General features: G+C 39.8%; 7 protein-coding genes and 2 pseudogenes across 18 annotated transcripts in view; 6 read left to right on the top strand and 3 right to left on the bottom strand.

The window, feature by feature from the left end:
- Positions 1-3,727, top strand: part of iqcc (IQ motif containing C) — a 10,227-nt gene extending 6,500 nt beyond the window's left edge. The window contains exons 3-5 of the mRNA XM_077236676.1: positions 2,364-2,652; positions 2,783-2,904; positions 2,983-3,727. Of these exons, the coding sequence (XP_077092791.1) occupies positions 2,364-2,652; positions 2,783-2,904; positions 2,983-3,021 (450 nt within the window). The 3' untranslated portion in view covers positions 3,022-3,727. The remainder of the gene's footprint in view (positions 1-2,363; positions 2,653-2,782; positions 2,905-2,982) is intronic.
- Positions 3,728-5,316: 1,589 nt separating this feature from the next.
- On the top strand, positions 5,317-13,830 carry dcdc2b (doublecortin domain containing 2B). 5 transcript variants are annotated; one of them, XM_077236626.1, is made up of 15 exons: positions 5,317-5,340; positions 5,683-5,793; positions 8,032-8,230; positions 9,490-9,547; positions 10,268-10,338; positions 10,455-10,586; positions 10,698-10,844; positions 11,465-11,504; positions 11,784-11,822; positions 11,999-12,176; positions 12,284-12,393; positions 12,462-12,533; positions 12,868-13,038; positions 13,211-13,300; positions 13,531-13,830. In XM_077236626.1, exons 2-15 carry the CDS (start codon positions 5,712-5,714, stop codon positions 13,639-13,641), a joined length of 1,500 nt encoding a protein of 499 aa, XP_077092741.1. In that variant the 5' UTR covers positions 5,317-5,340; positions 5,683-5,711; the 3' UTR covers positions 13,642-13,830. The 5 variants fall into 5 exon arrangements, with proteins under 5 accessions (XP_077092741.1, XP_077092739.1, XP_077092740.1 ...); XM_077236624.1 differs by having other exon boundaries at positions 11,763-11,822; XM_077236625.1 differs by having other exon boundaries at positions 5,317-5,473.
- On the bottom strand, positions 13,306-15,227 carry tmem234 (transmembrane protein 234). Its single transcript, XM_077236628.1, has 5 exons — positions 15,147-15,227; positions 14,728-14,879; positions 14,580-14,646; positions 14,362-14,454; positions 13,306-14,275 (listed from the first exon to the last, which is right to left on the bottom strand). The coding sequence occupies exons 1-5, from the start codon at positions 15,157-15,159 to the stop codon at positions 14,169-14,171; spliced, it is 432 nt and encodes a 143-aa protein (XP_077092743.1). The 5' UTR covers positions 15,160-15,227; the 3' UTR covers positions 13,306-14,168.
- A 13,555-nt stretch (positions 15,228-28,782) lies between these two features.
- On the top strand, positions 28,783-32,973 carry LOC143745370 (V-set domain-containing T-cell activation inhibitor 1-like; annotated as a pseudogene).
- A 322-nt stretch (positions 32,974-33,295) lies between these two features.
- Positions 33,296-39,356, bottom strand: LOC143744906 (V-set domain-containing T-cell activation inhibitor 1-like). 2 transcript variants are annotated; one of them, XM_077236621.1, is made up of 4 exons: positions 39,081-39,356; positions 36,940-37,287; positions 35,844-36,119; positions 33,296-34,621 (listed from the first exon to the last, which is right to left on the bottom strand). In XM_077236621.1, the coding sequence occupies exons 1-4, from the start codon at positions 39,121-39,123 to the stop codon at positions 34,485-34,487; spliced, it is 804 nt and encodes a 267-aa protein (XP_077092736.1). In that variant the 5' UTR covers positions 39,124-39,356; the 3' UTR covers positions 33,296-34,484. The 2 variants fall into 2 exon arrangements, with proteins under 2 accessions (XP_077092736.1, XP_077092737.1); XM_077236622.1 differs by having other exon boundaries at positions 35,844-36,065; positions 39,081-39,315.
- Positions 39,357-44,757: 5,401 nt separating this feature from the next.
- Positions 44,758-104,202, top strand: brf1a (BRF1 general transcription factor IIIB subunit a). Of its 2 annotated transcripts, none has more exons than XM_077236617.1 (19): positions 44,758-44,988; positions 46,058-46,275; positions 54,210-54,290; positions 56,860-57,033; positions 61,813-61,844; positions 62,883-62,955; positions 70,296-70,445; positions 72,980-73,073; positions 73,276-73,402; positions 73,514-73,553; positions 73,633-73,725; positions 75,080-75,340; positions 90,376-90,437; positions 90,655-90,736; positions 90,858-90,913; positions 91,001-91,266; positions 100,597-100,648; positions 101,744-101,903; positions 102,553-104,202. In XM_077236617.1, exons 2-19 carry the CDS (start codon positions 46,098-46,100, stop codon positions 102,588-102,590), a joined length of 2,019 nt encoding a protein of 672 aa, XP_077092732.1. In that variant the 5' UTR covers positions 44,758-44,988; positions 46,058-46,097; the 3' UTR covers positions 102,591-104,202. The 2 variants fall into 2 exon arrangements, with proteins under 2 accessions (XP_077092732.1, XP_077092733.1); XM_077236618.1 differs by having other exon boundaries at positions 44,763-45,028.
- Positions 63,549-67,998, bottom strand: btbd6a (BTB (POZ) domain containing 6a). Of its 2 annotated transcripts, XM_077236620.1 has the most exons (5): positions 67,775-67,998; positions 66,364-66,578; positions 65,945-66,035; positions 65,619-65,737; positions 63,549-64,945 (listed from the first exon to the last, which is right to left on the bottom strand). In XM_077236620.1, exons 2-5 carry the CDS (start codon positions 66,570-66,572, stop codon positions 63,913-63,915), a joined length of 1,452 nt encoding a protein of 483 aa, XP_077092735.1. In that variant the 5' UTR covers positions 66,573-66,578; positions 67,775-67,998; the 3' UTR covers positions 63,549-63,912. The 2 variants fall into 2 exon arrangements, with proteins under 2 accessions (XP_077092735.1, XP_077092734.1); XM_077236619.1 differs by lacking the exon at positions 67,775-67,998 and having other exon boundaries at positions 66,364-67,121.
- A 3,532-nt stretch (positions 104,203-107,734) lies between the features above and the next one.
- Positions 107,735-110,872, top strand: LOC143744902 (E3 ubiquitin/ISG15 ligase TRIM25-like; annotated as a pseudogene). The gene is made up of 7 exons (XR_013205930.1): positions 107,735-108,326; positions 108,434-108,591; positions 108,914-109,147; positions 109,240-109,396; positions 109,575-109,616; positions 109,706-109,747; positions 109,841-110,872. The product of XR_013205930.1 is annotated as an E3 ubiquitin/ISG15 ligase TRIM25-like (transcript).
- A 9,758-nt stretch (positions 110,873-120,630) lies between these two features.
- jag2a (jagged canonical Notch ligand 2a) lies at positions 120,631-169,533 on the top strand. Of its 4 annotated transcripts, none has more exons than XM_077236614.1 (26): positions 120,662-120,889; positions 121,429-121,749; positions 132,822-132,882; positions 146,612-146,863; positions 148,638-148,698; positions 149,892-150,022; positions 150,820-150,939; positions 151,084-151,197; positions 151,292-151,405; positions 153,298-153,411; positions 154,247-154,293; positions 154,702-154,875; positions 154,963-155,113; positions 155,316-155,480; positions 155,574-155,687; positions 158,204-158,317; positions 158,398-158,511; positions 158,593-158,709; positions 158,937-158,964; positions 159,244-159,329; positions 161,400-161,513; positions 162,283-162,398; positions 162,662-162,919; positions 163,046-163,177; positions 165,103-165,256; positions 165,610-169,533. In XM_077236614.1, exons 1-26 carry the CDS (start codon positions 120,827-120,829, stop codon positions 166,074-166,076), a joined length of 3,702 nt encoding a protein of 1,233 aa, XP_077092729.1. In that variant the 5' UTR covers positions 120,662-120,826; the 3' UTR covers positions 166,077-169,533. The 4 variants fall into 4 exon arrangements, with proteins under 4 accessions (XP_077092731.1, XP_077092729.1, XP_077092728.1 ...); XM_077236613.1 differs by having other exon boundaries at positions 120,676-120,889; positions 132,822-132,886; positions 146,613-146,863; XM_077236616.1 differs by lacking the exon at positions 153,298-153,411 and having other exon boundaries at positions 120,631-120,889.
- The last annotated feature ends 41,032 nt before the right edge of the window (positions 169,534-210,565 follow it).

Here is a 210,565-nt window from a genome sequence, read left to right as displayed (position 1 = left end):
GCATTCTTACAACACTCATAACACCATCGGCCGTGCCCGGAACACCAGAAGATACACTCTTTATTGGATTTATCTGGGTAGCCGTAAAAACGGCTTTTGTGTGCAGGCAAGCGGCAAATGAACCGGCTTGTTGACTGCTAAATACACTGGAACAGTCACATTGCATGGAACTGGACGAGCGAATCGTTTTGGTGAAAATCCGGCCGCAGCGGGATCTGAACACCGTCGCTTTCCTAGGATGGCTAGGAAGGCTTTGGGACCTCGGGCTTGATCTCAATCCTCGGCTGAGGGGGGGCGGCGTGCGGCAGAGCGAGAGCGCGGTCTTTGTTCTCGGGCCTGACGGCGCTGAGAAGCGGCGGCGGCGGGTGATGTAGGCTGCGGCTGGGAGCTCCGGGCAGCCGGCTGTTTCGAGCGACCTGCTGCGGAACTAGAGCGCTTCGGGAGGAAGTGCTTCATCGCCTGTGATGTCTTTTGAACCTCTTGGTATCTGTCCGCGAAATCTTTGACGGCAGATCCAAAGAGGCCCGCTGACGAAATGGGCGCGTCGACAAACACAGCGCGTTCTGAATCCGTCATCTCAGACAGCGTCAACCAAAGGTGTCTCTCAGCCACGGTGAGAGAGGCCATGTTCCGCCCCATCGCCTGTGCAGCAGATTTAGCAGCGCGTAGAGCCAGGTCCGTAGGGCTTCTTAAATCCGCGATGCTGATCGATTCCACGCCTTCCTCGTCCATTTTACGGAGAAGGTCGGCCTGGAAGATATGCAATATGGCCATTGTGTGCAGCGCTGTCACTGCTTGTCCGGCGGCGGTGTAAGCGCGACCGTGCATGGCTGACGTCACTCGGCAGGAGGGCGGGCAGAGATGTGATGCTACCGTTGCTTCCACTGGAGGAAGAGAAAGGTACCCTCTATCTTTCGCACCGTCCACAGTGGAGAATGCAGCAGAGACAGAGGTACTTATCCTGGCCGAGAAGGGGGCGTTCTAAGACCTCGCGACTTCTTCGTGAAGCTCAGGAAGAAAAGGCGTGGGTCTAGAGTGTGACGGCGCGTGGTCCTTTTTGAAGAAGCATCCGTCCAGACGGTTGCGCGCTTGCTGCACGGGCGCCTCCCAGTCGAGGCCGAGGTTATGGACGGCTTGAGAGAGCAGACGCATCAGCTCTGATTCAATGCCAGCCCGTTTTCCAGAAGGCTCGCAGGCAGCGGGGGGGGGGGGAGGTCCACGGAGCTCGCCCAATCCTCACTGTCTGATGCCAGGATAGAACAGGCCTCGACTGTTTCGTCGATCTCAATGGCGGAAGCGGCGGAGGACGGCGGCCGTTGTCCATCGGTGAGCGACTCGAGCGATGCCGGCGAAGCTGGTGGGCGAACCGGCGAGCTTTGGCGGGCAGGAGAAGGCTCGGGACCGCGCTGAGCACGGCGCTTTTTGTGGCGCTACACCGGGCTGAAGTGCAGGCTCTGAGAATGATGCCAGGCGAGTCCTCAGAGTCACCATAGGCAATAGCTCACAATGAGGGCATCCGCCGTAGACAAGAGCGAGAGCCGCATGATCCTCACCCAGGCAGGAAACGCAGATGACGTGAGGGTCCCCGTCGCTGAGTGTGGCTCGGCACGAGCCGCAGGATCTTTGCATCTTTAAAAAGACGCAGCTCTTTTAGGAGAGAGAGATAACAGTGAGAGTGTGAGTCGCAGCGGCGAACACACACTCTAGCAATAAAAGATATATACGCCGGAAAGCGTAGCATGTACGGCGGCTGAAGGCGGCGAGTTGAAGGCCAGCGGCTTTAGGCTCGAAGGCTCGTCCCGCAGAAGACTTTCTGTCAACGGCACGGCTTCTCACTCCCGATCCAGCGATGCAGTAGTGCTTCGCTGAAGAGATGAAAATCAGTTTGTATCAGCCTGTCGAGCCTATTTATAGGCCAAGGTCATGCCTATTCTGGCGGGACGTGACGAAATGGGCGCGAAGCGCCCCAAATTGGGTATCACGTCGCGCAGGGCCTCTCTCGACAGGCTGCTGCTGTTGCTGCAGGGCAGCCAATAGGCGCGCGAGCCGTCTTGCCTATGTCTGCACGCTGCTGCACAGCGTTTTACATTAATTCAAAATTAAGGATAATTTTTGGCTTCAATATCTCGTGGAAAAGAGGTTTTTCCACAAGCGTAAGATATTCCGCAGTATGAGAGATACTCTCGTAAGAGAACTACATATGTCACAGAAGCTGTGCTTTAAAGTTTCATTATCACTTTTATTTAAGATTTTCAGATAATGTTTCTCATTTGTTGATTAATTGATTGATTCACGTATGTCAGTTTGTATCAATATTCACTTTGCATAATAATAGATTTTAATGTGTATAATGTAATCTATAGAAAAGCCTATTGCTCCAGTATGAACGCTCCAGGTTTCAGTGCCATAACCGTCAGGATGCCTCTGAGAGGGAACAGATGATAAAAAATGAGGACAGTGAGAAAACTCTCTCACAGTCTGAAATCCAGGTACCAGAGAGAGACGAAGCTCCTGAAACAGCCAGCAGAGACACTTCCACACCTGTGGACGAGAGAGAAGAGAACGTGGTCGGACAAAACCTGGCGGATTATTCTACTACACTTTGCAGTGCTGTGAATTCAAATGTTTGCCACAGCAGCTTATTTCAGACAGGTGCTATGAAAAGAGACTTTGGCACAAAAAAAAAAGAATACAAAGATTATATATATATATATATATATATATATATATATATATATATATATAAACAAACAGCTGGACTTTATGTTTTTGTTTTTGGCAGGACCAAGTTTGCATTTGGTTTTGAAAGACACTGCACAAACTCCTGACTCTCTGAAGCAGCAGCGGAGCACTTTGGCCATGGAGCTGCTGTGGATCCAGCAAGCCATCAGTAGCAGAAAGAAAGTGAGAAAAGTTTATCTTTTTTAACATTAATTTTTAATATATATAGTCTGAAAATGTATCTGCTCTGCTCCTTTGCAGTATCTCTCCCTTAAAAAGAGAATGGATGTGTCACACTGATACTGGACCAGGTCTGAAGTGGACCAACATTTTGAGAGATGTTAATTTATTTGTAACATTTACAGAATGTTTAAGAATTGTTGTAAATGTTTATTTATAAGTTTGTTTTGTCCATAAATCTGTCTGTGTTAAGGAAGAGATTGTATTTTTGTATAAATTACATTTCAAAAATAAATATAACTTGCACATATATTGAGATGGGAGAGAGATTTTTTTTCCCTGTATCACAATTAAGCCATTAATGTTTAATTCTGAAAGGACCATTATCTCCATTATCCAAGTTTTTGGATAAAACTTCTTCAGGGTACTTACACCAGATGCCATATGGGTCACACAAGTTTGACCCATGCTTTTCTGCTTAAAGGTGAAGACCCAACTTTATGTATGTTTTGTAAAATTCCCTTATCTGTCATATTTTAACATATTTTATTAGATTGTCCTGGACTTGACACAAGCAGAATGCTCTTTTATGAAGTTACTTCATTGAAGGAGATATTTAATGAGATTATGCCTGAAAAGGTTTTGGATTTTTTATCATATGTTAATTTTTAAAAAAATATTGTATAATACGACTTGTTTATATTTGTTTTGTTTTTATTGTATTTATATGATGTTTGTATTTTTGTAATTTCATTTTTTCCATGAAATTAGCTTTGAATGCTGACATGGCATTGAATAAAATAATCTGAATCTTCAGGATACTAAACACGTACAATGTCATGTATTATATTTATATATGTATTGTAGTATTCATTTTAAACAGTTAAGCATCTTGCTTAGAAGTGGGCGTTGTGATAAAGAAATGTAACCCTGTAATTTATTTGCATCTATTGTAGCCTACAGATTCTTTATATAGTCTCAAAATATAACCAGTATTATAGCCCAGCGATAAATTTAAAGTTGGATATATATAGTGTGCTACATAAAGATTTAACCGCACTCATAGAAATTATACACACACACAATATTTAGCAAATCTCGCCTTGATTTTTTTTATATCGTTGCAAAATGTAAACTATATATATATTACAGATATAAAAAGTTTAATATATCTATCTTCATCCACGTATACACTCACGTAAAGCTGTATACATTAGCAGATCTCGTTCTGCTTGATCGTTTATAATGTAAACTATTTTATCGTCCATCTCTAATCTAAAACCTAATGGAGCGTATTATGTGCCATAGTTAAACAAACAAATACAGCATTTTACAAACAAACTCGATCTGCTTTGCAAAGGAAAAATCGACTCGTAAACAAACAGAAAGCAATGTTCAAGTAAATGCAAGAAAATGCAGTGGAGTAGCCTAACAAATATGTATTGTGTTTTACAAATATAAATAAACGAGCCTAGACAATATTTCACAAATAAATACAAACCATCCTACAAATTGCATGTAACCTTAAAACAAATACCAAATTTAGTGCATACAAATGCATATCTTTCTGATTTGATTGTGAGACACTTGGCTTTTTATGAGATCTCGCGGCTTGATTTTCTCACAAATGCGTCCAGGCAGATTTTCTCACAAATGCAGTTGAGCAACTTCCTCCTCTAAAACAGTAGATGGCACTAAGATAGGAGATTAATTTAGCGCTAGTCTCCCGGGAGAAGCACTGATTTGAAACACGTGCTTGCCTGTGCCTACAGCTGAAGTTTGTTTGCGAGTCGAGTTTTCCTTTGCAAAGCAGATCGAGTTTGTTTGCAAGTCGATTTTTCCTTTGCAAAGCAGATCGAGTTTGTTTGCAAAATGCTGTATTTGTTTGTTTAATTATGGCACATAATTCGCTCCATATATAATATATGAACATATCTATAAACGTTAACTTCATGATTTGACTTAACTTCAAATAACGGTCGCTGTTTTATATTTATTGGAAATGATAAACGAAAGGCAGTTTTTCTTCATTATCACTTCACATAGGTTATTTACGTCACTGTGTTTCAAGGTGTCTGCTCTCTGGGCTGTAGTGATGATAAGGGACATAATTCACCGAGGACACGAACAAACACTTCATACTTCTCGCACAACCCTCGATATAGCCGTTTTGGGGGGTACATTATATTTTTTTTTTTCTAAACTTGTTTATTAATTCAGGTAAGCGAGTCTTGGTGGTGTAATTAATAAATTGAATTCTCTCTCTCTCTCTCTCACACACACACACACACACACCCTCCCTCACCCTCTCCGTCTTATTGTTACCCTATGGTTGTTGTTACTGATTGTAAAGCCCCACAAAGGCCGCCGCCATAGTTAGTAATGCTGCCATGGCAACTAGGAAACACTGAATTCAGTCGAAAGGGAGGGAGTCTGGAGGTAAGGTGTTTGAGTCTCTCACACTCAGTGCTTTATTATTAGAAATAAACACTAAAAAAGGAGCACAACTGGAAGTAACAGACCAGATGATATTTCTCTCCAGTTGATCAACTGAATTATATAAGATTCCTTTGTAAGTATTTTTGTGAGTGTGTGTGGATATACACAAGGATGTAGCTGCTAAGTGCATATCTGATCTGTATTAAGTGAATCGATTTCTGTTCTTGTGTGTGAAAGGTCTGGATCTGTACTTTTACAGTTCTGTTCACATGGTTACATTTTGATGACATAAGTAAGATGTCCTATTTAGGGGGTTCATCTCTGTTTGTGTTTATTTTACAGGTGTGTGTTAATGTGGCTAGTTTAGGGTCATGGGATCCACTGGTGTCTCTAGTCACCTGCCTCCAGTCAAGAGTGTAAAGGTCTACAGAAATGGAGACCCATTCTTTTCAGGTTGGAAGAGGTTCTAAAACAGTTTTCGGTATAATTGCAGTACGTCACCATCAAAGCATATATTTACTGGGCCTAAAACTAAGCTTTTGCCACAACTCTCAATGGCTGGTGACTTTAGAAAATTTACCGGCCATAAATATTTTTCATATTTGTGACGTATTTCCAAATGAAATGGAATATTGAATAAAGGGCGGGGCTTTACTGTAGCTCACCTCCTCTCCATCCCTCGCTCAGATGGGGGGGGTTAAGGATATTCAACCCAAGGCATCAAATTGACGTCATCAGGGAAGGAACCAAATGTTCAGATTTTGCTTAAAGATTACCACGACAAACTAATTTTTTTCTGCGTTTTAACTTTTAACACATATTCATTGTTTACAACAAGACTAGTAATGTGCGCTAACAATGTTACATTGTACATTTTTATTTCATACGACTTTAAACTGATTTAGCAAAACAGCCATTTAGGACACCGTTTCTTGGTCCTGTTTTGTTTGATTGACATTAAAAATACACAAAGACAGCAGCAGAAATATTTTAGGATGTTGTCACTTTAACACCTGCATGGATCCAATATACTGATACTGTACACAATGTGTGATTGTAGTACACGTGCACTTTCTTTCTTGATTACCGATTGTGTTTACTAGGATATATAGGCTACTCACAGAGACGGACATTTTTTGACATATGTGTGAATATGTCCGTTCAAGTGCAAGAAGACATAAAACAGCTTATTTCAGTATTCGAGCAGTATTTGCATCTTCTTGTACTTGACTATTTAAATTGGCGATTTTGAATATTTAAATTGGAAAAGCTTAAACTTTCGTGACATTGGATTGTTAGAATTCATAAAAATGTTACGGGACAAATTGACACCGTTTCATATACTCACCAATGGCAAATTTTTACATGCATTTGGTGCTTGGCGTGTGAGTGTTAATTTTAGCCCCTGTGTATACAGTATTTCTGAAATTTCTGAAAAACTACATGTGTCATTTCATATGTGTCATATATTTTAGATATACAGGTCCTTCTCAAAAAATTAGCAAATTGTGATAAAGTTCATTATTTTCCATAATGTAATGATAAAAATTAAACTTTCATATATTTTAGATTCATTGCACACCAACTGAAATATTTCAGGTCTTTTATTGTTTTAATACTGATGATTTTGGCATACAGCTCATGAAAACCCAAAATTCCTGTCTCAAAAAATTAGCATATTTCATCCGACCAATAAAATAAGTGTTTTTAATACAAAAAAGGTCAACCTTCAAATAATTATGTTCAGTTATGCACTCAATACTTGGTCGGGAATCCTTTTGCAGAAATGACTGCTTCAATGCGGCGTGGCATGGAGGCAATCAGCCTGTGGCACTGCTGAGGTGTTATGGAGGCCCGGGATGCTTCGATAGCGGCCTTAAGCTCATCCAGAGTGTCGGCTCTTGCGTCTCTCAACTTTCTCTTCACAATATCCCACAGATTCTCTATGGGGTTCAGGTCAGGAGAGTTGGCAGGCCAATTGAGCACAGTAATACCATGGTCAGTAAACCATTTACCAGTGGTTTTGGCACTGTGAGCAGGTGCCAGGTCGTGCTGAAAATTGAAATCTTCATCTCCATAAAGCTTTTTAGCAGATGGAAGCATGAAGTGCTCCAAAATCTCCTGATAGCTAGCTGCATTGACCCTGCCCTTGATAAAACACAGTGGACCAACACCAGCAGCTGACATGGCACCCCAGACCATCACTGACTGTGGGTACTTGTCACTGGACTTCAGGCATTTTGGCATTTCCTTCTCCCCAGTCTTCCTCCAGACTCTGGCACCTTGATTTCCGAATGACATGCAAAATTTGCTTTCATCCGAAAAAAGTACTTTGGACCACTGAGCAACAGTCCAGGTCAGGCACTCCTGCCGCTGTTTCTGGTTCAAAAGTGGCTTGACTGGGGAATTCGGCACCTGTAGCCCATTTCCTGCACACGCCTGTGCACGGCCACCGTTCTGGATGTTTCTACTCCAGACTCAGTCCACTGCTTCTGCAGGTCCCCCAAGGTCTGGAATCGGTCTTTATCTATCACAACTATGCTAATTTTTTGAGAAGGACCTATATATATATACAGTATATGGACAGAATATTGAATTGAATATATATATATATAAATACTATATATATTTCTGAAATAAAATGACATGAGTCATTTCGTATATGTGTATGTTTATGTCTTTTTGGATCAGGAAGGAGATTTGTGGTCAACCATAGGCAAATCTCCAACATGGATGCATTTCTTAATGATATCACTCTCAGTATCGGAGCTCCATTGGCTGTTCGAACTCTCTATACGCCACTCTGTGGCCACCGGGTCACGGACCTCACTGACCTACAGCAAGGGGCACAGTATGTGGCCGCAGGGTTCGAGCGCTTTAAGAAACTGGAGTAAGTGTGAATTAATTTATAATGAGAATATTCTGAATTACACTGTTCTTTCCATCATGTGAACAATTTGATGTTGAGACTCAGTGGTTTCAGTGTTTGGACACCTCAGCCACATTTATCAATGTATTAATTTTATTACATAACATAACAAAACTTCAAAGTCAGAGTTGTTAACTAAATCTAAAATTAAAAATAATTTTCAGTAATTGAAACAAAGCTGAAAATTAGTATTAGATAAATAAAGTATTAGATGAAAAGCTTGAACTTAAAAAACCTAAACAAAAATTATAAATGTTGCAACTAACTGAAATAAATTTTAAATAAGTTGAAGTATTAAAATACAAAAAAATATATACAAATTAATAGCTACTTAACAAATGAATTAATAACACATAAAAAAACTATTAAAGTCCCCCTGTGGTGAAAATCAAGCTTTTAATGTTGTTTATATGTCTATGTGGTGTTTTTTATATGTGCTTTATATGGAAGCTTGTTTCCACCACAGAATAAAAAATAAAAAAGGTAATTGCGACTTTTTATCTCACAATTCTGACTTTTTTTCTCACAATTGCAAGTTTACATCTCACAATTCTGACTTTTTAACACGCAATTGCGACTTTATTTCACGCAATTCTGACTTAATATCTCACAATTCTGACTTAATATCTCACAATTCTGACTTAAAATCTCACAATTCTGACTTTATATCTCACAATTGCGACTTTTTTTCTCATAATTCTGACTTTTTTTCTCACAATTGCGAGATATGAAATCAGAATTGTGAGAAAAAAAAGTCAGAATTGTGAGATAAAAAGTCGCTATTATTATTTATTTATTTAGTGGCGGAAACAAGGTTTCATAGCTTTAAGACAAACCACGTGCAAATTCATAAGTAAACCAAAGACCGTCTCAAAATCGCGGTTTGAAATCGCTGGTATGAGTGTAAATATTCATTGAACCGCGTATACTAAATGAGGCAAGGGTGTAGTTACATTCAAGCTATTTTAACGCATGAAGGAAAAAACTTTTAAATTTGTCATTTTGGTGATCAAATATGAGTTTTAAGGGATACAATTATTGACTACAGGGTGACTTTAAAACCAAAATTAAGATGAAAATATCTTTAAAAACAATCAAAATATTCATAAATACTTTTGAGTTAGAGTAGGATCATGCATCAATAAACTAGATTCCAGGCTTGATATTATAGATGGCTAAAACCTGCATAGTATTTATTTGTCTTTTCTGTATGTGTTTAGTTATCTGAATACAGGACAAAAGAAGGGTCCAATGTTCAGAGCTGTGGAACCAACACAGGTATATCAATTGTGTACTTACGTATTACTGATTTGTTGCTTTTTAAATCTAATTTAGCTATAAATCAAAATTTTAACAATATTCTGAAGTTGATATATGCAATTATGCATCAAAAATGATACCTGTTTGTCTGTGTACTGGCGTGTTACTGTAGGTTGTGTTTGTGGGTTTTTTTGTTTTGTTGCTGTGGATGTTTAGCTGAAGTGTGTCATAAAGAGGAGGAGAGGGAGAAAGGGGTGTTATTGTCCTTTCCAACAATAGAAGGCCAGGGGAGACACCTGTTAGTGTTATCAGATCAGAAAGCGTGTTAGGACATGTTTTTAGAGCCTGACCCCTTAATGCTGAGCACAGAGCTGCTAAAACCACTGTTAATAATAGCCTTGAGAGCAAGGGACACTGACTCAGCATTAACATATATGATTTACTTTGGTGGAAAATCACTGAGTGCACATTATCCTGCTTATTAGACAGCTATGTACTTGGCAAATAAAGAAATAAACATGAAATATTGATTTGCAATTTTAGTATTTTGTGAGAATTAAGAGGATTCAACGTGATATGAGAGACATGATGAAAGACTGTGTGGGAAATTAGTTTCCTGAGAATTAGTTTACAGTTTAACGGTCACTATACAAATTTTTTTGTTTGTATAGTGTTCTTATTGTTATAGACAAAATAATACATATAATTGTCAATTAATAATAAGTACTCTTTTTACAGACTAAAGCACTTGTCAGGCCTAATGTGTCTGCAAAATGGAGGAAGGTCATCACTCTGCCTTGCATCATACAGTGAGAACTCAGACATTTAAATGCACAAACATAATGCTTTAACTCTGTTAAACCACTTTTTATCATGCTTTCAGAGAAATTCTAAACTTATTCTTCCTTCTCCCTTTCATATTTAGTGTATTTAGGAACGGGGACATCCTCAGTCCTGCCCTACGTCTGATCATTTCCAGACACATGCAGAAAAATCTAGAGCAGATCCTGAGCCTCATTTCGGAAAAAGCCATGCTTCGCACAGGAGCTGTGCGCAGGTGATACAAATATACATACTGTATGTGTTACGATGAGCGTATGAAGCAAGTCCTCATACATGGTGAGATTGTTTTGATTCCTGCAATCATTTCACTTTGTTGACCTCTCAGACTCTGTACTCTGGAGGGTTTCACAGTGACCTCCACAGAGGAGCTGGAGTCTGGGCAAAGCTATGTTGCTGTTGGAACAGAGAGGTTCAAGAAACTCCCATATGTGGAGATACTGCTAAACAAAGCAACAGGCTGCAGCGCGGACAGGTGATGAGGGTGGATAAATGAGATCAACAATACTCTCATTTTTTTGCACATACAACTACTGAATAATTTTATATATATATATATATATATATATATATATATATATATATATATATATATATAATATTATATTTTTGAAAGGAGGCACTCATGCTCACCAAGGTTGTATTTATTTGATCAAAAATTCAGTAAAAAAGTACTATTGTGATATATTATTACAATTTAAAATAACTATTTTCTATTTTAATATATTTTAAAGTGTAAGTTATTCCTGTGTTGGCAAAGCTGCCATTACTCCAGTCTTCAGTGTCACATGATCCTTCAGAAATCATTCTAATATTTTGTGCTCAGGAAACATTTCTTATTATCAGAAAACAGCTGTACTGCTCAACATTTTTTTAATTTATTTGAAATACAACATTCAAAAGAACAGTGTTTGAAATAGAAATACTTTGTAACATTATACTTGTCTTTACTTTCTATTTTGACCAATTAATGCATTCTTACTGATAAAAGTATTATTTCTTTATTATAAAAATGTTATTGATCCCATACATTTGACTTGTAGTGTGATTATAAATGAAATAATGTTAAATAGGATCTATCTGTCTTCACTCTAGACATTATGCAGGAGACAGAGGATTACAGAGAAGAATTAAGGTACCATTTACACTTAATAGTGAGTTAATATTCAGAGTTAAAATAAATATTTCCTAAATATTTTTTTGTTTTTATTTTTTTAAAAAATATTACAAATCATTACAAAATCATATAATAATTTATAATTATATTTTGAGGTTTAAGTTAGATTTGAACTTTTTAGTCTCAGATTATTTTTAGTGTCAGATTAATAGATTTTCATAAAACAAATTGTTCTATTGAAGTTCGTTAATGTTCTCTTATGACGATCCGACTCAGAGTAGAAAGATTTTTCCCCAGGACAGCCACAGTGACTCCACCCTCCTGAATTCACCTGAGGTAAAAACCAAATACTCTTTTTTTTCCCGTTTACACCGTAAACAATGCACTTTTTTTAAATCCACATTTCTTTATTGGTGCTTTAAACTAGAGCGTCATCGTTCAATCAAACCCAAAAAAGGCTTCATATCGTTGCTGTATTAAACATATCTTGTGTAAATGGTGTCTGCTCTCAGAGGGAAGGCAGGCGTGTGAAGTCCACAGGAGATGAGGTGGAGCGAGAGAGTTCCCCTCAGCTGGTTAAGAGGAGAGGAAGGAGAGGAGAAAGAGAGGAGAACTCTGTTTTCTACGCCAGACCTGTGAGAGTTCGCAGACACCCACACACACACAGACTCCCACCTAAAGCCACAACAGGTGAATGCTGAACAATTAAATAAAATATACTTACTAAATAAAATGTAACTTTTTTGTTTATTAACCTGTTGCAGTCTCTCTTGTGTGATATTGTGTAATTGTGTTAGATGAGCACAGTGTGTTTAAGGCCTCTGAGAACAGTATGAGAGAGGAGGTTCGAGGTGCTGAAGAGGTCGCAGAGGATGAAAACACAACTGTAGAGTTTCCCATTGACCAGGTACACTTCTCCCCTCTTTTGTCCCATCTCATCTCATCTAGTCTTTTCTAAAATTGTTATCATTTCAGAGAGAAGCAGATATTGTGGAGGATGAAGAGCCTCCTGAAAGAGATCTGTTTGACCCAGCCAGTTCAAATCATGTGAGTTTGTGAAATGCACATGATAGTACATTTAGTCATTTAGCAGACGCTTTTATCCAAAGCGACTTACATCTGAGGACTAAAGCAAGCATCGTGAAGAACGACGCAAGAAGTGCTCAAAATACAAAGTTCAGGCATTGCTCAGAGTAGCATAAGCCAGACAAGGGAAGATTTAAAAGGGAAGGAAAGATTTAAAAGAGAACTTTTATTTTTATTTTTTATGTTAAGTACTCACGGAAGAGATGAGTTTTCAGTTGTCTTTTGAATGCTGTCAGGGATTCTGCATAGTAATGACAACTCAAAACATGAAATAACACTATTTGTTCCAATTAAGATGCATTCTGGTGAAATACACAGTCCATCAGCTGATCTTTCCAGTGAAAACAGAGAGGGAGTAGTGTCCAAGAGGGAGGCATGGGATGACACGTCAACTTTGCGGAGAGAAAAACAGCAGGGATACACGTCCAGCAAAGAGTCTCAGCCTGATGCGAACAAACGTGACATTGTAAGACACTGCATTGAACATATTATATTTTAGAGTTTTTTGTAGCTTAATTGTGTTTTCATTTAGGCTTATATGGAACTAAATCATCTTAAGAGGGATTATTGTATAATCTCATAAAATGATGCAGATTTTCTTCAGGTCAGCACAATTCTTTCATTTTGTTCCGATTTAGGAGTCCGACACACAGCATTTCAGATCTTCATCATCATCACTCAGGGTCTCTGAACATTCCCCACGTAGTGAAGAAACACAGCAAGAACCAGTCAGTTTATGAGTTGTAAACAATATATTTAATGCATAATATTTCAATGAAAATTATGTAGTGTAGTGCCATCTCCAGTAAAGGCCAGGTATATAATTGCTTGTGGTAGCCAATAATACTCAATGCATCTTTTTATCGTCTAATATCGGATTATGCATTTAGAAATTCTTAGAATTATGTTTAAACAATCATTTAAATACCTTGTCTTGCTCTCATTGTGTATGTATCAGACTTTGGGTTCCCATGAGGAACAGACAGAAAGAGATGCGGAGCGCCCTCTCCAGGCTGAAGATGATGCGGGAAACAGAGACACAACTTCCCAATCCACACACATGCTCTGAACATGGATATCGCTATAAAATTGACATTATTTAGGTGAAAAATGGCATTTAAAATAACGTACCCTTCAAAGTAACAGTGACCTCAGCATGCAGAGATTCACTGAAAAATATGCTTTTTTATTTCTTATGTTTACCAAAATATGACCTCTGAAAATAAAAAAATATGTAAAATAAAGGTATTTAAACACTGGCCACTTTCACATTATTAGTACAAATCCATATACACTTCCGATGATAATACAATATGTACAAGTCTTTTGTATGTTCCACAATCCACATATGCTTAAAAGTGACTCTTCCCACAGTTGCAATTAAAGTGCAAAACATTTGGATTTCACCAACACAGTTCAAGTAAAGATTTTAAGTTATACATCGTTTTCTCCTGGTAAAGGTTCACGGTATATAAAGAAAAAGCAGCACAGATATTGTGTCAGTTTTCAATGAGGTGAATATGTTTGACAACATGGCTGGAGGCGATCACTGGTCCAAGCTATCTCCTCATTCAGCTTCCAGTTCAGTAGCATGTTTTAGTGGTCACTTGTGTTGCGGAGCCCTGTGCCGTCAGTCTCAGAGACAGAACTCAGGACGCACACAGTCACTCCAGACATGATGAGTAACATTCCCAGCAGAGCTCCTACATGAGCAGAGAGACAGAGAGTGAAAGACCTGTGTGGCAATAGAGAGTGAGTGATGTTATTAAAAGGTACTTTAATACCTTACCCTTTCCTCCAAACTCTTCTCCAAGCAATTTACCCATTAGTAATGTGAACAGAAATGTGAGGGAATTCACCATGGGCACGGCCAGAGATAGATCTACAAAACAAACAATTAACACTACAATAATATTCTCTCATCATGATTGAGAATCATATATACTGAAGAAATAGTAAGAGTATGCTATTCCTAACATAAGTTGTCAATACCTAGAAATTTCTCACCTGTAGAAGCGAGAGTGTAATAGAAAACTACTGATCCACTTTGGTTTAACAAGAATGGCACCAGATACTATAAAATAATAATATATTCAAATTATATAAAATATACAAAGCTTTTGGGACAGACTACATGCATAAAATAATTACACACCTTGAGATTAAGAAAAAGGAATTTGATCTCGGACAAAAACTGGAGGAGTTTGTTGTTCCTCTGAACTCCTTCAATGCCCTCTGAGCCTTTTTTCAGGAAGGGGTTTGTTCCTCCCCACAAGATCGCGACCAACAACAGACAAAGCACTTCACCTGGAGAGATATTTCATTTATGCGATATTTTTTAAATGGACAATTCAAAACATATGTGTTTTTTTTTTTTTAACAAGACGGAAAATAGTGACTCCATATAGATATGCAGACACACTTGTGGAAGAGAGATACTACTGCTGAATTCGGAACCGCATAACGTTACCGCCATTGAAAGAGATTGTAAACGTAGTACGAGTAGTGTAAGTTCATAGTATGCAGTTCCGAATTCAGCTCTAAACCTTTGTGAAGCATACACGACAGTCTCACCTGCTGACACCATTCTACTCTTCTCCAAATAACTCAAGTAGCCTTTTTCTTCTTCTTTTTCTTGTATGGTTTAATGGCGGTTGATAACTTCCAACTTTTGGTGTATTACCGCCACCAACTGGACTGGAGTGTGGAGCATCAACGGATGGAAAAACAAAACAATCATGAGGAAAGAATAAACAAAATAATTAAATTTGTGCCATTGATATGTCATTTAAATTCTACTTCCCAATTCTGTTATTTTGAGATAATTAAGTATTTTTCTCTGTATTTTTGACTGTCGAGTCAACTAAATAGATTTGATAGATCTTTCAATTTTTTAATCAACTCCTCTCTTTCCTTGGTAAATAGCCTACTGCACAATGTAGAAGTACATCCTTAATAGTTTCGTCTTTACTAAAGCAGTGGTTCTCAATTTTTTTGGCCATGGGACCCACATTTTCCCATGGTCATCAAGCCGCAACCTACAATTTTAGGCTAAATATACATACATTCACACAATTGTTTTAAAAAACGAATTCATTTCACAAAGTTTGTTGACACACACACAAGTACCGTCCCACTATTTAATGTGCACGTAAATGGTAAGAATATGACTAATATTGATGAATAAACGGTAAGCCTGGATAAGGCTGTTGAACAGCAGTCCCAAAATAGTTTTTGTTATAGCCTACAATTAAGTTGGTATGAGCCACCACAGTCTTTTATAAATATACAAAATTACAAAAAGTGAAAATGACATGGCATTTTGGGGTAATGGAAACAACAGTTATAATGGTGAATACACAATACTAACATGAACTGTTAATGAAACATGGAAACTGCTTCTGAATAGAATGAACATATCTGCATGCAAATCCTATCCAGCTAACAAACAACGTACCAGTTTTGTGTCACTTTAACATTGCGTCAGATTGACGCTGCGGGAACTCTTCCCCTTCTCCAAAATTCCTGAAACCTTATAGGATAACGCCAGTAGAACAACTGGCCAATTGTCGTGAAATATGCGAATCGCAAGCAAATACTCCTGAGCCTTCAGGCAGTATAAAATGTGGAGAAGCAACAATTGTGTCCGAATCTTTTTTCCTTCACGCTGTCAAAGACACTACAGAACAAACTTCTTCACTGTTTCCGATAGTTTCCTTCTGCCGACTTTGTGCAGGCCCGATCGACCCGCCAGGCCTACATGAGTACTGCATTGCCTGTCTGGGCCTGGCCCATGCTGAGGCTGTTTTCTCCCAATCTGACTTGGCACTGCGTTGACGTGCCAGCGCGCGTCCTGAGGACTCAGTGTCTGTTGGAAGCTAGTTATTTTAGATTATAATGTTTTAACTAGGGATATTTTTCTTACACGAACGCATCACTTCGCTTCAGAAGGCCTTTATTAACCCCCCGGAGCCGTATTGATTACTTTTATCTTGGATGGATGCACTTTTATGGACTTCAAAATGGCCATTCACTGCCTAAGCCTGGAAGAGCCAGGACATTTTTCAATATAACTCCGATTGAATTCGTCTGAAATAAGAATGTCATATACACCTAGGATGGCTTGAGGGTGAGTAAATCATGGGGTAAATTAAATTTTTGGGTAAACTATCCCTTTAAGGAGCTCGACCACGCATGGGGTGCTCCAGAAGAGCCCAACAGGAGTAAGCTCGGCCGCTGGTACTTCCAGTCGGTCCGCCACCAGGGTGCATCAAGGAGGAGGACCCCGTTCTTTCCTGATGTCGATGAGCACGTGGTGCAATCGTGGTCTGCACCCCAGTCGGCGCACGTCCAGACACTACACAGACCATTTTCTCCCACGTGGATGGGGTGGAAGCCCACGGTTACGTGCACATGCCCCCCGTTGAGAAGACCATCGCCGTGCATCTATGCCCTTCCTTGGCCACGATTGACGTGACAAGGCTTCTCCCTGACAAGGCTTACACCTTTGCTGGCGAAGCCGCATTAGCACTGAACGTTATGGCCGTGCTCCAGGTCTTTCAGTCTTTCAAGGAGCGGGATTCCTCCAGAGAGTAGGGGCTTCACCCCGGGTCAGTACGGATGATTTGGGACCACTTCGGGAGGGCAGAGGTGGATCTATTTGCGATGGGCGAGAACACACACTGCCCACTGTTCTTTTTGCTGTCTCACTCCCCGCTAGCAGGGAACGCTTTGACATCGCGTTGGCCGAGAGCCAGACTTTACGCATTACCTCCTGTGAAGATTTTGCCTCTGGTGTTATGCAAAATTAGGGAGTAGAGAGCATCGGTGATCCTCGTCGCCCTGAACTGGCCGAATCAGCCTTGGTGTCTGGACATGAGAGAGATGCTTGTAGCTCCCCCTTGGCGGGTTCCACTCAGGAGGGACCTGCTGTCCCAAGCAAGGACCCAAGCAAACGGCGTGATATGGCACTCCAGCCCGGAGTTGTGGAGCCTTCATGGATTGCTCGGCCAAATTCGTACCAGCTCTTTATGTGCTACGGTGGCTGTACTAAGGGACATGCAGTTTCTAAGCAGAGACTCTCTCACTGGATAGTGGATGCTATCACTTTGGCTTAATTGCAGGGGCGTCAGTTTGTGTTGAAAAGTGGTGGGGACAAAAGATCGGATAAAAAAAACATTAGGCCTACAGCAGCAAGGGAAAAATATTGAGTATTCGACGCATCAGAAATGGGCATAGCGTAGGCCAGTCAACAACACGAAAATACTCAGCATAAAACCCTCAACAATGTCGACTGCACATGTAACAGTCCCTGCAACACCAGCTCAACCGAACAGTGCCAAAGCACCATACAGGTCCTTCTAAAAAAATTAACATATTGTGATAAAGTTCATTATTTTCCATAATGTAATGATAAAAATTAAACTTTCATATATATTATATTCATTGCACACCAACTGAAATATTTCAGGTCTTTTATTGTTTTAATACTGATGATTTTGGCATTCAGCTCATGAAAACCCAAAATTCCTATCTCAAAAAATTAGCATATTTCATCCGACCAATAAAAGAAGTGTTTTTAATACAAAAAAGTCAACCTTCAAATAATTATGTTCAGTTATGCACTCAATACTTGGTCGGGAATCCTTTTGCAGAAATGACTGCTTCAATGCGGCGTGGCATGGAGGCAATCAGCCTGTGGCACTGCTGAGGTGTTATGGAGGCCCAGGATGCTTCGATAGCGGCCTTAAGCTCATCCAGAGTGTCGGCTCTTGCGTCTCTCAACTTTCTCTTCACAATATCCCACAGATTCTCTATGGGGTTCAGGTTAGGACAGTTGGCAGGCCAATTGACCACAGTAATACCATGGTCAGTAAACCATTTACCAGTGGTTTTGGCAGTGTGAGCAGGTGCCAGGTCGTGCTGAAAAATTGAAATCTTCATCTCCATAAAGCTTTTCAGCAGATGGAAGCATGAAGTGCTCCAAAATCTCCTGATAGCTAGCTGCATTGACCCTGCCCTTGATAAAACACAGTGGACCAACACCAGCAGCTGACATGGCACCCCAGACCATCACTGACTGTGGGTACTTGACACTGGACTTCAGGCATTTTGGCATTTCCTTCTCCCCAGTCTTCCTCCAGACTCTGGCACCTTGATTTCCGAATGACATGCAAAATTTGCTTTCATCCGAAAAAAGTACTTTGGACCACTGAGCAACAGTCCAGTGCTGCTTCTCTGTAGCCCAGGTCAGGCGCTTCTGCCGCTGTTTCTGGTTCAAAAGTGGCTTGACCTGGGGAATTCGGCACCTGTAGCCCATTTCATGCACACGCCTGTGCACGGTGGCTCTAGATGTTTCTACTCCAGACTCAGTCCACTGCTTCCGCAGGTCCCCCAAGGTCTGGAATCGGTCCTTCTCCACAATCTTCCTCAGGGTCCGGTCACCTCTTCTCGTTGTGCAGCGTTTTTTGCCACACCTTTTCCTTCCCAGAGACTTCCCACTGAGGTGCCCTGTTACAGCACTCTGGGAACAGCCTATTTGTTCAGAAATTTCTTTCTGTATCTTACCCTCTTGCTTGAGGGTGTCAATAATGGCCTTCTGGACAGCAGTCAGGTCGTCAGTCTTTCCCATGATTGCGGTTTTGAGTAATGAAACAGGTTGGGAGTTTTTAAACGACTCAGGAATCTTTTGCAGGTGTTTAGAGTTAATTAGTTGATTCAGATGATTAGGCTAATAGCTCGTTTAGAGACCCTTTTCATGATATGCAAATTTTTTGAGATAGGAATTTTGGGTTTTCATGAGCTGTATGCCAAAATCATCAGTATTAAAACAATAAAAGACCTGAAATATTTCAGTTGGTGTGCAATGAATATAAAATATATGAAAGTTTAATTTTTATCATTACATTATGGAAAATAATGAACTTTATCACAATATGCTAATTTTTTTAGAAGGACCTGTACTGGGCCCATTCAGGGCTCGACATTAACGCTTGTCCAGGACAAGTGGATTTTTTGAAGGGACAAGTGGATTTTTTGAAGGGAAAAGTAAAAGAGAATTTTACTTGCCCGACCGGACAAGTAGCCTGATTAGAATATCAAAAACAAAAATAAACAAATAACTAGGGAATCACTAATCCGAGATAATGATTCTGATTTTATTACATTTATTGTAAATTGCGATCGATTGTGGATAATGTATTACTGACGGTAAGGTTGTGTTGTTGACACTTGCGCAGCCTTTCGAGGAGAAATCTACACAAATGAGCGCAGCACAGCACACACACACTCAGTAACAACATAGGCTACTGCCTATAAAAAATCTAAATGTGGAGTTTATATATTTTTAACATAATAAGCAACCTCAATTATTTTTCCTGAATACCATCACGATTGAAAATGTGACACTGATTTCCTACAACAGTTCAATAAATAGTTAAAATTAAGTCATTACATTTTAGATGCAATATTGCCTGTTTTTGTTCTGTTTCAGCAGCGAAATAGTTCCAAACAAAAATCACAGCAGAACCACGGCGCATCTCACAGGAACACTCAACCTGTTTTCATTACTGAATGGTTCAGCATTTTGAACGAATCGGTTGAGTCAAAGATTCAATGACCCATTCATAAATATCTGTCTCATTCTTGAATGAAACAGCCGTTTGAATGAATCAATGACTCACTCATTAAGACTGTCGCCTGCCACCACCTACTGGCGGTTTAGTGTTATGTTTAAAAGTAGTATCATTCTTTCCAACGTTTCTTATTTGTATATTTAAATCAATTTCATAACATTATTTTATGCAATTGTAATTTTTCAGTGTAAATGATTTAATTTGATCAGCCCTACCTAGGGTAACAGCCCTATAGTGTTTTATTATTCTACATAATTGAATTTATAGATCAAATTAAGGAATTTAAAATGAAAGATGAACCATACATTTTATAAGATTGAGGGAGGAAATGACCTTTAAAGGTGCAGATATCACAATATGCTGAATTAAATATCAAAGCTGATTGAACACCGATGAGAATATTGCTTCAGAATAAATTAACACAAAAAAAATTATAATCGGACAAGCAACTTTTTTACTCGGACAAGTGAATGACAGATTTACTTGTCCGAAGGACAAGCACATGAAAAGGCTTAATGTCTAATGTAGAAAACAGCAGCGTGTTAAGTCAATGATTACAATGAAATACATTACATATGTAAAAGAAAACACACCATAAGCATAACAACGCAACATATCTGCATCAAATAACACCAGATAAAATTAAAACAATGTGGGATTTGCAAACCACATAGAATGCAGTGTATGTTTGTCATGAGAGAGAATGGATAATTTGGACAAGAAGAAATTGTGTCAAGAATTTGTTACTGATCGGCACAGAAGTTACTGATCGGCACATGCATGTTTTTGGGTCATTTTAGAATCAGTAATAGTTTATTTTGTTTAAGTTACTTTTTTTGGACAAAGTACATTGTTTCTTTCTGTATCTAAACTGCATTGCATGTTTTAATTTGTGCAAATAAATCTTTAACATTTCTTGGTTCGCTTGATTTTTCAGAACATTAATCAAATGCTTTCAAAAAGTGGTGGGGACAAAATCAGCCATTTCAAAAAGTGGTGGGGACATGTCCTCAGCGTCCCCAGTGTAAATGACACCTATGCTTAATTGTAAGAAAAGGGTATTTTCATGGCCACAAAAAATTAATCTTTCTTAATATGTACAGCGCTTAGAGCATGTAATAAGACCAAAAATCTTTAAATTTACTTTGCGGAGAGCAGAGAATCAAAACCAAATATGTTGTGCACAAGTTTTATTAACTAAATAACGAACACAACTAATCTAAACGCATACACATAATCACACATACATGGATAAAATAGTAAGTGACAGAATGAAACTGTAAACGGAAACAGGGAATGAAGCTATGGAAAAGATTCAAAATCTCTGTTTAGTCAGTTAATTGTACGATACTTGCATTGCCGTTGGAGTTAAAGCAGTTTCGTAAAGTTCCTGATTTGATGATTCCGTGAGTTGATGGCGTTGAAGTTGCAATCGATTTCTTCTGCACTGAATGAAGAAGATATGATGAACTTGCATGGTTAGTTCGACTCCGTCATGGTCGAGGAAGTTGCACATGGCTTGATGTGTTGGGTCTGCTGGCCCGTGACCGCGTGGTAGGACCAGGTTTCTCGTCTCACACACGCAGAGTAACCAGCAGAAGCAAGAAGAGAGGGAGGAACTTGTTTGGATGCTCTATAAAGCCTGGGATAAGTCTAGTAGGGAGGTTAAGCCCAAAAAATAGGCCTTTTGACTTCAAGTCATGATGCAAAGGTCTCCTTTGGTATGGAAGTACCTTAGGGTCATACAAATCAATTTATCCTAAGACACAAGTGAGATCACACTTTGTATCAGAAATAAACATGTTTTTTTCAAAAATGGCCGCCAATGCGCCGAAAATACTCTAGAGCCCATATCTTTGCTTCTGTTATCGCTATAATGACAAATTTGGTGTCAAAGTGTACATTTCTGGGGTCAAGGAATCCAATAAAATTTGTTTCAAGTTTAAAAAAATAATAATTTTCCCCATACCATGAGAATTGGGGGTAAATATGCACATTTCAAATAAAAATTGTCATCAGAGTGACTTTACTTATCTTTTCATTCAAAAACTTTAATTTTGTACTTAAGCAGTGCAGCTACTTCTGTACATTTCATTTGACCTAAGTAGCATGAGATTTCGACCAGTCAGGAGTAGCCTATAGCATATCAGTTCCTGCAACAACACATCCCATCTGCACCAGGAGCTGTGACAGCTGTTGAAGGTCAGAGGTGACTAGCTCTGAATGAGATCGAGCTAGAATCAGCCAATCGTCCAAATAGTTCAAAGCTTGTATGCCCTGAAGTTTCAGGGGCGCGAGAGCAGAGTCCATGCACATCATAATATACAGGATGCCAGGGATAGGCCGAACGGTAGGACTGTGTATTGATATGCCTGGCCCTCGAAGGAGAATCTCAAAAATCGCCTGTGACGAGAGAATGTCAGACTCGCTGTCAGATCCACAGAGACTTGTGCTCTCAAAGAAGTGGCAAGTACTTTGGGGACATAATCATGTCTTGGTTTGAGGATGACCTTGGAGTCATTAGGCCCAAACTCAAGGCATGACTCTCTAACAGAAAGTGCGTGTAAGTCACCCACCAGCTTGACTGAGGCGATAGCCACCAGAAAGGCTGTTTTCAATGAGAGATACTTAAGGTCCACAGACTGTAGAGGTTCGAAAGGGGCACCCTTCATGGCCTCCAGGACCAAGGAAAGGTCCGAGGGGGGGCGAGGAGGGTTCATCCTTCTAGCTCCCCTGAGGAAGCGGTCTACAAGGTCGTTCCTACCCAGTGACTGGCCATGCGAATGTTTGACAAACGCAGCAATAGCCGCCACATATACCTTGAGCATGGATGGGGATCCGATCTACCCTTATCCAAGAGCTCCTGTAGGAAGGAAAGAACCTCCGACACCCCACAATCTTCTGGATCCAGGTTGCGAGCTGAGCACCAACCTGAGAAGACTGACCACTTGGAAGCACAAAGCCGTCTAGTAGAGGGCGCTCTAGCTTGCGTAATAGTGTTTACACTCCGTCGGGGAGACTGACGGGTACCCGTTGATGGCCCACACATGCAGAGCCCAAATCTTGGGTCATGGGTGCCAAATTGTACCCCCGGCCTATGAGAGGAGATCTCTCCTCAACGGGACAGGCCATGGAGGCAAGCTCTGAATCTGCACCAGCTCCGGAAAACAAACTTGGTTCGGCCAGAACGGAGCTACTAGAATACACAGGAACCGTTCTCCCTTATACGCTTGATTACCTGTGGTAACAGCATGATCGGAGGGAAAGCATAGAGAGGGCGGCTGGGCCAGTGATGGGCCAGCGTGTCCTTGTTCTTTGTGAAGCATATTGGACACTGAGTGTTGTCTTGAGACGCTAAGAGGTCGACTTCTGCTGTGCCAAAGGTGTCCCACAACAGCTGAACTGTCTGAGGGTGGAGGGACCATTCCCCTGGGGGAACGTTGTCCCTGGACAGCCTGTCTGGACGCACATTAAGATGGCCTGGCACATGCGCCGCTCTCAGCGAGAGTAGGTTGCGCTGAACCCATACAAGGATGCGTTCTGCCAGTGCATGAAGGTTCCGTGATCTCAGACTGCCCTGGCGATTTATGTAGGAAACCACCGACATGTTGTCCGTGCGGACAAGGACATGGTGGCCCTTTAGAAGGGGAAGGAAGAACCGCAAGGCGTTCTCGACCGCCTTCATCTCTAGACAGTTTATGTGCAAGCTCTTTTCTTGGCTTGACCACAGGCCAAAAGTCGGTCTGCCCTCATAGAGGGCGCCCCAGCCCACGAATTGGAGGCGTCTGTCGAAACCACTATCAGTTTAGAGATTACTCCCAGGTTTACACCTGTCTGATGCCAGTCGACCGCCTTCCAGGGCTCCAGAGCTGTGACACAGTTCTGAGTTACCTAGAGACGTAAACGACCGGATGCCCATACTCGACGCAGGACCCGCGTCTTCAGCCAGTGCTGTAAAGGGCGCATGCGAAGCAGACCTAAACGAAGAAATTATTAAGTTGTGAATGGACTGTGTGTTTGGCATGCGTTTTTTTATATAAAAATTGCATACTTCACCTCCAATTGTCATGTTAAGAACAACATTATAGTTTTTTAGTATTGGAACCTATTTTATTGGACTCCTTGACCACAAAAATGTACCCGTTGATACCAAATTTGTCATTGTAGCTATAACAGAAGCAAAGATATGGGCCTCTCAAGTATGGTCGTCGGCCATTTTTAAAAAATGTGCGTATACAGTGTATAAGATACAAAATGTGATCTCACTTGTGTCTTAGGATAAATTTATTTCTATGGCCCTAAGGTACTTCCATAGGGGACCTTTGCATCATGACTTAAAGTCAAAAGTCACTTAACCTCCGTACTAGTCACACCTTTCAGGATTGGCGTGACCAACGAGAAAGGTGAAAATCCTCTGTTGGGAGGTTTTATGAAGCATGGTTAGAACAGGTCTGACAGTTTGTGTCCATTTATACTCCAATTAATATAATAAGAGTAAGCCATGACAAGTGGATGACTTATGATGTTGGAGTATCGTAAGCTTAGATCCCTCTCGCAGTTTAAACAAATAGGGCTGTGCAACAAACTGTAGCTCCTCTTCTATTATATAGAAATCCTCCGACATTTAAAATTTTCTCCAGCCATTTACTACCATTATAAAGCTTGGAAGAGACAAGAAATGTTTTAATATAACTCCGATTGTATTTGTCTGAAAGTAGAATATCATATACACCTAGGATGGCTTTAGGGTGAGTAAATCATGGGCTAATTTAAATTTTTGGGTGAACTAATCCTTTTATTTAGAAGAGTCTGCTTGATGTGTCTTTCCTTTCTAGAGCAGGGCTCTGCATTCTTTCAGGTCATAAAACCATGGCAACCAGAGGCCTGGTTCTCTTACTTCGGGGGGTTGTTGTATACACTTTGGCATCTTGTTTTGTGGTTGGTAAGGGGTTTTAAAGATTATTTGTTAAATGTAACAAATGCTTTTGTCTGATTCGACTCAGTCATTACACTGGACTGCTTCTGGGCACAGTTTGTTACCGCTTTGGCGGTTGACACTGCACATGCCTATGAACATTCTTATATTTAGTGACTGTTGTCGTGTCTACCTTGTATTCTGTGCAGCCCGCCCCCTTGTGCTGATCTAATATGCTAATTTTGGTGTACTTGAGCTGGCAGGTCATTGGTCTAGATCCACCTATCAGCTGTGAGCACTCCTCACTGTGTCGTTATTGGCATAGACATAATAAATACATAGACGCCCTATTGGCCGCTTTGGAACGTTGCTGCGATACGTCAACGTGTCATTTTGCGGAGGGCAAGACTGCGCTGTAAACAAATGCAAGTAAACGGGTGAGCTGCGGTTTTCCTGGATAAAAACAATAATAACGATTACATTTATCAGCCGATTTCAGTGGTTTGTACGTGGTGTACGTTTCTATTACTAATTATATAATGACCAAATACAACCAAAAAAAATTTTCAGTCTTGTTTGTGAAAGGTAATTCCCCGAGACCTGTTTTCAATTGTGTGGCGACTTGTACAGCCCCATGCAGCGCACAAAAACAGGCATTTTTCTCAATTCCCATAATGAGAGGTATGGGAAAGTTTCCCTCCTTGATATGGCGGCACCATTGACGTACGCTCCAGCAGCCAATAGGGTGTCTATGTATTTATTATGTCTATGGTTATTGGTATGAATTGTGTGCTGTTCTACTCCATGATTGGTGGAAGCCCTGTTTCTTCAGGCTGATCTTCACCATTCTCACGGGGGAATTGTATATAGTTCCCACAGCATCAAGCTGATGCAATGTTGAAGTGACCGCTCTCGAAAGGGAACGTGTCCAGTTACTGTTGTAACCTCGGTTTCCTGAGAGGCGCGGAAACAAGACATTGCGTAAGCCGCTGTACGCTTGATCAGCTGAGCAAGCGTTCAGGCTCATCAGAAGCCCGCAGCCTTATCAGTATTTGCATGCGATTTGAATATTTCGCGACAATTGACCCTTCGCAGGGAGCTTGATTGACAGGTGATCTGACCATTCATACTTCGCCATCCGCCATTTTGTCCGACAAAGCAGTCGTTAGTAGTTAGTAGATTAACATGGGAGGATTTGAACTTGAAAAACTGAATATACTGACGCCTTTCCGCGGTTAAAACAACATTCCTTCTTATGTTCATTCATGTTTATTTGATGCTATAAATGAACTAGAAGGAAGAGATGATCGGTTCACAAGCAGCTTTAACTGAGGCTCTACAGCGATCTGTCACGACACATTAAAGATCGAGCCACAAAACGGTATTTATTGTTTAAATTTCTTTTTAAAAATGACCAAATTTGAAAGGTGAGACTTTGTTTAATATGTTTAATATCAATAGTAACCGAAAAATATCCTGGCCTGTCCTGTCTGTCAGCGTATTGTCAGTCTCCTCTCTGATCCGCGATGTATTTTTCACTGCGTGAGAACATGGTGTGTGCGGGAGAGCGGCGTAGCTTGTCGGACATAGCGACAGTAACTAAGGGGGGCGGGTCTTTGCGAAGGGTCAATAGGTTGTTTGCAGTCATGTGACTGTGTTGACGCGCGAAATTCAGATGGAGGGCAGGAAGTGAAGAACGCAATGGACGAGATGGAGGAAAGTCCGTACTGTACTACTTTAGGCGCTATTACAAGAGAAATATATAAACAAAAAATCTAAACATATGTTGGACGTGATCCTTACGTTATGAAGAGGACCGATTTTCAACTGAATTGAAAGATTTGCCTGCCATTGAGGCGGTAGATATCAGCAATTACCTCGTCTCACAGACATACTTTGACTTTACAAAGTTCAAATACTGGTACGTTGCACAAACAGACACATAAGCTGTATTAACTCAGCTTTGACGAAGTGATCACTGACACACACGGGCATTTTCCCATTCGGCTCCTCCCGACCGCAGACATAGGTTTGCAAGGCAATTTTTTCCGATGTTTTTATGTCAATTTCTTGTATTTTCCCCCCTTATGAACAACAAATTTTGGCACACGATAAAAACTCCTCGTGGTTTGATCGATTTGAGCCACCATAAACGACGCAAAACATTGGCATTTTGAGTTTGTTATAGTGATTCCTAAATATAGAAAATCACTTCCTGCCCTCCATCTGTATGTATCGCCATGGCAACGCAGTGACGTGACGTCATGTGAAAACAAGCTATTGGCCAGTTGTTTTTGTTGCATTATCCTATAAGGTTTCAGAAATTTTGGAGAAGGGGAAGAGTTCCCGCAGCGTCAAGCTGACGCAATGTCTCGTTCCCGCCTCTCAGTCCCATTAAACTGTTGCTCTCTGTCTCATCCTGACAGACATCCTGCCACCATAAACTCGCCTGTCAATCATATTGTCACAGTTAAAACCCTCCACATTTCACTTAAAGTCCCTGTAAAGTCAAAATGAAGTATGTGTTCTGAGTTTGTCATATCACAGAAAAATGTGTTATTAGACACCCAGCCATATTTGAATAATAAAAAAAGCCGGCAAGTACATAAAATAAGCTATCAAAATCTTGAAAAAATTAGCAGTAGTCTCTGCTTTCAAACGCTGGGGGTGTGTCCGCTGGCTGCGCTGAAACCACGCCTACCCGTGGTAAAGCTGCCGTTGCCACACTCAACTGTCACCCGCTACACCCGGAATGGATGCTCCTAAGAGCTTATTAGGTTAATTATAACATAAGCGCACAAGGCAACTTAGGCCCCGTCCACACTACTGCGTTTTCGTTTAAAAACGGAGACCTTTTGCTACGTTTGCACCTCCCGTCCACACTAAAACGGGAAAAACGAAGACCCAAAACGGAGAAGTTTAGAAACGCTGCAGCTCCGTTTTTCGTTTTGAATCTCCGGAGGGCGTTTTAGTGTAGACGGGACAAAACGGAGGAGTTTAGAAACGATGACGTAGAAGGTCACGCTCGGCTCTATGATTGGGTGTCATCACCCATGACGTATCCTTCCCTGATTCGTCAGCCACCCATCACATGTCCCGTCACCGGAAGAAAACAAACAAAAACATCCTGGACTACGTAGCTGATGTTAGTGAGTGCAACATGGATAACGAATTACAAGCGTTACTGACTTTGATGTCTTTGTTAGCAGCTGTTGTGCAAGCAAATTCTGCATTTTACAATGCTATAACTGCCTACATGCGCCGGAGGCAAACTATTATTCGAGCGATCTATGACAATTCCCGTGTGCAGCGGCGGTCCATGAAAAGAAATCTCTGGTCTTCGACATTTTCTAATCTTTGCAGAGGTAGCTAACGTTACTTGCTTCCTCATCAAATCTGAGGAATAGTCCATCCGTTTCCTGTTTACACCGGCACGCGCATGCACAGTGTTGGAGAATGGTCACGTGATCCGAGTTTTCAGTCGTTTTAATGTGGACGGAGATCAATTCTAATACGCAGCTAAAACGCTGGTGTGGACGGAGATCGTTTTCGTTTTAATTCTCCGTTTTTAAACGAAAACGCAGTAGTGTGGACGGGGCCTTACACTCATTGGTGGGCACGCACTGCCGATGATGTCACCAGTTGTCGGCGCGACGGGAGGATGAAGGCCGAGGTGGGAGATAGTCGTTCGGCCCCATTCACCAGTAACAGCGGATTATCAATGAATCCCAGTTGTCTCCGACGAAAGTTTATAAAACTATCCCATGTAAAATGATCACTACAGAGGCGGATTTTGGTGGTGATCCTCAGCTCTCCATCAAGGTGGCTTTTCACAAAATGAATCCACCTCTTCTTGATGTGATCGTATTTAGTAAATTTAAATAAGGACACCGATCTGTTTTGTACGTGATCGCATCCAGGTAGTAGGCTACGCTTTTCCGTGACGAAGACATAGCTAACTAGCAAACTGTAAGCTGTAGTAACAAATAATACTGACAGTAACTCGCGATTGAGCGGCAAACTGATGCGATGTTGCTCTATTTATATTGTTAGGGGAGCGGCCAGCCTCAGTGGCTCTAGTGCGTCATCAGGTAGGGGTGGGGCCAGGAGCTCAGGCACTCCAGTGCAACATCGAGTACCCTTTTAGCCCCAACCAAAAAATCCGTAAAATATCAATGGTGAAAAACTGTTTAACGGTCTAACTCCACAATCCAGTACTTCACAGTTCACAGTCTTTGTAATGTGTTTTAGCAATACACTTCTAACATTTATAATGTGTTTAGATTTTTTTTTTAATTGCCTTTACAGGGACTTTAATTTAATTTCCTACCGTACCTGATCTTCACCACTCTCACGGCAGGATTGTATACAGTTCCCGCAGCATCAAGCTGACGCAATGTTGAAGTGGCCACTCTCGAAAGGGAACGTCTCCGGTTACTGTTGTAAGTTAACCTTTTTTCCCTGTGATGGATCAATGTTATTTTACTCCACCAGTTTTTTTTTTGTTATAATTTGTTATTTGTTTTAAATCAGGTACATATAAGTTATTTTGAGTATGTATCTTTGATACATTTCAGGGTTTTGTTCTACAATATCCTGCCTTGTCAAACTTTAAATAAAACTAAACTAAACTAAAAATAATAAAAACAAGCTAATCAATATGTCTTCAGGATTACTAATGGTGCTGTGTTACTAATAATTCACCTACTTATATTATGCCCTAAAAGTAGCCTAAAAACCCTAAAAGTCTTTTTGTGAAGAAAAAGTACATACTTTTTAGTGTGTAGCAAAGAGTATAGCTAATATTAGTGATTTGCATATTTAGTCAATGCTGTAGGCAACTTGGTTTATTGTGCTAGGAAAATAACATAAAAGGGAAGTTTGATGTGTTATTGCGTTAATAAATTACCATGGTTGGTTTCCATCACATTGCAGTTTGAAGTTGCAGTTTGATTAGACTACACTTAACTGGAATTGTTTAACCAGAACACACAAACAGTTATGTTGTTAATGTCCTAAATATGCACATATTTACAGTCATAACGTACGAGAGTCATTTTACCATTAGTTTTCAAGCAGTTGCATCTGGTAGCATAGAAATTAGAATAAATCTTGGATTAATTATTTTTCGTTATAGGCTATGCCTACCAATATTTATTAAACAGTGTTCATTATGTTTGTTTTTAAATGTGGTATTTGTATTAGGGAATATGTTTATACGGCCGTATTAAGCCGTATGCTACTCGGCACTCTTAAGTATATAGATAAAATTTTTGTCATCTGATTATTGATGTCGAGATATTAAAAGTTTTGTGTTTATTTATTAACTAGGCTACTGTGTTAAACTGAATCCCTTGAGTGAGATCCCATTAAGTGGCATGTTGTTGTTGGTGTTTTTATCATTTAATGTAGGCTACTGGTGGTCATGATAGTGATTCAACCCTGAATACAAGCTACAAAATTTGTATTTTTTGTAAATGAGAACAGATCTTACATTGAACTTAAAGTCAGACCACATTTTTTAAGCCTCTTTTAGGGTGAATGTTCCTGACAGGTTTTTGGTGGCAATCCGGGGTCGTCCAGCTGTACTATAGGCTGTGAGTTCACACCAGATCCTGACCTGTCCAGCCTGGTGCTTACCTGGCAACGGAACTCACATGTTGTCCACAGCTTCTATTATCAACAGGACCAACTGGACCGCCAGAGTCCAGAATACCATAATCGGACATCATTGTTTATTTCAGAGCTTGGTAAAGGAAATGCCACCCTAAGAATAAATTCAGTTGGACCTAAGGATGTGGGTCAGTACCTGTGCCTAGTGAGCAATGGGGGAAAGGGAAGGGAAGGGAAAAGTCCAGATAGAGCTGGACTACGGGGGTATGCTGTACTTACAATAAAAAGACATTATTTTTTATGCCTTGTCATTATTAAAGCTTGGAAAACAGAATAACATTTTGAACTTCTATGGTGACTTCAGTATGTTAACTGATACGCAGTATATCTTATATACAATTTTCTGTAGCCTATTTGAATGTGTAGATTTGTATATTCAAATGCCTGTAACAGTAATACATATAAGACAGCTTATTTAGTACAGAATTATGGAGAAAAGGACATTTATTAGGAGGTTTTTAAAATGACTAAAATTTACTGTTGGTGTATCTTTGCTTCCTGAGGATACTAAACTCCCTCTCTGTGTTTCTCAGCCCTTTACTCTGAACCTATTTTAACATCCATGTGAACTCCACAACTGTGACAGTGCAGTTTGAGACAGAGGGATTCCCCAAACCTGAGGTGATCTGGCTGGACGAACATGGCCAGAACCTCAACTATCACCTGGAGCTCCATGATGAGACAGAAGATGGGCTTTATTTAGTTAAGCTATGAGGCCCAGAAGCCGGCGGTTAATGTCACATTTACCATGATGAACCACCTCCTGAACCAGAACCTTCAGAGACCTGTGCTCCTCAGCTATGGTAAGGACCCTCTTTTACTCTGAACTAAGTGCATGTCAAAAGGTATTCACTGGGGTTAGTGAAGTTAAATTGTGATATTAAAATTCAGACCTTCACCATGAAAATAGAGGTATAGCCATGATTTATCCATAAAGAATGTAGGCTCTATATATTATGTTCACAGTCTGTGATGACATGTGAAAGGCTTTGTGAATTCATTCCAATTCTGCAGGCACATGTTCAGTGCGACTGAGGTCATGTTTATTTTAATAAGAATAATAGTCAATTGACTGTCAAGGGAGAAAAAAAAAACATCTCACATCACCTCATAATAAAAGAATGAAACAGTATATTTTTAAACCAGTTTTTCTAGGAACAGTTGACATCAGATAATAAACTTAGATCTATTGTCTTAATCACTCTTTCATAAAGACAACCACAAATGGAGGAAATTAACTCAATGTCTTTTCTTTTAACCAAGTTTTTCCTTTCAACCAAGACAAACAAGAAATGGAAACATTGATATGTCCACAGTGTTTTAACACAAGTTTTACTTGCTCAATCCATGTTTAACCATACTCAAAAAAGCGAACATGAGGAAGAACAGATGCTGGGTTGTTGTGATTTCTTCTAGAAAATAGTGTGGGAAAAAGCAGCAATCAGCTTCAGGTTACTCGCGATGATTGTTACACAGTCAACTAGTACAACTAGTTCGGTTTGAAAACCTAGTTTGAGCAGAAACTGTCGTTCAAGTTACTTTGTGTCACTGATTTTAAATGCAACTATCATGATCACATTTAATAAAAGAAACTCAACCAAAAACACAAGAAAACTTTTTCTGAGGCGACTAAATTTACTTTTTGGACTGAATAAACATTTATTAAATGTATCACATTATAAAAAAAAATTATTTGGATTTTTTCTTCAAGTAACTTGGCTACTTGTATTATCTGAAGGTTGATTTCAATTTGGTGCTAAATCCTCTGAGTCTAAACACTTTTTATAATAATTATGGTTTGAGGAATTGGTGCTTTATATCCAGTAATATTGTTGATTTGATTGCATTGACACTCGGATGCGAACTGAACTAGATGACATCACGTTTTTTTCTTTATAGCAGAATTTAACTAATTTCATAATGATTAACTTTGCAGTTATTGAACTGGATCAACACTGAACTGACTTCAGCTGAACAATGACACTGTTGTCTTTTTAGAGCTGCTTTACAGCAGAATTCTGTTTGCATCATTAATCGTCACATTCCTGTTTTTTTCCCTTCAGTTTCAAATGATGGTGGAGGTAGAAGCTGGAAGATGGCAGCAATAATTCCTCTGTCAAGAATAAGCTTCATTCTTTTTGCTGTTGTGACGCTTTTACGATTTAAAAAAAAACAATAAAACCCTACCTTTGAACCTCGTCAGCTTTCCGTAAATACATTGGTTTCCATTGAGTTGCCTGGAAAGAGATTTCCATCTGCTAAGCAACATTTAATGAGAATAAAATTACAGAAAAGCAATGTAGACTTGTGGGAATTTTAGCAATGTTATCATCCTCACAAACCCTTAAAACCACAAATACATTATTTATGGTCCATGATTATGCAGTCTACTTGCGTAAAACAGTTCAATTCATCAAGGCTATGCCAATGCTTTCATCATGGCAGTATCCTCCCTATTTTTTGTCATGTGGTTGAAGGAGAGAACCCAAACCCAGACGATATGCAGACACTCCAGGTTTATTACGGCACAAAACCCACGAGGGGGCAAAACAGGACTGGAGGAGACTAGATGATAAATTCTGACTTGACGATGACTAGACAGGAAACAAACCGCTACACAAACTCACAATTCTCATTAAACAGGATTCAGACGAAGTACTCACAGGACTGTCACAGAGATTAACACCCAATGATTGACAATGTACCGACACAGGACAGAAAACATGAGGGATTAAATAGGGAGAAAACTAATCAGGAACACAGGTGAAATCGATGACATAATTACAAGATGAGATAACAAGGGGGCGAGGTGGGGTGACAGGACAACGCAAGCACACAGCCCAAACAAGTGGCCATGTGCTTAGACATAAAAACAAGAGTCTGTCATGATCCTGCCTCGAGACAAGAGAAGATCTGGCACGCGAAGGCAGAATCATGACAATGTATTGCTAGTTGCACAGAAGTCTTTAGATTACAGAGAACTATCTAGTGCTGTGTCAACAATGACAACTGCAGAAAAAAATCACTTAAAAGGTGGACAGTTGATACAGTAAACACTAGGTTTCTAAAGGCGTAAGGACAGTGCAACGGTTAGATTGTGTGTAATGATGTTTGGCTTGGGTTTGTAATGAATGGATGGCATGAACATGACTGTCTGAGCTAGCTCTTGCATGTTACATAAAAGGTAAATGCTCCATATTTGCATTACTGCTCTAAGTATCCTGTACAAACTTCAAAATATGCATTATATAATATATATTACGTATGTCAAGGTAAGCCCAATATTAACTCAATTGCCTATTCATACCATGCAGAATCATGATTATTGCAGTAGTTAAAATATTTAATATTTATTGAAAATTCCCCGTTTGTTAAATTTTATATAACAGATTTAGCACAAAAACAAAATTACAACATAAAAATAAATAAGCAGTGAATACAAAGAAATTACTTTCGGCACACCCATAAACTCCCTCTTACTGTCTCTTTTTTGTTGGCATTGTGTAAATACATCTGCTCATTCAAGCATTCTTGCGTAAACTGACATTAACTGAAGAATTTGGTTGTATGTGCACTGAACAGACATTTGCTCTGCTTGTGTTACTCATGGCCAGTGATGTATGAGCAAAGCAATGCAACAAGTCGAAACATGCATGCAAAGCACTAGGCACGCAGCTTCAACAGGAATCATTAATTGACATGGTTCACAGCTAAAGGTTTCCGCTTGTTTCGTCTACGCACAAACCAAATTATAGCAATGACCAGAAAAAAGCAAACCGACGATAGGACAAGAGCGATGGTGCCTTGATTTGCAGTTGTGTCCTTATCTGAAACAGAAAAAGAAGCTTTGCTTAATGTGGTAAGTGCTTCAGAACGTGCCAAATGCACAGTTAAATCCAGATTGAGATGGATATTATACATTATATCTCACAATATAAAAAAAGCATTTAAGATGAATAATAAAAAGCCTTCAAAAAGCTTTCAAACCCTGAAATTCAATATATGCATATATTGGAGGTGTACAATCAGTCATTCAGATGACAAGACAACTAACCAAAACCATTTATGCTAGTATATTTGTGAATAAACTAAATAATGTTGTTCGTAGTCTGTAATCACAATGTGACACACTGAATAGCAGGTCTGAGCTTACAGTTGATTTTTTTGTTTAAAATGCCATCTACTGTGATCTGTCCACTAGTTACCCTTTAAAATTGTATGTCCGTTAAAGTAGAAATTCTCTGGAACTCCACTAATGGAAAATGTTTGTAACTAGGTTATAGAGGCTTCAGCACAAATATTTGACAAGGGAAAAAAACAGGCCACTCATGTATAAAGTTAGAGATTAGTCTTATGACAAAGGAAATTGAGGAATTGTTTCCCAATAAAATGCCCAAAAATGGCAAATGTCTTCCGTGATTTCATGTAAGACACAATGCTTCTGTTTATAGATTTTAATGATATTTTAGGGGAAAATCCCACTGTTATAATTAGTGTTTCCAAACCCTGTTCCTAAAGACCAACCAATGCTACATCAACATTAATGCAGATGCATTAATGCATTACCTTTTGGGTTATGAATAATGGGTGCAGCCAAAATGAATCATCTCAGTAAACAGCACTGCAGCTTATTTCAGCTTATTTACCAACACCCAAGCCTCTTAAATTACATAATACTTAGATAAATGTAGTTTGCTTTGGGTTTTTCTACATTAGGCAAAAGTGCGCAAATATGCGCAATCACCTCTATGACTCAAATAAACCGTTTTACACACCTTTCTCAAATATACATTTTTTATCGCCTATAGAAATTCCAATGGTCTTACATCAGTTTTATAACTGGAAAAGTCAAGTCTGTAGAATCAATTAAATCACTGTTCTATTATTTCCGTATTTATTTGTGGTGTGGAAATCCGACCTAATGTAGACAAAGAAGTTCTGTGTTGTTAAATAGCATTGAAATGATGCCAACAAATCACTTGAGACAAGTCAAACATTCCTCTAACCGACACCTCCTCACACACACACTTTGTACACAGAAAGTCATACCATAGCTGAGGAGCACAGGTCTCTGAAGGTTCTGGTTCAGGAGGTGGTTCTTCAGTGTAAATGTGACATTAACCGCCGGCTTCTGGGCCTCATAGCTGCTCTTAACTAAATAAAGCCCATCTTCTGTCTCGTCATGGAGCTCCAGGTGATAGCTGAGGTTCTGGCCATGTTCGTCCAGCCAGATCACCTCAGGTTCGGGGAATCCCTCCGTCTCAAACTGCACTGTCAATGCAGAGGAGTTTACATGGATGCTTAACTTGGGCTCAGAGTAAAGAGCTGAGAAAGAAACACATAATCAGCTGTGTTGTATTGAAATATTCTGAAGTAAAATGTAAAAAGAATATTGATTGTTTTAATCACTAACCATACTAGTAAATTCTAGTAAATAAAGTAATTTCTAGCTTATAAAATGTATTTTACAGCAAAGCATAATTAGGACACTGTTCACTGGAAATCACACTTTTTATATTTCAAGGCTTTTCATGACCATGGGAAAACTGAAACACGATACAGCAAAACACAGCAAAACCACTCCTGACATATTCTCAATTCTCAGGATACCTAATCCTCAAACAAAAATAAACTTAACGATAAAATGAAACAGGAAGATGAATAACTAATTTGTTTATGTTTACTCTGTATCAAATGAAAATGAACCAATTCATAAAAGCCGAGCTGTACGCTTTTGAAACACAAATGATTATTTTGTCAGTTGGACTACACTAGAATTGGAGGTCAGTAAATTCATTAAATACTTTAAATTCAGTAACAGCGTTAAAGAAAAGTACAGGAATCACTGAGCATTTTCGTACGGTGATCCGTCCACATAGATGGAAGAATGCATAAGCAGGAACAGGTAACGCAACGAAAGGTCATTCGGTTATATATACTGTATATATTTTGTTTTTTACAATGGAACTGATTCTGAATAGGAACCAGTTCTCAGTTTCAAAACTTAAATGAATCACTGGAATTACTTTTCCAAAACCATAAAAAAAAAAGATCAAATAAATATGATCAACAAAATTCAACAAAAGTTGGGAGATTCTGGAAACATTGTACAACACATTCACTCCAATACCCATCATACACATACCTCCATAGGTCACTTTCATCAAGGCTTTTCCTGTTCCCTTTGCATTGCTCACTATGCACAGGTACAGGCCTGCATCCTTCGGTCTAACTTCTGCAATTCTAAGAGAGGCGTTTCCTTTATGAAGCTCTGAAATAAAAAATGACGTCCGATTGTGGAATTCTGGACTCTGTCTGTCCAGTTGGTCCTGCTGATAATAGAAGCTGTGGACAACCTGTGAGTCCTCCGATCGTTGCCAGGTAACCACCAAGTTGGAGAGGTCAGGATCAGGTGTGAACTCACAGCCCAGTACAGCTGAACCACCCCGGATTGCCAGCAGATGCTTATCAGTGACAGTCACTTCAAATGAGGCTGAAAAGAGGCAGCGAGAAGAATTTAGAGTTGCATGAAGAAACACTGCTGGGTAATCCAAAGATTTAGTTTAAAGGGGTCATTTTCATGAGAAATCAAGTTTTCCTTCATATTTTGAAGGAATGTGCAGTCTTAAGCCATTCGCTAGCAACGATCTATAATATAATGAAATATTTAGTATTTAAATGTCACTAGGGAAAAAACTATTTAAGAATGATGCTTTATGCAGCCTTGAAATATCTTGGACTCAACTCTGTATAAGCATCAACCAATGGTATGAGTTTGGGGTGCTTTCTTGTTCATCTAATTTGAAATTCAAATTTTTATCTATTTAATGGGAGGAGCAAAAGTTATAAAGGCATTAAAAATGTAAATAAAGTTCAAGAGATCAAGTCTGTTTAGTAGAAGAAAGAAGAACCACTAAAGTATTTGAAGTATACTTCTGTCTAGAAGAAATTCAGTCTATCTTTATTTGGCATTTTAAATTCTATTGATGTGCAGTCTATAATTACACTGACTTAAGTAATAGCTTCTTTCTATTTAGGCTACCCTGTAATTTTCCAGGACAAGGACTGAAACATAGCATCACAAAACCAAAAAAGTTTTCTTCACTGGGAGTGTACATAGGAATTTACTTCAAATCTTTACTTAGTCTTTCCTCGCCAAAATCTCCGGATCAAAACACAGGTGAAGAAGCAAAAACAAGTGCTGGAAGATTGCTTACGCAAATGTAAAATAACGCTATCCTCACACGTCAAACAACGTTAATGAATGAAATGTCGACCCAGGAAAGGTTAATAACTGTGAAGCGTTGGGGTGTTGCTGGACTCGATCTACTCCATCTATGTTTTGATCATCGTTCTGAATCTGATCCGGAGGTAGTCTTTGACAAAAATAAGACTGTCTCAGCTTTTTGTTGAAAATGTTGCTTTTTTTATTTTTTATTAAACTTACCCACATTCAAGTGTCGATATAAAGGAACATGAAGCTAGAATAAAATGTTTTTAAAATGCAGTTAAAGTACAGTTAAAGATATATTTCATGAATAAAAAAAAAACTAAATAGAAACATAATAGTATACTTAAAGTGCAAAAATAATATATAAATACTAATTGTAAACTATAAGTATGATGTTATGTTCCCTTAAAGAAAACTTACAAGTATTTTTGCAGTATAAAACTACTAAACTACTGAGAGCAACTTCAAAGTGTACTTTTATAAACTAAAAAATGTGCTACAAGTATTTAACTATCAGTATACCTATAAGTTCACTTTTAGTATAGTTGCAGTACGAACAAAAAAATTAAGTTGTAAACTAGTTGTGTATTAAAAGTTTACTACTGTTACACTTAAAGTATACTTAAAAGTATACTTGTATTAAAAAAGTGGGCCAATTTAGTCCCAAGTAGTATTGAATTGAAAAAGTATACTTCTAGTACATTGATATTAGTATCCTAGATAAAGTATAATTAAAAATATACTTTTTTTAAAATTATAAATTATTACGTTTAAAACTATGAAAACAAAGAGTGGGAAAACACAATACATTTCGATATTCAAAGGGTAAAACTGATCACCTTTTTTTTAAATTATTATTATTAAAAATGGCCACACCGTTGTGTCGCTTTTCACCCACAAAGAAAGCACGAGTATCTAACAGTTTTTTTTCTAAACGTTATTGTACTTGATTTTAAATGTTATGCATACAAGTATGCTGTATGTGACAAGCATATCGCATCAGACGTCTTTATTATAACGCCCTGCGATTTCTATTTATTAAATGTAAGTCTTACCCACAACAAGAGCATCCGCGAACATCAAAAGGAACCAAAGCATCGTCGCAGGGAAATCAGGAACATTGTTTAAATAACGAGGCAGTTCAGTGTAGCGTTGATCACATGCAAGTCGGTTTAAGTGATATCTCAAGCCAAGTATATCATATCAAATTCCCTTTGCAGATATGCTTCCATTCCCCTGCAAGTTACAAAACTTCCTACTACACCTGGATGGGTCTGTCTGCGGACTGGAAAAGAGATACAGTCGGTTGGTCTGGGAACGCCCCCGGGAACGCCTCGTCACGTGATGTGAATTTAGCCCGTGGGGGAAAGATTGCCTTGGAGCTCGGTCATTGAACTACACGCGACAATCATGCCGAAGAGGTGCTGTGTCGTTTTCTGTACCGCCAATAAACAAACAAATTATGAATTGAAGTTCTACATCCTTCCTAATAAACACACAGAACCGGAGAGGACAAAATGGCTAACTTACAAGCAATAAACAGTAGTGTAATACTTCTGTGATGTTCTGTAATACCTCTAACGTTATAGTATGTCCCAAAATACTATAGTATTCCTATAGGATTACTATGATATTTTGTCCTAAAATACTACAAGATTCCTATAGTTGTTTTTCATTAGGATGTCTCATTCACATTAGAGTTATCATCTGAAGGCTCGCTTGATAGGCCAATCGCTACGGTCTACACTCAGAGTGCAGTGCGTGATCTGTGGATAACTGTCAGCACAGTCCCTCGGCAACCTCGTACTACTGATCACCGTTTTACAAAAGGATTAATAGTTTGGAGTGAAGCATACGTACAATTGGTTAGTGACAAGGTTTTATGGAGTTATAGTATGCAATATGATTGAGTTATACTATAGGCTATGTTACCGGTAGCTACCGGTAACATAGCCTATAGTAAGGTTAGGCCTATCTGATTCAACCACTCCTATGGCAAGCCGTTTTAACTTTTAATCATTTTAACCTACTAGTCTCTATTTTCATGCTACTAGTGCTTATTTTTTAGATACTAGTATCTATTCCATTAAGTACTACTTACCACTGTGCTAGGTACCCCAACGGAAGGGTACCCAAAAAGTGGTACGGTACGGTTCGGCTTTTTGGTACCATTCACAACTTTTGACAGTGGAAACGCAAATAATTGCGTACCGTACCGAACTGTACCGTACCGTACCGCACAGTGGAAACGAGCCATATATGATATCTATGGCGAAATCAACGTCCCGCCCTCACTCTCGCTGAATCAATCACAAGCACACGCCTCTGCTGCAGAACAACGCATGATGTCGGTGTGAAATAATTAATTATAGAAATTTAGATATTCAATTTAAATCTCCAATCTCCTCAGTCCTCCAAAGATCCCGAAAAAAAGTCCGTTGTTGCTTCAGACTACTTTGCTCAGAGAACCTGTCAATCACAGATGTCAATCATGTACGCCACAGCGCCGTTTTTATAGCATCAAATAACTAACTTAAAAGAAACTTATTTTAAAAACAAACACTTGAAATTACATCAGCGTGATAAAAACTACAGTAAATGACAGAAACTATCTTTGGAAAAATGATATGTGAAGTGTAATTTAATTGTTTAGTTGGTCTCACGTCGTCCCGTTGAATAACATGGGGAGGCGGGTTTTATGAGCTATACTAGGACCGGTCACCGGGGGGCGATCGATTGGCTACACTTTTCTGGTCTTGTGCGGCACGCTTGGTTTAATGTAAGATTTTTTTGGAAAATGCAGTTTTAAAATAAATTTAAAAAATCACTTTAACCACTAGATGGCTATACAGCTCCAATATAAGCTATTTGCTATTTGACCGAAATAGGCCTATATCTTTTCACAAGTTGGATTCATATCTAAATATTATAAAATCACAATTATAACAAAAACAAAAAAATACTTCATCTGTTTTTAATATAATTCTATAATTTCAATCAACATTTCAGTTACTAACTGTAACAGAACAAAAATCAACAGAAATTAAGAGTTATATTGTTGAGTAAAAATAGGCCTACATGACATGAACATAAAAATGCAATGAACTGAACAGCAATAACAAATGAGCAAATAAAGCAGTAAAAAAAATCAAATTTAGTTAGAAATTTGTGTGTGTGCATGTTAAATTGTTTTGTCTCATCCTTTCATCTCTCTCTCTCTCTCTCTCTCTCTCTCTCTCTCTCTCTCTCTCTCTCTCTCTCTCTCTCTCTCTCGCTCTCTCTCTCTCTCTCTCTCTCTCTCTCTCTCTCTCTGTGTGTGTGTGTGTAAGGGTCATCAGCTGGAGTGCCCTTAAAATTCACCAGAGGGCACTCCACATCAGACTATTGTCATTTCCTCACAGAGTACATCTCCCATAACTCACTGCCCAGACTCTTCATCCATTATCACATTTACCTGTGTCTCATTATCTTGTTTAGCTCACCCCATATAAGCCTGGTTTCCTCATTCACTCACTGCAAAGTTTTGTTTGTTGTTGCGCTGCATTTCTGAGCATTCTCCCTGGTTTCATTTTTCTTGTTTTTTTGCTTGTTTCTTGGATTCCCTTTATGCCGCTGACGTTTGTTTGTTTGTATTTTTGTTTGGACTGCCTTCCTGTGCTTGACCCTTTTCCTGTGTTTGACTATGATTCTGGATTACATTTGACTATGATTCTGGATTAATAAACTGCATTTTGATCCTCACCTTGTCTCGGAACACAGTGTGTCTGTATGTGCACATGTGTTAGTGTAACCAATTTATTTTGTGGTGGTTCTGCATTTTGGATGATTTTTGTTTGAAAATTATAAGAGAGCAGTTGTTTTATAACCTCACAAATGTATTCCTGTGTGTGTGTGAGTGCACATTGTCGATGTGTCAGTGTCACCAATTTATATTTGTGGTGGTTCTGCATTTTATTTGACAAATTAAGACTTTTTTATAAAATTACAAATGTTTTCCTGTGTGTGTGTGAGAGTGCACATTTTCAATGTGTCAGTGTCACCAATTTATTTTTGTAGTGGTTCTGCATTTCGTATGATTTTATTTTACAAATGATAAGAGAACCATTTTTATAGTCTCAAAAATGTATTCCTCTATGCGTGTGTGTGTGTGTGTGTGTGTGTGTGTGTGTGCGCGCGTGTGGCGAGCATGATAATTTTGCATTGTGGATGTTTTTTGCATTGTTGAAAGTGTGCCACTTTATTTCTGTGTTTTGCATTGTTTCTGATTTTGATGAAGAATTCTGTATATTTACTATGCGGGATCGCCAGGGACCCCGAAGACAACTAGTGTCACTATTTTTTTTTTCACGCTAACATAAAAACAGATATCATTAAATTTTTGTTGTAGATCTAGAAAGTGTTGAGAGCTGTAGAAAGTTTCATACCATTTGGACAAAGAGAATTTTTTTTTTATTTGAGCAAAGGTCAATTGCGGGTTAAAAAGACCCCGAAGATAACCAGCTTTTATCCAAAGCAAATTACAAATGATAAATACATCTATCTAAGCAATTTACCAAAACAGTTACTTCTGAATATCAGAAGTGATATAAGCCTAATACAAAGTTCCAAGATTGTCACTAGCTCAAAATGAAGAATGTAAAAGTGTGTGTAAATATATAGTGCCTTACGAAAGTCACATTTTGTTATGTTGCTGCCATGTCAAACTACTTTAAATTACCTTTTTTTCCACATCCATACATACACCATAATGACAAAGCAAAAAAAAAAAAAAAAAAAAAAAACAACAACAACAGATGTTACAACTTTGCAAATGTATTAAAAAGGAAAAACTGAAATAGTACATTGTAGAAGTATTCAAACCATTAACTCAGTATTTAGTTAAAGAGATAGTTCTGACAAAAATTTAAAAAAGAGTTTCTTTCTTCTGTTGAACACAAAATAAGATATTTTAAAGAATTTTGGTAACCAGACAGTTGACAGCACCCATGGACTAGTAAAAATACTATGGAAGGAAATGGGTGCCGTCAACTATCTGATTACCAACATTCTTTAAAATATCTTCTTTTGTGTTCAACAGAAGAAAGAAACTCATAGGTTTGGAACAACATAAGGGTGAGTAAATAATGACAGAATTTTCATTTTTGGGTGAACTAAGCACCTTTACAGCCTCAATCTTTTAGATGTAACTAGCTTTGCAAATATTTTTTGGGCGATTTTCTGCCATTCTTTTCCTCAGGTCCTCTCAAGCTCTTTCAGGTTGAATGGGGACCGTCGGTAGACAGACATTATCAGGTGTCTCTGGAGATGTTTGATTGGGTTCAAGCCCAGGCTCTGGGCCACTTAAAAACATTCAGAGTTGTCCATAAGCCACTCTTGCATTGTATTAGCTGTGTGCTTATAGGGTCGTTGTCCTGTTGGAAGGTGAACCTTCTGCCCAGTCTGAGGTTCTGAATGCTCTGGACTAGACTTTTATTAAGGTTAACTCTATTTGCTGCTGCATTGAGCTTTCCTTCCCTGATGAGTCCCTCAGTCCTTGCCGCTGAAAAACACCCCCACAGGATGATGCTGCTATCAACAGTTTACTGGGATGGTATTGTGCAGGTGATGAGCAGTGCCTAGTTTCCTCCATACATGATGCTTGGAACTAAAGTTCATCAGACCAGAGAATATTGTTTTCTCACAGTCTGAAAGAGTCCTTCAGGTGCTTTTGTGCAAGGAGAGGCTTGCACTCTGCATTAAGCCCAGATTAGAGTATTGCAGTGATATTTGTCCTTCGGTAAATTTCTCCTATATGATAAACCAGAGTGACCATCAGCTTCTTGGTCACCACTCTAACCAAGGCCCTTCTCCATCAATTGCTCAGTTTGGCCAGCTCCAAGAGTCCTGGTTGTTCTTCTTCCATTAAGGATTGTGGACACTACATGCTTTTGTGAATCTTTAATACAGAATGTTTTGTTTTTTGTAGTCTTCCCCAGATCTGTCTTGACACAATCCTGTCTCTGAGAGGCAGTTCCTTTGACCTCATGGCTTGGTTTTTGCTCTGATATACAATTTCAGCTGTTAGAACCTTTATGAGGTGTGTGTGCCTTTCCAAATCATACCCATTTGCAACTATGCCACAGGTTAACTCCACCTGAACTGTAGTAACATCAAGCGATGGTACTGAATGCTCCAGAGCTGAATTTCAAGTGTCCCAGAAAAGGGTATGAATACTTACGAATTATTTTTAAAAAAATATTACATATACATTTGCAAAGCTATCACAAATCTGTTGTTTGCTTTGTCATTATGGTGTTTGGTGTATGGAGTGTAGATTAATGTGAAAAAAAGTAATTTAAAGTAGTTTAAATAAGGCAGCAACTTAAAAGCAACCCACTGTATATTTATGGATTTGTAAATAGTTTATTCTATTTTATTCTATTAATTCGGCATCTTTACTATTATAGCCTACTCTGCACATGATGGGTATTTTTTGCTGAATTCTATTGAACACAACAAACTTGCACGCTACGTTTAAATGTTACGTCAGTTTAATAAGAGCGTTTCAGACAGGGAAAACCATTCATTAGTCACCAAGCTATTAAATCTTATAAATTGTATACTTTTTTGATCAACTTTTTTTTAATGAATAAATCATTAAAAAAAGAACAACACTGTTTTAATACGGCGCCGTTGTCTCTAACAGTATGTTATAACGGACGCGAGCAGTTATGACACCCCTCCGCGCTGCTCATATTGGTATGAGCCGGATCGCACGCTGCTTGCTGGAAACATGTGGCTTACTGTGTTTTTTGGGTAGTGGAGTCTCAATTTGCCGGTTTGTCATGTAGAGAAACACATCGCATCTTTTGGTCAATAACTCAGTGATACAGTATGTAAAACGACTGAAGACCAAGAACACACAGTTGTCACCCCGACAGACAGGAACTGAAGGGCCTTTAATGGTCTCTCTGGATCAGACAGGTGAGCCTGCGATTCGTTATCTATCTTCCAGCTGCTCGAGGTACGTCTTATTTTTCAATCTAAATAATTATTCAGCAGACATCTGCACAGATTGTAACGGTTATTCGGCAGGTTTTAGGGAAATACAGATTTGCTAGTAAAGTAAGCAGATTGCCACGTTGCAAAGGTACTGATTGAATAACTTTGATTAGAAGGGAGTCACTTCCCTTGACCCCTCAAGAATCGTATTCATTTAGGATCCGATCTGTCTGACATGGATTCTGGGCGTTTAAATCTGTACCGGGGAGGTCTGCTGCAACGTGGGCTTGTTGGAGGCGCAGTTCACTTGGCGCCCTCACAGCGGTGCTGCTGCGCCACTTTGAAAATGAGAATTCAGTATGTTTTTTGTAGACCAGTCAAACCAAAAGTGACATTGAATAATATATAACACAGGTGTTTTAAAACCAAGGACCCCTACATATTGTAATCACTTAAGTAGCGTAAAATATAATGGCTACTGTTTATTTTAAGATAAAAAAAATATTAAGTGTGATATTAGAGATGTTGTTTCCAAAATTAAGTAAATGGCTTTTATGATGTCACTTTACTGAGGCCAAGACAAATTATATATATATATATATATATATATATATATATATATATATATATATATATATATATAAAAATCTAATACTAAAATATCAATAATTATTAATGTGTATTATAAAACATATATTGGGAATATTTAATTTCTATGACATTGGCATTGTCTTTTATTCTACACACTATAAGTGGGGTGTTAAAAAACGGATTTTTATTTTTTTAAAGGCAGTCAATAGAATAAAATAATTGTTGTTAATCCATTAAATTCCATTTGGTCATTAGAAACTGTATTGCCATAATATCAAGCCCAATACTGAATGCAATAATTATTAGTTACTAGTCTTAGTGAATGGTCTTGAATGACCCACAGCTGTAGTCTTAGTTCAGACTGTCACTGCAACTGACAGCTATAAACTTTGCCATTCACCTCATATGTGGTTCTAAGATTTACTTATATCTTTTTAAAAAATTGTTTATATGTATTTAGAGATCATTCCTCATATTGTGTGTGCTGATTGGTCGTGACCATGAGGAGGTGTACGAATTGTGGAGGGACGGACATTGATGTGGACCAGGCACGGGGTGATGCCGTGTGTATGGGCTGCGGCTCCGTGCTGGAGGACAACATCATCGTTTCCGAGGTAACCTTCGTGGAGAACAGTGGAGGAGGATCGTCCGCCGTAGGGCAGTTTGTCGCTGGTGACTGTGAGTGATAGTTCATCTACACACCACAGACAATTTCTTACTGAAATTGTTTAATTTGTTAATGAGGGAAACATTTTTTTTTTGCTATTTGTTGTGTGTATCTCAGGGGATCCGAACGAAAAGCTATATGATATTGTCCTCTATCTCACCATCCATTAAATAGGATTGTTATGAACCTTGACTGGAAACAGGTCCAGTTCTCAAATGTCAGCCTGTGAAATCTTTTTTTTATATTATAATCTGCTTCCACAATTTATACTTTGGGTACTTTCTTAGAAATTTCTAGTCTTGCAGTTTTGAAAAATTTCACTTTTCTGAATTATTTAATTGTCCTGAAATCTTCCCACACGTTTGAAAAGTTTGTATATGGCAACTTTTTTTTATTTTTTAAATGACACATTATGATAAATCAAATGTGTGGTAAATGTTTTATAATCAAATTAATATCATGTTGAAACATACAGATAGTTCCTCTCCAAACTCATTTAAAGGTGCTGTAAGCATTTTCTGAGAAGTGCTTAAAGACAGAGCACCAAAACACACTAATAGCCAATCAGCAGTAGGGGGTTTCCACTTCTGAGGGGGGATGTGCATGTCTTGCATAGCATGTTTGTGAATTTGGGGGAGGAGCTATCAAGATAGGGGTGTGATCCTTTTGGGTAGGGGCGTGTTTGTTTTGGTGTTTTCAAATATCAACAGCGTTTCTCAGAAACTTACTGTATCTTTAAAGGCCATATTGCACCTTTTTTTTTTCAAAATTAGTACATAAACTTGTATGAAAATACCATATGAAAAATTAATGCATAATTTAAAATTGTTTTGTAAGACAGGGCACAAATTTAGTAGAAAACGTGACAGTGTCCTTGACCGGTGAAATTGTTTTTTTTAAACCGCATCATTTTACGTCACGAGAGGGAGTCGTTTTCTCAGTGCAGAGTAGGTTGGTATTCAGTAGGAGCGGTCGTTATTTCAGTGTGTTTTCGATTTATAATCGTCATGGTAAATTATTGTGTTTGTGGAGCTTGCACAAACTCCAGCCTGTCAAGCAAGAACCTAGACTTCCGACTTCCCACTTCCTACTCAGCTACTGTTCGGACGCTCTCGCTTACTGCTCCGCTTTTATATTTTTATATTTTATCTCCTTTTATCACCGAATTTTAACTTCAGCAAATCAGCACAGTGCTCAAACTCTTGGATTAATACAAAAAAAATACCGGGGAAGAGAAAACACAACTGCCATTAGGACATTCATAAGGATAAGAAAATGCCTCCTCTGGAATCTACTTGCTGCTCTAACTGCCACAGACTTTTACAAAAGATTGCAGTTCTTGAAACAAAGTTAATTGCGGGACCACCAAACCAGACGGAACACAGAACAGAGCTTCGTCATGGACGCCCTCAGCATACAGCCAGTGAGTCCCATGAATGTAGTGCTCCTCGACAGGCCATACTGAGTGTAGAGAAACAAGCCGATCGACTTACAAATCGATGGCACAAACAGGGAGCGAGACCCAAAGGCACTCAAGACATCAGATTGTCACAAGCATCACATAGTGCCGCAGTAGCATCCTCTACTCCAGATACGTCTCTGACAAGGATTGCAAACACTGGTCTCCTTCCACCGCCTATACATCTCGAGAACAGATTTGAAGTATTAATGAATGAGGAATCCCCAAATTTGAAGAACGAACACAGACTGAATCAGCCAGTAACTAACACTGATACTAAGGTCGGGCTCAAGGTCGAGCAGACAGCGGCACTCAGCTCAGAGCGCAGCCGAGCCCAGGACTCTGATAGTGGACGACTCCATAATCAAAAAACATTAGCAACAGGGAAACAACTACGTGCTGCCTTCCACAAGCAACAACTTCTGATGTAAACAGGGAACTTCAGAACATTCTGATGAAACATAAGACTGCAAATCGACTCATCTTTCATGTGGGGAAGAATGATATTCATAAAGAGCAGTCGGATCTCCTTCAGAAGGATTTCAATTAACTTTTTGAAACACTTATAAGACTGAAAGTTCAAACATTCATCAGTGGACCGCTCCCAGCAAGAGGAACAAACAGGTTTTCACGGTTGCTTGGGCTTAATACATGGCTGCAAAAAAACTGCAATATAAAAGAAGTGAACTTCATTGACAACTTCAATCTTTTCTGGAGTCAGAGGCAACTGCTTCAACAGGATGGGCACCACCCAAACAAACTTGGTTCAAGAGTGCTAAAGGACAATATCTACTTCTCCCTCCGTCATCCTTCTGCAGTGTATGCCAATCCACTCAACCTGAATGGCACACACACCTGGATACAGTATGAATGACCACAGGACTTCACTTCAGCACCTGAATGGACATGCGGTTGACACATCACACAAGGACAATGATAACCCCACTCAGCCACAACAACCTCTGTTCACGCCCACAATCTCAGCTGAGCTCTGCCCACAGAGCTCACCACAGAGAGACTGTGACATACTAGCACTGCTCCAAGATTCAGCACCCAATGATGACTTTCTGGAAAACAGCCAAGGAAACCAGGACAGCATATTACAGCCTCCAATAACACCAGAGCAACAGCCCCTCTCACCAGACACGTTATCCCTCTCTCCAGCATCTCCACTTCTTTGCTTCTCAGAGAAAATGGAACAACTGGTGTATGCTGGAACCAAACTATCCCACTCTTTTGCTGCAAGCCCCCTGATACCAACCAAAAAACGGCAGGCCCCACAACCACCAAAGCCTGCGGGCCCAGCTCGCCCTCCCACTCCCCCTATGAGAGCTCTTCGGCCTCTGCCACAGCGCCAGGGCCCACACACTCCAGCGGCTCGAGGTGAACCTAAAACAACTGATACCAGCTCTCAGTGATATGTGTCGGGTCCCCGCTATGATAACAATAACTTTCTCAAATGTCTACAGAACAAGTGGGAACCCAGTGGGCCTATATCTTTCTCTATTGCTGTTCGATTACATGATAGAAAGTCTAAGGCCTTTAAAAGCCGTACAGCAAACCCATCTAATCAGGTGCCTATTACACGCCAAACTAAGATTGCTGTGGGGACAAAAAGTAAGACTGTTAAGTTAGCCCTTTTAAACATCCGCTCACTTAAAAATAAATCACTTCTTGTCAACGACTTAATAACCACATACAACCTGGATTTTATGTTGCTAAATGAAACTTGGCTAGAAGACAGCTGCAGTGCAACAGTCCTCAATGAAACAGCCCCTCCTAACTTTACTTTTATGATTGTCTGCAGAGCTGTCAGAAGAGGCGGAGTTTTAGCTGCTCTTTATAAAGATGTCTATCAATGTAAGCAAATATCATTTGGGAATTACCCGTCTTTCGAATATCCGGGTATTGTGTTAAAAGGTGCTCCACGCATTTTACTTATCATTGTTTACAGGCCTCCAAAATACTCTCCAGCCTTTGCTGAATACTTTACAGAACTGTTATCAAAAATTTCCTCAGAGTTTGACTGTTTTGTCATTGCTGGAGATTTTAACATTCACATAGATAATGCAGAAACCAATATGGCAAAAGAAATCAAAACTGTTTTAAAAACCTTTGATCTGACTCAGCATGTACATGGACCCACAGATAATCGTGGACACACTCTAGATTTACTTTTCAGCAAGGGTCTAAACATTTCATCGATTGTTATTAAGGATGTAGCACTGTCTGATCATTTTGTATTTTCTTTGATATATTGATTTCTCCTGCCATTGAAGCTAGATCTGTGTCTGTCAAGAAGAGATGCTTAAATGAGAACACTAGTGTAGTATTTATGAAGGCTATATCTTTAACACCAAGCATATCTTCTGACTCTGTTGATTTTATCCTCTATTCTTTTAACTCAAAAGTTAAGAGTGTAATTGATGATATTGCTCCTGTGAAAGTCAGGAAGAAGAATGGCAGACAAAAAGCACCTTGGAGAAACTCAACAGCAGTGCAAAATATGAAAAGACAGTTCGGAAAAGCAGAGCGCATGTGGCGGAAGACAAAACTTGCCCATTATAACATATACAAAGACAGCATCCATGCTTTCAATTAGGAACTAGGCAAAGCTAGACAGACTTTCTTCTCGAATATTATAAACAGCAATATAAACAACACACGCACTCTTTTTGCTACTGTAGAGAGACTGACAAACCCCCCAAGCCAGATTCCCAGTGAAATGCTCTCAGACAGTGCAGTGAATTTGCTTCTTTCTTCTCTGAGAAAATCAATAATATCACAAAGGTGATCAGCTCATCCTTGAGTTGCACTGGGGTCAGACAGAACAGACAACAGCCTGAGAAAGTAGTCACTATATTTGATTTTGAAGAAATTGATGCCAAAATTTTGCAAGAAACCGTACAGCACCTTAAAGCATCAACCTGCGCCCTTGACGCACTTCCCACATCTTACTTCAAAAGTGTGTTTAACTGTTTAGAAGCAGATCTCCTAAAAGTGGTAAATGCCTCACTTCTCTCGGGGAGTTTTCCAAACCAAGCCCCTCCTGAAAAAGAGCAATCTGGATAAGACCATATTAAACGACTATAGACCGATCTCAAATCTTCCTTTCATAGGCAAGATCATTGAAAAAGTTGTCTTCAATCAGCTGAACAAATTCTTAAGCTCGAATGGATACTTTGACAATTTTCAATCTGGTTTCCGACCGCATCACAGCACAGAGACATAATAAAGATTATAAACGATATTCGCTTAAATACTGATACAAGCAAATTATCAGTGCTGGTACTACTCAACCTCAGTGCTGCATTTGACACTGTCGATCACAACATAATTCTCGACAGGCTGGAAAACTGGGTCGGACTTTCTGGAATAGTCCTAAAATGGTTCAGCTCATACTTGGTAGGGAGAGGTTATTATGTGAGTATTGGAGATCATAAGTCTGAATGGACACCCATGACATGCGGAGTCCCTCAAGGCTCCATTCTTGCGCCACTCCTATTCAACCTGTACATGCTCCCAATGAGCCAAATAATGAGAAAGAACCAAATCCCTTACCACAGCTATGCAGACGATACACAGCTCTACTTGGCCCTATCGCCTAACGATTACAGCCCCATTGTTCCAATGCATTGATGAAGTAAACAATTGGATGTGCCAAAACTTTCTTCAGTTAAACAAAAACAAAACTGAAGTCATTGTGTTTGGAAACAAAGATGAAGTTCTCAAGGTGAAGGTGAACGCATACCTTCAGTCTAGGGGTCAAACAACTAAAAATCAAGTCAGGAATCTGGGTGTGTCTCTAGAGTCAGACCTTAGTTTCAGTAGTCATGTCAAAGCAGTAACTAAATCAGCATACTATCACCTGAAAAATATTGCAAGGATTAATGCTTTGTTTCCAGTCAAGATTTAGAGAAACTTGTGCATGCTTTCATCACCAGCAGGGTGGATTATTGTAATGGACTCCCACTGGCATTCCCAAAAAGGCCATAAGACTGTTGCAGCTCATACAGAACGCTGTTGCTAGGATTCTGAGCAGAACCAGAAAATATGAACACATCACACCAGTCCTCAGGTCTTTACACTGGCTGCCAGTTACATATAGGATTGATTTTAAAGTATTATTACTGGTATATAAATCATTCAATGGCCTAGGTCATCAATACATTGCAGATATGCTCAGTGAATATAAACCCAACAGATCACTCAGATCATTAGGATCACATCAGCTAGAAATACCAAGGGTTCACTCTAAGCATGGTGAGACCGCGTTTAGCTACTATGCCAGCCGTAGCTGGAACCAGCTTCCAGAAGAGATCAGATGTGCTCCTACAGTAGTCACATTCAAATCCAGTCTCAAAACACATCTGTTTAGCTGTGCATTTACTGAATGAGCACTGTACCACTGTTCGTCCGACTTTTCGTACTGTATTTTATTTTATGTTTTAATTATTCTGATTTCTTTTGATAATTTCTGTATTTTATCTTTTATTCTAAACTGTTTTAATTATTCTGATTTCTTTTGATTATTTTAATTTCTTCTATGTAAAGCACTTTGAATTACCATTGTGTATGAAATGTGCTATATAAATAAACTTGTGCCTAGTGAAACTCCAGGCTGGCGCGGTTCCTTTGGGGCACACTGTCACAGCACCTTCATCAGGCCGCCCGGTCCATCGTCACATCAGCATGTGGTTCGGGCGGGAAATATAATGATCACGCATCCGTCAGAGATCACTTAGTGTACATTTGTTTTACAAAACGTGCCTTGTCTGAATTTAATTCATGAACATATCCTACATAAACTTTTAATGTAATGCTTTTATGTGTGTCTTATTAGTCTGCACCGAAACTTCTTATTATCATAAATAGTTCTATAATTTATTTTCAATCTGTACAAAACCACTTTAAGTTTTAATTTTTGTGTTGGCTGTTTCTACGAATAAAGTTTTTATACCGTAAGACATTTGTGATTGTGATGATTTTTTTTATTGATTGTTTCCAAAACGGGGTCATTCAAAGCCTTTATAAAGTCTCATAATGGTTGACAACACATGCAGGTAAGGGTCCAATACTAGCCTTGTTATTTCCTGATACATAATAATAATCTACAATATTGTGATCTGAGCATAGTGTTACATATCGTAAGCTAACGTGTTTATATCTATAAGCTAACGCTGGTGTCTCATCCAAGACACCTACCCTGTTCTCACACCGCAACTCAATTTGTCTCCTCTGACCGTTGTTTTGTCTAACCCTGGCCTGTCCCTGCTCTCTTGGCTGCATAGCCTCATAATTATATGGATGATAAATACGAGTGAACATTTACAATTTCCTATGCGTCCGAACTGTAATTTTGATCCATTGCTTTCCTATTGTTTAAATTGGCCACACTCCCTCCCGTTACGTCACTTCCGGTTTTTGGCGATTTTCAGATGCGGAAGTAAGGTTTTCTCACAAAAACGACCCCAGAAGCCTCAATAGCGTTTTATGAACCTAGTTCCTACTATTTTTCTATACATTGACTCACTGGGTACTCTAACCTGCAATATGCCCTTTAAATGGGATGTTTTTTTATTTTTTTTATTTTGAACTGCAGTACCGTCTTTGAACACCAGATGGCTGCCAAGTTCTTGTTTTTTTAACTAATGTTCTGCAATGGTGGTCATGTGCAACAAACTTCCATATTCTGTAAAACAGGTCACTTCGCTTCCGGTTCAGGTCTTTTGTATGTGCTTTGTTAAATATAGACCCGTTTTAATCAAGATACCTTCAAAGGAGCCAGCAAAGATGAAGAACACCATTGTCCATCTCATATGCAGATTGATATCTAGAAGATTAAATTTTTCTTCTCACTAACATTTGGATATTAAAATTAAATAAAACACTAACAATAAATAATAACAATAATAACTAGCCAGGTTAGCTGATTTCCTTAAAAGTGCTTAGATATCTCCATCAGGTCATACTGCTGTTAACACTTTCTCCAATAAGCGGTTGCATTGAGACATGTTTTCCTGTTTGTTCATGTGACATTCAACATAAAGCCTGTGAAAACATTTTATAGTGGAAGCTGACTTTCAACAGCTCATGTAGTTTAAACATGGCAAGTATTAATTTTGAATATAAGTGTTTTTTTTAACCTTTCCTCTAAGATAATTAATTATAAGTATTGGGTAAGATAATGTTTGTTTATTTTTTTTAGTTTATTTTTTATTATTAAAGTTTATTTGTATAGCACTCTATACACAATAGTAATACAAAGTGCTTCACAGAGACGCTATAAAAACAAGCTAAAATATTTTAAATCCTTTAAGAACATAAAAATATTAATGGGAAGAGATTGATTAAAACAAATAAGAACAAACCAAAAGTATTGATAAAAGAACTTATACTATAGTGCTTAGTTATGAAAAGTATTTTTTTTCTTTTCTCATAATATTAGTATTAGTATTAATATATTTTATTTTTGCTATGTTGTAGCATCTGGAAATGCTCCATCATTGGGAGGAAACTTCCACACTGGCGTTGGGAGGGAGTCCAGAGCTGCCACTCTACAGAATGGTGAGCGTTCATAATATACAGTATTTTCCATTCATGAATATTTCATATGTCCTTCATATAGTCTTCATTTACACTTCATGACAGTCAGAAAGCAGATGTAATGCATAGACACTACCATTCAAAAGTTTTGGGATCATTAAAAACTTTCTTATATACTTTTTGAAAGGTTCCTATGCCCACTAAAGCCACATTTATTTAATCAAATACAGTTATATTGTGAAATATAATTACAATTAAAAAATAACTGTTTTCCATGCTTTAAAATGCTATTTATTCATGTGCTGGCAAAGCTGAATTTTCAGCAACATTACTCCAGTCTTCAGTGTCACACGATCCTTCAGAAATCATTCTAATATGCTGAGTTGGTGATCAAGAAACATTTCTTACTATTATCAATGTTGAAAACAAACAGCTGTGCTGCTTATATATTATTTTTGTGGAAATCGTGATAATTTTTTCCCAGGATTCTTTGATTTAATAGAAAGTTCAAAAGAACAGCATCCGAACAGAACTCTTATATGACATTATAAATATCTTTAATGTCTCTTTTGGCCATTTTAATGTGTCCATGCATGCTGAATAAAAGTATCAATTTCTTTCAGAAAAAAAGTAGTAATGTAATTTCTCGTAGTGCGTTTTTAAAATATTCTAAATATTTTGAATCGCTTGCTTAATTCATTCATACAGAGCTATAGATGTTAATGTATTCCTTTATCTTAAAAATGTCATGTTTTTTGGCAATAGATGTCATTGTGACGTATATATTGTGCTTTTGTTTTTTTAATTTAAGGATTAAATTGTTTATATAGTTTTTAAGTGTGCCAAAGCATTTCATATGAATATGAGATGGTACTGTGTGTCACTCAAAAGTTACAATTTGTAAGATATTGTGTGTTACATATGTCCGTATGATATTCCGTTTCATCGAACTACATGATTGAGCAAGATAGTAGTTAAGTATATGTGTTCTGTGTTTATAAGAAAGGGGGATTCTTTGGAAGCTGTGGGCTTGTGTAATGTGGTTTTAAGTTAAGCGTGTGAAGTTTGTTTCAGCCAGATGGTAATGGTTGTTTTTGAAAGAGGCTTATTAAGCCTGAGAAGTCAGAAGGTGTGGTGGGTTTATGTGCTTTTGTGTAGTAACCGATGAATCAGTTTGGTCAGACAACCGTATGGTCTGTGTGTGTGCTGGGAGGGAAATGTGGAGGCCACTTTATGTGTGTGTGTGAGGGAATGTACACGTGTGATTAATTGCCTCATGTCTGGATCGAGATTTATACTATCTGTGTGTGGTGAGAGAACAAAAGTTACTCTGTGAGATCTTGAATCTGTATAAACAGACCTGCTTTCAGCTTAAAGATGCTCTCCTCCCATTCTGAAGGGCCGAACAGCCCGTCCACAGCAGGTTCTCATATATAATGTAACTAGACCCTTACTTTGTAGTAAAATTTCAATATGTATTTTGATTAAGGTTAAACTATCAGTTTTTGGTGTTAACTTTAAGAATAGTAGAGGTGCTGTATAAGCATTACTAGCCTAATAGTTGACTGCACATTAAACTAGGATAGGAAAATGTATTAAGAAAAACACACTTCCCTGTATTAAATGTATTAATCCCCCCTGTAAAAATAACCTTATCAAAATACAGATAGGAATAAAAGTTTGTAAGTCTGAAAATAGACAAAAATCTATGATTTAGCTCTTGTTATTGAATAAAAATCTATGATTTAGCTCTTGAAGTTGGCATGAAATTAAAATCTTATCGATTTTCTAAATGAGTGTTATACCCTAGATCTTATTGTGAATGAGCCATCCATGCATGTTTAATTTTTTACAATTTTCTGGTCAATTATCAGATTTTTCTTCAATATATCTTTTTTCAGACTTGCACCAAACTTTCCAGTTTTATTCCTATCTGTATTTTGATAAGGTTTTTTTACAGGGGGCTTTGTTCATATACCATTCGATTTATGCGTTATTTTATTGCTACAAACATGGTGAAAATTGATTTTATTTTTTTTCCTGGCTGTTGACAATATTTTCTGATTTATGGAGCGATTTAAAATAGATAACCAAAATCACATCTATTAAAAAAAACTTTTAATGTTAATATGCCAACAATAGAATCAAGAATTTTGCACCTGGCTTTATCCAATGTTTAGATTTCCATTCCAGAAATCAATATTTTTTCTTTTTTTGATAATCTGTTACATTCAAATGTACAGCGCAGCACGGGAAAAAAAGTTGCTACTCCTGTTTCGTCGCGATTTGGAAAAACCTGGAAACCAGGAATAATCTTTGAGGCAATGGTCTTCCTCTCTGCCTGGTATAAATGATTGAAAAGAAGTTAAAAAAAATGCAAAATATTTCAAATATTCTTTGTTTGTTTGATTTAAACGCAGCAGAGTTGGATTGGTAACCTAAAGTTTGTTGGTTCAACCCCAAGAAAGGGCAAACCAGGAGCTTTCACCATTTGTGTGTTAACTTTCCACTATTAATTGTCAAGGGACTAAACCTGCTGTAAATGTGCTTTGAATAAGTCACACTGTGGTGTTTTTTTTTTCTTTTTTAGCTAAGAGACAGATAAACCATCTTGGTCATCAGATACAAATGAATCAGCACTGTTTGGACACCGCCTTCAACTTTTACAAGATGGCACTCTGCAAGCATCTGACCAAAGGACGCAAATCATCCCATGTTATCGCCGCCTGCCTCTACCTTGTCTGTCGGACGGAGGGAACACCTCGTATCCTTTTGGCCATGAGGTGATGAAAGCACTTAGAGTGAAGTGTCTGTTATTCAGGGTTATACACCATGAATGGTGATGTAGATAAAATATTCATAATATGTGATGCATCCGTGTTTTTCAATTGGTTTTAGCTGTGGGTTAAGGCCTGTTCACACCAAGAACGATAACTATATTGATATCTATATTATTGTCCACACCAGCGGACAATGTCGTTCTGTTTATTCTAAGCGCGGGCTGCAGTTATGTCCTCTGCTGCTGTTTTAAGTGCTTGAGCAGGATGGATTCTGATTGGCTTTAACAATGTTTTTATCGTTCATCAGCTGGAAAAATTGTTCTGAACTTGTTTCCAAGGATATCGTTTCTCTGTGCCGTTATAGCTGTGCTGTGGAGTCTGCTATTCTTTTATATTTAGAACATTTTTTAAAACTATATCTTTATCGGTATAGTTATCATTCTTGGTGTGAATGGGCCTTTAGAGTATAAAATACCGTTCAATGATGGACAGGTGTTTGCAACAGTCAAGAGCTGCTCCCAATCCCACCGAAATGCAGATGTCACAGGTTACATAAACTCAACACTATTTTGACGTTTCCACAATCTTATTCTTTTGTCAGTCTGCCAATCATGAGACTTAAGATGGCACTCCTTCAATATTTTAATCATACATTTTTCTTGTAGTTTTTCAGAAATTATGACTATTTGCAATAATATACTTAAGGTGCAGTCACGTTTACCATTGCTTAGAGAATTTTCACAGGTGAAATCTAGTCATTTCAATAAGAATCCACGCAATCAGGAATGTTTTTCCCATGCAAATTTCACAATGGATTCAAGTTGGTCACATAAATTTGCTGCATTGACAAAAAGAAAGCTAACTAGTTTGAAAGTAACTTCAAACCGTTTGAGCTGGGCTTCATAAATCGCTACACTATTGCCAATAGACTGGACCTTTTTTGGCCGCAAAATTTCGCCAATGTGACTGCAACTTAAAGGTGCAATGGGTGATTCTCTTCAGAAACATTTTGTTATACTGATTGAAAGTCTCCTCATAGCCTGATAGCAATCACTACTATGTTAAACGGTGTAAATGTATTTTTATAAATGTATATCGTCTGTGGAAGGCGTAGGATCATAAAATGTAAATCCAATCATTATATTCGGTCCGAATTAAATAATACAATGTCCTACCTGCCTATGTTTTTTTATACTCGTGCACTCTGTTCGCTCAGACATAATACGTCATCAGTGCGTTTCATGCTGTGCAAAGTACAGACAGATGTCGGTCACGGAGCACCACAAAGAAACAGCAGCCATCTTTTAAAGTTCCTCCAAAACAACGAGCTTATGCTGAGTTCATGCCATAACTACCGTAATTAAGAGATGGCAACTCGTGACATTCTAACCGGAGCTGTTCACATCCTCAGACTCAAAATTATGTGTTTCCATGTCAACACCGCATGAATCTGTGGAAGTCAGGTACAAGGTCTCCAAGTTGTTTACGTTCATTATTATTGTAATGTTATGTCCTTTGAGACATGACATGAGGTAGTTTTATGCCGTCTCTTGTGACGCTTTGAGCAGCTTTGTGTGTTTTGGAGGAGGCGTCGCTTTGGACGGCGATTTGCAGGGATGGTGGGATCGTATGCTTTCAATGCTAGCAGGCTAATGTTAGCATTTTCTAGAACACCTACTGCACCTAATAATGTTTGTACTGTGCACTGTAAAATACCCAGATGACCTAGTAGTATATTTGTTAATTGCTTAGTTTACAACATAGCCCACTGCACAAAACACTGTATCCTACAATGCAGAGCTGATCTCCCATTTCCAGTGTGGTGAATGAATTGGGGGCGATTACAGCAGCTATCTCTATTTCAAGTTGCCTTTTTTTCTTCTTCCCCATGATGATAATTGTACGTTATGTACCTGACTTCATGAGGTCAAGTTATAATACTGTAGCATACTACTATTTGAAACGTTTGTAAGGGTATAATGATTAGTCTTTCACATCCCATTTCGGGTATTAGGCAATATACTGTGTAGTATTTAGTAAGTAGTTTGCTAGTAATGCCTTGGATATTTTTCACATTATAATCTTCATTAATTGTTTTTTTTTTCCAGTGGAGTATATAGCTCTTAATTTACATTAGTATGGATGCTAATTTGAGTATATATATTGTATAAACAGCATAAAAAAGAGAGATTGTGTTCCATGGAGAGAAGACGAAGCGGTAGGTACGGAAGAAGAGAGGTTGAGCACGAGAGACCCGCTGTGAGGGTAGATGGTTAAAGGTGTTAGTCAGTCGTCTTGATTTGGACTCCACACTTACATCTGTCTGCATTCCACAAGAAACACAAACACTCACAGCGTCTCATGCTTAGTCATATAGCCTTGGTTCTCCCGTGTGTGAACACTCATGATTATTTTTGTAATAATCATCCTACACTCACACTGACTCACTGAGTTTGAGTCTAACTCTGGTTGTTATCTTTAATTTGTATGTGTATAAAGCAATTAGTTTCCTGTTTAGCCTACGTTTCAGCAAAACCTCATCTAGTGTCCGAGATGGGATTTCCCTTATAAGCGAGTTGGCTTTTTCAGGGTGTTTATGTGTGTTCAAAGAGAAGCAGGAAATAAGGCAGGGTGTGTCTCTCAGGAGACTGCATTAGGCCTGTATAAAAATAAAAAAAGTTTTTTTTTAAGTAGATTGGAACACCCTGTTTTAGTTTTGTTATAGTTTGTGTTGTTTTCTGCCTAGCAGTTAGTGCAGCATTTTGGCTAATGCAGCGCAAGTTCAAATCTGGATAATGACAGTAGATTTCTCTTATGTCTCACTACCAATGATAAAAGCAGTGAATAAATCTAAATAAATGTTTTAAATACTGTATGGATTTGTTTTGCTTTTTAATTTAAGGTGGGTATTAATGTGTTGTCTTTCTAATGGTAATTGACAAAGTCCACCAGCATGAGGTGTATTGAATGATATTCACGGATGGATGCATGTTTAATTGGACCAGCTGTTATTTTCAGTTATATTATAACTGTTATAACTTTAATGCCCAATATGTGAAAACGCTTAAGTATTAGGTGATTTATTTTTCAGCTTTCTTCTGCTTTTAACCGTCTGAAAATGCCACCACATTATCACTCACATTTGTGTCTATTTGGATTTTCATGGGCAATGCTACTCGCTTTCACTTTTTTGTGCAATTAACAATTAAATGGAGGCAACAGAATCTTTCCGTCTCTCTGAGATTATGCAACATACGTGCTCAGTCAGACGTCTGTTTGGGTTATATAAGAACTCATGAGAGAGCTTTCACTTTCTGCCCAGGAGGAAAGTGTGTGTGTGTGTGTGTGTGTGTGTGTGTGTGTGTGTGTGTGTGTGTGTGTGAGAGAGAGACAGAGAGAGAGAGGCATTGTTGGTCTCAATCTCTACTGTACAGGGTAAATTTAGCCAAACATTATTTTTCAAACGTATGCCTGTGAAATGGCTTCTTTCTCTAAAGTTAGCTCTAATCTTGCTGAGTTTGTGGATTATGAAGTTGTGTTCCCATTTTATCATATTTTTATGTATTATTTATTATAATTATTATTATTATTGTTTTCTATGTTAACACTTAAAACCCTGTGATTTCCGTCAAGTAATTATGGAAAACATTAATGGCCTTAAGCTAATTTTGCAATATGTATGATTTCTCCCTGGAAAGGTCAAACCCTGATCCATCCTAAAATGATCATTCATTTAGCAGGGTCATCCATAATCCCACAATTTAGGATTATCTCACTGTTACCGTGGCAACTGAAAATCCCACAATGACTTTTTAATGGGATGTTTTAATACACTTTGTCTTGATTAGACAGGTGTGCTGGTCTCCATGGATACAGAGTACACGGTTGCCAGGAGACGGGGATTTCCATAGTTCAGGAGTTGGTGGTTCAGTGGAGCTTTACTCAAAGAGGGAAAATGTCAAGCAGAGACCAAATCTGAGCAATATCCCTCCCTGTTTCTTGTCAGTCTCTGTCTTCACCAAGTGTCCCTGTGTGTGTGTGTGTGTGTGTGTGTGTGTGTGTGTGTGTGTGTGTGTGTGTGTGTGTGTGTGTGTGTCTGTGTGTGTGGTTGTGTTTGTGTTTGAATGTGTGTGTGTGTGTGTGTGTGTGTGTGTGTATATATATATATATATATATATACAGTATACGTATATATATATATTTCACATTAAAGTTGGCATAAAATGGAAGTTGGTTCTAAAATGAGGAAAAAACATGCTGGGCTGGATTTTGTACATCGGGAAATGATTGGATCATTCATTGCTGGATTGTTGTCGTTTGTTAATTGCTGCGATCTCAGACAGGTGTCTGGAAGGGAATGATTATTTTGTCAGCCTCGCCCCAGTAAAAGTGTCAAAAGAAACGAGATGTAGATGCAGGAAGGAGAATATTTTGATAGAAGATTACAAGGGCTCATGAATTAAAAAAAACAATAATTGGCACGGATAAATAATTTATTATAACTGAAATATTCCATAAAAAATAAGAATTGTCGGTTTTAATTTAATTGTGACTTTAAATCATTATTGCATAAAATATTAGGTCCTTACAGACTAGTTAATTTGTAAATAATCCAGTTCCTGAAACTGCTAGAGGTCATGAGTTCGATGCCCAGAAAATGCATGCATTTAAAAAAATTTGAATGTGTTGTAAGTAGCTCTAGATAAAATTGTCAAATGCATATGTGTATGATTGTGTATGATTTCTTTAACGCACTTTCTCAGACATGCTGCTTGACTTGAGCGACATCCTGCAGGTAAATTACTAACATCTAAACATGTAAATGCAATCTATACATCGATATAGATTCAGCACTGTTTTTAGGTCAAATAGGCAAGTTTGTGACATTATTCCTTTGAAAGGGGGACAAAAAAGTACTAAAACATTCTGAGGTTCATGTACATTTTTCACTTACACCTTTTCACTACATATATTTCTTATGCTGATATAATTTTGAAAGAACAGTTTATTAAATTATGCAAATATCATATGCAGTTTCACTATCAATCCAAGACTTTTGAACCCAGTTATTTATAAATTGTGCATGTATTAGTTTATATAAGCCATTTTGTTCCAGCTGGTGTGGCCGTTTTATATTTTTACCCTCCCAGCTGTCCTATTAAACCCCCTCCCTGCCCCACACGCTAACACGCAGACCCTATCCACTGCGGTATTTGAGACATTAGGGGATTTTACCAGAGAAAGGACGCATAAATTCCTTTGCTCTCCCCCAGACAGAGGAGCTCTTTTGAGGCATAAGGCTGTTGCCGCCCCTTTCAGGTCAGGAGTGTGTGAGGGCCATCCTACTTTTCAGTGGTCGTGACCTCTGACATCAACCAAAAAAGATTCCTCTTTAATGCTCGGGGGCCCAGATGGAAGAAATAGGGTGTCTGTGTTTGTGCATGTGAATCATTCTTTATGGATATCTTTTTTTTTAAAATCATTATTAAGGTGGTCCAAGAAGATAAGTGTTGAGTTATATGATTTTTAAAAAGCTTGTTTTATGAAATATTGTGTTATTGTAGTTCATCCTCAAGTATAAGACACGGATATAAAGTTTGTGAGAAAGTGAAGACTCTGGTGATGCTGGTACGCATCCAAACCCGAGAGCTATGAACTATGCGACCTTCAGCATCTGTTAAAATACACAGCGTTATTACAGTTGTCTTGTCCCTTTATTTATCCTCCTCACTCTCTTATCTCTTTCTCTTATTCTCTGATATATATTCCAATTGTCTGTTTCTCTTTGTGCTCAACCACAAATTTGTGTCTCTTTCCTTCTTTCTTGCCCTAGGTGAACGTGTATGTTTTGGGAAAAACCTTCCTCGTTTTAGCCAGGGAGCTGTGCATCAACGCACCAGCTATTGGTAAGCATCAGATATCACAAACAAGTGATTATCCCCTTTCCCATGATGCTTTGCGGCTCACACAAATTAAACTGGTCCTGTACTGTGTGAGAATGTGAATGGGTCAGTGTAGTGCTGCTGTTAATACCCAGAGGGTGAAACTGCAAATGTATTAATTTGCTGTGAAACTGCAAATGTAAAACCTGAATTGAACACTGGATTGACTTGTGCAAGGTTTGGTTGTCAGTTGCTTTCAAGCTACTATACAAAGCAAACTTTTGTTGCCTTATGCCATTCCAAACCTGTATTTTTTTCTTTTGTCTCTGGAACTAAAAGGAAGATATTTGGAAATGTGTCTGATGTTTTCTATGGCCTAAATAATGTTGTTTTGGACCACATTGACTTTTCATTATATGGGCAAAAAAACCAGATTAAACATTCTTTAAAATATCATCCTTTGTGTTCTGCTGAAGGAAAGTATTAATCATACAGGTTTATAATGACATGAGGGTGAGTAAATAATTATTTGTGGGTGATCCTATTTTACCCAGATTTAAACAGTAAAGACAAGTATTATCATAACTCTACACTAGACCAAAGAAAATGAAAAACTGTTTGATGAATAGAAGCCAATATTTTATGATTTTTCAGGTCACTCAGCATCAAGCTGTCAACAAATAACAATTAAACAACAAGACAGAGGAAAAGCTGTCTAGTTTCAAGTGCAAACCCATTGTATATAGGCAGATTATGAATAATTAGAAAGAAAATAGGCTTAAATTAAAGTGTGTTTTTTAAAACAATATGTTTAAAGAAATAAATAAGAATGGGCAGCATTCCATTATTTGTGACACATAAAAAAATCAGATCAGTGGACATCGTTTCTCTTCTAGTAGTGTCTCGTAGCAAATGTGAATGAAGGCAATTATTTGAGAGGAAAAATCCCCCTGCGGTTCATTAATGGATCAGTCCGAGTACTCATGCATAAAATATCAGTTCCGGAATCTGTCCCCCCTGCACCCCTGTCCCATTAGTACTGTCAGAGGAACACTGAAACTGGAAGGTGACTTTCCCACACTGGACTTCTGTCATTCCTTCCTGTCCAAAATAACTTAGCTCAGTCCCATCAAGAACAACACTAACTGTGTAGAACGCATCCTGCTCCACCTGTACCGGGTGCTCGAACCACACAGGGAACGTTGAGCTAGAACCATCCGACACAAATTTGGTCAAGTTTTGTGCCAGAAGCACTCCCTGTCTCTTTAATTCAATTCGGACGCTATATTCCGCCTTCCCTCCGCTGGAGCCGTACAGACCAAGTCCGGCGATAAACACTCGCTTGTCCACGGCGAACTGGATGCTGTCACAGCGCCCGCGGTAGCGCCACTGGTTGCTTCGGTAGGCGGATGACTGGAACCGGTGACAGCGTTGCGCTGCCAGCCCCTTTCTGGATGCATCCGGGAATCCTAGCGACGGTTTCGTTGCAGCCGTGTACCAGAGAAAGATGCTGTGCGTTTCCTCAAGGGTTAAAATGTTCGACTGCGCGGCTCCGTCTGCAAATTCCTGCAGTGTCATGGAAGGCAGGCGCACAAGGTGCAACGCCTTTCCCAGCACGGAGCGCTGGTTCTGTGATGTGAGGCTCAAGCCTTGTCTCTGACACTCTGCATCGGCCCATCCCAGGACAGCCTGGAACACCACCGCCTCCTTCACGTTCAGCGTTTCCCTGTGTAAGATGCTTTCCAGTGTGGGCAGGTCAATTTCAGAGAAACCTTCGGAGCGCAGCGCAAGCTCTGCCTGGGCATCGATCACTTCCCAGCACCTCTGAGTGAGCTCTGGCTCTTCAAACAGCCGACTCTGAGATAGCAGAACGCACGCATTTCGTGCCTCCAGGCTCGTCTCGAGGAATCCCACACATGCGCGAGCCAGAGCAGACACCAGGTATTTTTTGGCAGCGTAGAGAGTAGCCAGAACGGTGTCGGGCGACAACTCTATCTCATCACTGTACATGTATCTGATAAAGAAGAGGAAGATAGAGAGGTTAGGGTAAACTTTAAAGTCCACATGAAACTGAAGTTGCGATCGTCTATTCTTCCCTATTATGACGTATATCCGAGTGAAATGGCTTCTCGAATGAGAAAAAAATTTAGGGTGGGACTTGATTTCGTTCATCGGGGAATTGATTGAATCGTTGAATCATTATCGTTTGCTATTGCTATGATCTCTTCTGAGTGACAGTTTGTTCAGCTCTCGTGTCGGTAAACAAGTCATCAGAGAAGAGATGTTGTTTTAAGGGGGAGGGGAAGTTATTTTGATTCATTAAAAAATATAAGAATGTGCACATATAAATCATTTTTAATAATCACTGCAATATTCCATAAAAAAATTGTTCATTTTGAGTGCAGAGATGTTCTTCCATATGAGGAGAATAAAACCAGCTAGTTCATAGTTCACCAAAACTGATCTGTTTAACATTGCTACTGCTTTAAATAGTGACTTCGAACTTTCCCAGGGATCATTCGCATTCACAATCCAATAAACAATCTTGAATAGCACTGAAATAAGAGGGCAACTCTTAAACCGAGACATCACTGTCGGGGCCTTGGTGAACCCATCTGTGCTGATTGGCATGAAAGCCGAGTTGCCCTGTTATTAATGCCCGGATGTGATTAGTGAGTGAGTCTTACTTGAGCAGGATGAGAAACGCAGCGGGTTCCACATCTGGAATATGGATATCAGAGTCCGCTTCCGCGAGATCCCCGTAAAACATGGCACAGAAAACAGAGCTTCCCACCGCCAGCACATACTGAGAAAGGGACGAGAGGCAATCCATCAGCGTTTTATCTCTTTTCCCAAGCGTTTACTGCATGTCTCCCTTATCTGACACCTATTTCAGGTCCACCGATAAGCTGTTGGGTTGAATCAGGGTTGTTCGATTTGGGAGACATCCAAAATAATGTTGTGGTTATTGTAGGGGACAGGATAGGGGAGAGGTGTGTATGTGTGGACTCACCTTGTGAGCCGGGACCCTTTCCGATTCGCCGGGGGGACCAACAATGAAATGAACATCTGCCATTTGTTCATTATTGAACATTAGTGCATTTCTGCATAAAGTAAAAAATAAATTTAGCCTTGGTGTTATTAATAAATAAAATTATATTTAAATATTTAATTTGAAAGAAAATAATGTAATGATATCTAAACATTAATTAAATTATATAAGTATATTTTAATGTTCTTTATTATTTGCTTTAATTATATTATCTTATACCAATCTAAATTAATATCTGAATATTTATCAAAATATTTGATCACTATATATTTATTTATATGTGTAACTTTAAAAAAAAAATTACTTTCCTTAAAACTATACAAATGTAATACATAATGTAATAAATGTTCAGACATGTATCACTTGATTTAATGTCTTGCCTCTCTCGTAACGTCGGATGCTCGGAGTGCCAGCTGGGAACCTCCACGTTGTTGTTGTTGATGTTTTGCTCTGTGGTCGGTGTGGTGGCGGTGCACGCGGTGGTCTGCTCGACCGGCTCTGCGCTCTTCTTCTCGGGCAGACTCAGCATCACGGTACCGTTCTTCTGCACCGTGGCGGGATCGTTCACGGGGTACAATTCCCCTGCCATCCTTTTCTTCAGAGAAAGAGATAATATGTTATAGCACACAGACAACCTGCCGGAGTGCTTGCTTGTCCGCTTCAACTTCTTTAACGTTTCGGGGAGCAAGAGTATAAAAGTCACGCATTTCATGATCCGGCCATGATGGGACAGCCTGCATTCCGGCGCAGTGGGCATCAGAACAAAAAAAAAACAAAAGTTTTTGTTTTGTATTTTAAAAAATGTATCAGCTACAACCGTGGTCCGTGGTATTCCTAAATAATATTGCGTATTGTCCTTGGAAACAAAAGCAGCTCCACTGCCCTTAAACGGTCACATAAATATTTGGGATTTTAAGGATTATTTCATAGATGCCATCCTCTTTTTCCCTAATCACATACTTCCATCCCACAGCGAAAATCCAATCCAAATCGGTTTAAAATCACTCAGGAATAACAAGAAATATACAAAAAATTGAGTCTGTAGTCTTAATTAACGGCCAAGCGGACCTTTCCACTGCTGTGTCCACACAGAATGATGAAGTTTGAGTTTATTTTGAGCTCTCTCTCTCTTTCGTCTGACGTCAGCAGTGGAGGGTTGTCTCCATCCCTCCTGTAAATTCTATGTTGCCATGTCCGGCTATTATAAGCAACTCTTGTCTGTGATTTTTACACATGCTTATTCATGATGTTTTGGGAATTATTCGCAATATGTATATGTGAATATATACACGTATATGTGAATTTTATTTTTCTTCTAAAAGGATTTAAATTTATTGAAACTATAGCCTACGTCCAAAACAGATCGCTTGCTTTTCTTGTGGGGTCTGGCAGCCCTGCGTAAATGCTCTCTGTGGACTGTGCAGTGATGTTGATTTTTAATTCTTCATATGTAACCTACATTATAACTTTACAATATTAATAATCTTATCGTCTCCTTTAATGATCCGATTCAAGAAAAATATATTTGTATTTTTCGCTTTAAATTCGAAGTTACTCAGTGCGTGTCGTTTATTTCGTTCGTCAATATCTTTGTCACTTACACTCACGATGCAACTTAGTTCTAACACTAAATTATACATATCCATTATTTATATGCAATGTATTTGTATTCAAATATCGAGCGATAAATTTAAACTCGCGCGCGGCAGTTTCTGCCAGATGCGTTCTGTAAATGTAACGTTTACGTCACACTTAACTGTTCTACTTGTGCAAACCAGTGAAAAATCTTACCTCAAATTCTGTATATTATGCGTTGGTTTGTTTTCATCATACAGCTGAGATAATACCCCCGACTCAAAGCGATGTCAAAAGTTTTACTGCTCCTGTCGTGATGGAGTCAGAAACCGGACGAGGGCTGGATTTGGGAACACGGATAGGAGTCTTGCGCACTACAGTATTTCTACAATAAAGTCCGCGCGCAGAATGAGGCTTCTCTCTCTCTCTCTCTCTCTCTCTCTCTCCCCCGGTCTCTTCTTTTCCCCTCACAGACAGCACAGACGGATCTAAGCGGCTTATGTGAACATATGTAGTGGGGATTAGATCAGAGTGTCCCAACCTTTTTTTGATTTATGTACCCCCACAGTCCCATCAGTAAGGCCAAGTACCTTTACTGAATATGTGTGTGTGTGTGTGTGTGTATATAAACTGTATACACACACACACACACACACACACACACACACACACACACACACACACACACACAACTGTGACATGTATGGTGTGAGAGAAATTCACTAAAATATAATGTCCACTGCAGTGGACAAAAGTCTATTTCTCCTGGGTCCCAGGAGGATATATATATACACACACATGTTTGTACACACACATTTTCAAAGTTAAGCAGTTAATATTATTGGTAAAAATAGACCCAAATACGTAGCGCCCCCTCAAACTAAAGCATTTTAAGAATTTTAAACCTGTTATTTAAAAACTGACATTGATTTCATTGACTGAAGTGTTTGATGGCTAGAAACTAGGAAAAACATTGTATTCTTATGTAGACGAGTGAGAGATCAGTAAAATCGTCCTCTTTCTGGAGTCTTATTACCATTAAAATCTGAGATTTATTTACTTAAAAAAACTTTACAGCCGTAATAATTGTAATGTCATTTCTGTTTTGTAGTTTTTAACAAATCAAAATCACCCCCAAGGAACCTGATTAAGTACCGCGTGCAGTACACATATCCTTGATTGGGAATCATTGGATTAAATTAAAGATGTGCTGATACTTTGTCAGAGCTAGAAGACTTTTGTGTTTTCCACACAGTGCCATCATCTTTTGAAAGTATTATTGGAAAACTGTCAGAATATTGGAAAAGTCCCTCAACCTGTCATGTTTCTCCCATTAAATCAATTTTGATGGTGTGAGAAACATCTTGTTGGCTAAAGCTTAATAATGAGGATTCTATGTATGAGTTTAATAGTATTTGATGTGAGTATAAATATGATGTTTGGTGTATTATTATAACTAGTGAAATTCAAGTTTATTGAAAGCCTTTGAACTGAACACTCATCAGTAGTTATGTAGTATTAACACTTTAAAGGTCCCATATTATGCAAAATTCACTTTTGCATGCTGTTTGGACATATATGTGTGTTGGCAGTGTGTGTACACAACCACCCAATAGTGATAAAAATCCACTCACTCCTTTTTTATTAATCCCCATAAATCGTCAGGAGTGACTCCCAACGACCTGTTTTCAAAATGCTGTTTTAGTGACGTCACTAAGTACAGGCCCCGCCCACGAGTGTTGACAGACACCGCCGTTCTAACATAGACCCGCCCTGATCGAGTTCACAGCTGCTGCACTGACGAGAATGTCTCCCAGCATTGTAGGTGTTGTGTGGCTGGATGTATTAATCCACATAGCTCTCTCTATTTACTACCGAAATCCGAGGCAGCCGCTGAAGACGAGGTGGAGGTATTTTGTTTTCAAAGAAAATGCTCCCTCAACTCTACCGAAATTTGTTAATGTACTTGCCTACTTCTTATATCTTAATGTTTACTCAGCTCTTACGGTGAGTTTCTGAACTAAAACTGACGCTTCATCTTTTGTGTTATGTACAATAAACTTTATTAAACTCATCGGTATATGCTTGATCATCATTCGGACCTGGTCCGAAACAGCAGACTTGTAGGCTATTAATAGTGGATACATACAAGCAGATGACAAATACGTTATAACCGTAATTAAACTACTAAACTATACCTGTTCCATCTCTATACAGCACTCTGACTCTGTAGGCATTATTGTCCGACTCCGGGTCGAAATGAACACCGTTACTGAGAGTTTCTGATATTATTATCATCATTCTGTGAGATGAAATTGTCCTGAGGCTGAGCGTGAGCTCTTGAAGCACCGCCACCTGTGCCGTGCTCATTTGCATATAAAGGGCACACACTAAAACAGCGCGTTTATCTGAGCACCAAAAAATGACAATTTAAACATGCTGTAAAAAATGATCTGTTGGGTATTTTGAGCTAAAACTTCACACACTGTGGGGGCATCAGAGACTTATTTTACATTGTGTGAAAAGGGGCATAATATGGGACCTTTAAGATTGTAGGCAAGGTTGTAATATTGTGTCCAATAAAGTATATCTTGTACGAACCCCCACATACCACTCATTAGCAGCTTTAAACGTTAGATTTGACATAGATCGTTATTGAACGGAAAATCCAGGAGTGTTTGAGAAAGTCTGGTTATACCTGTCTAGCTTTGTAATTCAGAATTTTTTTTCCGTACAGATCCGTGTCTTTATATACCGCGTTTTGCGCAAATGCTGGAATTTGGAGAGAAGAGCCATGAGGTTTCGATGACGGCACTGCGTCTCCTGCAGAGGATGAAGAGAGACTGGATGCACACGGGACGAAGACCTTCAGGCCTCTGCGGAGCAGGTAACCATGGCAACCCTCCCCTAACGGTGCGACCTCTTTAATGATGTGAGCTAGTTGAAGGGTTGCTTTGTTAGATGCGCAAAAACACATACACCATCGCTGAAACATCCACAGTTGGAATGCGCGCTCTAGAAACCCCTTCCAGAACTAAAAGTTTTATATCTGTCGTTGGAAACATTTTAAGATAGTTTGTCAAAATCTGTAATTAGAGCAGGTCACGCATTTGAAGTTGTTCCCAAATCACCAATCGGTTTTAATGAAAGAGAGAATGAAATGATTCCTAAAAAAAGTGTTAGCCTTCTCACACTCACTGAGGCCTGATATTTCTTGGCACTGTAAATTGTCTCAGAGATGCAGTGCAGCTAAATTCTGATTCATGTTCATCAATGTCATTTTTATTTTCTTGCACTTTCAGTCTTGTGTAAACTTTACACAGGCTGTGAAGTTTGAGTTTCAGTAATTAAGTTTTTAGAACTGATGACTCCTGCCTCTCAGCATGATTTTCTATTTATGCCCCCCCCCCCCCCCCCCCCCCTTCGCTGCATAACCTGAATAATGAATCTCCCATTAATATTTCAGGAGCAGTGCTGAGAAAAGAGGAAGCATGAGCCTAAAAGAGTCTGTTTCGCTGCGAGAGATCGGAGACTTGAGAAAGAAAGGCAGACTGACAGAGAGACTGAAAGAATGTGAAAAAGACCCAGAATGAAGATAAACTGAGTGGCAGAGAGGACTGCTGAGTGTGATGAATTTCTCAAGCTTGTTGAATAGTCCTCATCTAGTAGCTGAAACACAGATTGGTTTGCTATCCTGCAGGGTTAAACAGCAGAGGAGGAAAGTGCTGTTTTTTTTTAAACGCAACATGAACCTGAGCCAAAGATAGCGGTCAGTTACATACAGCTGACACCCCTGGACATGCAGTGGAGAGTGGGGTAGAATGTGTTGCCCCTTTAATCTGTCACAACCCAGACCACGTATTTAGAAAGGACCATCAGATACAGCTGTCTGTGATTGAGAGATACTTGAGAAATTTGAAAAGCATTTTTATTCTTGTTGTTTACATGACAAAGTACATTTGGCAGGATATATATATATATATATATATATATATATATATATATATATATATATATTCACTATTGTTCTAAAGTTTGGGATTGGTAATGTTTTTGAAAAAGGCTTTTAGGCTAATATGTAATTTATTCTGTGGTAAGCAGGGCAGGGCCGAGAGCCATGGGAATGGAGCGAGGCCGCTGGCGTGAGTGCTAATGAGGGCTAATACCACCTGCGTGGCACACAGGTCTCGAGTCTCACAGAGAATCTCCGGAAGGATAAGAGGAGGAGTGACGACAGTGCAAGACGAGAGAGGATCGTGCCTCGCTCCGTTCCCACGGCTCTCGGCCCTGCCCTGCTTGCCACATGTTCCTTAACTATCTAATATGTTGATTTGCTACTCAGTTGACATTTCTTCTTATTATCAATGTTGAAAACAGTTGTGCTGCTTAATATTTTATGGAAACCGTGATCATTTGTTTCATGATTATTTTATTAATAGATTCCAAAAGAACACCATTTATTTGAAATTTAAATATTTTATAACATCATAAATGTCTTAACTGTCACTTTTGATTAATTTAATATGTTCTTACTGAATGAAAAGTATTAATTTCTTTAAAAAATAACTTCTGAATGGTAGAGTACATGATGTATATTGGGGAATTTCCACTTAATAAAACAATGACAAGCAAATATGTACTGTAGTTGTAGTGTTTTCAGCGTAAGCTGTGTCAGAGCCCAACTAATAGTTATAGTAAGTTTTGCCTCCAAATGCAGAAAATACTATTACAAAAACTACAAAAATTAATACTATATATTTTCTTTGGAATGAGATTAATGATGATTAAATTTGTATTTGAAATGTAAATTCAGTCATTTTTATGAAGCCGATAGCATCATAGTTATTAGTGCGCCGACATATAGCGAAACTGCGACCTGAGTTCGATTCCCAGATGAGGTCCTTCGCCTATCCCATTCCCCCCTCTCTCTACTCCACGATTTCCTATCAAAATCTCTACCGTCATATCCAAAAAATGCCCAAAACTTTATTTTTTTTGTTATTGTCATTTTGTTTCTTAAAGCAGTACAATAATTTTAGTGAATGGCAGTGAACCATTTTTAAATTAGTTAATCTTGTAGGGATCATTAAGTTCTAAAATTCTTCAGTATCTTTTACATGCTTGCATGCTTTGTGGTGTTGGACATTCTTTAGTTTGTCAGGTAGTTCAGAAGTGCATCTGGCTCTTCATGTTTCTTTAATGAATCCGAGTGAAACAGGCATCAGGGGTTCTGCAGTATTGCAGGTGCATTAAATGTCTGTTTGTTCTGCCTGAGGTGAATCAGTAGGGGGGCAGGTACAGTGGACACTTTTCTGAAGGCCTATTAATGTTTCATCTGTCCTCTCTCCTTCTCTACTCCTTTTCTCTCGATGTGAAAGTTTGTATGATGTACTTAAAGTTGTGTATTTGTGTTCCCTATAGCTCTCTTGGTTGCTGCCCGTATGCATGAGTTCCGTCGTACAATTAAGGAAGTGATTAGTGTGGTGAAAGTCTGTGAGGCCACACTGAGGAAAAGGTGTGTTTTGTCTTAAAATAATCACATTACGAAAATAGTAATAACTGAGCACAGCTTGTGGTCATACTAAGTAGCAGTATCATTCATATTATATAATTTTTGCTATTTCTGGATTTTGGTTTTGCACTTTCTATCTGAGGCTTTGAATTTAGGCCCGGTTTTGCTGTTGTATGTTTTGACCCCCGGTGTGTTTGATTGACAGGCTGAATGAATTTGAGGACACGCCCACTAGTGAGCTGACTATTGAGGAGTTCATGAAGGTGGATCTGGAGCAGGAGTGCGACCCGCCCTCTTACACGGCTGGAATTAAGAAGCAAAAGCTAAAACAGGTCATGAATCACACTTTTATTTAGAATTATGAACATTAAAATCAGCCATTCTGACAATATGTGCTTTCACACAGTCAGACCAATTGTTTTCTCTGATGAATTCTTCCACAGATTGAGCTGGAGCTTTCAAAAAAAGTTGATGATATTGAAGGTACATGAAAACATTTAGACAGAGTCTGTGCTCTAATTTTCATCATGGTTGTTTGAACACACGTGTATGTGCTCTGCAGGTGAAATCTGTGGCTATCAGGATGAGATTGAAGTCGAGCTGGAGAGCTGCAGGCCCAAAGCCAGAGGATTGTATGCATCCTGTTCCAGAGAAGGTACAGTATTCACACACAATCCCGCAGAAAAATTGTTACATAGAAACATGTTCACACTTGCACTACCATTCCAAAATTTGTGTCAGTAAGTTTTTTTTTATGTTTTTGAAAGAAGTCTCTTATGTTCACCATCACCAAGGCTCATTTGTTTGATGAAAAAAATCTGTAAAATCAGTGTAAATAAATTTGATTTATTCCTGTGATGGCAAATCTGGATTCTCAGCACCCATTACCTTCAGTCTTTAGTGTCACGTGATTCTTCAGAAATCATTCTAATATGCTGATATGCTGCTTATTACTTACACACACACACACACACACACACACACACACACACACACACACACACACACACACACACACACACACACACACACACACACACACACACACACTCTCTCTCCTGGTGACCTTAAAAACATGGAATGTTTTAAATATTCCATGAAATATAAAAAAACGTATTGCATTAATCATTTATATTTAAACATTTTTTAGATATACATTTTTTTATATATTGATAAAAATTATATTTTAACAATTATTAAAAAAATTGTTAAAATTGTGCATCAACAGGTTTTGAGACTAACATGCTTGGCTTTACTTAAAGATTGTGAATGGTGCATACTACACAATGGGAGTGCATATTTATAAAATTGTAAGAATTTGTTTACAAAGGGTGATGATTGGCTGTTGTGTGGAAAGCACTTTTATAGAGATGGTTTGCTTCATGAGAACCACAATTATTGGCGAATGACACCCAAACGGTTTAAAACAAATGATTATATTATAGTCAGAATGTCTCTTTGTTTAGTGAGAACTGCTGCTCTCACAACATTTTCTTGTTGGAAGTGGAGTGTTACTTCCCTTGTGCAGAAATTCTGCTTATGTTTCTGTCCAATTAGTTCCTTGTTCAGCAGCACTCACATCCAGAGATCCAGTGCTTCCCCATGCGTGATATCTCTCTCTCTAATGTAGTGATTACAGGAGGGAGCTAATTAAGACTGAGCGTGGGAGTGTTTGTGTGTGTGTCTAAGTGCCTTTTCATGCACGTGTGTTCACTTTTCTATAGTGTGTGTGTGCATACATGTGTGTTGCTGCGGTCAGCTGTGTTAGTTTATATAATTACTTTCTTCCCATGTCAGCTGGATCATAGCGAATCAAAATCAAAGGGTGAATGCATTCATGCTTTAATTAGCAAAATAATTTAATTACAAAAATAAATGTACTTTATTTGCATACATACAGCAGTTTCTTTTCATCTTTATACTCCGTTTACCTTTTATTTGTTGTTCCTCCAGTTATTTGAGAGACTTAAGTTGTGATGCATGTGTATTTTCTCGCTTGCTTTTCCCAGATGATGTGATTTCCTTGGCATCATCCAGTGTCCTTGCTGGTGATGATGAAGGAGAGGACGACGAGCTGAGGGCAGCAGCGTCTCACCTGTGCAGTGGTGTATGTGGAGAGGATAGAGGAGGCTATCAGCAGGAGCGAGATGGAGAGAAAGTCTCTCCAACCAAACGGCCCTCGTTAGCATTATTGCTTGGAGCTTTGCCCACTGCGGCCAGTTTGGGCCTGCCCGAGTCAATCACCAAAATGGCAGAGGAGAAGGAGAACGGTAGGAGTGTGACTCCACTTTCAAGTTGCATAAACACTTAATCCATTTTAATTCCGCAGTCATTCTTTGTTACCACAGTTTTGCAGTTTTGACAGGGTACAAGCAGAGGAAGAGGAGTGGCACTAGAATGACAACTTTGTGAAATATTAACGTTCTTTCCATTCATTTTCTTTCCACATTTGAGCTTCATTCCTTTTTGTTTTATGAGTTTAAGAAGTGTGAAACTATAGTGACTGCTTTTTTTTTTAAATGCATTCCCCCAGTTTCACAGACAAGTAATGCACACCAGTAATGTTTTTTTCTAAGGCACGTTAATAGAAGCTACTTAAATGCCCTAATTAAACTAAGGCCAAAATCTGGCTTATTCTAAGCCCTGTCTGTGAAACCGGCCCTTAAAGTGTTCCTTTCATTTAATCCAATTTCGTTCAGTCACACATTTGTACTATTAGTACTAACAGCATTAGTCAAAGAAAAAGAAGAAGAGTGGAACTGGAGTGACTCCTTTTCAGAACACTCACATTAATCCACTTTCGTGTATTCTACTTTCATTCCACATTCATTGTTAAATCACACACTTGTGCTGTTAGGACATGAGTAGACAAGAGTAGTAGAGTAGTGGAACTTGAGTAATTTTCTTTTAATTTATCCCACTTCCACATTAAAGTGAGAGTTACCCAGCCTCTGTAGAGCAGAACTCAAGAGTGACTAGTTTATCGGAAATGATTGCGTTTTCTTTTGTGGTTGTTGCGTTTACATTATGCGAGAGCATCCGAGAGGGAGAATAAGACTTTGTTCATCACAGGCAGAAGAGCTGCAGCTGGTGAACTCCTGAGGATAGAGTGCTGGCAGGTTGTCAGATTGTATGATTGGCTGTGCGAGCAGGTTGTCATGTTTCGATTGGTTGTGCTGATTGTGGATGATTTGTATGGGGCGGAGGAAGAGGAAGCCCCCCTCCACTCTTTGAAGCACTAATTGAACACAGCACCTTGTCATTAGCACACTGTCTTTCATCCACCCACTACGGCCGGCTGTATGCGCATTTGATTGCCCGCGAGACCCGCTCATACAGTGTGTGTGTGTATTTTGGTTTGGTTTTTGAGTTGGGTTCAGGAAAAAACATGACTCCGAGAGGAGGTATTTTTTTGTGTGTTTTTGTTTTGCCCAGTGTCAATGTATACTCAAGTGAATGTCTTGTAGAACTGTGACAATGTCATTTATTTCCCTCAATTTACTAATTTCTTCTCCGTGATGATATAGCCAGTGAAACAATATGGCTCTCTCTCAATGTGTGTCCCCTCTTCTGTCTTGGTTCTGTCTGCTTCAGCTTTTTCTGTCTATTCTCCCTGTTTATTTTTAGGTGGGCTCATTGTTCCATTCCAGACAATAAGATGCTTGTTTGTTTGAGTGTTCTAGTTACTGTGAGTGAGATTGAGCTGGATGTTCTTATTTAAAAATGCAGAAGTGTTTGTTTGTGGGATGTGAGATTATATATTGCATCAGAGAGAGAACTTTCACTACATCGTTAAAACTTAATGACATTATCACAATTATTGGCACCATTAGTCTTGTCCGTCATCATAATTTACCTTGAAGGATTAGTTCACCCAAAAAATGTTTATTTTTTATTTACTCACCCTCATTTTTTTCCAAACCTGTATGACTTTTAATCCTTTTGTGGAACAAAATAGAAGGTATTTTGAATTGGTGACCATTGACTTCCATTGTATGAACAAAAAACACTGAGGCTTTTCCCAAAATATCTTCTTTTATACTCAACAGAAGAAAGTTGTACAAGTGAACTATCCCTTTAGTGACTTAAATGAATGTTACCTCTTTAACTTATTCCATTTAAATTTAAATGAATCAATTATTTTACTCCACACTGTTATTTTATTTCCGCAGAAGCTGTTTTGAATGATATACAGTACTTACTTTACACTATGTATTGTACTACTGTATATTGTATATGATTTGTTAAAGAATGGTAATGTCTCAGATACAACAGAATTTGTTTCACTACTTGGATTTGGAGTTTTTAATTAAGTAAAATATTTCAAAGTGTCACGCATGTCCTCTTATTTGGTGTTGCTGCTAGCTTTAGCATGCTAACTAACCGAGTCCAAGTTTGAAACGAGTGGCCGAAATGTCTTTTTACATTTGATTATACTACAATTTTATGTAGAGCCACGCAGAATTTGTTATTTTGCTCTTTTTTACTTTTTCACTATTTCTCTGTGTACCTCATGAACAAAAATGTTAAAGTGCCCTTTAACATTTTTGTTAATGTTAAATATTCCCTTTCATGCAGTGTATAATATAGCTGTCTGTGAATGTAAACGTTCTACAAAGTTGTAAAGTCGAAAGTGCACGAAAAAATAAAGTTATTGTATCCCAAAAGAATCGACTCTGAACCGCCTAAAGAGTCATCAGGAATTCGAATCCCACTGCGTGATGGTTCTACGTCACTAGAAAATACATTTGCATAATGTTGGGATTCGTCAAACGCTTGTTTGGGAAAGATGGGTCCAGTAGTATTACCCGCCCATTTTATTGCTCCTCAGAATCACAACCTGTAAGTATGAATAATTGATGTATATGTTTTCTACCGGGTGTTCAAAATACATAATTTTTTGTGTTTTATATTGTGTAAGTTTCTGGCTAACTCACGTCATTTCTGTCTTACTGAGATAGTTTTGCAAATCAGCTGTGGGCCACTATTACCTAAAACTGTTTCTATTAATGCAGATTGTCTGTTGTACTTACTACTTTAAATAAAGATCAAGGATGGAGCAAGATTTGTTTTACAAACTTTAATGTTACATCAGTACTTTCCGTTAGTGCTCAGCTAACACATGCACTGTTATTGATACAGTTCCCGCATGTGCATTTGAGTAGTTTATCACTGCTCAAGTCGTCCTTGCGATGGAGGTTCGGGTTGAATAACTAGTTCTTCCAATGTTTCATCATCAGACTCGTGCTCTGATTGATATGGTAAAATCGACATCATCGTTACTGTCTTTACAGTGTGTGTATCAATCAGTGCAAAATAGACTCGGAAAGGAGGGATTTAGAGAGACTGATTCATCAGTCAATCGTTTGCGAATCATTAAAAAATGTGGTGATGTGCAATGTATATTATGAGAAAATTAAAGTGTTTTTTGACCTTTGATGCATGTAAACCTGTTGTAGGAGACCTCCAAAACAAAGTTAGGAACCTTTAAAATAGCATAATTGGGGCACTTTAATATATGGCAATATATTAACAATTGAAACTGTGAGGGCGAGCAGGCTATATGGGTGCCCATCCTCTACTCCTCTTGTTTTTCTTTTTTGTAACTTTTCTTTTTGACTTGTTCTGTTTTTCTAAGGTCAGTTCTCTTTTGTGAGGATGTCAGAATGGTGTCTCCGTTGTCTCTTTCTCTCCGTCTGTGTGTGTGTGAAGAGAGATCTGGTGCTGTTGTGTAATGCAGTGTATTTTTCTGAGGGGGCGGAGGGCCTGTGATCTTAACAATGCAGCAGTGAGTGTGAGTCTCCAGATGGTCATTCACTGTCCTCTCTGACCACACAGCAGGAGATACCAGCAGCATCCCCAGGTTTACTGTGATTCTATACTGTGATTCTATTCTGTTTCTGTTTTTCCTTTTTGTTTATAGATCAGTCCGTATATTACATGTATTTGCACACTCTAGTTTCCATTCCCTTTGCATAACGTTACTGTTCACTGTTTATCTGCAACAGAAAAAAGTGGATGGAGTCTTGAATCTTCAGAGCAGGAGGAGATAAGAGACTTGTTCATTTACACTAAGAAAGAGTGGGAGGAGAGAGAGAGAGGGGGAGGAGGGGAGGGAGAGGTGCCTTTCAAAGGAGAATGAAAGACAGAGTAAGTGTGTGACTGACATTTATTCTTCTTGCTCGCTTTGAACGGATCCTCAAGACAGCTGTTAGGGGTTTGTAAAGGACAGATGGACCAAAAGTGACGGTAATTTACATTCATAAGGCCTTTATAACGCACACAGATGTGGCTTTGTTAGTCTTTATAACAATGTTCATAAACACCATGTTTAGAACCATGTCACAGATCACATGGTTTGAACTTTGAGGTGCCCTTTTGATAATAATTGAATACTTTTGTATGGCGGGAGCCAGCAAGTCTGGAGGACGACTACTCGAGAAAGCAAAAGGTTCTCCTGAGGATTAACATTTGAACTCTCTCTTGCATGTATAACCGCAAGATCCGAGATGCAGCACACAGTGCAGTTCACACTTCACTCTTACAGTCGTCATCTCCCCCTGCTCCCCCTCTTCTCCTCCTCACTTAAAGCTCACTAAAAACCTATGCAATGATTAAGTGTGTACAAAAGTAACTATATATATGTTTGGTATCATTTAAAGTGTCTCAGTGCGCCTGGTAAAATGGTCTCATTCTCCCAGCCATAATGAAAAGCTAAAAGAAGTTATAAAATATGAGAAAGTGTAATAATCAAATATTCGCTCACTTTTAATGATGCCCAGATATCATTAAAACCTTTTTCATTTATGGAGTCAGATGAAATAATGAGTTGATGCATACTGTACTAGAAAATGTATTCCATTTAATCTTGAATGTTGCACAAAAAGGAACGACAGTAACGTGCAGAAACCTTCACCCGCTAATCGAATGCCTCCATTGGGTCGATTGAGTCGGGCTTGCACTTTATTCAGTAAAGACCAGTTGATCAAAAGTGACAGTAAAAACATTTAGGAACTTACAGAAGATTTCTATTTCAAATAAATGCTGTTCCCTTTCGAGAGGTCTCTCCTATTGCGTAAGTAGCTTACGCTATGGGAAAACTCCTTTTCTCGAGAATATTGAAGTCTTTATTTAAAACGCATTGCAGCTGCACAGCTGACAGCAATGAACGAAGGCAGCTCGGTCATTGGCTGTGCTGCGGCAACTTGCTCGAACCAATGACGGGGCGACTCTGAATGCGCGACCAATGAGCGCGCTTCGCGCCCGCGCGCGTCAGAGCCCGCCAAGATGGGCGTGGCCAAGAGCTATATATTGGGCGCCCCGTCATGAGAGTTCTTTAGATTTAATCTCCTTCAGCGAACACCTTCTTCGCTGGATCCTCCGGATTATTGAAGCTTCGCCGTCGAAAAGCATACCAGCGGGATTTGCTACGAGGACGTCGGCACCTTCAGCCGCCTTCTAACGCGATCCTACTGAGCCATCCGGCGTACTGCTCACACAAGTATTTACATCTGTTCGCTCTGCGACACTTGTAAAAGAGCAATTTTTCCAAGGCGTTGTTTCAAATGCCTTCCTGCGCGTCGTGCAGAGACCTTCTCCCGGACGGGGATCGTCACATCATCTGCGCTCGCTGCCTGGGCCGGGACCACGCAGAAGCTGCTTTGACCAAGGGCGGATGCCCCGAATGTGACGACCTGGGTCTCTCCGCACTGCGGGCTCGCCTCGCCGCTTTCGCCGTGAGCGAGCCCATCGCCGCCATCGCCGCCATCCCTCTGTTCGCGCCGCTCACAGAGGCTTCCTGAACCTGAGCTCAGTGACGTCACGCCGAGCCAGTCTCCGCGTGCTTCACCGCCGCTCTTGCCTTCCCCACCGCCGGTTCAGTTCACCCAGCCGGACCCACACCCCTCTAGCAGAGCGGTGGGCCTTGTGACTTTCGGCGCGTCCGAGGACGACGGGGGAATGGATGACAGCTTGTCAATCGACGCTGCATCGGACGACTGGCCGGGCTCCACTCTCGACCCCGCCCCGTCGACGCTAGCTAGCGCGAGCGGGGGCTCCACCATGGATAGCGAGATTATCCGCGTTCTCTCTAAGGCCGTGGAAGACCTCGGGCTCGATTGGTCTTCTCCCGAAGAACCAACCCGGAGCCGACTGGATGAGTGGTTTCTGCAGGGGCGCCAGCAGGCCCCTCGGCAAAGGCCTTCTCCCTTCTTCCCGGAAGTTCACGACGAACTCACCAAGTCGTGGAAAGCCCCCCACTCTGCGCGCCTAAAGCCTTCTTTTTCTTCCTCGCTCTCCTCTGTGGACGGCGCGAAGGAAAGAGGCTACGAGGGAACACCGCCCCTCGAGGAGGCCGTGGCCAATCATCTCTGCCCGCCCTCCACCACCGGATGGAAAGCCAAAGCTTCCCACCCCTCGAAGCCCTGCCGCACTACTTCAGCTCTCGCCGGTCGCGCCTACGCCGCCGCCGGCCAAGCTGCATCAGCGCTTCACTCTATGGCGGTACTTCAAGTGTTCCAAGCCAAGCTTCTCCGCTCTATGGACGAGTCTGGCCCCGAACCCGAAGCCTTTAAGGACCTACGCAGCGCGACTGACATAGCCCTGCGAGCCACGAAGGCCACCGCCCAGTCTATCGGCCGTGCCATGGCTAATTTGACTGTTCTCGAGCGCCATCTGTGGGTGACTCTGACTGAGATGAAGGACGCGGATAAGGCGCCATTTCTCGACGCGCCTATCTCCACCAGCGGGCTGTTTGGACCGGCGGTTAAGGGTTTCGCCGAACGCTTCACTGAGGCCCAGAATGCTTCACAAGCTATGCGGCATTTCCTGCCCAAGCACTCCAGCTCATCGCAGAGCAGACAGAGGCCGCCGCAGCCGCAGCGGGCTAGAACAGCCTCCACCGCCTCTCAGCCCGCGCCTAAGGCTGACGCTCGACGCCGCTCGCGCTCTCACAACCGCAAGCCGCCTTCTGAGCGACGGGGTCCTCGGCCCAAGATTGTGCTGAACCCCGAGCCTCGAAAGCCGTCCTAGCCACAAGAATGAAAAGAGAGAGTGCGTGTCTCGCAAAAGCCGGACCACTCTCTCTGCAAAAGCTCAAGCATTACCCAGTCCCCTTACAGGCGGCTGGATATGTTCATACAGCAGTCAATGGGCCAGTCACAGAGCTCGCTCACCTGCAAACAAACGCCGTTTTTACGGCGACGCACAGAAAACACAAAAAGAGTCTTTTTCTGCCTGTGTCACTAAGGGTTCACATGTCCACAAAGTGTGCATTCCCAGATACTGTCAAAACAGTGCCAAATTCATTCCCAGCTCAAGCTGCGCACCCCATGAATGTAGATCACGTGCCTACGGTCATGTACGCACCACTACACACAAGCACTGTTCACACAGTTATAAATTCATCCCCAGTAAAAGCGGGAAACATTATAAAAGTGACGCGTGTGCCTACCACTGTTTATGCACCCCCACTTATAAACACTGTCCTTACAGTGTCAAACACTACCCCAGCCCAGGCTGCGAGTTTTACAGACACAGCGCGCGCTGCTGTAATCACACACGCGCCCATTCACTCAGCTGCTCAGCGCGCGCCCGCGCCTCTGAGAGCTATGAGCTCAGGCGATTCGCTGGCCGGGTCCCTGCGTCACAGCGGCCCGCCCCTAGCCTGTATTCAGCCCATATCTGTACACGCAGCGGTATGGGAAAATATTCCAGATATGCCGAAATGGGTATTGAATATAGTAAAGCACGGATACTCGCTCCAGTTCGCTCGCAGACCACCGCGTTTTACGACTGTGGTCGAGACGAAAGTGAGAAAAGAGTGCTCACATGTTGTACGCACAGAGGTGCGCAAACTAATAGAAAAGGGCGCTGTGGAAACTGTTCCCCCCTCTCTGAGCGAGGCAGGTTTTTACAGCCGCTATTTTCTCGTCCCGAAAAAGGATGGCGGTCTCCGCCCCATCCTAGATCTCAGACACCTGAACAAAGCACTAATGATTCGCTCGTTCAGAATGTTAACAACCAAGCATATCCTCGCGCAAGTACGCCCAGGAGATTGGTTTCTCTCAGTGGATCTGAAAGATGCTTACTTTCACATTCCAATAGCGCCTCATCACAGGCCGTTTCTGAGATTCGCTTTCGAGGGACAGTCGTACCAGTACACAGTACTTCCGTTCGGCCTGTCCCTGGCTCCCCGTACATTCACGAAATGTATGGATGCAGCACTTTCCCCCCTAAGGCGAAGGGGAGTGCGAATACTGAATTATCTCGACGATTGGCTGATTCTAGCACAATCAGAGAGTCAGTTAATAACACACAGATCTTGGATTATCAGCCATTTAGAATGCCTGGGTCTAAGAATCAATTTTGCAAAAAGCATACTATCTCCCAGCCAGAGGATTTCTTTCCTGGGAATAGTTCTAGACTCGATGCAAATGACAGCGCGTCTCTCATCAGAGCGCGCGCTCACCATCCGGCGCCTTGCAACATCATTCAGGGCGGGCGCGCTCGCCCCCGTCAAGCGGTTTCAGAGGATGCTCGGTCTCATGGCCTCAGCATCGGCCGTACTCCAGCTAGGATTGTTGCATATGCGCCCTCTCCAACGCTGGCTCAAGAGCCGCGTCCCTACTCACGCGTGGCGTTCGGGCCACCTTTTAATCAGAGCAAACCACGGCTGTATAAAAGGCCTGACGCACTGGAAAGCCGCCGACTGGTACCAGTCAGGCGTGAGTCTGGGTGTGAACACAAGGAGAAAGATGATAACGACAGATGCCTCCAAAATAGGTTGGGGGGCCCTTTACGAGGGCAGGCCTGTCTCCGGCTTTTGGTCAAACCCGGAGAAGCGCCTACACATAAACTGTCTGGAAATGAAAGCGGTCGCTTTGGCTCTCAGAGCCCTGCTCCCACAGCTGAGAAACGAACACGTCTTGGTCCGAACGGACAACATGACGGTAGTATCGTACATAAATCGCCAGGGTGGACTCAGGTCGAGCTCCATGCATTCAATGGCCAGGAGACTCATTTTATGGTCCCAGCACAACTTGCGCTCGCTGAGAGCAGCGCATGTGCCAGGTGCCCTGAACCAGGGGGCGGACATGCTATCCAGAGACAAAATTCTCCCAGGAGAATGGGCTCTCAACCCGCTGACGATTCAGTGGTTATGGAAAACCTTTGGCAAAGCGGAGATCGACCTCTTCGCCTCCAAGGAGAATGCGCACTGCCCTCTTTTCTTCACGAAAAGCATGGATGCGCTCGCCCAGAGCTGGCCGAGCCGTCCCTTATATGCCTTTCCCCCGATCGCGATGCTACCGCAGGTCATCAGTCGGGTCAGAGAGGAGAAAAACGCAGTGCTGCTGATAGCCCCACTCTGGAAGAACCAAACATGGTTTCCAGATCTGATGCAAATGCAATCTGCACCACGGCCGATTCCACTGAGGCCAGACCTCCTCAGTCAGGCCAACGGGATGATATTTCATCCCCGCCCCGATCTGTGGGCCCTTCATGCATGGCCCCTCAACGGGTTCCCAGGAACCTCACGAGCGGAGCACTAAAAACCATCGCTGAGGCGCGGGCGCCCTCCACGAGACGCTTATATGACCAGAAATGGAAAGTGTTCAGTGACTGGTGTAATGCCAAGGGCCTGAACCCTGAAACATGCGAGATTACGAACGTACTCGCTTTTCTACAAGGGCTTCTGGAGGCGGGCCGCGCCCCCTCCACGCTCAAAGTATATGTGGCGGCCATCACAGCATCACACGACCCTGTAATGGAACGTCCATTGGGAAGAAACGACCTAATTATTCGTTTCCTAAGGGGCGCTAGGAGGATGAACCCTTCACGCCCCCCCTCAGTGCCGATCTGGGACCTAGCTACTGTCCTAGACGCTCTTAAAGGGCCTCCGTTCGAACCACTCCGAACCGTGCACCTTAAACAGCTCTCGCTCAAGACTGCGCTCTTGCTGGCACTCGCCTCGGTCAAGAGAGTGGGCGACCTGCACGCGCTTTCGACAAGCGCTGCCTGCCTAGAATTCGGACCTAACGACTGCAGGGTCGTCCTTAGACCGAAACATGGGTATATTCCTAAAGTGCTCACCACTCCCTTCAGAGCACAGGTTATCTCCCTAACTGCGCTATCGTCCCCAGCAGACGAACACGACGCTAATCTACTCTGCCCCGTTAGGGCTCTCAGAGTGTATTTGGAGCGTTCTGCCCTATTCAGACAGACAGAACAACTGTTTGTATGCTTTGGCGGCCGTACGAAAGGTTCCGCCGTTTCAAAGCAGAGAATCTCTCACTGGATAGTTGAGGCTATAGCGCTGGCTTATGAAGCTAAGGGACTTCAATGCCCCTGGGGAGTCAAAGCACACTCCACCAGGAGTGTGGCTTCTTCCTGGGCATGGTCGAGCGGGATACCGATCGAGGATATTTGTGCGGCGGCAGGCTGGGCCTCACCGTCCACATTTATCAGGTTCTACAACCTACAGGTCCCGACACTGCATTCCAATGTACTATCAGCATGATGCTAGTTGAACTACGAGTTCGTATCTAGATTATGTATGTGCTTGTGTCACACTGAGCGCCTTCTAGCCGCTCTGTATTCTTTTCCACATATAAAGCTCGCCTCTGCCGGCTAGTTGGATGATAACTTTGGTTTTTTAGCTCAGGCACCTGCCTCTGGCTATCATAAGGCGAAGTTCAGCACGCACGGCGTTTTGCATGGTGTTCCCATAGCGTAAGCTACTTACGCAATAGGAGAGACCTCTCGAAAGGGAACGACTCGGTTACTAACGTAACCTCGGTTCCCTGAGAGGAGGGAACGAGTATTGCGTAAGCTGCCGTGCTTGTGCTTGGTTAGTTCGCTTCAGTCGTTTTAACCTAAAGAACTCTCATGACGGGGCGCCCAATATATAGCTCTTGGCCACGCCCATCTTGGCGGGCTCTGACGCGCGCGGGCGCGAAGCGCGCTCATTGGTCGCGCATTCAGAGTCGCCCCGTCATTGGTTCGAGCAAGTTGCCGCAGCACAGCCAATGACCGAGCTGCCTTCGTTCATTGCTGTCAGCTGTGCAGCTGCAATGCGTTTTACATAAAGACTTCAATATTCTCGAGAAAAGGAGTTTTCCCATAGCGTAAGCTACTTACGCAATACTCGTTCCCTCCTCTCAGGGAACCGAGGTTACGTTAGTAACCGAGTCGTTCTTTTGAACTTTCTATTAATCAAAGAATCCTAAAAAAAATTTATCATGGTTTCCACAAAAATATTTAGCAGCACAATTGTTTTTAACATTGATAATAATATGAAATGTTTATTGAGCACCAAATCAGCATATTAGATCATGTGACACTGAAGACTAGAGTAATGATGCTGAAAATTCAGTTTTCCCATTACAGGAATTACTTTTTAAAATATAAAAGTAGAAAACAGTTATTTGAAATTAATAATATTTCACAGTATTTTTACTGTTTTTAAATACTGTTGTTACTGTATTTTTGATCAAATAAATGCAGCCTTGGTGCGCATTAGAGACTTTTTTTAAAAACATTTTAAAAAATCATACCGACCCCAAACTTTTGAACGTTATTGCATACATGTATTCATTTATACATAAATATAAAATGTTAATTTTCTCATCAAATTTCTCATCAATATTCAGTTACTTAATTTTATTCAATAAAATACACAAATGTATCCTGAATGAATAAATATATCAGCAAACTATAGTTTTGAATTTTAATTATTGTATGCTTGATGAGTTTTTAAAGCTGTGAAACTATTGTCTACGATTTTTAGTGTGCACTTTTAGTGTAGTTTTCAACTCGACACTTACGATTCATAGTGTTTTCATTCCCTTATTTTTTCCTGCTGTTTGATTGATTCTCTTTATCGTTTTCATCCTTGCCGCTCTTTTATTGCTTTTTCTTTTAATGAAATGCAAGCACTGACAGTGACGTGATGTCATCTGACAGAGACGCTGTCATCTGACAGAGACACTGCTATCTGTGTGAAATATGACATCATAAAAGTGTGACTGACTGATAGACTTGTGGAGAGGTAAAAAACAAATGACTATGGGAGGCCCGATCCATGTGATAGACACGTTCACTGTACCGTTAACATGCACTGACAGAAAAATCTGTGCGCGGACCCCCGTGAGGCTGTTTTCCTGTCTAGATTTAACACCTGAAGGGCAGCCGAATGTGAGTGAGAATGAGAGATCTCATGAATAAAGTCTGTTCAATTTTTTTCCTCTTGCCGTTACATTTACATTTTATTGTTTAAAAATGTGTCTAACCCTCCCCCATTTTTTGATCTGTAGATGTACAGTAGAGTGTGGAAAAAGTACATGCATATATTTTCTCTTGACATTTTCTCTCTCTCGTTCCCTCTTTCCAGCCTCTGGGCGATATAGACAGTTGTAGCAGGTGTGTGAGTGGGCGAGGGGTTTCCCTGGGGAAGTCACAGGGGCAAGAAGGGGTCAGTTTTTAATGGGCCTGTCTGCCCTCTTCGCCTCCAGAAGAAACCCCCCTTCCTCTTTCTTTCCATATCTCTGCATCTCCATTGTCCGTCTTTTCCTTTCCCTGAGCTTCAGTGCTCGTTCTCCTGACCCACCAGTCAGTTTGAGTGACGTTATCAGATGATTACGTTTGATGAGCTCCTGCTTGAGTTGAAGAGTGAGAATTGTCCATGGGAGAGAAAGAAAGGAGGTGTCCATCTGGTGGTATCTTGAAATATCTGTTTGTATTTAGTCGGACACAGTACTCGACTCTGAACAGGTGTTGGTGTCAGTGAAACCTCTGGAGACGAGGGTGGCCTTTTGAACGCACGTGGAAACGCTAATGTCTGGGTGGACAACATCATTCAGACATGTAGCCTCAGGACAGAGGTTTTTGGACTTAAGAACAGGGGAATAGATGAAGAGGGAGAATGACTAGTGTTAAGTGAAGTCTCTCATTTGTTGTTTCTCTTCTCTGTAATTTTGTTGAACTTGGAAGCTTCTCAGGTTCTTTTTTTTTTTGCCACTGTTGTGTTCAGGTGATGTTAAAGGGACAGTTCATGCTGAAATTAAAGTTGTTATTGTTTACTCACCCTTGTGACGTAATTTACTGTGTGCAACAAAAAAATTATTTTATATTTAAGACTATTCAGACTTTTTTTCTTTTGAGTGTACAGGTGCTGAAAAAAGCTTTAAAAATGTTCTTTTGTATTGGATCAATTTATTGAATCAGTTGATCTGGTTTACAATTAGGCTGGTTTGCAAATTGGACTGATCCAGTTATAAGAGTTAATACATTCATTTACAATGTTGAATTTTGACTTATGAAATCACAATTGACGATTCTTATTTTTAGGGAATATTGCAGTTTATTATAAATAATTTATCTATGTGCATTACTATTTTTTTTTTTTAATTCATGTTTTAAATGAACAAACGACAACAATCCAGTCTATTCCTGTTGGACAAAATCAAGTCCCACCCTATTTTCTTCTTTTTCAAGAAGCTAATTCAGATATACATCACCATAATAAAGAAAAGATTATTGAAATTTGTGTTTCATGCCATCTTTGAATTTAGCTTAATTTTGCCAATGAAATTAGTTGAAATATAGTGCATGAGTTGGGCTACATTTATGGTACATTTGCTTCTTTTTTTTAAAGCTTGAATTCTTTAGTGCCAATTAATTTTAATTGCAAGCACACAAAATTGGTACATTTTTACAAAATCTTACCAGACAAAGAAAAAACCCTTATAGTGGTTTGGATCACCATGAGAAAATGATTTTTCATTTTTGGATGAACTACACCTTTAAGTGAAGGTACTTCATTACCATGTCGATGCTGAAATACTAACGATAACAGTTTAGTTTTACATGTTTTTTTAACAGAATTCAATCCCTAAGTGCTGTCTGACTGACATGCAGCTGCTGTCGAACACTCATGAATATGCATATGTCTTCAGGTAGTGCAGTTGCACATATGCACACTTTAAATGCTATTTTTAGTCGAATGTACTGTCTGGCGAGCTACACACAGTTGGTTCTATGTTCTAAGTGAATGAAAACAGACAGTACAAAAACATCAACATTTGAACAAAGTTAGGCCTAATGGGAAAGACAGACTACAGTGCTCGTTTTATTACATTTTCTTGTCTTTATTCATCTTCTTGGATCCAGCTGCACCTGGTCTCTTTCTGGTGTGGTTTTATTTCGCCTGTTGGAACTAATCTCTGCTATTCACGCTCTCGCCACATCGCACACATGTGACTCATAGCACAGTGTTTTTTAATGTGTGGTGTTGAGGACTCTGTGTGTGTGTGTGTGTGTGTGTGTGTGTGTGTGTGTGTGTGTGTGTGTGCGTGTGTGCGTGCGTGCGTGCGTGCGCACGCATCCATTGGTTGTGTAGTGTGTTTAGTCTGTGCTTGTTCAGATGCGAGCGGTGAGATGAGGTCAGGTTTCTTGACTCACGGGATCGACTGACATTGATGGGCCTCCGTTCAGAGGCGAGAAAACAAGAATTTCCCTCTCTGCCCCCCCCCCCCCCCCATCCTCATTACAACACATGAGAGAGAGAGGGATGCTCTATAAAGCAAACTTCTGAAGCGTTGCCAACAATCTCCAGGCAGAAAGAAAAGAGTAACAGAGTATGGATGGGGGAAGGGTGGAACTGGACCTGGAAATGAGGAAAAAGACGGAAGGCAGAGGGGGAATAACCCTGGAAGTTGCTACTGTAGAGCCACTGGTTTAATGATCCCAGCAGCCCCAGTGGACTTTCTAGTAAGATTTGCTACAGGGCAGAGACCACAGAGAAACACACACATATTTCTCAGTATGTTTTGCCATGTGAATTTGCTGAGGGATATTTTATGTGAAGGTTTTTGGGTTGGACTGCAGTGGGATATTCTATGTATCTCCAGTAACCTAATTTAACAACTGGCTCAGAGAAATGTTCTCTGATGAATGGGAAGCATGTGTTTCTCCTTAGGAAAGTGAAACATTTAATACACTTTAATTATGTGGCGTAAACACCAGGCAAAACTGTTCTCTTTTCCTTTTGCCAAAGCAGTCTGAAATATTCACAACACAAAAGTAAAAAAGATTTGTTTGTATTGTTGTTATTATTAATATGGTTTTACTTTGTAATTTTATTTTGTTTTACATTTTTATTTTATTTAGCTTTTTTTGATGATTTTTATTCTATTTTACATTATTTTTATATTATCCTTTTTTTCCAAATTTATTCGGACTTCTGATATTCTTATGTCCAATCAATAAAATATTCAATATTCAGGAACTCTTTGTTTTTCTCCATCAGATGTGGAGGGAGAAAATGGTGAGCTAGACCTGAACGGTATCGACGAGGACGAGATTGATCATGTAAGTTTTGACCTCACTATAGTAACAACATGATCATTTGTAATTTGGTTCTTTAAAGCTGAAATCTGAGATGGGATTTCACATCCAAAAATGAATAATGGAATTGCATTAGAATGGAGTGAAATGAGATTCGTCATGATTTACAGTCTGTTTAGCTTGTCCACCATGACCTAAGCGATTATATATTGTTGTTTTTTTAATCTTTTTTTTTTATTAGTATATCCTGAATGAGAAGGAAGTTAAGGTGAAGACCGAACTGTGGATGCTTCAAAATGCAGACTACCTCAAAGAACAGAAAGGTGGAGAAGATTGAACTAGCCCGTTTGATAATTTTACCCTTGACGGATTAATTTAATCTAAGACAACATGTAATAAAGTTTGGAACACTGTTGTTAGAACCGTCTCTTTGTTTTTCTTCAGAAAAGGAAGAAAGAATAGCAAAGGAAAAGGAGGAGGGTACATATAAAGAGCGGAAGGTAACAAGGTAGTTCATAAATAACAGTTATAGCTGTGAAGGTCACAAATGTATGAGTTTACCTCCGTATTTTTGTGTCTTCCCACAGCCTAGAAAAAAGTCAGCACGGAGGCATGAGCCCATCAATGCCAGCACTGCAGATGAAGCCATTGAAAAGATGTTAGAGCAGAAACGCATCTCCACTAAAATAAACTACGATGTCCTGAAAGACTTGAACAAATCCAGCCCAAAAAGTCCCACTCACCAGCCTGAAGAAGCTACCACTGGAGCCAAAAGAACCCCCGCGGCCCATCAACGGAAACTCCAACTGACTTCACCCAATATTGGCAAAACTGTTAGCAGTTTTGGCAAGAGGTATGGAGTTCTAGGAGAAAGGTTTCTTATGTCTCAATTTATTTTTGTTTTTCTTCACTCCCTAGTTTTTTTTGGGGGGGATTTGTTTTTGCCCACACACCTTAAATCACATATATTTTGTCCTAGAAAATCCTCTAAACTCACCATCTGTCCTAGAAAATTCCCACCATCACAGTCTAACACCATATCCCATCCAAGCATGATGCAAAAAAATCTCTTCCGTTTAAAAAACGTTTTATCTCTACCAGCTGCAACGGCGTTGAGTGACTGGACATCTTATTGATTTGGTTGCTATTACTTTTTCGTGTCGACCAAGGTTGCCCCGCCCACAGAGAAATCTTACTCCACATAGCTGTAAATTAAACATCTGATCGACTATGTTTGTCTCGCATTATGTGACAGGCAGATCACTTCGGATTGGAAAATTGTTGGGTTTAGAAAAAAGTGGTTGCAAACAAAATGTGACAATATTTTTTCTCCATTTAGTAATCTCATTTCTTGGAGTTGTAATATGGACAGTCTTAAAACAGATCAACTCCTATTAATACACCCTGATTTTTCTTCGTCTGCCCACACCCTTTATTGGACTCTTTCCTGTACCCACCTCAAGCTCTTTTTCTCTTCTATGCTAACTATAGACCTACGGATATACAATAGCAGGGTACATTACTGTAAATGTATCATGATCCCTGCTATATTTTCTTAGTCTATGTTTATATTCACATGAACACTATTTTCTATTTTACCATGTTCAAACAAGGTGCATCTGCTACAGAAAGTCTGCCACCTTTTCATAAATCATTGAAATTGTATTTTTGTTCAAGGAAAATTCATGTTTTACATCAGCTTAGTAACAGCAGTCTAATAAAATTATCCTATTATGCTGTAGCGCTTAGTCAAGTATTTCAAGCATTAGTCAAGCATTTCCCAGATCACATTATTTTGTGGTGATTCTTTCTCATAGTGTCTTGCTATACCTACAAATAGCATCATGGTATTACCATGGTTTTTGGACCTCAAAAGTAAATTTTACTGATGAGATTTTTATGGAAAGGCCTTTTTCTTGAAGTACTTTAAAGCACCGTGCAAATACTGTGTACATTTGTTTTATGTACATTTGCTCACCTGTCTAAAAGTACATGCAACACTTGCGTCTCTGTCAAGTCGAAGTTAGTCGCAGACGTGGGTCTCTCGGCATCTCGAAAGATGTTGATCTTCGTTTTAGTCCTCTTTTTGTCTCAAAGTCTGCTTGCCATGGTCCAAAATGTTGGAACAAAACAACAACAGCGTGAGCGTCCTGCTAGGCATAACGGGCCAGTTGTCAACGTCTCTCGCCATGGTTACTATGGCAGTACGAGGTCAAACCTGGCGGAAACCGAGGGTTACCCGGATATGACGTCATTGACTGGCGACTCCTCGCCCCTGCTCACACGCCCCGTTTCCTTGGTTAAAATCGCAATTTTCTCACGATTTACAAATTGTTTGAAACATTTGGGATATTGTAAGTAATCAACTAAACAAAATATATAACATTGGCCTAGTGGTTTTTGGATATTTTACTGCAAAAATCCTACATATTGTACCTTTAAATTCCCATGTGTTTAAATTTTTTTATGAAGAGTTGATAGCCTGAGAGAAAAAGCTAATTTGGCTCTCACTCATGACTCTCAAATTAAAAATATCCAGAGCTTTGTGGGCCGGACGGTCCTTATGTTTGTTTCTCTCTTTTTTATGTCCTTTACCCTTTTGTGTCCTTGAGTACAGGGCAGGTCTGTCGTGTGTGTGTGTGTGTCATGCATATGGTCAGTCAGAATAGCCTCATTCTGCCCTATATTTAGTCTCTAAATGCTGGTATGGAACACATTAAAGTTTAGAGCACATATTTAAACTGCGGCCCACTCCCTGGTACCCTCCTTTTTGGAGAATATGTGTGTGTGCTCTACTACAGTGTACTCATTTCCATTCGTGTTGTTAGTCTTTGGTTTCTAGGTTGTCATTAGTCATGGATATTCTCTCTTTAAGGAGAGGCTCTTGGTGGCCCTGCACACAAAATGTGCTCCGACAGTTTGTCTTGACACTGTAAGGCCAATATCATGGAACAATGAGCAACTCTCTTTTCTCTCTCTCTCTTTGAGTGGCCAGTTTCATCTGTGTGTGATGTTTTCCTCGTTGATTGAGTTCTTGAAGTGAACAGGATAGATCTTCTGAATCATTCATTCTGAAAGTAGCTTTATGTTTGTTTTTTTCTGAATGGAAAGGTGAGCAATCTGAACATCCTTTTAAAAGCCATTACACTGTTACCATGCCACTGTTTCTCTTCCAGTTTTTCCCTCTTCTCACTCATAACAGCCTGCAGTCTGTTTACTGAATGGAGTCTACCTGAATGGGAGTGTTTTTATTATTCAGTGACTTGCCTTTTACCGGTCAAAGATGACCTTACCTTGTTTTCTCCATCTTTTTTTTTTTTGTCATTTATTTGTAGTCTCATTCTAGGGCTTGGCAATATGGCAAAAAAAAAAGGCTTTTATGTATTGAACAATATTTAATATATGAAAGATATATTGAATATTTTTCTTAAAAAAACACACTAAAGATATATACAGCATATAAAATTAGCAACATTGAAAATACATAGATACAAACAAGATTTTTATACATCACCAGCACAATTATTGTGTACATGTGAATATTCAATATATATATATCGCCCAGCCCTAACTTTTTCAGGCTCTCTTAAAGCAGAACGAAGTAACTTTTTTACCTTAACCGTACAGCTTTGGAGTCATTGTAATGTTTATATTACTGATTTCGTGTTGAATGGTGGTCGTCTCGCACCCCCCTGGTGCCTGTGAGCCGCAAAACCACCCTTGCAACTTTGGGCCGGCGGGCCGCCAGCCTCAGGGTTAGGAAGTATCGTGTGATATCAGGTCTCGCGAGGTAACGAATTGCTTTACGGCACTGCACGCGTACACGCCCCCATCCAGGATACGGCTAGCTATAAGAACAACTATCGTTCCATGGCAAAGCTGGCCTATAAGAAGCAGAAAGCTAGAAAAGCATTGTCGGAGGAACAGAGAAAGAGGAAATGGCAGACTGACCGAGTGAGGAGTCAGAAACGAGTAAACATCGGACCTGCGTTTTCAGAATGGCGAAAAAAAACAAAGCACGGTCGGAAGAGTCTAGAAAAAGGTAACGAGAATCTGACAGCACGAGGAACCGGATAAGAGTCCCACTCGCTCAGTCTTTCACTGTTAAAGTTGATTCCTGCGATTATCATGAGAACAGTTGTCAATATCTCACATAATTATCAGGACATAAATAAGCCTACATGTTGTAAATAGTGTAAATGAGTGCAATTTGCAAACTATTATGATAAATTGCAATAATCATGTCTAACAACATCATAACGGACATTGTTACGAAATCAGGGCTCTCAAGTGTCACGCATTGAGCGTGACAGTCACTCATTTCGGTCTTTTGCCACGCTCTCCCGCCACACATTGTATTTCTCATGCTGAAAAACTATTTGTAATATATTTAATATGCCAAAACTCTGGCCGCGCCGCTCTCACTGTGGAACCGGCAGGAATCAAGCGCGTCTCCTCTGGTGTTGTTCGTCGAGCTACACAATAGCCAATCGGAAAATAGCACTATTGTATCTGGGTAAGATTTAACGCAACAACCAATGACAAAAATGTATCTGTCGGCTGGATGTCACTCTTGCCTGTCTTCAAAACTTGAGAGCCCTGCGAAATAATGCGACGTACATGATACACTTTATTGGTGTCATCTGGCATTTACGCTCAGGTAAGCCTAACGCGGTAGGCTACTTTATTATTATGAAGTGCAGAGGCCGTGAGTGGAGATACGCTCTGTGTGAGTGGTGTTTACGACAGTAACGTTAAATACAAGTACTCTACAGCGACTCTAGGGATCGCTGTTTGATAAAAACAGAAATCCTACATAGTGCCGCTTTAAGAGGTTTCCAGTCCTATTTCAGCTTAACCTGCATTTATCCTTGAAATGTGTGTGTGTGTGTGTGTGTGTTGTTCTGCTGACAGTAAAGCCATTGTCTTCCGCTCACTCCCATCCTCTGTCTGTGTATAACACAATACCTCAGTGTGCAACACTCAACCTCCCTTTTTCTGCTTCTCTGCTGTATTTTAACAGCATATTCCCGACACCCCGCAACTGCCTGAACATCTACCCATCTGTTGGTCTGTTCATCCCTCCATTCTACTGAACCTTAAATTTAATAAGTCTCTCACATTCTCTCAATCTCTCGTCCAGAAATAGCTTGCATAATTGCCCCCTGCTGTTTTAACCCCCTTTCCCTGGTTCTCCTCCCTCCTCCTCTGGTCATTTTCTTGTCCTCTCAGATACCCGCAGCTCAGCATTTATATAGAGCAATGGAGATTATAAAAAGTGTGTGTGTGTTTGTGAGAGAAAAATGCCAAAGGTTTTCATTAGAGTTGTAGGTAGGGCTTTGTGAGAACCTGAGATGGATTGTGCTTATTTTTGTGGTTCTTTTGTTCTTCCAACACTTCCTCTGTATCCATACATGAGATCATCTCATGTTAGACATTCACACCTGGAGTGCCAGAAATCGCCATCTCACACCATCACACATCTGGTAATTAAACAGTCTCCTCTCGCTCTCTCAGACAGCTGTTATAGACTCGCTTCCCCAATTTTTTTTCTTTCTCTCGTTTCCATCTCGCGTTCCTCTGAGGTTCCTTCTGCTGTCGGCTCAGAGTTTCTTTCTTAATCAGCTTACTTGCAGAAAACCTACATCTCTAGAGAAAGAGACAAAGAGGTGAGCTGTCTGCAAGATCAAAGAAAGTTGAGTTTTTCTCAAGGCTGAATTGACCTAAAAATGAGGAAGTTTTCGTCATCCTCGAGGAAAAGAGAAAGCCTTATCTCTGCCTGGGACCAAACCAAAACTAAGTTCTGAGAAGAAGAGACCGACTTCTTAGGCAGTTGCTCATGCCTTCAAGCGCTCAGTAGTAATAGTGTCAGCCTGGTGTCATACTCTTTCAGCTCAATAAAATAAAGGCCCCTGTTGACATCAGCCATTTAGTCATACCCTGAGAGCAGTGTATGAAATGAAGGGGTGATGAGGAAGGTCTGAGTAAATGCGGAAAAATGTACAATGTTAAAGTGATCTGTGAGAAAGAAATCAAGTCATCACAACCACAAACCAAAGACTCTGTCATACACAATTACTAATGGTAAGAGGTAAAAATAGATATAAAATATTTAGTATCGCAATACTATACTGAATTTCTAAAAATAAACTTAGATCTTTTTTTTTATGTTAATATTTTTTGGAAAAGAACATTTCAGTTATTTCTATACAAATAAAATCCTTTTAATCGAGTTGTGATTCTGAAAAGCATGAAAATATATCACATAATGAATTACAATATTATTGTTTTGTGGCCCAGATATCAATATACTGCATCACCAGGGCCCTGATTCCCATCTATGATCATCATTATTGTTGTGCTGTGTGTTTGAATAATTGACCCACTCAGTGGTGTGAACAATTTATCAGCCCTTGACGTAAATGTAAATCTGTGTGTGTGTGGAACAGACTGTTTCTCAGGAATAGAATGTTGTCACTGTGTTTTGGCTCTGACAGCTTGTTTTCATGCCAAGTACCATACCGTTCCCAATCCCAGAATGCACTGTAGCATCAATAGGACACTTGCATGCTGGGTCGTGAAGGACTGTCAACCGTGCGTGCATGTGTTACTGACCGAGATTTTGAAGGAAAGTATCTGTCTGTCAGTCAGTCAGTCAGTCCATCCTCTCTATTTTACTTTTTCTTAATATAGCCTTCTTTCTATTGTTCTTTCGTTATATCCGGTGCCAGTCCTACACTTCTAGCGGCCCTAAGCAAAACTGCCAATAAGAACAAGTAATATTAAATTTTTAAAAAATAGTTGACAGCTAAATAAATGCTTTATGAATGTATTTCTCTGACACCATCTAGCTGTCAGAAAAACTATAACACACAGCTGAAATTATTTTCTAAAGGCGTGATTTACTAACGAAACTAAAACATAAAAAATAAAGTTAAGCTTTATTGGGTAAAGTAAACATACAAAAATACATCAATAATTCTCTAAACTCGGAGATCTAGACTGGAGTATTTTGTTTTAGTTTTTTTACAAATGTATTGGTTTGTCAAGACGAAATAAGAATTTAAAATGTTACAAAAATGCATACCTACTTTGTTCTTAGAACATTTTCTTTTTTTTCTGCGAAGGGAAAGAAAGCTTAATTTGGAAACTCTATAGCCATATGTCAAAAACATAGACGTGCGTTTCCTCATTAACTTTGAAACAGGGAGAAGCATCGAAGACTCAACCCTCACATCTAATTTATTTTCATTTACTTCTTATATTTCTCTTTTTATGACAGACCGGTCTGAAACCCACTCCTACGCTTGCGCCTAAAAACCCCTTTTAATCTGGCACCAACATACTGAAACCAACCTAAAACCTACCCTTACGCCTGAAACTCACTCAAAACCTACTCTTATGCCTAAAAGCCCTTTCAATCGCGAGGCAAAACGGGAATGGGGTAGGGGTGGGCGGATCGATCCTGAAGTATCGATACTTTCATTACTGACGTGGTATCGAAAAGGATCGATCCTCACATAAAAATATCGATCCAAATGTGTGTGTTTTTACCAGTAATTTTTATTAATTTAGAATGCAATTTAGTGTGTAAAAAACCTTCTAAGTTGAAAAATACGTGAATGTTAGCGAATAATTGTGTAGGGTAGAACCAGAGAATGTCTAATAAGGGTAGACGGAGACAGGCTCTGGTACAACTATTTCTCCTAGTCATCTGGATACAAGATGAAACCAGTCAATCCCAGAGAGCGTTCGATGCTGGTGCTTCTGTCACAGGGTGTTTGGGAAACGAAGCCTTGATGACAGAGAAACAATCGAGAGTTATTTTGCAATAAATAAGTTAAAAGTTTACATAACGGTTAAAAATGTTGACGTCAGTAAGATTTGTTTAATGAAATTAATATTTTTATTCAACAAGGATCAATGCATTAAATTGATCGAAAGTGACAGTCAAGGGTTTTACACTAGTTAAAAAAAACTATTTCATATAAATGCTGTTCTTTCAACTTTGTTCATCAAATAATTTTGCATAAAATGTATCATGGTTTCCACAAAAACATGAAACTGTTTTCAACATTGATAATAATAAGAAATGTTTCTTGAGCAGCAAATCAGCATATTAAAATGAATTCTCATCATGAAGGATCATGAAGACTGGAGTAATGATGCTGAAAATTCAAAACTTTTGAACAGTAGGCTAGTGTACGATAGTGCATTTACTATAATTAGGGTAGTTTGGTAAAAGTTACTGATTAATTACAGGCGAGTTGAGAGCACAAATCACAAAATATTTAGTGGTCATGAAAACGTATTCAGATTTAGCATATTGATGATGCATTCACCTCATAAATCATGACACACTGCTCTAGCACAGGAAAGTGCATGTAAGTTTAAGTGCATACTTTTAAAATTAAAAGTATCGGTATCGATATCGGCGATACTGGCCCTGTATTTACATGGTATCGGATCGATACCGAATTTTGCAGTATCGCCCACCCCTAGAATGGGGAATCACAAGGAGACGTTTTGGATGTGGGTGGGGTTGGATATCCACCACAGGATAAAGCGAGCCCTACATGTATTAGATACCATGAAGAGGGCGGTGTTTATGACCTATACTGCATCCAGCCACCTGTGGGCGATTGAAATTTTGGCTTCAATTTTGAGGACTTGTGCGGCACACTTGGGCTGAATCCAAAATCGCCCCCTAAACCCTCAATCACTATTCCCTACGTTAGGTCAATACGGTTCACTTGTAGGAGTAAATGAAAACGAGTGAGCGAATTCGGACGGCCGTTGAGTGTATATCGGCTGTACACTTGGTTTTCTTGGTTTCCCTTTGTTTTTTTAACATCCACTATGGTCTAACATTTGTGGGTGATTTCGGATTCAGCCATAGTCATGTCATTATCTGCCGCACTGCATGATAGCCAAAACAATTATTAAATAAATATAAATCGTTAACTAGAAAAAATAAATTTCGACATGACATGAATAGTGATGTGCTACTTATATAATCTTTAAAAAGCAAGGGGGCCCCCTGGTGGTTCATGGGCCATACGCACCTTGCGTAGGTTGAGTATAGGGAGGAGCGGCACTGGTTATGTCCTTTTTTCTAACCTCCTTTCATTATATCCTCCTTTCCATTGATCATTCTCTTTGTCTGTCTCTGAGAGATTTTTGTGTTTGAGTTGAGTTTAAGAGTTTGAGGAGATTTGGGACGCCTTGTGTCCCAAAGTGAACTGCTCCCATGAGAAATGAATCTCTTCTGCATATTCAGATGTATCATCAAGAGAATCATATGAGTCTGATTAGCGTTTATTTATGCTGCGGGTTTAGTGCATCATATCCGTACCTCATTAACATATCTTACATTTTTTGGAATAATGAGTAAACTCATTATTCGAACTGTACCTCTGCATGTTGACTTGCAAATACTGAGATAAACTGCGTCTCTGGATTCTTCTGTGCTTGTCCTACTCCCACCCCCATCTCTGTCTTTCTCTTTCTCTCTCTTTCTCTCTCTCTCTCTTTCTCTCTCTCTCTCTCTCTCTCTCTTTCTCTCTCTCTCTCTCTCTCTCTCTCTCTCTCTCTCTCTCTCTTTCTCTCTCTCTCTCTTTCTCTCTCTCTCGATATCCCCTTCTGTTGTCACTTGAGCTGCCATGTTTATTCCTCTGGGAATTTTACAGAGAGATTTGAGCTAATTCAAGATAGGACTTGTCCATGTCTACCACCACCTATGAAAATGTGCTAGATTTGCCCATGTTTTTTATGCATTTTGTTTCTGAAAAATATGGTGAATACATTTTTACTGAATATACAGAGTGACATTTCATTATGAAGCAGAGGTTTGTTAGAGTCCCTGTGGGTCTATAAAACTTGAGTTTTCTGGGTTGATAGAATTTAAATTGCGTACATTTAGGGAATTAATTTAAATAATGTGTCAAGATTTGCATTATAATAAGTCTGTGACTTTCAAGCAGTGTTTTTAAACAGTGTGTCAATTTAAGCAGAATTGAAAAGAACAGATGAGGTAAATATAAAAAATGTATTGGACTGTATAGTATGTAATTTTTGACCTTGTGCCCTTCCTCTGAGCAGCTTTTTTTGAGAAATAAGCCATGTTCTCTTAATGATCTTTACTGTCTTTTTCACTGTCTCTCTCTCTCTTTCTGTCTCCTAGGTTAAAGCCCCTGGTATGTGCACAACCCTCTAAGAAGCTGGCCCTCGATCAGGTGAGTGAATTTAAATCACCGTCCGTCATACTAGCACATCCTTGGCAGGTCTCTGGATATATTAAACTAATTTCCCTTAAACTTCAAATGGCCTCTGGCCCAGAGCTTTACTTAGTTTATCGCCGGTGCAGAAAAACTGCATTAAGTTGACCTAGAAACGGGTTCTTCCTTTTCATGTTTAAATTAAGAGAATTATTTTGATCTGCCGAGCTTCTCCTAGATCAGCAGACTATTTCTGCGGCGATACTCAAAGGCACCAGTTTGAGTTGGGCTATCGTAAGCTAATGTACTGCCTCAGACTGCAACAGAAAGTGGGCCGCTGACGTCTGGACTCTGAGGAGGCCTTGATGACACGTGCTCTTTTCTCTCGGCTGCTACTGATCCCTCGCCGTCATTCTGGCCAGTAGACCGCTGAGCTCTTCAGTGGCTCTGTCACTCCCTCCGGCTGTGTCGTCCATGGTGCTTCATCTTTCTGTATGTCAGGGACCTTGATCTTTTCTCCTCTGTTAAGTCAGTCTGTCTGTCTGTCTCATGACAGTCTCTCTACTACTTTTAAACTTATGCGTGTGCGTGTGTGTGTGCGTGCGTGCGTGCGTGCGTGCGTGCGTGCGCGCACCTCCCACTTTTGAAGCCAGAAGCAAAAATACTACCTCTGGGGGTCAATACTCAAGTAACTAAGCAACCTCTTGCCTTCACTTGGCAACAGAAAATGGAACTTTGTGATTGACATCATTCCCTCGGTAAAAGAAACGGTTAATAAATTCACTGACAAGGTTATCTGTTAATTCTGACGCTAACTTGTAAAGATAAGTGTGATTCTCATTTAATGTAGCATTATACTACAATCACACAGTCAAAGGGTGTTTACTGGGTACATTGAAGTCAACCAATTGAAATTGACATCTTATTGTCCACAAATCATTGATGCTCGTTATTCCAGAGAGGAAACATATTCAGAATTATTCAGAATTTTCAATAATTTCAAACCTACATTTTTTTCCCCTACTTGAATATGTTTTCACTTGGAAACGGATTGGATGATGACTGATGCAAAAGGAACTGCGAATACCATTTCATGTTGATTTTTTCCTCCAGAAAGGATCTGGTGTTCCAGTGGCCACTCCTGTTGCCCCGACCCAGAATACTATTGTTGTAGAGAGCGGGCCGGTGGCGTACGATGACCCTGCAGATGAAGAAGAGGAGGATGAGGAGGACGAACACTGTGTCAGTGCCGTGCAGTTAATGGGCAGCACTGGTATGTGATGCAGAAGTCTTACTTTGATCTATAGGATGAATTTTTTCCTTTTCGTATAGACTTATTAATTTAGACCAATGCCATTTTATTATTATTTATATACTATTATAGTATTTATTAATATGTTGAATTAGCTTTTATTTTTATATTCTGTTTTCATTTTAGTAATTTTGTTGTGCTTTTTTGTTTTATTTAAAAATATTTCTATTTGTTTTTATTTTTGAGTATTTTTAGTACTTAAAAAAATGTAAGTTTACATCGTTTTATCCAATGTGTATTTTTTTTTTTTTTTGCTGCTGTATTCCAGTTAACAAAAACTATTTTTAATAGTTTTAGTTAACAATAATAATAATACTGCTTTAGGATCTTTCAAACTTTTCTAACCAAATATAGTCCCTAAATATAAAAAAAGCTAGATTTTCTCAAATATACCTTATATTAACTTTTTTTCACGAAGAGCTTTAACCTTACTATTTTATGTGCTTAAAAGATTCCAAAAAGTTACGTCATGAATATTTACGAAACTATTCATACATAAACTTGTCTCCTTTTGACATTTTACACTCTTTGCATGATTTTTAGTAGTTCAGAAAAGAGCAATACGATTTTGTCCTAACTTTTCTGTGTTCCTCTCCTTCCATGTCTACAGATTACGGTTATGAATTAGATGATGATGATGGCTTCTGAATCCAGGGTGGGAGCACCAGTGGAGAGGACACACTAACATTTAGCCTGCTGCTTATTTTGACCCCAAAACACACATGCAACAACCTCCATCTCACTACTCCTGATGTTCGTGCTTATGTTTGCAAGATGAAATGAAATATTGTGAACTTTACACACAATAGAGGAGAAGAACTATAGCTAAACAAGAACAAAGACCCTACCTTCTTGTGTTTGTGTTTTTCAATAGGTGCATGTTCTGAGCTCATGTGCACTTAGTAACTTCAACACCATTTAAAACAGGAGTATGAGAGTAAATGGATGTGTGTGTGTGGTGACTGGGAGAGATGATTCTCTCTATCTCTCGCTTGCTAACTGCATTACTCTGTGTTTTAGGCTAATGATGACATATGATCTTGCACATCTAAAGCGATTAGCCCACACGAGGCTCAGGCCTCTGTGTGGACAAACGTGGGCATGTACACGTGCCGTTTACAATTGCAGTATAGAGGCCTTGAATAGTATGATGAGTTTAAGAGCCAAAGTGTTATTCTTTAAACCAGATGTAGATTTATGTTTTCAAAGTGGATTAAGGGTGAAATCTGATTAGTGACAGTGTTAAATTTTGCTCAGCTACTTGGGTGGTTTCCTAGTGCCTTTTTTAATTTTTATTATTAAATTACCCACTGGTCTGTAGGATTTTCCATTTTGGGCTAGTTAAAGTTTTTTTTTTAACTTAAGCATAATGATTAAAAGGTACTTTGATGAGAGTAATAATTATTTTTGATTTGATGATTGCTGCTTTTCTGGTTTATGGTGATGATTACTTGAAAAATTCATTCCAGATAAATGCTGTTAAAATGTCATTGGTTTGATCTTATTTTTGCTGTTAAATATTTACAAAATTCAATATATATATTTTTATGTTTTCGACAGATAAAGGAGATGTGTACATTGTTGTATTGTTTCTAAATGGATTGATGGTTTAGTATTGGTTTGTTAATGAAGAAGAAAATAGAATAGTTTTAATAGTATTACTCATATCTGAATACTCAGTATCTGAAAGTTGGTGCTCTTCAAGAATGTTTTACTTTATTTATACTTATATTTGACTCCTCTTTGAGTCTGGTAGAGAACGGAATATGCTCTTTTTTTCCTGTTAGAAAAGTATTTGAGGGGTTTATTCTGTCAGTCATGCCACTATTACTGATACAGACCCAAGCCATTTAGATTTTGATAAAGCTAATAATTACAAGTAAAAATGATCCTATTTAATAACAGGGTAAACATCTTAAACTGTTAGAAAATACTAAAAAAAAAACTTTAAAAAAAAGGTGGACAGTGATCCCAAATTCTAATTCTAAACCATTGACCTAAACCATTGACTTGGTATTTGCATCCACCATCGATAAAGTTAAATAAATGTTGATGTCTGTGAACTCTTGCTTGCATAATAAAAAATTTCTTTGATATGCGAGTCCTCCGGAGTCCATTAGGGCCAGTGTCTTTTGAAGAGATTGGTTTGGTCTCGCAGGCTGTCGCAGAAGTAATGGTGACAATACAACAGGCTCAAATCAGTGTTCAGTAAACCTAAATAGTATTTATGAGCAAAGAAATAAAGAGTAATCATATTACACTATGTCTTCTGTCTTTACGTCTTCTGTGTGTATTTTCTTGTGTGACCGCTGTGTATTTTTATTATTTTTGTCTACTTACTGTCTGAGTCCTTCAACACTGACCTAAGACGAGCTATCTTCACTGCCACTGGGTAAAACTGACTGGGAATAAGGCAAAGAAAGAGTTGAGCATCTGTTTTTAGGTTCATGTGCTCAAGGCTGTTGTGTTTTGGTTGGCATAGAAACATGAGCAGTAATAACTAACTGTAAGATCCCACTGGATGAGACCCTAGAAGTCATTCTCATCTCTGCAGGGCAAGGGCTGCTGGGAGTTCTTCGGGTTATTGTGTTTACTGGGTGTGACGGTCTTGCCTTAAAGGCTAGTGAAATCTCTGAAAGGAAAATAACTCTGCAACAACAACAAAAAAGTGTTTTGGTACATACTCTTTCCTGTGTGACACTATAGTCTCTATATCTGCCATGAAAAACAATGTATTTAAATATTTAGCCTGTGATCCTAATGGTATTTGATGGTTCTGCATCCTTTGGGAGGAAATCTGTCAGAAGCTTTGATCAAGATCCAGAAAAACCCTGAGTGAAATGAACGTGGTCAACTCACCTCTTCACACTTTTGTCTTTCTCATTATCTCCTTTTCACCGTTCTGGAACCTATTACTCTGACCTTTCGATATCACCAATGAGAAAACAGTGCTGATCAGAGATCCGGCCTGATGGGAGATATTGTGGGTTAATCTGTTGAAGCACGTGGGAGAGACAGGATTTCGTGAGAAAGGTGAGATAATGAGCTAAGAGTGAGGGAATATTGATTGATTTTAATGAGAGGATTTTTACCAGGCTGTTTTGGAATGAATGTATCTAATGTAGAATAGTCATGTTCAACACCGACTCACACTCTGGGCTGCACTTCCTAAAAGCATCTTAAGCCTAAAACAGGGCTCTCAAGTCTCACGCATTGGGCGTGAGACACACGCATTTCAACCCGTTCATACGCTCACACGCCACACTTTGTATTTCTCACGCTGAGGAGTAAGGGAACTTGTCCCGCTATACAATTAATGGACGAGGCGCAGGCAAACGGAGGGAAGTTCTCTGCCGAGTTCATAGCATCTGTCTCGATTTATACAGAATAGAGTTAAATGCTAGCTACCAGGCAATCAGAAATTAGAATTAGTTGTTTCCGGGTAAATTTGTTCCCGCTGCAAGCTCGTTCGTTACTAGACAACACGCTCACAGACACGGAGTGGAAGTTGAAAGAGCACGATCTGATGAATGCGGTTTGCGGACATCTTTTTAAAAATTTTTTTAGCATTTTGATTTTACGATTCCTGGACGATACCTCTTGCCTGTGATCAAAGACAGTGAGAGCTGATGTTGAGGAGTATAGCCAAATTCGTGCTAAATTATTTTTGATGCATTCAAAAACTCTCCAACTGCTTTTAACGGGGTCATCTGATGCAAAATACACTTTTATATGGTATTTGCAAATAAATGTGTCTTTGCAGTGTGTGGACACAAATCACCATGCAATCAAAAAAATCCATTCACTTTTTTTTAATCCTCAAAAAGCCAAAAAGTTGTTGCTCATTATCATTTAAAGAGACATGCACCGAAACGGGTCACTGAACAGAGCTGTTTTTGAAGAGGTAAAGAGGGTGTTGTTTTACACAACCATTGAGAAATTTTAACCAAAGTATGTTACAAACTTTACATGAAGACCCAAAAGAATCATACCAACTTGTGGAAAATGGGCATCCGATGACCCCTGTAAAGGTGACCGGTTTGGGTCTTGACATACATGCTCAGGGCAAGTTGTTATGACACAATGTTATGTACATTGAGCACTGATGTTCAGTTGGCTTGTTTGGGGTCAAATATATTTTTATTTTTCAATAAATTTGTATTTTTTAAATATAACTATTTATTTTATTTGGATGAATTTGTCTTTTTATCAGATTTAACAATTGTTATAATTATCATTTGTGCTGGTCAATTATGAACAATAGGCAAAATTGAACTGCTAGCAAAAATTGAAGCGAATTTGGTTGGGTCGAGGGACCGGTGCTGCAAATACTTGGGTGGCTCTTCCCCTAAATCTCACTCTAAACTTTTGATAAAACTTGAGAGCCCTGCTAAAATGATCGTATAACAATTGCCTCCAATGGTTAAATTAACCATTTTGGGAAATGCAGTGCAGGTCAGTTAACAGTTCCTATTGACAAAAAAAGGTGGGTAAATGCAAACCAATCTGCAAACTACCTGTGTTTTTTTGGTTTTTTTGGCATTATGCTCTTCTTGTTATACAGGTTGTTATAATTGAGGGCAGTGTTGTTCAGAGTAGACGTCTTCAAACTTTACATTAAATATAAAAAATATATACGAAACATGATATAAATGTTGCAAATGTTATAAATAAAATATTTGAATTTAATATTGAATATAGTTATAGCTATTACATATAAAATGTATTTAACTATTAAATTGGCGATAGACTCACTCACCGACTCTTGCACGCAGGTGCAGAGAAAGATCAGTTTTACTTCTGTTTTCTGAAAAGAGGGAGTTTAAAACAGTGCATTCTCTTTTCAGAAAACAAACGTGAAACTGATTTTCTCTGCAACTGCGTGCAAGAGACGGTGAGTGAGTCTATCGCCAAGAATGTAGATATTTAATAGTTCTATTCGCAGAATATTTATCTGTTTATAAGTTATGTATGTCAGTGACTTTATGGGTAGTGACGGAGCACCCTGGATCGTGATAAATAGGCCTACGACTAACTAAATTGCTAACTCTTGAGACAAAATATGAATTATGAATTTATGGTAGGCTATTTATTTGAAAAAATATTTTTTGTGAATAACTCGTCCACGGTTGCCACTTCTAATAATTCCTAATTTACGCATATTAATCTATTATGCCTTATTTTCTAATTTAAAATATTGGCATTAGGCTACTCATTTAAAAATAATTTAAATCAAATCAAATTAACCTAAGCATTTACCACAATGCTGGGATTTAGCCGATTAGGTAAAGATTAATGATCGGGCGTGTAAACATGAGGTGTGGTGGTGGTGCCCTCGCTGCCAATTTAGAGAAACAGGAGAAAGAGATTGGGTGTGGTTTTGATTTGAAATGGTAGACTGCTAAACTAACCATGTTTAACTAAATTACCGGTAACTATATAATTTTGTTTACCCAAATTAAGAAAAACGCTAAATTTCTTTGTCGTTGAATTTGCAGTCATTAATTTTACCCAAACGCTATTGCTAATAAGAAATGAACAGTAATTTAGAAAAATATTAATTCTTGTAGGCCTACACTTATAATAAATACTCCTACCAGTGCCAGAATTTATTGAAGAGTTACTGAGTGCACATTTAGGGAGTGATAGCCAAGATAGCCTATAGCTTCCGTTAGTAGCAATATAGAGTAAACCACAAAATCTCATGTTTATATTGAAATATATTTGTTTATCATTGTAGCTGTTGAGTGTCTTTTGAGTCCGTTTTAGGTTACGTTAATTACTCTTTTCCTGTGACGTCACTTACAGTTATTTTTTTTAATTTTTTTTACTGTTTTCAGAGCAGCAAAATGGCAGAATCATCTGATGGTCAAAATCCCTTTAACTGTCCGATATGTCTTCATCTTCTGAACAACCCAGTTACTACAACTTGTGGGCACAGTTTCTGTATGAGGTGTCTTAATGAGTGCTGGGATCGAGATGATCAGAAGGGAGTTTACAGCTGTCCCCAGTGCAGGCAGATGTACACCCCAAGACCAGCTCTCAGCAGAAACACTGTGCTGGCTGAAGTTGTAGAGAGAATGAAGAGAGAAGCACCAGAAGCAGGAACAGCCTCTCCTGTTCTCAATTATGCTGTGTCTGGGGATGTGGAGTGTGATATCTACACAGAGACCAAACTAAAAGCCATCAAGTCTTGTCTGGCATGTTTGGCTTCTTACTGTGATTCTCACATCCAAACTCATTATACATCTCCTGCATTAAAGCGGCACAAACTGGTCAATGCCTCACCACATCTACTGGACCAAATCTGCTCTCAACATGATAAACTCCTGGAGCTGTACTGTTGCAAAGATCAGCAGCTGATATGTATGCAGTGTTCAAGTGGGTGAAAATATAAGATCAATGTAATGCCCAAAATGTTTATGGAAGAATGCATATTTTGTGCACCATCAAGCAATGCTTGCTGTACTTTTCACTGTTTGGGAACAAATTTAATAACAAACATAAAATGTTACAGAAACGTAATACCAGACTATTATAAATTCAGTCGCAGGGACGGTGTAAGAAAAATTTGGATACCCTACAAATGGCAATGCAGCAGAGAGAAACAAAGGTACAGGAATTAAGACAGGCCGTGAACTCTCATAAGGTAAGATGTATAACATCATTAATTTTACCACAATGTACGACAATAGCATTTCAGATAGGTGCATTTGCTGCTTATTTGGAGGCTGCTATATGATAATTATTATAATAATAATATTATAGTTATAGTATTATATTATGTTCTAAACTAAAGTGTACTATTATAGTTAGTAGAAGAGCAAATTTGAGAGTAAATTTGTGTCATTGGGAAAAATAATGATTTATCATTATCTATTATGTGACTGATATGTTTTGTTTTGCTGTCAATTTGTTGAATCAATGGGGTGTTTCTTACAGCCTAAAGTTTTTCCTCTGTCCTCTAACAGCTCTCTGCACAGGCAGCAGTGGAGCACAGTGAGAAGGTATTTACTGAGCAGATCAGGTTCATGAAGAAAAGACGAGCTAAGATAACAGAGATGATCAGAGCTCAGGAGAAAGCAGAAGTATGCAGTGTTGAGGAACTCATACTAACACTAGAGCAGGAGATCAGTGGTCTGAGGAGGAGACACGATGAACTGGGACAGCTTTCAGAGGTGGAGGATGACATCTATTTCATTCAGGTGACAACTCTGACAATAAACAAACTCGGGTCTGCATTAAAAGTCATTGCTTGAAATGTTTTATTATTTATTGCTGGTTTTTCCATCTGCAGAATTTCTCCTCTCTTTCCCACTACCAATGTTCAGATTTGTGTAATACCTCCGTCAGACAACATTTGACATTCGAAGAGATAGAAACAGTAATCTGTCAGCTGAAAAGTCAACTGGATGATCTCTGTGAACAAGATATTGTTCGGATATCAGAGAAAGGTGAGATAGCTTTTAAAGATGTTTACATACAATCTAACTATTATCTTTAACTGTAATATAATTCCAAAGGATTTTTTTTCTTTTTTCTTTTTTTTTCTTTTTTTTCTTTGTCTGTGCATATGCTGGCAGATTGCCATAATCATGGAATGTTTTTTGTTGTTGTTGCATATCTTAATAGTTCCCACTGTTTATATAATGGTGAATAAGAAGATCACAGAGTGTAAGTCAACATATTTTTCCCCCCACAATTTTTTAAAAATAAAAACACTCGATACACTCAAATATTCTTCATGTTTTTTATTCGTTTAGATTTGCCATCTCAGCCCAAGACCAGAGAAGAGTTCCTTATATGTGAGTTGCTCTGTAGCTGTGTTTAAATGTCAGACATGAGGAAAAAATCACGCTGAAGTACATGTTTAATTTTAACTTAATTTTAATCAACAGATTCCTCTGAACTGATTCTGAATAGCTCATTAGCCTGTACGCAGCTCTCTGTACAGAACAAGTCTGTGTCAAGGAGTGATCAACAGCAACACTATAAACCATACTATGGTTGTTCATACAATCAAGCTACACCTACATACCAGGTGTTGTGTCAAAACAGTCTATCTGGGCGCTGTTATTTTGAAGTTCAGTTGGGAGGAACAGGTTGTTCTATTGTGTTTTCATATGACCAGATTAGTCAAGGAACTGTTAAATTTGGCTCCAACAACAGATCCTGGAAATGTGACTTTCCAGCAGCTAATGTTAGTGTAAAGCATGATAGCCAACAGACTGACATTTGCTTGGTCTCTAAAATTGGAGTGTTTCTCGATCAAATTGCAGGAACTGTGTCCTTTTACAATATCTCTGATAAAATGACCCTCCTACACAGAATCCAGACCACATTTTCTCAACCACTCTATCCCGGGTTTTCATTTCAGGATTGGGGAAATCACTCATCAGTGACTATTTGTGATCTTCCAAAGCAAAATAAGTAAATATAATCTGCACTAACGGTGATAGTTTTGTGAATGGACATTTAATTCAAGGCAAGGCCAGATAAATCACTGTGTTCTCATTCATCATTGTTAAAGCATATTTTTAAATGCTGTTAATTGCATTAATCTTTAAAAAAATGCTCAATTAGGAAATTTATTGGGGGGTGGGCGTGCGCTTGAGTGATTTATTTTATTTTAAGGAAATTGCTATGGAACTTGTTTAAAAACTGTCATTCTATGGGATTTCTGTTTCTGTCATACTACTGTTTCTGTTCTCCCTGTTTCTGTGAGATCCAGTAAGTTGGTAAAAAATCACTCACTATCTCTGCTACTCTAGGTTTCACAGTTAAACATTTGTTTGACCAATTCACTTTGAAATAGTAGATTCATGTTGAACTTCCATGTGCATTGAATGTATTCTGAACAATAAATTACCTTTTTGTACAAACTGAGAAATTGTTTGTAAATCTATGTCACAAAAGAACCATGAAATAAATGTAACCATTCTCAGAACTGTCTGCCTTTGATTTTGCAGAATACTTTTGGGTGTGTAATTTTTGAAGGGACATACAAATCAGGAATTTTTGAATCTGAAGGGACATACAAATCAGGAATACTAACAAGCAATTAATCACAAGGAAATAGTAACATTCGAAGCTTTAAGTTGCTTATAAAGTGAAGGGTATAAGAAAGCTCTCTGCTTCCTGTGGCAGGTGCCGCCCGACCTTTGACCCCTTCTTACATCATATTTGTATTGTTTTATGTCTCAAAAGACTGTGTGTGTGTGTGTGTGTGTGTGTGTGTGTGTGTGTGTGTGTGTGTGTGTGTGTGTGTGTGTGTGTGTGTGTGTGTGTGTGTGTGCAAGAGGTCAGAGATTAAGAATGCCTGGGCTATACTGGGGTGTCCCACAGTGGTAATACAATAGTAAAAGCTTGGCAGAGACATTTAAACCTCCTTTCTTCTATACAGCACATCCACCCGCACACACTGGCTGAGGTCTGCTTTAGTCAGAGTGTGTAATAAGCATGGAGGACCAGGGGTCGTCCAAACCTCTTTGTGCAGTCAGCATTCTTAGATTCCAGCACAACATAGCAGCACTCACACAACATTTAATATCAATATTTTAGCTCTAAACTCATAAATGTGGACTTTGAGGGATTAAGGTATTATAAACATTAACATTATGAATTTGAAGCTGTTTTTAAACAATGCATATTAAAAGCTCAATGCAAACAAAATTGGATTGACTTGACACTCTGAAACACTCCGATGGTAAAACTCATTCTGTCTCTTTCACCCACGTACACGAAACACAGTGACATAATGGGAATAGGAGGGGCATTAAAAACTTCTTTGCTGTTTATGTTGGAGAATGATAGCCCATACATCAGTCATACAGTACTCCTGCCTTGATCTGAGTTTGTGTTAGAGAATCCTGCTGGAAGAAAATAGTTCTATTTTGCCTGAGGAAATCAATGACATACGGAAATCAATACCAGCCTCCTGTTATGGACACATTATTATACAAAAATATATAAAAAAATATATTATCCTTGTCAGTGCTCTGGCCAGTAATCCAACAGATAAAAACACACACAGAGACATTACACACGAGTTTAGTAAGATGGTACTTGTAACTCAAACAGCAATTTATATATAATCAACAGTAAGAAAGTGCATAAACAAAATCTTTTTTTTAAAAGTTTTATATATCTTGCATATCTTCTAATAGTGGGTAATTTTTTTTAACATAAATAATAAATATGTTCTAATAATATTACAAATAAAGATTTGCCTCAGTTAATGACAATATAAAATCAATAATTTAAGAAAAAAATACTTTTGAGAGATTGAGAGGAATAATAAAACTGTTTGTGTGTGTACAGCTACACCTGCTGGTCAAATGTAGGAATAGAGTCCCTTATTGTTCTTATTCTCTCTCTCTCTCTCTCTCTCTCTCTCTCTCTCTCTCTCTCTCTCTCTCTCTCTCTCTCTCTCTCTCTCTCTCTCTCTCTCTCTCTCCTCTCTCTCTCTCTCTCTCTCTCTCTGTCTCTCTCTCTCTTTCTCTTTTTCTCTCTCCTTCTATATATATATATATATATATATATATATATATATATATATTATTCTAAACTTGATCACTCATCTTTCACTTCTCGCTTTGTCCCAAAAGGGCCTGGGAAGAAATCTGCATAAATTATTATCTTTTCATATTCAAATAAGACCCACTGATCGTTAAACCCATGAGGGGTTAATGATGAGAGAAAGCTTGTTAAGGCCAGGCCAATTAAACTGCAGAAGAGCAGTGTGTAAAGCAGGGCAATTAAAGACTAATTAGGAAGAATTTTCTTAATTAATTCCAAAAGGGCACATGTGTGTGAGACCTCCCAAATGATGGTTACTGTTATAAAATCACTGACTGTACATAGAAATCACATGTGCATCCTCATATTTCTCACTCAGTTCTCAGAAAAGGGGTCACCATCAAAGAGAAACTGGAAAATAGAAGCATACTGAAAGATTTCTGCTCAAAGATCATTAGAATTAACCACCTGAGACTTGCACTTTCTAACAGCTGTCCTGGGATACTGTACAGACTGATGTATGTGCTAAATTAAGATTTTAATGAGATGATTATAGGATGAGATATCGAGTGTGATCTTATTTGACAAAACACAGAACATATAAACGCTCAAGGCATGTTTAAATCATTTTAAAACTGATTTTATCATTTTAAAACTGATTTATTTTTAATTTTTTTAATGATTTATTCCTAACAGCTTTGGCTGATATTGTCAAAAGAGCTTCAAAGGGACCCTTCTTCATTACGTGGATCATGTTGTTTGAGGAATGTATTAGCCTATGTGTGGCACAACACCTGCTAACCTCTCCAAAATTGCCTACCATACCTTTAAAGGCTAAAGTTGAAGATGAAGTCTTGTTTGGCAAAAAATGATTCCATTATCGCCTGCTTTTTAAAAATAATAATAATAATTATTCAAAAATGAATTCTGTGCTCCCTCAAGTTGTGATGAAGGATATTGCCGTACACTTCTGAGATAGGGCTCCAGGCAACAGCAAAACTTTCAGACTGATTGTAAAATAAGCAAACCAATTTGAATAGGTACATGTGACCTTATTGCAATTTATTGTTGTTTTACATTCACAGACTGTGGTCTTGAAAGCTTTTGTTTGTGTTCCTCTAGTAAATGATGCTAAAAATAGTGAAGGGGTGGATTTACATTTATTATTATAGATAAATAAAATATTGTTTTGCAGTTATATTTGTGTTGGATATACATCATATGAAACATTTTCTGTTTTCTCTGAGACCATGCAATGTGACACATTTGTGATCATGAAATCATGAAATTATTTATCGTACAGACAGTGATTTACATCGTAACGCTACATTATTATGTGGTCAGGTAATAATTGACTTCTGTGTAAAAGACTGACCGTAATACTGCGTTTTGGAGCCAGACATTTAAAATCCTACTTAAAAGACACTTCTCAGTTCACACACACTATTAAGTTAATCCATATCCAGACGTGCAGACACACACACAAATTCTAAAGTCAAAACAGCTGCCCTATTATTGCAATACCCACCCTCACAGATCTCTCTAAGCACAGAGAGACGCTGTGTCTGTTATTGTGAGGCTTTAATGAATGATACTGTAGTTCAATGGATGTATAGGTTGTGAGTGTGTGTGTGTGTGTGTGTGTGTGTGTGTGTGTGTGTGTGTGTGTGTGTGTGTGTGTGTGTGTGTGTGTGTGTGTGTGTGTGTGTGTGTGTGTGTGTGTGTGTGTGTGTGTGTGTGTGTGTGTGTGTGTATCTTTGATGCCATGTGGAGACATAATGTCTAGCAGTGTAAGAGCTGTAATGCTCAGGTAAAGGTTGAATCACCGTCATCAACCTGTCCGGTTTGTGGGCTTGTCATCTATCTACCTACAGTAAAAGAACAGCAAATGATCCCTGCAGAGTGCAGATCTGAGAAAGCCCTGGACAGTCATAAAAAACATATTGGTTTATATCAGTGGTTCTCAACTGGTGGTTACTGTCAGCAGAGGGGAAAAATGATACATGCAAAAAATAATAAAATTACACTAAGCATCTAATCATGTATGGTTAAGATGGCAAAATAAGGCTTATCACAGAAAACATTTTCTAAATTGGTGTTTACTTTAACAAATCTGCGGTCAGTCAAACAATAAAGTATTTTGACCAAAATAATCTATTACTTGATAAAACACTATTTGGCCCAAGGTTTGTTCAACCTGGTACATAAAATGCATTTATATATTTATAGAACTGACAATATTTCCATTCAGCCTATGTTTTGCATATTTTTTGCCCAATGTACACAGTAAAACATGATTTTTCGGTGTATGTTTTACTAGTAGTAGAAAATACTATTTCAGTTCTTCTACTTCAAAATTTGTCAAATTTGTTTTGTTGTAATTATTTGTGAAATTTACTAGTGATTTCTGAGTGAATTTTTTTTAAAGTAAAGTTCATGGTAATATAAATTTCAATATTCTATTTAAATGTTTCAATGTTTTATTTAAAAACATTTATGTTTACATTTTGAATAGATGTCCATAGGAAAATTTGGGTCATAAAACAAAACTAGTTACCCACTGTTTTTTCATAAATAGAATGCAATACAATAGAAAAATAGAACAGGAGATGTAGCAAAAATTACCTAATTTTAAACAGCAATAGTTATTAAGTGTTTTTATCTGGCTGTATTAAACTGTGTGATAAAGTAAGGCACGTGCTATATATTCTGACTGAATGATGCATGTACAATATTTATATCAAAACATCAATGTGTTTTCCAGTATAAGTATGTAGACTCCTGACACCACACCCATACATGCTTGCTGAATATTTTCTTTCAAAACCATAATTTTTCTGCTATAAAAGCTTCCTCACTTCTGGGAAGACTTTTCGCTGCAAGTCGGAACACAGCTGTGGGTTTTGCTACCATTTAGACACAAGAGCATGTAGGGAGCTTAAGCGTTGATGTTGGGCGATAAGGCCAGATTCACACTGTTCACCAGGCTTCAGGTCTGAGCTTTAAAAAGTTATTCCACGGCAGATTCAGTAAAACATTTCTTTATGGGCCACGATTGGTGCACAGGGAGAAAAAAAGATGAAACCTCCCCTAACTTCTGCAACAAATTTGGAACCACAGAACACAGATTCTTTCAAGGTAGCGGGTTATTTCGATCATGACATCACAACGCTCTTTTGGCATGACACCACTAAGTTGGCGCATTATCAGTTCATATGAGAACAATTGGAAAATGATCAATCACAGACCAACGTGTTTATCCTCCAGGGAGCTTCTGAAATACCAACCACCGTGAATCTGAGCAGCGCCAAAGTACTGAGGCGTCAAAGACAAACAGACCAGGCTCTTTAAACTCTTAACTGTCAACAAAGTTGACTCCATTTAGAACCGAATCCAGAACGCGGAGCCCTCGGAGAACTCTGGAGTGTTCTGTGCTTACAGTAAACAAAGATAAGAGCCATTCTCATCTTCTCTTGTTTGAGAGTTCAGTTCTGCTTTGATTGATAAGATCTGCCCAGGCATTATTTTGGCATAGGGACAAATGTGAGTGTGCACTTTGTAGTCTCCTTGACATGTAGAGGCCAGACTATCCTCCTCTTTAATGCTTTCTGTCTCCGTTTCTTGGAAAACTAATACCAGAATCCTGCAAATGAAAGGATTATTGCCCCACATATAAAGGTTTTCCCTCCAATATCGTGTCAAGGTTCAGGAATTTGTATCCTTCATGCAGAAACTTGGAATGTGATTTGGAATGGGATTGTACAGGTAGATTTACCATGGAAGAGGGAGAGTGATATGACCTTGAGTCATGATGTGTGTTTTTCCTGTGCTGCTAAACTGAGCTGTGAAGTGCTTGGGACAGACTGGAATGTCTGTGGAATTCCCCTCGAATCCCCTGCATCATGCAGTACCTTTGACAGATTTCTCAACAATGAAGTCTCTCGACCCTGTTCTCCTCACTTTTTTCTCTCATTCTCTCACTATTGTAGGAAATGTTACCTCATACAGAAAAAATACCTCTGTGTAAAACACAATTGCACAGGATCTTTCCCTCCCCAAGAACAGTTGCTTTGTTCCTACCCTTGAAAAAACACGAGAACTTGGAGGAGTGCAAAAGAAGTCATTAAAAAATCTTAACAAGTCTTAACAAGAGAGGAAAACATGTTTAAACACCAGGTAACAAGTGAAAGTACGTAGCCTTTAAATACACAGCAAGGCTGAAGAGGAACTAATTTCTGTACATAAAATATCCTTAAAATATGCAGGATACATCTTTATTTTATTAAAGAATAATTTAAAAATAAATAACTAAAGGCTAATCTTTATTAGCTAAAATGATATTTGTACCAACAATATGATTGTGAGTGTGATATTGCAACACACTCATGGCAATTCTTACCTATTTTACATTTTGGCAAATTGGCGGCTAATTTTGTACAATCTCATTCATATTTTTTCGTAAAAACTGCTTACACCCCATTGATGGTTAGGTTTAGGGGTGGACTTTCATGCTTCATCTTTTTTTCTAAAAATAATTTGTTTCCATATAAATCACATTGTACTAATTCATACGAAATTGCATACATTTTAAAAAACATATAGTCATCTTTGTCTAATTTGATAAATGAGTTTCAAACAAAGACCAAGCAAAATTAGCCGTCGTGTCTTCGTCGAACACCGTCGAATAGTGGCGTTCCTGAAAAAATCCGTGTTTTGATTTGTTTGAATAAATTATGCAATCACTCACTTATAAAGACCTTAAAAAAGTATTTTGTGGTCACCTAGCCTACTGGCGTAACGATTTAACCTACAGAATGCCATTGTAAAATACTCTTACCCTTTTTTTGCACCCTGTTGTGTAAAACACCATATTTGAAGACTTCTCATTTACAGAAACTGGAAGTATTGATATACCATGATTACTTTTTTGATTTCAGAAGTTTTAAGAACTGCACGATCTTTAATAATAATAATAAAAAAATACTTTAATTGAGGGGGAAAATAGTTTTTTTTATTTTAATTTAATTTAGATTAAAGTTTCTTAAATTCTATCTCATTCTATCTCATCCTGTGGCCCTCTTGCTGAGGTCCCCTAGTGGGCCCTGGACCCCTGCTTGCTGTAAAAGTTCCACCACTAATGCACAGTCTGTCTTAAACTCACAAACAGTGACAGGTGGAGTGATAAAAACAGTGAAAAGTCCCAGTCAGATTTGAGTATGTTGTATGTACCCCCACCCCTCAAAAACATACAGTAGAGAATATTCTCATGTGTAAAGGTCAGAGTTTCACACAAGGTGTCCTTAGGGATTTCTCTGAGAAACACATAATCCATGCTCAACCAGCCCTGCCTATCTCCTTCTATTCAGCACTGTATAAAAGCAACACAATGTCTCATTGTGTGTGCGTGTGTATATGTGTTTGTACCCCTCCCTCTCTTACAGCAGTCTAATGCAATGAATGATTGGCACAGCTGACTGAGCTGATAACAGCTCCATCCTTTACTACCCACCCACTGCTAGGCACGCACATACCCGCTTGAGGTTAACCCTCGTGGGCCGCAGACCTAAACGTTGCCTGGCATCTATTCCCAGAAGCCTGGATCAAAACCACAGCTGGGCTTCAAAAACTGGCCTATGTGGTGGGGTCACATAGCTGTCTAATTACCAGCGGTTTACAGTCTCAGGCTGGATCTTTTGAAAAAATAAACAACTTTCAGTTCTACGTTCAGGAATCGTTTAAATTTTTTTAAATTGAAGGTGTCGTTTTTTTTGTCACTAGCGGCACTAAATGGAATTGCAGTCTGAGCGCCCTGATAAGGCAGACATAACACTGGCTCAACTACTGAACTAAGTTTGGGGTGGAAACTGTTTGTCTTAACAATTAGGTGCCACTATAGTCGCAGAAATAACCATCACCATGAAATTTGGTTAATATGTTAACAAGATGTATCAAAGTTTAGAAGTGGATTGTTTTGTATCTCTGAAATCCTATACGGATATATTTCAATGATACTTCCATAATGATGCTTCAACTCATTTTTAAAAGGATGTTTTGACTTTCTGTCTTCAGTGGAACATAAAATGTTGAACAAACCTCCATTCATTAAAAACAAATGGGGACCAGGGGCTGTCAAGCTCCAAAAAGGACAAACCTAGCATAACATGCTGGAGTGCATACAGTCTGTACACTACACTGCAGGCCATTTAATAGGTTTTTTTTGGTGCCGAAATGAAATCTTCATTCATATGATTTAAAAGAAAATGTAAACCTAAAGAGTAAACAAAATGATCAATCAGAACAGGGCAACCTGAGGTGAGCTGTAAGATGCCTCTTCTGAAGATGACATATTCAGGTCAGCCCATTGGCATGTCGCACCCCTTCAGTGACCATAAAAGAGGTTTAGAGTGCAAACACTGAGGGAATCTGCATTAGCTGTAATAGAAGTCTGCCTTGAGGCCAGAGGTTAAGCACTCTCACACTCCATCACTGACATTTATAAACCTGAGACAGAATTTCACACCTCCCAATGACACACCTGCTCGCTAACTCTTCAGCACTTCTGTTTCTCTTTGCATCTTCAAGAGGAAGCAGAGAGAACAAGATGCAGATAGACTAAATGCATATGGTGTCCGGTACATATTTGGCCACTTAAGACATGCTTAAAATAATATTTAGGGCCACTGCATGTACGAATGTGATTTTGCATGTGAGGTAATCTCTTATATCAACAGACAAAGCTTTAATCTTTTATCTCATCCAGCAACCAAACAAATCAATCAACAACACTGTATCAAAACTACAACCTTTTGACCGCAGGCCAAACTTCAGAGCAACATTGACAAGGAATACAACAACAACTCTTTCAATTAGTCATACACTCAGAACCCTGTGTAGATATCATTCCATGTGCATCCACTGGAAAACTGAACTATTTCAGTTTCCCACCCCCTTCCCAAATCTGTACATGTTCTGTGAACTTAACAGAACGCAGGTGCCTTTCTTTCTATCAGAGCTGCAGTGTGTCACATCCTCAGAGTGCAGCGAGCATTGTTCACATCTAATTCCTCTGCATGTAGCTCTCGGGCTGACTTCCTTTCTTTATTCCTTTACTCTGGCTATGGACTGGCAGTAGAAGAACGCAGGATGGAGTCTGACGGCAAGATTAGGACTACAACGTCACCCATTTCCTAAAGAGAGAGACAGAGAAAGATGAACAAATAGCAGGATGTGACAAAACCATACTGTAAATTTGTGATATCATCTCGTTTAGTCTATTACTAACAGACTAAGAGCAAAAGTTCAGGTCTGGCATCAAAGCTGAGGGGTGGGAAGCCTTTGACCAAAACATTTTTAAATCTTTTGTGCCTTTTATCAGGCACACAAAATAATAAAGAGATATCAGAGTGAAATGCAAGTACTGAATGTTGTACACAAACAAACAGACATATTTAGGCCTATTGGTGAACCTCACGCACACACAAAAACATGATTTGGCTGTTTAACAACCCTTTCAAATTGTGATTATTACTTCAAATATCCTCGCAAGATGTTTTTCAACATGTAGGCCTATCCTTTTTGAGAGGGAAAAACTATATCCTATAACTTACAAAAAAAGAAGAAGCCAGGACTACATGAGGTCAAAGGGTGAATTTAATTTTAAATAAAATTTTATTTTTATTTTTTTAGAGGGCAACCGGTATAATATAATTAGTCAGTAATCGATCACTAGAGGGCGCTCAGTATCTGTTTCCCACAAACATTCAACTGCGCGTTTGACATGAATGTCAATTTGGATTGTGAAAGAATGCAAGCAGAGAAAATTAAAAAAAAAAAAAATCTTTAAAAAAAATTGCTGACTGCTTAATTTGCAAAATGTCACCACACTTTTGCCAGTAATTATATAGCCTAACCATTCAATTGTCAAATATTATAGAATGGAAACTTATTTATTTTGTGAAAGATTTAAATTGATTAAATGATAACAGTACTTGTTTGAAAAATCTTTGCAATCTCAACATCTTTTTTCTTTTACTCTCCAAACTAAGTCAATAATCCTGTCAGATCTATAATTTAAGGGAGGCCCCGCCCTCTGACTATGCGATTGGCTACCGCAGACGTTCTATTACAGATGATGACTTGCGAATGGTTTATTGAACTGTCAGTCAAGTCCGTTCAGACGTCTAGTAGTTAACTGATATAGTGAGAGCAGCGCGCTGGAGAACTAAGTGGATGTATGTGTGTGACTTTCATCTCATCTTCTGGAGGTCTTGCGGAGAAACGAATCACTTTGTATGGCTGGATTTTTGTGGCCGATGCATATATTGGTTTTGTTTTTTTAACCATGTCGTATTAACTTCATAGGAGTCATGCATAACTATTTTGGAGCTTGTTTCTCAATAGTGTTACTAATTTTGACGTTTTGGACTGAGGTGAGTTAAATTTCCTTAAGCCTTTTTAAGTCCAATAATTTGTTTTATTGTCTGTAAAGTCCATAGATTAAAACAGCCGCTTTACATTGAACTGAAACTCATACATTTTTGTCAAATTAGATTTTGGGATTCTTGTCCTAATATAATTATCCTTAGTCAGTGGAATCATGTGATTCTCAAAGTTTAAAGCGTTTTAAAACAAGTCCGCGTACACTGTAGCTAATGCGCCGCCGACTTTTAAACTTTAAGCATGCATAGGCTACATTAATAATAGGGTAAAGGGTTTAAAGTGCACATTTCATTATTGCACGAGACTTTATTGGCGTTTGCTGCGAGTGCATTGGTATTTCTGCAATAGGTAGAACCATAAAATAATTTCTTAACCAAAAAAATAAGAGTCAATGCACTATCCTACTATAGCTATCCGCTATATTATTTTGTGCATGTGCTATTTTATTATTAGGAACAAGACAAATTAGGCTATTCTGTGCAATAATGCTTGTAATTCATATTTGAACTACTGTTTATGTTATTTTTAGGTGTGCCAGTCGTCGGGTTATTTAGAGCTCCAGTTGATCAGCGTGGAGAATGAAATGGGTGAGCTCGCGAATGGAAACTGCTGTGACGGCGCGCGGAGCGCACTAGACGGTCTGTGCGACCGGGACGAATGTGACACGTACTTGAGAGTGTGTCTAAAGGAATACCAGGTGGAGGTCACCACATCTGGCTTATGTACGTACGGTACTGGACGCTCGAGCGTGGTCGGAGGGAATACATTTCAGTTGAAAGGATTCAATGGAAACCCAAACAAGGCCAATGACCTCGGGACCGTTATCATCCCCTTTCAATTCGCTTGGCCGGTAGGTGTTTACCGATACGAACTCAACAAAACAAATTTTTTTTTGCGATCACTTTCTATATAGGCTATATGATGATGTATATTGTAATACTTTATATAGACTGTTAAACTTGAATTTTCTTCAGTAGCCTAATTAAATTCAAGGGTGTCAAAAAAGGTTGAATATTTTAAAGGAGGCATAAAGGTGTTCATATTGTAATTGAAAACACATGATAGGCTTGTAACATGACATGTGATGAGTATCAGATCATACGTAGGCTATGTGCCAGGTTATGTTAAGGGTTTTTCTCTATGCAATATATTGATTTTGCATTTTATCCACCTTAAGATGGTTGGCTATATGTGAAAATATCGCTGGTTTAAATGGTTATTAGATATTTAGGTATGCTAAGCTATAAACTTTACCAGATTAAGATTAGGCTATATAACCAGCTCGAAGCTTGTTTATTGATGGTCCAACGTGATCTATTACCTTGCGCTGGCTAACGACCAGTTTAGACCAGTTAGAAACCAGCTACCATGTTCCATGAATTTACAGCAGATGGCCAAGACGATCAAGTGAAACATGCGTGGTCTTACCAACACCAACTGGCAGCATGCGCATTAAACACTCATTGCAAAGCAAATGTTTGATTCGGTGGAAAGAGGAGAGCTTGGTGTCACCGTGGTCACTGGCGTTAATCGTAGAGATGATGAGAAGGGCTTCTCCGGTTACGGCGCGCGTTTGGCTGCGCGAGCGGCGGCTGGTGTGTGTCTCTCGCGCGCGCTGAGCATACAGTTACACGCGTAACTGATGGTGTCGTATTTATAGGACGTAGAGTGTTTGACTTAACGGGGCTGCAAGACCATGCATGAAGACCATCTATCTATCTATCTATCTATCTATCTATCTATCTATCTATCTATCTATCTATCTATCTATCTAGATCAGGCTGCCTTAAGTTTATTCTCTTTTTTTCAGCAGGGGGTCTGCAACAATTTACATTTAGGCTACAACAAAATAGTTGCTACAGTTGATTTTACTGTAGAAAGGAATCATTAATGAGGCTGCCACCCTTTCAATAAAACACATCTTAGCAGCATATTTTTCTTTTCTTAATGAGAGAATCATAAGATATGATGAAGGGCAACAGTAGCGTGAGCTCGCAAGAATGCTGTTTTGGGCAAAAATGAGATGAGAATTTTTTTTTTTATGAAAGGCACGATTTACACAAGACTGAGTTCTTGACTAGAGCTGGCATGCTCGTGGAGTGATATCACAACCCAAGAGATAGAGAAGAGAAAGAGAGAGGCAGTGGGAGTTGTCTACACGATCATGTTTCAGATAGTGGCATTGTCGCTAAATAGACCAGAACAGATAGTTTGTAAGATAACGCAAGGCACATTACTGTGGGTAAAACATTTAACTCAAACCACACAGAGCTTACATCAGTGTGAGTTTAAAAAAAAAAAAAAAAACCTGGTAAATCTGTTTTTTTTAAGTAGTGAAAAAAGTAGTGATTTCAGTTTTAAGCACTGAATAACTGCATTTGAGTCTTGTTTATGGAAGCAAATAAGAGACACACCTATTTGAAATTTAACAGCCACTGAATACTTCGTTTTGAAATATTTTATTTTGAAAAACGTTTATCTGAATTTATTTGCTCTGAATTCACCCCTTTGAAATTATTTTACTTTGGAAACCATGTATCTGAATCTATTTGTTTCGATTTTACCTCTGAAATTTAAATATGAAAATTCTTGATTTCCATTTTAAAAACCTGAATTTCGATGAATATTTTTCAATGCTCACAAATTCAGATACAAAAAAAAAAAATCAACTTACAGAATTTCAGATAAAAGAGATTCAGATCTCAAATTCGACTGCTCAAATTCAGATCGAAAAATTCAAGTTAAATATATTCACATGGTAACATCCGGGCTACCCAGGGTAGGTTGAGCCTGTAAGCAATTGACCCTTCGCTTAGCCCCGCCCGAAAACCGCCACTGGTCAGTCGTGTCTTAGCAACCGTAACTAGGCGCGGGAGGTCTGGCAAGCTTTCGAGTGAGGGAAACATGCCGAAGTAGCCTGGCAAGCCAGACCTACATGAAGATGTTAGGTCTGGGAACTCACAATTGGCATATCTCAATCCGAGGGGCGGGATAAACGGTTGTTTTTTAGATTCCCTCTGCACGCAATAGGACAGCGCTACAACCAACCAGAGCAACAAAAGGCAATGGCTGAGTGAGTCCCATGCGTTTTTCCACCAGCGGAGCTAGTTGATAGGCCTAATGTTAAACTTTTGCGTATCCGGTTGTAAAAACTCCAAACACATCTTCTTTTTTAAGAATGACTTAAGTGACGTTCTCTTAACTCTAAGTCATCCAGAGTCGCGGCCAAAGCCGATTCGAAAGGTCGCTGTTCGCCAGCAGCATCATCTTTGTTTTCAAGTAGCAGTTCACCTATGGAAATCACGCGGAACCGTCACAACTCTGCCATCATTATGTTAAGCCCGCCCACCAACTCTTTACACGATGTAGGGATGCACCGATACCGATACCAGTATCGGTATCGGGCCCGATACCAAGCTCATGTACTTGTACTCGTAGTCGTAAAAATACCCCGATACCAAAGACCGATACCTCACGTATATCCTTAGCTTATATTTCTTAATTCTTATGAACACCCTTCCTGCAGTTATAGTGTTGCTAGATTTAATAGTACACTCTAATATTTCACTTTACACTTTCGGCTGTGATTACATTGTTACTCAGTGTTATGTTAAACATTTGTTCTGTGATTTCTTTGGCACTTTATGACAAATTTGATTGTCTTGTCTGTGATTTCTTGAGCACTTTGACAACTTTGTGACAGGCAGGTAAAAATTACATTCATTATTTCCTTGGTTTTGCCCTTTGGAGGTTATTGGACACAGTGAAATTTGGGCTTTTAAAATTTGTGATAAGCACAATAAGAATGATTTATTTTTTTAAGTTTATTTAAGTTGTTGAAAATAAAGATGCTGATATGTTCATTAGTCTCATTGTGTTGTTCTTAGAAAATTGCCACATAAAACGAGAACCGCCCCCCAGTACAACAGGCATCGGTATCGGTATCGGCGAGTACCAGGAAAAAAATATCAGTACTCATACTCGACCCTTAAAAAGTGGTATCGGTGCATCCCTAACACGATGTGATTGGCCTGACCAGAGTTTGGTTTTTCCAGCTCGAATGCCAACGGAGAGTTACTAGACCACACTTTGCTGCAAAATAATTTTTGCTGCCGCTAGGGTGCGTCTAGAATTCTAGGCTAATGCCGAAGTGTTGTGCGTATGGATTGTGCAAATCTGATACCCGGTATCCTAAAAGTTTGGAAATTTTTTCCTTCCCGAAAATCTAAAAGCCAAGGGGAGAAATGATGTGCGTGGATCCAGCAGTGTGGGAGACCCCATTTACAACTACATGTCCACAGGATTAACAAAAACACCTATTGCTTGGAGATAATGACGGTTTTTTGTTCATACTGCATATATTTTAAAGTAAAATAAGACGATTAAAGACAAGACGGAGGCTCACTGACCTACTTTAAAATATATTTCAGGATTTTGTTAATCTACGACCTACTACCCCTGACTGAGTAACTTTAACCCAATCCGATTGCGGCTCTCCCGGTGTTTGTGTTATTCCACAAGATTTATGGATAAACTGTTTGATTTATAATTAATAGATTATTTTCACATTTCACTTACCCTGCTGTGCACGAAGATAGCTGTTCCTCAATTTGTGTGTTTCCCATTTGAATGGTAAGCGTATGAGGCGCTGCTGCTTGCGCTGGGACTGTAGGCTTTTAGCTTAAATTTTTATGAAATTATTCTCTAATCGGTTGCATATTATGTCGTGGATATATCCCTCGAATGCATACTGCAGTTCCCCTTGTCTTGCTCTCTCAGATATTTCACATGTTCGCCAAAAAATACTAATTATCTCATTGGGAATGCCTGACAGCGCAGCATACACACTGTAATAGACGTGCCAGGCGCGAAAGCTTGAAAGGCGTAGCAACAATAACTAGGGAGGGCGGAGCTTAGCTAAGGTTCAATTGCATACAGGCTCCACCTATCCTGGGTAGCCCGGATGTTACCATGTGAATAATTTAACTTGAATTTTTCGATCTGAATTTGAGCAGTCGAATTTTTCGATCTGAATTTGAGCAGTCGAATTTTAGATCTGAATCTATTTTATCTAAAATTCTGTAAGTTGATTTTTTTTGTATCTGAATTTGTGAGCATTGAAAAATATTCATAAAAATTCAGGTTTTTAAAATGGAAATCAAGAATTTTCATATTTAAATTTCAGAGGTAAATTCGAAACAAATAAATTCAGATACATGGTTTCCAAAGTAAAATAATTTCAAAGGGGTGAATTCAGAGCAAATAAATTCAGATAAACGTTTTTCAAAATAAAATATTTCAAGACGAAGTATTCAGTGGCTGTTAAATTTCAAATAGTTATGTCTCTTATTTGCTTCCATACTTGTTTGTTTCCAGATTTCAGCCATGGTGATAACAGTAGCGTTTTGGTGAGAGCTGTCAGTGTTCTTATGTTATGTACACATGCCTTTTAAAGTGGCTTTTTAAACATACAATAATTACCTAATTGAAGATAAAATTGTGATAGAATTGTGACTGTGCGTGAATATTTTTTATATCTCCGCGGTGGTTCTTCAGTTATTTTTCTTTGAAATAATCTATCTATCTATCTATCTATCTATCTATCTATCTATCTATCTATCTATCTATCTATCTATCTATCTATCTATCTATCTATCTATCTATCTATCTATCTATCTATCTATCTATCTATCTATTGTTGTATCTCTTATCGCTACTGTAGCATCCTCACAAGTTGTTTATTTTATTTTGTTTATTTGCTTGGCATGCTGAAGAACATCTGTGTTTTTCCAATGACCATATAACATGTTTTTTTCCCATTCAATTTAGGACTGAATCACAGGGGACAAATTCTACCTTTTGAGTCTATAGGTTTAGTTTTAGGTGTAAGCTGTGTCTCAGAACTGTTATCTGGTCACCTGCTTACGAATAGGTCTATAAGTGCTGTTTCAACAGTCATTTGAGCAACTGATTTCACATTCAGCTGGTGCACATTTGAAGATTATTCTCTACTGTTACTGTTGAAGTCTGTGAAGTCTGCAGTCTTGTGTTAACAACTCTGGTGAAGACAGCCCATAATAGGAAGGAAATCCTCTTGCTGTGATGTTTAATAGTTATTTCTGGAACTGGCAAACCACAAAAATAAACACTTGCTAATGGGAATAATCCTCCAATAATGTTCTTCTCTGCAGCTTGTCTGCCTTTAGGTCCTCACAAATTATTCAACAACAATGATAGCACACAATATGCGGTTTGATACAGTTGCATCAACGCACTCTGCGTATCATCATTGTTATTTAGATCAACATCAGCCGATTTGAAATCTGCCAAGACACTTGCATCTGCCATTGTCCATAGTTTCTTAGCAAATTTGGTGTGCCAAGGGGAGGGACGTAGTTTACGGAAGGTGATGTTTATGGGCCTTATAAGTCCTGCTGTGCTTGACGTCCTACAGCTGTGAGATCTTTGATTCTCTTCCAGCATACCATCTTTTGTTTTTGGATTAAAAAAAAATCTTGTCCCACTGAGCACGCACACATACCGCAATTTTTTAATTTCTTTTTATTATTTAAGCTTTTCCAAGTAAGAGCTCCCTAAGTTCATGTTCTGTTTTACAATTAGGATGTTTTCAGTCTTCAATCTAAACCCTGAATACACAGTGAAGAAAAGAGATCTTTTCACAAACCAAACAGGAATGCACAATAACAATATATCTTTACCAAAGATAACATTAGCTCTTTTAAAAGCAGTCAGTGTATCTGGTTGTTTTGAGATATGGGGGTCAGGCCACTCAAATTACTGCCTTTATCATTTATGTCTCTGTTTTATATCACATAAATGTGGACCTGCCAAGAAGCTGCATTGAAAGTATTACCGAAAGAGAGAGGGATGCTAGTGACAAACAAACTTGATTCTATCATTCTTGACAGCATAAACCGTTATGAGGGCCTGCATGACTAAATACTGGATTTCCTCTACTTTTTATTTTCAGATCTTTCCTGTCCTCCTTTCACCCCATCCTGCTTTCTTTAAATCTTGGATGAGTGTTGGGTCTCTTGTTTCACGACTGTTTCTTTTTCCTATTTTCTGAGTGCTCTGTAGTTGGCTGAGTGTTAGAGCAGGTGTTTGATGCAAACCTGCATTGTGTTCTTCTTCTGGACTCTGATGTCGTCTGCTGGTTACAGGACTGATGACAGTTGATATTTGACTGACATGCACGGAAAATGTTTTCTGAAGAGTTTTGCAAACTTTAAGTATTGATTGTAGCCGATTGTAGAATTTTCAGGGATAAATTCCTTTTAGAAGGTAAGATCACACCAAAGTAAAATCAAAATATTCAGCTCAACTTGGCGCTTATTGCTAAAAAATAACCACCACCTCTTTCATTGAAAATTGCACACAATGGAATTGCATTGTTAATTCTGTGCCATGGAAACCCAAGCACATTGGGTATGAAGTGAATTTAGAACACAGGTGTGTTACCAACCTGCACATATCATATTCTGCTTTAAGCTGGAACAGTTCCTGAATGTGTGTGTGTGTGTGTGTGTGTGTGTGTGTGTGTGTGTGTGTGTGTGTGTGTGTGTGTGTGTGTGTGTGTGTGTGTGTGTGTGTTGTTGTGCATTGATTTGCATTTGACCTGAATCCTTATAGACCGATGTATTCACACCTGCTGCGAGTGTTTCCCACGCAATGAATGTTAATGAAAGGCACATTCAGGCTGGACTCTTGCAATATACAGTACAGTACGCCCCCTCACTGTCCTCTGATGTGTAAAAACTGTGGCACTGCCTGCTCAGTGTCACTTAGGAAGTGTAATTTATTCATTGCCTGTGTGTGCGTGTTCCTGTGTATCTGCTGGCATGTGTATATGCATGTGGGTGTCTTATTTCCCTCTAACTAAGGAAAGATAAAATCTTCCCCTCTCCTGCTCCTCCCTAGACTGGTGGTTGGTGTCTGATGGCTGTCTATGGAGATTAGTAACTGTGTTACGCCACTGACCAGGTGCTTACATTAATATGCTCATGCTGCAAACTAATGCTGCACAAAACCTTTCCCTTTCTTTAGTGTGCTGACAGTGATTCCTCAACATCCTTACACAATTAATGGGGTTTGGATCTTATTCTGGATATTATAAAGCAGTACGCAACTCCCAGGGGGTCTGTGGCAGTACTACATGGGGTCCGCCAATTATTGTTTTATGTCAAACAAAATGTTTGTGAAAAAAATTAATAAAGCATTACTGTAAACAAAAATACAATATTATATTAACTTCAACCAACGATAAGTAAAAAAAACCTGTCCTTTCCAGTTACCACAGTAATCATTATTTTATTTTATAATGAAAGCATCATAACAAAGTATATAAATACATTAATATGGCAGTACTGCATACACATAGTTCATTTTATTTTGTAAGATTATTATGATAGTGTGTTAACACATTTTGATCAAAAGGAAAAAATACATTTATAATGTTGCATAATATTTATATTTCAAATAAATGCTGCTCTTTTGAAATTCATCAAACAATTCTTGAAAAGTGTATCAGGGTTTCCACAAAAATATTTGAAGTTTAATGATCAATAAATCAAAAAGTCAAGAATGGAGTCTGTTTGAAGTTTTCAGCAGGATGTGATGATTGCAAAAAGCTTCAGGCTAAATGGAATGAACTTGGAAATATTTTAGAGAAACAAAACGCAGAAGATCAATATTATCTGTTTTTTTAAAACGTAGCCCTGTACCTCTCACTCATTTCTCTAAGACATTGAAATTATGTCATTGTCTTACTGGCTACTAACATTTTTAGGGGGCCATTCACAAACATACACAGACAGAGATCAGCAGAAAAGAAAGATTGTGTGTCAAAGCAAATTGAATACTTTGACAAACAGAGCGTCACCTAGTGAAGTGCATGTTTACAAAGAAAAAAATATTTAAAAAAAAACCTGATGAACACAAGTAGCAGAACCCAACAAGACAAGAGTGATGGCATTTCTGGAGCAATATACTGCCTGCCACACTCTTAAGTTTATTATATAACAGGACTTGATCATATTTTTATATTAAGATGATGATGGTGTTCATATATAGATATATATAAAATGATCAGTAGTTGACCATTTACAGTGTTACATTTTTTCTTAATGAACATCCTTCAATCTCTACCACCATTATAGTCTTGCATACTTTATGTGTCTATTGTAGCCTGTCTACAGTATATACAAGTAAAAATGTACATATATAAATGTCAATGAAATGCAAAAAAGAACAAAGGATTTGTAAGATTTGTGATTTTTGCTTAGAGGTTTAGTGAAAGATTTGAAGCCATGCCTACATCAGGAGTCTTTCCTTCTTACCATTTACTTCATGCACCTACAAGTTTGAGCGGTTTGGCTTCACTGATGTTAGCGTGCTGATTCATGCTTCCAGAGAAAAGATGCATGAGTGTCAGCACACAAAATCCATGGACATGTTTCTCATGCCGTGCTGCTGCAGTAAACCTGATCTCTGCCCAAACCAAAAAAATTAAAAACCTGCTAAAAACACCTCTTCATAAAGGTCCTCTGTTTTCCACAGTGGCTCTTTGAAACATAAAAAGCTTTTTCCTTGCATTTTCTGTCGCAAAGTATTAGAAATCTGTGATTTTAAACCAATTGCAAGACATTTGTAAAGACTTAACCCTTTTTGAGAATAGATGTGAAAATGCATTATGGTTGTAAACCAAGAATTCTTTGGAACATAGGCCTAAGTTTAATCTTGTTTTAAACAAGACACACAGCAGATTATAGCTGAAGTGAAAGCAAAAAATGAAAAGAATGAAAAAGTTATGGAAGTTTAAATTTACTGTAAATCAAATGTACTGTAGTAAACATTTTTATTTTATTTAAAATACTCTAAATTTATTTTAACATCAAAGCCATATATATATATATATATATATATATATATATATATATATATATATATATATATATATATAACAAAGTTTTGTTCCTTCGCAAAGACCCGCCCCCCTTAGTTACTGTCGCTATGTCCGACAAGCGACGCCGCTCTCACACACACACCATGTTCTCACGCAGTGAAAAATACATCGCGGATCAGAGAGGAGACTGACAATACGCTGACAGACAGGACAGGCCAGGATACTTTTCGGTTACTATTGATATTAAACATATTAAACAAAGTCTCACCTTTCAAATTTGGTCATTTTTAGAAAGAAATTTAAACTATAAATACCATTTTGTGGCTCTTTAATGTGTCGTGCCAGATCGCTGTAGAGCCTCAGTTAAAGCTGCTCGTGAACCGATCATCTCTTCCTTCTAGTTCATTTATAGCATCAAATAAACATGAATGAACATAAGAAGGAATGCTGTTTTAACCGCGGAAAGGCGTCAGTATATTCAGTTTTTCAAGTTCAAATCCTCCCATGTTAATCTACTAACTCTCCTGACTGAAGTATGATTGGTCAGATCACCTGTCAATCAAGCTCCCTGCGAAGGGTCAATTATAGTTCCTATGAGAGATTTTGTTTAGGCGCTGTACCAAAAATAGCCACCGGATGTCAACCACATTCCGTAGATTTTTTTCTGATGCATTCTCATGTAGCAAATTAATACATTTCTTAATATCACTTCTATCACAAAATAATCCGCAAATATGGAACCTTGAGACTCAGACATTTCCAATGATATGTGTTTTGTCAAAATTATATTCAAATTAATTTTGTAATATGAAACCTGACACCGCCCACTAGGGGAGGAGCCTGCTAAAATTATTTAAAGTACCATTTCCATGGTAACTCAATGTCCAATTTCAAAATGGTTTTCACAGGATGAATTTTGATTTCGCAAGCTTTCGAATTATACCTAATTTATGATGATAACTAAAATATGTGAAAAAAGGCAATAAATAAAAAGAGCGCCAAGCGTCACGCTAGCGGGATGGTAACAGTTAAGGGGTTCTACAGAAGCTTATTACACGTATGCTATTCTGTCTTATGTCTGTGTTAGAGATTTCTTTCCAATGTTTCAGACATTTCCTGAAATGTCCATCCAGGACAGTGTTTGTAATCCCAAAAGCAGTCTGGTTCTTTCAGATTAAAGGAAAGAAACGCTACTACCCCTTATTTGTGAAAGAACATGACCTCTCCCTCATCTCACAGTAAAATACTGCTGGTTCAGGAACCTTTTGAAGTCATGTTGTTAATCGACTTGACTTAGCAAAACATTTTCCCACGCAATGAATGAACTAAAGAACATTGTTGAAGCATGTGCAGTGTAGAAAAAACATGCATGCATAAACATCACACAATCATTTATGAATTTGTTGACTGTGGCAGTGACCTGATGCACACTCATACAAAAGTCCTTACACCATCTCATCGTTCATCTGGTTTATAACCGGGCTAATCAGTCACCAGACTGTGGGAACCAGGTTATTCACGTTGCTATTATGACTTGTATCCTGTTAAAAAGGTACACGAACATATTCACATGCTATCTAAATGAGGACATAAAATAAATTGCTATTGTTTTATAATGGCTACAAACTAACCATATTCCTAGAGTAATAGAAAAAAAATCCCTAGATATTATTATACTTGAATATTTTATTTCTTTTTTTCTTCTTTGATGATGTCTTTGGATGCCTTTCTATGTTTTGTGAGGTTAATGTGAATTCATAAACATTTAACTTTTGGATGATTGTGTAGTCAGTCTTTCTTTTACTTTGGTTCTGTAGGCAGACTAATAAGTACTGTGTATGTCTGTGCTTCTTGTGCCATAGTTTTTTGTTTGTTTGTTTTTTGGACTGCGTATTATTTCATTGATATTTTCTGTTTGTCTTTTGCATAGACTTTGACTGTGGAGACCTATATGTTTGTGTATATTAGCTAACCAGCTCTTTCTCTCTATCTCCTAGCTAGCGTACACTTTGATCGTGGAGGCTTGGGACTGGGACAACCAAACGATCACTGACAGCAGTGAGTAATGATTTCCCAACACCTTGACACACACCACCATGCATTACTGCGTACACGATCTTTAAGCCATCAGGACCTGCAGTCCCTCTTGAGCATGTTTACATCCACAAAAATATCCACAGATCCACAGAAAGTCAGATTTGTGCAAGCTGGCTTTGACATTTGACGGAACATTCTTGAATTAGCTTGGGTTTTGCAGTATGTTGTGCTTTAGACTATTAAATTATCTATAAGTCTTTCTCAGACTGATTCATAGGCGGAGGATGAAACAACTCCAGGGTAAGACTAAAGAGATTTGCTTCAACTTTAAAACATATTTAAATAGATTGCCATGAAATGGTTTCAAGCTACGTGCTGCCGCATAACCTACATATCTCAACATAAATGCTCCTGATAAATCGTTTATTATTAAAGCATCTATGTTCAGAAACCACTGTTAATTTTAACAGAAAAAAAGCATACTGCGGGTTTTGGCATGATTACATTACTCAGCGTTGAAAAAAACACACTGTAAATAGAAATCATTGACACTCTCCAGAGCGCAAACACTGGATCGCTCGCCAAATCTGTTGGCACATATGAAATGGCATACATACAGACGGTTGGTCTGGGAACGCCCCCGGGAACGCCCCGTCACGTGATGTGAATTTAGCCCATGGGGGAAAACATTGCCTTGGCGCTAATTGAAATACACGCGACAATCATGCAGAAGAGGTGCTGTGTCGTTTCCTTTCGTCCTGGGAACTCCGACGTGTCGTCGGGGGAGTTCCCTGACGAATTGGGATCACGCAAGGGAGATCAATTGCCTTACAGTGAATTAAAACGGGCCAATGAAAATTGGCATGCAAGATTTGCATTCCGCGACCCGCCTACCAGCCCGGGTATAAAAGGAGGAAGTAAACATTGTGCAATGCTTTTAGCTTCGGAGCCGACCGATTGTGTCCTCTCTGAGTGAGTGAGCTTTAAGATTGTATTTTTCTTACGGCTACGAGTCTGCTGTTTCGGGAGGGGATCTCTCTGTGTTGGTGAGATGGCGTTTCAGCGACCGCGCGGTTTCCTGTCTGCCGGCTGCGTCTATATGCTGTTAATTCAAAAGCTGTTTTCACAGCTGGTAAACGGTTGAGTGCGCACAGCGGGCTTGCAGTTTCCCCGCTGTGTTGCCGCGTTGTGTCCCTGTGTTCTTCAGCGCGATAGAGAGAGTACTTTCTTCCTGAAAGAGCAACACGAGTGAAGATCGCGTCCTTTTCAGGATGACGTTTCACTCGTGTGTTTCTGGATGCAAACGTTTCCTGTCCTTATTTGACGGCCACGTTCATTGTTTCACATGCCTAATCAGTGTGTGAGACTACGTTCGTGGGTGGTTCATGTTCTCTCAGGAGTGCATGACCACGTCGGCACATTGTTCGTCTCCCCTTTCTCGTAAAGGCTTGAGCCGCTCAGCGTGCCGTGTGCCGTCGAGCACCGTCATTCGGCGCTCAAGATGCGCGGTCAAGATCAAGACTCGCGTGCCTCTATGAGGTGAGTCCCTTTGCTTATTTCCCGATCTAGTTTCTCTTCTGGTGCACCAGAGGAGGGCTACTTTGGCGATTAACATTGGTGATCTGAGGGTTTCAGTGAGCACGAACCACTCACTCCTCTAGCGCATCGCAAACATGCTGAGATTGTGTTCGTGGGTGGTTTATGCTTTCTTATGAGAGCATGACCACGTCGGCACGTTGTTCGCCCTGCCTGAAGGCTTGAGCGCCCAGCGTGCCGTGTGTCATCGAAGCGATGGCCATGTTCACTATCTTGCATGCCTGGTTGACGGCCACGATCACTGTTTCACATGCCTAATCAGTGTGTTGAGACTGCGTTCGTGGGTGGTTCATGTACTCTCAGAAGTGCATGACCACGTCGGCACGATGCTCGTCTCCCCTTTCTCGTAAAGGCTTCAGCCGCTCAGCGTGCCGTGTGCCGTCGAGGCTTTCGGATGGGATTCTGGTCCTTCTCATGAGGGACCAAGCATTTCATTCGGGGCCCCATGGAGGACAGATGTCGATCGTTACATCGGAGAGAGGGCTGTTATACTCTGAAATGATGCTGAGTTCCTACTATAATGGTGTGTTCTCATGCTGAAGATTCAGACTTAACAGCCACACTTTCCTGGGCTGTTCTAAAGTGCCTGGATGTGTGTGAAGAATTTTGGCAGTATGCAAGCATTTTGGTGCCAATATGGCAAGCCAAACATGCCTAAATCTGCAGAAGTTTTTCCTCTCTCAATACCACTGCACGTGCGTAGTTCTAACTCGGGGTTGAGCTGTGCTTAGTGACTAACCGTGATTAGTCACAGCGCTGGCCCTCGGTTAGACGATGTCCACACTGGTGGTCCAGAAGCACCTCAAAACCAGCCCGCTCGGAGTTTGTTTTCCACCAGCGAAGGGAAGCAACCCTGAGAGGAGCGACCCAGAGTGTGTACGATCTGCTCTCTGGGAGTGCGTGTCATCACCACTCCTTCCCCCGGGGGAGGGCCGGGTGGAGAAATTATTATTATTTTTTTTTTTGTTCCGCCGCTGGTTATCCAGTAATCAGTGGTACCCAAAGTTTGAGCAGTCCACTTCCTCTGAGTCATTCACGGGCCCCAGCGCTCAGATGGCAATGAGGGCTACGGCCTTGTCACTCTCGTCTCTCGCTGGGTGAGGGGAAACCAGGATTCAATGCCCCCGGGCCTCGTCCCTCGTTTCCCTTCAAGGTCGAGACTGGCAGTATAATAAGACCAGTTTCCTCCGTCCGAGAGGGTCAGAATGGCAGTGCGTGCCGCCCCCGAGCTGCACCACTCCCGTTCCCCTCTCCCCAGCTTGCAGATAGCAGTGACGCAGCCTTGGTCTGCAGCTGGGCCCGGAGGCGCAGAGACCAGGACACGAGGAGGCAGGGCCTCATTCCTCGTCTCTCCCCCTCCCCTCGCCACCGGGCAGTCCGCAGCAGAAGGCCCACGAGCCTTCTCTGCCGTCTGCTCCTCGGTGGAAGCAGGTTGGTGTCAAGCACGCACAGACCCCGCTCTTGGTCGCTACAACGCCACCAGACCCGGGTCCCTGTCTTCCACCTTGCTGCCCCTCCGCGGGTACGCCGGTGGTCCAGGTGGGTTCGTTGGGGCGGTACCTGAAAGCCTGGCTAGCGCTTCCGAGTCCGTCCCAGTGGCACATCCGCACCATGCGGTTCGGCTATGCAATTCGGTTTGCACGCCGGCCCCCCAAGTTCAGGGGCATCCACTTTACCCGTGTGCGGTCGGTGGACGCCCCTGTCTTGCGGAAAGAGATTGATGTCCTGCTGGCGAAGGAGGCGATCGAGCCGGTCCCTCCTGCCGAGATGAGGTCCGGGTTTTACAGCCCCTACTTCATTGTACCCAAGAAAGGCGGTGGGTTACGACCAATCCTGGACCTGCGAATCTTGAATCGGGCCCTGCACAAACTCCCGTTCAAGATGCTCACGCAGAAACGCATTTTCGAATGCATCCGTCCCCAGGATTGGTTTGCAGCGATCGACCTGAAGGATGCGTACTTTCACGTCTCGATTCTTCCTCGACACAGACCGTTTCTTCGGTTTGCTTTCGAGGGTCGGGCGTATCAGTACAAAGTCCTACCCTTCTGGCTGGCCCTGTCACCCCGCGTCTTCACGAAGTCGAAAGAACAAGGCGTTCGCATCCTCAACTACCTCGACGACTGGCTCATTTTAGCTCACTCGCGAGATGTATTGTGCGATCACAGGGACATGGTGCTTCGGAATCTCAGCCGGTTGGGGCTTCAGGTCAACAGGGACAAGGGCAAACTTTGCCCCGTGCAGAGGATCTCTTATCTCGGTATGGAGCTGGACTCGGTTGCCCGGACTGCGCGCCTCACAGAGGAACGCGTCCAGTCAGTTGAAGTTCTACACCCTTCCTAATAAACACACAGAACCGGAAAGGAGGACAAAATGGCTAACTTACAAGCAATACATAGTAGTGTATAATACTTCTGTGATGTTCTGTAATACCTCTATAGTACTTCTATAGTATGTCCCAAAATTCTATAGTATTCCTATAGGATTACTATAATATTTTGTCCTAAAATACAAGATTCCTATAGTTGTTTTTCATATGGGATGTCTCATTCACATTAGCATTATCAGCTGAAGGCTCGCTTGATAGACCAATCGCTACGTAATGATGCGAGCCGTGAACCTATGGAGTAAGTTAGTTCGAGGTCTACGCTCAATACAGACTGCAGTCTGTGAGTTAGGGATCACTGTCAGCACACTCCCTCGGCAACTTCGTACTACTGATCACCGTTTTACAAAAGAATTAATAGTTTGGAGTGAAGCATACGTACAATTGGTAAGTGACAAAGTTTTATGGAGTTATAATATGCAACATATACAAAAGTTGATTGAGTTATAGGCCAATGTTACCGCTACAGCTACCGCCATTTCTTACCTGGAGATTCAACCAGATAACAAAATATCTCTGGGAACGACACCTCCGGCCATTTGGTTGGGTCATTGACCCAGTTTTTAATTAGATAAGGGCAATCATAACATACATAACTGTATGTATATCAGTGCCATTTTGATCAACATGACATAAGGAATTGATAATTAATGTAGGAAACAGCAGACAGTTGTACATAATAAATTGCACGAGTGTACCATTTGCAATTTGTTCAAAAGAATGAGAAATTGTTTTTATAATGTGCACAATTGACTAGATGATGAGAGGTTGAACAAGTAGTTTTTTTTTAGAATTTCAAATGTGATCTGAGAAAAGCACCAAAGGAACTGAGAAAAACTGTAATAAAAAAAGCAGGTGGACAGGGTGGTCGATCAGAGTATTAAGTCAGAGCTGGATTCCTGTGGTCTGATGTGTCTTTGAACCATTAAGGAGTACCCGCAGGCCCATGAAGAATGTGTGCATGCACAGAACTCAGCAGAAAATTACACAGGTTTCAGCAGAATCCGAATGCCCCTCATTCACTAAATTCCAAATATACACTCTCATGCTCAAATTTAAATATTTTGGCTAATTTGATCTACATTATTTTAAAAAGTAAAGGTCTCTTTAAAGGTCTACTGTCATTTTTTTTCATTAAAAAGTATCATACATTAACAACTTGTCAGCTAATGGTTGAAGCAAAACAAAAATAATGATTGCAAAAAGTGTATTTCAATGAAAAACACAAAACTTAAAAAGCAATTCTCAGGCAGAACAGGAACCAGAACAACCTCTGTACATGGACCAAATCAAAGCATTCAAACCATTATACAACACCGTTTTCAACTTAAAAACGGAATACATTTGACTTATTTTGGCCGTTCATTTACAGGCATACGACAACAGCGTTTTGGGGGCCTGAAAATGCTAACTTTGTGCAAGTGCAAGTTTTTGAAAACAATACTGTTATAGTCTCCGCGTAAACTACAAAAACGAGAATTTGTGAAAACTATGATGTCATGTGCATGCGTATTACATGTTCAGTCTATAAAAGTGAAGTGTTTATTACAAAGTGACATCGGCAGCTACTGGCCTGGCAGCATAATACACCGTTTTTAGCCGTTTTCGTGGATCCGTGTGAACGTGGATCGTTCTGTCAACTTTGTCATCTGAACTCGAAAAATGCAAACGTAAAACTTTTCTGGTTTTAGTACATCGTTGTCATGTAAACGTACCCTAAAACTGAAGGCCATATATACACAAGGACAAACACTAGGGATGGGTAAAACGAGGTAATTGATTAAACACAGGTGTGACACATGAGGGTAAATCACATGTTGAAAATTTATCAGCAGATTCCATCTGGGCCTTGTTTAATTTATTGGATTTTTTAAAAATCAAAAAGCACTGTAGTCAACTGTCATGGTATGGGAACCCAGTGCACAGGACATGTTAACACATGGTGTGAATGTTGATGTGTGTGTGTGTGTGTGTGTATGTGTGTGTGTTGTCATACACAGATGTGTCCTGTTTTCCTCTTCTCCTCCTGTGGTTCTCCTTTGCTCCAAAATAGAGGATGACTCTGACAGGAAGTACCATTAACGAAGGAATTCATGTTCTCTGTGTTGGATGATCATTTACAAGCAATGTATTATATAAACCCTATCACGCTGAATACTCTCAAAAATTTCAGTGACTTAATTACCTGGAAGAAATTAAGATACACTACCTTTCAAATGTTTGGGGTCAGTAAGATTAGTAAGATCAATGCTATTGTTCAGCAAGGATGCTTCAAAGTAATCATAATAATAATAATAATAATAATAATAATAATAATAATAATAATGTTTTTTCAGCATATGAGAATGCTTTCTGAAAGACCATGTGAAAACTCAGCTGTCATCACAGGAATATAATAAAATATTAAAAATGGAAAACAGTTATTTGAAATTGTAATAATAGTTGACGAAAGTACAGTTTTTATTGTAGTTTTGATCAAATAAATGCAGCCTTGATGAGACATTTCAAATAAAAATTCTTACTGAAACCAAACTTTTGATTGGTATGTATTTTAAAAAACATATTCAATAAGCTGCTCACCTAATGTGGTCTTCACAATGAATAGTGAAGTAAACGATAATGCATTAAAGTTAGCTAGCTGTAAGTAGTATAACTCTGATTTGCAATTAAAAAGTTTGAATTGGTTAAAACATCAAAAGCTAAGCATTACTGAGATGGACTGGAGATTTGTGTATTTGACTGGATGGTAAAAGTTTATGTTTGAAAGTAAACTGTTATTTTATGTGTTTTTGGGAAAAACAAGTAAGGTGGACATCAGTTAGTGCTAAATGTCACTCTAAAGTGAGGATTATAGATAGGTTAATATGGAGGTTACAGGTGGTGCTGACTGGAGGCTGTGGTTTGGTCAGAAACAAGTTATTACAAAACTCTATAACAAGCAAATCCTGATCCATTATATCTAATAATGTCTTATTGGACAACCTATAATTATTTTAGGAAGAACAAAGTCTATTCAACTGCAAAGTAGAAGAAAAAGAGAAAAAACGTATAAGCACGTGTCCTTCAGTCTTCAAGCACAGATTATCGTTTTAAACCTTTCTGGACACTTTACAGCAGATTTGAGTATTTGTAGGTGTTAGTTTATGTTTATTTGGGTATGAATATCTTCTTTGGCTGTTTATTGCTAGTGTGCTTGTGGCCTTTATGGGGAAGGGAGGTCGTTTTTGCATGCAAATGGAAACTGTTTATATTCCACGTGACATGTTTAAAGCCCCTGGAGAGAGTTCGGGGCTAAACAAAGAGTGTGAGGTCATCGCCTCGTTAAGACATTAATTACTGTTAATGTTACTGCTGCTCGTTATTTTCCACACATGTCGGAGCTAATTATTGTCTGAGCAGCTGGAATGCTACTATTCTTCACACACACGACACACACGTACAAACAAATACACCACCGATAATTAATCATAAAACAAAGGGCTACTGACTGGACTGGCATAATTATTAATTCTCACAAATACACACAACAATAACAAGGCACTGATATGTTCACATACACAACTTTGTCAGACTCTCTGAAACTTAGTGCAGGGCTTTGCTTGGCATTTATTTCAAACAGACTAGATCTCAAAGAGCCAGACCATGAGCAAGAGCTAGTCTAATTTTTTTTTTTAGGCGATCATCCAGATGACAAGATGTTGATGTTGAGACATCAACCGGTAAAGAGGCAGTAAGAGTTTGTTCATGTTCCTGATGCATTATGAGTGGAGCGAATTACTGATGAGTAATTCAGATGAGTGAAAAATAATTTAACTGTTAAAGGGGACCTATTATGCACCTTTTTACAAGAAATAATATAAATCTCAGTTGTCCCCAGAATGTGTCTGTGAAGATTCAGCTCATAATACCCCTCAGATCATTTATTATACCATGCTGTAAATGCCCACTTTTGAGTAGAAGGAAAAACATACTGTATCTTTAAATGCAAATGAGCTTCTGAGTATTAAACTAAGTTCTCTTTCATGGGTTATTGTGCTTAAACTGTCAAATTGTCAAAAACATTCAAAGTTCACATAAACACAGTTATGTCTGTGAACTTAAACATCAAGTAAAGAAATTGCATGTTTATATTATATCTGTGTATTTAAGTGAAATCAGCATAATATGCAGTACCTACTGCTAAATATGCTGTTACTGTAATATAAATTGAACAACAATAGAAAAACAGAAAATCACTCACTGCTCTTGATTGAATAACTTTATTAACTTTAATAATAAAACATTTCTTACTTGAATGCTGCTGTTAAATGCTCTGACGAGGAGATAAACATGGCGGACTGTGTACAGCTCACTAAGCACGGGGCCTATGCTAATAGGGCAGAGTTCGTCAGTTGTGGGCGGGGCCTAATCATTTGTGATGTCACATTACATAGAAACTGCAAACGGCTTGTTCTGAGACACTGTTTATGTTTAATGGGGATTGAAAAAGAGGAGTAGGTGGAGTTGTACCATTGTGTACACACTACTGACACACATTTATGTTCAAAATTTTGCTTTAAATCCCTTTAAATCTGGTTGTATTTCCTTGAAGGCATTTGTTTTACTACCATTTTTTTCTATGCATAGACATTTTAACTAATAATTTTTAACATAAAATTAATACTACTTAATCTTTAACATTACTATTTGATTATTGATTGTTTATTATTATTATTGTTATTTGATTGTTTTTTATTTAATAATTAATTTTATTTTTTATTTCATTATATATTTTATTATAAATTATAGATTTAGTAGCCTATGATTTTTTGTAAAAAAAAATTTGACACAATTTACTTGCAATTGCTGTCCTGCGGCAAAACATGAAGGCAGATGCGTTTTAGACAAAACATATAATGGTGATTGAGTGTGACCTGAAAGCATCAGTGAATGGTGAGATATTGCTAAATAAAATAAGAAGAATAGCGTGATAACTTGATCATGTCTGTTCCATTTGTATCATCTCAGTGAGCTTTTATAAAGTTTTACACATGCGCAGTGAGGTGAATTCAGCGTTTTCCGACGTCTCAGTGTGGATATGAAACTTTTGGAAATGCTTAAAAAGTTTGTTGCAGATATGACAATAGGCGTTTTATTTCCGACACACACTGTAAGCAGTAGACCAATCAAAGCAGACTGGGCCATCTGACCAATCAGAGCTGAGTAGGCTCTCAGAAAGGAGGGGTTTAGAGAGACTGTATCTTTAAACAAACAGTTTCTTTGAGAAATTAGGTGATATGCTGTGTATATTATGGGGTTATGTTATTATATTATGTATATTATATTATATTAGGTTATTATATTATGTTTTTGATATGTAAATCATTTGTAGGAGACGAAACTAGATACAAAATAGGGCACTTTAAGTACACAACAGGTCTTGCAAAATTGCTTGCTAATGTTGTTGTTTTGGATCAAATAATGATAAAGCATTTATATATATATATATATATATATATATATATATATATATATATATATATATATATATATATATATATATATATTAGTGGTGGGCCGTTATCGGTGTTAACGTGCTGCGTTAACGTGAGACTCTTATCGGGCAACAAAAAAAATATCGCCGTTAATCTATTCTCAAAGTTGGGTTGGGATCATAAAATAGCTTTTTCGAATATCGTTATATTTTCGCGCAATTCCATGTGTAGCCTAGTATATTTGACATAGCCTAATTGACGCCGCGCCTACTGTCACAGATCGCGCAGCAGAGTATTTTCCTGTCAGGGACACATGGTGTATACTTTTACATGTTACGTTGGGCGACGTTCCTCTCATTACTTTATTTTAATGCAATTACATGTTGTTAAATGAGTTTATTCCAAGCGTGCTGTATCTTTTTATGGGCATGAGCGATATGCTCAATTTACAAATGAATCACTCTTTTGAGTCGATTCTGTTCAAAGACTTCATCAAACAAGTTGGCAGATCTGTCTAAATCGGTTCGCGAATCAGTCTGAATGATCTGTTCAGTTCCTCACACACTGAATCGTCTGAAGCGCGTTCAACCACACTCGACTCGGATTCGTAACAGGAAGATTTAAAAAACATCAAGAGCGTTGGATGAAGTGACCGTGGATCAACAGTTTAGTCTAGTGAAAGCAAATCTGCAAATGCATCATATTTTTGCCAGCGATGAAGATCTTTATTAGTTGAACATCTTCATTTTACAACCAAACAGATTATTACGCCACGATAGCAATACTAAAAAGTATGACATTATCCGTTTTTTGGACATATAAGTTACATTAATTTATAGGCTACAAAAAAACGCGTCAGAGCGTCGGCGCACTGGCAAAGGTTAACAGGTTAAATAAGCTACCAATGTGTACAGTTTATGAATTGAACACCCGCCATCCCGCGGTAATGTGTGTGTATTGCGCAGGGGCATAGTCAAAAGAATAGTCTACATTGATTGAAAACTAATTTGTTTAAAAAGGAGGAGGCTATTGCCGGTAAAGGCAGGTTCACATAAAATCATTATGACATATGACATTATTTTGTATTATCCAATTAGCCTACTACGTAAAAAAAAATGTGAAAACATGTTACTTGTTCAATTAATAAACAGTTTGTTTGATGACAAATCGCTAAAGATGAAATTGGCCTCCCTTTCTGTCATTCTGAGTGTGCGGTTTTTTCCCCCGAACGATATTCGACTTTTGCTCTTCTATTGTCGAATGGCATTTTTGTCAGAAGTTCACATCCCTACGCGAGGCGAACTTTTCTCAAAGACTTAATTTTAGTCATTATTTGGGTAGCACACATATTCTGAATGCTTTCTGCAGAATTCAAATGAGCCATTTTAATCTAGATTAATTCCAAGATTACAGTGAGATTAATCTAGATTAAAAAAAATAATCTATGCCCACCTCTAATATATATATATATATATATATCATCTGGTTTCTGTTTATATCTGTGAATATTTTATATATATATATATATATATATATATATATATATATATATATATATATCATCTGGTTTCTGTTTATATCTGTGAATATTTTCGTTTCCTGGACACCACACATAAGCTATATATCTGCTGTCAGCAAGAGATCAATTCGTCATCTTGGTGTCATACCTGCCTCACAGTTTTTTTTACAGGTGTATTTTCTAAGTCTAGTTAGCTCAAAGGTGTAAATCGGGCCTTGAAGTAATAAAGAAGTCTGGTTTTAAATGCAAGAAGCTGGTTTTGCTGTTTGCAGGGCATCAGGTAGCGGAGGCCCTTTTGAGGAGAGGGTCCTGTGGGGCTGTTTACCTTTCAGGAAGTCCGTCCCTCCAGCTCTGCGTTTGGACTCTAAACAGCTCTTTCTGGCCAGCAGGTCAACTGCATTGTTCATGTATCGTCAAGGGGCAGAGAAAGGGGCGTTATTGTGTTTCACTTGTACTGTAGTGCTTGCCGGTAGATCGCTATGTGGTAATAAAGTGAAAAAATGCAAAAAGGAAGTGGAAGTTAAGAAAGGTGGGGAACATTATAATGGAGGAAAACTTAGAAATGTGTGAGAGAGAGAGTTGTGAAGTTATAAGGGAAATTATATGGCCTTGTCCGATTCTTTGGTCTATTGTTTGTGATCTGTTATCGCCCTGGCAATAGGGGCCAAATCGCACCCATTGTGCTGGAGGCAGTGAAACAGAGCAAACTGGAGACAGACTGATGGAGAGATGTAAATAGGACAGAAAGAAAATGATAGGAAAGAAAAGAAACTAAGAAAAGACGCTTTGTTTCTAAGCCTAACAGCAGCCCTCATCTGCATTTCCTGAGGTTTTTCTTTATCTAAAGCTGTTGTTTTGAGTTAAAAAGAACCTCTCAGATCAAGGCTTTAGTTCTAGTGTTAATTGAGCTCACGGGATAAACTCGACTGATTACTTCGAGAGCTATTCATCTGCTTACCTGTTTGATAGTTAGGGCTCTTATCCATGTGTGTGACTGTGTTCTTGAGCTGGTTTATCTTTAGGGTCTCTCTCTCTCTCTCTCTCTCTCTCTCTCTCTCTCTCTCTCTCGCTCACACACACACACACACACACACACACACACACACACACACACACACACACACACACACACACACACACACACACACACACACACACACACACACACACACACACACACACACACACACACACACACACTACTGTGACTCTACCCAGTAACAGTCTCTAAGTGTCTCCTTCAGCTTATAGAGAGGGAGTGATTGGTGTGTATTTTTATAACTAATTGCTGTAGATGAATTAGGAGATGAGTACTATTTTTTTTTTAGGTTTATAAGTGGGGGGAGAGTGAGGGGGGAAAAGAGTACAGCAAAAAGGGGTGATGGCACGTTTGATATGAAAGAGCTTGACAAATTCCTTTTTTTAGTCAGAAAGTAGGAAAGTATGTCATAGCTTTTGTTCCACTTCTGGAATCGTGTGTCCATTTAAGGAAGAGAGCAAGTGGACTGAGATGGGGCGAGTGGGGTGATTTCGGCTGTGGGGAAGGATTCGTGAGGGGATGTGCACAAGGACGATTTATAGAGCACCTTGGCTAGCGGTCAAACATAACGACCTGTCAGAAATAACACTGCTATCTCTGATGCATCCTCAATTTACTTTGGCTTTTCCAAATATGTTCTGCATTCCTGTGGGAGTTATATTCAAATTCAATATGTATATATATATATATATATATATATATATATATATATATATATATATATATATATATATATATATATATATTCAAATTCAATATATATATATATATATATATATAAATAAATTCAAAAGTTCGCTGTCGATAAAAGTCTCTTATTGCTGTCATATATAAACACATACTACCATTTTTCAAATGCAATCAAATTTTAGAAAAAAATAATTCTTATGTGTTTGTTATTAGTGATTTATCTGTGCACATCATGATTTATTTTACATTACTGTAAACACAACATTATAATATACAGTTTAAAAAGATTGTCATTCTGAGATGTATATCTCAAATATGAAACTATATCTCAAGATGAAAATCAGTCTTTTCGAACTGTACATTATAATGTTGTGATGCCTAAATTCGCTTTTACAGTTTAAAAAGAAATTTTTTTGTCTATCGAGGAAAAATAGTATTGATAGTATCACAACACCCATTGGTACTATGCAAATGAGTCTCTGGCCTCAGGTAAGAGATTGGGCCTTTGGTGATCATGTCACCCCCTGATTCAGCCATATCCCTATCCCTGTCGTGTCCCTAGACGGTGATATTGCTAATTTAATCAGGTGTGAATTTCTTGTATGGAATGAAAAGTGCTGCAATGTGAGAATCTCAAGCCAACACCCACCTTCAAGAACAGCATAGATTAGATTTGAATCATTGTTGAAGTTGTGTTCTCTCGCTCTTTAAGATGCTGTTTGTCTTTTGGGTTGCCCACACACACTTTTCTTCTCCCCTACATTGTGACTGTAGTTGTTCGCAAGGTCACCATGTTTCTCTTCTCTTCTCGAGAGCAAGTTTGGGTGTGTTTGTGTTTTCTTGGGGTTGGGGGGGGGGGGGGGGGGGTAGTCTTCCTGGTCTGTTCCTGATTGTATTATTTCCTCACTGGCTCCCAAGCAGTCTGAGACAAGTGTGTGTGTTCCACTGAAGCAGGAAGACCGATCGTGCTTCATAATTAACACAAACCACATACACACACACACACACACACACACACAAATAAACCAATGCTTTTGTCTCTGTCACAGGTGATCTGTTAATCGAGAGGAGTATAAGTCGTGGAAAAATGAACCCCGGAGAGGAGCGACAGATCATTCAGTACAAGGGCCAAACAGCCAGCATCAAGTACAGCGTGCGTGTGGGCTGTGACCTCTATTACTACGGCAACAAGTGCAACAAACAGTGTCGCCCCCGAGATGATTACTTTGGCCATTACACTTGCGATCACTTGGGCAATCAGCAGTGCTTGGATGGCTGGACTGGGCCAGACTGCAAGCAAGGTGTGCAAGTGTATACATGTGTTTATGAGTAAACATACAGTATATTGATTTTGGTAATTAATGCATACAGAGAGAAAAAAGGTGGCGACAAACGACAATAATCCAACAATTATAAATTCCGCCCTAGTGAAAAAAACCTATAACAAAATGTATTTAAAATACATTTATTTCATTCTTAGTATACTACAAACCATTAACATATTTACTGATATATCGCTTGAGACTTACTATTGATATAAATATTATAATTAAACTTTATTTGGAGTACTTCTTAATTGCACAATGCACATTTCTTAATATTAAGCCTAAAATTAAGTTTTAATATCACTTTTAGTAAGGATAGTTTGATCACTGTATAATAACAGTCTTTAAAGTGTACCTAAAGTATACTTGCAATAGTTCCACTTTAGCACAATCAAATATACTTTAGTATATCTTTAGTTGGATAACAATTTCTGGATAACTAAAGTGCATTAAGTACAAAATTACTTGTTCCAATTTTGTAGACTTTAAGTATACTAATTTAGTATACCAAAAGTACAATTGCAGGGTATTTAAGTGCACAAATGTGTAAATATATTTGTAGTATACTTAGCATAATATAAATGTATTGCAAATACATTTTGGTATATTTATTCAAGATAAAAGTCAAGTTCTTCTCTACTTTTTTTTCGTTCCGTTTGACTTGGGTATAGGTCATCGGAGAGAACAGATGATTGCAACATTTATTTCATGCCAACTTTAATGATATATAAACAAATCCTTTTTTTGCGACTTGAATTCTTTGTAATATCAAAAAAATCGTGCTCTTTATTTAATCATTCGTCCATGTATTAACATATTACTGTATTAACTTCAAGCAGTTCTGCCCTTTGAAAGTTGTGAATACAGTTGTGAAAGACAACTGAAAACTCATCTCTTCCGTGAGAACTTAACATAAAAAATAAAATAAAATAAAATAAAATCTCTTTTAAATCTTTCCTTCGCTTTTAAATCTTCCCTTGTCTGGCTTTTGCTACTCTGAGCAATGTCTGAACTTTGTATTTTGAGCACTTCTTTCGTCGTTCTTCCCTCTTCACGATGACTCGCTTGCTTTAGTCCTCAGTTGTAAGTCGCTTTAGATAAAAGCGTCCGCTAAATGACTAAATGTAAATGTAAATGAATATATATTTACATACCACAATGTAAACAATATAGCAAAATCTTTCAAATGACACTTTATATTATTAATTGACATTTATAATCAAATATTTAAGTTAAGTCTAGTTACAGTATTGAGCAGTAAAAACTACATACAACAATACAACTGTAACACTGTGGTGCTGAGTGAAGCGCACGACAAAGTACAAGGGAAAAAATGGTCTTTAATATAATTCACAAAACAGAAATCTCAGGACATAGCAGGAATAATTACTTATACACAACTACTTGCTCATCTACAATAACAGACAAAGAACTAAGGACAACTCAGGGCTCTACATGGGGAGTAATGAGGATACAAATTAGACAACAGGTGAATGAAATCAGTAACTATGGGAACAAACTGGCTGGAAAATTAGAACAAAGGAAACAAGTAAAGGAACTAAAACCAAAACACAATGAACATAACGTAATCCTGACAACAACCTCTGTGTGACCTCCAGCAATAAAATCATTATATATGTGTGAATACCTTATTAGTGCTGTCATCAGTCTCTGAATGTAAATCACATGTCTCAATGAAGGGAGAGCAAAGGAATGTAATAAAGTCCATTCATACTTCTCTGTCTTTCAGCTATCTGTAAGCAAGGCTGCAGTGAGCTTCACGGAACCTGTGGCGCTCCGGGAGAATGTTTGTAAGTGTTAGTTGATATCTCTCTATTCTCAGGCCATGCATCCAGAAGAGATGAATGAGTCTGTCTGTTAGAGTAAAATTGTTTCACACACACATTTGCTTGCATGCACAGCAGCTTTAAATAGTCCCGAGCAGACAACTGAAGGATAAAATGATAATATTAGCTCTGCCTTCCCTATGAATGTCTGAGTGGTTGGTTATTTTCAGAATGGAATACAGTATATACATTTTTTTTTTAAATACATGAAAATTAAAGCATAAAACACTGTCTATACTACTTTTTACTATTATTGTCAAATAACCTCACTATGTTTGTCACATGAACTCTTCACATTTTGATGTTTAATTTGGCCAGTTATCATCTTGGTAAGATCTAAAACTAATCACAAAAGAAAGAGATGTTCAAAATGGTAGTGAAATTGGTTAACTGTCAAACTGGAAAAAGTGGACTCTGATAGAGTGCACATAAAGTGTAAAGTAGCTAAATGTAGTAGGTCATCTGAGTAGTACTGTACAGTACATGCATACTGAAAGTTTACATAAAGTATGCTATACTGCAGAAATAGTAGGCCTATAGTGTGTAGTTTGCTGTTTTGAATATAACCACTGATCCCCAGTTGTGTCTGAGTGATGTTTCTTTTCCTCTGCGGTAATTCAGAAATCTTTTAAAGTATGTGAGGTGGAAATGACCTTTGACCAGCAGTTTGTCTGGAATTCATTGCTGTCTTAGATTAGGAAAGAGACAGAGGTCACGACCTGTGTGTACTACTGGAAAGAAGTTTACACCTCTCCCTGTAATACTCAAGACTTCCCTCCCTCAGAGTTACTGGTGTGGTGTACATGTGCAATGTGTGACATTTTCTGTCTGAGTAGAAAACTTGTGTAAAAAAAAAAAACTTAAACACATTGTTGACATGATTTAAAAGTTTTTGTTTTTACTGCTGTGCGATAAATGTGTTCATTAGTATACATTTCGTTCAGGGAGGCTCGTACAGAAATATCACACACATTCTGACCCCATAACATATGGTTTACCAGGACCACAAACACACACACACACACACACACACACACACACACACACACACACACACACACACACACACACACACACACACACACACACACACACACACACACACACACACACACACACACACGCCTGCTCATGCTGATGCTCTACCGGTGTTGTAGGTGTAAGTACGGCTGGCAAGGTCCACTGTGCGATGAGTGTTTGCCGTACCCGGGGTGTATGCATGGCACCTGTGAGAAACCCTGGACGTGCAGCTGTGAGAAGAACTGGGGAGGACTTCTGTGTGACAAAGGTAAGTTGAATTACTGTCTTTTTTCAGCAAATATAGATGGAATTAAGCAGCATAACATGAAATTGAAAAAAATATTACAAATCCATTCAAAGCCCTAGTGCATCTGCATTAACAAAGAGAAACACATGCACCACCGCTCAAAATAATTTTTTTTAAATAAATGCTGTTAATGTAAATAAATTCTTCTTTTCTGTTCATCAAACAATACAGATTTTTTTTTTTTAAGCAACACAAAATTTTCTTGAACACCAAATCAGCATATTATGATCATGTGACTGAAGACTGGAGTAATAACTGCTGAAAATTCTGCTTTGCCATCATAGAACTAAATTATACTTTAAAATATATTAAAATAAAATAAAAAACAGTTTTAAAATTGTAATAATATTTCACATAATTACTGTTTATATTGTATTTTATAAATGCAGCCTTGGTGAGCATACAATATTTTAAATATTAAATATTAAATATAATATATAAAAAATATATATATAAAACAATTGTAGAGATGCCAAACTTTTGAGCAGGTAGATAACCCAAATATTTGCAAACATACTCTCACAAAATAACCCTCTTATATGAGATTCCTGGAGCTATGACCTGAAACTTCTTATTTACTAAAAAATGTTTTGTTAAGATAGTAAATGAATGCAGTCGAGGCCTGTTTCCTATCACATTAGACATTCACTGACATCCACACACATTTTTTCTGCTCCGATTGCCATGTTTTTTCTGCCATATTCTTTCCTGTCCGAAAAGAAAGATTGTATATAGTCTATTTGTTTGTTTCTGTACAGATTTAAATTACTGTGGCACACACAAGCCCTGTGTAAATGGAGGGACTTGTCTGAATACTGAGCCAGATGAATATTTCTGCTCTTGCTCTGAGGGTTACTCCGGCAAAAACTGCCATATCGGTAAGAAAAAAGCGTTCTGATACTCTGCAGAAAAGCTTTCTGATATAATACTCCAAACTATTCTTAATGGTTAAAAATACAGTTGCAGTATATTTGATTTTAGGTATACCAAAACATGTGTGTGTGTATATTTGTACCTTACAGCCGAGCATGCGTGCATGTCAAATCCATGTGCAAATGGCGGGACATGTCATGAACTGGCATCAGGGTTTGAGTGCCAGTGTCCCCCAGGGTGGGATGGCCCAACCTGTGCTAAAGGTCAGAAGTCACTCGCTTTTTATCTAGTCTAGATGAAGTACACTATATTCTCAATTATGCATATTTATTTTCATTCGGTGTACGTGTGTTTCAGACAAAGATGACTGCACGTCAAACCCGTGCGCTCATGGGGGGACCTGCTTTGATTTGGAGAATGGCTTCGACTGTTTATGCCCCCCACAGTGGACTGGCAAGATCTGTCTGATAGGTGAGACCTAGTTTGTGTGTGTATTTACTGTTATTCATATTACTGATTTTATACTAGGGCTACAAAACAGTACCACGTTTAACTGGATCGTATCATGTCTAAATAAGATGCCTCATGGCACCTCTCAGATATCAGCAGTTCTCTTGAGTGTGCATAGTGCTTGTTTAATGTAATGAGGTGTGTAACTGAATGTCGCGTTTACATCTTACATCACAAATTACTCACAGGTGATTGTGTTACAGCGCGAGCGTACTGTATGCCTGTGCCTTTGATTGCTTTTTGAGTGCATGAGCGTGTGATATGCCTGTAAATATGTATATATGTTGGCATTCTCACTTGTATGTTGATTTAACCTGAGTTTGCAGGCATGTACTGTATGTGTGTGATATAGAATTTCGTCCGAGGCTTTGTGGTCATGGGCACATAGCTGAATATTATCTGTAACCAGACCCAGGTGATTTAAGTAAAGCTAAATATATCAACGGGCCTGGCAACTGCCAAGACGGGGACTCAGTTTATCTTTTTGTGGGACTATATTAGAGTGATCATGGGGTGGAGAAAGAAGCTCAAAAGGGGTGTGGTGGAAGTATTTTACTGATAGTCCGACAGGAAATGCGTTATAACCTGTAAACAAGTGCAGTGTGGAATTGTAGCTGTAGTGTCTGGTTATAGGGGCCGGGTCAGCTTTCCCCGGTAGTGTTCCAGTCTCAGGTGTGGAGAAGGCAGGGTTACCTGTGCAGGATTGAAGATGGAGTTAAATTTCATCCAGGGCACAACATCGGTCCCATATAGCCACACAACTTTAATCTGTTCACTTAATACATACTGTACCCTCCTGTACACATTAAACCCATTTTCCCTGTTTCAGAGTAAAGCATGCAGTGCATTTTATTATTTTAAATATCAAATACAATTTTTGTATAATACAGTTGTAATTACAACAGAAATCTATTTCTGCCTTTATTTTTTAGTTTAATTTAGAGTTAAAAAAATAGAACTACTACTACTACTAATAATAGCAATACATTTTGTTATTATATATTGTTTTATATAATACTTTTATATATTATTGTTTTAATTGTTTTATATTTTTTATGTATATTGTTATGTTGTATTGGTGTCCTTGTGTGTGGTGTATAGTGAAGCCAAAGACAAATTTCCACTTGTGGCCAATAAAGGAACTATACTAAACTAAACGTATTATTATCGACATCATAGAACCATGGATATGCAAATATGTCATTAAATTATTTAAATTAAAAATTGAAATTATTAACTTAAAATCTCAGCAGGTACTTCAAGTAAATATTTAACATCTATGGGGGTTGGCTGACAATAAAGTTTGGGAACCCCTGTTTTAGGTCAGCTTTTTTTTTACTCCAAGGCTTCACCATTGTCCACAACAATATTCAAAGGCCCCAATATACATGTAATATTAAAATGCCCATGAAGTTATAAGATTTTATTTATTTACTTGACTTTTCCAGGTCTAGAAATCACACATAACATGAATACATTGTGGAGGGGGTGAATTAAAATAAGAAATATCTAGATTTGACTTGTTTTAGCTTATTTAATGATAATGTCATCCTGAGGTCTTCTGGTTGAAAACCACTGTTTTAGGGTGTCTGAAAGCTTTTAAGACAGAACATGTACATTTAGATTAGTTTCACCTCCTTTTTATAAACTTCTATACTGTCGTAACAACACACACAGGGGAATTTAAATGAAAAGCTGTCAGCACAGAGGATGTGTATATATGCCACTGTGCATCATAAGAATCTGAGTTTGTTTACAGGGCTTGAAACAACCGAGATCTTGTGCTTGGTGGTGGGGCTTGATCTTCCATGCTATCTCTAGCTCCCCTCATCCTCCTTTTCTTTCTCACACAGATGTGAATGAGTGTACGAGGAAACCTTGTCTAAACGCTTATGCTTGTAAAAATCTAATTGGTGGATATCATTGCAACTGCTACCCGGGCTGGACGGGAGCGAACTGTAATATCAGTCAGTATACAAACTCTATAAAGTCTACTATATATCTCTCAAACTTTTCCCCCCTTTTTTGCAAAGCAGCAAACTTTTGCTCTTCTTCCTATTCCTACGCTGATTAAAGCTGCTTTGCTTTTTAAGCCGAAAAACTGCTTTAAATAAATAGTGTACCCAAAAAAATACAATTCTGTTATAATTTGTTTATCCTATTGTTGATCCAAATCCATGAGAATGTTTCTCTTACACTATACAATAGCTGTGAATGGCAAATGGGCTGATATTTAAGCCAATTTAAGTAAATATTTGCTGTTTTTAACCTACAGTGTTAATTGACTGAATCATTGAGTCAGTGAGGTTTGTGAACAAATATGTTAGACCAATTTTGTAAACTCGATCAAACAATTAATTGAACCGATCTGACTCAAATAATTGATTTGTTCATAAATCAGACATTTTTCTGATAAACATTAAGGAAAAGCACTTCAGTCTACTACAATTTGCTCTGATCATCACACAAGTTATCATAGAGCTATCAAAAAACACTTTTATGATGCTTTTTGAAAGTTTTTTTTAAATTCCATGTTAAAAAAGTGACCAGCACAGACTTTAAAATGTATGTATTCAACAGAAACAAGCCATGAGCACATTGTAAAGGAAGTGATGTATTTTCTGTCTTCATTTATTCTGTATTTGTCTCTTAAAAAGTTTTCTCCTAACTGTGCATGTGTTCTGTAATGCTGCCTGCTCTCGCATGTCTAACAGCTCTGAGACGTTTTAATCTCGTTTTCTTATTTTAGTTTTCATATTGGACCAGAATGTTATGTTGATTGTGTTAATGGTTATTTCACAGATGTCAACAGCTGTTACGGTCAGTGTCAGAATGGAGGAACCTGTCAGGTGGGCATCTTCTTGTTTTATTTGGCATTACTTTTTAGACAGTCTGGGTTGAATCGGTTGCGCAGCTTTTGTGCACTGTATATTGGTACACAAACCTGCAGATATGCAGATAAAGAAGATATTCTGAGAAATGTCTTGGTGTAGTTTTTGGCCACACAATGGTCACCAAAACGGTCAGTGGTCACCAAAACTTTTTAGTTTCCAACATTCTTCATTGTTCCGCAGAAGAAAGTAAGTCCCTTTTTCAGTTTTGGGTGAATTATCCCTTGAAGAAAAAACAATGGAATGAGATTTATATCAGAGTAGATCATAATGTCTTGGTTATTTACACCTTAAGTTTTACATGCTCTCTTGGGCCTCTGCCCTGCACACCTGCGAATCATCTCCACCTTGTTGTGTATTTGTTAGGACGGTCGTCATGGTTATGTGTGCCAGTGCCAGCCAGGATTCATGGGAAGACACTGTGAAGTGCAGCAGAGCAGGTGTGCAAGCTCCCCATGTCAAAATGATGCACGGTGCCTTTCGCTAGCCATGGGCTATGAGTGTGAGTGCCTGCACGGATACACTGGAACCAACTGTGAGGTGAGGTCAATAATTCCATATGCACACAAAAAACTTTCTCTTTCTCAATCACTTATTTCCTCTCTCATTCTCTCACTCTCTCTGTAGGTGCAGGTGGATCTATGCAGTCCAAACCCATGTCAGAATAAAGCCCAGTGTCACTCTCTGCAGGGAGATTTTTACTGCGCCTGCACAGATGAATATGAGGGGAAAACATGCAGTCAGCTACGAGACCACTGCAAGACCAGCACCTGCCAAGGTAGACAACTGACCTCACTGGATGTGTTAGGATGTGTTCCTGTACCTCAAGTAGTAGAGTACGGCGCTGGCAACAACAAGATTATATTTAAGAATTTTTATTTTACTTTATATGCTCTCTCAAAGCAGGATCAAAGATCCTGATATTACTCACAAACATTAATGACAATCTTTGTTTAATTTTGTTTTGTTTTTCCTATTAGTGATTGACAGCTGTACTATTGCCGTGACAACCAATGGCACAGCAAAAGTGGTACGGCACATCTTATCAAATGTGTGTGGTCCTCATGGGCGTTGCATCAGCCTGTCAGAAGGAAACTTCACCTGTGCCTGCCAACCAGGATTCACTGGCACGTATTGTCATGAGAGTGAGTAATATTACACACATCAACAAACACGGACCATTATTAAACCTTCAATATAAGCATACAAGCAACATTCTTTTCTGCTTTCTCTCTCAGATATAAATGACTGTGAATCATCTCCTTGTCACAGCGGAGGAACATGCATTGATGACATCGACTCCTTCCGCTGTATCTGTCCTGATGGCTTTGATGGTCAACTCTGTGAGCTGGGTAAAAATAACAGCTCTATATAACTTTTGTCTCCTACATTAGTGGAGTAGTGTAGCAGTCCTATGAGAGAGAGAGATTTATCAATTTATTTAAATAGTCATTTGAACACTACCATTTAAAAGTTTGTGGTTAATAAGATAAAAAAAATGCTTTTAAAAAGCAAAGACTATTTTTTTTCTATTCATCAAAAACATTCTTCGCAAATATATCAGGGTTTCCACAAAAATATTAAGTTGCACAACTGTTTTCAACATTGAAAATAATAAGAAATGTTTAATATTAGAATGATTTCGGACTGTGGAATTGTGGGACAGGGAAATTCAGCTTTGCATCACAGGAATAAATTACATAAAATAATAATAAAAAAATATAAAAATAAATATATATACATATGCAGCTTTGGTGAGCATAAGAGACTTATTTCAAAAAAATTTAAAACATCTACTGACTCTAAACTTTAGAACCATAGTGTATGAAACATTTGAATATTTTTTGTAAAGTTATATATTTATTTAAAAAACACATTCAAGATAGCAATTAGTTTGTTATAACTATCTTTTATGCAACTTTATGCAAGTCCAACTCCTAGGAAGCAAAAAATCTGTGGCAGCTTATTTTAGTGTGGCAAAATTTCTAAAAATGATTGTAATAAAACGCATTTTGAAGGAGTGGAGAAACAAAACAGTCTTTAATAAATCCAAAATAGAAAACTCAGGAGATCGTAGAAGAATAACTTAACACAACCACATTAACATTGACGATACTGGTAAAAGAACTGAACTTAACACGGGTTATATACATAGGAAATTTAATCAAGGATAGAACGGAACAGGTGTGGGAACTGGTAAACAACTAGGGTAACTAACTAAACAACTAAGGCAAACAGGAACAGATCAAATAGAGTGAAAACAAAACCAAAACAGAACATAACAGAATATACACGTACTGTAACAGTATGTGCCCCAAGAGGTGAGGCAGGAGAAACCAGGGTGGCGATGATAGTGGGAGGAGCCAGGAACAGGAGGAGCCAGGCAGGGACCCAGACCACAGCCAGGACAAAGGCCCATGATTGGGCTGTCAACACCAAGGGGACAACTGATGGAGATGTAGCCGATGGTGGTGGAGCCCAAGGCGAAGACGGAGTGCAGATTGACACGGATGGCTTAGGAGACCAAGGTGGAACCGTAGCAACATGCGTCCAAGGTGGAGCCAGGGTGCCAGAGGACTGAGGCGGAGCCGTTGGGACTGAGGACCAAGGGGGAGCCTGAGGGAAGGTGGAGACCGACGGCTCCGAAGAGGTGGAGGCACGAAGCCTAGCTGAAGGCCTTCAAGGCTGTGGCACAGGCAGGATGACAACTGACCAAGGCGGAGCCGGAGTGATGAAGGAGCCATCTGGTGGAGCCGAGGGAGGGAGGAGCCAAGGTCGACAGGCTTTGGTGGAGTGACGAGAACAACGGTTGGAGGTGAAGTTAGGGAATCCTCTTGACTGAGTGGAGCTGGAGACTGGAAGACCTTCCACACAATTCAGTGGTGTCAGAGGAGGAGTCGAGGGGCTGAAGTGAACCAGCAGAGGCGTGGCCGAGGAACTGGCTGATTTTGGAAGAGGAGGCGGGAGAGAGAGGCTTGGTGGGAACTCTGGAGATGAACTGGGCGGGACCAGTGGAGACACAGGAGACTTGGAGCTGACTGGCACCTGCTTGGATGGGAGAATTAGGGAAATATCCTCTTCCAAATCATCAAAATGATATGCAAAGGCCAGCTGCGTGTGGGCGGTGCTTTCCTCCATGACCTCTTACTCCACAAGCAGTCCCACGACGATGCACGGTGTTCCAATGATCACCAGTACCCACTCCACAAAAGCGGTGGAATCCTCTTGAGGACCGTTCCCTGGCGTGCCTTACTAACCGGAGCACTCGCTCTGCATTTTTTACATCATCAACCTCAGGGAGCAGTCTGGATAGTGCGTTAGGGACGCCATATTCAAAAAGTCTCTTGTGTGATCCTCCAGAGAACGGTCCTTCTGCTCCATAGTAGTTGCATGGCAGGTAGGTCTAGTTGTGAGGGGAGAGGAAAAAAAGAAAGAAAAATCTGTCCTAGGTCCGGTATTCAGTCATGTTTGTGTGTAATAAAGCGCACGTAGGAGTGGAGAAACAAAACAGTCTTTAATAAATCCAAATCAGAAAACTCAAGAGATCGCAAGAGAATAACTTAACACAACCACATTAACAACACCAGACAAAGACCTGAACAAAACACAGGGCTTAAATACATGGAGATACAAACCAAACAGGTGGGACTAAACAAAACTAAGGCAAACAGGAACAGAGCAAACAGAATAAAAATGAAACCATAAGAGAACATAACAAAATATACAGTACACATTACAATGTCTTCTAGGTTATTTGTTTTTGTAGCGAGATTTGGCAATATTGATCAGAGTCCTGTTGAATTTAGCATTATCTATAATATTCTATATATAATCTTATATATCTTGAATCTTCAATTGTTCTCTTCAGAGGTGAATGAGTGTAGTGGTGAGCCTTGTCTAAATGGAGGTTTTTGTATCGATCTGCTGAATGATTTCTACTGTCGCTGCACTAACAACTGGAAAGGAAAGACGTGTAACTCACGTAAGTGAATGGATAAATGTATTTTCATTTTAGGCATCTAACTGTCAGTGCCTGCACTCAAAGTGGATTTGTTGTTATAGGAGACAATCAGTGTGATTCCAGTACATGTGCTAATGGAGGAACATGCCACGATCATGGAGACTCATTCCGATGTGTGTGTCCTTCCGGTTGGGGTGGCAGTACCTGTAACACGGGTGAGATAGAAACCAACACCTCCATGCTGAACTTATTTAGCCTGTATCTTTCTCACTATCTCTCTCTCTCTTTCTTTCTAGCCACGAACAGCTCGTGTGAATCTGGTCCGTGTCTAAATGGTGGGACTTGCATTGGAGGGGGCAGCGTCTTCACTTGCGTCTGTAAGGAAGGATGGACGGGGCCTATCTGTGCTCAGGGTAAGACCACGCCCACTTATCTGTTTCCCCCTAGCTTACTTTCTTTTCCAAAAAATATCAGCTAACTAAAACCTTGTGCATGTTTAATTGTGATTTACACCCACATGTATAGCTGTGATTGGGCTTTAGGTGTGCTGCTGGCAGGCTGTGATTTGCCCTGACAGATCTAGTTCTGATATATCCTCTGGTAGTTCTGCCTTCATGAGATGTTTTCATTCTGCTTTCAGATGTTGATGACTGCAACCCTCATCCCTGGTAAGTGATGAAATAGATAAAGTAAGTGAAGAAAAGTACAGAAAGGAGAGCAAAAAAACATAATCACTCACGCAAACAACTGAGCTTGTCATTCACAAAGCTTTGGCAGAACTTAGTGAGTCTCTTAGGGAGACAGAATATAAATGTCTCAATGCCTACATCTAGCGTGAGGGCCTACTAGTTAATGCGTCTGTAGCATCTTTATCTTGGTAAGCTTGTCAGTTAAGATCAAGTATGTATTTTCAGATACCATCTCTCTTTCCCTCTCTCTTTATGTAGTTATAATGGGGGACAGTGTGTGGACGGGGTCAACTGGTTTCGTTGTGAGTGCGCACCTGGATTTGCAGGGCCAGACTGTCGCATAAGTGAGTGAATACATCTGCACATACTGTACCTGTAAACGTGATTCAATGATACAGCAAGGAATATGAATATTCATGACAGGAAAAAATTCCTTAAAGTGTTTTATTGTTAAAAATTTAAGATAAAGTACTTGCCATAAAATTAATAAACAAATATAAAAATATTAAATATTAGTTTACAAGTTGAATGTTTAAAAAAGTCTGTCTGGTCTAAAATACTTAAATATTTGCATATATAAAATATTTTGCAGTAAACTTCAAATATATTATAAATAATAGTTTTATATTTTACCATTGTTTTTAATTTGATTGTCATTCACAATGCTTCATGGGATCGCAGTTCTTTCCGCTAAGTTCACAGTTAGTCCGTGTGGGCCTAGAAAGGTTTTTCTTCTATATAGGATGGGTTCGACAACCTATATGTGCCAGAGAAATATTAGCTGATTATTTCAGAAATATTAATGTAGGCTACCTCGCATCTGCACTCACATTAGCCTTCAGCCTACTTCTTTGGCACAGTGCTAGTTTTATTTATTTTCCCAACTCATTTTCATCAAAATCTGTGTGGCAAAGCTATGTGACAAACTGGACAGCACAGAGCGGATCCTAGCACTCCTAAGTTAGGGGTAATGTTAAATAGCCATTATAATACAAACAATATATAATACAGGTCCAGGAAGTGCTTCTCAGCTGCGGGAAGATATCAAAACCCTGAAATAACACCTTCAACAATAAAGCCAGAGAACAGTCATCTAGCAGTATCAGAAATTAAATTTCCTATTATCGGGCAAATTTGCCCCCACAATTGTTCATTTTTCAGGGGCATATTTTACCTTTATAAGGGCAATTATTCTAATATTTTTAAATATATTTGTCATCTTTTAAGCTAAATTAAATTCTTATGCTAAATTTAATTCAATAAGAATAATAAGACAATAAGCTGTTACCTCAATCAGAATCAATAAACCAAAAAAGTTGCATCTGAATTCCGAAGTGGCATTTAGATGTATTTACAAACTGTGTAATGCTGCTCAGAGGATTTACACAGTAATTACAATTATATAGTGTTATGAAATTAAAGTTTTAAATATAATATTTGAATAGCCAAATAGACAAAATGAAACGATTCTTAGATTATGAGTGTAAGACCGCCAGCCAGTAGGTGGCAGCAAGTAACTGTCTAAATGAGTGAGTTGGTTCATCGATTCGTTCAAAACGCTGATTCATTCAGTAATGAAGCAAGGGGCTGTCTATGGGGCATTGAATCATTCACTCAACCGATTCGTTTAAAGAATCAAATTCATTAAAGGGTACTTAAGGGGGCACCTGAGACCCGCGTCTCTCTGTATGCAAGATGAGCTGGTACCTGCCTATGTCACGCAGTACCAAAACATCCAATAGGAAGATTCAACTGCAATAGCCACTGTTCAACCTGAAGAGGGCAGCACTCAGACGTTTTTACACCATATATTGTAGAATTAAAACTCTTTATACCCAAATGTCAAAAAATTTACTTGAATCAATGAACAGCATTAATAAATCCCCAGTCTTACAGATCATTAACTAGTTTTAACTAGTAACATTAAAAGTTGTTTTAGGGTTTAGTTACCCTTTAAGGAACAGCACTGCGCAGTATTTGAAGTCAGCTGTACAACTGTTCTGTGGCTTTATTTTGCCATAGCATTCATTCATTTGATTTCAGCTTCATGCCTTGTTCAAAACTCAGTGTGCTGTCTAAAATAAAAGTTATGACTGCTGTATGATGAGCCGTTTTTTAGAGTGACACACAGGTGACTAAATGGTGACCTTTTTCTGGGTGAACTAACCCTGGCTTTAAGTGTATATGTAGCATTTGTTAACAAAAACAATAAGAACCAACATGAGTATCATCATTAAAAATGTATATAAAAGGTGTAAGAACTGTCTTGAAGGTTCTTGAAGTTTAACCTAATAATCTAAAGATTTCATGGGCAAACAAACTCGTTAAATAAATAAGAAGAAAAGATCTGTCACTACTTTCGTTACATTGCGACTTTAACACACCCTCTACTTCTGTCTCTCACTTGATCTCAGACATAGATGAGTGTCAGTCCTCTCCCTGTTCGTATGGAGGCACATGTGTGGATGAGATTAATGGATATCGCTGTCTGTGCCCAGTGGGACGAGCTGGACCGCGCTGCCAGGAGTGTGAGTTCCCACTGACAGACCACCCTACTTGTTTGCATTATGAGAAATGAAGTGTTGAAAATCTTTGCTGTCTACTCATGTTATGTGAACACACCTTAACTTGAGCCAAACACAACTGGACCAGACTAAATTGCCTGTTTCAACAAAGTTCAACAAAGGTCTGCGGTGCCACTGCAAGGGCTCCGTCAGTGTTTGTGGGGAACAAATGAAATATGTGTTCAACAAAAACAGCTAAATACATTCAGCGAAATGTTTCATTGTCCCTCCCCACATTAAGAAAAATGTTATGATAATTAATTAATTAAAATCACTAAATTATTTACAATATATAACAGAGGTCTCCGGCTCTATTTATTTGTTCAAAAATACAGAGTTATTTGAAATTTTAACTGTTTTCTATTTTATTATATTTTTATACCTGTGATGCAAAGCTGAATTTTCACCATCATTACTCCAGTCTTCAGTGTCACATGATCCTTAGAAATTATTCTAATATGCTGATTTGCTGCTCAATAAACACATATTATTATTATTATCAATATTTAAAAGTTGTGCTGTTTAATATTTATGAGGAAACCGTTATACAATTTACCAGGAATTTTTGATGCGTCAAAACCTTATAAATGTATTTTACTGTCAAATTTGATCAAGTTAATGCATCCCTACTGAGTAAAAGTAGTAATCCCAACCTTTTGAACAGTACAGCAACTTGCAAGATCTGATCTCTCTCTCTTTCTCTGTGTTCCTCTCCATCTCTTGTCATCTGTAGTCATTGGTGTTGGAAAGGCATGTGATCGCTCAGGGTTGCAGCTTCTTCACGGTGATCGTTGGGAGGATGGTTGCAACAGCTGTCAGTGCATGAATGGAAACATAATATGCACTAAAGTGAGTCCTATGATCTACCTTAGACTGTGCTACTGTACCAACCTAATCATACAGTCCAATTGTAGTCACATTTAGTGTCAAATGTTATTGTTGGAAGGAGTTAAAAAGGTTAAAATGCATCTCACAAACTTAAAAGATCAGTCTCGCAAACATATTTTTGAAAATGATGCCTCCATGTAGATTTTATTTAATTATTTTATTCATTATTTATTTTTATCTAGATATAGATTCTTCATTAAGTTTTGTTTTTATTGTGACCGCAGGTGCGTTGTGGTCGTCAGCCCTGCATGTTGCAGTCAGACTCTGGTGAGCCACAGCACCCCCTGTGTCCACTAGGACAGGAGTGTGTAGCGCATAATTACCTGTCTTGCCTTCGTCCACCCTGCAGTCAGCTGGGAATATGCTCCACCTCTGAACATCTACAACAGCCCATCAGCACTCGGTGCCTACCCAACAACGACTACCTAGATGATAACTGTGCTCATGTTACGCTTGTATTTGACTCTGACAGTGTCCCGCAGGTAAGAGGCTTTCGTTTAGTAAATGCTTAAAGTATTGAAAGACATACACATCTTATTAACTCTCATAAACATGATTTCTAACCAAAACACCAACATTTGTGGTATGTTCGTGGGGTTGTTTAACAGGGCACAACTGCTGAAGGTGTTTGCACAGAGCTAACATATCTGCCAATCACACGAACCCTGGCCAAAGACCACACCCTTTCCATTCTTTGTGACCAATCACCGTCCAGCCTTAATGCCGTGGAGGTTGCTATGGTGAGCTCACTCTCTTCAACCATCAGTCTTTAATCCTATGAAACTACCTCATCGGTTGTAAACAAGACCGGTACCCATGTTCAATCTCAGAGCTGCTAAGAAAAAAAGCAACACTTCTTGACATACAACATAAAAACTCTGGTAACAAGCTAAGGAAAAATATTAACAATGAAGATTTAAGTAGCACGAATAGTAGCTGTTTTCACATGACAATAAATAGATACTGCACTTTACTGTATCGTTTGCACAGAAAAAGTCTAAATGAGTAGTATATCACAAGTTTGATCTCTATTCTTAAACACAACACAAAATGCATTCAAACTATATAGTAAAAGTTTTTTATGATCAATTAGCATCTGGACACGCCTCCAACTTGGAAAGTTGGGCCTGTTTAAGTTTCCTTCTGTTAAACACAACTGTGGTTACATTTATGTGGACTCGTCTCGTATAAGCAATCACTCTGACATCTCTTGAAGGCAGCATAAAACAGTGTGTATCAAAACACTGAATTTTCATCCAATAACAGGCTCTTCCTGAAACCATCACATCTGTTTTCCTTCACTTTGGAGTGTTTATTTCTCTCATTCCATCTCGTTTCTACTTTAAAACATTTCCCTGCCTGTCTTCCAGTTTGCATTCCTTCAAAAAAGGCACTTTAAATCAGTCAAATGGCTTCAAAAGAGTGCTTGTAAAATTTGAATCTTTTTTTAAATCAAGACTTTTATCTAAATGTTTGTTTCACATAAAAAAAATCAAGCTTTTCACCTTTAACATACTTCACCTGTCCTGCTCTACACACTCATCTTTCTCTCTCTCTTTCTCCTTCACTTGCTCTGAGACCATTGCTGAAGAAATCTTGGGAAAAGGTCTGGTCCTCTACTTTAAGCCCTTAATAGCCAGAATCTTAGTTCTACTCTTTCTGTGATGTTGTAATGCTCTCAAGATTTATGTTGTAACATTGAAAGATTTCCGGAAAAGGAGCGGTAACCTTTTATGGTTTGAGCTCTCATAAGACTTTGCTTTGTGCTGATGTTTTAAGCTCAACATTGGGATGTCCCCTGTTGAATCCAGAGTGGTTATACTCTGACTATTACCACAGAAAAATTGCTTGTGGCTGGTCCTGAAATTTAAGGGAAAGGTGAATAACTTGCTCAGTCAGGTCTTACTTCTTTCATTTTTTGATTATTCAATTATTTAATTTCAATTATTTTTATTCTAAATTCCTCAAAGCAATCATTCTGACCTCATTGAAGGCAAACAGTAGGCTACATAATTTATGCTGTCTTTCTTCATTAGTCATTCCAACATGTCCCCATCATTCCTCCTTCTCTTTTCTCTGATTCTACTTTTTCTAGTTATTCAGTTTAAATTTTAGTGTGCTTTCTTATGAAATCCAAAGAGGATAAAAAAAAAATAGTAATACTTTGTTTATTTCCTGGTTGAAATTAGATTTTCCCTTTGTAGTTATCCTAATAGGATAAGGACTTTTTCGTTGCATGTTACATAATCCAATGTGTGTTTTAACGGTTTAATTTGGGGTTGAACATTTTCCTGGATGTCGCAATCTGTATTCTGTGATTGCCTGTTTCAATAGTAAGGTTGTGTCTGCTAAATCTGTACCTTAACTATGTGGCACTTAGTTGTTGTTTTCTTTTATGTGATTGTGTAACGATACATTTGTGTACTGTCTTTTTAGGGCCGAATAGCGTTACATTGACTCTGTTGTTGTTTTTGAGTTTCCCAACAAGTGATATAGTTATGTTTAATTAGTGTTGTAATTTGGTTCGGTCTAATTAGTTTGACAGTACTGTTCTGTTCCAAAGTGGGTGTCTAAGTAAAACATCAGGACTAAAGCTGAGAGAAACGACTTAAGTCTGCACATTTTCATTTGCTCTTTTTCATTCTCTCTCTTTTGTTTTCCTCAGTCATATGAGCAAAACAGCTTTGTTGAGGGACGAGCTCAGATACAGGATGTTGTCCGCTCCATCATTGATGTTCTGTCCAAACTTCACAACAGCACATTACTGTTGGCTGTAAGAGAGGTCAGAGTTGACACGCAGGACCCGCGTCCCCAAGCTGGTGAGTGAGATCCCTTCTCTTTCAATCCTTTTTCTTATGTTGCCATATTCAGCAACGATGCATTAAATTTATCAAATGTGACAAAGACATTTACAATGTTACAAAAGACAATGTTACAACTGTTTTCAACATTGATAATAAGAAATGTTTCCTGAGCAGCAAACCAGCATAATAGAATAATTTCTGCAGGATCATGTGACACTAAAAACAAGAGCAATGATGCTGAAAATACAGCTTTGCCATCACAGGAATAAATGACATTTTAAAATATATTAAAATGGAAAAGTGATATTTTAAACATTTAATATGTTTTACTGTATTTGTTGATCAAATGATTTTTGTCTCTCCCTCAGGTTACCTCATCCCGTTGCTGTGTGTGTTGTTTGTGGTATTATGGATCTCATGTGTCATCGTGTGCGTGTGGTGGTTCCGGAGACGTAGGAAAGCGAGACAGAGAGAGGACACGCAGATGGAGGAAAGCATCAACAACCAGCGCGGGACACTACTGAGCGCTCGCACACCTTACAAAGACAACACGTACCCGCTGCAGGAGAACAAGAACCTGCTTTACCCTCTGGATCGGGTTGGAGACGGAGCTGAGCGAGAGGAAGAGGAGGAAGAGGGAGATGAAGAGAGCGACAGAGGGGTAGTTCTGCATAAGTGCTCATCTCTCGCGTGCTCTAGAGGGGACGCAGTGTACACTATTCACACTACAGCCCCAAGTCAGCCACACAGGACACACTACAGCAGCAAAGACAACCGCTGCAAGAACAAAGTGAATGAGAGCTTAAGCGAGCACATGAAAGATAACTGTGTATGAAAAAGCCAGACAAACTGGAAAAACATAAGTATTTTTTTCACTGACTGATCTGAAAGCATCTGGGACTGGTGTGATTGGTGTTTTTCATCCTTTTTATCATCGTGTAGTCAAATGAAACAGGGATTTGTGTCACATAAATGCAGCAAATCAGACTTTCAAAGAATGGTTTTCAAAATCCTTTTTTTTTGTTTACACTTGCACTCACTTTCCTTAAAAAGAAGGACATTTTTACACAAGGCTGAACTTTGAGATTATGTCTGTGAACTGTGGTGAGACCTTTGACCCTTGGGGCTGAGGAGAAATTGGCGATAGGCAGCTTTAAAGTGTTTTTGATTATGTACAGACCTGCCCAAAGTCAAGTGCTAGGAGCCGTTAAATCTTCCAGAGGTATATATATATATTCAAGTGCCTCATTGAACCTTCAAGACAGTTCTTACACCTTTTATATACATTTTTAATGATGATACTCATGTTGGTTCTTATTGTTTTTGTTAACAAATGCTACATATACACTTAAAGCCAGGGTTAGTTCACCCAGAAAAAGGTCACCATTTAGTCACCTGTGTGTCACTCTAAACCCATATGATCTTCTTTCTTCTGTGTAGCACAAAAATTAACATAACTTTCAAGCTTCAAAAGGGGCGCAGAAACAACATAAAAGTATTGTCAAAGTATCATAAAATACATTTGTATGGTATATTCCAAGTCTCTTGGAGCTATATGGTCAATTTTGATCTATTCGTCACACAAAAACAGCGAAAAAAATAAATGGAAAAAAAGTCATTATTCACTAATATCTTACATTCTATTGGACTTTGAGTCCAGATCAGTCCAATTAATGAACAAATCATTCAGAGCGGTTTGTGAACAAGATCAACCGATTTACTGGAAAGATCAAACTCAAAACATGAATCGAAATAGAAAATTGAAAAAAAAAATTAACCTCTCTCACCAAGGAGATCTAGGGCGGATGTCAAGATATTCATTGAATAACAACTGAAGTTTGTCCCTGACACAAATACATTTTTTGACTTCAGAAGACTTTTTCAAAGATACATTTATTTTTAAGATACTTGACAGCCTCAGTGCTTGTTCACTTTCGATAAACAGAAAAGAGAAAGATTGTATTTGGAATGACATAAGGGTGACTAAATAATTTTTGGATGAACTATGCCTTGAAGACTGTTAATAGAAAAGGTTTACTTTTTCTATTATTGTTATTGAAATTAACCGTTTTTGGGAATTGGTACTCATAGTCAAGACAGTAAAAGAGTATTCTGACTAATACATTCTCATTCAGCTTTCGATAGGCGAAATTATAGCTCATGTTTTGTTCTTTCACATGACAGCCATATAAACAGAACAGTCAAAGTGTAAAAAAATCGAGGGCTACTTCACTCAACGCACTATTGTGTTGTCCCAAAACACTTGGCCTTTTGGTCACACAGTATGGGAAAATTATTTTAGTTCTTTAATTACTTAGATATAATTGATTATAATGACAAAATATGCATATGTACATATGTAAATAGTGAAAAAAGACAGCTTTGTATATTTGAGTTTAGTAAGTTATGTGACCTTTTTATTATTGTCATTCTTAGAATTATTACTTTTTTATTCTCTCCTTCAGTCGCTCTCTTTTTCAACAATGTCATTCCTTTTATTTATGTTGGTCAGAAAATGTTTTATATATAAATATGTAAAATGGCCACAGGCTGTAAGTCTGTGGGGACTTTTTAAGAAATACTCTAAACATTACATGATCTGTCTTCATGTTAGAATAGATTATGTTATTTTTTGTGACTTTCCTAATGAATGTCAACTAGGGATTGGACACATTGACCATGCTGAAAGTAAAAATCAACAAAAAAACGTTGTCACTGATCACTACTTCTGAAGGTCTAAAGTACTTCATTGGAGAAAGATATGCTGCGTGTCCAAGTGGCACTCGTCTCCTTGGAGAAAGTCCAACACCTGCATTTAAAAGCCAATGTCAGTCATAATATAATTATGTGTTTCTATTAGTGTCCCAGACTGTCTGGTTTTTAAGTAAGACTTTTAAAGATTTTTTATTATTATTATTTTTTAAATGTTTTCAGAACATAATTGCTTGGTATTATGCTACAATTCAAACTGAACCACAAACGGACCAGAGTCTCTTCATGAAATGACCCAAGTCAAGAACTTAAAACACTTGAGTTTTAAGTGCATCTTCTGTCTGAGTATAGTGTTGAATATCAGATTTTATATTTGAAAAAATGGTACTATAATACCATTTTTACAAAATAATACTATGAGTAAAGATGTAATTATGTTTTGTGAAATTCTCCCTTGTTTTGAGGTAGCTGGGGTATATTTTTTCCCTCCTTTATTTATGAGCTGTTCTGTTAAATTTGATTGGGATAAAGTCAAATACAATTATTCAAGCTTCAAGGTTTCTGGAAGGTCAGGAAATTTGTATCAGTGGATGTTGCTGTGGCTGAAGGAAGGGGAAAATTTATGTTTTTTCATTGTCACATGTTTCATTTGGTGTCTTTAGTCAGTACAGAGAAAATATTACCATTCAATACAGAAATAATTGGATAATGCAAAATGTGGCCGTAATTTAGATTTATTCATGTTTTGAATCATGAAAATCTGTCATTAATTACTCACCCTCATGTCGTTCCAAACCTGTAAGACCTTTATTCATCTTTGCAACACAAATTAGACTGCAACGTAAACTATGAAGGCCCAGGCCCTTTCAAGCCCCAGAATGGTAGTAAAGACATTGTTAAAATAGTCCATGTGACAGTGGTTCAACCTTGATGTTATGAAGCGACGAGAATACTATCAAGTCTCTGACGCTGTTCAGGTTGTAAACACAGTGCAGCGCTTCCAGGTTCTATGTCAGAACACCAGCTCAGTATTGGCTTCTTATTGGCCGGGTCACAGATGCACAGCATCACAGGCATATATTGTGGATCTCACATGAACAGCATCGGAGACTGACACGGAAGAGAAGAATTTGTAGAATAAAGTCTTTTGGGGTTTTTTGTGCTCAAAAAGTTTTCTCGTTGCTTTATAACATTAAGGTTGAATCAGTGTAGACACATGGACTATTTTAACGATGTCTTTACTACCTTTCTGGGCTTTGAAAGTGAAATATACTTTGCAGTCTGTGTTGGGTCAGAAAGCTCTCTGATTTCATCAAAAATATCTTAATTTGTATTCCGAAGATGAACGAAGGTCTTACGGTTTTGAAACGACATGAGGATAAGTATAATGACAGAATTTTTTGGTGAACCTACTCTTTAATTAAAATTACATTATTGTATAAACAAAAAAACTCCAAAAGTCCACTGGATTACTGGCTGTGATTATTCTACATGCACTGATGCTCATACTGAATCTGAATTTTATTTGTTACATCTGTTTGATTTTCCCAACAAGTATTTATTAAATAATTTTGTACCTATGAGGTTTACACTTTCATTTCAATTGTAGCACTTTTCCATTTCCAGACCCAAAATTTAAATTTAAGCTTAGGTCTCATCATGCATGACAGTGAAATCCAAAGCTGGAGAAGAACCCTTAAAGTTGAAGAGGCTGATAACAAGAGTTTTGTTTTGACTCAGTCAGAGTAATGATGTGTATCACCTCTTTTAAAGATTAACCTGCTCTAACTCATCCTAGGACTCATGGCTTTAATTTTCAAGAAAAAAAAAAGAAGTGGGACACACCCACATTTCTTTTAGAAACCTTCACCTCGGATTATCAAATCCTTCTGGAGGATGAGGAAGGATGTAAAGGGGGACTTCAAAGATTTGGAATGTGTAGCATTAGGAGTTATGATTCAGATAATCCGTAAAGATACACCATTTAAAGGGTCAGAAAGGGTGTATTAAATCAATCAAAGGTGACAGTAAAGACTTTAACATTGTTTTAAAATATTCTATTTCAAAACAATTCGATTTTAAATAAATATTGTTAATTTCAACCTTCTATTCATTAAAGAATCCTGAAAAAATAAATGTATCAGTTTCCAACAAAATTAAATAGCATAACTGTTTTCAACATTGAAGACTGGATCTGCTGAAAAATCAACTTTGCCATTGCAGGAATAAATTACATATTAACATAAAAATTCCATATAGTTTTTTACTGTATAATTCTCACATAAATTTGCAGCCTTCATGATCATAAGAGACTTTCTTTCAAAAACATTACAAATTTTAATGTCCAACTTTTGAATGGTAGTTCACCCAAAAATGTATATTTTGCAATTTACTCACCCTGATGTTGTTTATTTTTTATTTATTTTTTTTATTTACTTTTTCTCAGATAAACATTACATTTCAATCAGATGTACATCAGATACTATATATCGAAAATCTTCATATTATGCCATATATACACACAATACAGTAGTGTTTGTCATACATCTACTCATCAGAAATGTAAACATTTTTTAAACAAAACGGCAAAAGAAGAAGAAAGAGCTATGTACATTTAGGGAGTAGTCAGGGAGTAGGTTTTACTGTCAAATGATATTTTACATTTAAAAATATATTGTAAAGCAATATGTATTTCTCTCCAATAATCCTTAATATTAGAGCAATCCCAAAAAACATGGTAATGGTTTGCATTTTGGTTCCCTTTCGTAGTCACTCCGAGTTACGTCGGATGACGAGGAATGGGGTTTCGCTTAGAACACCTATCGACTTCGAGTATTACAAAACGAGCCAATGGCGATGAAATGCCATGGGTCTGCGGAATTTGCATAGCGTATCTCCGCCCCACCGCGTGGGTATAAAAGGAGGACGCCAGCAACATGCAGATATGTTTTCGCTTCGGAGCCAAGATTATTTCTTCACTCCACAGTCATCTCTGACTTCGCTCTACGAGACCAGCTTCTCCCTCCGGTGTTGGTGTGACGACGATCTGCAGCGAGCTCACAGTGCCTCCTCACTCCTCTCATAAAAGAGCTCGCACGCGTCACGTCTTTTTAAAGACGGCTCGCCCGTGCATTTCTGGTTGCAGCGGACTGGTATCGGACTCTGATGGGCACGAGCGCTGTCTAGTGAGTTTGGGCTTTGATCATGCTTCAACAGCGCTTCTGGATAACTCATGTTCTCTCTGGGAACGTGATCATCGCGTCATATATAGGTCAAGACTCGGTGAACTCGCAAGAGTGAGAGTCCCCTCATCCACCACCCGATCTATAGCTGGTGGCCAGGGTGACCTGAGGGTGTTGGTCTGGACCAAGGCGCCGACTCTGTGTCCACGCCCCAGCCCCCCCTCTTTAATGACGGTGCCCGCTAGCGAACTGATGATTCCACGAGTCTACCCTCCTGTGGCCCGTGTGTTTTCATTTGAAGCTACAGAGGATGATACTGTGTCTGTTGCAGCATCACTAGGTGGGCTTGATTCTTCTGGAAATGACGACTTGTCACAGCTGCCACCCTCTGGTGTGCATACGGCTGTGCCTGAGTCTGATCCGGAGATGACGGCCATGCTTTCCCGGGACGATTGGTTTTGGTTAAGGCCACCGACGCGTCCACGGCAAACCCCAATATCTTTCCTCCCGGACGTGCATGATGAGATCACGGGTCCTCTCGTTGGTCTCATCCGCCTTTCCTCCCCTCAGGGGCCGCTGCCCATGGGTACACTGGGGTTCCCCCGGTTGAACGCTCTGTTGCCATGCTACTATGTCCTCAGAGTGCTTCCCGGCGCAATCCTAGGCACCCGTCCAAAGCCTGTAGTTCTTTTCTTCTACACTAATCTGTGGCAAAATCCTATAGTGCCACAGGACAGGCAGCTGCCTCACTGCAACCCATGACCGTTCTGCTGGTCTACCTGACCCAGATGCTCATGGACATGCAGGAGGGCAGGAATGAACCGAGGCTCTTCAGTGCGCTGCGCGCCGCCACTGACCTTGCTCTTAGAGCTACGAAAGTGGCCGTATGCTCTCGGAGTCAGGTGATGTTCACCAGTCTGGGGCTGACCGGTCTGATGTGCACGATGTCGGGCGGACCCGTCTGCTCGACACCCCCATCTCCCAGGTCGGCCTCTTCGGCGGTGCGGTTGAGTGCTTCTGCCCAACAGTTCTCAACCACCCGTGAGCAGATTGAGGTTATTCTGCCCGACGGCCCCGCCGTCCGCTCAGAATCCTCAGTCTGCCCACCGCCGAAGGCTCCCTCCCACGGTTCCAACCCCGCCCGTTCACCCGGGCCTGGCTCTGGAAGACCGTAGGGAGGATGCCACAGCCCTCTACAGCGCCGCCCCCCGCTAAACGCCGGTTAAGCAGCACTTTTGAGATGGGCTGCTCAGAGATGAGACTCAGTTCTTTCCAGGAGTTGGTAGCAGGGCCACTCCTTTCCCCGGTGGAGGGCTGGGGAAGAATCCTTATTCAGAAAGAACTGACTCTCTCGTCTCTGAGCATACAGAGTTCTCGGACGACTCAGAGCGCCGCCCACAAGCCGTGCTCTCCTCGTCCCCCTCTGTCCCAGAGACGGTTGACACGGCGTGCCGTCCACAGACCGCTTCGCCCCTGTCCCCCTCTGTCGCCAGACCCCTGACAGAGCAGGCCCCCTTAGAACGCTGGTCCTTCCCTGGCCTCCTCTGTCAGGGTGCGGTTATGACCTTGCCCCCACACCGGGCCGCTATGCCGTCCACGTCTGGGCCGGTCATTCCGCTTCGCTGCACCACCGGGGGGACGTCTGTGGTTCTTGACGCCGCTGGCACAGTTGGGAGCCTGCCTAGAGCTTCCCTAATGTTCTGCCGGGTCGCGCGAACCATCGGCTCGGCTATGCAATTTCAGTTCGCACGGTCTCCTCCCCGCTTCAGGGGAGTCGTTCCACTTTGGTCGGTGGCTATGCCCCTATCATGAGAGCGGAGGTTGCTACCCTACTGGCGAAGGGTGCGATTGAGACTGTCCCTCCAGCCGAAATGAGGTCCGGGTTAACAGCCCCTACCTCATTGTCCTGGAGAAGTCTGGTGGGTTGCGGCCAACCCTGGACCTACGCATCTGAACCGCTCCCTTCACAGGCTGCCGTTCAAGATGCTCCTGGCCAAACGCATTTCTGGATGTGTGCGGCCCATGGGCGTAGGTTTGGTCTCAGCTTTGGTGGGGACACCCCCCCTCCCCCCCTCCCCCCATTCTATTCTTTAAAAAAAGTCCATTAGATTAAACTGGGAAGGGTCATAAAACTTGCATATTGTTATCCTAGGTTTACTACTACTATTGTTCTCAATTGTAAGTCGCTTTGGATAAAAAGTGTCTGCTAAATGAATAAATGTAAATCTGTTGTGGTTTGATGCGGTCTTTCCTGCATACAAAATGGTTAATTAATTTTGTAGTCTATCCTATGGCTAGCAAGTTTAACCCTCCTACCAGATATTGTTATTTGGATATTATCAATCAAGTAATGATTCATTATATTTGAATAACCAACAGTGTTCACTTTCGCTTTTTTAACATTGCCAACATGTTTTTCCAGCACATGTGTCTAGCAAGTAGGCTACACTCACAAATACATTACATAAACAGAATGTAGAAACGAAAAATGTCTCAGATGATCCACTGTTTATGACTGCAAGATTCTAAGTTAAGGTAGGCTAATTAACATTCAGTGACTTCGTAGTATTCTATCATGATAGCGCAACTTCTATGAGTCTATCCGTGCTGCACACCCCTAATTAATGCTCCTAACCTTGAAAGATTGCAGAAGCTAGGTTTAACTGTAACAATATCCTGGGTAACCAGGATCACCAGTTAATACTATTTTCCACAGTAGAATCTGCATTTGAAAGCCTGGTCAGTCACTGCTACTGCTAGTTATTTGTGTGGCTAGTTATTTTTGCCTACCAGGGCTGGACTGGGACAGAAAATCGGCCCTGGCATTTTGGCCCAGACTGGCCCACTAATATGATCATAAACACCACCCATCTTTGCACGCCCTTGAATATGTTCAACTCCTATTCATTAAAACCACTAATGGCATGTAATGAGTGAGTAGGAACGAGTGAGAGTTAAGAGATGAAATAAGTACAAAATTGTAATTTATTAATACAATTGAACTATACTCCGCAGTGATGCATCAAAAAACAAGCTATAAGCTGCACTGGCATAGCAATACCAGTGTTTCCCACAGGATCTTTGAGATGGTTCTCACTGCGGAACATGAAATCCACGGGGAGGAGTCGGATCCAGATCCAACTCCTCCCACCTTACATACACCTAAACCTAGCCAACTCCGCCCCCTGATCCCTAAACACACCCCTAATCCCTAAACCCAACCCTAATCCTACCCATCTCCACCCCTTGGATCTTGATCCGACTCCTCCCCGTGGATCTAATGTACTGCATTGAGGTGCTACTGGGATCTTTGGTAAAACTGTGGTGGGTGGACCTCTGTCCCTCTAGGGGGGGTTGGAGGCATGCCCCCCCCCCCCCCCTAAGAAAATTGTGTGCATTTTAATGTTAAATTCATCAATCTGGTGCACTTTGAGAGTTAAAAATCAAAAGCTCCAACACATTTTTAGTGTGCAAATTAAACACAGAAAAAAAAACTCTTTTAGTATAAAACTATATTTACTATATTACACTACTACTACATAATAGTTATAATTAATCTCAAGATAGTAGCCTAATAGCCATATATTGTAAAACAAATGCACTGAAAAATAAAGAAAACTTTCATAATTAGTTTTGTACTAATTTATAAACTTGAAAGAGATAAGCACATGATCTTTTATTTTGACGGAAACTGCATCAAGCTTTTATTTTGGCGGAAAACATGGATACAAACGCGTCTCATTAAACTTCTAGTAAATTGCTGTAATCGTCAACAATGCAGATGTGGAAATAATGCGTAACTAGGTAATGGGTTCCTACACTCATAGCCAAAGTGTTTTAAAAAGTAGTTCTGCTTACCACAGACTCTACACTTTCTCATCTCTCTCCTGATCCTCCTCACTATCCTCCTCATCAGCCACTGGAGCTGATGAAGGTCCTGCTGCTGCAGAAAACACATATACTTTGACACATTTTACAGCGTCTGCTTGAAGAGCCTATATCTATTTTTCACGCTATTTCTCTGCACATTCCTTGCGTTTCTTCTCCATCTCTCAGACTATAGACAGATACACAGTACACTTGACACTGCACGCTCACTCAAAGCACAAAGGGGGAGGTGTTTCAAGATGTGATTGGGCCAGCCCAGTGTCAATCAAGAAAACAACCAATGGGCCGCTGACCTACGTGTTTCATGGGCCGGTCTGTCATTGGAAAAAAATATGATTTTTTTTTTGGACCAATGCATTACATCGACACTAACCCAGCGCCCATCAATTAAACAAAACAAAACGAATGGGCTGCCGATGTACGAGTTTTATGGGCCGTAAATTTTTTTACAAAATAAAAATAAAAATAAAAATATGAGATGTAGCGGCCCAAAAAGCACGTCGGCCCACCGGGCATTTGCCCGGTATGCCAGATTACCAGTCCAGCCCTGTTGCCTACTTACACTCTGCTTTATGAAAAAGCTTCGTATGTCCCCTTTCTTCTTCTTGGGTGACATAGCTGATCTACAAAGTACAAAAAGGGGAAAAAAAACGGAATATTAAAATGTTTTACTCTGGCCTTTGTATATGGCAGGCAGAGAGACAGCCCTGGTAACTTACCATCGGCGTCGTCACGCGCGCACACACGCATAAACCACCCGCTCGCTGCCAGTGAGTGCAAGCACAAAAAGTAGTCCCGGCCCGCGCGTGTAGCCTGCCCGTCAGATAACCCGCCGCCAATCAAATTACGGCGTATCTTGTACTGTCGTCGTCCTGGCCGGTGGAATCGATCCAAATGCAGCGCAAATATCAAACTAGCAGTTCAAAGGAGCTTGCTAAATATTGGTGGGGACAAATTTGTCATCTCAAAATATTGATTGGGACTAGTACCCAGCGCCCCCCCCTAAACCTACGCCCTTGGTGCGGCCACAGGATTGGTTTGCAGCGATCGACCTGAAGGACGCCTACTTTTATGTCTCCGTTCTCCTTCGACTCAGACCATACCTACGGTTTGCTGTCAGGGCGCGGACATATCAGTACGCTGTTCTCCCATTCGGGCTAGCCCTGTCTCCTCGCGCCTTCACAAAGGTTGTTGAGGCAGCCCTTGTTCCTCCATGGGAACACGGGGTTCGTATCCTGAACTATCTCGGTGACTGGCTGTCTTAAGCTCACTCCTGAGACCAGGTTTGCGAATACAGAGACCTAGTGCTCCGGCACCTAGCTCGTCTGGGCCTTCGGGTCAACTGGGAAAGGAGTAAACTTTGCCCCGTGCAGAGGAGCTCTTTGCTCGGTATGGACTTGGTCGCCTTCTCCACTCAGCCATTGCTGACTTGCCTGAGACTATCAAGCGCAAGAGTGCGGTTCCACTGAAATTTTTTTCAGAGGCTCCTGGGGCATATGGCATCTGCAGCCGAGGTACGCCGCTCAGATTGCTTCATATGAGACCGCTTCAGCTTTGGCTTCGCGACCGAGTCCCGAGGTGGGCATGGCAACACGGCACCTCCGAGTACCAGTTACTCCGACCTGCCGTCAGTACTCACCCCGTGGTCGAACCTCAGTTTTCTACGGGCCCGAGTGCCCCTGGAACCAGCTTCCCGGCATGCTGTTGTCTCAACAGATGCCTCCACGGGCTTGGGCGCCATGCGCAATGGACATGCTGTCACACTCTCATGTTGGGCAGAAATGCTCCTGAAAAATTCAGTGAGATTTATCACACCCAGGTGTTGAGCAGAAATGCTCCTGAGGTTCAGTGAATTTCTTCACACTTAGGTGTTGAGCAAGGCTGCTCCTGAAGCTCAGTGATTCTCGCATGTAGTGTTGAGCAGTGTGGCATGTCTTTTGCCTCGAGTTGCTGGCCTGCCCTGCACCGCTTCCGGGCGTTGCTCTGGGGTCAACACGTACTAGTCCGATTAGACAATACCGCCACAGTAGCATACATCAACCGTCAAGGTGGTCTACGCTCGCGCCGTATGACGCAAATCGCCCGCCACCTCCTCTTATGGAGTTAGAAGCATCTGAGGTCGCTTCAAGCCATTTTCATTGCCGGAGTCCTGAACTGTAGAGCCGACGAGCTCTCACGGCTTCAGCCCCTCCCTGGAGAATGGCGACTCCATCCCCAGTCGGTTCAACTGATTGGGTCCAGTTCGGGGACGCACAGATAGATCTGTTTGCCTCTCATGACTCGACCCGTTGCGACCTGTATTATTCCCTGACTGAGGGCACGCTCGGCACGGACACACTGGCGCACAGCTGGCCGAGGGGCCGCAAATATGCGTTCCCCCAGTGAGCCTTCTTGCGCAGGTTTTGCGCAAAGTCAAGGAGGTCGAGGAGCAGGTCCTTCTGGTTGCGCCCTACTGGCCCACCCGGACCTGGTTCTCCGAACTCATACTCCTCGCGACAGCCCCTCCTTGTCCCAATCCTCTGAGGAAGGACCTTCTTTCTCAGGGACGGGGCACACTGTGGCACCCTCGTCCCGATCTTTGGAGCCTCCACGTGTGGCTCCTGGGCGGGACCAGGCAGGTTTGGGTACTCTACCACCTGCGGTGGTGGCTACCTTCACTTCCGCTAGAGCGTCGTCCACGAGACAAGTCTACGCGTTGAAGTGGAACCTCTTCGTCAGCTGGTGCTCTTCTCGCCCGAGAAGACCCCCGGAGATGCTCGGTCGGTGTCGTGCTTTCCTTCCTTCAAGAAGGGTTGGAGCGAAGGCTGTCTCCCTCCACCCTCAAAGCCTATGTTGCCGCTATTGCCGCACTCCATGACTTGGTAGAAGGTAAGTCCGTGGGGAAGCACGACCTGATCATCAGGTTCCTGAGAGGAGCGAGGAGACTGAATCCTCCTCGCCTCCTCTCGTTCCCCCTTTGAGCCTTTGCCATCAGTGGAGCTTAAGCAGCGCTCCTGGTTGCACTGGCCTCTATCAAGAGGGTAGGGAACCTGTACGCATTCTCCGTTGACGAAGTGTGCCTGGAGTTCGGGCCGGCTTACTCTCACGTGATCCTGAGACCCCGGCCTGGATATGTGCCCAAGGTTCCTACTACTCCCTTCCGGGACCAGGTGGTGAACCTGCAAGCGCTGCCCTCGGAGGAGGCAGACCCAGCCTTGGCACTGCTCTGTCCAGTATGTGCTCTCCGCACCTATGTAGACAGAACGCAGTGTTTCAGGATCTCAGTCCAGCTCTTTGTCTGTTATGGTGGGAAGCTGAAGGGAAAGGCTCTCTCCAAGCAGAGGTTGTCTCACTGGATAGTGGACTCCATTGCTTTGGCATACCAGCAGCAAGGTCGACCGTGCCCCCTTGGTGTGACCACCCACTCCACCCGGAGTGTGGCGTCCTCTTGGGCTCTAGCGCATGGCGCCTCGCTAACAGAGGCTGCAGAGCTGCAGGCTGGGCGACACCTAACTCATTCACCAGATTCTACAATCTCTGAGTGGAGCCAGTGTCCTCTCATGTACTCGCTTCTAGTACTCTCTCTGAGGCCCTGAGTTCCTCCAGCACTGTTGACGCTGGCGCCAGTGTCTATTGCCTGTGCGTCGGCTAGGTGCCTCCGTGTGCATGGTTCCTCCCCTGAGTAACCCCCACATGTGTATTTCCACTGTAAGCCTCCTTGAGCATGTGTCTTTCCCTTGGCAAGCCACCTTGCCACCCCTGGGGTTGAAATATTCCACCTGCGGTTGGACACCCCAGTGTTCTCCATATGCATCCTTCGGGTCATATGTTTATTCTCTAAGTCCCCCCCATTTGGGCTGGCAATATTATGCATATATCCTCTAGACTATGGGATATGCTCCCCAGTGTACCTTGGTATTCCTGTGTTAAATAGGAGTCCTTGCTAGTCTTACGACAGGGATCTCAGTTTTACGCAGGGCACTGGAAGACAGCTGTGAAGTGGCGTGATTACACGGGGACCCCCATTCGTCGTCATCCGACGTAACTCGGAGTGACTACGAAAGAGAACGTGTCGGCTACGTATGTAACCCTCGTTCCCTGAGTAGGGAACGGAGACGTTACGTCTCCCTGCCACTACCGCTGTACCGGTGGGTAGACGCATGAGTTCAGTCTCGGCTCCTCAGCGAAGACATATCTGCATGTTGCCGGCGTCCTCCTTTTATACCCACGCGGTGGGGCGGAGATACGCTATGCAAATTCCGCAGACCCATGGCATTTCATCGCCATTGGCTCGTTTTGTAATACTCGAAGTCGATAGGTGTTCTAAGCGAAACCCCCATTCGTCGTCATCCGACGTAACGTCTCCGTTCCCTACTCAGGAGAGTTCCCTCCTATTTGAGAGCTGTCGTATTGTATTAGGAAACTTCTCGGTTACGTATGGTAACCCTTGTTCCCCGAGGAGGGAACGGAGACGTAAGTCTAGACTGACGATGGAGATCGGTTGCGAGAGCCTATCTACTTCGAGTGAAACTAAACGAGCCAATGCAGATTGGCATGCGTTAATTGCACCAGTTGATGTGCATCGCGGCGCGAGCATATAATGAGCAGCTGGCGACTCGCATCCTTGTTTTTCCGCTGGGGAGCCGGACCTGGGACTCGGCCGTACAGCGGAAGCTCAGCAACTGTGGCGAGGGGATTTACGTCTCCATTCCCTCCTCGGGGAACAAGGGTTACCATACGTAACCGAGACGATCCCCTTCGTCAGTCACTATGAGTACCAAAACGCCACGGCTGCTGGCCCTTCCAGCGCTCCGCTTGAGCCTCCTGGCCTGACCGCAGTGTTGGGCAGAAGTAGGAGCTCTAAGCAGAGAAGGTCTGTCACTGCTGTTCCTCAAGACCCACTCAGTGGGACTTATTGGAACACAGGTTCCACAACGCATGCGAGTATAGGCCTGGCGTCAGACGCTCCGCATTCACAGGGTTAGCCATTTCTGGGGAACACTACTGGAGCAAATAGACGCACGTATCCGGCCCATGGGGGCGGGAGTGGCGTTGCAAGCCGACACTGAGAACGGGTCCCTCGCGCTACTGGCCACTGGGGGCGAGTATACGGGAAGTTACCGGCTCTACACGGAGGCTATAGAATCTTGCGAACGTGTTATGTGTCGCCCAGGCCGCAGCTCTACATATATCTGTCAGCGAGGCGCCTTGAGCCAGCGCCCAGGAGGAAGCAACACTTCTAGTTGAGTGTGCTCGCAACACGGACAGACAAGGCACACCTTGGGATTCGTAAGCCAAGGCGATGGCATCCACTGTCCAGTGGGCCATCCTCTGTTTGGAGACAGCCTTTCCCTTCTGCTGGACTCAGTAACAGACGAAGAACTGATCTGAGGTCCTAAAGCTTTGCATTCTGTCGACGTAAACCCGCAAGGAGCGGACGGGAGAGAGAAAAGCTGAAGCTGCATCTGCCTCCTCCGAAGGCCGCGCTTGCAGGTTCACTACCTGGTCCCTGAAGGGAGTTGTAGAACCTTGGGCACATATCCAGGACGGGGTCTCAGGACAACGTGAGAGTTGGCAGACCCGAATTCTAGGCACGATTCGTCGACCGAAAATGCTTGCAGGTCCCCTACCCTCTTGATGGAAGCCAGAGCAGTCAGGAGCATTGTTTTTAGTGACAGGATCTTTAACTCAGCTGACTGCAATGGTTCAAAGGGAGGTCTCTGCAGTGCGCTGAGCATCAGAGACAAGTCCCAAGAGGGCATAAAGGCGGGCGAGGCGGATTTAGTCTCCTCGCTCCCCTCAGGAACCTGACGATCAGGTTATGCTTCCCTAATGACTTACCATCAACTGCATCGTAATGTGCGGCAATAGCGGCAACATACACTTTGAGGGTGGAGGGAGACAGCCTTCGCTCCAAACCATCTTGCAGGAAAGAAAGCACGACTCTGATCGGACATCTTCGGGGGTCTTCCTGGTGGGAAGAACACCATTCAACGAACAGGTTCCACTTCAGAGCATAGAGGCGCCTCGTTGAGGGGGCTCTAGCAGAAGTGATGGTGTCTACCACCGCCTAGGGTAGGTCACCTAGAACCTCCGCGTCCCGTCCAGGGACCAGACATGGAGTCTCCAGAGGTCTGGACGCAGATGCCATAGAATGACCTGCTCCTCGTCCTCCCTAACTTTGCACAGTGTCTGTGCGAGAAGGCTCATCCGTGAAGATCACAGGATGCCTGGACACTTGTTCTAGGGGAACACCTGCCCGTAGAAAGGAAGGGTCCGACCACGGGCTAAAAGTTTGGAGGCAGTGCTGGGTGACGTGAACCCAGTACGTGCCACTCTGCCACGCCCATCTCGGAACTCGCCCGTGAAGCCAGTGCTAAAGCGGTCTCATATGAAGCCATCCGAGCGGCGTTACTGCGGCTGCGGATGCCATATGCCCCAGGAGCCTCTGAAAGAGTTTCAGTGGGACCGCTGTCCTGCTCTTGAGTGTATCTAAGCAGTTCAACACTGACCGGACACGCTCCTCTGTGAGTCGCGCTGTCTGGTTGACCGAGTCCAACTCCATACAGAGATAAGAGATCCTCTGCACAGTAGTGTTGGGCGATATGCTCCATTTTCATATCGTCCTATCGTCAGCCAGTGAGATCGGCGATACACGATATTATCGTGAGGGGGGCAGGGCTTACTTATTTGATTATTAACTTAATTATTTACTCATTCATTTGCTTGTTATATTACTTCGTTTTATATTCAAGAATCTTTTTCTATTTTGCTAGCAAAGGTGGAGTGTTTATTAATAGGCTAGATCAGGTTATTTCCCGGTATAGTGGGGTAAAAAAAAATCCTAATAATTTTTGTATCTGACTCAGAGTATTTCAACATGTCAGAGGGAAATTTACGGACACACATTAATTATCCTCTCATGCTGTTACAGACTGTACTTCTGCACGAGATGAAAACACGTTTTAATAATTTCTTGGGTCAAGAAATAGTCAGGGTTTGCGATATATGTCCTCCTACACTACTAATAAGCCCAAAGAACACGGTTTAATTTGTTTTAAATGCCGAGAGAAATCAGAGTAAGGGGAAAAAATCTAGCTGAGTCGATCGGTTTATACTTAAACTTATGACTTGACTCCGATAAAGGAAAACGGGTTAATGCGTTTACATGACCAAATGCATTGTCAGTTTATTCAGCATAATCGGTTTAAAAACGTGCATGTAAACGCGCTCATTCCCTGAAAGTGAAAGTAAAAACGGACTGAGCTTTCGGCATCTGTCGCTGCATTAACGTCGCATTCTCTCAGAGACGACGGTGGATATAACGGTATAGCAACTATCTTAATTTACTGGCTTAATATTTCTCTTGTGGACCTACATTAATGACAGTGAAAAAATTTGAAGAATATTCCTTGTTAAACAAGTGTTTGAAGCTGCTTTTGATTTTCACAGATGGCAGAGTTGTGCTGTGTTCGTGAACTAAAGACTGTTATTAGGCCTATATCATTTTAGTGATATTATTATTATTAATATTTAGTAATTGTATTGTTTTTAGTGTCATTTAACGTTTTGTTAATGTGCTATGGAAACAAAATACTGACAAACAAAAATGCCATTTTCATCTTGGATCTGTATAAGAATGATGCATCTGTTAAAACAAGCACTCTTGACAATTTGTGAATGGATCACCTTGCAATTAAATTTTGATGTGGGATGTAGTTTAGTCTGTTTTAAAAACATTTTCTTAGAGGAGTCCTCATACCCGCGTGTCGTTGTTGTCACAAGTGTTAGGCTATGTGGAGATGTCGTTATGAATTTAGGCAAGGCAAATTAATTGTAGTTCCTAATATTAATTTAATGACAATACTAGCTTTATAATAATAATAATTATAATAATTTAATACATTAATAGTAAAACGAGCCAATTATCGTATTGATATCGTCAAATGCATCTGCCATCGGCGATATCTCAAACTATCGTCGATACACGATACTATCGTCTATCGGCACAACCCTACTGCACAGGGGAGAGTTTGCTCTTGTCCCAGATGACCCGAAGGCCCAACATGCTGAGGTGATGGAGCACCATGTCCCTGTGTTCGCACAACTGATCTCGGGACTGAGCCAGGATCAGCCAGTCGTCGAGATAGTTGAGAATACGAACGCCGCGTTCTCGGAGTGGAACAATGGCTGAAGATGCGGCGCGATAGGGGCAGCCCGAAGGACAGGACTTTGTACTGATATGCCCGTCCCTTGAATGCAAACCGCAGGAACAGTCTGTGTCGAGGAAGAATCGAGACATGAGAGTACACATCCTTCAGGTCGATCGCTGTAAACCAATCTTGGGGATGGATGCATTCGAAAATGCGTTTCTGCTTGAGCATCTTGAACAGGAGCTTGTGCAGGGCCCGATTCAAGGTTTGCAGGTCCAAGATCGGCCGTAACCCACCGCCTTTCTTGGGTACACATCGGCTGGAGGAACCGGCTTGACCACTTCCTTCGCCAGTAGGACGATCTCTGCCCGCAAGACAGGGGCATCGCAACTCCGCACAGAGGTGAAGTGGATGCCCCTGAACTTGGGAGGGCGCCGGGTGAACTAAATCGCATAGCCGAGTCTGATGGTACGGATGAGCCAGCAAGATGGGCTGGGAAGCGCTAGCCAGGCTCCCAGACACTGTCCAAGCGGGACCAATGGGACCATAGACGTACTTTGGATAGGGCAGCAAGGTGGAACACAGGGACTCGGCTTGGGAGGCACTGAGACGGCCCGAAGCGGAGTCTGGGTGTGTTGTACCACACTTACCTGGTTCCAGGGTGGGGCAGAGGGTGCGTGGGAAGGCTTGGTGGCGCCCCCGAGCTGCACACTGCAGCCCGCTGGCGACGGAAGAGGGGGAAAGGAGTGGCAAGGCATGGGAGCATCGCTCACTGCCATCCGCGCCCTCTTGTGACCCAGAGATGGAAGAATTTGCTCTTTTATTGAAAATGTGGGTACCACTGGACTCCGGGGAGCCAACGGCGGAACAGAAACAAAATGAAACAAAGGATTCTCCACTCTGTCCTCCTCCGGGGGAGGGAGAGGTGCGGACACTATCTCCCGGAGAGCAACTTCCTCCATCGCTGGGTCGCCCGTCTCAAGGCTGCTTGCCCTTACGTTTGCCGCCTGATTTTAGCGGGGGCTTGGACGGGCTGGGCGCTCCTCTTGTGACCGGCTACCTGCTGCCTGGGTGGAGGCTGCTGCTTAGGCTGAGCAGGGGCGGAGGCGGCTGCAGGGGGGCGCCCTTGGCGAGGAGCAGGCGGAGGTGCCGTCGACAACTGGGTGGAGGCAGCAGCTGGTCGTCGGGGCAGGATGTGCTTAATCGCCTCCGTCTGCTTCTGTGCCATGGAAAACTGCTGGTCAAAGTTTTCCACAGCGTCGCCGAAGAGGCCGGCCTGGCAGACAAGGGCGTTGAGGAACTACCCTCGTGCAATTCCTTGAGCATCTGGCCTGGTAGACCTGCAGGAGCGCCATGGCATGCAGGGCGGAGGCAGCTTCTCCACAAGCTGAGTAAGCCTTGTCCGCGAGAGCGAGGGAGGAAGAGGCACCAGAAGGGTTTCGGGCAGAAAAAGGTGCTGTCCATGTCCTGGTAATCTCTTCATGCACTTCCGGAAAGAAAGGCACTGGGGCGGGGCGCTGAGAACCAGCAGAGGGCGCCCTGATATACCAATCGTCCAGCCGCGAAGGTTCGGGACACAGTGGAGGGTTCCAATCAAGCCCGACACTTGTGGAGGCCCGGGAAAGCATAGCCGCGAGCTCTAGGTCTGACAACCTAGGAGGCAGAGCAGCCGAGTCTTCATCCTCAGAGGACATTAGCTCACCCTCCGATGCAGCGACCGACATTTGATCATCCGGTGGAGCTCCAAAAGGAGCTTCTGCTGGGCAGAAGAAGCACTAGATTGGGGAATAGGCAAAGGGGCTCCACTTCTCTCGAGGTAACGGAGTCTCGACCGTAACACTGCGATGGTCATGTTTCCGCAATGAGAACATGAGTCATCCATGAGCGCCATTTCAGCGTGCCTATAGCCCAAGCACATGATACAGCGATCATGCCCGTCAGCCGGAGTCAAACATTGGCCGCATCCAGAAACACACGATCTGAATAAAATCTTGAAAAAGACGCAGACAGATCGTGTTAGCTCTTTCAGAAGTGCTCTGTGGTGCTGAAACCCACAGGGGGATAGCCGCGGCTGCACACAGGGAAATAGTGCAATCCTGTGCGAGCACTCACTGTCTTTTTCATGCCTTTGAACCAACAAAGCTGTGAAAACAGCTGTTTTTGCTCAAATTCGTTCCGACAGGTGAGATCGCGACCACCGCTGTTCGCGTCGTCACACCAACACCAAACACAGAGGCTTCCTCGCAGAGACTCGAATCACCGTAGTAAATCTTATACGAGGCAGAAGACAGGAACAGCATTCACCGTCTGGCTATGAAGCGAAAGACAAGGATGCGAGGCACCAGCTGCTCATTATATGCTCGTGCCGCGATGCACATCAGCTTGTGCAATTATCGTATGCCAATCTGCATTGGCTCGTTTAGTTTCACTCCAAGAAGATAGGCTCTCGCAAGCAATCCCCATCGTCAGTCTAGACTTACTCATAGTGACTGACGAAAGGGAACAGTGTCACGGATAATAAGAACAGGAAGCAAGATGCATATGAAATATTTATTGTAGATTAAGTAGTTGGTAGTAAGTCCAGAGAAGACAGGTTAGTGGCGCAGGGACCCCGATGGTCAGATGGATCTGGTGAAGAGAGTGCTGTGGTGCGGTGAATGAGTCCAGTGACGAGAAGAATCCAAACGTAATCCACAGGAACATGAACAGGAACAAGGAAGCCACAAGACTCGAGACGTCTTCCCGACAACACGGGAAACCACAAACAACGATCTGACAAGGTAGATGAGAAAGTGATGAGTATATATACACATGATGAGATGAGCTGCAGCTGTTGATGGGAGTGATGAGTGATCGCTGATGATGTTAATGAGCGGGCACGCCCACCTAATCAGCACACACACACACACACACACACACACAACAGAAACACGAGACAAGAAGGAGACATAGGATTTATGAACCGTGACAAACAGCATGTATCAGCTCAGACCTTTCTTTGTTTTTATTTATTACATTACATTTTATTTATATTTTATTTTCCTTTAACTCTTAATGGGCAGTCAGAATGTTTAGATTATACCTACTTAAAAAGTAGACCCTCAAACCCTTGAAAATCTCATTATTTGTATTTCCAATTTACCAATTATCCTCTACATCAAGGCTCTTAAACAAAAAGATTGTCCCGTGAGAAACACTGTCTTTGGTTTTTCACCCTCAGGTCTAGTGAGGTGGCCTGGTGCCCTTGGTCTGAACTCTGGGAGTGTTTTTCTCTGTAATATATACTTTATTGGGAGAGCAGGTACTGGTAAGCTTACTATATGGTGGGACAGTAAGTGTACTTGACTTCTAATGTCAACAGTAGTACGTTACATGCACTATACGTACTTCGGCGTTACTTGTGCGAGCTTTGATTTGTTGGATGTTTGCTCCACGCTAAGCTGACGAATTATTGCTGAGTCAGCAGTGGTATCAGATTCACAATCCGAGCTGCATGCACAGACATAAAGAAAAGAATTTAGCGAACACATTTGTTCTGCCAAAAGATGAAGCTGTCAACAGGCATCTGGCAGCTCGGACTTCAGTACCTGAAACCTGAGGTAAACCTCACATTCCAGTTTTATAAGCAGAGAGAATGACAAAGAGAGAAAAACTAAATCAGAAACTATGCTGTAAAAAGTGATCTTGCTCTATAGTTGTCTGCACTGCAATGAATTTCAATATTAAACAGTCAGTATAACTGAAGTTGTTGAGAGAGCATGAATGGTAAGCTTTTGAGTTAACAAAAGGAGGAGAAACACTGCACATTTAACTTATTTATATATGGTACACTGTAAAAAATCAAGGCAACATTATGCATTCAAATGTTTAAGTTCTCTTAACTGTTGTCTTAAAGGGTTAGTCACCCAAAAGTGAAAATGATCCTATAATTTACTCGCCCTCAAGCCATAGGTGTTTATGTCCTAGATGTTTCTTCTTTCAGCCAAACACATTCGGAGGAATATTAAAAAATATCTTGGCTCTTTCAAGCTTAATAATTGGAGTGAATGGTACCCAGTTTGAAGCCCAAAAAAGTGCATCTATTCATCATTAAAGTAATCCATACAGCTCCAGGGGGTTAATAAAGGCCTTCTGAAATGGACCGGTAACGTCTGTCAGCACATTAAAAAAAGAGTCAAGTTCCGGCTTATGATGTAGGAGTATCATAAGCTTAGGTGAGAGTAGACGTCTGTTATGGTTCAAATGGCAGGGCAACAAACTCAAGCTCCTCCAACATTTCTTTTTAAAAATTCTCATTTTAGACTTCTAATTCGTGACCGATTTTGTTTGGCTCTATCCTCTGTGCTTCTGCGTTCGTCAATACATCATGCGTCGGGTCAGGGGTTACTCTTCAGCCGGAACTAGACTCGCATGGTCGTTACTAAGCCAGTGATTATAGTTTATTAAGTTATATGGATATTTTTCTTTAAAAAAAGCATCGCTTTGCTTAAAAGGACCTTTATTAACCCCCTGGAGCCGTATGGATCATTTTAATGATGGATAGATTCGCTTTTTTGGGCTTCAAAATTTCAGGCTCTACTCACTTCCATTATAAAGTTTGGAATAGCCAGGATATTTTTAATATAAGTCTGATTGTATTTTTCTGAAAGAAGAAAGTAATATAGACCTAGGATGGCTTGAGACTTATGAAATTATGGGATCATTTTCATTTTTGGGTGAACTAACCCTTTAATAATTGTCCTTCTGACAACTACAGATTATTTTGTTAACATCACAACACAAAAATAACTAAAAAATAATTTCAGTCAGCAAACAGCAAAACTATAATCCTATAACAGTAACTACATCATTTATTTATGCTGCAATGCATGCTGGGAAACAGAGATTCCAGCAATATGTTAATTTCTTCTAAATTAAATTCTTTAAGATTAAGGCTGCGTCCGAAACCGCAGACTCAATGAGTAGGTACTTAATTTCAATAAGTACTTACTTAACGAGCGCTAAAAGAGTAGGTACTTTATAGCCAGATCTCGTTGAGTATGAATGCGAACCGGACATCTGCCATGTTGACGTTATCATGTGATCTACGACGTTATCACAAGCGCAATAGCTTAAAAATTATGAGCGACAGGTGTACCAACACCTGATTCATCAGTACCTCTCGACAACCATACCCATTACGGTTTTCTTCAACACCAGAATTTTTTTTCCAATGTCTGTACAAAGGAGGCGTCGGGCAGCTGCTCGAAGATCTCGCCTTAGGAGAAGACTATTGATTTCATACTCTAAATATGTAAGTACGAATTCGTAAAAAAAATAACATTAACCCAGAATCACTTGCCATGCTAGCTCACCCCAACACTTATAATGATAAATGCTGACCAATACTCAATTATATGACATATTTTCCTACTGAGAATGATTTGTTGTCGTAAAACATGCCTAATTTACCGTTATTGTCATAAAATACTATGAATGAAAAGTGGACAAATGCAGCACAAGGAATGTGAATACATCCATTTTCAGCCAAGAAATTAATGTATTAATTAATGAAAAAATTATATTTAATTGTCTACAATAGGAAGCATGAACAACGAGTAAACAAATGGATAAAACTAAAACTAACCATCACAATAAACAAATGTAAGTCAACAACACATGAAACAAAGATTTATTAAAATTTCTCGTTTTAACAAACTATCATGTATTTACAGGCGGTGAACCCCACATCCTACTGCCATCTCAACAGAGCTGTTCCACCGTGCCCACCTTCGCCTGTCTCTGCCGTCCATCAGGTCCCTGATTGCTGCAGTCAGACTGGGATCTGACCATGGATGGGAAAGGGACATCGAGGTGCTTGTGTTCCTCTACTGGCTGGCCCATGCAGCATCCTACAGGGTGGTGTCACGGACCTTTGATATCCCCAAGTCCTCTGTGCATGACATTGTGCACAGAGTGAGCAAGGCCATCATGGGAATTTTGAGGAGGATGATTTACTTTCCGATCGGAGATGACCTGGAGGCAGTGGGAGCAGGATTTGCACAGCTGTCTGGGTCACCAGCTTTCAGTAGAGCAGTTGGTGCAATAGACGGCTGTCATATCCGTATCAAACCTCCAGCAAATAACTCCCACTGTTACTTCAACAGGAAGCTGTTTCACTCCATCCAACTCCAGGCCATCACTGATCACCGGGGGAAATTCCTTGATGTCTTTGTGGGATATCGTGGGTCTGTGCACGATGCCAGGGTGCTGAGGAACAGCCCGGTATATGCTGGCAGCCTTTATCCACCTGCAGGCAAGTGCATCCTCGGGGATGGATGCTATCCTTGCCTGAGTGCACCCATCTGCCTCATCACCCCGTTCAGAGAGCATGTGCAGAACCCTTTCTTTCCAAATATCATTTTATTGGTTTACAATTACATGCATTTTGTTTTTATAGCTTTATTACTTTTGTTGTGTAATGGGCTAAACCACTAAACTGGTAAGCAGAAGATTGCTGGTCGATCTCCACAGCCGACGCCACGAGTGTGTCCTTGAGCAAGGTGCATAATAAATGCACACTTGGATAAAAAACATCTACCAAATTTAAAATGTTTTATGAATTGTCTCAGGCATAAACGTTCAAAGTTGCTAATTTCTTAGCTTATTTCTTTTAGGTACTACTATAATACAAAATGCATATATATATATATATATACTACCATTTCTTCCTGGTTGGTTGAAGGGTTCATTCACCTAAAACATGAATTCAGCCATTATTTACTTTCTTTATATTCTTTACATTATTTACAATTTTACTTGCTTTCATGTTATCAGATCCCTCAATTACTATTTTTTTTGTAAAAAAAAAAAACTTCTGCGGGTTTCGGTTCATACAATATCGATCAATGGAGCCCAACTTTAGAAGCTTCCTGGCATTATTTATTGCTTTTCAAGTTTCTGAAAGTCCATTGACTGATATCTTAGGGGGCTTTTACACTGGGCTCGTTTGCTGCGGTCCGAGCCCGGGCGCGATTGTTCCCGGCGCCCAGTGGCGCCTCCAGAAATTTTTCATAGGGGTGGCCAGATGGGGCCACTTAAAATCTTGGGGTGGCACACCAAAACTATAAACCATAATTTCAGAATTTTATTCTACTGTTGTAGCAAACCGGCCTGTAGAAAACTATCAGAAAAACTTAAGAAAACTCCTACTGATATACTTTGGTTTATTGTGTTATATTTAATGTTACTAATGATATTGGTAGGGCCCTACTAATATATATTATATTATATATAATGATATATATTATACAGATATGATATATATATATATAAGGGCCCTCGCCCCGCGGCATATTTCAAGATACTTACATAATTGTGATGAATTTAATCCTTTTTAAGTTATTATTTTGCAGTGTAAGATTACAGTTAACACCTTTAAATATTACATAAATGTATTATGAATTTTTAATAAACTTAATGAGTGTATAAATCAGCAGCAAAAAGTAATTCTTGAAAAAATGTGCACAGTAATTTTATAAAATCTAAATATGTTAATAGAAACAAATTACTATTAGTTCTCTTATAAAATTCAATCAGGCAATCATACATTTCACAATTTTATATTTATATATTAATGTCAAGAATTCAGAAGTGCATATATACCCTACACTACAAAGAAATAATATACAATTAAATTATGCTTATTTTAAATGTATTGAGCAGGCTAGGTATAACAAAATATATTGGCTTTTAATAATATTTCAGTGCGCAAACCCATGATAACATGAAAAACAGCACGCACACAGCGTGTATGCGCATCGCGGGATTCGCGGGTGCAAAATGATGTGCTCAAAGCAACATGGAGTCACCGTGTGCAGCGCTGCGCTGTATCAATAAATATTGATACAGCTTAAGGGTTTTAAACGACTCACTACCAGTGTTGGGAAAGTTCAATTTCTACATGAACTAGTTAAAGTTCAGTTCACAAATTTTAAAACGAACTAGTTCAGTTCAGTTCATACTTTAAAATTTTTAACTAGTTCATTCATAGTTCTTTTTTTCCATATGTTGCTGCGAGCTATTATTTTTCTAAATGATTGCCACAACCCATGAATTAGAGATAGCAATTATTTTATCGGTGGGCAAAGTTTGAACAGAAATGTAAGATTTTTCCCATCCTCACCGACCTTGTCATAAAACCCGTTTAAATGATCAGACGATCCTCCTTGCTGCATTTTGTGTTGATGACGCATGCGGCCTTGCGACGCTGGCGGCTGGTTTTGCCAGATTGGGTGTTTTTTCCGCTACATATTAAGGCCTGTTTACGGTGTGTTTTAGCCGGGGTTTCGCCTGGAAGGCTCTATAGAAATCTGGCACCCTAATGAATGAAGTTAAACTGTGCGCGCGCTGTTCACAGACACCAGAATGAACGAGTTCACAGTAACGTTCATCAGGCAGTAATACAGTACGTTCAGTTCACGTTCACCCAAAATATGAACGAGTTCATGAACAATCGTTCAATGAACGCGTTCAGGCACAACACTGCTCACTACCGTGTGCCGTTTAAAAACAGCAACAAACTCCAACAAAATAAAGTAATTTTATGCAAATCTACAGCCTTTTATCTACAGATCATGCATTATAATGTGAATATATCATATTGGAGAGAGTTTTACCGTGCATCCAAGAGGCGCGCGCGCTGTTTGAATATGAATGGAGAATGATTGACAGCCGCAGAGGAGGGAAAACGAGTAATGATGTAAATAGACTTCTGTCCCTCACATTAAGCTATGGAATGACTTCAGATGACTTTGTCACCCAAACTGACGTGAAAAAAGCGGGGGGCGCCGAAAAGCGCGCTGTTTGCATCCCTGCTTGTCAAAACGCGGCAAAGAAACATCAAAAAGCTGCTGTAGCAGTATACTGTAACGATTTGGCACTTAAAGAGCACGTCACGACACATAATACCCCGTCTTCTTTTACTAAAGAATATTTTTGACTTATTTATGAAATGCATAACCGATGCTACTAAAATTTATACTGGCCATTGGGGTGGCCAGTGGGGTGGCCAGGAGTCGGCCCACCCCCTGGTGGCGCCATTGCCGGCGCCCCCCGCAGCGTTGGTCTAGTTTCACACTCAACTTGATTCTATCGAACTCTGGTGCATTTGCGTGCATCTTACGTAATTGCAAACGTGCACGGAGCATGATAGAAAACACGACGTGGGTCAATATATTGTGTTTTTTTTATTAATTTGGTGCTATTATTCATAGCTGAGTAAACAACGCAGGTTAACTGTGTGTGTGTTTCACATAGTCTGTCTTTCCGCTGCTTGCAAATGGACTCTTTTGAGGAGACAGTGGATTTCCATTAATTTGTTGCCCTGATTGCACGCACTATGCGCGAATACACTGCAGACTCACTCTTGCTCGTATCCAGGGTAAATCTCCATCCCTTACGTGTGTTTTATTTAACTAAATACATCATAATCGGCTAAAACGCATGCGCAGGATACTTTACTTCCTGAACAAGTGCGCATCCGAGTCCATGTTGTTTTCACATACACGCGAATCGCATGACGGTTCGGGAGCAACCGAACTCAGACCACCTCCTCCAGGCAGTCTCGAGTTCGATACCCTGGGTTCCATGACAGCGGTCACATTAGCGATTTTTCATGCGAACCGTGCCCCGTTCCGAACTAAACTGCCAGTGTGAAAGTCCCCTTATTAAACCATCAGACCAAACTTGACCAAAATCACCTTTTCTGTTCAGAGGAGAGAGAAAAATAACACACACAGAGGAATCAAACAACATGAAAGTAAATACTGATTATATTTATGTCTTTGGGTGCACTAACCCTTCAGTCACTATTTCACTGGGTTTAGGTAATGCAAAACTTAAGATAATTTGTGTGAAGAGTCCAACTTAGGTCATGGAGGGCCATTGTCCTGGACAGTTATTCATACCCTAATTATACACAACTGAATCTATTTAAACCAATTAATATCTGACTACTAGAAAATTACAGACAGGTGTGTTGGAACTGAACCCTGCATGAACTGGCTTGAATATCCCTGCATGAGCTCTGTATGCATTTATAAGACACATAATACACTACAATAAAATGATTGTTTTATTGTTGTTATAATGTATGGTTGATGCCTATAAATGGTTTGTTTTATAAACAAAGTATTGTGCAAAAGTCTTAGGCCACCATTTGATGTTGTTGTAGTAATGGTATCATTTTTATTCTTACTGACACTTTCTCACTGATGTTTGCCTAAAGAAGCCATTTTGTTCAGATTTGTTTTTATTTTAAGTTCATATCTCCTTTATTTTCTGTTTTTATCTTAATAATGATAGAAAAATATGGATGGTCATTAAAGCATAGCTAAAACAACAAAGTTGTTGGTGGCCTACTATTTTTGCACAGCACTCTGCGTGTGTGTGTGTGTGTGTGTACATACACACACACACACACATCTAAATTGATTTATATATATATATATATATATATATATTCAATTTAAATGTGTTTTAAAATGTTTGCTCTTTACATAAAACCAGATGTGTAAATGATCAGAAAACACTTTTTACTTAAATTTATTTTTTGGCAAGAATCTCAAGAACTGAAAGAAATCTCTCGTCTCTTTCCTTTGTCTCCCGCTCTCTCTTTTCCTCTTGCCTCCCGGCGCCATCGCTCTTCACTTTCCCTTGCTTCTCTTGCTTGCCTCTCCTCCCTCGCTTGTCTCTCTCGTTCTCTTCTGTCCTCCTTCTCCTCTATTTCTCTCCATAGTCTCTCCTCCCTCTCAGCTGCTTTCCGCTCTCTCTCTTCCATCTCCCGGATCAGGTCCTCTATATCTGAAAGCCTTTTCCGGCCTCTAGCTGGCTCTGGAATAAACTACATTAAATAAACTACATTAACATTCAAATTATTTTTATTCATTCCAGTAGTATACTCACTCAAAGCCTTTGATGGCAGCATTCCGCTTTCCAGTGAAGAGGGCTTCATGAGCCACTCTCCACTGGATGAGCAGACAAGTGTGCTCATCTGTCCCTGTAACATCCAGACAAGATTCACATTACCTCTGTCGTTTGTGCTCAATACTACCTTACATGTTGATGTATTTTCTGAAGTGTTAAGTATTGACACTTTACTTAACTTTATTTACTTTATTAACACAAATTATTAAGCTTTTTATCCAACTCAAATGTTCCTCAATTTTTTCAAAAGTTCTAAAGGACAAATAAAATATAGTATTTATATTTAGTTACTTTATGTACATTTATTTACATTACTTATATTCATGTATTGCAAACTACACAATAGCACACATACTCGGATATACTTCATTTCTATTTGATGCACTCATCTGCAATACTTATCGAAGATTTTCCCGGCAGATTTTAAATAGACATAATTTAGTAATCGTATTTAACAGGTAGCTATATGGTTTAAAATTAGTTTAACGTTAAATCTATGTTGGAGACGAGCGTGTGCTCACTAAAGCTCCCCTGTTAGCTATCCATAATAAAACTATACTATTTTCGCATTACACCTTCAAAAATTAAACAGTTCAGTATTTGAGCAAATGTGAATTAAAACAAGGAACCTTGTTTTTGGTTTGTAATACTCACATTTGAAAACACCCGCGTCACCGTTCTCCGTCATGTTTGATAATGACGTATCACTGACGTATCCTCTTCTGACGTATCCTTTTCTTTATTACGTATCCTCTCCTCTGGCCTGCTGGGATAGAAAAGTGTTCATCTTCGAGCTCTTCAAAATCTGGGCAGAAGCAGTAAGCCATCCGGGAACTTCTTGCCTACTCTTTTATGAGTACTGAAGTATCGGACATACTACTTTCAAATACTGTTTTCCCCTACTATATAGAACGAAAGTAGGAATACTCGGACGTACTATAAGTATAAGTACGCCCGAATGTCGCGATAATTAGTACGTCACTCTGGTAATTCTCGCCTACTCTTTTATGGATACTAAGGATTCGGACATACTTATTCGCTCGCCTACTGCTTTTTCCCTACTATATAGTAGGGAAGTGTGCGGTTTCGGACGCAGCCTAACTGTATGTTTGACTAGTTGTTTGGATAACATTTGGGAAAATTCTGTAGGTCTAACAGGGTTTATCGTTTCAAATAATTCATGTTTCTTGTTTGTGACTCAAAAGGTCCCATATACTGGGAAATGTGTTGTTTACGGTGTACAAAAAAAAACCAAACAAAAAAGCATAGTATAAATATGGTCTTGAAAAAAACGGTGTTGCCATATTTGTATATTATATATGATATGTTGAAATTGTTTAGTTAACAGGCATTTGTCACAGGTCGGGGTGGTCGACTGAGACAGCGCCCACCCCTAGGACCCAGGACCACCTCAAGGAGCTGACAGACCAGACAGACGAGGCAACAGACCGAGTGAGGTGCAAAGTAATCTTTTATTTATTAAAAAGGGAAAGGTCCTAGGTGCCCAGCACGGTCGAGCTCCAGCTCGCACCAGGGCTCTTCTTGGCCCAACAAGATAAGGGGGAAGGGTCAGCCCCTCGTTGGAGTAATTCCAAATAATGTTAGACGGGGCTTACGACTGGATGGGCCTACTTCGGCCAGACGAGGTAGCCAAGTACGGTCACTCCTCGGGTCAACTTCGAGAAGCAAGGGACAGAGACAGGTGAGATCCCTCGTTGGAATAATTCCAGGTAATGGGGAGCTAGGGCTTACGGCTGGATGGACGCCCTTCCGCCACGTCAAGTAAGTCGGTATAGTTCCTCTTTAGACAAACTTCATGTGACAGGACAGGGGCGTGGACGCTCTCAAGCCAGACGAGGTGAGTAGGCCGGTGTGGTTCCTCTTTAGACGAACTTCAAGTGACAGGACAGGGGCGTACAGCTGGATGGACACTCTAAAGCCAGACGAGGTGAGTAGGCCGGTATGGTTCCTCTTTAGATGAACTTCAAGTGACAGGACAGGGGCGTACAGCTGGATGGACACTCAAGCCAGACGAGGTAGGCAAGTACGGTCACTCCTCGGGTCAACTTCGAGAAGCAAGGGACAGAGACAGGTGAGATCCCTCGTTGGAATAATTCCAGGTAATGGGGAGCTAGGGCTTACGGCTGGATGGACGCCCTTCCGCCACGTCAGGTAAGTAGGTCGGTATAGTTCCTCTTCAGACAAACTTCATGTGACAGGACAGGGGCGTGGACGCTCTCAAGCCAGACGAGGTGAGTAGGCCGGTGTGGTTCCTCTTTAGATGAACTTCAAGTGACAGGACAGGGGCGTACAGCTGGATGGACACTCAAGCCAGACGAGGTGGGTAGGCCGGTATAGTTCCTCTTCAGACGAACTTCAAGTGACAAGACAGGGACGTACAGCTGGAAGGACACACCCAAGCCAGACGAGGTGAGTAGGCCGGTATGGTTACTCTTCAGACGAACTTCAAGTAACAGAACGGGGCGTACAGCTGGATGGACACACTCAAGCCAGACGAGGTGAGTAGGCCGGTATGGTTCCTCTTTAGACGAACTTCAAGATAACACGGGACAAAGACTTACGATTGAATGGACCAGCTCCAGTCAATGAAAGGTGGGTTTTACATTGATCCTCAGCGGACACAACCTCAAGCTGGGCTGGTCTTCTCCATTCCCCTTTGACTGGACAGCACCGTGAGGATCAGAATTGTGAGCAACAGCAAAGTTATGTTCCACACTCAATAACTCTTCACTTCAACAAAACTTCCATGACACCTCTCAACTTCAACACTGCACTCCGCACACTGGGTGAAATAAGGCCATCGCTCACACTCTAACCTGACTCCTCTGCCACAATCCGGAACGGGGTCTGGGTGTCAGATGGGTGAACTGGAGACCCAGGAGACACAATTACGGTTTAATTTTCAGCACTTTGTCCAAGCACACTGGGACAGCAGCCTGGGATAGAGGTGATACACACACATAAATACTGGGAGAAGAGAGCAAAAGATAATGAGCCAGTTATCCTCAAGACTGGATTTTACGCAGTATTTCTTTCTCCATTAACACATCTTCCATTCCCCATATCCATATAACAGCAGTACTGAAGGCTTGGATAAAGTCAATGAGTACTTATCTTTCTAAAGTGCAACGATGTTTTCCAGTTCACCCAATTCCTCTCCCTCCAGTTGGAACAACACTCCTCAATTATCTTCCTTGGAGGCGATGAATAAAAAGTCTAATAGCCAGCCCGTGAACAACAACTCCGACCGTATCGTCCTGTCTCTCCAGCTGAATTGAACACCCTCTTCAGTCTCAGCGATCCCTTTTTATCAGCCGGATTCCTCATACGTGTCCCAATCATTGATTGCGGGGCTCTCGTGCACACCTGTTGTGTATTTCCTCATCAATGGCCGCTCTCCCGATGACTCGCAAGCGGCCGGAACCAGCCTGGTGTTACACCGGGGCCGTTCCGATGGGGAACCATTTGCCGCAAAATTTTAGTCCCGCTTGTTTCAGGTCACCCCGTGACACATTCATCCTTTATTTTATGGCTAATTCTAACCTAGTCTGCATTTAATATAAAATATAAAAAATTATAATATAAAACACAAATACATAGTAGCCTACATAAACATTTCACATCAAGTCAATGCAAATATCTGTAAGTGGAAGGAACCAATCACTTTTTACAGTGTAGGCTACTTTTATCAGTTGAGGCTGTTAAAATGTTGGACATTTTACATGCAGACAAGTTCATGAAATACTGAGGGATCCATCCTTGGATTTCCAATGGGAGTCTAAAGATGTGTCAAAGCCTGTATTTAACTTGTCTCAATACCTTAATTGTTTGTGGGAACAGATGCTGAAGACCCTCTGCGGGTTTAAGACTCCATGCTGGCATTGAACACATCCCAGAATTCCTCTTGCTCTCAACTGAACTTCATTCATTTAGTGCTGGCAAAAAAACTACAGCAGCTGCCAATCGAAACTCTTCTTGTCCTAAAACTTTCATTCCTATCTGTGGTTTAAACCCAGATGATGAAATACTGCAAAACTGTTGAATATGACCCCCCCCCCCCCCCCCCCCCCCAAAGAAAAACACACTATTTGCTTCAAGCACAAATAGTTGGGCATTTTAAGGCGTGAGTTTCTGAGAAACTGAATGGACAATGATTGTATTATTATGCTGATTAATCATTAAATTCCTGCTCTGCATTCTTGGACATGTTTTGATCTGCCCTCTTAACTTGTGCCATATATGAAGAGCTGTGCGGGTCTACATTAAACATTCTTTAGGACTATTAGAGAAGACACTACCAACATTTCTACCATATCTCATCACTTTATCACGCCACAGAGTTCAGAGATTTACAAGCGGCCCATGCCGCTGGCACAAAGCAAGACATACTGTATGACAGTTTTAGATTTACAAAAATGGGTGCACACACTCAGATCTCTCACACTCAAATATAGAGATATCTTAAAACCGAATAACATCATCTCTGTGAATGAAATCTTTCAAACGTCAAAGGTTTTATCAGGTTGAGATATGAGCTTAAACTTAGCAAACATATCTGAGAATGTGTGTGTTCAGATGATCTCTGCTTACAAAAGTCATGTAGCAGCATGGATCACATTTTACACACGCACACACATACACACCCCACCCAAAATTAAATCTCTATTTGGGAAAAAGGCTGCTGGAGTGATTTTCATTTGATGTTAGGACAAGAAAAGACCTGTGTTATTCCAGGTCCTGACACAGAGGGTTACGTTCACCGCTCTACTGACGTGATTAAGATCTCATGTCGAGTGTTATCCCAGATAATAAATATGAGCTAAGCAATTCTTCCTTTTCTTTTCTCCATTTTACTGTGGAACTAGGTTTACGATAATGAAGAAAAGAAAAGCAAGGTAAACAGTATGCTATTCGACACTCATGTGCGCACACATACACACACTTCTTCCACTTATCTTCTTCTTCTTCTTATGCAGTCCATCGATTTCGAAGATTACGTCACTTCTAGGATGAGTTGTTGGAATGTTGAGGCACACACACACACACACACACACACACACACACACACACACACACACACACACACACACACACACACACACACACACACACACACACACACACACACACACACACACACACACACACACACACACACAAAAACACACACACACACACACACTTTTACCGACCTGGCTATTCCTCCCTCTCTTTGAGAAATTTTTTCTGAACCTGCAACAAATTTTGGAAACAGGATATGATGTCACATTCTAAGGCTAAATATATATTATAAATAATAAATAAAAAATATATTTAAAGTACTGTCTAATCCACTTTCTTGCAAGACTGCCAAACATGCAGCTTTGTATTCTTTGTAGACGTAACCTGCGATACTTTAAGCCTCCATTGGACAAAAGTTGTTTCGCTATGTATAAATATGTATGTATATAAATCAGCAAACTTTTAAATGTAGCGAAAGCCATTTATTTAAATGTCAAGTCAAGTCAATTCACCTTCATTTATATAATTCTTTTAACAATATGGACTGTTTCAAAGCAGCTTTACAGTGATAAGAGGAAATTAAAGTAACAGAGATTGTTATATGCATAAATGTATGCATAACATGGTCGGCAACTTACCTAAACACCATCTTCAACCAGTTAAGACCATAATGCAGGTATTTTCAATAGTATTAATAACAGAATAGAAACAAAATCCTAACATAATTCAACATTAAGCAATAGTCTTGCTCAAAAACATAAAATAACACATGATAAACATTTGCACTCCCTATCAAGAAGTCCCATGCAAAGCATGCTGGGAACTAGAAATCCCCAATCTATTTTCAGCCACAAATGTTATTAATGTAGTCCCATAATTAAGTCGATTGAACAATGAAATGAAACGTGACAAATGATCATAAAAGTAAATTGAACAACCATCATTTGTGTACCATCTCTGGCCCTGCTTATCTCCACTTGTCTCCACATAATTACTCTGAGTGCTGATAGCACAACTACAACAGAGTCTCCAACACAGGTCATTTCCATCAAAGGTCAATTACTAAATGAGGCCTGCACAGTTGCCATTTGTGTAATGGAGAAGATTAGCTACATAAAGGGAAAAACTGATCAAAGATCAGCTCTTAATTGAAGCTCTACTCATAACAGATTGTTCAACATAATACCACTGTATCTTCACTCTATCAGTGGGCAGTGTCTGAATCTGTGTGATTCAAGGCCAGGTGTAGAAGTTAGTCACAGATGATGTTGTGCAGTGAATAACGCTCAAGGTTGGTGATATTTATGGAACATGCCCTTGTCTCGAGAACACAATTCAAACTTTCAGATAAAGCCTATCTTCAGTATACACTTAACAATATTGTTCAATGTAATAATATTGAGGAAAATGTTTCCACACAATTAGCTTTGTACAACTTCCTGGCTAGAAGTAGTTCATTTAAACAAAGTTTTGCTGAACTAACTTGATAAGTTTTAAGTTCTTTATATATATATATATATATATATAATGCATGAGATAAGCAAGTAAAAAGAGAATAGTGTCAATATTTGCATTAGCTATTGTTTATTAGAACAAGCGACATCACCACAGTTGTCATTCATGTAGCCACTTAGAACCTAAACACAAACTGCACACTTCAGCACAATGGCAACTAAACAAATAAATAAATAAACTAAACTAAATCTCCAACAAACCTGCACATTCAACTCCAGCATGTCTTTCCCTTTTACTCATAAGCACATAAAATCACTTAACTTTGACATTTACTATCCCAATGCCTTATTGTATGATAAGGTAATGTTTGTTTTTGTAAACCCAACGCAGTAAAAAGCAGCGTGTGTCCATGAGCACATACATGTATCTGAGCGATCGTTCAGCTGTCTTTCCTAACGCAGCTGTCCGTTGTCATACAGGCAGCTGCCACCGTCAACCTATCAATGAATCATTACTCCTCTACATAAACAAACCATGAGAGTGTGTGGTTTTTCAAATACAAGTATTGTGTTACAGCAAATGTTAAGATTGCCTGTTCTTCTTCCTTTGGTCTATGTGTCCGTATGTGAGTTAGTTGAACATATTTATGAATAATTATGAATGCAATCTAATGTAACTTTGTGTGGGCTGCAGGGTCAGTGTCAAAAATTAGTTTGAGAAGCTATCCTGCATCTCAATTGCCTTTGTGATAAGTACTGAACTACTGAATGGTCCAGGCTACTTTCCTTTTAGTGTCAAGTGTGAAGCAGGGTGGATGGTTTCTCGCAGAGGTGCTCGAGAACTGAACTCACCAGAAAAGAGACAGATTTAATCAATGGTGCATCTCATTACACACTAGTAGCTTTGCCTCTGTGCACCTACTGTGCACACACAGGCATCTGTGGTAGGAGGTCTCTCTGAAACTGAAATCAGATAGTGTGCATACAGTAACCCCAACAACACTGACAATTTAGCTGTGGCCTTGAAGCCGTAACTATGCTGTTCTAATAAGATATTTGAAATTAAGAAAATATATTTTCAAAATAAACGTGCATGTTGTAGATCTATAAACTTACAGTGTCATATGTAAGTGTGTGTATGTAATTTAGAATTAGTGTTCTCTCATATCTCTGGCAATAGTTAAGTTGCAGCTGTTACTCTCAGATGAGTCTAGTCATTCCTCAGCTGTCCCACTTCAGATCACTGAACATGTGCATGTGCCTGTTTCTTCAAAGGAAACTCACTAACCTCACTAAACCACTGAAATATAGGTAAAGTTACATTAACTGATATTACAGAAACATATGTTTACACACAGACACACACAAACTCACACACACACACGCACGCAATTATAATAACACTGTTACAAGCAACTGCTGAAAACAGCTGTAGACACACACACGCACGCACGCACACACACACACACACACACACACACACACACACACACACACACACACACACACACACACACACACACACACACACACACACACACAGCAATAAATAATGGGAGCAAAGACAGTGGCATTGACTACGTTTCCATAAATTTCACGTTTCAGTGACTAGTTTCACTCTGACAGCTTGGTTCTTGAGATGCAAAGCGTTCCTCACACTCCCTTTACCTAAACACCTTTGGGAAAAAACTGTAGAAATGTTACATGGGAAAGATTTCAAAGAGATGTGCAATAACTCATCATCAGTCAAGCCGATTGCCCACTATATGGAATGGATTGTTCTGGGGGAAAAAATGGGTATGTTTAATTGTGTGTCTGTACATGTCATGCATTGTGATTAGAACAAATTACTAAAAAAAACTAATTTTTTTTTTAAATATTGCCTAACTGAAATCAAATAAGTTGAAGTACTAAAATGACTAAAACTGAAATAAAATTACATTTTAAATATTATTTGAAAAATTACTTATGAAATTAATTGTAATGAAAACTAAATGAAAGCAAATGGAAATATATAAAATAATAATAATAATAATAATAATAATGTAATAATAATAACTACAAAAGTACATAACAAATTTTCCAAAACTTAAAAATAACTGTGCAAAGCTGTACAGTTCAATGAACCCACATTGAAGGTAGTAGAATCATATAAAATACTGTATAATCATGTGTGCATGCAGGTATATGCACACACACACACACACACACACACACACACACACACACACACACACACACACACACACTCCACTCATACTGAATCCACTTCAGTGATGTCATAGTTTACACAATATATTTTTCCCTGCAGTCATGGAAGTGTGTGTGAGGCGTGTGATTTTGCATCTCAGATGAGAGTATTATAGTGGTTTATTGATTTATTGTGAGTCTTCAGTTAGTCAGGTCTTTATTAGGGTCTGTCATTAACCAGCTTCTGTAAGATGGAAGAAACACACTGGCAGAGTCTGGGAACTGGCCCTAGGCTGTGGGGTGTAGCCTGGGATTGTGTGTGTGTGTGTGTGTGTGTGTGTGTGTGTGTGTGTGTGTGTGTGTGTGTGTGTGTGTGTGTGTGTGTGTGTGTGTGTGTGTGTGTGTGTGTGTGTGTGTGTGTGTGTGTGTGTGTTTGTGTGTGTGTGTGTGTGAGCGTGCGTGCGTGCGTGCGTGCGTGCGTGCGTGCGTGCGTGTGTGCGTGTGTGTGTGTGTGTGTGTGTGTTTGTGTTAATGGGTGTGGCAGACTACTGTCTCCCTCTATGAGACACAGACTTTTCCCAGCCTTGGTAATGGAGCCAGTCCTAAAATAAACCATCCAACACACACAGATAAACACACACTGCAGCATGCATTATTACTAGTAACTGCAGAATGCGTCACCTGAGACTGGATCCTTAGAGGACACAGATCAGTTCAAAGGAAACTGACCCATTAAAGTGACCACTAATGGTTGGCCACTGTGACATTAATAAAGTGTCAGACTGACTGTTCCATCTGAAATGTTGCCACTCCTCACTTGTGTCTGTTACGTTTTACAATGCCACATTTTGCCATCCAATCAACATTTAGCTAACTAAAATAAAGAAACGATTATCTTGTAAACATTGCGTGCAATATATGCACATGCAAAAGTTTTGGGGTCATGGACAATACATTTTCAGCACATATCGGGGGTGAGGAGATCTTTGGTCACTGCCAAGGACATAAACTAACCCCACTCAATAACAGTCACCAAGACTATTCATTGTTCCCAGAGGGTTCGAAGAAAGTTGGTAAGGCCATTAACTCAGCAGGGAGTTGAGCTGGTGGTCAACAACTGACAGACGTGATAGCACACACCATTACAGTTTTTCAAAAGGATTATGTAAATGTGGCTAATGACTGAAAATGCATATAAAAAATGTGTTATCTTAATTTAAAGTAAAGCTGTTAATTTGTGACTCATTGTCCATATTCTGAGACTAATACAAAAATAACAAAAAAAGACTGTTCATTTGTACTTTTGAAAGCATGCACTTTGCCTGCAAGTGGGGAGTGTATGAGACAGAGTTTTGATTTATAATGCGTCATGAGAGGAACTTTACCTTAAGATGACTGGTACTCAAGGGCGTGACGTTCCATCGGAACTGTATTCATGACAATAAGCGAGAGATGGCATATAAACAGGGGTTATGAATGCATCTATAAAAATAAAAACAAGATTAGGAAGTTTATTAAATATGTTCACCAAACTAATATAAAACAGAATAATAAAGAATATTTATTTGATTCAAAAGATAAATTACACAAGTGTATGTTTTCTCTAGCTTTGAGAAACTACTTACTTAAATACTTAATTCAGAGAGCATTTACATTTAGTCAAATATATAAACATTAAACTCAAGCTCCTTCAAGCAGCAGTGAAGTGAGCAACATAAATCTGGACCTAGCAATACTTTGTTTTCTGATTTGTTTCTTTTGTCAAGAGGCAGGGCAAGGATCATCCCTTCACACTAATGCAGTCATTGGCAATGAGCCTATCATCAAGACTCTAAAACATGACATTGATGTCTCTCAAAATTTCACTGCTTAGGTTTTCAAATCAGTACTTGATATATTATCAAAGAATGCATTGATTCTTTCATTCTTACCCCCTTCCATTTTTTTCCGAGAACTATGCAACTTGAGAACATGCTGGGAGATATATTTGCAATTTAAGTAGAAATGTTTAGCTGGTTGGAATCTTTGGAAGGTTGGTTGTGCATCCTTTACAGTGCAGGTGAGTTTTCGGTGAAACTGCTGCAAAGTCAATGTGGCTTTTGTCTACTTGAGGGGTCTTTTTATATTTAAAAGCAGAGGGATCTATCATGCCTCACCAGCATTCAGATTATGTGTGTTGTATTGCTTTGCATTATAAATTATGAGACGTGTGAGTATGATGTGCTCAAATGGCTTTATTATCACAATACTTGTGAATCTAATCTAATGAAGAATTGTGTCATACGATCCTTATGCATAAACATTCCTGTCAATTCCCACCCACCGTGAGTCTTACCACTGCATAAACGGCAGCATTTTTTACTTAAGCAACTGCTGGATCGTTTTCTTTGAGATTGACCCAAGCACAAAACACCTGGAGTCTTTTAAAGAGCTATGCATTCTCATCTCAAATCCATTCAATATGACAGAGGGCTTCTTTAGAGCCCTCAAAATATCTATTTGTATCTAGGGCACATCTGCAATGCACCTGTGATGATTCTTCATTCAACACTAGTCTATTGGATAAATCTAGAAAAGCAGGTGACAGTTGGTGGGACATCAATGAAAGACTGACATGAACACTGACCTTTTGCTGTTTGGATTTACACATTCCATATTTTTATAGTCCTCCCATCCACAGCCTGACCAGTAATATTTCTCAGGCATTGTTTCTCAGTGCTCAGGGTTCGATAGATCATTATTAGCTGCGGAAAAATAGTATAAGGGCAGAATGTGGCAGTACATCTATTTTTATTCTTCTCTCTTTTTTTTCACCTTACAGTTTTCTTTTTATGTACAATTGCCCACATTTGATGGGTTTCTAAGCAAACTTCAGCACTAACCTCGGGCTTACCTTTATATTGCCTCAATCCGACCAAAATGCATAGGTCCTACTGTAGCTGTAAAAATTTGCCAACAAGTTTAGTTTTTACAACGGAAGTGAATTGATAATGGGCTGACAGCTGTCAGATTGATAGTCTATTGATAGATTGAAAATGTGTAACACAATAATTGCATAATTAGACATTTTAATATTGACTAACTTACATCACAGAAACAATATTTCCAATTTATGTTCACTCTGTCAACGAAAATAGCTCCAAATGAAGCTGCGACAACATTAACCGCTGAACACGTGTCAGTTGTGTTTCCTTTCAGAATAAATCGGTTTTGTTGAGCGAATCGGTTGAGTAAAGATTCAATGACTCACTTACAAAAACAGACGCTTGAAAGCATAGTCATAATAAATATACATATTTAGATGTCAGGAAATTTATTTTATAATATAAAACATAATATGCTAAAACTATAAAAGAAATCATGTCAACTCATGTCTCAACTTTCACAGCTAAGTTAACTAGCGACATCGCTAGCTATTTTAATCTGACTGACTCCGGTGGCCAACTAACATAAACTATTACCAATTATATAATGACCAAATACAACCAGAAACAAATGCAGTCTCCCGAGACCTGTTTTCAATTGTGCAGCGATTTGTACTGCCCCAAGCAGAACACGAAGCAGGCATTTTTCTCAACGCCCGTTATGAGAGTTATGGGAAAGTTGCCCTCTGCAATATGGCGGCACCGTAGTGGAGCGTGACGTCACGTGCAAAGGGTCTAGGCAGGGCGTCTATGTAGGCTATTTATTATGTCTATGCTTGAAACAGTCCAGGCTAGGCAATGTAAACTGTGGAAGTCACTGACAAATCCCCGCCACTGATGCATGGAAAGTTTAGTGTTAAAGTTAATACATTTTTTTTTAAACATTAAGTAAACTTAAAAATAATTGTAGGCCTAAGTTTACTAAAGCACTAATTGACTAAAAAATGAAATAAAAACATACTAAAGATATATCGGATTTAAAAAAAAATTTTTTTACTTGAAATACTGGAAAAACATATGGTTACTTTAAAAATGACAAAAGCACATAGCAAAATTACTAAAATGAATAAAAGGGAAATATTAAAATGAAAGGTAATTCAAAATATTAGTAAATACTATGATTATGATAGTATATAATTCAAATTAAAATAACACTGTTACAAGCAACTGCTGAAAACAGCTGTAGACATACACACACACACACACACACACACACACACACACACACACACACACACACACACACACACACACACACACACAGGTAGGGTTAGGGGATAGAATATACAGTTTGTACAGTAGTATAAAAATTATTACGCCTATGGAGAGTCCCCGCAAAGATAACGAAACAGAGTGTGTGTGTGTGTGTGTGTGTGTGTGTGTGTGTGTGTGTGTGTGTGTGTGTGTGTGTGCGTGCGTGCGTGCGTGCGTGCGTGCGTGCGTGCGTGCGTGCGTGCGTGCGTGTGTGTGTGTGTGTGTGTGTGTGTGTGTGTGTGTGTGTGTGTGTGTGTGTGTGTGTCAACAGCTGTTTTCAGCAGTTGCTTGTCACTTTGTCTTTGTTTTGGTTTTCATAGTGATTTTCTCACAGGACTGTGACCATGAATATGACACACAACCAGTCACTTCAGACAAGTATAAAAACACTAACTGCTTGTGTGTGTACAGCATATATAAGCTGAAGTGCCTGTTTAGCAATTCCTCTGTAAAAAATTAATCTAATGAAACATGTTGTAACCTAAAGACTTACAATACTCATGTTTATGCTGGTTTTATCCTTTTCATATCACCATAGTCATGTGCAAAGAGTGGTAACCTACAATTGTTAACATAACAAGCTATTTCTACCTGATTTAGCCCATAAAATTTGTTTCGTTGCATGGTTGAAATATATTTGACTGATTCAGTGATAATTTTACCATTTTTGATTACCGGTGTGCCTTTTTTCACATGGTATTTATGCAGCAGACCCTCTACACAATGGAAATTTTAGGGCCTTATGGTTCAAATGAGTCTTGACCAGTTGTTTTTAACAATCCTGTCACTAATTATGAATTGCTTTATATTTTATTTTATATCTAATTAGTATTAATATTATTATTTAATTATATTTTTTCTATGTTTTAATACCATTTGGGCAACAAAAAAAATGCAGATACAAAATGGAGACTTTTTGCAATATCACTCACTTTGCTTTCACCAAATCAGCTTTGCTTGTTCTGAATTGTTCTGTTGAATCACGTTTCTGCTCTAATAATGCCGCAAGGTTGAAACAACTTTCCAGTGAATCAAAAGACATATCCGCTTTGTGTTTCATGCATTCCTTAAGATTTCTGACCTGGGTCAGTCAGCAAGTCTGGACATGCACTTCTTCTCAGATCACACAAGCGCACACACATGTATGCACTTACACTAAAAGCACCCATAAAAAAGAAGTACCTGTGTCCTTTGCCTGTTTCCTGCACATGAACCCTGCAGGTGACCAATCAGAGTCTATATGGGCTCATTCCATGACATTTATGTGAATATAAAACATCAGGAAAATACCATCAAGCACATCTGTGTGGGGAACACAGAGCCTGGCTGAAGTTTTACAAATGTGATTGCATTAGGTTGCATTGTTTCCTCTGTTTATGTCTATATCTTTAAATGTACTCCCTGTGATATACGGGACTGGATCAGTGTTTCTTATGCCGCGCGTACACCAAAGGATTTTCACAGTCCCAGACTAAAAACCGGCAGTCTTTAGGAATCTTACTGGAGTCTCGGCGCGCTCCCGTCATCTCGATCTTTAAATGTGAGGTGATAATCTGCAGTCGGTGACCCGATTTATGCCAGTCTTTCTCTAGTCTTTCATATCAAACATGTTTGATATTATCGCAAGTCTTTAGTCTGAGACTAAAAACTGTGAACCCAAGTCTTTAGATGTGAGCTGATAATCTTATAAAGTCTTTTCTAAATCTTTTCAAAGTCTTCAGGTGTACAGAAAGCATTAGCCAGTGTGAATCCATGCATGATCTCTTTCTCTTGGAACTCTTCAGTCTGTGTGTGTTCGTACCTGTCTGCCCATCTGCACTCTGTTAAGGTGTATTGTGTGTAATGGAAGCTTGGCCATTAATCTGAGTCTCAGACACTCTGTCATAAACACGTATTACTTAGCCAGAGGCTATACTTATTGAATGGGCAGTGTGTACAAATGTGTATCTGCATGAGAGTGTGTGTGTGTTGTGTGTCACGCCCAGTCATAAACTCTGACTTTGGGTGCCTTCAGGCTATGCTTTTTTGTCTTTTTAATCCCAGTGTGGCGTCTTCTTGTTATTCCCTACGTCTCCACCTGCACAATTTCTCTGGCAACACTGCCTCCTGCTGGACAGGAGGGGTTTGAACGGCCTTTGCTTAATTACCCCTTTTCCACCAAAGCGTTTTGAGAGCCGGTTCGGAGCCGGTGCCTGCGCGCGAACCAGTTCTTTGTGTTTCGACAGCCAAAGAACCGGTTCTCGGCCAGGAAAACTGGTTCCAAAGCGGCACCAACTCTTTGCTGGACTAGAACCAGAGAACCGTTCTTTTACCACGTCATGCTTACGTCGGGGGCTGGGGGCGGGTTTAGATGTGTCCTAAACATCTTTTCTGACCGCAAAGCCAGGAGAAACATTTGCAGAAACACGATGTAGTCCGCCATTGTAATTGTTATGCTTGAAGTTGGCGCAAGCGTTTCTAGCTTTTTTAAAAAAAAATTTATTGAAAACATTATGTAAGCAACTAGAAAACAGTCACAAAATAGAACAAATAAACGGAGAGAAAAAAAGACAAGACAGTGTACATAACTAATCAGAAAAGATTACATATCAAAGGAAAAGATTAAAAGACTTACATATTTCAATTGTTTTTAAAGCCTTCTTGGTTCACGAGTTAGAGATAATCCCAAAGTAATGTTGTACTTGCAAGCGTTTCTAGCTGAGACGTAAAGCAACGTACACAGTGACGTTACGACGTCGTTCGCTGGGCGCTCTAGAAGTGGAAAAACAAACAGGTTCTGAGGAGGTTCGCAAGTTGAACCAACTCCGAACCAACTTTGAACCAGCACCAGTTCCGAACCCGTTCTTTTTTGGTGGAAAAGGGGTAAATGAGATTACTTTTCCCATTAGACTCAGGGCCTCACAACACTGGCACGTTAAAAGACACAGACATCTTATACACCTGTTGTATGGTTCCAGGGTGAAGTTGGCTTGGTTTATTTATTTTCCTCATGGCCAGAATAACGAGTGTCGCACACGTGTGCCTGTGTCCATACAGAAGTGCTCTCTGTTTCTAACTGATTTCCGTTCCACACAGCTGTCTAAAGACGGCTCTAAAATCTCAAGCATTTATTATCAACTTCTAATGTAAATTGGGGGTCCTGCAGGGGATAAATTTATCTGCTGTATTTTGTCACTCTTGTATTTGCTGCTGTCCAGTAAATTCAGTTCTTGAGTGAATGTTCTTGAGGTTGTTTAACATGTAGCCTATGTAAGTTGTTTTCCCCCTTCTGTTCTTTTTATATGTGCTGAGATAAAATATTAAGGTGAGTCCGTGGAAAAATTGGCAGTAAAAAAAATTGCCATGTATGAAAACATATTTAGACACCTTTATATCATATGGTGAAGGGGTTTTGTTTGGTGTTAAGCTACTCTTCTGATGGTTTCATGTTCCTCAACATCATTGTTCCACTCACAACTCACAAGGAGTCTTTTGTCTTCAATAAAAGCTGAATGGTTTGGTGTGGTCTCTATTGCAAACCCATAAGAGACAGTAGAACACAGAACTCTGTTTTGTCGCAGAGTAACAGGGTGGGGATGCAAAATTCAGTCCGACATGTACC

Source organism: Siphateles boraxobius, unplaced genomic scaffold (genome assembly GCF_051911475.1).
Source record: "Siphateles boraxobius isolate OS27281-9 unplaced genomic scaffold, OSU_SipBor_1 20, whole genome shotgun sequence".
NCBI lineage: Eukaryota > Metazoa > Chordata > Actinopteri > Cypriniformes > Leuciscidae > Siphateles > Siphateles boraxobius.
The sequence above is the reverse complement of the archived record's forward strand: the minus strand, read 5'-3'. Positions and strand labels throughout refer to the sequence as shown.

What these genes read in the sequence shown, in the direction of transcription:
- tmem234 (XM_077236628.1), bottom strand. An exon ending in TTACACTCTCGCTTCTACAG is followed by an intron (nt 14,455 to 14,579) that starts GTGAGAAATTTC and finishes TTTGTTTTGTAG; the next exon opens with ATCTATCTCTGGCCGTGCCC. An exon ending in AGAAGAGTTTGGAGGAAAGG is followed by an intron (nt 14,276 to 14,361) that starts GTAAGGTATTAA and finishes CTGCTCATGTAG; the next exon opens with GAGCTCTGCTGGGAATGTTA.
- dcdc2b (XM_077236624.1), top strand. Translation starts at nt 5,712, where the DNA reads ATGGGATCCACTGGTGTCTCTAGTCACCTGCCTCCAGTCAAGAGTGTA. An exon ending in ACCCAGCCAGTTCAAATCAT is followed by an intron (nt 12,534 to 12,867) that starts GTGAGTTTGTGA and finishes GTTCCAATTAAG; the next exon opens with ATGCATTCTGGTGAAATACA. An exon ending in ATGCGAACAAACGTGACATT is followed by an intron (nt 13,039 to 13,210) that starts GTAAGACACTGC and finishes GTTCCGATTTAG; the next exon opens with GAGTCCGACACACAGCATTT.
- LOC143744906 (XM_077236621.1), bottom strand. Translation starts at nt 39,123, where the DNA reads ATGCTTTGGTTCCTTTTGATGTTCGCGGATGCTCTTGTTGTGG. An exon ending in GATGAAAGTGACCTATGGAG is followed by an intron (nt 36,120 to 36,939) that starts GTATGTGTATGA and finishes TTTCTTTCTCAG; the next exon opens with CTCTTTACTCTGAGCCCAAG. An exon ending in ACCTGTGCTCCTCAGCTATG is followed by an intron (nt 34,622 to 35,843) that starts GTATGACTTTCT and finishes TTTCTGTTTCAG; the next exon opens with ATAAGGACACAACTGCAAAT.
- btbd6a (XM_077236619.1), bottom strand. Translation starts at nt 66,740, where the DNA reads ATGCCCACTGCGCCGGAATGCAGGCTGTCCCATCATGGCCGGATCATG. An exon ending in CATCCGACGTTACGAGAGAG is followed by an intron (nt 66,036 to 66,363) that starts GCAAGACATTAA and finishes TACTTTATGCAG; the next exon opens with AAATGCACTAATGTTCAATA. An exon ending in GCGTTTCTCATCCTGCTCAA is followed by an intron (nt 64,946 to 65,618) that starts GTAAGACTCACT and finishes CTTCTTTATCAG; the next exon opens with ATACATGTACAGTGATGAGA.
- jag2a (XM_077236613.1), top strand. Translation starts at nt 120,827, where the DNA reads ATGCATAACTATTTTGGAGCTTGTTTCTCAATAGTGTTACTAATTTTG. An exon ending in TGGCACGTATTGTCATGAGA is followed by an intron (nt 155,481 to 155,573) that starts GTGAGTAATATT and finishes TTTCTCTCTCAG; the next exon opens with ATATAAATGACTGTGAATCA. An exon ending in GACTGCAACCCTCATCCCTG is followed by an intron (nt 158,965 to 159,243) that starts GTAAGTGATGAA and finishes CTCTTTATGTAG; the next exon opens with TTATAATGGGGGACAGTGTG.
- brf1a (XM_077236617.1), top strand. Translation starts at nt 46,098, where the DNA reads ATGAGGAGGTGTACGAATTGTGGAGGGACGGACATTGATGTGGACCAG. An exon ending in TTCAGGCCTCTGCGGAGCAG is followed by an intron (nt 70,446 to 72,979) that starts GTAACCATGGCA and finishes TGTTCCCTATAG; the next exon opens with CTCTCTTGGTTGCTGCCCGT. An exon ending in GCAGTTAATGGGCAGCACTG is followed by an intron (nt 101,904 to 102,552) that starts GTATGTGATGCA and finishes CCATGTCTACAG; the next exon opens with ATTACGGTTATGAATTAGAT.